We start from the raw sequence: 240,800 nt of genomic DNA, 5'->3' as shown, positions 1-240,800 counted from the left end.
AAGGATCGTGGTAGCAAAAGCTCTGCGATACACTACTGGAGGCTGCTGGAGACCATGGTAACTGTCTAGGGCTTCTATCAGTATAAGATGACCTCACATGTCATACATAATCCAAAGCAGAGCCTGAGAGAGACAACACCGATTTAGAAGCATGCAGAAAGAGCATAACTCTGAGGTTATAAGTCAAGTGATACAGGATCAATTTTATTTATAGACTTACATATCTGTAGATTAACTCCCAACCCACTGCACATATAACTAATAAAGGTATGTGTCCTATAGAAACATTCATTAGACTGGGAATCCAGTCCCTCCCCTTGAAAACCAGGCAAGTTTTGCCCTCCAGGGACAGGAACAGAGATCTTCAAAAAGGAATTTTCCTAGCACAAAAGTGGCAAAAATAATAGAGTTCATGTCTACCCTTTATCTAGCTTCCCCTAATTAACATCTTAAACAACCACAATACAATGATCAAAACCAGGAAATTAACATTAATGAAATACTATTAACTACATGTCTCATTCAAGTTTCATCAGCTTTTCCACTAAAGTCCTTAATCTCTTTCACGATCCCACCTTGCATTCAATTGTTAGTTCTCTGTATTCCTCTCCAATCTGCAACAATTCCTCAGAATTCATTTGTCTTTCATAACCTGGACACTTGAAGCATACTGAGCAGTTAATTTGCAGAATGGGTCTCAATTTGAGTTTGGCTGGTATTTCCTTATGGCAAGACTGAGGTTATATAGCATTGGTATGAATGCCACAGAAATCACGTTGTGCCCCACCTACCTGAGTGCATTGTATCAGGAGGTCCATCAGGCCCATGTGTCTTATTACCCTTGATGTTAATCCTGATTAGATAGTTTAGGTCCTATTTGATTGGTTTCTCCACAGAAACATTAATATTATTTCCTCTTTACAATTGGTAAACATCTTTGAGATATTTTGAGACTATGCTAATATCTTGTTTCTCTTCAAATTCCCACCTACGGTTTTCCTTTTATCCATTGGTGGCTCTTCCTGTAAATAATTATCCCTGTGCTGTTTGCCTAATGGTGATTCTGCATTTTGCTCATTCCTTCTACACATATTAATTGGAATTCTGTAAGAAAGAGCTGGCCATTATCTTCTATTATGGACTGAATGTTTGTGTCCCTCTAAAATTCATATGTTGTAAACCTACCCTCCAATGTAATGATATTAGAAGGTGGGGCCTTTGAGAGGTAATTAGGGCTAGATGAGGTCATGAGGTCCTTACAAGAGTCAGGAGATAGCTTACTGCTCTCTTTCTGTGACAAGAGGAAACAAGAAGTCAGTAGTGTGCAACCCAGAAGAGGGTCCTCACCAGAACTTGACCATGCTGGCACCCTGACCTTGGATTTCCAGCCTCCAGAAAAGTGAGCAATAAATTTCTGTTGTTTATAAGTAACCCAATTTACCGTACTTTGTTATGGCAGTCCAAATGGAGTAAGATATCTTCCAGGTACTTATTCAATTCATTCATTTATATCAGTATAGACAAATGGATATTTATTGCATTCTACAGGTTATAATATTACTATACTATCATCATTTATTTTGTTGCTCAACTTGTCCCAAATTTGGCCATTGGGAGCCACATCAGATTGGATCCTATCTCCTTTTGACATGCTTTTTTTGTGTGAACATTTTCTAATTGTCTTACCACAAGATGCTCCAGGGTCATGTTATATTTTTTGTGTTTCAGCTCTGAAATCACTCACTTCTCTGAGAAGCCTTGGTTCCTTTTATTGGAAAACTATTATTTCAAAATCAAGTCTGGGCACTAAGTGCACTTATTGCTAATGGGTTGTCCCGAGTCCTAGGTCTTTTCAGAGAAAAAACCTAGAGATATAGGTGTGTATATTAACTCACATATAAAAAAATTCAATGTATTTCTATATCTATCTCTCTGTAGCTATACTAAAAGTCATGAGTTCACACTGATAATGCTGAGTCCAATCCAACATGTCAATCATTCTAGCCTTCCGTCTTTCCTTATTTGTAACTTCTTTCTCCACCTATGAGAAAACAGGCTCTCATTATCTACAATAGATTCATTTGATTTGTTCAATCTTGACCACATAAAGTTGTTAAAGAATTGCTAAACAATACCTTGCAAATAAGAGTTACCAAAAGGAATGCAGTATTTGGGTACAGTTTTTTGTCTTTAATATTACTGTAACCAGTCAGAATGCTGTTTTCCAAAGTCACTATGTGTGTGTGTGTGTGTGTCAGTCGCTCAGTCGTGCCCGACTCTTTGTGACCCCATGGACTACAGCCCACCAGGCTCCTCTGTCCATGAGATTTTCCAGGCAAGTATGCTGGAGTGGATTGCCATTTCCTTCTCCAGGGGATCTTAGTAGTTAACTATTGCTACATAACAAATTTTCCCCCAAATTTGGCAACTGAAAACCATAGACATTTTTCTCACTAGTTCTGTGGGGTCAGGGGTCTGGGTAGCTTAGGTAGATGCCTTTGGCTCCTGGTCTCTCACAAAGCTGCAATCAAGGTGTCAACCAGGGTTGCATGCATCTCAAACTCACTCGTGTGGCTGCTGGCAGGCCTCAGTTCCTCCACAGCTGTCAGCTGGAAACATCAATTCCTTTCCACAGGGATCTCTCTACAGACAGCTCACAGCCAGCTTTATCAGGATGAGAAAGGAAGAAGGGTGCCCAAGACAGAAGTTAGGAATACTATCTTGAAATACAGTTGGAATACTGTTTGTATTCCAATTGAGTTCCTTCTCCTCACATCTTGGTTGATTTAAATTATCGATTCATTTTTGGCAGGGTATTGGGGACATTACCACAGTTCTAAGAACTCAAGGTGTACCAAAGGAGCAGCCCTGAGAAATGTTACTGCCTCCTCATCCCTACAACCTCATGGCCATCCTTCTCTTCATTCCATCTCAGACCCTGCAGGTAATCAGTCTGTTCAGTTTCCGGTTTATCTCTCCCTCCTGCTTATATTGTACACATGAACAGATATGTCTATATTTTCTTAAATCCCTTTCTTCCTTACATGAAGGGTATAGTCTTTTGCACTTTGCTTTTTCCATTTAAGAGTATATTCTTGAAATGATTCCAAATCAGTTCATTAGACTCTCCCTCACTTTTTTAAACTGCTGCCTAAGACAACCCACTCCAGTGTTCTTGCCTGGAGAATCCCAGGGACGGGGGGAGCCTGGTGGGCTGCCGTCTATGGGGTCGCACAGAGTCGGACACGACTGAAGCGACTTAGTAGTAGTAGTAAGACAACATTGTATGGATGGGTCATGCTTTATCCAACCACTCAGGGAGAGGAATTTTTGACTATCCCCTTTTGACCAAGAAATGTTCCGCAAATATTTAAGGATAATTTTAAAGTAATAACTGGGGAAGAAGACTGTGTTTCCTCTAGGCTATTCTGCATATTAGAAGAGTAGTGTTTCAATTCTCATTGCCTGATAAAACTGAAATGGAACTAGAATCTCTTCTAATCAGAAACATCATCTTAAAAGTGGCATAGCAATATGTAAGAGCCACTTCCTTTGATTCACTAATTCAACTCATAGGAATTTAAGAAAGTCATTTAACAGAGGGATAAATCTTGAAGCAGAAGGATGTCATATTAATAGAAAAAAAATGTGTAATCTTCAAAACCAGAAAAATAATCTAAATATCCAATAAGGGATGGCCTGATAAATTATGATTCATCCACAGAACAGAATACTATATTGCAACTAAAAATAATTACACAAACTCTGCAGACAGGAATGATTTGAATATATTGGGTTGGCCAAAATGTTTGTTCAGGTTTTCCCATAACATCTTATGGAAAAACATGAATGAGGGTTTTGGTTAACGAAATATGGGAAGTGAAAAAGCAGGATACAAAATGATTACAGTTACAATGCTGCCAAAGCGAAAACCGTGTGTAGCTGCTCTAAAGTGGGCTGATGCTGAGAAGTGGCTGCTCTATCTTAGTACATTTCCTGGTTCCTCCGACATCCTGGCAGTGCCACGTGCCTGAGTTCTAGCTAATAGAATTGTGTAGAATTTATGTGAGCAACCTCTCTGCCTGGGTCACACCCATCTCCCACATGATTTCTTTCCTTGTCTGCCAGCTGATGTCAATGCAGTGAAATCATGTGTTGAAAAGAACAGAATCTCTGTTAGTCTGAGTCCCTGACTGTGGGATACCGTCTCACCCCTACCATTGCCAACTGGACTTTAATAAGCAAAGAACAAGTATCTAACATGATAAGCCACTGAGGTTTCAGGGTCTTTATGATTTGAAAACTTCTTTAATGCTAACATTTTACTCTCTGTTACACTCCAATCTGTAGGAAAAAAAAAACCAAAGCGAGTTGAGTCATTAGTATTCCTTCCTACGGTACTCCATCAGAAAGACAGCCAGCAAAAGCCAAACACCTATTCTACCACTGATTATTCTCAGCAGAGTCTCAGAACACTCCTGGAGAGGGGAGGGGAGTGGATTTATGTGCCTTTGACTCTCAACACGCTGTACTCACAGGGCTGCCACAGCCAGCAGGAACACAATCATCTAGGAAGCCAAGAGTGTCAGAGATTTGGGGCTATAAAAGATGACTAGCCATATATCAAAACATCACCTTAATCCAATTGTTCAAGCAAAGATGTATTAGACAGAACAGCTGCCTTGGGCCTGTCGGAAATGGGCTGACCCAGCCCTCCAGATCCTGACAGAGGCAGCCATGGGGCTGTATATCATCAGCCTTAATATCTGTGACCACATCGAAGTACGGCATCGCTTCTCTTGTTAGAACTCCTGCTACCCGTTGGCCTCCTGCGTTTTCCTGCCGAGAGTGCTAGTGGTTTCAACACATTCCAAGTCAAAACGTGGACAAGCCAAAGGAACAGCCAAAGAAGTCTATTATAAATATTTAAAGTTTCTTGTATATTAGGATGTTTCGACATCCTAAAAAAAAATTTCTGCCTGGAAAAAGCCTGCCCTCCAGGGACTAGTCAATTCTCAGAGATAAAGTATCCAGGCAGAAGTATGTCTTTGATATGCAAACCAACTAATCCAGAGACTATCTCCTTCTGTCTGGAGCCTACACCCCTGGAGACATATTCCTCTGACTTAAATCACTCAGCCCCAGGTGTCAGACAAGTAAGGACCAACCCCTCTAGCCCAGATCCCAAGGAAACTCTTCTAACTAGCCCATCCCAAACTGTTCACCTTGCCTCAACCTTCCTCTCCCTCCTGTTTTCTGCACCTCCCAACCACTCCGTGTATGTGGAGCCTGAGGGTGGCCCCTCACCCCACCAGTCTCTCCAGCACCTAAAAGTATCATCATCTTTGTTCCCTGAGACTATCCTCTGTCTCCTCTTGTGGCTGTTCCAGTCTAACCATCTCATAAAAGAATACAATCAAGGAATTTCCACCTTAAAAAAGAATCCAGATGAAAGCCCACTTGTTCTGGAATGCCATCCCCACCCCACCTCTCTCTGTCAACTACAGAAGGGGGGAAGAAAACAAACTCTGACTCCTATGAGCTCTTCAAATGTAACCAGAGTGTATTGTGCTTATTATAATGATTTAAGTATCTATCTCATCACCCTTCCCGCAAGTTCCTGCAGAGCCAGACTGTGTATTTTTCATTTACCACCTACCCCCTCCACCTTCTCATTTCAGGGTCTAGAAAAGGGTCACACAAATCCTCTATTCTCACTGAATTTGAAATAGACTTCCAAACACCCAAATAGTCAATACATTTCAAGTAGAGTGCTTTCACTTTCAGTTCAGCTCAGTTCAGTCACTCAGTTGTGTCCCACTCTTTGCGACCCCATGAACTGCAGCATGCCTCCCTGCCCATCACCAACCCCCAGAGTTCACTCAGACTCAAGTCCATCGAGTCGGTGATGCCATCCGGCCATCACATCCTCGGTCGTCCCCTTCTCCTCCTGTCCCCAATCCCTTCCAGCATCCAATGAGACAACTCTTCGCATGAGGTGGCCAAAGTACTGGAGTTTCAGCTTTAGCATCATTCCCTCCAAAGAATTCCCAGGGTTGATCTCCTTCAGAACGGACTGGCCGGATCTCCTTGCAGTCCAAGGGACTCTCAAGAGTCTTCTCCAACACCACAGTTCAAAAGCATCAATTCTTAGGAGCTCAGCTTTCTTCACAGTCCAACTCTCACATCCATACATGACCACTGGAAAAACCATAGACTTGACTAGATGGAGCTTTGTTGGCAAAGTAATGTCTCTGGTTTTGAATATGCTGTCTAGGTTGGTCATAATGTTCCTTCCAAGGAGTAAGCATCTTTTATTTTTTTTTTTATTTTTTAGTTTTTAATTTTTTTAATTTTAAAATCTTTAATTCTTACATGTGTTCCCAAACATGAACCCCTCTCCCACCTCCCTCCCATAACATCTCTGTGGGTCATCCCCGTGCACCAGCCCCAAGCATGCTGTATCCTGCGTCAGACATAGACTGGCGATTCAATTCTTACATGATAGTATACATGTTAGAATGCCATTCTCCCAAATCATCCCACCCTCTCCCTCTCCCTCTGAGTCCAAAAGTCCATTATACACAGCTGTGTCTTTTTTCCTGTCTTGCATACAGGGTCGTCATTGGCTGCAATCACCATCTGCAGTAATTTTGGAGCCCCAAAAGATAAAGTCTGACACTGTTTCCACTGTTTCCCTATCTATTTCCCATGAAGTGATGGGACCAGATGCCATGATCTTCATTTTCTGAATGTTGAGCTTTAAGCCAACTTTTTCTCTCTTCTCTTTCACTTTCATCAAGATGCTTTTTAGTTCCTCTTCATTTTCTGCCATAAGAGTGGTATCACCTGCATATCTGAGGTTATTGATATTTCTCCTGGCAATCGTGATTCCAGCTTGTGCTTCATCCAGCCCAGCATTTCTCATGATGTACTCTGCATATAAGTTAAATAAGCAGGGTGACAATATACAGCCTTGACGTACTCCTTTTCCTATTTGAAACCAGTCTGTTGTTCCATGTCCAGTTCTAACTGTTGCTTCCTGACCTGCACACAGGTTTCTCAAGAGGCAGGTCAGGTGGTCTGGTATTCCCATCTCTTGAAGAATTTTCCACAGTTTATTGTTCAGTGTTCTTGCCTTGAGAACCCCATGAACAGTATGAAAAGGCAAAATGATAGGATACTGAAAGAGCAACTCCCCAGGTCAGTAAGGTGCCCAATATGCTACTGGAGATCAGTGGAGAAAGAATGAAGGGATGGAGCCAAAGTAAAAACAATACCCAGTTGTGGGTGTGACTGGTGATAGAAGCACGGTCTGATGCTGTAAAGAGCAATATTGCATAGGAACCTGGAATGTCAGGTCCCTGAACCAAAGCAAATTGGAAGTGGTCAGACAGAAGATGCCAAGATTGAACATCAACATTCTAGGAATGAGCAAACTGAAATGGACTGGAATGAGTGAATTTAATTCTGATGACCATTATATCTACTACTGCGGGCAGGAATCCCTTAGAAGAAATGAAGTAGCCATCATGGTCAACAAAAGAGTCTGAAATGCAGTACTTGGATGCAATCTCAAAAACGACAGAATGATCTCTGTTTGTTTCCAAGGCAAACCATTCAATATCACGGTAATCTAAGTCTATACCCCAGCCAGTAACACTGAAGAAGCTGAAGTTGAACGGTTCTATGAAGACCTACAAGACCTTTTAGAACTAACACCCAAAAAAGATGTCCTTTTCATTATAGGGGACTGGAATGCAAAAGTAGGAAGTCAAGAAACACCTGGAGTAACAGGCAAATTTGGCCTTGGAATGCAGAATGAAGCAGGGCAAAGACTAATAGAGTTTCGTCAAGAAAATGCTTTCACTTTAGTAAGCCACAAATCTAAAGATGCTGATGTGTTGGTAAACCCAATAAATTATTTGTTTTAATTTAGGGAAATTTTCCACAAAAATATCTCTTTTGATTAAACTGACTAGTCAGTTCAGCCTTTCTAGTAAGTCAGATATTTTTAAAAAATTATTTAGTATGAAATAGCTGATTTAAATGGTTTTCTGTCCTGTTGAGGTAACCAATAGCTGTTCAGCCTCAACTCCTGCCTAAGACGAATATAAGAACTCTCCTTCTTTGATTCTATTATAGCTTAGGTAACTTGTTAAATGTGGCTAAAATTTCACTCATCTAGTCTTCAGAAAAGTCTGAGATACAGATACTAGGCCCATTTTACAGAAAGAAAAACTCAGGCTCAGGTCAGTTAACTGATTTTTCCTATGCTGTGTGGTAAGTAAATGACCAGTACCATGATCTGAACTTAGTTCTATCTGATTCCTAAATCCATTCGACCAAGACTTGTCCAAGGTGTGGGGAGAAAGCAGCCCCGTGTCTGAGTGGTTTCTCTGTGTGGAACAGGTCCTCTCCTTCAACTGTAGCAGCTGCAGCATCAGGGAACACAGGCCAGCAGGCTAGAATGAGCATGGGCTGAAATCTGATGGAGGAGTAGTTGAGTGGATGGGGAAGAAGCCAGTCAGTCCCCAGGAGCAGCTGAAAATGTTGTATGCTGGAAGGTGTTCAGTTGCAGCAAATAAAATCTCACATTGTATCCATTTCCTTCCCAAACAGCACAAAGTGAGGGTAAAGGAGTAAAAAGAGGACATATGTATAAGAACACAATGCTATTATAATAAAAGAAGAGTCAGAAAACAAGACACACTCTTGTGATTAAGAATTTAGAGCAGACTTTGTTTTAAAGACCACGTAAGTGTTGGAAACTAAAGGAGATAATCTGATCTCCTTAATTGCAGACTGGCTGGCTGGTTAGGCTGAAGAGGCTTGAAATAGTTCACCTTTAAGGCCAGCAGAAGCACTTAAGCAGCTGTCAGGATGAACAGCTATGGATATGGGCCTCTTCTGGCTGCCAGCACTCTAGAGAGTCCACAGTGCCTTGCTGTTCTTTGGCATAGATGCTCAAAAAGATGGTGTCTCCACTCTCAGCTCTAGTACCTGCTTTTATCGTGACCAGCTTAGTCTAACCACTGTCCCAGTGCACTGATCTTACTGAAGAACTTCTCAGAGCACAGACCTGCCATGTCTGGCATCACTAACTGTATATATAGCAAGGTAAAATACATTCTCCTACAAGAAACATATCCCTCCAAAATGGACACCTACAGTCCTAATGCTAGTCTTGAAGGAGAGTACTGCTATCAACATCCTTATAGAGCTGCTATATCCGGGTGCATACTTTGGCCTGCAATATAATTGAATCCATGTTTCAGAAAGGTTGGGTGTCGTGGAATTTGTCTTCATGTGCTCAGACTGCTAAAACAGAATAACATAAACTAGGGGCTTAAACAACAGACATTATTTCTCAGTTCTGGAGGCTGGGAAGTGTAAGAGCAAGGTGCTCCAAGATCTGGTTCTTGATAAGGGCTCCCTTCTCAACTTGCAGACAGTCACCTTCTCGCCATGTCCTCACACGACAGGGAGAGGAAGCTCCAGCGTCTCTTCTTCTTCTAAGAGAACTAATCCTACCATGGGGGCTCTACCTTCACAACCTCATCTAATCTTAATTACTTCCCAAAGGCCTCACCTCCTAATATCATCGCATAGGGGGTTAGGACTTAAACATACAAATTTCAAGAAGACGCAAACATTCCATCCATAAGAGAGTTCTACTTCATTCAGTCTTCGCAGAGACAAAGCAATCTCATCCTTTACTGTCCTTCTAGGGTTGAGAACAGAAGATGAATTTATATAATCAAGATATTTTAACTCTAAGGGCTTGAGTTAGGCTAAAATTATTTTTGGCAAATATTCTTCACAGATCAGCTAATTCAAGTAAGATTTATATCTCTCCCTTCTTGATGCAATTATACCAGAGCTCTCAAATTAAAATGCATAGAAATATGGGTGACAGTCCAAGAACTGAATGCTTGAGTTAGACTGTCTTCATTGATCTTGCAAGGTAACAACAGGGCCAGATCACACACAGAAGTGACCACACAGAAAGTTCACATCAAGTCAGGGTTGATCAGTCTCTGGCTTCTCTCCTAAATTTCCAGCCACAGAAGAGGGAGATAAGAAGGGTATGGAAGTTATGCTTTTGTTTGTTTGCTTTTCAGGGTTTTGGTTTTGTTTGTTTTTGATGAAATTCATTTTACATCTCTAGGAAAATGAATTTGGAAATGAAAGATTCCCCTGTTGGTGTCAGTCATGTCCTCCTTCTCCCTAAAGATGCTTCCCAAGGACCAAGGCAGCTGTACTCACGAATACATTCCTGACCTCTGAGCCATTTAAGCAAGCAACTCACAAAGTGAAAAGATGAATAATATTTTATCATCAATTTACATGTACTGGAAATCTTCTTTCACTTTTCAGGTCTTCAATATTCAAACACGGTTGGCCATTATGGTATTCTATTCTTCAGAAGCAGAGGAAATAAATGACTCCCCTTAGAACCAGTATCAGTTCAGTCACTCAGTTGTATCTGACATTTTGTGACCCCATGGACTGTAGCACGCCAAGCTTCCCTGTCCATCACCAACTCCCGGAGCTTGTAGAACCAGTATAAGATTCAAAATATTTAACAACCAGAACACCACAGGCACTAAACAATCTAAAAAGATACAGACCTCAGGGCTCAGCTAGTTACTGCAAGTTCCCTGATTCACTAGAACCTAACAATTAGTTGCCGGATTGGAGGGTAGAGGAGCACAGGTAGGTTGAGAAAGCTTGTCTCGCCTTTGTAGGACTGGAAATTTTGCTACATCAGTCAAACTAACCTGGCCAACAACTTCAAAACAGCTACACGGTACAGTGTTACCACTCCCACTGGTGGAGGGGAAGGTAACTCAGTTCAGTTCAGTTCACTCACTCAGTCGTGTCCAACTCTTTGCGACCCCATGAATCGCAGCACACCAGGCCTCCCTGTCTATCACCATCTCCCGGAGTTCACTCAGACTCACGTCCATCGAGTCCGTGATGCCATCCAGCCACCTCATCCTCTGTTGTCCCCTTCTCCTCCTGCCCCCAATCCCTCCCAGCATCAGAGTCTTTTCCAATGAGTCAACTCTTCTCATGTGGTGGCCAAAGTACTGGAGTTTCAGCTTTAGCATCAGTCCTTCCAAAGAAATCCCAGGGTTGATCTCCTTTAGGATGGACTGGTTGGATCTCCTTGCAGTCCAAGGGACTCTCAAGAGTCTTCTCCAACACCGTAATTCAAAAGCATCAACTCTTTGGCACTCAGCTTTCTTCACAGTCCAGCTTTCACATCCATACATGACCACAGGAAAAACCATAGCCTTGACTAGATGGGCCTTTGTTGGCAAAGTAATGTCTCTGCTTTTGAATATGCTATCTAGGTTGGTCATAACTTTCCTTCCAAGGAGTAAGTGTCTTTTAATTTCATGGCTGTAATCACCATCTGCAGTGATTCTGGAGCCCCCAAAAATAAAGTCTGACACTGTTTCCACTGTTTCCCTATCTATTTCCCATGAAGTGATGGGACCAGATGCCATGATCTTCATTATCTGAATGTTGAGCTTTAAGCCAACTTTTTCACTCTCCTCTTTCACTTTCATCAAGAGGCTTTTAGTTCCTCTTCACTTTCTGCCATAAGGGTGGTATCATCTGCATATCTGAGGTTATTGATGTTTCTCCTGGCAATCTTGATTCCAGCTTGTGCTTCTTCCAGCCCAGTGTTTCTCATGATATACTCTGCATAGAAGTTAAATAAGCAGGGTGACAATATACAGCCTTGACATACTCCTTTTCCTATTTGGAACCAGTCTGTTGTTCCATGTCCAGTTCTAACTGTTGCTTCCTGACCTGCATACAAATTTCTCAAGAGGCAGATCAGGTGGTCTGGTATTCCCATCACTCTCAGAATTTCCCACAGTTTATTGTGATCCACACAGTCAAAGGGTTTGGCATAGTCAATAAAGCAGAAGTAGATGAAAGAACTACTGGAACTCTGGTTTTTCTGGAACTCTCTTGCTTTTGCGATGATCCAGCAGATGTTGGCAATTTGATCTCTGGTTCCTCTGCCTTTTCTAAAACCAGCTTGAACATCAGGAAGTTCATGGTTCACGTATTGCTGAAGCCTGGCTTGGAGAATTTTGAGCATTACTTTACTAGCATGTGAGATGAGTGCAACTGTGCGGTAGTTTGAGCATTCTTTGGCATTGCCTTTCTTTGGGATTGGAATGAAAACTGACCTTTTCCAGTCCTGTGGCCACTGCTGAGTTTTCCAAATTTGCTGGCATATTGAGTGCAGCACTTTCACAGCATCATCTTTCAGGATTTCAAATAGCTCAACTGGAACTCCATCACCTCCACTAGCTTTGTTCCTAGTGATGCTTTCTAAGGCCCACTTGACTTCACATTCCAGGATGTCTGGCTCTAGATGAGTGATCACATCATCATGATTATCTGGGTCATGAATATCTTTTTTGTACAGTTCTTCTGTGTATTCTTGCCACCTCTTTTTAATATCTTCTGCTTCTGTTAGGTCCATACCATTTCTGTCCTTTGTCAAGCCCATCTTCGCATGAAATGTTCCCTTGGTATCTCTAATTTTCTTGAAGAGATCTCTAGTCTTTCCCATTCTGTTCTTTTCCTCTATTTCTTTGCATTGATCGCTGAGGAAGGCTTTCCTATCTCTCCTTGCTATTCTTTGGAACTCTGCATTCAGATGCTTGTATCTTTCCTTTTCTCCTTTGCTTTTCACTTCTCTTCTTTTCACAGCTATTTGTAAGGCCTCCCCAGACAGCCATTTTGCTTTTTTGCATTTCTTTTCCATGTGGATGATTTTGATCCCTGTCTCCTGTACAATGTCACGAACCTCATTCCATAGTTCATCAGGCACTCTATCTATCAGATCTAGGCCCTTAAATCTATTTCTAACTTCCACTGTATAATCATAAGGGATTTGATTTAGGTCATACTTGATTGGTCGAGTGGTTCTCCCTACTTTCTTCAATTTAAGTCTGAATTTGGCAATAAGGACTTCATGATCTGAGCCACAGTCAGCTCCTGGTCTTGTTTTTGTTGACTGTATAGAGCTTCTCCATCTTTGGCTGCAAAGAATATAATCAGTCTGATCGGTGTTGACCATCTGGTGATGTCCATGTGTAGAGTCTTCTCTTGTGTTGTTGGAAGAGGGTGTTTGCTATGACCAGTGTGTTTTCTTGGCAAAACTCTATTAGTCTTTGCCCTGCTTCATTCTGTATTCCAAGGCCAATTTTGCCTGTTACTCCAGGTGTTTCTTGACTTCCTACTTTTGCATTCCAGTCCCCTATAATGAAAAGGACATCTTTTGGGGGTGTTAGTTCTAAAAGGTCTTGTAGGTCTTCATAGAACCATTCAACTTCAGCTTCTTCAGTGTTACTGGTTGGGGCATAGACTTGGATTACTGTTATATCAAATGGTTTGCCTTGGAGACGAACAGAGATCATTCTGTCGTTTTGAGATTGCATCCAAGTACTGCATTTCAGACTCTCTTGTTGACCATGATGGCTACTCCATTTCTTCTAAGGGATTCCTGCCCGCAGTAGTAGATATAATGGTCATCTGAGTTAAATTCACCCATTCCAGTCCATTTTAGTTCACTGATTGCTAGAATGTCAACGTTCACCCTTGCCATCTCCTGTTTGACCACTTCTAATTTGCCTCGATTCAGGGACCTGACATTCCAGGTTCCTATGCAATATTGCTCTTTACAGCATTGGACCTTGCTTCTATCACCAGTCACATCCACAACTGGGTATTGTTTTTGCTTTGGCTCCATCCCTTCATTCTTTCTGGAGTTATTTCTCCACTGATCTCCAGTAGCATATCAGGCACCTACTGACCTGGGGAGTTCCTCTTTCAGTATCCTATCATTTTGCCTTTTCATACTGTTCATGGGGTTCTCAAGGCAAGAATACTGAAGTGGTTTGCCATTCCCTTCTCCAGTGGACCGCATTCTGTCAGACCTCTCCACCATGACTTGTCCATCTTGGGTGGCCCCACGGGCATGGCTTAGTTTCATTGAGTTAGACAAGGCTGTGGTCCTAGTGTGATTAGACTGACTAGTTTTCTGTGATTATGGTTTCAGTGTGTCTGCCCTCTGATGCCCTCTTGCAACACCTACCATCTTAGTTGGGTTTCTCTTACCTTGGACGTGGGGTATGTCTTCACAGCTGCTCCAGCAAAGTGCAGCCGCTGCTCCAGCAAAGTGCAGCCGCTGCTCCTTACCTTGGACGAAGGGTATCTCCTCACTGTCACCCCTCCTGACCTTGAACATGGGATAGCTCCTCTAGGCCCTCCTGTGCCCGCGCAGCCACTGCTCCTTCAAGGTGTAAGGTAACTAGTAGTGGCAAATGCTGCAGTAGCAGCAATTAAGCTAGTTAAGCAATTGAGGGATTAAGTACGTGAGTTAGGCTTACTTATATCATCTCTAATCATCAAAAGTGACTTGCAAGACAGGTATTATCTACGGTCTGTAGATATGGACACAACATTTCAGAAACTTAAAGTAACTTGCTACAAGTCACACGACTAGTGTATTAACAGAACCAGGAGGGGAGCTCAAGACTCCCAAGCTGATGCCTTGCTTCTTATGCAATATTGGCTCCTCCTATGAAGGCAGGAAATCAAAGGCTAATGCTCTCCACTGTGAGGTTCATATTTCATGACTTAATTTTATCTGTGAGGACCAGTAACTTTCCCCAGTAAAAAATTTTGGAATGGTTAAAAGTGATAGAACCTTTTTTTTTTTGGATACTAGGTCACTCCACATTTTTTTTTTTCATTTAAAGATAGAGAATTTGAGAATTTCCGTCTCTCCAGAGGTTAGGACTCCACTCTTTCTTACTGCTAAGGCCCCAGGTTCAATCCCTGGTTGGGAACCTAAAGATTTCACCAGCCATGCAGTGTGGTCAAAAAAAAAGGTGTTTTTTTTTTTTTTTTTTAAGATAGAGGATTCAACTACTTTAAGGTAGCCAAAGTTCCTGTTTCTGCTAGCCTCCAGTAATTTTCACAAGAATGGTTAATACTGGAATTGATTGACAGGCGTAGTGACTAACATTCTCCTCATGAGTAATTCATGTTCATTTTTAAACTTTGGAAAACACAAAGAAATACAAAGATTATGAAAATCATCCACAATTACATTGCCCATAGACAATCCTAGTTAAAATCATGACATATTTTCTTGCAATATTTTTGCTATACATATATTTACACACAAATTGAGATCACTTATACATGTTTAAAAACTAAGTTGGCCTTAGAAAGCATCACTACGAACAAAGCTGGTGCAGGTGATGGAATTCCAGTTGAGCTATTTCAAATCTTGAAAGAATGATGCTGTGATGTGGCATATTGTGGCACTCAATATGCCAGCAAATTTGGAAAACTCAGCAGTGGCCACAGGACTGGAAAAGGTCAGTTTTCATTCCAATCCCAAAGAAAGGCAATGCCAAAGAATGCTCAAACTACTGCACAATTGTACTCATCTCACATGCTAGTAAAGTAATGCTCAAAATTCTCCAAGCCAGGCTTCAGCAATGTGTGAACCGTGAACTTCCAGATGTTCAAGCTGGTTTTAGAAAAGGCAGAGGAACCAGAGATCAAATTGCCAACATCTGCTGGATCATCAAAAAAAGCAAGAGAGTTCCAGAAAAACATCTATTTCTGCCTTATTGACTATGCCAAAGCCTTTGACTGTATGGATCACAATAAACTGTGGGAAATTCTGAAAGAGATGGGAATACCAGACCACCTGACCTGCCTGTTGAAAAATTTGTATGCAGGTCAGGAAGCAACAGTTAGAACTGGACATGGAACAACAGACTGGTTCCAAATAGGAAAAGGAGTATGTCAAGGCTGTATATTGTCACCCTGCTTATTTAACTTATTTGCAGAGTACATCATGAGAAATGCTAGGCTGGAAGAAGCACAAGCTGGAATCAAGATTGCCAGGAGAAACATCAATAACCTCAGATATGCAGATGACACCACCCTTATGGCAGAAAGTGAAGAGGAACTAAAAGCCTCTTGATGAAAGTGAAAGAGGAGAGTGAAAAAGTTGGCTTAAAGCTCAACATTCAGATAATGAAGATCATGGCATCTGGTCCCATCACTTCATGGAAAATATATGGGGAAATAGTGGAAACAGTGTCAGACTTTATTTTGGGGGGCTCCAGAATCACTGCAGATGGTGATTACAGCCATGAAATTAAAAGCTGCTTACTCCTTGGAAGGAAAGTTATGACCAACCTAGATAGCATATTCAAAAGCAGAGACATTACTTTGCCAACAAAGGCCCATCTAGTCAAGGCTATGGTTTTTCCTGTGGTCATGTATGGATGTGAGAGCTGGACTGTGAAGAAAGCTGAGTGCCAAAGAGTTGATGCTTTTGAATTACGGTGTTGGAGAAGACTCTTGAGAGTCCCTTGGACTGCATGGAGATCCAACAAGTCCATCCTAAAGGAGATCAACCCTGGGATTTCTTTGGAAGGACTGATGCTAAAGCTGAAACTCCAGTACTTTGGCCACCTCATGTGAAGAGTTGACTCATTGGAAAAGACTGAAACTGGGAGGTATTGGGGGCAGGAGTAGAAGGAGACGGCAGAGGGTGAGATGGCTGGATGGCATCACCGACTTGATGGACGTGCGTTTGCGTGAACTCCACATGTTGGTGATGGGCAGGGAGGCCTGGCATGCTGCAAATCATGGGGTCTCAAAGAGTCAGACACAACTGAGCAACTGAACTGAACTGATGAGCATTTCCAGTGGTCATTAAAAATTCCGAGACAAAATTTAAATCTTTTTAAATTCTCCAACATACAGATGAAACATTATTTATTTAATCATTCCCCTATCTTTGGAGACCAGCAAGCCTTGGTCAGGAAATAAATCGTTATGTAAATAACAGGACCTGAATTAAGTGCAGAAGATTAAGAACCCTAGGTTATTCCTTGGTCTCTGCAACTTAATAGAATCAAGAGAGTCAGGACCAACACAATATTTTTAGCCTTTAGAAGGATTCATCCATATATATCTATACTTAGCCTTTTTGCTGATGTGTTATGCTGAAAGGTGCCCCTAGATTAGAGCACTTAAGACAGGGATTCCTTACCAGAATAGTGAGAGTGGCTCTCATATCTGTACCAGTCAGAAACCAGTACCAGAGAATACAACTCAGGGAATTCAACTGGACCAAGCAAAGCCTAGCTTCTAAAAAAATGAAATCAAGGTGTTCATTCCCCATATTCACAATATTTAACAAAAACTTGAGTTGAAATTATTATCAGTTATTGCATCTGTTTTTTTTTAATTTTCTAAATGATGATCCAATTTTAATGGGGGGATTCCCTGGCTCTATAAATCATAAATGGTAAGCTGTTGTAGCGCCACCCATGAAGAGGTACCCACTCTTCTCCAGATATATTAATTTAAAAAAAACTGCATTTCTAACTGGTGACTCAGACTTGAAGATTTCATGATTATACACAGTTCAGTTGGAATGCGGAATGGAGCAGGTCACTTAGGAGTCAGAAGAGAGCTCAGACACTCTCATGGAAAAATGTTCTCAAAGCACAGTGAAACAGAAACAGGCAGCAGAACACCAAAGTGTACTGTTGTTGCTGGGAAGTGACTGCCCAGCCTTGGGCTACTTTTCTCAGTCCTTCCTTCATCTATGTGGGGCCATGTGAAGTTTTGGCCAATGGAATGAAACAAATAGAGAATGTACCACTTCTGGACCAAGTGTCACTTGGTTCCTTGTACTTTCTTTTCTTCTGCAGTGACCGTGGAGCCTCACCTTGAAGATGACAGCATCACAAGATGGAATGGGGCTGCATGCTTGAGTCATCATTTAGAGGAGAGTTGCCTAGGACAACTAATTAACCGGGAACATCAACATTGGATCTTGTGTGACCAAGAAAGAAATATCTCTTGTGTTAAGCCACTGACATCTGAGGGTTGTTTGTTAAATTCATCAGACTGTCTCAACAGGGACTCACAAAAAAAGGCCTCTCTCCTATCTGACAACCTGATTTAGCAGAGACAGAGCATGGGGGAAAAGATGAGTGTGGAGTACTTCTTCAAGATGGAAAACATCATTCTTATAATAGAACTGGGAAGAAAAAAAAATAGAGAACACAAAGAGGGGAAAGACAAAGCAAGAAGACAAAGCACTAAGGTTTATATGGTCACAGAGAATCTAAATCAAAGCTCTAGAAAATCAAGGTGGCAGAGGGAAGTCTAAAATCAAATTTCTTTTTGATCTGACTTGGACTTTTGATGTGTTCCATGGCCTACATGACCAATGAAACATTAGTTACAAATGTATATTTCTGTCAACAAGAAGTGTTTGTTTGGTATTCAAATAATTTCTGTTTCCTAAATAATCTCCCTTATTGATTGATGACTCTTCACTCTTGATTTTTAGGTCACATTCTAATTCACTGAGTTCTCTTGAGACTTTGGTTACTGGTTGAAGCGACAATAAAGGCATGAAAAATAGTTCAAGATTTCATCACACAGATTAAAGATGTTAACGAAAGCTTTTTGATCCGAAGCAAGATCAGTCAGGGTTTTTCAGTCAGCTATAGATTTTTCAGAGCTCTGGAAACATTCAGTGACATGAAGCTGCACCCATCTGTTTACTGATATCTTGAGTGTTAAATGTGCCTTGTGTTATTCCCCAAGGACAGAGCACTGAATTGGTATTGCTGGCCCTCACCTTCTGAAGCCCTGCTCTGCGGGAATTGCTGAACTTCATTCCCATTTATCTTTCAATCTATATATGTATATATCTTATCTATTAATTTTAAGCCCTAGTAAGGAGCTACACAGGGAATGTGTGTGTGTGTGTTGGTCTCTCAGTCATGTCCCACTCTCTGCAACCACATGGACTGCAGCCCACCAGGCTCCCTGTCCATGAAATTCTCCAGGCAAGAATACTGGAGTGGGCTGTCATTTCCTTCTTCAGGGGATCTTCCCCACCTAGGGATTGAACCTGGGTCTTGTGCATTGCAGGCAGATATGTTACCTATACTAAATGCTAAAACCAGTCTTGACTGGGGCAGAGTCTTATGAGAGCTGCAGCCACAACCAAAGATGGAAGCCAGACTGTATTGCTGCCCTAGAATGATCCTAGGTCAGTCTATTGGTACTATATCCACTGGCCTCTCAGCTCCTTAGTCTATTGGAATTATATCCTCAATGCCTGGCTCAGACACTGGCACAAAGTAAGTACTTGACAAATGTACATTGAGTAGAACTAAGTTCTGGAATGCTCCAAGTCATGATTTTCTTGGAATGCTTTCTCGGTTGGTAAAGTCTGTTTGTGTGGGCTTCTGCCTCAGTTTCTTACTGGGGCTGACTATCAGGCTTGGTGGTTCAGGTGGTACAGAATCTGCCTAAAATGTAGAGAGTTGGGTTCAATCCTGACACTGAGCAACTAACTAATCAGGCTTGCAAACAAGCCACACTCCACCCCAGCATGGTCAACCCTTCCTACAGGATTTTGAACCCTGTTCTCACTGGATCCATCTCTTGCTTGAGAACCTTCTCCAAGAGAAACAAGGCATTTTTCAGTTGATTTCAGATCATCACACACTCCTGACATGCCCCCTCCTACCTTTACATACATACACATTGGAATTTTGAAGATTCTCATGTAAGTCTTGGTCAAGTTACAGAGCCTGTAACTCTGCCTTGTCTCATAACCTGTCCCACTATTTCTCCTGCTTTTCCCTCAGCACCTGCTCATGGCAGAGGCTCTAGTAAGTCCCTCCAAGAGTCCCCTCACTCCTCTAACCCAAAGGTATGAGCTAAAGCCAGTTAGAAGTTCCATTCAAATGCTTTCTGCTATTTCAGACCTGAGGTTTGCTACATGCAATTCACTACACACATAATTAGTTACAGAATACATCTTCTACCAATACCTCATTCAATCCAGGATTTATGGATGGTGGAAGAACTCGACCTACTTATAAAAAGAATTGAGGTAATACACACCTGTGAATAATTCTAGATAAAATGAATGGGGGAGGGAGGTAGGCATGGTTATACAAAAGTAACAAGAGGGATCCCTGTGGGGTTGTAACTCTTCTGTATGTTGACTCTATCAATGTCAATATCCTGTATGTGACACCATATGATAGTTTTTGCAAGATGTCACCTTTGGGGAAAGTGGGTAGCCTGTATTATTTCTTGCAACTGCATCTGAATCTGCAATTATGTCAAAATAAAAGGCTTAATTAAAATTAAGGAACAGGAGTAAAAGAAGTTAGGCTCTTTTGAAATTTGTTCTTAAAAGTCTTATGTACATAGGCAGAAAGGCAAATAAACTTTAGCTAAAACTGACTGAATTGATCTATTGATAATGAAAATCCAAATAAGACACAGGTTAGGCAAGTCTCAGTAAGGAAAATGAAGAGCAAATAGAAACATAATATCAGAACCTTCTAGAACTCAAAAGGTATAAACCATTCAACTTCTGACAATAACACAAATTCATCAAAGCAAAATATTTAATTATTTCAGTTTCCATACTGTGCATGCCATAGTAATAACTATACGTGCAAAAAACTAATCTCTCTCTGCCACATTCCATTAAGAAGTCTAGCATATAAAATAGCCAAATGAATCTCTCATTCACAGTTATAAGTCATATGAGATAAATCGTGATTTAAAAATGAGATGCCTGATGACCAGATAAAGAAGAAAACATTGCGACCCAAAAGTCAACTAAATAAATCCATAGCATTAACTCGGAACTCTTCTCAATAACTGCAGCATAAAGCAAATTATTAATGACATGCTTGTCGATATGCTGCAGCCCTCTGGGCAGCAGAGCTTAGTTATACTCCCCACATGTACCTTCACCAGGAAATAATCATAATTACTTTTAGTACAGCCCTGAGCTACCATTTGGAGAAGGCAATGGCACCCCACTCCAGTACTCTTGCCTGGAAAATCCCATGGATGGAGGAGCCTGGTAGGCTGCAGTCCATGGGGTCGCTAAGAGTTGGATATGACTGAGTGACTTCACTTTCACTTTTCACTTTCATGCATTGGAGAAGGAAATGGCAACCCACTCCAGTGTTCTTGCCTGGAGAATCCCAGGGACGGGGGAGCCTGGTGGGCTGCCGTCTATGGGGTCACAGAGTTGGACACAACTGAAGTGACTTGGCAGCAGCAGAGCTACCATTAGTAAAAAATAATGATGAGGGGTGCATTCAACATTACTGACTACATGAATGATAATACTATTAACAAATTACATTGAAGGTCTTATCTAAAACAAATGTTCTAATGGGGAGAAGTAAAATGGTTTCAATAAGAGGCCCAGAACGACTTCCAGATAGCCAGTACTACCTCCTATGAATTCTGATGGAATAAGATAGATGATGTAAAAGGTGGTAAGTCTCAATTCAACAGACAATCAGGCACATGTTCTAGTGAGTGTGAAGGATATTCTTGTACTTCCCACTTGTGTTAATTAGCCAAGACTTGCAGCTTCCTGGAGAGAGACCCAGGGATCTTGGCACTGGAAGCAGCCAATAAACCGGGAAAGATCCATGGTTTCAAGTCAGTGTTACTAGATTAGAGATCTCACTCAGTTCAGTCGCTCAGTCATGTCCAACTCTTTGCGACCCCATGAACTGCAGCATGCCAGGCCTCCCTGTCCATCACCAACTCCCGGAGTTCACTCAAACTCATGTCCATCGAGTCGGTGATGCCATCCAGCCATCTCATCCTCTGTCGTCCCCTTCTCCTCCTGCCCCCAATCCCTCCCAGCATCAGAGTCTTTTCCAATGAGTCAACTCTGAATGAAGTGGCCAAAGTACTGGAGTTTCAGCTTTAGCATCATTCCTTCCAAAGAACACCCAGGACTGATCTCCTTTAGAATGAACTGGCTGGATCTCCTTGCAGTCCAAGGGACTCTCAAGAGTCTTCTCCAACACCACAGTTCAAAAGCATCAATTCTTTGGCGCTCAGCTTTCTTCACAGTCCAACTCTCACATCCATACATGACCACTGGAAAAACCAAAGCCTTGACTAGACGGACCTTTGTTGGCAAAGTAATGTCTCTGCTTTTGAATATGCTATCTAGGTTGGTCATAACTTTCCTTCCAAGGAGTAAGCATCTTTTAATTTCATGGCTGCAATCACCATCTGCAGTGATTTTGGAGGCCCAAAAACATAAAGTCTGACACTGTTTCCACTGTTTCCCCATCTATTTCCCATGAAGTGATGGGACCAGATGCCATGATCTTCGTTTTCTGAATGTTGAGCTTTAAGCCAACTTTTTCACTCTCCTCTTACACTTTCATCAAGAGGCTTTTTAGTTCCTATTCTCTTTCTGCCATAAGGGTGGTGTCATCTGCATATCTGAGGTTATTGATATTTCTCCCAGCAATCTTGATTCCAGCTTGTGTTTCTTCCAGTCCAGTGTTTCTCATGATGTACTCTGCATGGAAGTTCAATAAGCAGGGTGACAACATACAGCCTTGACGTACTCCTTTCCTGATTTGGAACCAGTCTGTTGTTCCATGTCCAGTTCTAACTGTTGCTTCTTGATCTGCATACAGGTTTCTCAAGAGGCAGGTCAGGTGGTCTGGTATTCCCATCTCTTTAGAATTTTCCACAGTTTGTTGTGATCCACACAGTCAAAGGCTTTGGCACAGTCGATAAAGCAGAAATAGATGTTTTTCTGGAACTCTCTTGCTTTTTCGATGATCCAGTGGATGTTGGCAATTTGATCTCTGGTTCCTCTGCCTTTTCTAAAACCAGCTTGAACATCAGGAAGTTCACGGTTCACGTATTTCTGAAGCCTGGCTTGGAGAATTTTGAGCATTACTTTACTCGTGTGTGAGATGAGTGCAATTGTGTGGTAGTTTGAGCATTCTTTGGCATTGCCTTTCTTTGGGATTGGAATGAAAACTGACCTTTTCCAGTCCTGTGGCCACTGCTGAGTTTTCCAAATTTGCTGGCATATTGAGTTCAGCACTCTGCTCTTACCTTTATGCAAATAAGCCCCCAAAGCAATATGTGTAACAAACTCCTCCCCTGGCTGCTGATACACCAACTTCTGCAGCATCTCACACCTTCTAAGGCAAGCACATACCTCCAGAATTTATAGCTGTGTAAGACAACTTTGTTTCTGTTCATAGCACCATCCTTCTCCCAGCACAAAACCTAGCAGTCATCTCTACCACTCCCTCTCCAGATCCCACCCTTGATATCTTTGGTTAACTATTTGCAAGTTGCATTTTAATTTCTTCTCAATACCTTAAGACTATGAAATTCTGACTTGGCATTATAACCACCGTCTGCTTACTATTTATGCACATTATTCATCTTATCAACATTCCTTTCAGAAGCAGGAAATATTTTTATTGATTTTGCTGTAAATCCTATAGTCGGTGCTTCCTTCATATAAGAAAATAATGTGAAACTTGGCTGTCCGGAAGGTCATGAAGTTTGGAGCTAAGTCAAAGTCCTAAGTTTTATTTGGTTGTTCCTCTTAAAGAAAAATCAATATTTATAAAAGAGACTTAAAGATTCTTTCACACTTTTAACCACATCACGCATGTTTCTGTGTAGTCTGAATCCAACTTCTTTTGCAACTATAGAATATCCACCAGTTCATAGATATACCCTTTATTTCTTGCCTCCATGCTCCTTTGATTTTTGTTACATTTCCAGATTCAGATTTTTTTTTCATGATGTACAGTAGACTGCCATAAAATTTATTTATTTATGTATTACTTTATTTTACTTTACAATACTGTATTGGTTTTGCCATACATTGACATGAATCCACCACGGGTGTACATGCGTTCCCAAACATGAACCCCCCTCCCGCCTCCCTCCCCATAACATCTCTTTGGGTCATCACCATGCACCAGCCCCAAGCATGCTGTATCCTGCGTTGGACATAGACTGGTGATTCGATTCTTACATGATAGTATACATGTTTCAATGCCATTCTCCCAAATCATCCCACCCTCTCCCTCTCCCTCTGAGTCCAAAAGTCGGTTATACACATCTGTGTCTTTTTTGCTATCTTGCCATCTTTCTAAATTCCATATATATGTGTTAGTATACTGTATTGGTGTTTTTCTTTCTGGCTTACTTCACTCTGTATAATCGGCTCCAGTTTCATCCATCTCATCAGAACTGATTCAAATGTATTCTTTTTAATGGCTGAGTAATACTCCATTGTGTATATGTACCACAGCTTTCTTATCCATTCATCTGCTGATGGAGATCTAGGTTGTTTCCATGTCCTGGCTATCATAAACAGTGCTGCGATAAACATTGGGGTACATGTGTCTCTTTCAATTCTGGTTTCCTTGGTGTGTATGCCCAGCAGTGGGATTGCTGGGTCATAAGGTAGTTCTATTTGCAATTTTTTAAGGAATCTCCACACTGTTCTCCAAAGTGGCTGTACTAGTTTGCATTTCCACCAACAATGTAGGAGGGTTCCCTTTTCTCCACACCCTCTCCAACATTTATTGCTTGCAGATTTTTGGATCACAGCCATTCTGACTGGTGTGAAGTGGTACCTCATTGTGGTTTTGATTTGCATTTCTCTTCAGATTTTTTGAGCTCTGTGTCAGATGATGAAACAAACCTTGTACCACCTCATCTCCACCACAACCTCCCCCCCCCCCGCCCCTCTGCCAGCCCCTGCCTTGGCCACAATGTGCAGCTTGTAGGATCTTAGTTTCCCAAGTCCTAAACACTGGACTGCCAGAGAATTCCCTGTACCATTTCATCTAATCCTCATAACAAATGTGTCAAGTGATTGGTACCATCATCCCCATTTTACATATGAGGAAACTGAGGCTTTGAGGCATTTAGTGACTTGCCCTAGGACATGGGCTAGTGAATGGTGGAGCTTGTACTGGAATTCAAATCTTCAGGCTCAGAGCCTCACATTTCTTTCCACTACACCACACAACTTCCCTGGGATACAAAGTGGCTTTGACTGCATCCCATTCCAAGTTTTCACCTGTGAAAATCTCTCTTTTTTTTTTGTCTGTTTCAAATATAATATCCTCCATAAAGTTCTTGATCACTCACTCCAAAACTGAGCTCTCCTTACTCAGATTTCTTTAGCATGTTCTCTATTCAGCCCTTTAAGAAACAACTGAGTATCTACTGTGTGCTAGCTTCTATGGTAGGTGCTGCAGAAACAGCAGTGAATGACACAGGAAGGACATTGATTCCATGGATTATGTACCTTTGCAGTACATACATGTGTGCTCAGTCATGTCTGACTCTTTGCAACCCCATGGACTGCATGGCTCTGCCATGGAATCCTCTGTCCAGGCTCCTCTGTCCATGGAATTCTCCAGGCAAGAACTACTGGAGTGGGTTGCCATTTCCTCCTTCAGAGAATCTTCCTGACCCAGGGATCCAACCAGCATCTCTTGTGTCTCCTGCATCAGCAGGTGGATTCTTTACCACTTGCGCCACATGGGAACAGTATGTTTGCAGTATGTATCATAAAATCAGAATGATAGTTTTACATTTCATGTTATCGAAAGCCCTTATTTTACAGATGAGTAAACTCACACACATGAAGTTAAGTGTCATGCCTTCATAAGCCTCCATCCACACTGCTCATCAGTTTTATCTGTGCCCATGGCATCTTTTCCCTCACAGTCTCTCAGCAACTTGAGGGCAGAAACTGTGCCTTAGTCATCTCTGTTCATCCTTCAGCATGAGCAAAAGCATTCCAAAAAAGGGACATGGCAAACAGGAAAGATCTATTATGGACAAAAGAACTAGATCTTTAACATATATAAAGCATGTTACCATTAGACAAAAGAACTTAGATCCCAAATGGAAAAAGAACTAGATCTTTAACATTTATAAAGTATGTCACCATTCAAAGTATTCTCCCACACCATTCATTCCTTAGCAAAGGAGCTTTCATAAATTATGGATGGACACTGCAGAGCCAAGCTTGTGGGGAAGATCACATATTTTAAAAACAGAAAATGTTGTTTTCTATAATAACCTCAATATTTCATTGTTATCCCCTCTTTATTCAATCCCCAGAATTACGAATAGCATATTAATACCTAACTTATCTCAAGGCTACCTACCTATCAACTTCAACCCTGAAGAAGGCACTTAAAATTTAAAAGAATGCAGAAAATTCCTCTGAGCAGCTAAAATCTATCTTACAAAGTATGGGCACTGAAGAAATATACTGCACTGGTTCTTTGGTTTGTTCATTCCATAGGGCCTGAGGGCTCATGCTTTCTGTGTGCAAGTGGCTCACTCTGGGGCTCTTAACTCTTAGTTCGGGCACATTTCTAACAGGTGTCAAATTTTCATGTCTCATAGCCACTGAAATGCAGGAAACAGAAGGTGGAAAAGGTTGGCCAGAAGGAGGCTATTCTCCCCCATTCTCAGAGTTCATTGGAATGCCAACAGCCACAGGTGTACCTCGTAAATGCCCAAGAAAGATGACAATGCAGTCAATGGGTTATGGTTCTTCATTATATTTGTGACATGTGTTAGATAAAAATACACTGTGCAGAACTAGGGTTCCTTCTTAGCTGCAAAGGATCAGACTATGGCTGCTGGAAGAGATATTCATTTATTTTTCTGTATTTAAAAGGAAGAATTACCTTTGTGGAAGGGAAGACACCGTGTTACAGTGAGACTGAAATTCCCTCCCCTTAAATTTTTCAGCTCCTGAACAGACTATACCTGGATTATCTTTCACCAGCAGGGGGAGGTTAATACAAGGAAGCTCTAAAAATGTCCAAGTCCTTACCCAAGGGGCTGAGTCATTTTGCAGTGTGGCTGATTGACTCCTGTAAGCAGCACGGTCTAATTTAGAAAGGTCAGGATATCATGTTCAACATTTACTAAGGCAACAAACTTAGGAAAAATGAAAGTGGCAAAAAGGAAACACTCTCAGCAGGACTGGCCCTTACACAATGGCTTCAAGAAGAGCTGAGGGGGAGACTTTGCAACGTCTGCACCACTGCCAAGAAATCGTTTTTGCCCTGAACTCACACTTGGCGTATGTTTTTACAGTGAGAAGATATTTACACATCAACTCAAGAGACAGCTGAGTGCTTTCTCTTCGCTGCAATGAAACTGATGATGCAGAGGCATTTGCTGTTGTTTTTCTGCGGAAATCACCATGGGTAACTCCAACTCCTTGGCAGGACCAAGGGGCTGGGCAGAGGGCAGCCAGCTCCCCTCTGCAGCTGCCACTGGGCTCCAGCATAGATGGACTTGGGGGCCTGGGAAGGAGCATAGCACTGGAGATTCTCCAGGGAGGCTGAATAACAAACTGTGAAGTTACCTTCACCTTAGCACAAAACTGAAGAACCACCACAACCACAGGGAGAAAGGTCAGTCTTTGAAAAATGCACATTCTGCCAAATTGTTTGCACTTCCTGAGAGACAAAGGGTAGCAAATCTGGCAGAAGTCCAGGCTCTAACATGAACCTGCTGTGTGAACAAGTCACATCCCCTCTCGTCGCCTCAGTTCCTCTGTCTGCAAAATAGTCTCTAAAACCATCTCAGTCCTAACAGCCTGGGCTCTAGGATTCAATTGCCAGGTTGAAACTATGTGAGTGGGATTATCTTCTGAAGCTAAGGTTGTCCCTCTTCTTTGTTTATTCATCATAAGAAAGATGGGCCAATTATCATAACTGATCAGCCCTCCCTCATGAACTGTGCTCATATTTGGGCAACATTTAACTATATATAAAGAACAGGAACCTGTGCTGGCTGGCTGCAGAATGCCCCTCTGGGGAAAAAAAAAAAAACTGTTTTGATTTAGGACAAAGACTATGTTTGGTTATGAAGATGAGCTCCCAGGGCAGAGTCCGAATGGGTTGAACTGAGACCAGCCTAACAGCTAATCTGCTCTCTATAAGAAAAGGGAAGAAATTCAGGTGGCCAGAAAGAAAGGAACTGAAGAGGGAAAGAAAAGAGGTGGAAGGCAGGAGACAGGGGCCATGTACCACAATGGAAGGCTGAGTCACACATATAATGGGGGTCTTAAGAATAGCTCCCAGAAGCTGGGCTTGCAGATCAAATTTAACCGGATACCTTGCATTTTAACTTCAGGTGAACAAGGAATAATTTTTAGTATAAGTATGTCCCATATATTGCTTGGGACATAGTTATAGTAAAAAAAAAAAAATTCATTGTTTATCTGAAATTCAAATTTAATGGTAGCCTGTATTTTTTTATTGGCTACATCTGGCAATCCTACCAGGGCAGAAATGACAAATACTCTAGGAATTTCAATCTGAGGTTGTTTAGCTGTACTAGAGTGTAATCCCCCTCAAAGATGCCACCTAATCCATAACACAGGTTTGGGTTAGTTATAATAGAAAAAACTAACCCTTCCTCCCAGGACCTAGCTAGGGCACAAGGCTTGGTGAGTGGCTCATGGGCTGAATTTCAGCCTGCATTCCCCTCAATCCTGCCCTTTACCTGTCTTCAAACCTTTAGCAAAGTCTGCTGCACACAGCCCTAAATCAAAGGTAAGGAGGCACTGAAGCCCTCTGCAACCCTCCCCCTCCCCACCGCACCCCCTGCCCAGTCCAGGATCTGCATGGAGAAATGCAGGAAAAAAATCTGTCAGGCTTATTTCAAGAGATAAGACACACAGCAAAGATCAAGGATTCTATAGTGGCCCCAGAGAAGAGGATTCAGAAATGCTGGAGGGATTCTAGGCTGCCCACTTTGCATTGGGTGGGATTAGAGTTGATTATGTCTTCCCTGGTGGCTCAGATGGTAAAGCGTCTGCCTGCAATGCGGGAGACCTGGGTTCAATCCCTGGGTTGGGAAGATCTCCTGGAGAAGGAAATGGCAACCCACTCCAGTACTCTTGCCTGGAGAATCCCACGGACGGAGGAGCCTGGTAGGCACAAAGGACAGGGTACAACCTAAAGATGGGAGAATTGGGGCATATCAATGTGGTTACATAGGAAGAGAAATCCTGACTCAAGACTTTGAGACTGAGGTTAGCTGTTACCTGCTCTGTGAAGCTTTTCCTGATGGCTCCAGGCCCGGGATTCATTCCTTCTTTGTGCTCCCCTGTTCCTGCAACTTACCTCTGTTAAACCACCAGGAAAGAAGCAGTCAGAATCCAGAGAAAGAGAGTGTGTGTGTGTGTCTCCCCCTAACTAGATCAGGAGTCTGAAGAAATGATTCTTTGGCAGAAGAATTATCTAGAACTGGCTATTTTTAAGTAAAAGCTCTGAAAACCTAGAAGTTACCTTCTTGTAAGAGACATTTACAAGGTAAATCCCCATTTGTAAGGGTGTCTCCCTCTCCAACCAGGAAGACAAGGAAGACTCTCTCTAGACAACTTTATCAATAGAGAAGGCAGATACTTCAATCTGCCCAACCTTACCCTCCTTTACAGGCTTCCCTGATAGCACAGTTGGTAAAGAATCCGCCTGCAATGCAGGAGACCCTGGTTCAATTCCTGGATCAGGAAGATCCCCTGGAGAAGGGATAGGCTACCCACTCCAGTATTCTTGGGCTTCCCTTGTGGCTCCATTGGTAAAGAATCTGCCCGCAATGTGGGAGACCTGGGTTCGATCCCTGGATTGGGAAGATCCCCTGGAAGATCCCCTGGAAAAGGGAAAGGCTACCCATACCAGTATTCTGGCCTGGAGAATTCCATAAACTGTATAGTCCGTGGGGTTGCGAAGAGTCGGACACAACTGAGCAACTTTCACTTACTCACTCTCTCACCCTCCCTTACAAAGCTTTTCCCAGTCACCTCCCTCAACTGACTCCAATTACCAACATCACCTTCTGTCTTTAGCTGGAGATGGTAGATGATATTTAAGGTGGTGACTTGGGCCTTTGGAGGAGTTACTCAGTTTTCCTGGGTCTCTCCCACATATATTAAAGGGATACGTGTCATTAAATTTGCTTTCTCCTATTACTTGGTGTTTTATCACTTGGTGGGGAGGTGGGGGGCGGAGGGTGGGTGGGTACTCAGCCAAGGGGTATTTTTACCTGCCTACAAGTTATCTGAAAGCAAAGACTGATTTATTAACTTATTAATTTTAAAGCCACAGTAACTGGCACATATTAGCCACTGGGATACATTTATGGGAAAGAGAAAAGATGTTCTGAGTTTGAAATGAGGGCTATAGGGCAGTATAAGAATGTCTTTGTGTATATTAGGGATTATTCTCCATGTCCATAGAGAGCACAACAAGAGGAGAGGCATCTGAAATGCAAGGCTAGGGAAGTAAAAGCAAGAATGGAAGTCACCAAGTAATCAGTCTCTGATGTGGGCTTCCAAAAATAGAAACAATTTTTATTTACTTTAGTCAGTTTAGCATGGTCCTGTCTCTCAAGGTCCCTTGCAGATGGAGGTCCTGCTTTTCATGACTTTGAATCCTAAGTACAGGGGAAGCCATAGTATGACCTAGCTGGTAGGGGAACACACAATTCACATTGTAATGCTTTGCTGATGGCCATTCCCATTTTCTGGGAACCTGCACAAGAAAATGGAGCCCTCAAAGCCCCAAACTGCCCATTCATAGGAGACTCTGAAGTATATGCTTTGATTCAACGTTCAACTTTACCTTTAAGATGGGAGAGACACAATTGACTCTTGAATGCCCTGCTAATTCAGTCCTGTTGACTAATCGCCTTGGGTTAATTTTGGAAATGCTGGAACTGTCTGAACTCTCATATGAAAGAATTGTAAATAGAAATTTGGAGAGGAGAAAGGAAGGACAGGTCAAGTCTCAGAATAATATTGGTAATAGCGATGATGAGAATTTCCATGCCCTACAAAATCACACAGACGTGTCTTTAGGGCATGTTTGACTCTAAGGAAGAAACACATCCCTTTTTCCAAGGTGAGGCCCACCCTAATTGGCACTTTTGTGCCCATCCCCCTTCTAGGACTTTACCTTGTCGATTCTTGTTTTTTCTCACCCTCCTCCTTTCCCCTTTACAATTCCTTTCCTCTGGCACCCTTCTCTTGCCCTACACACATGCTCAGTTCTCTCCCAAGTGGAAAACACTTTTCCACTTCTCTGTTCCTTTCCAAGCAAACATGACTTGTCTTCACCCAGTTCTCTCCTGCGAGATACGTAACAGTCCATACTGCCCACTCCTTATGGTTAGGAAAGCTCATGTGACTCGTTCTGGCCAATGAATTGTGAAAGGAGGTAACACATCACTTGCTTAGAAGAGCAAACATATCAATAAAATGTCCATGCACTTTTTCCTTGAAGGAGCAGCTGACCTCATGTTCTAGAAGGTATAGCAGCAAGATGATTAAAGGCTTTGTCAGCCTGACTTAAACAGAGACCTCTCCCCTAGCTTATGCTCATCAGACAGCAGGAGTAGGAAACCAGCATTCCTCACTGACAGAGAGTTAAAAACACTGAGGTTTGGGGCTGTTAGTTCAATCTTTTCTAATCAATCCTGATCAACAGTCTTTTTTTCTCTCTCGCTTCTACTTTACCACCAGTTCCCTTCAATAAAAGTTGAGCATGGGGCTCTGAAATCTACCTGTGTATGAGAAACACGTAGAGAGCTTTTAAGAAAGCAGAGTTCTAAACCTACCCCACACCCAAGGAGTCTGAATACAATTTGGGGTTGAGGCTTAGAAATGCAGTTTTTTATTGTCTCCCCAGCTGATTCTGAGGCAGCCAACCTGTCCCACTCCTCAGACACATCTGAGTACCACAGTCTCCACTCCTCCCTCCTGTTTACACATCATCTGCCTTCTGCATCCCCCACCCCTTACCACAGACCATGTCAGACCTCCATGACCTCCTCATGACAAAACCACTCAGTCTCTGTCCTATTCATGTTCCTTGTAACATCTGGCACTGTTATCTGCCACTCCCTTTTTTGAAATTCTTGCCTCCCAAAGTTTCCATGACGTGACACTACTGTTGCTCTCCTTCTAGCTCTATAATAACCAATATATTTTGGGGTCTTCCTATTTCCTGTTTTCTTTCATTCTGGATAGATGTGATCTTATGCTTTGAACTTGAGTCCTCTGCTCTTTTCTCCCTTACATATGTTCACCCTCTGTTAGTGTGCCAGAGCAACCATAACAAATCCCCACGAACAAGATGGCTGACAGGACAGAAATCTGCCTAATCGTTCTGGAGGCTAGAAGTCTGAGGTCTATGTGTTGGCAGAGTTGGTTTCTTTTGAGGCTATGTGGGAAGGATTTGTTTCAGGCCTCTCTCCTTAGCTTGTAAATGGCCATCTTTTCCTTATATCTCTTTATACTGAAACAGAAGAAAACATGTTCCTCTACCTTTCTGGGTTCTTTGCTTGGTTTAATAATTAAACTGGCATAAGACAGATTAACCGTACAAAAACAAATTTCATGACTCATGTACGGGACCCCAAAGATATGATACCTAAGGGCAAGTTGGGCAGTTGAAGCTTATATGCCATCCTGAGCTAAGAGATGGGATGGGGATCTGGTGTTTCAGAAAGGAGGAGGGTAATTCACTGGACAATAAGAACAGATGCTTGAAAATGGAAACAGATCCACAGAAACAGAAAAAAAACAAAGGGAAAGGCATGGGGGAGGGATAAATTAGGAGGTTGGGATTAACATGTACACACTAAAATAACTAACAAGGACATATTGTATAGCACAGAGAACTATACTCAATATTTTGTAATAACCTAGAAGGGAAAAGAATCTGAAAAATACACACACACACACACACACACACATATATGCACAACTGAATCACTGTGTAGTTCAGAGGAGTAAAAAGCTCCTCCTGAAACTTTTGAAGCCCAATTGTCTTCAGGCTCCAAATAATCCACATGCCAAAGTGGCACATTTTGGGGAGACATGTTCTGAATCCCTTTGATATCATCTTCCTTCTATGTGAAGGGGAGCAAGAAGATATGTCACCCTAAAATATGCCTCTTTAACATGACGATTATCTTGAACTGTTTATTTTTAAAGAAATAACAGATACAGGAGAAGCTCTGAAAGTCAACTAGAAGTTACTCTTTTGTAAGAGAGATTTACAAAAAGAGAAATAAGGGAAACCTCCATTTATAAGTGTGTCTCCCCCTGTATACCAAGAAGAAAATGTCCACATTTCCAGAAAAATCTATGGAGAATGGACTTAAAGCTGCATGATAATGGTATCTTTGTTCCTGGTCACCTCTCATAACTGATTCCCCTGCCCCTAACATTTTCTTCTCTCTTTACCTGGAGATGGTATTTAATGTGATGGCTTGGGCCATCTGGGAGAACTGCTTGGTTTTCCTGGGTATCTCTCATGCATACAGGAGGTATACACATTATTAAACTTGTTTGCTTTTCTCCTGTTACACAGGGTCTTAGCCAAGAACCTAAAAGGATAAAGGGAAAATTATTTTTCCTTCCCTATGTATGCATGTCTGTATCTGTCCAAATTTCCCCTTTTTATAAGGACACTAGTCACAGTGGTTTAGGACCCACCTTCTTTACCTTATTTTAGCTTGATTACCTCTATAAAGACCTTATCTCCAAATAGGGGCACATATTCCAAGGTACTGGAAGCTAGGACTTCAACACATGAATTTGGGGAGACAGTTCAACCCAAAACACCCCTTCACTGATTTAATCTACCTGTGGTTTGAATGATCACTTTGGTCATTGTTATCCATCAGACTTAGCCTTGACCTTGCTAATCACTAGCTCACTAATTAAAAAAAAAAAAAAACATATTGTGAACCTATAACTACTCATTGAACAAAGGACACTGAACAAAGTCATTCTCCATACAGAGCTAACAGAAACTCATTACAAACATAGCTGTAACGGAAGGTGGTGTGCAGGGATGGAGCACACAGGAAACCTATGGCAGGGGGTCTGTGCTAGTCTCATTTCACATTTTCAGTAGCATTTGGGGTACCTTTATTCAGATGTTCAACTAGCACAAAGCCAGCATGTTCAAAACCAAACAAATGCCCACTTTCAAATCAATGACCCCAGCTGCTTTCTCAGTTTCTATGAGTGATCCTATTCATTTACTCCCCTGGGTTTGAAAGCGTGCTGTCATCTTTGTTTCCTCTCTACCTTATTCCCAACAATCCATCAGTCACCAAGTCAGAGCCAATTCACCTCTCCAGTGTCCATCAGTCCTGTCTCTATTCTTGTCCCAGTGCCACCAGAGTTAAGTCAGACCACATCATCTCTACTTAGACCACTGGATTAGCCCAAGTGCCTTCCACACGTCTGCACAGTACTATCCAACTAGCGTTCTAAGTAATACCTGCTGGTGGCTGGCACTGGAGTCTACCCTAACATATCTTTCCTGCTTCATTTCCTGTCCCCACCCCACTTTACCTGGCATTGTACTTGGAACATGACCTGTGTTTTCCCATCTCTCTCCATGTCTTTATCATCTAAGATAAGACACTCTATATTTAGGGAGAACATGGAATTTAATACCCATCTCTATACCATCCTTACATTAATGAGAGAGTCTTACATGCAATAAGTTCAGTAAATATTTGTTGACTTGTAGTGTGTAGTGTTCTGTGTTTCACAAAGGATATTGTATCCTTAATCCTCAAATTAACCCTTCAACATGGTACTGTCTTTGGCAGGGTTATACTAATCCTGTTCCCGCCCCAAACCTGCCATTTTTCGTGGTTGTCAGCCCTAGGCTAATCTGACTGGGCCAGAAAATGGGAAAAACAGCCATTCTAGAGCTTCGAGAGCCTGCCCCTTGCCCCACAAAGCATGCGGGGACATGCAGAGGAAGGCTGTGTTCATGAAATTACTTTAGACACCAGTTTTGACCCCTGCCACATTGTTCTCCTCTATGCTTGCTCCCTTAGTCTCATCTGGCTTCCAGCTAGTACAGCTCTTCCAGAATGGTGACCTGTTTGACTAACTGTTCAGGTCTTGATTTTCTGGCTTTCCTTCCCAGCTATAGATTGCTTTTTTCTTCCAGATGCAAAACTTTCTGAAGTTCAGTTACAAGACACCATTTGGCTTGGTCCCCAAGACTCATGACTAGGAAGATCATCCTTCTATTCCATCCCAGGAAGGAACCTACCACTCTGGAGCTGCCTTCCAATTGTGTTCTAGAGGCTGACAGCAGCCACTGAAAACCAATTCCTGTCCTGTCTTGTCTTAGCACAAGCAGTATAGCTTGCATCGATTATTCCTGCAATCCTGGGACCTGTGGTTGAGGGATGTCAAGACCTAAGTTGATTAGTCTCTCAGCACCACCTCCTCTGTCACCACTGTGTTTGCTGACCACTGAGGGACTGGGCATTGATCTGCCCCATTGTGAGTGGCGTCCCTTATCACCTCCCAACATAAAGCTCCTTGCTGATACTTTTTCTAGACTGAAAAGAGAAAACGTTATCAGCTTTCCCCCATCCTCACCTGCTGAAAATCTTTTATGCTTCTGAGATGGGTGATAGGAAGGTCTTGTCTAAAGGGCTTCGGGACACTAATCCAGACAAACAGCAGATCTTATATCAATGTGTTTGCTCTGCTTCTCTCTTGACAGTTCCCGAACTAAAAGCACAGGGCTGTGAGCAAAAAAATTCCACGAATATAAGGAGCACCAACTCTGCGCTAAGTGCTGGGAATCCAGAAGCTGCTTGCCTCGAGTAGTTCCCAGGGCAGTAAGGAAGAAAGAGCCAAATAGATCAACTCCTTTTTTTATTATGATCATGCAAGGCAAGCATTTTCTCACATTTGGGAGGCCACTGTTCAACCTTTTCTCATCAGTTTCTTTCTTTTTCCCTTGCAAAATAAAATGAGAGCTTTGCTTAGGGAATTATCATGTGGATCCAGGGGGCAGAAGGGAAAACATTTTCATGGCAGTGATTTACTACAGCCTTTTCTTTGCAGAGATTATTCAGCCACAGACAATAATTTCATTCCCTTGAGGGTTTGCTTCATTTCTTCTTTCCTTCATCTTGGATATCATATCATCAGGTAACATGAACTTGAAAACATCCCACTTCCACAAAGAGATCATTTCCACACATGGAGACTGGAACAGAGGTAGAGGGGAGGCCATGCTGCTAAAGAGACACAAGAGGCTAGGCCTGGAAAATGGGGAGTGGGGCTCAGAGCCAGATCTGAAGGACTTGGGTAGGAGGCAGGGGATGAGTCAGGCTAGGAGGACCATGCTGGATGAGGGCTTCGTCCCAGGCAGACCTGAGAATGGGAACAATGGCAGGAGGGGAGAACCTGGCACCTAGGGATTACTGGACCATCAGCAAGGAATGGGAGATGAAGCTGCCATGTGCACAGTCAAGTCACCAGCAGGCTATTGTCACTTGCTCTGCCAACAGGAACAACAAAGGATCTGCAAACTATCTACCTCTGGTCTCTGGGAAATCTCTCCAGGGACTTTGGGAATGATTTCTCCTCATGTTGCTATAAAGAATTTCCCTTTCTCCTCTAACTGGATAATGATGTAGCCCAAGTATCCTGGGTGCCCCTGTCATGTGGGTGCCTCTTGAAGTCATTGCAGATATTTGAAAGGACGGTGAAAGTCAATGGATCTGCTTTGAAAAGACAGAGGCCTTCGGCAGCCACGAGGGCCCTTTTGTGAATGTGAATCAATAATTGTCCAGTTGCCAGAGACACCCAGAGGACAAGCTCGCAGCCTGGACCAGACAACACAGGAGGTGTGTAGTAATCAAAGGAAGGTCTCACAAGCAAGAGTGAAAAGTTACGGGAGGGAGGAGACATGCCACATGGATGGATGATGAGCTGACAACAGAGCTCGGCATGGCACCTTGAAGATGGTGAAAACTGTGGTCCAGAGCTGAGGAGAGCCAGAGAGGAGTCTGGTCAGATATCTGTGCAGAAGGAATAGTCAATGGACTATCTGGCCCGCTGTAGTGTGTACTCATTTCCCATGGCTCCTGTAACAAATTACCACAAACTTAAAACAACAGAAATTTTCTCACAGTTCTAGAAGTTCAAAATCAAGGTGTCAGTAGGTGTATGTGCCCCTCCCAGGAGGACCTAGGGGTGAATGCTTCCTTGCCTCTTCTGGTTCCTCATGACTGGCAGCATGCCTTCGTTTATGGCCAAATTCCACTTCAGCTTCATGGCTTTCTTCTCTGCGTCTGTACCTTCTCCTCTTCTGTCTTTCATAAAGAGACTTGTCACTGGATTTACAGCCCATCTGAACAGTCCAGGACGATCTCATCTTGAGACCCTTAAGTTAATTACATCTGCACTCTCTTTCCAAATAAGGTCCCATTCACAGGCTCCAAAGACTAGGAAACTTACATATATTGGTGGGGGGGGGGGGGGGGGGGGAGGGTGCCACCATTCAGGCCACTACAACAGCATTTACAAGGGGTAAAGAGGTACCCTCTCTTTTTCTGATTATAAAGTTAATACACATTCATTATCATTGTAGAGAACATTTTAAAAGCACAAAGGAAAAGAAAATCCATCTTTAATTCTACAACCCAGAAACAGCCATTGTGAACAATTTGAGAAATTATATTCCAGACTTCTCTGGATATTTGTACACATTTTATGAAGCTCCTACTGGACTATCATATAATCTGCTTTTTCTCTAATTATTGATGTAGTGTAAATATCATCCCATGTCATTCAATCCCTTTTCTACAACATGGCTATCACATAGCTGCATCACAGTTTAATTAACCAGTTCTGTTCTGTTTGATGCTTAAAATATTCCCAAGTTTTCAGTGTTATAAGTAACATTGAGATGAGAACATGCATGTCAGGGTATTTCAAGACAACTTGGAGCTATAAAAGGGATGACACAAAAGGATACTGATTGTGTACACCCTACCTTCTCTGAGTCTTATAGTAGAGTGTAAGCTGGACTGCACTGAATCAGGCCAGGGTTAGGCCAAGGATTTGGCCCAGAGTTGAGAATCACTTTACTACTCCTTCTCTTTCTTAGAAAAATGCCTCATTATTCAGCTTCATCTCCTGCCACTCTCTGCCTTGTGTTTTCTATTTGCAAGGGGATGGGGGCGGTAACACAACTGTTGCCTCTTTTTAAATCTTGTATTTTATTAATGCTTGCCAGCTTTTTTAGCCAAGCCAACCTTCTTACTCAATGAAGTATAAATACAGCTTTTTATTTTAAGCTCCCTGAATAGCACTAGAAAAATCTACCATGATCTTTTCTTCTCTCCACCTGCCCTGAGAAATATTTCTCTCTAGACTAGAATAAATGGAGGGTAGGGGTGGGGCCATGGGTAAACTGAGTAAATATGGAGTTGTTTGAAAAAGGTATTCAGACTGCTGAACAGCTAGAAAAGATAGTCCTCAGACTGATGTGAAACAGAAGCTTATGTTTGAATTACAACAAAATCAATGCAAACCCACCTCAGAGTCACATATAATAAGGAATACAAAGAGCCTTTCGATTGTTCATTAAAGAAAATTAGTGTTTGCTGAGGAAGCCCATTCTTCTACACAGCCAGCTGAATGACATTTGTAAAATGACACAGGAACCAACAAGTTCCGACCTACCTACATTTGTGATTTCTAGGATTACTGCCATAGAATTTTGGCCCATGAAGTGAATGTTCTTTCTGGTTTGGCCTTCTGCATTCTTAAAGTGACAAACTGCTTTTCTAAAATGTCAGTCTTGTTGTTATCTCTGCATCTGTGAAGCACAAGTGGACAATTCTGATAATGAAATCACAGAAATGACAGTAATACACAGCCCTCGTGCCTACAGTTTCAAACAGTATGTTGAAAGTGCATTTTCATCACTCATTCGGGTTGGTTCCCGTAGTGATTTACAAAAAATAATTTTTTATGCAGTCCTGGCAGACGGGATTGTTGAGAACTTGATAAAAACACAATTCAGTCCAAACAATCAACTCATTAAGAGCAGTTTCTGTCATTCTACAGACTCATGCAGCTCACTGCTTTCCACAATGAGCCTTGACACAACAGCACAAACACTGAGCCCTCGGATAGGCCAAGAATGCTCTGTTAGCTTTTCCCCATTCAGTCATTCCTTCATTCTTGAAACAGTTAATATGTCTACCATCAATCATCTTAAAATCTAATGAGACAATGCACCCATGAGAGTGGCCAGCCTGCTAAGTACAGTAGAAAAGTCAGAGTGCAGAGAAGGGACAAACACCTACCCTGCTAAATCACCATCAGGGACTAACTTCCAGGGTCCTACCATCTGGCTTGGTACACTAGCTGACCACTCAACCTCTAAGTTCTTCCAAGCTTGACTACAGAGCTAACATTTAGTTTTTATTTATGTTGTGCTTAGTTGTATGACATATTTTACATGCATCATCTCAAAATCCTCACAACTATTATATGAGGTAGATACAAATTCTATTTCATGGGTGCAGAGAAGAGGAATAAAATTACCCAAGAATTTGAGCCCAGCTTGGCTTAACTCTTGGAGAACAAAATGGCAACCCAATCCAGTATTCTTGCCTGGAGAATTCCATGGACAGAGGAGCCTGGTGGGCTATAGTCCATGGGGTCACAAACAGACACGGCTGAGTGACTAACACTTGGCCTAATTCTAGAGCTCTGGTTATTCCATCTCACCATCCTAAGTCTCAAATTTTATCCCATCTCACTCTCAAATTTTAAAAAGGAAAGTGGCTAACAGGGTTAAAAAGTGCAGATGGGTCAATCAGAGTGTGTAAGAAGGGGCCTTTGGCTTTGAGCATCAGGAAATCATATTTGTGGTCATTGTACTGGGGCTTTCAGATAACAAAGTGCCACAAACTGGGTGGTTTAAACAACAGACATGTATTGTCTTATAGTTCTGGAGCCTGGAAGTCAGAGATCAAAGCATTGGCAGGGTCTGTTCTTTCTGAGGGCTGTGAGGGAAAATTTCTTCCATGTCCCTTTCCAAACTTCTGGTAGCTTCCAGGGTTCCTTGGCTTATAGATGGTATTCCTCTGGATCTTCACATAGTCTTTCCTCTGTACATGTCTGTCTCTGTGGCCAAATTTCCCCTGTTTATAAGAATACCAGTCATATGGGATTAGGACCCACCTTAATGATGTCATTTTAACTTGATCACCCCCTGTACTCTATTTCACATTTTGAAATGTAGAGAAATATTAAATCACTATGTTGTGTAACAGGAACTACATAGAGTTGTAGGTCAAAAGTGAAAGTGAAAGTGAAAATGTTAGTCATTTGGTTGTGTTCAACTCTTTGTGACTCCATAGGCTGTAGCCCACCAGGCTCCTCTGTCCATCGGATTTTCCAGGCAAGAATACTGGAGTGGGTTGCCATTCCCTTCTCCAGGAGATCTTCCTGACCCAGGGATCGAACCGAGGTCTTCTGCATTGCAGGCAAAGTCTTCACTGCTTGAGCCACCAGGGAAGCCCTTATGCCTCAAAAACAGAAATCATAGAAAAAGAGATCAGATTTGTGGTGACCAGAGGCAGGGAGTAGAGAGAGGGGAACTGGATGAAGGCAGTGAAAAGGTAACTATCAGTTGTAAGATAAAAAAGTATTATACTATGAATATAATGCTCAACATGATAAGGATGATTAACACTGTTGTGTGTTATATACAAAAGTTGTTAATAGCCAATACTAAGGGTTCTCATCACAAGGAAAAATATTTTTTCTATTTACTTAATTTTGTATCTATATGAGATGATAGATGGTCTCTAAACTTACTGTCGTATCATTTCATGACATATGTGAGTCAAATCTTTATGCTGTATACCTTAAACTTATACAGTATTGAATGTCTCTTATAGCTCAATAAAACTGGAAGGAAAACCAAGTCCCATTCTGAGGTGCTGAGGTTAAGACTTCAACATACCTATTTTGGGGAGGGGACTCTTAAACCCACAGCACCCATGGAAAGCACAATTTCAGCTCAGTAGTAACTACAGAAGGTGGACAGAAAGGGCATAAAGGCTGGGACTTGATAAGGTCAAGAGAATTGGCTGGGAGCTAGAAGAGGCCTGAGAATGTCCTCCATGTGAGAGAAAGACCCCAGGAGAAAAGGAAGTTTTCGAGAACTATGGACAGAAGATAACCAATGGGCTGAGTCAGGCAGGAAATGGGAAGGGATATAAATCGTCAGAAAGATGGCAGCCAGTCACTTTTGAAACAAAGGAGAAAGGGAGAAAAGATTTAAATAACTGATACTGGTGTGCAGTTTTGGAGACACCTTTAGCATCTCAGTCTAAACCTCAAGCCCAAAGTCTCCAGAATCCTGCTTCACATTTCTTCAGTAACTTGCAATTGTAGCTTTGTAACTTAGATTAGCTTTATTTGTAGTGCTATAATTCTCCACTACTGCTTCGCACTTGATACAAAGTATCACAGGATCTATCTCACAGTTTCTAGAAAATGTTTGAATGATTAAGTAAATAAATAAACACATAGATATGAGAAGACAGTCTGGTGAGAAACAATCAGATCTTGACACTACTTAACCTGCACTTCACCTGGCACTCAGCAGGCTGAGGTAAATATAGAGGCTGAGGTCTGTGGGCCCTAGACGGGAGCAGGTGTCCATCCAGGGTGTGGATGAGCCCACAGTGGCACCAAGACATGGGGCCCTCAGAGAACACAGTTCCAAAACCTCTTCAGGTCCTGCCAGGGTGAGGAGCAGTGAAGCGTGGCCCCAAGGACCTTATCATGTAACAGGCAGCTTGAACAAAAAGGATGCCTTATCACTTAAACCTTCAGTATTTCAACCCAGTTGTCAGAATCTGAAACTACCTGAGAAGGCACAAGTCCTACAAGTCAGTGCACAACAGATATTTTTGAAACTGCTGACCCACCAGCCCCTAGAGCTCCAGGGGTTTCAGCAGTGTTTCATGGACTCAGCCCTGGTGCTGCTGACCTGGCATGTGGCAAAGCATGGCTTTCGTCATCTCACCACGTTCCTCTTAGTAAGTGAAGAAAGCCCATTAGAGAATGCTGAAATGCGTTCCCCAAAATCTTCCAGCAAATCAGTGCAAGGGTGTAGGGTGTGATGGAGAGCCCCCAGGGTGCCCGGCTAGTCTCCTAACCATGAACTACAATGGCCTTAAGAAGAGACTACAACACAGAAGACAAGTATGGCAGCACTATAAGTATTTCTCCTTCACAATTTTTCTTGGACTCATACACATAGTATATATTTATGGAAAGAGTTTATTAATAGCCTACCTGTCTAAAAGCATGATTCCTTCCATATAAAATGTGACATCTTATTGAGTGCATACTCTATACTCTTTATTCTTTCACTAATTTGACAGTTCTCCTTTGAAATAAAAAGCTCTCATAAGCCAGCACCCTTTGTGTGTGTGTGTGTGTGTGTGTGTGTGTGTGTGTGTGTAATAACCAAGAGAATATTTTAGTATTTAAAGCTACAGGGGCCTAAATTTGATAAGCCTATCCCAAAAAGAAAATGAAGGTTTCAGAAAATCTGACAGGTCCAAAAATTAAGCCTGCTCCCTTTGAGGTATGATTCACAGAAACAGATTTTTGAAACTTTACATCAAATTTTTAAAATGATGATGTAGTCCAGCTGCTACAGTGCTTGTTTATAATTCTAACGTTTTATTTTCAAAGTAGGGTTCACCTGCAGAAACAGGCTGCAGAAACAATGCCCATGGGCTAATCTGGTGAGGCCATTCACTGCTCTGCTTTCTTTTTTCTCTTTCGTCTCCTCCTCTGGGGAGCTGAGAGGCAATTAGAGCTGTCTCTATGCACTCCGGCTTACTGTAGAAGAGCTCAATTCACAAAGTCCAACTGTTGCTCGCTCACGCCAATTAAAGGGCTCTGCGCTTAAATCTGCTCCAGGCCATCTTTTAGAAATGAGTCTTTCCGACCAAAATTCTCAGATGGGGAAAGGCACTGAAAATTAATTAGTCTTATTCCTAGGTACCAACAAGGATGCTGCAGCGCCACTGTGCTCTAGGAGGGCTCACCTGGGACTTGAAGGGATGCTAAGGATGCACACCTGCTCACCAATTTTCTAAATTGATTCTTACAAATGACAGATGCTGGCAGGCAAGTTCAGGGAAGGTAAAAGCCAAAGAGCAAAGCCAAAAGTTGAGCTGAGTATTCAATTCACAATACATGTGGCCTTAACCTTCTGCCTCAGAAGAGATCTATGTCTCAAGAATAGCTCTTCAAACAAACAGGAATATGGAATCAGCCACCATGCTGTCACTGGTGACATGACATTTAATGGTCACCGAGGGGAAAAACAGCTCCTGGGTCCTCTTTTGTGTGACCTACTGTTGTATGTCAGAATAAACAATGTCAGATGTTCAAATGGTTAGTCTCTCTTGCCTCATGCTGACCTTTCCATTTCTCTCTTACCACACCCTATCCCCCAAATGAAAAAGAAAGAAATGGGCAGAGCACTAAATTGACCCATCATGATGGCAGAATACAACAGTGTCTTCGCTGTCTTCCAGTGCCCTCACTGGAACAAAGAGTGGTTCCATTACAATATCTGCTTTGACACATCTGTCACTGCCCAATATCTTTGCCATCTTGTACCAATCCCCTTGCAAGGGACTTATATCTGACTAAACTTTAAAAATAAGTGAGGAGGCCCCTTATATACAGTTGACTCTGTGAAGCCCCTCCAACTGAGGGAGGAAGCAAGGCCTAATAGATGATGGGACTTCTGCATTTGCATGCACTGTCAGGTACACACTTGGGGTCTCTCAGACCAGCTACCTGAATCTCTGTTTTAGTCACTTTCACTAGCTCTTTCACATCTCTCTCTCCTTTAAATGTTAAAAGACTGCAGGGCCCAGTCTTTGGACATTTTTCTCTATACTTAATCCCTTCATGATCTCATCATGTCCTCTGTCTTTAAATTCCATCTCTATGCAGACAGCTCTCCAATGCCCATATATGTATCTTCTGAAGCCCAGATGTGTCCAGCTGCCTTCTCAATAACTCCCCCTGAATATCTAACAGGTATCTCAAATTTAACATGTCCAAAACCAAAGCCCAGACTTCCCCTGAAACCTGCTCCTCCTCAATATTCCCCATTGAAGTTAGTAACAACTCCCACCCTTCTAGTTGTTCAGGTCAAATCCTTCCAGTCATCCTGACTCCTCTCATTCTTTCATATCTACACATAATCTGTTGTTGTTCAGTTGCTCAGTCATGTCCAACTCTTTGCAACCCCATGGATTGCAGCACGCCAGGACTCCCTGTCCATCACCAGCTCAAACTCATGGAGTCGGTGATGCCATCCAACCATCTCGTCCTCTGTCATCTCCTCCTCCTCCTGCCTTCAGTCTTTCCCAGCATCAGGGTCTTTTCCAATGAGTCAGCTCTTTGCATCAGGTGGCCAAAGCATTGGAGCTTCAGCTTCAGCATCCGTCCTTCCAATGAATATTTAGGGGTGAATTCCTCCAGGATGGACTGGTTTGATCTCCATGCAGTCCAAGGGACTCTCAAGAGTCTTCTCCAACAGCACAGTTCAAAAGCATCAATTCTTCAGCACTCAGCCATCTGTAAGAAAATCTTATTGGTAACAGCTTCTGACTACACTTAGAACACCATCATCTCTCACCTCTGCCCCTGTTGCCACCTGTCCCAGCCCCTAGCATCTCTGCCTTAGGGTGCTGCAGCAGCCTCCTCACTGGTCCACTTCTGCCCTTGCTGCTTAACATTGGTTTCCAACACAGTGGGCATGGTGATCCATTAAACACACGTCAGATCATATCACTTCCCTACTGTCTCCCAACAGTCCTCCATGACATCTTCAGGCCTCCAGCCAGGTTCTGCCTCCCTTACTCAATTCCAGTCACCTGGCATTTCACAGACCTAGCTACGCACAGGTCCATCTGAGGGTCTTTGCACTTGGATGCTCTCGCTTTGCCTAGAATGTTCTTTCCTCAGATGCCTGCATGCATTATTCTCTCAGCTCCTTCAAATCTTCATTCAAATGGCACCTTCTCAGTGAGGCCTTTTCTTGCCACCCAATTCCAAATGGCACCCTCTCCCACACACCACAGGTGTGTTCCCTGTCTGCCTGTGCTCCCTGATTCTACTCACAGCATTCATCACCGAGTTACTCTACATTTTCTTTACTGTTTAATTCTGTCTCCTCTGACAGTGACGTGCAGAGTCTAGGAGATCAGAGATTTTCTTCCTGTCTTGTTCTCTGCTTTATCCATAGGACACAGAACAGTACCTAGCACACAGTGGGTATTCAATAAATATTCTTTGAATAAATGAGTTAAAATCCCAAATCAACTAGTCAACTCAGAATAAAAATAAGGCAAATGTATTAAAGTAGTTATACACTAAATAAAATGTTCACTCCAGGCAATTATTTGGGAACTCTGTGTGTGTGTGTGTGTGTGTGTGTGTGTGTGTGTGTGTGTGTACATAGAGACAGAGAACCTACATTAGTTAACAATAAAGCAATAGAGACAGGAATGGGGGTAGAGTGGCAGAGCAGAGGTGCTCCCAGGCCCTGGGGCATCGCCAAGGCCAATTCTGTAGGCCTAATGCTTTATAAAAATAACTTGCAAAGCTTATGACGAAGTACTATTGACAATTCAATTAGCCACACAAAAAAAGGCAAATTCATCTAACCCCTGGCTGAAAACTTTTCATTGTGCAACATAAAATGCTATACTCAGTTATAAACAGAATTACCAAGTCTTATTATTTTTTTATCTGAGAGCTCATCATCAATAGAAAAACAGACTAGACTTGATAGAAGGAAAATAACAGATGCTACAGGAGGAAAAGGCAGTTTACTAATGAATTAATAATCATGTTTGTCCTCTCTGCTGTAGACTTTTCCCTGTCTCACCACTCATTTCTGTCATTTGAATGGGAAAGCTATCTTTGCAAGAATTTTTTTTTTTTTTTAAGTCAGGCACTTCATCTCAACCTGCATGTTTTTTAACTTTTGATATTTTCCTTCCCAGACATATTTTACTGTGACAGTATTTCTCAGATGAAAGCAGAGTTCAAAGTAGGTTACTATACACAAATCTAATTAAGTATTTGAGAAAATAGGTCTTTTGATTCAGCAAGAATTCAAAAATTTATTTATGTGTTTCCTTTCTCATATACTAAAACCTGAAATGTAAGGGTTTAAGTGATGGCTCAGATGGTAAAGAATCTGCCTGTAATGTGGTAGACCAGGGTTTGATCCCTGGGTCGGGAAGATCCCCTGGAGAAGGGAATAGCTACCCATGCTAGTATTCTTGCCTGGGAAATTCCATGGACAGAGGAGCCTGGTGGGCTACAGTCCATGGGGTCACAAAGAGTCAGACATGACTGAGTGACTAACATTCACTTTCAACTGATGGTTGAACAAATAATAGTGAAGTTAGACCCAACATAAACTCAGCTTCTGGGATGGCAGAGTGAATAAAGGCAAGAACACTGGCCAGGACTCAGAGCCTTGGTTTCCATACCTATAAGACAGATATCACCTCTTTCCCCTGCCTAGTTCAAAGGATTACTATGAGACCAGATATGAAAATGAATGGGAGTGGGCTCTGTCAATTGTAAAAATGACTCAGAGAACTTGGAGGAACTGGCTTCTACCTTATTCCCAAGATGGGAGAGCAAATGGAATTGTTAAAATGTAGGAACTTTTGGCTTTTAAAAAAAATGAAATGCTTTAAAAAGCAAAAGAACATCGTTGTATTGAATCACTCAAAAATTCCTTTTATGTTTCATCTGCTATGATGTATTATCTTTGGAGGCAATATGATGCTCCTCTTCTAAAATTGTCACAGCTTTGAGGATAATAATTTAAGAATTTCAGACAAGCCAATGAATTTCTCTTAGAACCTCCTTTTTGAAAAATGACCAAGTATAAATCCTCTACTCTCAATCTGTGTCATAACAATTGATAACCAGAGTGGCTGTCTCACTTATAATTGGCTATATCCTACCAATATGGCTCTTGATTCTAAAATGCAGGGGAGCAGCAACACTTTTACAAGGCCCTGAGACACATATTGAAAGCCAGATACTTATCTAACATAATTTTTGTATATGTCAAAAACCTTATTAATCTAACTTGGGTAGAATAGTAGTCTCCCTGCTTCCTGTATCCATGGGGTCACATTATGCTATACAATTGCACCTCATTTTCCCTGGGCGCCTCTGCTCATTTGCAGATTCTTACACACAGAGGATACTAGGTAATTATCGTGACACTCTCCAGTTGAATTCATAAATAGATTAAGTACAGCTTAAGATGTACTTAAGACATACTTCTGCTGCTGAAGTATGATGGTAGTTACTTCACAAATCATCCACTGGTGTAACCCAAATCTCAAAACCATAGAATGAAACGAGTCAAATCCTCACACTGTCAGCTACAAGACTGAGCTCCAGTAAACCTATATAAGTAGGTCAGCCAGTTGTACCTCAACATCCCAGCTCTGTAGCCTCCCCTGACATCTTCTCTTACTCCCTCTATTAAAAGGCAGGCAAAAATATCTGATAATAGGTACAGATTTTAGCCTCCACTCTAGTATGATATACAGTTGACAAGAATCAGAGAGTCAAGAATAAAAGTACCATTAACTTTATCAAGAACCTACAATGTGACCAGCTATTTATATAGACATCATTTCCCTTAATCATGCATTCACTTATTCACAAATAACCTATAAATGTCAGACATCCCCAAATCAGCAAAGCAGACAATGTTCCTACCTTCACGTAGCTTACAACTGAGTTCAAGAAAGAGACGTTAAAAATAATCACACAACTTCAACTTTCAGGTAGAATGTAATAAATCAAGGGCAATAAATACTCCTGTTGTAATAGCTAATTAAATATGGATACATTATAAAAATCCTAGTTTAACTGCCTGAGAGAACTTCAGTAACAACTAGGACTAGATGCTCTAATATTCTAGGGAGTATACAAACATTCCAAGCCCTGCACTACAACAAGAATAAGGGGAGTCCATGAGGCAGAAGAAAGGGACCCCAGACAGAAATGTGGAAATTCAGGAAAGAATGAAGAACCCAAGAATGAACTAACATGGATAGACTTAGAGGGCTAAGTGAAATAAGCCAGACAGAGAAAGACAAATACTATATCACCTATATGTGAAATCTAAAAAATATAATAAACTAGTGAATATAACAGAAAACAAGCAGATGCATGGATACAGAGAACAAACTAGTGTTTACCAGTGGGGAGCAGTGTAGGAGTGGGGGAGTGGAAGGCACAAACTACTGGGTGTAAGATATGCTCAGAGATGTATCATACAACATGGGGGATATAGCCAATATATTGTAATAACTGTAAATGGAAAGGAATCTTTAAAAATTGTATTAAAATTTTTAATGTTAAAAAATAAGTAAGATGTTTTAAATGTTAAGAAGAGGTCAATACCTCTTCAATATCTCTATGATGACAAAGAGTTCAATATCATCCATAAGATATCACTATCCTAAAATGGTATATACATAGTAATATAGCTTTTAAGTTTATTACACATAGCAAAAATCCCGAGAAAACTAAAATGAGAAATAGACAACTCCACAATAATAAAGGAATACTTACCCATCAATATTTTTAATTGAGGTATAGTTCATATACAATGCTGTGTTAATTTCTGCTGTAAAGCAAAGTAACTCAGTTACATATACATATATATATTCTTTTTCATATTCTTTTCCATTATGGTTTATCATAGGATAATGAATATAGTTCCCTGTGCTATACAGTAGGATCTTATTGCCCATCTCCATCAATCTTAACAGTTGATAGACCAGGCAGACAAAAATATCAGTATACACATAAAAGTTCTGAAGAGAACAATTAACAAAGGCTATGCAATATTCATTTACAGAGCTCTGCATCCAAAAGAGCCAGAATTCACATTTTTTAAGGGCACCTGGAAGTTATTAAAATCTACTATATGCTGAGCCTAGTCATGTATGGATGTGAGAGTTGGACCATAAAGAAAGGTGAGCACTGAAGAATGATGCTTTTGAACTGTGGTGTTGGAGAAGACTCTTGAGAGTCCCTTGGACTGCAAGGAGATCCAACCAGTCCATCCTAAAGGAGATCAGTCCTGGGTGTTCATTGGAAGGACTGATGCTGAAGCTGAAACTTGAATACTTTGGCCACCTGATGCAAAGAGCTGTCTCATTTGAAAAGACCCTGATGTTGAGAAAGATTGAAGGCAGGAGGAGAAGGGGACGACTGAAGATGAGATGGTTGGATGGCATCACCAACTCAATGGACATGAGTTTGAATAAACTCCAGGAGTTGGTGATGAACAGGGAGGCCTAGCATGCTGCAGTCCATGGGGTTGCAAAGAGTTGGACATGACTGAGCGACTGAACTGAACTGACATGCTGAGCCATGAAGAAAACCTCTACACGTTATAAAAATATTAAAACCATTCAGAATGCTTTTTAACTAAAATAGAATAGAAATTAACAACAGAAATGTAAACAGAAATTAATAACAGAAATAAATTAATAATAAAAATCAAAAACAGGGAAAAAAAATCAGCCTGAGATTACAGAAAATAACCATGGCAATGGACATGAGTTTTGCTTCTAGCATGCTGCAAGCCTTTGCTCTGCTTCTTTGAGTCTGCTCTGTAACTACTGGTTCAGGAATCAGCCTGAGACTTCCCTGGTGTTCACACACAGAAATAGGAGATCCCTTTCACCAACTCTCCTCTCTGGGAATTACACCTCACCTCTAGTCATGATTGCCTGGATGTCTTTCTCTGGTTCTCTTGGGCAGAAAACAACCATTTCTATCAGAATGGAAGCTGCCTTTGCTGCCCTGCCTCAGGAAACAACTGAGTGCCTGCCCTTGGGGCAAAGCTACGAAGAAGGAAACAAATAGCACAAAACTCATGCCCAGGCATATTGCTTCTCTGAGTTGCAGGTCTCCTCCACAGTTTGTCTACTTATATTTTTACATCAGAACCCTCAGGTAGCTTTTATATCTTGTCAAGTAAACAGTTACCCCTTTCAGAAGTTACTGGTCCCATACTGTGATTTTAATTTGCATTTATCTGATGACAGGGAAGCAGGATGACCATAGATTTCTCATCAGAATATATGAAGAACATAAGATGGTGGAACATGCTTAAAGTGATGGGAAGGAAGAAAGTCACCTAGAATTCTATATCCAGTGAAAATATCCCTTAGGAATGAAGGCAAAATAAATACATTTGTAGAAAAAGGAGAACTAAGAGGATACATCGCAGTGTTCTTTACACTAAAGGGAAACAGTACTGGGGGAAAACCTGGATCTTCAAGAACAAATGAAAAGCATTAGAAGTGGTTTACTTCTTAAATTCTTCAAGTCATACATGATTATTAAAAAAAAGTATAAGACTTTCTTGTCTGATTTTCAATGTAGGTAGATGTGATATATGGCAATTACAACATAAAGGACGAAATGGGGATTAAAGGGATCTATATGGTTAAAAAGTTTCTACATTTACATTAAATGGCATCATATTAATTCTAAATAGATTGGTAAAGCTTAGGAATGTATATTTTAATTGCTAGGACAATCACTAAAAACTAATATAAATTATTATAGCCAAAAAGACAATCGATAAAATAGAATACTAAAATATGTTCAAATAATCAACATGAAAGCGGAAAACAGGATACAAACAACAGCCAAAAAGAAACAAGAGACAAACAGGGAACAACAAAATGGTAAGCCTGAATCTGATTCTCAGAATGGTTAAAAAAACAAAACTGAACTATACACTGCCAACAAGACACAAACTAAGAATAAAACTCTGGCAGGTTAAAAGTAAATCACTGGGGAAAAAAACACCATGCAAACTGTATTAAGTGTAAGATGACGGGAGAGAGAGAGAGGTACAGTGACCATATATATTCTGTTTGCTTGGGATAGTCATACCTTAGGCCTGTTATGCCAGTTTAATAATTAATATCACCTCCTTTCACTCTAGGAAGAGTCCAGGCTGTGAGAAGATATCACATGGTCACCATAGGCAGAATAATGACACAAATTCTAAGATTCAAAAGGTCCAGTGAACTCCAAGCAGGCTACAGGAAAAGAAATTCATGCCTAGACACATAGTAATGAAACTATACAGAGACAGATTTGAGGTATGTGTGGTGTGGGAGGATGAATTTAAAAGTAGGATAAAAAAGACAAGTCAACTTCAGAGGAATAACCAAATAGATAGCTGACCTCTCAAAACCAGCTACAGAAGCCAAAAGACAATAGGCTATTTCAATGTGTTGAACAAAAATTTTTTTTTCCTTTCTGTCCATACGACATGGCTTGAAGGTGTTAGTTCTTGGACCAGGGATCACACCTGGCCCCAGCAGTGAAAGGTCCTAACCACTAAACCACCAGGGAGTACCCCCAAATAACTATCCACCTAGAATTCTACAGGCTACAGAAATATTGTTTTTGAATCAATACAAAACACAGACAACTACAGGCAATAATAATAATATTAATAATAATAAGCATTCAGTTCAGTTCAGTCGCTCAGTTGTGTCTGACTCTTTGTGACCCCATGAACTGTAGCATGCCAAGCCTCCATTTCCATCACCAACTCCCAGAGTCCACCCAAACCCATGTCCATTGAGTTGGTGATGCCATCCAACCATCTCATCCTCTGTCGTCCCCTTCTCCTCCCACCTTCAATCTTTCCCAGCATCAGGGTCTTTTCAAATGAGTTAGCTCTTCACATCAGGTGGCCAAAGTACTGGAGTTTCAGCTTCAACATCAGTCCTTACAATGAACACCCAGGACTGATCTCCTTTAGGAGGGACAGGTTGGATATCCTTGCAGTCCAAGGGACTCTCAAGAGTCTTCTCCAACAACACAGTTCAAAAGCATCAATTCTTCGGCACTCAGCTTTCTTCACAGTCCAACTCTCACATCCATACATGACCACCGGAGAAACCATAGCCTTGACTAGATGGACCTTTGTTAGCAAAGTAATGTCTCTGCTTTTCAACATGCTATCTAGGTTGGTCATAACTTTCCTTCCAAGGAGTAAGCGTCTTTTAATTTCATGGCTTCAATCACCATCTGCAATGATTTTGGAGCCCAGAAAAATAAAGCCAGCCACTCTTTCCACTGTTTCCCCATCTACTTGCCATGAAGTGATGGGGCCAAATGCCATGATCTTAGTTTTTTGAATGTTGAGCTTTAAAGCCAAACTTTTCACTCTCCTCTTTCACTTTCTTCAAGAGGCTCTTTAGTTCTGCTTCACTTTCTGCCATAAGGGTGGTGTCATCTGCATATCTGAGGTTATTGATGTTTCTCCTGGCAATCTTGATTCCAGCTTGTGCTTCCTCCCACCCAGCATTTCTCATGATGCACTCTGCATATAAGTTAAATAAGCAAGGTGACAATATACAGCCTCGATGTACTCCTTTTCCTATTTGGAACCGGTCTGTTGTTCCATGTCCAGTTCTAACTGTTGCTTCCTGACCTGCATTCAGGTTTCTCAGGAGGCAGGTCAGGTGGTCTGGTATTCCCATCTCTTTCAGAATTTTCCACATTTGTTGTGATCCATACAGTCAAAGGCTTTGGCATAGTCAATAAAGCAGAAATAGGTGTTTTGCTGGAACTCTCTTGCTTTCTCAATGATCCAACTAATGTCGGCAATTTGATCTCTGGTTCCTCTGCCTTTTCTAAAACCAGCTTGAACATCAGGAAGTTCATGGTTCATGTATTGCTGAAGCCTGGCTTGGAGAATTTTGAGCATTACTTTACTAGTGTGTGAGATGAGTGCAGTTGTGCGGTAGTTTGAGCATTCTTTGGCATTGCCTTTCTTAGGATTAGAATGAAAACTGACCTTTTCCAGTCCTGTGGCCACTGCTGAGTTTTCCAAATTTGCTGGCATATTGAGTGCAGCACTTTCACAGCATCATCTTTCAGGATTTGAAATAGCTCAACTGGAATTCCATCACCTCCACTAGCTTTGTTCATAGTGATGCTTCCTAAGCCCCACTTGACTTCACATTCCAGGATGTCTGACTCTAGGTAAGTGATCACACCATTGTGATTATCTGGGTCATGAAAATCTTTATTGTACAGTTCTTCTTTGCATTCTTGCCACCTCTTCTTAATATCTTCTGCTTCTGTTAGTTCCCTACCATTTCTGCCCTTTATCGAGCCCGTCTTTGCATGAAATGTGCCCTTGGTATCTCTAATTTTCTTGAAGAGGTCTCCAGTCTTTCCCATTCTATTGTTTTCCTCTATTTCTTTGCATTGGTCACTGGTGAAGTTTTTTTGTTTTTTGTTTTTTTAATCTCTCCTTGCTATTCTTTGGAACTCTACATTCAAATGTGTATATCTTTCCTTTTCTCCTTTGCTTTTCACTTCCCTTCTTTTCGCAGCTATTTGTAAGGCCTCCTCAGACAGCCATTTTGCTTTTTTTGCATTTCTTTTTCTTGGGGATGGTCTTCATTCCTGTCTCCTGTACAATGTCACAAACCTCCATCCATAGTTCATCAGGTGCTCTGTCTGTCAGATCTACCATTAGTGTATACTTTTACTTAAAAGTATGTACTAATAAAGATTTATTTAAAGTCAAAAGAAAATATACCAGATGGAATATCTGAGGTATAAAAAAGACTGAAAAATAAAATAATAAAAATGTGGGCAAATATAAATGAACACTAACTATAAAAGCAATAATAATAATGTCTACTGGTATTAAAAACAAAAATGAAATGCAATAGATTTTACTGCCAAAAAATATATAAGGTTGAGGTGAGGAGGAGAGGACAATATATAAATGAGTTCCAAAATTCTTACAGTATTTGGGAGTAGGATAAAGGCTTAGACACACTTTAGAATTCAGTGTTATTTATGCATGTTATAATTTACAAGCTAACATCTAAATAAATAGAGTATATAACTTTTTTAAGTGGCAGAGGGAAAATAATAGAGTGATTAAAAATAATTAACTAAAAGAAAGGCACAGAAGAAAACAAATAATAATACTATAAAATAATAAGTTTAATCCTAAATATATTTGTAAATACATTAAATATAAGTGAGCTGAATGTTCCAATCAATAGACAAAAATGGTCAGATTGGGTCTTTAAAAAAAAATCAATCATTTGTGGGTAGTGTTATTGTGATGGAACTGAGATTCAAAAAGATCGATTAATTTGCCCAAGTTTACCCAACCATTAAGTAGCTAAGCTGAAATCTGAATTCAGGTTGTCTAAAGTCCATGTTCTTTTCACTACTACATGCTGCCTTCTCATATACGGATTTGGCTGTAATCAAATGTGTAATGTTCGATTTTCTATGCACTAAGTCACAGAGCCACAGCTTAATCTAAGCTATAAGCATCCATCAGTTGGTGGTCAGACTTTTTGGCCACTAGATGTCCTGATACCCTCATGCACATCTTCACATGTGAGAAACAGAACATAAAATTCTGGTCATAAAATTTCATAACTCACAAGTTCTCCTCTACAGGATAAAGAGTATGTCATGAAACATTTTCACATTCATTCTTTCATCACTATATATCATGAGATATATAACCATTATCACCCCCACTTGTTATAGATGAGGAAACTAGGAGCCAGCAAGGTGGGGCATCATACCCAAGGTCCCATACAATAACAGATCTACAAACTCAAACCCATGTCTTCTGTCCCAACAGTATGCCTTGAGTTCACTAATACACCAAAAGTTATGAGACCTGTCACTACATGGCATGTGAAAGAGAAGCTGTTCCAACTCACACAAAAGGTGTAAGGAAAAAGGCAGTTGCTAGGTGTGAGTAGAAAAATCACTCTCTTCCAGTTCTCTCCATGATAACACAACACCTTCATCACATCACAAAGATGGTTGAGTACTCGTCTATGTATCATGATCTATAAGCAGTACAAGTTCAGACAGGAGCCAAGAAGGACCACTGCAGTGAGCTAGTCGAGGGGAGAAGAAAGCTGTGAATAGGCAAAGGTCTAGTCTCTGAACAGAGTGGTGGACAGTCCACTACACATAGCCCAAAAGCTCATGTGGGGAGCTATGATTCTCAAGTGTGGCCCGCTTCCATAGGGTCAGCACCTGAGAAGTGGAAACTGAGCGGCTGAGATTGTAAGAGCCAGGTCCAGGCTCCAGAGAAAGAGTGGGTCAAGGATTATAGACTGGTAGAAGATGGTTTAGAGGAACATGGAGAACTGGTGGACCAGGTGGAGAAAAACAAGGCAACAACCCAGTCACATGGCCTGGTTGCATGGGTTCATCTCAAGCAAAGTGGATATAAGCGTGGCAATAAAAGTAGGTCCAGACCCCACCTGATGGTAGGGATGGAATGATTAATATCCTTTCTGCTTCATGGTGGACTGGGGCTGAGTCCATGGGCTAGAGACTGAAGTAGGCAGAGGCTGACAATCAGAGCTGTCTTTGGGCAGAAAGAATGCTCAGCAGTCTATTGAATAGAAGAAACTAATGTGGTTTCTCTACAGGGTTTGATATATGGGGTTGGAACAATTCTGTGAAATTCTTTGGTGCCCCTGTAACACAAACTGATCTCTAAAAACCAGTGCGATGACTTTTTAGACATCTCTCCATTGTTTCTTGTGGCTGCTTCTGTTCGAGAAACACAGGAGAGTGTTCTAGCAGATACAAACTTGGAGAGAATGCTGGAAGCTTTGTCTATGAGTGAGGCAAGACACCGAGAGAAGTAAAAAGGATGCAATGAAATTCTGCCAGCAAAGTCGCTGGAGAGCATCCTTGGCAAGAGATTCTCTTGCCCAGCTGCATAGACTCGCTCTTTGGGCTTTCATCTTCCAAGTATACTGGTTTGTCTTGCTAACCAGGAGGCCATTTGACAGCAATAATTATATCCCTGGTAGTTCAGATGGTAAAGAATCCACCTGCAATGCAAGAGACCCTTGTTCAATCCCTGGGTCAGGAAGACACTCTGGAGAAGGAAATGGCAACCCACTCTAGTATTGTTGCCTGGAGAATTCCATGGACAGAGGAGCCTGACCAGTCCATGGGGTCACAAAGAGTTGGACATGACTTAGTGACACTCTTTCACACACTTGCCTGGTCATGTCCAACTCTTTGTGACGTCAAGGACACACTTAGAGGCACCCGAATGTTCATAGAGGCACTATTTACAATAGCCAAAACGTGGAAGCTACCTAAATGTGCATCAACAGAGAAATGGATAAAAAAGATGTGATATGTGTGTGTGTGTGTGTGTGTGCGCGCGCAATATTACTCAGCCATAAAAAAAGAAATATAATGCCATTTATAGCATGGACTTAGAGATTATCATACTAAGTGAACTAAAACAAAGATCATATGATATCACTTATATGTGAATCTGAAGAAATGATACAAATGAACTTATTTACAAAATAGAAATATACTCTCAATAGACATAGAAAACAAACTTGTAGTTACCAAAAGGAAAAGAAGGGGATGAATAAATTAGGAGATTTGGATTAAAAGATACACATTACTATATATAAAACAGATAAACAAGTACTACTTTATAGCATAGGAAGCTATTGCAAAAATATAAGAGAATATAAAAAAGAATATATATGTTTATATATGTATAACCGAATCACTTGTATAATTGTACATCTGAAACTGACACAGTATTGTAAATTAACTATATTTTTTTTAAGTTTTTTAAATACCAACTTAACAATGTTGTCAGGTGAAAAGAGAATAAAGGAGAAAACTTGGAAAAGGCTCTAATATATGGTTCACATTCAGTAAATGAGCATCACTATACAGTTAAAACTGTCTTACTTATGCACAGACCCTGCAGTGAGTTGTTCACACACCCTATATTCCAGGGAACCTCAACTACCTGGAAGGCAGAATAGTGGTGGTTGTAATGCTGGCGATAGCAGCTGCCCTTTATTGATCTATTTATGTATACTGCTCTGCTAAGTAGGTACCTTACATGTATTATCTTATTTAATCCTGACCACAATTTTAAGAAGTAGGCATCAACATAGAAGCCAACCAAAAGGGTTTTGAGATCAGAAAGTGCTGGATTTGAATTGTGGCTCCTCTACTTAATATCTGCATAAGCGTGAACAAGCCTATAGAACCTGTCTGTCATGGAGCATCAATTTCCCCATCTGTAAAACATATCATTCCTACTTCATGGATTGCAAGGATTTAGGGGGAATCACATATATGAAGTTCCTGGCACATGCAGGTGTGTAATGTTAGACTTTCTTCATTTAAATTTAATAAGAAAGGAGCAAATGAATGAATCTGTACATTACCTTATCACTCCTTAAATCTAAAAATGAAACCGAGATTTGTAGGAAGCAATTTAGTAGAGAAAAAAAGAATAAAAATCAAACCGTCTTGGAAGAAGTGTGGAGTGGAGCGGGGAATGGAAAGAAAGCTAAAAGGAGATTTTTATCTTAGCTTTTTCCAATACTAGTCCTGAAAATAGAGCTATTTTTATTTGAATGATGTGTTATTTCTCAATTTTACTCACTTGACAACTGCTTCAAAGTTCTTCGTGGAGGTCATGGTTACTGGAAGAACGCATATTGTGACATTTGAATAAACCATTTTTAGCAGCTCTTTTTTGGCCAAATAGAGACAATGTAGGTGTCAGGCAGAGTCAGAAATTAATCCAGTGGCTAACTCCATCTTAATGACAATAAGCCACAACTGCCAGTTCCCAGAAAGTTTCTAACTGGCCTTTTCCAGGAAGATATAAGGTGTAGGCCTGTATAGAACTTTAACAAGTGGCCCCTGAAACAATCTGCCAAGGGCCCAGTGGATACAAACTTATTTCTTCAACACTCCGCCCACCCCTCCTCCACTCCCTACATTTTTCCCCACTCTGGCTTCTTTTATCCACTGGGCCCCAACCATTTCAAGTCACCCCTTCAACAGGACAGATAATCTAGTCCATCCAAACGTTCAGCCCCAGCTTCCCTCCTGGCCAAATGTTTCTATCATCTCCCCTTCTGGCTCAAGCTGGTAACTTATAGGGTAGTGCCCTTTGTGGACCAATCTGGCTCCATAGAAATACTCTGTCCACACAATGCCCCTGCACACAGCTTCCCAAACCTGTTCTGTCACAGCTGGTGTAGAGCCCTGGTCTGATAGGGATGATTAAGAGAGGGAACCCAAGAATGATTTCCAGCAACCCAAGAACCATCCCTGCAAAAAGTCTGAACTTGAGGACAAGTAGGATTCTCATGAAATAAATCTTTCTCCTAGGGCCTCTCCATCTCTGTTTCACCCTTCCTCCTGCATTGTACCCATTCTGCTGCTGCTGCTGCTAAGTCACTTCAGTCATGTCCGACTCTGTGCGACCCCATAGACAGCAGCCCACGAGGCTCCCCCGTCCCTGGGATTCTCCAGGCAAGAACACTGGAGTGGGTTGCCATTTCCTTCTCCAATGCATGAAAGTGAAAAGTGAAAGAGAAGTCACTCAGTCGTGTCCAACTCTTAGCGACCCCATGGACTGCGGCCCACCAGGCTTCCTCCATCCACGGGATTTTCCAGGCAAGAGTGCTGGAGTGGGGTGCCATTGCCTTCTCCATGTACCCATTCTAGTTCCTCTTTAAGAGCAATCTCCACCACCTAAACCTCATGCCTCCTCTCTAACTCTTGCAAGCACCTAGCCATGTGGATTGGTATTCCCATCAGCCAACACAAGTGGCAGTCACAGAAGAACTATCTCTGAGTCATTACTGAACACACCAGTCTCTTCAGTGCATTCAAATGCTTCAGCACAACACCTATCCTTCCATTTAAGAAAAATGGCTCTTGGCTTCTATAGGCACAACTAAAAGGCTCACTCTGAGACTCCCATAGCATTCAAACCAATTATTGATATTTATACTCTTCCTTATTACCAACAGGATTTATATGATATGACTGATTTTTATTTATTTTATTTCATGATAAAATTGTAGGTAAAAAGAAGGTAAAAGGTCAGGAAATCAGAGCAAGGTGGGAAGAAAATGGTAGAAGGTAAAAACAGTGTCAGGAGTCAAGTTAATACACAAAACACCTATTGAAAGTCCAGAACACCTGCCAACAGCATGCCAGTCATAAAATCAGCCAGTGTGAAGGAAGAAAAGCAGCGACAAGACTTATAGTGCCTCCAAGAAATAAGCCAAACAAGAGAAGGACTTGTATTTCTGGTACTAAGACTAGACATTACATTACACAATCCATGAGCAACATGCTTCCTAGCACTGTTTCCTATAGGATCACTTGCTGTAGGCTGATGACTTCAGGTCAAAGCACTTCTAAGGGAGCCAGAGAGATGGGACCAGCTCTGCAAAGGTCTGGCTTACAAAGGCTTTAGAATTTCTTTAGGAATGGGTAGTTGACGTAACTTATGGGCCATTTTCCATAAATATGATACCAACAACTGAATTTTGGTTTTTGGCATCAGCAATTCCTAGCAAATGTTCCCTGACAAGTCACTGAAATGGAGCTCCTTTAGACAACCAGCCAAGCACATGCTTTAGTAGTGAGTCCAGCTATAGTAAGTCAAACACTCATGTTAGTTATTTTAAAAACATAAAATAATCATGAAATATCTAGTCTAGGACAGCATCAATTTCTGGTATACAGTTTAAAATAAATCACAAATGTGGCTGATAAGTAAATAATAAGGTTTCCCATGATACCCTCCTCCTAGGGGCCACCTTTACCCTTTACCCTGAGTGTGGGCAGGACCAGGGCACAATACAAGCTTAAAGAAGTAAGTAGCCATATTGGGGAAACCCATAAAGCAAGAAACTGTGAGCAACCTCTAGCAGTGAGGGCAGCCAGCATAGTGCCAGGGGACCCTCTGTCCTCACACCACCAAGGGAATGAACTCTGACCACCACCCAAGTGAGCCTGAAAGCAGATTCTTCCCCAGTTAAATAACTACACAGTCTGGCTGAGACTTTGACTGTAACCAGCTAAGACCCTAAACAGAGGATTCAGCTAAGGTATGTTCACACTTCTGACCCACAAAAACTGTGAGATAATAAATGTGTTATTTTTAAGCCATTAAATTTGTGGTAATTTGTGGTGCAGAAAAAGGTACTCAATATAAAGGTACTCAATATAAAAAGACAAACTTGTTTGAAAATGTGTGCCAAAACAGCAGTTGATTTCTTAATTATAAAACAGTTTAATGGTGGGGGCCACCTACCAAAGAGAAAAACCTTTGGCTTTAGAATAAAACAGAATATCTTTCTGGCTGCAAATAGATAGCAGAGTTACTTAATGATTAAAGTTTCTCCTGGTTTCTGCAAATACAGCCATTTTATCCACACTGGCCATGTCCTTGCTGTGTGCAAGCACTCTTACCAGACTCTGGGAGAGCAAGAACAGGAAGAAAAGCCAAGATCCCATGCCCAGGAAAGCTCACAAGCCACTCTAGGACACCAAACATATACAAGGGAAATTACTTTCAAGCAAATGCAAAACAACAGGTCACTTGTACTAATGCAAATTAAACATGTAGAGAATTCAACCAGACAAATAATAAGCATCGTTAAATGCATTTCCACTCAGCTTCGGGTGTTTGGGCGCTTACCTTTGATTGTGGATATCCCTGCTGTTCTGAGAGTTCACCTAAAATACAAAGCAGGGGTGCCACCACACTGTGCCCATTACTCCCCACTTCTTCCCCTGCACTCTGGATAAAGAACAGGCTCATTCATTCTGATCAATGATACAAGCTCTGCCTTCCTTCCACTTGTCTTGGAACAGAGGAGATATTCAGGGGAAAAGCTGAAGTTTAATGGACTTTTCTCCTTCCTCAGTGCCACTGTATCTGAGTCCATAAGTGCTAGCAGTTTTCTTTTCTTTTTTTTTTCTTATTTAATAAAATTAGGCAGAACGAGAGAAAATAATAGCAGATGAAACAACTGACAAAGGATTAATTTCCAAAATATACAAACAGCTTATGCAACTCAGTAACAAAAACAAACAGTCCAATCAAAAAGTGGGAAAAAGACCTAAACAGACATTTCTCCAAAGAAGACATACAGCTGGCTAATAAACACATCAAAAGATGCTCAACATCATTCATTAATAGAGAAGTGGAAATCAAAACCATAATGAGATATCACCTCACACCAGTAGGAACGGCCATCATCAAAAAATCTACAAACAATAAATGTTCAAGAGGGTGTGGAGAAAAGGGTACCCTCTTGCACTGTTGGTGGGAATGTAAGTTGATACAGCCACTATGGAAGACAGCATGGAGATTTCTTTAAAAACTAGGAACTACCATATGACCCAACAATCCTACTAGTGGGCATATACCATGAGAAAACTATAACTGAAAAAGACACATATACCCCAATGTTCATTGCAGCACTATTTACAATAGCTAGGACATGGAAGCAACCTAGATGTCCATCAACAGATGAATGGATATAGAAGCTGTGGTATGTATACAATGGAATATTACACAGCCGTAAAAAGGAATACATTTGAGTCAGTGCTGATGAGGTGAATGAACCTAGAGCCTATTACACAGAGTGGAGTAAGTCAGAAAGAGAAAAACAAGTATTTTATATGAACGCATATATTGGATTCTAAAAAGATAGCAAAAGAATTCCAGAAAAACATCTATTTCTGCTTTATTGACTATGCCAAAGCCTTTGACTGTGTGGATCACAATAAACTGTGGAAAATTCTGAGAGAGATGGGAATACCAGACCACCTGACCTGCCTCTTGAGAAATCTGTATGCAGGTCAGGAAGCAACAGTTAGAACTGGACATGGAACAACAGACTGGTTCCAAATAGGAAAAGGAGTACAGTCAACGCTGTATATTGTCACCCTGCTTATTTAACTTCTGTTCAGAGTACATCATGAGAAATGCTGGACTGGAAGAAACACAAGCTGGAATCAAGATTGCCGGGAGAAATATCAATAACCTCAGATATGCAGATGACATCACCCTTATGGCAGAAAGTGAAGAGGAACTAAAAGCCTCTTGAAGAAAGTGAAAGAGGAGAGTGAAAAAATTGGCTTAAAGCTCAACATTCAGAAAACGAAGATCATGGTGTCCGATCCCATCACTTCATGGGAAATAGATGGGCAAACAGTGGAAACAGTGTCAGACTTTATTTTGGGGGGGCTCCAAAATCACTGCAGATGGTGACTGCAGCCATGAAATTAAAAGATGCTTACTCCTTGGAAGAAATGTTATGACCAACCTAGATAGCATATTCAAAAGCAGAGACATTACTTTGCTAACAAAGATCCGTCTAGTCAAGGCTATGGTTTTTCCAGTAGTCATGTTATGGATGTGAGAGTTGGACTGTGAAGAAAGCTGAGCGCCGAAGAATTGATGCTTTTGAACTGTGGTGTTGGAGAAGACTCTTGAGAGTCCCTTGGACTGCAAGGAGATCCAACCAGTCCATTCTGAAGGAGATCAACCCTGGGATTTCTTTGGAAGGAATGATGCTAAAGCTGAAACTCCAGTACTTTGGCCACCTCATGCGAAGAGTTGACTCATTGGAAAAGACTCTGAAGCTGGAAGGGATTGGGGGCAGGAGGAGAAGGGGACGACCAAGGATGAGATGGCTGGATGGCATCACGGACTTGATGGATGTGAGTCTGAGTGAACTCCGGGAGCTGGTGATGGACAGGGAGGCCTGGCGTGCTGTGATTCATGGGGTCGCAAAGAGTTGGACACGACTGAGCGACTGAACTGAACTGAACTGAAAAAGATAGTACTGATGAACCTATTTGCAGGGCAGCAATGGAGATGCAGACAAAGAACAGGCTTATGGACGTGGGGGGCGGTAAGAAGGAGAGGGTGGGACGAATGGAGAGAGTAGAATGAAAACATATACACTAATACATGTAAAATAGATAGCCAGTAGGAATTTGCTATGTGACTCAGGGAACTCAAACAGGGGCTCTGTGACAACCTACAGGGGTGGGATGGGGTGGGAGGTGGCAGGGAGGCTCAAGAGGGAGGAGACATATATATACCTATGGCTGATCCATGTTGATGAACGTCAGAAACCAACACAAAATTGTAATCACCCTTCAATTAAAAATAATTTTTTAAATAAAAAATAAATTTAGGAACTTCCCTGAAGGTTCAGTGGTTAAGACTCCAAGGAACTAAGATCTCACATGCTGCATGGTGCAGTCAAAAACTTTTTTTAAAAAAATTACATGCTCATTCCAAATATATATATATATATATATATATATATATATATATATATATATACAAGAAAAAAAGGAAAATAGAAACCTGTAATCAAAAACCAGGGAAAAAAAAAAACACTGAAAATTTTGGAGTAATCCACTTTGACTGTAAGTGTGCTTGTGTGTGTTAACATCATTTACACACACAAGAACACACATATGTGAATGCAGTCACACTAACATGCTGCTTTTTCCTCAACTGACAACTGAAAGCAACTGTCCATGTCAAACACACTTCCCCATTATTGTTTTTCTGTTTATCTTTGGCTATGCAGTGTGTGGTATCTTACTTCCCCTGACCAGGGACTGAAACCATGCCCACTTCAGTCTTAACCACTGAACCAACAGGGAAGTCTTAATATGTTGCCTTTTATAACTGGCTTCTGTCAGTTAGCATAATGTTTCCAAGGCTTACCCATATTGTAGCATGTATGGATTCTTTCCTTTTTGTGACTGAATAATCAGTTGTATGAACTTACCACATTTCTCTTAAATGTTCATCTGCTAATGGCAGATTTTAGCCATTATGAATTAATGTTATTAACATTCATGTACAAATTTTTGCATGGACATAAATTTTCATTTCTCCTGAGTAAATGAAATTCTACCTAGGAGTAGAATTCTTGGGTCACATGGTAATTCTGTGTTTAACTTTTTTGGGAACCAAAAAATTGTCTTCCATGGAGGCTGTACCATATTACATTATGTAGAGAGCAATGTATGAGGGTTCCAGCTTCTCCACACCCTCACCAAACTTATTTTGTTTTGCTGATTATAGCCATCTTATTGGGTTTGAAGTTGTCTCTAATTGTGAATTTAATTTGTATTTTCTTAATGACTAATGAAGCTGAGCATCTTTTCAAGTCCTTATTGGTCATTTGTATATCTTCAGAGAAACATCTACTTGGACCTTCTGCCAATTGGGGGGGGGTCTTCTGCCAATTTTTAATTCGGTTATTTGCATTTTTTAATGCTGAGTTGTAAGAGTTCTTTATATATCCTACTAAAAAGTTTCTTATCAGATATATGATCAGCAAATTTTATCTCCTATTCTGTGGGTTATATAAATACTTTTACTCTTTCAGTAGTGTCTTTTGATGCTCAAACATTTTTAATTTTGATGAGATTCAATTTATCGATTTTTTTCCTTTGGTTGTTTGTGCTTTAGGTGTCATAGCTAAGAAACTATTGCCTAAACCAAGATCACGAAGATTTACATATGTTTTCTTCTAAGATTTTATAGTTTTAGTTCTATTGTCAATTTCTGAGTTAATTTTTGCATATGATATGAGGTAGGGATTAAACTTCATTCTTTTTTTCCAACTTTGCTCTTTTTTTTCCCAACTTCATTCTTTTTCACATGGATATCCAGTTGTCCCAAAACCATTTGTTGAAAAGACTGTTACTTGCCCCCATCAAATTGTCTCAATACCCTTGTCAAAATCAATGACCATAAAATTGAGGATTTACCTAAGGACTCTCTAATCCATTGATATGTATGGTAGGCTTAATATTGGCCCCCAAATAACCGCAGATCCTAATCCCCAGAAACTATGACTGTCTTGCCTTACTTCTGGCAAAAATAGAGACTGCAGATGTGGTTACTAATAAGAATCTTAAGATGGAGAGATTTTCCAGGATTATTCAGTGAACTCAATGTAATTACAAGAACTCTTATAAGAGAGAGGCAATAGGATCATAATCAGTAGGAGAAATAATGATGGAAGCAAGAGATTGGAACAATATAAGGAAGCAATATAAGCCAGTAATTTAGGTGGCATCTGGAAGCTGAAAAAGACAGAGAGAAGGGACTATTCTCTCTGAACTTCCAGAAATAACCAGCCCTGACAACACCTTGACTTTAGCTCACCGAGACTGATTTTGAATTTCCGACACACTTCAGAAGCATAAGATAATAATTTATTTTAAGCCACCAAATTTGTAGCAACTTGTTACAGCAGTAATAGGAAACTAATCTGTCTATCCATGTGCTACTACTACATTTTCTTAATTACTGTAGCTTTGTAGCAATTTTATTTATTATTTATTAGTACAGGCATAATGATCTACAGCAGAATTCTAGAACTTATTTTTCATGCATAACTGAAACTTTATACCCATTGAACAACAATTGCCCACTGTTTTTGCTATTCTGGCAAGCTGTGTCATGTCAGAGTTCAATATACCATTATTTAATTATTACAATTCTTATTGTTGAATATTTGGCTTATTTTCAGTATTTCACTATTATAATAACTTTAAAAATATAATTTGGAGGTAAATTTTTTGTTCATTTATAATCATCAGCTGAATTTCTATATCAAAAGAATGAATCTGTGAAGCTTTTGATAAGACCTAAATGACCTCCAAAACTCTGTATACCCCCCAACAGCAAATGCAAATACTCTTTCCCCACACCTTCATCAACTTTGTTATCAAATTTTAGACTTACAGATTATAGACTATAAACCTAGATGTGAAAAATAAAGCTATAAAGTTAGTATAAAAATATAAGAGAATATCTTTTTGACCAAGAGGCAGGGAAACAATACTCAAACAAAACTTTAAAATCACAGATTATAAAAGCAAAAACTGATGCATTTAATAAATTTAAACTGAGGACATCTATTCAAAAAAGTATAAGAAAATCAGAGTTACTTGACATATGACAGAATGGGAAAAATTAAAATTATATATAATTTATATAATTATAAAACATTATAAACAATGTCTAAAACCGATAATGGATTATCTTAATTTCTAGAATTTTCATGGAAAGTCTTCAAATTAACCCCAAAAGAAAAATTGGCAACTGTCATTAGCAGGCAATTTACAAAAGGGGAAATTTAGAAGTCTGAAAAGTATACAGAGACATGTTCTAACTCATAATAATAAGGCAAACATCAATTAAAACAAGATGGTATTTTAATCCATTTGAATTATCAAAAATTTTGCAAAGCTAATCCCAAGAATTGGTATGAATGTGCAATATAGAAATCTATAAGCACTGCTGCTGGGGGTGTAGGTTGGTGCAGCCAGTCTGGAGAACAATCTGGCAGTTCTTAGACAAACCAGGAACAGGAATATCCTAAGACTCAGACATTCTGCTCCTAAATACATATCCTAAGTAAATGACCACATTATTCCATATGGGTACTTAAAAGAAGATGTGCACTGTGGCAATATTTGTGGAAACAGGATGTTTTAAGCAATCTAGATGCCAAACTACTGCTTTATTGACTATGCCAAAGACTTTGATTCTGTGGATCACAATAAACTGGAAAATTCTGAGAGAGATGGGAATACCAGACCACCTGACCTGCCTCCTGAGAAATGTGTATGCAGTTCAATAAGCAACAGTAGAACTGGACATGGAACAACAGACTGGTTCCAAATCAGGAAAGAAGTACGTCAAGGCTGTATATTGTCACCCTGCTCATTTAACTTATATGCAGAGTACATCATGAGAAATACTGGGCTGGATGAAGCACAAGCTGGAATCAAGATTGCCAGGAGAAACATCAATAACCTCAGTTATGCAGAAGACACCACACTTAGGGCAGAAAGTGAAGAAAAACTAAAGAGCCTCTTGATCAAAGTGAAAGAGAAAGAAAAGTTTGGCTTAAAACTCAACATTCAGAAAACTAAGATCATGGCATCTGGTCCCATCACTTCATGGGAAATAAATGGGGAAACAGTGGAAACTGTGGCTGACTTTATTTGGCAGGGGGCGGGGTGGGGGGCTCCAAAATCACTGCAGATGGCGACTGCAGCCATGAAATTAAAAGACGTTGCTCCTTGGAAGAAAAGTTATGACCAACCTAGACAGCATATTGAAAAGCAGAGGTATTACTTTGTCAGCAAAGGTCCATCTAGTCAAAGCTATGGTTTTTCCAGTAGTTACGTATGAATGTGAGAGTTGGACAATAAAGAAAGCTGAGCACCTAAGAATTGATGCTTTTGAACTGCAGTGTTGGAGAAGACTCTTGAGAGTCCCTTGGACTGCAAAGAGATCCAACCAGTCCATCCTAAAGGAGATCAGTCCTGGGTGTTCATTGGAGGGACTAATGTTGAAGCTGAAACTCCAATACTTTGGCCACCTGATGCAAAGAGCTGACTCATTTGAGAAGACCCTGGTGCTGGGAAAGATTGAGGGCAGGAGGAGAAGGGGACGACAGAGGATGAGATGGTTGGATGGCATCACCAACTCAATGGACATGGGTTTGGGTGAACTCTGGGTGTTGGTGATGGACAGGGAGGCCTGGTGTGCTGCAGTCCATGGGGTCACAAAGAGTCAGACACGACTGAGCAACTGAAGTGAACTGAACTGAAATGCCAATCACTGGGGGGAAAGCTAGGGGAAAATATGATGTATATACATCAGGCAGCAGTTAGAAGCATCAGACTAGATGTGTGCAGAGAAATAAAAATGGGTCTTTAACGTTTTTTTTTTTTTGGCTGTATCATGTGGGATGCAGGATCTTAGCTCCCCAACCAGGGATTGAACCCATGGCCACTGCAATGGAAGTATGAAGTCTTAACCACTGGACCACCAGGGAAGTCCCAAAAATGGATCTTAAAATGATGGATTTGAATTTAAAACTTTTACTATACTCTCATTCACATAAATTAAAATGTATACAAAATGAACAGAACAGAGAGTTCAGCAATAAACTCACATGAACAGAACTAATTGTTTTCTGACCAAGGCAGCAAGCTAAAATGAAGGGGAAAGAACAGTCTTATCAATCAATAGTGCTGGAGCAATCCATATTCATAAAGAAAAAAAAATTAACCTCAAATATTAACCTCACTTCATATACAAGATTTATTTGAGATATATCACAGACTAAAACATAAAAACTAAAACTATGAAGCTTTTTATAATCTCAAATTAATGTTCTCAAGATGGTATCTGTTTATCCTCCCAGAGGTACTAACAGTTCAAAAAGAACTTCAGGAAGAAAGCAATGTTTAGCACAAATGAAAATACTAATGATAGAGTGTTAGTTTTCTATTGCCACATAACATATTGCTACAAACATATCAGCTTAAAACAATACCCATTTATTATGTCACAGTTTAGTAAACAAAAGAGCAAATGATCTCAAGTAAGATCTCAGCTTAGGATCTCCTAAGGCCTAAGTCAAGGTGTCAGCCAACTAGGCTCCAATCTGGAGGTTCTGGGGAATAACCCATTTTCAGACTCATTAAGGGTGTTGACAGAACTGAATTCCATTTTGCTATAGGTCTGAGAGAAGGAAATGGCAACCCACTTCAGTATTCTTGCCTAGAGAACTCCATAGACAGGGGAGCCTGGTGGGCTATAGTCCACAGGGTCACAAAGAGTCAGAGATGACTAAGCAACTAACACACTTCATATAGGTCTGAAATCCCTGATTTCTTGCTGGCTCTCAGCTTCTAGAGACCACTCTTTGGTCTTTTCACACACCCTATCACCTCCCAGGCAACTTCAAAGCCACCAGTGCTTCATCAAATCTGTCACATACTTTGAACATCTGTGACTTCTCCTTTTGCTATCAGTTGGAGAAAGCTCTCTGTTTTGAAAGGATATAGCTGACTGGGTCAGGCACATGCAGATAGCCTCCATATCATAATATTAACTGACTTGGAATTTTATTTACCAAAATAATCCTACAAAGGATCTCAAAGTTGAATTGGAATCACAGCCCAGAAAAATAGCCCATGACCTGGGTCATAGGTCAGAGTGACTGCCTGCTAAATAGGACCCAGCATCTACTAATGTAATAGGCAAAATGTCCAGAATACTATTGAAAGCCACTCATAATGCTAAGAACCAGGAAAATCACAATTTGAATGAGAAAAGATGATGAAGTGACACTAATACTGAAATGAATCAATGTTGGAATTATCTGAAAAGAATATTAAAGCTGGCATCATAAAAATGTTTCAACAATCTACTACAGATTATCTCAGAAAGAATTTTAAAATAGAAAATCTCAGCAAAAGTAAAAAAGCTTATTTAAAAAAAAAGAAAATGGAAAATATAAAGCTGAAAAGTATAACTTAAAAAAAATCTCTCTGGAGAGGCTCAAAATCAGATTGGAGATGACAGATCAACTCAGTAAACTTAAAAGAGGGCTCACCAGGAAGTGTTTTCACAGAATGTACTTAATAAGAGAGAAAATACAGACTAATAGAGACTGAGAGTCCTGTGGACCAATAAAATACATGCAACACTGGTGTCATTAGAATCCCATATGGAGAGGAAAAAGAAAGTGGAGCCAAAGATATAATAGCTGAAATTTTCCAAATTTTGGTAAAAAGGCAAATTTATAGATTCAAGAAGCTGAGTGAACCCCAAACAGTATAATGCCAAAAGAATCCATAACAAAGCACATCATAACTAACCTGTGAAAACTAAAGACAAAGAAAACAAAAGCTTGATAGCTGCTAGAGAACTCTGACACAATACCTGTAGAGGAGGACCAATTTGAATGACAGTAGATTTCTCACTTGAAAACATGGAAGCCAGAAGGAAATGGTACATTTTCAAGTACCAGAGGGAAAAAATCAGTCCAGCACAAATCTGATACCCAGTGAAACTATCCTTCAAGCATCAAGGGGAAATAGAAGCATTTTCAGATTTATCTTAAAAGAATGGCTAAGGGACATTCTTCAATGAGAAGCAAATGATAAAAGAATTGGATAGGAAGATCTAGCAACAGAAAGAGCAGAGATATGAATATATTTGGTAGACTACCCCTCTCCTCATGTGTTATGCTGTGCTTAGTTGCTCAGTCATGTCCAACTCTTTGCAACCCCCATGGACTGTAGCTCGCCAGGCTCCACTGTCCACAGGGATTCTCCAGGCAAGAATACTGGAGTGGGTTGCCATGCCCCCCCTCCAGGGGATCTTCCCAACCCAGGGATTGAACCCAGGCCTCTCACACTGCAGGTGGATTCTTTATGATCTGAGCCACCAGGGAAGCTTTCATGAGTTTTATAAATGATATTTGATAATTAAAACAAAAATAGCATTATCTGGTTATCATGACAGTGATATTTAAAAGTAGAGAAGATTAATGGATGAAAGTAGGGTTTCATACTTAAGTGTTAAAATACTGATGCCAGGAGACTCTGATAAGTCACATGTGTATATTGTAACAGAGCAAAAGCTACAATAATTATACAATAAGATATACTTTTTTTAAACTTCCATAAATAAATCAAGATGGAATTCTAAAATTTTTTTCAAGTAACCCACAAAAAGGCATGTAAAGAGAATAGAGGAAAGAGAACAAGAAGGGGGAAAAAACAATAAAATGGCAGACTTAAGTACTAAATTATTAATAATTATCTTCAATATAAATGGTCTACACACCTATCAGAATGTCTAAAATAAAAAATGATAATACCAAATGCTTGCAAGTATGTAGAGAAACTGGATCACTCATCAATTGCTGGTTGGAATGTAAAGTGGTACTGCCATGTTGGAATTCAGCTTGGCAGTTTATTTAAAAAACAAACATTCAACTCTCACATGACCCAGAAACTGCATTCCTACACGTTTATCCCAGAGAAATTTAAAAATTATGTCCACATAGAAACCTGTACATGGATGTCAAAAACACATTATTGCAATAGCAAAACATTGCAAACAATAAAAATGTCCCTAGTAAGTGAATAGTCAAGCAAATTGGCATATCTATATTCCTCAGCAATAAAAAACAACTACTAAAACATGCAACAATCTAGATGGATTTCAAAGACATTGTGCTGGATGAAAAGAGCCAAGCTCAGAAGGTCACACACCCTATGATTCCATTTATACAACATTTTCACTATAGAGACTGAAAACTGATCAGTTGTGCCAGGGGTTAGGAATAATTGGAAGGAGGGGGAGGGGTGTGATCATAAAATAGGCAGCACAAAGGAGATGTTTGTGATGACAGAATTTTTCTTCTATACCTGTGATAAAATCACTTAGAATTATATACATAAAATAAACCACTCAATGTCCACTACCTGGTTTTGATATTATACTACTATATATATATATATATATATATATATATATATATTTATATAAGATATAAACATGGGGAAAGGTATATGGGACCTCTCTGTATTGATTTTGCAATTTCCTATAACTTTTTATTTTAAAACAAAATTTTGAAAAAATAAAGTACAAGAATTTTCCTAATTTTAATGCCACAAATCCAAGAACCTCAGTGAACCCCAAGAATACCTTGGCTCACTGTAGTCAAATTGCTAAAAATAAATGAGAAGGATATTCACTGCCTTATCATCAGAAACAATGCATGCCAGAAGGCAATAGGATGACTTCTTTTTTTAATATAAATTTATTTAATTGGAGGTTAATTACTTTATAATATTGTATTGGTTTTGCCATACATCAGCATGAATCGCCACAGGTATACACATGTTCCCCATCCTAAGATGACTTCTTTAATGTGCTGAAAAAAAATTTCAACCTAGAATCGTATATGCAGCCAACTTTGAAACATGAAGGCAAAATGGAGATATTTTCAAATAAAGTTGAGAAAATTCATCATAAAATAGCCTATACTATCAAAATTATTAATGAAAATTTTTCATAATGATGAAAAATTGTAGCAGATTGAAATCTGGGTCTACCCAAAGAAATGCAGAATATCATAATGGTAAACATGTGACTAAATATATTTTTCCTCATTTTAAAATTTCTTTGAAAGACTGTTGACTGCTTAAAGCAGAATAATAAGATAATATAGGGTTTATAACATTTGGAAATAAAATGTATCACAACAGCAGTACAAATAATGGCAGGGACATTGCTATACTATTATGAATTTTTTATATTACATGTGAAGTGGTATATAAATATGAACTATTATATAATAATATTTATACATTTATTTTCTATACATAAGTATACATGCATACATATATACACTCAAACATATATACATACGTTCTGAGACAGGGCCCATCTGCTTCACCATATGCATACACAGCACAATGAAGTTTATAAACTCCTCATTATGAGGAGGAAGATAAAAGATCCACCAGGTGACTCAACAGATATAAGCAGTGGAAACGTTTTAAGGTGGGTGACAAAATGACTTCATGCTTTCAATCTCTTTACCTTTCAACTATATGACATTAGTGTTCACTGACAAGATGGATCCTAAGATGAGTTCTGCTGCCACAGCAACAGCAGCCATTGTACCTTCCCCTGTTCTAACAATGGGTCAGTTCAAGCTTCAGTCTCAGGTCAGCCACAGTGACAGAAGCCCATGGAATCAGAGGTGAAGTTTAACGATGGCCACTGCCTCCTCTTTTCGTTTAATCCAAGAGGCCATTGGAAACAGCCCACTGAGGGAGATAGACACTGTTTCCCAGAAGTAAATACAGCTCAGCTTGTACTTTGGAACAGTTGGTCAACCTTGCTGCTTGCACAAGCTACTAACAAAGGTTATGTGGTGCCTGAACATGATCATGGCAGAATCACCGGGCCTCGTCACCATCTGCCTTTTAGGATATCTACTCAGTGCTGAATGTACAGGTTTGTTTCCTTTATAAAGTTATATTGAATGTGCTTGTATTTTAGATACAGAAACATCTGGGGCTGTCTTCTTCATTAAATAATGATCACAGGATTTGACCACAAAATTTATGATTCTAGTAGTTAGCTTATGGGTTAGTAAGTACTAATTCTCTGGTAGCTATGCCTTCTTCATTTAAAAAATTAAATAGATTTACAATATTTACAGCATGTTTTTTAAATGGACACTGTTGGGCTTATGAATTGACAATTTAATTCCTTAGACAACAGTTGTCTTCTTGGTTTAAAAAAAATTAAAAGGGGGAAAATGCTTTAACAAGGTAACAGCAGAATTTGGAGAAAAATTGTCATTTTGTGGGTTCTTTACTCATTACTTTGAAATCAAAATGAGAAACAGAGCAAAAACAATGGTTTTACTTACACAAAGTTTGATTTTAAGACATATAACGTGATTCAAAATTTTAGAACTGTTTAATGAGTCAGACCTCTAATTTTTAAAGTCTATAAAATCATACACCTTCAATTGATAGTCTTAGAATACAAACAAACTTTCTAGTAATAAGTTGTTATTTATCACTAAAGTTTTCCACGGGTTAGAAAGAAATTATTTTGTTTGATTCCAAACATCTTGGAGTTGACACAGGGGGAAATTCAATGCTCACTTGAGCTCTTAGGACAGCAAAGCTAATCCAAGAATTGACATCAAGAGTACAAACTTAGTCAATGCAATTTACATCACTTGGTTTTTTTCCACAACTTCAGTGACTTTATGTATTCCCCAAAGGCAGGCACACAGAGAAGAAACTACCCCATTTAGACAAACAGCATGTTCTCACAGGAAGCATTTATCACACTTACTTGTCAACCTATTATAATCAAATCTACAGTGCCAAGATCAGGGGTGCCAACCCGAAGCATCCCCAGAAAGCAGACTGGCCCTGTGGTTCCCACTCCAGACATGATGTCACACTGAAATGCAGAAATAACGACACATGAATGCAGAGGTTAAATTAAACCAGCAAACTGGGCAGCATCAAGCAGTAAAGAAATTTAGCTGGAACATTCACAAAGTAGAACATAAAGCTAAGTCTTTATACACATCTCATCAGTGTGAGATCTAGGAAGACAAAGGATCCAACCTCTTCCTTCAAGATAAGTGGTGAGGTGTTGGAGGTTTTAAGAAGGCTGCTGCTCCCTTGAAGACCTCAGATGTAGGAAAAAAGGACAGATTCAGAGAAAAATAAGGAGGACTAGGATTTCAGAAACTTGGTAAATAATGAAAAGAAGAGATAAGCTTGAAGAAGGGTTAAATATATGACCCTCTGACAATGGTGAGGAGAAAGGCAGTGGAGTCCTCATAGTCAGAGATATTAGGTCCCTGAGCAGAGCACCAGCGGTCTTTCCCTAAGGATAGACAGTGTCGGTGCAGTGCTCTCCTCTGCTGTTAAACTGTTACTGGCTTCTAAAAGCAGTTTCTATGAATGATTTTCACAGAGATGTTGCATTTTCATGGCTGCTGCCCTTAGGTATTACTGCATCAATTTAGAATTTTGCAATCAAAACTATTTTGTGCAACCAATTCAGTTTTGTAAAGTGTATGGACCCAAGCTGCCTTTCATTCAGAATGAATGAATGAAATAAAGTGAAAGACAGCTTCAGGCCATAACACAGTGGCTAGTACGGTGCCAGGTACCATCACAAGGTACGAGGGGCTTGGGGATAAATCAGATTCCCTCTCTGATCTACAGTACCATGAGGCCAGGTGAGAGATTTCAATACAATGTGATAAGATGCATACCAGACACTAAAGGAGCATAAAGAAAGGAACATATTAATTGGGGGACACTGACAGAGGGACAATATTTTGAGGTGGGTCTTAAAAAATGAGTAGGTTCATTCTACTAAAACACCTGATTAAGGGCATTCTACGCAGAGAGGAGCACTCATATACAGAGATCCAGATTCACAACAAATGTGAGGTCTTTCAGGAACTCAGTATTCTTTCAATATTGAATATGACAGGTGAGGCAGGGTCAGGGCATCAGATAAGGAAGGCCCTAAACTAAGGAGTTTGGACAAAAGAATGCAATTTGGAGTCATCAGAAGTGTAAACATGAATACCACTGACGGCTGACTTAGGCTGCTTGGCCTGGCAACATTCTCATGAACTGTGTGGGAAACAGGCGGCCAGACACAGGGAGACCAGTCTTGAGGCCACTGCAGTCATCGAGGGAAGGCATCAGAAGAGGGAAGGGAATTCAAGTGACACTATGGAAGTATTGACTAGAAATGACATGACTTAACCATCTGGGTATGAAAAGGGAAAGGGTTTAGGAGAAGTGGAAAGAACACATCCTTGAGCATCTAGGATATGGCCCAGTGCCTAAGAGCATGGACTGTGGGCAGTCTGACTGCCCACAACTAAATTCTGACGTTGACACTTTAATGCGTTACTTGGGGCAAGTCACTTAACCTCTCTGAACCTTCGTTTTCTGATTTATAAAACTGAGATGACAGCACCTGTCTCATGGAACTGCCGTGAGGAGAGAATGAAATAATGGATGCAAACACTGAGCACATTGTCCATCCAGCAATACAGAAATATTAAGGAAACATCAGGTCTTACCAGCCACCTGGTGATGTACAGTTCCAAGTTGGAAAGACAATCTGGAATTCCAAAGATCTATCTGACTTGAGGTGGATATTTGGAACTCACTGTCATATACATGGCAGTTACAACCACATGTGTGTCTAAGGACCCAGGGAGTGAGCATGGATCTTGTGGCACCTAGTACAGTGCCTGGCAGGAGTAAGTGCACAGAAAATTGTGTTGAGTCAAGAAAGGACTCAGAAAAAAAAAAAAAAAAAAAGAAAGAAAGAAAAGAAAGGACTCAGAGCCTCAGATGGTAAAGAATCTGCCTGTAATGCAGGAGACCGAGGTTCAATCCCTGAGTCAGGATGATCCCCTGGAGAAGGGAACAGCAACCCGCTCCAGTATTCTTGCCTGGAGAATCCCATGGACAGAGGAGTCTGGCAGGCTACACAGTCCATAGGGTCACAAAGAGGCGGACACAACTGAGTGACTAACATTTTAAGGCTGGACTAAGGTGAGGCAAGAAGGGCACGAAGGGCATAAAAATACTTGCATACCCTGAGAAAGCATGCCTGCTTGGATTCTGTGTCCTGGGGGCCTTGTTCACCTCACCTAGTCCTGGCCCTGACAAAGATGTATAGATTGAGGAAGAACAAGGCTGAAACTGGTGGCTGGAGCCTGGGAGAACACTGAACCTCATGGGGCAGGCAGGAGAAGGGGAATGAATGGATGCAAGTTATGGGTGAATAACAAGAGTCAGTGCACAATGAAGGAAACTATAAGCAAGGTGAAAAGACAGTCTTCAGAATGGGAGAAAATAATAGCAAATGAAACAACTGACAAAGAATTAATCTCCAAAATATACAAGCAGCTCATGCAGCTCAATACCAGAAAACCCAATCAAACTCAATACCAGAATAACCCAATCAAACAGTGGGCAAAAGAACTAAACAGACATTTCTCCAAAGATATACAGATGGCTAATAAACATGAAAAGATGCTCAACATCATTCATTATTAGAGAAATGCAAATCAAAACCACAATGAGGCATCATCTCACACTGGTCATAATGGCCACCATCAAAAAATCTACAAAGAATAAATGCTGGAGAGCATATGGAGAAAAGGGAACCCTCTTACACTGTTGGTGGGAATACAAACTGGTACAGCCATTATGGAGAACAGTGTAGAGATTTCATAAAAAACTGGGAATAGAACTGCTATCTGACCCAGCAGTCCTGCTGCTGGCCACACATCCCAAGGAAACCAGAATTGAAAGAGGCACAACACTATTTACAATAGTTAGAACATGGAACCAACCTAGATATCTATCAGCAGATGAATGGATTAGGAAGTTGTGGTTCATATACACAATGGTATATTACTCAGTTATAAAATGGAATGTATTTGAGTGAGTTCTAATGAGGTGAATGAACCTATAGCCTATTATACAAAGTAAAGAAAGTCAGAAGACAAATACTGTATATTAATGCATATATATGGGATGTAGAAAGACTGTAATGATGATCCTGCATGCAGGGCAGCAAAGGAGACACAGATGTAAAGAACAGACTTTTGGACTATGTGGGAAAAGGTGAGGGTGGAACGATATGAGAGAATAGCATTGAAACATGTACATTACCATATGTAAAATAGATGACCAGTGCAAGTTGGATGCATGAAGCAGGGCAGTCAAAGCTGGTGCTCTGGGACAACCCAGATTGATGGGGTGGGAGGGAGTTGTGGGGGGGGGGGCGGTTTCAGGATGGGGGGACACATGTGCACCCGTGGCTGATTCATGTCGATGTATGGCAAAAAACCACCACAGTATTGTAATATAATTAGCCTCTCACTAAAATTAATTAATTAAAAAAAGCAAGAGTCAGTGCAAAGAGGAGAACCAAGAGAGAGTGATTTCATGGAAAGAGCACCCTGAGAAGGGAGAGATCAACAATTAGGAGTGTTTCAGAGCAGGCAGCAAATAGAGAAGTTCAAAATTATCCTTTAGGAAGTCACTGCTGATCCTGACAGGAGTCATTTAATTATACAGATGGGGTAAAGAAGAGAAAGAACCACAGAAAAGTGCATTAAGTAAAAAGGAAATTGAGAAGAGGAAGGCAGACCAGACACAGGAGTAGAAAGGAAGAGAGATAACCACCACACACCAGCCTGCACAGGATCTCACTGATCCTGTCAGCAATGCTGGGAGGCAGACAGTCTGATGATACTCCTGTTTACACTTGACAAAGTTAAGCTGCAAAGATTATGTGACTTGCCTGAGGTCTCATAGCCAATAACTGGTAAGACATGTGATTCAAATCCAGGTGTGTCTGCTCTGCCTCCAAACCCCTATTTTTCCACTAGAACGCACTGTAAATGGATACAGACACAGATGCTACTAGGAGTGCCCAGGGCCAAGCACAGGAACTAGCGAGCAGAGAGGAGGGCATGGTGGAGGCTGGGAGGCATCAATATGCCATGGCACCCATTGGCAGCTTGTGGCTTTCTCCCAGGGCACCTGGCTGTCTGACCTAGCAGTTGGGATTGTGGGGCATTAAGTACTGAAGAAGGGGTGAAGGGAATAGAGAAAGTTGACAAGGGAAGAGCTGAAGAGAAAAAGTCTAAGCTAAATTCGGGGGGAAAGTAAAGCCCAAGGGGACTTGAGGAGTGAGAAAAGGGAGAGACTGTCAAGGGATCAGCAGGCTCCATAAAGCGAACAGCTTCAGTGGAAATAAAGGACTTTAGTTATTTCTTCTCCTTTCCTTTTTTCCCTCTTTGGCACTAACAAGAAAACAGCCCCAAAATGCCCTGGAAAGTTCATGTTATAAACATCTCGTCCTGTTGAGATGCTATCAGATGTTCTCTTAAGGAAAAGAATAACTCTAGGCAGCTTCTTGAGTTCCTGTCATTAATTATAAATATAGATACTATATCTATATCTCTCTATCTAGAGAAAGACACATGAACGGAGACAGAGTGAAACAGAAAGAAGAGACTGAGATTGGAGCAGGGTGGTGGGGGGAGGGGTGGAGAATTAGATTAGAGACCTTAATCCTCCAGTGTTCAGGAGTGTTCCTACAGGCTAGTCAGTCAAAGCTAAAATAAATCACATCCTGAATCCCAGAAAATGACATATGTCACTGGAGTTCCTAGAATACATGCCAACTTAAGGGGCTGTGAGTTTGAAGTTTTAAAGAATAAAAAACATGAAGGCAGAGGTTTCTCTTTAATATCTAGTGAGACACCAGGGTTGCCTTTAGGCCTCTGCTCTTCCAACAGAAACGTGCTGCCAAGTCATCTGGACAACTGCGCCCTGTAAACACAGCCTGGCCAGGGTGATGGATCACCTTGCAAGGATCTGCAATTAGCTATTTTCAAATGATGACAAAGTGTGAAGTTAACTGCTTACTTGAGAACTTTCTTTTTCATCCAGAGTAAATTCAAATATGAATGAAAATCTGACCTTTTATTACTGGAGCTCTCTTGACTAAAAGTAAAACTGAATTTTAATTCCTAAATCTCCCTATGTATACAGTACCATGAGAACATCATAGATTTTGGCTCTATGCCCCAAAGATAAATTGGTTTGGGGATTACTTGGATTAAAAAACAAAGCCTTTCTTAAGAGATGTATTTAATTTTCATAATATTTTCTTTTCTCTAAAGCTAAAGAGTTCTTTTAAATTTCAGTTTTTCTTGACCGTGAAAATGCCACCAAAATTCTCCATCGGCCAAAGAGGTACAATTCAGGTAAACTGGAAGAGTTTGTTCGAGGGAACCTTGAGAGAGAATGTAGAGAAGAAAAATGCAGTTTTGAAGAAGCACGAGAAGTTTTTGAAAACACTGAGAAAACTGTGAGTATTTCCACATAACATCCTTCAGATGCAGAACAAAGAATAGAAAAACCTTTTTGAAAAATAGGGAAAAAACCATATTTCCCTTTGGAATTTTAAAAATCTATACATGTATATATATTATAAATACTATAATAGAGAAGGAATCAAAAACACTGTAAATAGTACCATTAACTTGTCCTCTTTTTCTTTATAGACTGAATTTTGGAAGCAATATGTTGGTAAGCAATTCATTTTATCCTCCCCCAGGTATATGAAACATTTGAGATTTACGTATTGCTTTGCTCTGTGTCAAAAGGGCTCAGAAAAATAAGTTAAATTGTTTTTACCCAACACTGAATGGTAACTATCCAAGATAATGGAGATATCTGCTGGCAGCAAAACTTACACCTCCCTAGGGGTTCAAAAGGAACATGGTTCCACCTCAGGAATCCAGAAGGAAGAAACCAAAGAGAATTGTATCTGGGACTGAATGAGAGTTTACAGTCCTCAGTAGAGAATCAGAAAATGCTGATTGACTTAAATGTTTACTGCTTAAAAGACTTCCTCCTTCTGGTGGCCTACAAGGCCCTCCCGATTGCCCTGCCCTGTGACCTCCACTCCTCCTGCTCGCCCCCTCACACTCAGGGCACCAGCCATCCTGGCCCTGCAGCTATTCCTTACACGTGCTACAACTGCTTCTACTTTAGAGTCTTAGATCTGACTGTTCTTTGCATGTTGAAGATTCTTCAGCCAGGTTCCTGTAGGCTCACTCCTTCACCTCCTCTCAGGTCTTCACCCAAATATCACTCTCTCAATGATGCCTACCTTGATCATCTATTAATATGTCAACCTGCCTTCCCCCACAACCCCAACACTTTAGACACTGTATCCTGTTCTATTATTTTTCATAGCACTTTTCACCATCTGAGGTATCATATAATAGTCTTACTTATACTATTAATTTTTCCCACCTTGCTAGAATGAAAGCTTCATGTTGGCAGGTGTATTCAACTGTTTTGTTTATTGATGTAGTCCTAGTATCTCAAACAGTATCTGGTACAGAAGCACTGAGAAAATACTTGCTGAATGAATTGAAGAAGGAGGAAACATCACAACTTTAACGACAACTAAGTTTTAACACTAATTTAAAATCTAGCAGCAGGATTTTGAGGCAGTGTTAAGTTTCCCAGCTTGACTTACCTAAGACCATGTGCATGAAAAGAAACTACCCTGGACAGCCAATTCACTGAATTCCATCCGTTCTATTTTCCCAGATTCCATTCTGTGAGCACTAATGGACTTACTCATTCATATTCTTGTGACTAATTATTTCTCCACTTTGTTTTTAAATCATGAGGGAAAAGGTCCACTCTGTTACATTTGCTTTATCTGCCTTTGTCCTTAATAATAAATGCCACCGTGCCAACTTTCTACTGAGGTATTCCACTACAGTTAGTCCAAACAAGACTTTTCATTCTCTATTTCTATTTAAAACTCTGAATCTTGTCTTTTTAAAAAGCAAATCAATTTCTACTTTTCCTCCCCATATATTCCTGGCTGCATTTAAAAAACTCTCTTGTCCCCTTTATTGCCCATCCCCTCCTCAGGTGGCCTCTCATCAGTACCTCTTTAACACCATATTTTGAAGTTGGGCTCCTGCCTTCTAGGGCACAGGCTGTGTTTTACTGTAACTCGGGTAAAGAAATGTGGAAAACTTCAAGAGCATGATTTTGTTGTTGACCTGAAAGAAAAAGACTACAGCAAAGATGGGTTTATTCAGGATCAGCAGAGAATCATAATTCAGGGTGTTCAACCACTGGGAGCCATGTGCAAGTTCCTGCAGGACAGAGGGGCAGATGACTCTTCTGAAGAGGGGAAAAGGAAGTGGGGAGGAAATGCGTGTTAAGTCATTTTAGTCGTGTCCTACTCTTTGTGACTCCATGGACTGTAGCCCGCAGGCTCCTCTGTCCGTGGAATTCTTCAGGCAAGAATACTGGAGTGGGTTGCCATATCCTCCTCCAGAGGATCTTCCTGACCCAGGGATCGAACCCACGTTTCCTGCATGTCCTGCATTGGCAAGTGGGTTCTTTACCACTAGTGCCACCTGGTACAGTAAACAAAGAGTCCCTGGCTTGTTATTGGCTGACTCCTTGCCAAGAAAGAGGTGGAGTCGGTCTTCTTCCTGTTGGGCTCTGCTATCATTGGGCATGAGAGCTCTCCCTTCTGGTCTCTCAATTCTATTTAACTGAGGTTTCTGTTTATTAATTTTTTACACTGTCAGTACTGCTTTGTCTACTAAAAACAAGACAAAAACAAGAAGAAAAAGAAAACCTAATTCCATGCTTCTTTTCACTTTGCAGTTGAGATTCCCAAGCACCCCAAATAGCCTCTGCTGTTTTCTCTTGTGTGGGCTTCCTCACACAATGGGGATGCAGGTCCCTCATTCCTGCCCTACCCATTTCACCATGGGAAGAATTTGGCTGAAGGAGAAAAACTGCCCAACCACATTAACCAGAGTGTGCCCAGCACTTTACAGTTTACAGACTGGCTGTCACTATTAATCCTCACACCATCCCTGTGAGCAAAGCATTATGAACTTCATTTTACAGAAGAAACTGAGGTTTAGGGAGGTTAAATGACTTGCCAAAGGTCACGCAGCTGGGGAGTCATGGAGCCCAGAAGAGCAGCCAAATTCTTTACTGCCCAACCCCCACTCTCTATGACCCCTCCCAGCCTTCAGATCACAACATGGTTATTCATTAAACTACCACTGAGTAGCCTTAAACAGGAAGCTCTCACTTGGCAAGGTCTTCTCCCTTGCTGTCTTTGACCCCTATTGTCTGTGGCTTTGTCTCAGCCCAAAGTATACACAGACAAGCACCCAAAGGAGGACTAAATGCAGGATAAAATGACACTCATTTTAAAGATATGTCTCAGCAAATGAGTTGCTGTGTAGCTGGCTGCAAGCCCAGAGCTTTTCAGTGAAACATCCTAAATAATTCAGCTCTGTTCATCTGCAATATAAAGTGCAAATGTGGCTCGTTTTTTTAGACCAGTCCTGAACATCAATAATAATAAACCACAGATAACGTATTTTGTTTTCACAGAATTGGAACAAATTGAAGTATCTGTGCAAAAGCACATTGGATCAAGGGGCAGAGGGGACAAGGTCTAATTTTTACAACAAGCAGATTTTCCAGAGAGGGACTCTTCTTGAGAAAAGGTTATTAGCCCTCAGCCAGTGGGACCTGGATACTTGCTCCTGACAGCGAGCATGATAGACACACTACTGCTGTCCTACAGCAGTCAGGGCTCCAGTCAGGAATCTCGGCTCTAAAATATGAAATTAGAAATTCCTCTTGAATTGCCCCCTTTCCCCTCACTGTTTTATTCTTGTGTCATCTTTACCACTTACTCTTTGGTTACTCACATATCAAGCCTTGCTGATCTCGCTCCTGGCTTTCTTTAGGGCTCTTCATCTGCTCAGAGGATGCACCAGCCTCCCTCCTGGTTCTCTTCACCCTTTTACCCTGAAGCTGCCTTAGAGTTACAGGTTGAGGCAGAGCTCTGAGAAATCCAACTGAAGCATTCCCTTCTCATCCTAACCCTTCCCCTCTTACCTATTTCTTGCTCCTTTTTTCTGATGACCAATGTCTTCAAAGGCTCTCCAGAATGCTGTGAATGTAGAAACTTCAGGAAAGATAGGAAGGAAACATAGCCAATCTATATAAAAACATGGCACATTTTCAGAAACTTTTCTTTCTTAATTCTTTGTATTGAAAGCTGTTTGTCTCTTTACTGAACCATTTGGGACCTAATCATAGACAGTAGAATATCCTTCAGGATTCGAGCATCTTTTGGGCTGTTTGGAACCATCACTGGCTACTTAACAGTGAAATGATGAGATGAGGAAGTAGATGCATGCATGCCATGCCGAGGCTGCCAGTTCCCTGAGTGGAGTTGCTGTTACCTAGCTCAATTTGCTCTACAAGACATGCAATAGAACAAGCCAGGTATGACACAAAGATGATTGCTGAAGCAACATGGTTTGATTTAGAATTAACTCCATCATCATGCTATAAAGAAGGACTGAAAATTCCTCTCACCTTGTATATCTCTACACTCAGCCTTTCTTCTCCCTCATCTTCCTCCCTTCAGTTGCATAAACAATCCACATGCCTTCCTTAGGGCCATTCCCTAGAACAATGTTAGCCTAAAAACCTTTATTAGAATTTTTAGAAACTTAGGAAAACAGGAGCATCCCATAAGCAGCTGATGTCCAAGTCAGAAGTCCTGCTCTGACCCTAAAATTAGGCTCCCCTCTCCATGAGTTTGTGCAGAAAGTACTGGGAATTCTAACCAATGCATCTGCTAATTCATCTTGTTAATCTACGTTGAAGATGGAGATCAGTGTGAGTCCAATCCATGTTTAAATGGCGGCATGTGCAAGGATGACATTAATTCCTATGAATGTTGGTGTCAAGCTGGATTTGAAGGAAAGAACTGTGAATTAGGTAAGTAACTATCTTTGGATTACTGGTGGTTCCAAATTTCCCTCTGAAACCAGATGCAACTGGAAAATGCAATATGTATGTACCATAATTTTCTCTTAAATTATGGTAAAGAACCCTTTACATGAGATCTACACTGAACAAATTTTGAAGTATATGATAGCGTATTGCTAACTCTGTATAGCAGATGTCTCGACTTTATTCCTCTTGCATAACTGAAACCTGGAGAACAGCAACACCTCACTTGCTCCTCCTCCAGCTCCTGGCAAGCATCATTGTATTCTCTGCTTCTATGTGTTGGACTATTTTTAGATACATCATATAAGTGGAATCATGTGGTATTTGTCCTTCTGTGACTGCCTTGTTTCATTTACCATAATGTCCTTCAGGCTCATCCACGTTGTTGCATATGACAGAATTTCTTATTTTTGAAGATTGAATAATATTCCATTGTATAAAACATACTTTTAAAGCTTGTAAAGAGGATCAATTCATTTTATCTGTGGTCATAGTTTCCAGGATGAGTTCAAGAAACCATATGAAGAGCAACAGTAATATTTGCTAACTAGTAGGAAGTGGTCGGAGAAGGCAATGGCAACCCACTCCAGTACTCTTGCCTGGAAAACCCCATGGACAGAGGAGCCTGGAAGGCTGCCGTCCATGGGGTTGCGGAGGGTCGGACACGACTGAGCAACTTCACTTTCACTTTTCACTTTCATGCATTGGAGAAGGCAATGGCAACCCACTCCAGTGTTCTTGCCTGGAGAATCCCAGGGACAGGGGAGCCTGGTGGGCTGCCATCTATGGGGTCACACAGAGTCAGACACAACTGAAGCAACTTAGCAGCAGCAGGAAGTGGTAGGTTCCCGGGTGGCACTAGTGGTAAACAACATGCCTGCCAATGTAGGAGACATAAGAAACCCAGGTTTAGTCCTGTGGTTGGGAAGATCCCCTGGAGAAGGAAATGGTAATCCACTCCAGTATTCTTACCTGGAGAATCTCAGGGGCAGAGGGGCCTGGTGGACCACCATCCATAGGGTCACAGAAAGTTGGACACAACTGAAGTGACTTAGCACACATGCATGCACAGAACTGGTAATAGTGTTCCACTATCTTATTCATCCTCAATACAACCATGAGTCTCCCCATTCTACACAGACGAGGAAAGTGCAGCTCAAACATTTCAAAATCACAGAAGCAGTAAACGGTTCAGCCAGGACCTGAACTCCAATTTATCTGACCAAAACCCATGCTTCTAACTGCTATCCACAAAACGCAAAGAAAACTGACCGATAAAACCATTTGAATTCATAACTAAAATATCAGCAAAGAAGTGGAAGTCAACTAAGTACAGAATTGGGGTAGGGAAGGCCAAGTCTCCTTTATAATAGGTTCTTCTCCACCCCTAAGAACCACTTCACATGTGAAATTTATTGACAAAATTCAGAACTCATTCCTGAACTTGACTGAATTGATATACTGGAGTTACATAGAAAATCTAGGGTCATTGTGCATCTTCTTTGCATAGCCTAGGCTTCTTTTTTTCTGAGACTTTGGCGGTTGAAACAGTAAACCCCAAAGTCTTTTACCTATTTGTTTATTACCTCTGGATGCAGGATTACTGGTACTGTGATTGTGAAAAGCATACAGTGCTAATGACAGATTCTCCTTATACTCTGAAACTCCAGAAGAATAGAGGTGCAGTCCTAGGGAAAGAATTCAACACCACAGACTACATGACTAAGGGAAAAGAGTAGAAAATTAGCAGGACTCTATTTAAGCGTTATGGCAATCCACCTGACACAGATGAAAAGGGCATTAAAACAAAATGAAATGCAGCAGTTGCACTTGTCCTATAAAGAAGGGGGAAAGTTGTCTCTAATACTGTGCAGAAATTGTTTCAGTGCTAAAGAGAAATTCACTGATCATCTTCCTTTGAGATCCAAAAGATTAAAAGGAAAAGAAGACAGGGAAAAGAAAAGGAAGCAAGGCAAAAACATTTTAAAAGAAAGAAAAAAAGGAGATGCAGGTGGGTGGACTGGTACCCTGAGCTTGGACTCCCACTCCCTCAGGCTTCACAGTGCGGGGACACTCCGATGCCTGGGTTCCCTTTCCTATGGGCATGTTCATTGGTTCAACATCTCCGAAGTGCTACTAGCATCTGAAAGGTTACAATTTCAAATTCAGACGGACCTAGATTAATGTGATCCTGCTGCTTGAAAGCTTATGGAAACTGACTGAATATCACCTTAAATAATATAATTATTAGAGCTGATGGAATGAAAGACTCAATTGGGCTCCATTAAGAACGAAGGGCATGTCATAGCAAAGTAAAACTGAAAATCATGTTTAATGTTAAATACTCCTAAATGTGAGAGTTGGACCATAAAGAAGGCTGAGCATCAAAGAACTCATGCTTTCAAACTGTGATGCTGGAGAAGATTCTTGAGAGTTCCTTGGGCAGCAAGAAGATCAAACCAGTCAATCCTAAAGGAAATCAATCCTGAATATTCATTGGAAGGACTGATGTTGAAATGCCAATACTTTGACCACCTGATGCAAAGAGCCAACTCATTGGAAAAGATCCTGATGCTGGGAAAGATCGAAGGCAGAAGTAAAAGGGGGTGACAGAGGATGAGATGGTTGGATGGCATCACCAACTTGATGAACATGTGAGCAAACTCCAGGACATAGTGAAGGACAGGGAAGCCTGGCATGCTGCTGTCCATGAGGTCACAAAATGTCAGACATGACTTAGCGACTGAACAACAAAATGTCTTTAGTTTAAACATAAAGACACTTTAAAAGAGGCAAAGAGCCCAGAGGAATGTAGTTATAAAAGCAGAAAACTACTATGACAGGTTTTGCTATGTGCATGACACTATGGTCCACACAGCAAAAGTGCTAAGTCTACAGTGGGCACCTTTTCAGGCCCCTCAGGTTCGCCACATTTTGGTTTGGTCATGGCTCCGTGGAGACACTGCAGCCACCACCAACCCTAGCCTCTAGGGTATCTTGAGCCCAGCTGACCAAGGTTTAGAAAAATCCTCCCAGCTTGCTTAGTTTAGAAACAAAGTGGGAATTCTCAAAAGACTCTACCTCAGACACTGCTGCTGCTGCCAAGTCACTTCAGTCGTGTCTGACTCTGTGCAACCCCAGAGATGGCAGCCCACCAGGCTCCCCCATCCCTGGGATTCTCCAGGCAAGAATACTGGAGTGGGTTGCCATTTCCTTCTCCAATGCATGAAAGTAAAAAGTGAAAGTGAAGTCGCTCAGTCGTGTCTGACTGTTCGCGACCCCATCGACTGCAGCCTACCAGGCTCCCCCATCCATGGGATTTTCCAGGAAAGAGTACTGGAGTGGGGTGCCATTGCCTTCTCTGACCTCAGACACTAGAGGAAAGCAAAAGCATATACAAACTCCCATTTAAGCTATTGCTTCAAACTGAACTAAGGACTGATCTCAAAAGCCACTAGGAAAAAAGCACAGTTCATGGAGTATCTGTTCCCCAAGTCCTTGGCGTCACCGAGTGTCTGAAAGGGAAGGAGATTTCCATTGTTAAGACCTTGTTCTTTTTCCTCTTCTCTTGTTCATCAGGCTCCTCTCCAAGGAAGAGAGGTGCAAACATTCAGGGAATGCTTTCTAGTTAGAACAATTAACTGGCTACTGTGTCCCATTGGCTGGAATAAAGACCGCTGAGTGTCCCCAGATACACATCCCATCTGAGTCCTTTTCAGATAAATCAAAGTCTGTAAGAGTTCGGCCATTCCTGTCCCTTCTAAAGAGTACAAGAGGCATTTCCTCACAGTAAGAGAGAGGGAAAGAAAAACAAGCACAGAAACACTTTTTTTTTTTTTTCACTACTAATATACTGTGTATTTCTGTGGGGTAGAAAAAAAAAAAAAAAGAACATACCTTGAGTTTAGTTGATAAACTTGTTAAAGAGAATATCTTTCATCCCAGTTTTGGTTCTCTCGTTTGTGAATATATCACAGCAGATGAAGGCAGAGTAAAATGAAGCAGAACACACTAACTTGTATAGTAGGCAGGAGGGGAGTTAGAGGTGTTTGTGCTAACATAGAGGAAAAAGAACAGACACTGTGAGATGTCCATCCACAGATATTCTAGGGGCTTCCCTGGTGGCTCAAACAGTAAAGAATCTGCCTGCAATGCAGGAGACCTGGATTCAATCCCTGGGTTGGGAAGATGCCTTGGAGAAGGAAATGGCAACCCACTCCACTTTCTTGCCTGGGAAATCCCATGGACAGAGGAGCCTGGCAGGCTACAGTCCATGGGGGTTGCAAAAGTCAGACATGACTGAGTGACTAAACCAACCAACCAAAGGACCAGGGAGAATCGACACCCAACACGGGCCTAATGTCCAAGTGCTCCAGAAACAATTGATGACTGAGTCCCACAGTGACTGTCCCCGAGGTGCAGGACTACAGATCTCTCCACTGGAACTCCTTGTGCTGTTATTTTATTTCCAGACTCTTAAGATCTTTACTTGAGGTCAAAAGACTGCTGGTTGGACAGCAGTATTTCCCACTGTGTGCACAAACCAAGCCACAAGACAGCAGCAGCAGCGACATACTAGGCCACAAAGAGCAGTGACAAATGGGGAAAAGGATAGAGTGGTCTAGTTACTTAGCCAAGGATGCAGAATCAGGAAAAGCACCTCAACTTTACCCATTCCTATTGTGCATGGCCAGGTCCAAACTGGTCAGCACCTGCCACCCACTTCTGTGAACTCTGCACATTCTCATATTGACTGAACACTCCCTACAGGGGGTATTTGATTTGGCTGCACACTCTAGTATTGCTTTGTAGCAACAAAATGATTGCTAGTAACATGAGAGGAGCCAGAGATGTAATTACGTTAGTGAGAAGAAAGGTCTTTAATAAATAAATAAAAAGGACCAAGTGCCATCTTTTTGGCTTCTACACTTAGTGGATTATTGGCAGCAAAGGGTAAAGCTTAGGCTGGTTCCTTTGTCTACCTGGTAACAGTTGATTTGCCTTCCTTCATTTCCTGAAGATCAGTAAGGAACATGAACTAATCATTACTCTAGCCTATGCTACCTACGTAAAACGGAATTCAAAAATTTAGATCTGTCATTCACAAATCCATAATATACTCCCAGACCATACAGTCATTCTGTTAGCCTGAAATCTAAAGGGAAACAAAAAAGAGTCTGTGACACGAGTTTATGTGTTAAGGTGTGCAATCCTAGGCGGGCACGAGTAAGGGATGGGGGAGTGAGAAGTGAGGAAAGGAGAGCCAAGAGTAGGAGTCATCTCTCCTCACCTGCAACTAACTGCTTGATCTCTGGGGACTGTTTTCCAAGAAGCCACATGAGCTGGCCTCAGGAGAGTCAGTCTCAGAGGGGAAAAGAAGTAAAAGAATCTGTCCACCAGTATACATCTCTTGATGGTCAACAGTTCAGGCTGTGCGGCATTAGCTCCCTGGCATCACCACGTTGTACGCACTGGGGCCCCGAGAGACCACGCGGCATCCCGGGCCTTAGCATCAACCTGGGAGCATCAAGAAAAGAGACCAGAGGCCCACGATACAGATCTTAGCCAGGCCATTCAAGGCAGCACCTAGATGAAGCCAAGGGAAGTCCACGCACAGCAAATCACCAACAGGGCTGGGACAGATGCGGGTGAAGCTGGGGGTGACTAAGGTGGCCCACAACAGGTGGCTAACACAGCCGCGCATATTCTAACTGCACTGACAAACAAGCACTTCTCTTGAAAGCTCTACTGCTGTTAAGCCTGTAGGTAACGGGAAGGTGCCTTCCATTCACTGTGTTCCTGCACTGCTCTAGAGACAGAAATCGGTCCTGGGGCAGAGCCTATTTCTCTTAATTCCGCAGGTCTCAGCTAGCAAGCCCTGAACCCTGCTACTTCTTATTGAGATGGCACTGGAGAAACAAAGGGAAAACATGGGAATTTGAAAATACAGAATAAGATGGCAGGAACAAGCCAAATATATCAGGAATCACAATTAATGTGACTTGGAGTTAATGACAATTTTCAGTCTGGAGTTAAAAATCTAACTATATGTTGCTGATCAAACAGATAACTAAAATAAAACTATATCAGGAGGATAAAATAAAGGGATATAAAAAGATTTGCCAGGTAAATGCTAACACAAAGAAACTGGCAAAGCCATCTTAATATCAGATAAAACAGAATTCTGACCAAAAGCATTACAAGAGACAAAGAAAGATATAATATATGAATAAGGGAGATTGTATAGAATAAAGAAAATATGGGCCACTAAACTGCTTATCATTGTCAACACATAGTGTTTTTGGCATTTAGCTCCCTTCAGTTCAGTTCAGTTCAGTCACTCAGTCGTGTCCGACTCTTTGCAACCCCATGAATCGCAGCACACCAGGCCTCCCTGTCCATCACCAACTCCCGAAGTTCACTCAGACTCATGTCCATCGAGTTGGTAATGCCATCCAGCCATCTCATCCTCTGTCATCCCCTTCTTCTCCTGCCCTCAATCCCTCCCAGCATCACAGTCTTTTCCAATGAGTCAGCTCTTTGCATGAGGTGGCCAAAGTACTGGAGTTTCAGCTTTAGCATCATTCCTTCCAAAGAAATCCCAGGGCTGCTCTCCTTCAGAATGGACTAATTGCATCTCCTTGCAGTCCAAGGGACTCTCAAGAGTCTTCTCCAACAACACAGTTCAAAAGCATCAATTCTTCGGTGCTCAGCCTTCTTCACAGTCCAACTCTCACACCCATACATGACCATTGGAAAAACCATAGCCTTGACTAGATGGACCTTTGTTGGCAAAGTAATGTCTCTGCTTTTGAATATGCTATCTAGGTTGGTCATAACTTTTCTCCCAAGTAGTAAGCATCTTTTAATTTCATGGCTGCAATCACCATCTGCAGTGATTTTGGAGCCCCCCCAAAATAAAGTCTGACACCGTTTCCACTGTTTCCCCATATATTTCCCATGAAGTGATGGGACCAGATGCCATGATCTTCGTTTTCTGAATGTTGAGCTTTAAGCCAACTTTTTCACTCTCCACTTTCACTTTCATCAGAGGCTTTTTAGTTTCTCTTCACCTTCTGCCATAAGGGTGGTGTCATCTGCATATCTGAGGTTATTGATATTTCTCCCAGCAATCTTGATTCCAGCTTGTGCTTCTTCCAGTCCAGCGTTTCTCATGATGTGCTCTGCATAGAAGTTAAACAAGCAGGGTGACAATATACAGCCTTGATGTACTCCTTTTCCTATTTGGAACCGGTCTGTTGTTCCATGCCCAGTTCTAACTGTTGCTTCCTGACCTGCATACAGGTTTCTCAAGAGGCAGGTCAGGTGGTCTGGTATTCCCATCTCTTTCAGAATTTTCCACAGTTTATTGTGATCCATACAGTCAAAGGCTTTGGCATAGTCAATAAAGCAGAAGTAGATGTTTTTCTGGAACTCTCTTGCTTTTTCCATGATCCAGCGGATGTTGGCAATTTAATCTCTGGTTCCTCTGCCTTTTCTAAAACCAGCTTGAACATCTGGAAGTTCATGGTTCACGTATTGTTGAAGCCTGGCATGGAGAATTTTGAGCATTACTTTACTAGCGTGTGAGATGAGTGCAATTGTGCAGTAGTTTGAGCATTATTTGGCATTGCCTTTCTTTGGGATTGGAATAAAAACTGACCTTTTCCAGTCCTGTGGCCACTGCTGAGTTTTCCAAATTTGCTGGCATATTGAATGCAGCACTTTCACAGCATCATCTTTCAGGATTTGAAATAGCTCAACTGGAATTCCATCACCTCCACTAGCTTTGTTCATAGTGATGCTTTCTAAGGCCCACTTGACTTCACATTCCAGGATGTCTGGCTCTAGGCGAGTGATCACACCATCGTGATTATCCAGGTCATGAAGATCTTTTTTGTACAGTTTTTCTGTGTATTTTTGCCACCTCTTCTTAATATCTTCTGCTTCTGTTAGTCCATACCATTTCTGTCCTTTATCGAGCCCATCTTTGCATGAAATGTTCCCTCGGTATCTCTAATTTTCTTGAAGAGATCTTCCCCATTCTGTTGTTTTCCTCTATTTCTTTGCATTGATCGCTGAGGAAAGCTTTCTTATCTCTTCTTGCTATTCTTTGGAACTGTGCATTCAGATGCTTATATCTTTCCTTTTCTCCTTTGCTTTTTGCTTCTCTTAAAGGACCTTATTTCATTCTCCTGTGTTGATGCATACCCACCAGGGCCAGCTTCAAGTTTGCTTTGAAAAACTGGATTATATTAATGGTGCATGCATGCATGCCAAGTCACTTCAGTTGTGTCTGACCCTGTGCGACCCCATAGATAGCAGCCTACCAGGCTCCTTTGTCCCTGGGATTCTCCAGGCAAGAATACTGGAATGGGTTGCCATTTCCTTCTCCAATGCATGCATGCATGCTAAGTCGCTTCAGTCATGTCCGACTTTGTGCAACCCTATGGACAGCAGCCCATCAGGCTCCTCTATCCAGAGGATTCTCCAGGCAAGAATACTGGAGTGAGTTGCCATTTCCTTCTCCTATATTAACAGTAGGCACTTGTATTCAGCAAAATATACTATTGAGGGTGAAAAGGTAAGTCACAGAGTGGGAGAAGGTATCAACAATGCATATATCCAGCAACTAGAACTCTCATATGCTGATGGTGAGAATCTAAACTTGTATAATTATCTTAGAAAACTATTTGGCAATATCTACTAACCCTGAACATATGGTCCAATCATTGCACTCGTGAGTACAGATCCAGTAAATCTGCACACACATGTTACCATAAGATATGTACAAGAATGTTCATTACAGCATTAAATGTAAGAGCCAAAAACTCGAAACTCAACTCAAATATTCATCCACAGTAAAATGGTGAACAGAGGTAGTAATATTCATACAATGGAATGTATTACACAACATGTAGATGAACTATGGCTATAAAAAACAACATGGATGAAGCTCACAAACAAAATGTTAACTGAGAAACACAGAAGAGTACATAATGGGAGCTTCTCCTTAGATAAAGTTCATGAACAGGTGAAACTAATTCCTTGTTAGAAGTCAGGGTATGGTAACTTTGGGAAGGAAGAAATAGTGACCAGAAGGGGGAATTAGGAGAGCTTCTGGGCTGTTGATAATGTCCTCTGTACTGATCTGTTTACTGTTTAAACAAGTGAAGTCACCTTGTGAAAACTCATACCAAAGTTCTGGGTACTTTCTGGAATCTGTTATACTTTAATAAGCAGCTTTTTTTCACTGCAGTCTATGATTTTGTGAAAATAGCATATCTACACCTTCAGTTTTATACCAAATCACATATATTGCTGCCACCATTTTTATGCCATACTAAGAATTTTATCTTTTTTCCCCCTACTCTTAGCTCAAGGCTCACAAACTTCTCTCCACGAATGCTCCCAGCTTATATTTGACCTTTGCCAGAGTTAGTGGTTTCATGTACTTTTTAGAATTGTATGTTATTTGATGTTATTGCTGTGGATTTTGCTTTCTTTCAGATGCAACATGCAGCATTAAGAATGGCAGATGCAAGCAGTTTTGTAAAAGGGACGCAGATAACAAGGTGGTTTGTTCCTGTACTGCCGGATACCGACTTGCACAAGACCAAAAGTCCTGCGAACCAGCAGGTCAAAATCTAAGTTGTTTCTTTTTTTTTTTTTAGTTCGGCAGATATGTTTTCCAAATCCATATTTGAACTTTTAGCACCCTACATAATTTCATTCCTTGTTTTTACTTCTTTTTGAAATCACAGAAAAGACTAGTAGCATGGGCAAATTAATTTTTCAAATTGCACCATCATTTTGAATAGAAATTCTGTAATTGTCTTCCGTCTTCTTTTCTGTACCCAATTTTCTCCTTTGACCTTTATATCATGAAGCAATTGATTTGTGTGATTTCTGTATGTATATCTATAATTCATGAAGTCAAATTAATGTAGTAATCCTGTAATAAAAAAATAAAAGATACATATGTGGTTGACTGATAGGCTTCTAGTACAAGGCTGGTGAATTTTAATCATGATCTGTCCGAGCGTGGCTGGTTTACACTGAGAAAGTTATTTTCTATCCTTCATTCTCAGCCTCAGTTTACACACTTGGCATCAGAATAGTTCTGACAACTATCTGTTATGAGTTGTGTCAGGCTGATAGGCACAGTCAATCTACACAGCAGTGGACAAAGCAATGCTTCCCAGTTATGTCAACCATGCCACCATACTGACAGCTGACTGGTGTGTGGAGATTATCTCCACTTTTCACGCTGCTCTTCTCTGGAAATGAAGGCAGCAGAAACTTGGAATTTTTTTTTTAATGTAGGCTCCACAGGATCAATTATATTTGATAAATGAGGGGCCTTTTTGAAGCAAACTGTATATAATTTCTTTTGCATTTCCAAAGCCTGCTAGCAAAGTGAAAGTGAAAGTGAAGTCGCTCAGTCGTGTCCAACTCTTTGCAACCCCGTGGACTGTAGCCTACCAGGCTTCTCCATTTCTCTGTAACTGGGTTCAATACCTATCCTAGTAATGAACCTGGCAGAGGAAATTAAAGAAAGAACCAGAAGACAAGAGTATATAGACTGCACTAAAATGAAGAGTCTAATGCTTCAAGGACCTGCCTGCCTCCCATCCTTCTACCTGGTTCTTGACATACACAGCTTCAAACTAGCCTACCTAGGGAGAAGTATGTGTGTACCTGTTTTTACCTTTGACACCTAACTTCCAGTGTAGACAGACAGCATAGTAGCTAAATCATTATAAGTCCTTTTCTGTTATAAGAAAGAGAAAAAACAGAGAACCACCTCCAACTATTAAGTGTTATTCTGAATATAGTCTTAGTTTTAGCAGAATAAATAAGCTAAACCTAAAATAAACTTTTCTGCCTTTCAATAGTAATGGTCCCTTTTCTTGAGCCAATGTTGACGATTTATATTTATACATAAGTATTTTGAACTAATTTCCTGTTTTCCCAACCACATGCTGTCTTCATGATACTTTGCCACAGCTGGTTGCTATAGAAATGTCTGTTATAAGGAATGTGGATAGAAGGAAAGTGAGAAATGCAATGTGAAGTGACTTTGCTTGACTACAAATTTCCATTCTGCTGTCCCTAGTGTATCAGTAGATGACTTCTTTTCTTTAGGTTATTTCCAACCCAAGGTAAAAGGTAGCAGTGCCCAGGTAGATGTGGTGGTTATAATCATATTAATAATTTATTTAGTTAATACTCAACAGCCAGGTAATTAAATCACAATGATCTCTCCCCAATGGATACCTAAATTCCACCTTGGAATCTTGAAGGCATTTTGGTCTACAAAAGAAGTCCTGGAAATTCCCTGGCAGTCCAGTGCTCAGGACTCTGCATTCTCACTGCCAGAGGCCTGGATTTGATCCCTGGTTAGGAAACTAAAATCCCAAAAGCCATGCAGTGTGGCCTCAAAAAAGAAAAAATGAAATCTCGTTAACAATAAGGAGCAGACATCCCATTTACCTAATTCTAAAATCAAGGTTATATGGCACCAATCTCCAGACTTCCATTCAAGGACAGTACCTGGAAATAACACTTTTTTGTAAAGAAACAGGAAGTCATTGGACTTCATATAAGTGAAAGTGAAGTCAGTCATGTCTGATTCTTTGTGACCCCATGGACTGTAGCCTACCAGGCTCCTCCATCCATGGGATTTTCCAGGCAAGAATACTGGGGTGGGTTGCCATTTCCTTCTCCAGGACATCTTCCCAACCCAGGGATTCAACCCAGGTCTCCCGCATTGTAGGCAGATACTTTACTGTCTGAGCCACCAGGGAAGATAAAGTCTTAGGAAATTTGATTTGGGAACACCTCTTCTGTTTCTGTAAAGATGACAGCCAAATGTCCTTTTCATGAAGCGTTTGAAAACTTTCCATGGAAGTAATGCAATTAACCTCTTAGTTTGAGACTGTATTCATTGATTCAATTTTTTTTTTTTTAATATCGATGGGCTTGCTTCTCAGACATGACAGGATGGGCCTCACTCTGGACTTTTGTCTGCTAGACAATGAGAAATACTAGAATACTAATTTTTTTTCCCATTTGTCTAGTGCCATTTCCCTGTGGACGAGTCTCTGTCTTACATACTTCTAAGAAGCTCACCCGTGCTGAGACTATTTTTTCCAATATGAACTATGAAAATTCTTCTGAAGCTGAAATAATTTGGGATAACGTCACTCAAAGCAATCAATCATTCGATGACTTCAATCGTGTGGTTGGTGGCGAAGATGCTGCAAGAGGTCAATTCCCTTGGCAGGTACTCGGTGTTGATGGTGTGTCAAAACTGGAACCCAGTGGAAAAGGGACAGGCCAGGTGGGAGGCTGAGACTAGACATCAGTCAGACCTATTCGGATGAGGGAAATGTTTAGGCAGGCACGTTTCAGCATAAAGTAGGATGAGGAAATCCCCATAGGTGAGGAGCTGCTGAGCGAGAAATCCAGGGACAGCTACCACACAAGGCCAAGGAGAGTTTGGCATCAAGGACATAGCATAACAGGATTTCCAACAAGCAACAAGGATATCTGGAAGTGAGGTCACCAGTACTGGGGCTCTGGGTACTACTTCACCTTCAGCCCCTGGGAGAACTGGACAGAGTCAGAAAGTCTCTAGGTCCAGAGAAACTGGAGTATTTTGAAGGCATTTTTAAAAGAACTCAGGAAGGATTAAGGCAAGAACTGGGGTACTGGACCTAGGCAGGGCATAGGAGGTAGGGGCTTGGTCCAAGGCTGTAGTTCTCAAGGTGTGATAGCATCAGATTCACCTGGCAACTTGTTGGGACTATACATTTTCATGCTGTGCCCCAGACCTACAGGAGTCAGCAACTCTAGGGGTAGAGCTCAGCAATCTGAGCACAAGCAAGCCCTTCAGGTTATTCTGACACACTGTACAATTGGAAACTCACTGGTCCAAAGGAAACAAACTTGTTATAGCAGCTAGGGTGTGTGTGTGTTAGTGGCTCAGTCGTGTCCGACTCTTTGCAGCCCCGTGGACATCAGCCCACCAGGCTCCTCTGTCCATGGGATTTCCCAGGCAAGAATACTGGAGTGGGTACCCATTCCCTTCTCCAGGGGATCTTCCTGACCCAGGGATCAAACCCAGGTCTCCTGCATTTCAAGCAGATTCTTTACCATCTGAGCCACCAGGGAAGCCCAGCAGCTAGGGTCCAAAACACCAAATAGTGGACTCATGGTACCTAGTCCCACATTTCTCCAGGTGTGATCTGCAGACAACACACATGAGAATCACCTGTCCCTGTTTTTGAGGTAACCAAGGGCTAGATTTGAGACCCATCATTATATATCTTTTCATGTCTTCCTTGAGTGAGTGAAGTCGCTCAGTCGTGTCTGACTCTTTGCGACCACATGGACTGTAGCCTACCAGGCTCCTCTGTCCATGGGGTTTTCCAGGCAATAGTACTGGAGTGGGTTGCCATTTCCTTCTCCAGGGGATCTTCCCAACCCAGGGATTGAACCTGGGTCTCCCGCATTGTAGACAGATGCTTTACCATCTGAGCCACCAGGGAAGTCTTCCTTGCTGCACACTTAATAGTGAGTGTACCTGTTGTCTCCTTCCTATCAGCCTAGATAGGGTCATCTGCAGTGTTCAAGATCACTCATCCCCACATACATTTACTCGCTATTTCATCCTTATGAAGTAAGATTACTGACTGCAGAGGTACCAAGCACCAGGTTTCAGTCTTGTCTTTTCCAAATGTGAAGAGCCATGCTACTCTCTAGGATACTCCAGAAAGACCCTGTCACACTTTCACACTGATTCCTTCCTCACCAGAGAAACTCTCTCTCCACACCCACTGTACCCAATTTCTCATAAAAGGTGACTGGGTTTCAAAAGCAGGAGATAAACTGAATATACAAGTCACTTTAGGGACATCCCTGGTGGTCCAGTGATTAAGAACTCACAGTCCTAATGCAGGGGGCCCAGGTTCCCTGGTCAGGAAACTAGATCCCACATGACTCAGCTGAAGATTCTGTATGCTGCAACTAAGACCCGGCACAGCCAAATGGAAATTTAAAAAAAAAAAAAAAGTTTAAATTCACTTTTAGACACAACAAAACAGGAAAACAAAACAAAACAGAATCTCTCCCCATTTATGGATGAGCCAACTGCCACCATTTCACAGTTAATTTGCAAGGTAGAAATACCTGATTTGATTGCAGACCCGACTGCAACACCCCTGCTGAAGGCCAAGCATCAAGAGAAAGTGAGCAACTGCTGTAGTTGCAACACCACCTAGAAAAGATTCAAAATGCTGCTGTGTCAGTAAAAGGGGATGGGGAATCACACCACCACGTGGGTGAAGCAATCTGGCAAAGAGGCCCAGATGGAGTTCAGTCTCCTATAGAGTAACGAATAATTTGAACGAACTGGAAACGTCTAACCTGTTCAAGAAAAGGGTTCGGTGAGCTGTTGGCTGGCGAGAGCTGAAGGCCACAAGTGCAAGGGGACGATGACTTTTTCTTGGAGGATTTACGGATGAAAGTTCCAGGCAGGCAGGTGGACCCTGTTCCCAGTGAAAAAAGGCCGTTCCGGCCACTTGGGTCAGTCACGGGAGCTGGGCAGCTTGGGGAGCAGATCCGGTCGAGCAGATGCTCGTGGAATTGTTGACTTGAGGCACTGCTCTGTCCTGAGAACCGCAGTAGCAGGACAAGGCCATCCCAGACCGCTGAGGGCCCGGGCTTACCTGGTGGGAGATGAGACGGGGCAGGCTAGGGACCACGGCCACCGCGCCCCACTCTGAGACCCTAAGAAGCGAGCTCACCTGCGTGGCTGTCAGCGACCGCGTGCATGCTTACCTTATTCTAGGGCTTTCTGTTCAACTTCCCCGCTGGAGGAAAAGCCGCTGCAGCCGTAGTGGGTTGGCCACAGGCGCTTCCCAGAACCCCCTGCATTTCCGGCTGCTCCGACCTCTGACCCCCAAGGTCAAAGGCGCAGGCAGACTTGACCAATCTCTGACCTCTAATCCTGCATCATGGTAACAGAGGGCCTGAGAGATAAGTGGAGGCGTGAGGCCAGTTACCTGCATTTTCCTTCCAGATGCCCAGCTCTGGGTTCAGGGCCCCTGGAGAACTCGGGTACTCTGCAGAGCTACTCAGGAGCTGAGAGAGGAAGCTAGAGGGTTGACTAGAGTCGGTATATCCTTGGCAGGGTGAGCGACTAAAACAGAACTCAAATTTCATACAGCTACAAAGGGAAGCGATGAAATATGTGAACATTAGAGAAAACAGGGAAATCGCAACACCTATATTATTAGACTACCTTCATCAACAGCTTAAAAGTCAGAAATTGGAGGAAGCAGCACTGAGTTTCAGCTTTGTAAACCTCTCACTTGCTTTTGGTCCTATTCGCTTGACCCTGCCAGCCAACAGTTCTGAGCATGTGCGAACCTGCCCTCAAGAGCTCCACCCTCCTCTTCTGCTTTGAGTTAGGATCTGTCTGGCCCTGGATGGGATGTGCCTGGTCTTTCTCTTTGGGTTTGTCATGGGCCTCAGGTTCCGTATTAGCCATAAGTATTATATGCTTAATCTGAGCTACATGGCCTAGATGGTAAAGAATGTGCCTGCAATGTAGGAGACCTGTGTTCGATCTCTGGGTGGGGAAGATTCCCTGGAGAAGGGAATGGCTACCCACTCCAGTATTCTTGTGTAGAGAATCCCATGGATAGGGGAGCCCGGCAGGCTACAGTCCATGGGGTCTCAAAGAGTTAGACACAACTGAGAAACTCACACTTTCACTTTTCATTGTACATTTAATCATTTGAAGATCATTCTAGGAGACTGAGAAAGCCAGAATACAATGGAAACTCAGTGGTTCAGTTTAGTTTAGTTCAGTTCAGTTCAGTTCAGTCACTCAGTCATGTCCGACTCTTTGCGACCCCATGAATCACAGCATGCCAGGCCTCCCTGCCCATCACCAACTCCCAGAGTTCACCCAAACTCTTGTCCATCAAGTCGGTGATGCCATCCAGCCATCTCATCCTCTATCATCCCCTTCTTCTCCTGCCCCCAATCCCTCCCAGCATCAGAGTCTTTTCCAATGAGTCAACTCTTTGCATGAGGTGGCCAATGTACTGGAGTTTCAGCTTTAGCATCAATCCTTCCAAAGAACACCCAGGACTGATCTCCTTTAGAATGGACTGGTTGGATCTCCTTGCAGTCCAAGGGAGTCTCAAGAGTCTTCTCCAACACCACAGTTCAAAAGCATCAGTTCTTCAGAGCTCAGCTTTCTTCACAAGTGGTTAAGCTTTCTTTAATCCTTTATATTGTTTTTGTTTAGTTACTCAATTGTGTCCAACTCTTACGACCCCGTGGACTGTAACTCGCCAGGATCCTCTGTCCATGGGATTCTCCAGGCAAGAATACTGGAGTGGGTTGTGCCTACACAGATCCAGTTCTTTCCATTTGATTAGGACACACCCCCATGGCAGACAACAAGTAGTTACCATCTGTATACACTGGAACTTTCTCTTTCTTCTGGTGGATGGGTGAATGGGGGTGGATATTGGGAGGAAAATAAGATATTACATGAACTTCCTAAGACTATACATATATCTTCACTTGAAAAGATAATCTTCTATTTTTCTTAGCTCAGATTATACAGTTCCAATTAGCACAAATGAAAACATGACATATGTAATCTCATCTGGCCCCACAAAACTATTTTGGACTGAACATTTAGAGAATTCTTCTCTAGGATGGTTTGATGAAGTCTATTTCAATGACTGGGTTTCCCTGGTGGCTCAGATGGTAAAGCATCTGCCTGCAATGCAGATGTCAATACTAGTCTAGTTAACCATTAAAAGCTAAAAGTGATCCTCCCCTCTGTGCTCAGAAAAATGAACTAGGGCCAAGGGCTGGGTGAATCACATCTGCAGGCTTAGTAAGCCATACATCATGTAGAAATGATTTGGCTCTTTATACGTAAGAGAACAAGTATGCAAAGAAAAATTGTTAGTAGGTGGCTAGGTAGGGAGAGTAAGAGTTTACTGAAACGACAGAGAAAGGTCAAGTTTGAGTTAAAAGGTTAAAAAAGGAACAACAGGGGAGCAGCTATTACTCTAGGCTGGCATTGTCAGTGAAGAACATCAAAATAGATATGTGAATGTGTATTTTGCAGATGTATGTGGGTGTGTTTGGTGTATATCTGTGTGTGTGTGAAAGGGAAAATGTGCTCCTGTTAGGATATAACAAACATTAAAATGTTTGACAGATCAGCACTCAGACACCTTTTTCAGAACATATGCTTTCCCATTTTTCTGATCGTTCTCCAAAGTGATATACAAGAACCTGTCCTTGGCCATGCAGACAGTTCATCCCCTAACATTTAGATAGCTGTGATCCTGAAGTAGTCAAGTAAACATTCCAAAACCAAGTCACTTGAAATATTTTTCAATGCAAATATATTTTAGGGCTTTTTCTTGGCAAAGATGTCTACCAAAATTTCTAATACTAATCAGGAATGGGAAAAAAAAAAAAACAAAAAACAAACAAACAAAAAAAAACACCACTCTTCAGGCTTGAAAGGACACAACTGTATTTCTCAGCCATCCACCAGAACAGCATAGGAGCTCCAGGCAGCAAGTCTTTGGCAGGAATCAGACTAGCTACAACATAGTCTCTGTGCCCGAGGCTGTGGCTATAATTCACTCTGGCCTAACTAGCCCATTAAGCTGAGAGATGTCCAAGTTGCCTCTCATATAGAGGGTAAGCACCATTATATCATTGTATATGAATGTTTAACTCCTGTTACTTGAGCAGATGTATTCAGTTGTAGTCATGAGGCCCAGTAAAGAACAGTGTTGTGCAAATTCGCCTGGTGAGGATACTCACCTGAGGTCTGGCCCAGTTTCAAGAACTGGCGACCAGTGCAGTTGCAGGGCCCTGTCTTCCAAATGGTCCCGCATTTGTAGTTCAACGCTTTGCATTTGTGTTTTTTTTTTTTAATTTTTATTTTACTTTACAATACTGCATTGGTTTTGCCATGCATTGACATGAATCTGCCACGGGGGTACATGAGTTCCCAATCCTGAACCCCCCTCCCACCTCTCTCCCCATATCATCTCTCTGGGTCATCCCAGTGCACCAGCCTCAAGCATCCTGTATCCTGTATTGAACCTAGACTGGCGATTTGTTTCTTACATGATAGTATACGTTTCAATGCCATTCTCCCAAATCATCCCACCCTCTCTCTCTCCCACAGAGTCCAAAAGTCTGTTCTATACATCTGTGTCTCTTTTACTGTCTCACATACAGGGTTATCATTACCATCTTTCTAAATTCCATATATATGTGCTAATATACTGTATTGGTGTTTTTCTTTCTGGCTTACTTCACTCTGTATAATCGGCTCCAGTTTCATCCACCTCATTAGAATGGATTCAAATGTATTTTTTTTGCATTTGTGTTTTATAACTCATGTTCAATGAGACAATGGAGCATGTGAGCGCTGGTAACCTGGAACCTCGAGTCACTGCAGCTTCACCTCTCAGTACCATGCAGGGGTGGATTCTTGATCTCCCTCTCCCCTGTCCCCTGGTGCCTTGGCTAGCTCTCTCTCCCCTTTCCCCAGCTGCCCAATGACCACTGCCACCGCCAACCCTTGGCACACTGGCATATGCCCCCTCCTCACTGCCAACAGCTACTGTTGTCATCCTCCTCCAGCATAGGCATGCAGAGACTTGAAGCTGGGTGCCCAGACTCTATGCCATTTGAGGAAGGGGCATGGCCACATGGCATCTCACATGGTCAGAAATGCATCCTAGCACATTTGGAGGGGGAGTAATAGGGGCAAACCTCTTGCCTCCCTTCATTCCAGGAACTGAACATATCCTGACATGCAAGGTGAAATCCCCTGGGAGTCACCATTGGCTATTGATTGCTTCAGTGGACCAGTGGGAAGGGAAGATGGCCTGAGAGCACCAGCACAGGGCTGGTGGGAGAGGGGACCTGGCAACTGAGAGCTGCATTTGTGAGTGCCTGTTCTGTGCCCCTGGGCACCTGTGAGTGCCTGCGCTCACCCAGTGGCTATGCCCCACACATGAGGGAGCCCAACTTTAAACAGTAAATTCACAACACCATGAAAGGTTGTGAGAGACCACAGAAAAAAAGCAAAACTGTTTTATTTTAGTATCTTCCATGACAATTTTTCCTAGCTTGAACAAGGGGACCTGCATTTTCATTTTGCAACAAGCCCTGCAAATTATGTAGCCAGCTCCTCCTGGAGCAATCACTTTTAAAACATAAAGGTCACCAAGCCATGGAAATTCTGAAACAGAATTTCTCGAATTTAATTATGCATAAGGATATTCTGGAGATCTGCATTTTCTCCCATCCCATGCAGCAAATATTCTGATGAAATCTTAGTGGGCTCCCAAAGCTGCATTTTATAAATCTCCCAGATGCAATTGGTCCACCAAGCACACTAGGAGAAATACTGGGTGCTTAGAAGCCTCACCACTAACTAATCTTAACTAACTGCATATCTAAACCTCTGTTTGCTCGTCTGTATGGATGTGCCACTCCACAAAGTGTTGTGAGTATTAAATGTACATGAAACACTTAGCACAATGATTTGTCCATAGTGAGCAATACAGATTCAAGATGGTGGGTGAACTGGTGTTTATTATGTTGTGTGAGTTTTCCTATTTTTTTTTAATTTTTCAACATGAAAACGACAGCTAGAATGAGAGAGAAACCTGTGTTTGGAAAAGAGGGTCAGAGGCTTGCAGTGAGTCAGCCCCATAGGTCTCCATGTGGGAGGCTAGTGCTTTAGTGTCTAGGATTAGCCAGGGTTCAGTAAATAGAATTCAGGACAAAAAGAATTGTCACTAGAATATGCCCCCAAGGACCTTCTCAGACTCACACCAGAAAGGAGTGACCACCCCCTTTTCCTATTTTGTTATGAATGGCTTATGCCTGAGGCTGTATGTGCTTCAGTAAAAGGGCAGCAGCGCCCACAAAGGGTTTACCAAATGTTGAGTGTGCCCTCTAGTGTTCACACTTCCCAGCTTTCTTCCTGAAGAGGTGGACCAAGGCCCTTGCATACACAGGAAGTGAAAATTCTCCAAGTTGATCTAGACATTGAGGTAGTAAAAATATCCATAGTCCACTCTGGTTATATGATGAATGTATAGATGAAAGAATGGATTTGCCTCTTATCTAATCACAGCCAGGCTCAAGATAGTGCTCAAACATCTCTGTCCCCAAATCAAACATAGCTTAGTAGATCCTTTAGGACAGGGCAGCTTACAGATCCAGTGAGGGGAGGTGGAGATGGTAGGGGGGAGGCCGGAAGTAGTGCACAAGTTTGGCTGTTGCTCCCTGCCTGAATGGGCATAGCACAGCCATTAAGTCTCATTTCATATCATTCTTGTTGAGAAAGGGCTTGAAAAGATCTCCTGGAAAAGTCAGTAGTTTTTCTTTCAAATGCTATATGGCAAGCAGATTTCCTCGTGCATGGACAGGAGACTCAGTAATCACTTGATCTCCAGGAGTCAAGTCAGTGCGTTTCTGAATATACCAGCCATATCCCCAAGAAGCAATTTATGCTATCAGAGAACCTAACTTGCCTAGAAAAGAAATCCAAGGACCCCACATCATACAAAGAAGCTATTTCCTCCTAGTTGCCTCATCTAGCACTCCCCCTAGCTATCACTGCTCATTCTCTTCAAGACAGTTTCAGAAATGGCTTTTTTGACTGTGCTCCAGGAACACTAAGACATCTTCAAAACTGACACTTGCCAGAACCACTCCACTTCAGCCAGCACCTAGAAGCCAACTTTTTGCTCACTCCTCTAAACAGCACACGTGTTTTTTGTTGTTGTTGTTATTGTTGTAGATCAAATATATTATGTAGTAAAATTCATCATTTTGTTTCCACAGGTCCTTTTGCATGGTGAAATTGCTGCATTCTGTGGAGGTTCCATCGTTAATGAAAAATGGGTTGTAACTGCAGCCCACTGCATCAAGCCTGGTGTTAAAATTACTGTTGTTGCAGGTAAATAAACAAGGGATAGTAATTGTTTGCAACAGCCTAGATCTTCTATATGACTGCTATATCATTTGGGTATTGGTTTAGTTGCTAAGTCATGTCCAACTCTTGCGACCCATGGACTGTAGCCTGCCAGGCTCCTCTGTCCACGGAATTTCCCAGGCAAGAATACTAGAGTGGGTTGCCATTTTCTTCTCTAGGGGATCTTCCTGACCCAGGGATTGAACCCCCATCTCCGGCATTGCAGGCAGATTCTTTACCGACTAAGCCACTAGGGAAGCCCATATCATATTTTACTAGAGTCTATTAAGATCATTGCTAAATAAGTGGAACTAGTGGTAGAGAGGCCATCTTTTCAAAATCCAACTTATTCCATCCTAATTTTTTATTATTGTTTTTTGGCCACACGACACAGCATGTGGGATCTTAGTTCCCCAGTTCAGTTCATTTCAGTCACTCAGTCATGTCCGACTCTTTGCGACCCCATGAATCACAGCACGCTAGGTCTCCCTGTCGATCACCAACTCCCGGAGTTCACTCAAACTCATGTCCATCAAGTCGGTGATGCCATCCAGCCATCTCATCCTCTGCCATCCCCTTCTCCTCCCACCTCCAATCCCTCCCAGCATCAGGGTCTTTTCCACTCTTCACCTGAGGTGGCCAAAGTACTGGAGTTGCAGCTTCAGCACCAGTCCTTCCAGTGAACACCCAGGACTGATCTCCTTTAGAATGGACTGGTTGGATCTCCTTGCAGTCCAAGGGACTCTCAAGAGTCTTCTCTAACACCACATATGCAGATGACACCACTCTTATGGAAGAAAGTGAAGAGGAACTAAAAGCCTCTGATGAAAGTGAAAGAGGAGAGTGAAAAAGTTGGCTTAAAGCTCAACATTCAGAAAACTAAGATCATGGCATCTGGTCCCATCACTTCATGGGAAATAGATGAGGAAACAGTGTCAGACTTTATTTTGGGGGGCTCCAAAATCACTGCAGATGGTAATTGCAGCCATAAAATTAAAAGACGCTTACTCCTTGGACGGAAAGTTATGACCAGCCTAGATAGTTCCCCAACCAGGCATCAAACTTGAGCCCCCTGTGTTGGAAGGTGGACTCTTGACCACTGGACCACCAGGGAAATCCCTCTGCATCATTCTTTTGGCAGACCTTTATTAGCATTCATCTCAGTGCAAATATACTTATCTATTGATGTGTTCATTTCCCCACCAGACTGAGCCTTTGCAAAAGCCATGTCATATCACTGATGCTTGTATCCTTACCCCTGGCACAAGCTGTAACCTGCCCTCAATTGACATTTGAATGAATGACCAAATGAATGTATTATCTGTACTCAAAAAAGTGGTCAAAATCCTTGAAATTGGGAATGAGTTTGAGCAAGCTCCAGGAGTTGGTGATGGACAGGAAAGCCTGATGTGCTGCAGTCCATGGGGTCACAAACAGTCGGACATGACTGAGTGACTGAACTGAACTGAGGATAATTCATAACAAGTCAATTCATTATCACCTGTGAACAGGATGAGACTCGTAAACAGCATGGGTGAACAGATCCATCTATCTGATGGTCCTGAATGACTTTTTGCTCTGAAAAGTATGCATTGGCCCTCAACTAAGTTTTACCAAAATCGTAACAATACAAGAATAAAATATTTGACACTTGATTGGCAGGTAATTCAATGGTGCCAAGTGGACACTTGGAGAATCTGCTTCTTTATGTGAAAGGTGCTATGTGACTGAAGAGAAATTTATTTTCAGTGGTTGAATATAAGCTGCCAACTAAGGATAGGGGCTTCCCTGGTGGCTCAGTCAGTAAAGACTCCACCTGCAATGCAAGAGACCGCCTGTAGTGCAGGAGACTGGGGTTCGATCCCTGGGTCAGGAAGATCCCCTGGAGAAGGAAATGGCAACCCATTACAGTATTCTTGCCTGGGAAGTCCCATGTACAGAGGAGCCTGGTGGTCTCTAGCCCATGGGGTCACAAGAGTCAGACACAACTGAGCGACTAAACCACCACAAGGAAGTGATGCTAGATGGACACTTGGAAAACATGTTTCTTTGTGGGAGAGACTGTGGCTCAAAAAGACATTTCTTTTCTATAGGTGAACATAACACTGAGAAGCCAGAACCTACAGAGCAAAAGCGAAATGTGATCCGTGCTATTCCTTACCACGGTTACAATGCATCTATTAATAAGTACAGCCACGACATTGCCCTCCTGGAGCTGGATGAACCCTTAGAGCTAAATAGCTATGTAACCCCTATTTGCATTGCTGACAGGGAATACACGAACATCTTCCTCAAATTTGGTTACGGTTATGTGAGTGGCTGGGGCAAAGTCTTCAACAGAGGGAGGTCAGCCTCAATTCTTCAGTACCTGAAAGTTCCACTTGTTGACCGAGCCACGTGTCTTCGATCCACAAAGTTCACCATCTACAATCACATGTTCTGTGCCGGCTACCATGAGGGAGGTAAAGATTCATGCCAAGGAGACAGTGGGGGACCCCATGTTACCGAAGTGGAAGGTACCAGTTTCTTAACTGGAATTATTAGCTGGGGTGAAGAGTGTGCAATGAAAGGAAAATATGGCATATATACCAAGGTGTCCCGGTATGTCAACTGGATTAAGGAAAAAACAAAGCTCACATAAAGAAAAATGCATTTCCAAGGCTGACATATTTGGAATTGAACATGGACAAGGCCCTTTACTAACTAATCATTTTCCCATCTCTTTAGATTTGAGTGTATACCTTCTATGAATATTCCTTTTTCTCTTTTTGGGGAGAAGTCTAGCTAGACTTCATATTTTACTAGAATAAGTAGATAAGAAAATGTAATCACTAGAGAAACATACTGTGGTGGGAAATTGTGGTCATGCCTTCAGGTCCAGCCCTTGACCAAATTGTGAAATTGAGTTCTTCATCCTGCCCATCAGGCGTTGTAGTTCTCCACTGGAGCAACTCACTGCTTCTCTGTCCTTAGCAGCATTCCACATGCCAGATCTTTCTTACATCCCCGCACCAAGTTAAAATTTAGTGGATCTGTATCCAGGATATTTGGTCTAGTCCATCATAAGGCCAGCCCCACATTCATCCAGGAAGAACATAGAAGCAGCTGAGAGATTAAAAGTCATGGGAAACACTACTTCTTTTTCAATATCCTTATTTCTGCATCCTTTATCCTTTCCACCTCCTAATGCCCAAATCACCTTTTCTCTTTCTCTCCCCTTTTCCCTACATAGGCATTACAGGAGGGAAAGGAAGCATTGTACTGTTTTACTGCTGCTGCTGTGCACCTATCAAACCCAAACTTGCTCTCAGTTTGGTCTTGGGCCACCTTTTCATCACACAGAGATAAAGTTAGGTGCCTGATCTTGGAGGAAAAGTTCCTCTCAGACAGTCACATTATTAAAATAATATATAATGAAAGGAATGACCCATAAGAGTAGTTTCCTATGGACTTGTAATTGTGTTGTTATGGAGGTTTGACTAGACATGGTTCTGTGAAGGCAAACGGGCACGTCATTATAACCAAGAAAACTGACATATAGCCAGGTGAGTTGACAGCTTGCAAGTAGAGTGAATAGTGTATTCAAGAAAACTCATTGGTGTGTCTCCAGTGTTGTTCGTGGCTAAGGAAGAAATTGCTCAGACCAGAAAACATGAGCATCATGCCTCCTCGACTGGCATATTGCTACAGTGGAGAGGGCTGCACCAGGCTTACAGACATGTATCATTCCCATGAGCCAGTAAACTCCCTTTTGCCGGTTCCATGCTCACCAGACCACTTTTTTAAATTATAATTAGGCCTTCTATATTATATTCTCTAGAGGGTTATTGACCAACCAATATATCAATCAATCACATCAATATTGTGATCTATTAGACTATTTCCCTTTGTGAATTAAACTGATGTTCTGATTCACACCTTGGCTTTTCATTAATCTGGTTGATGTGAATAATTTACCCTGCATGTGATCACATGTGGAACTACTGACAATACCATGTTTTGGACAACTTTGACCCAACAAAGCTGCTGCTGCCCCTGCCCTCATGTTACCCCCATCCAGGCCTCACACTTGCTCATTTCTTTCAACTTACTTTCATTAATCCCTTTTTTCCTTGAGTTTTTCAAATACAAGTATCAATAAATGTAGTTTTCAATTCCTCAAAAAGTGTTTTTTGTTGAATCATTCAAAGAGAGGGCTCCCAAATACTACATTTGGCAGGATACTCAAAAGAATGCATCCAACTGCCATATGACACAGCAGAGATTTGATGCTCTGTCGTCATGCAGCTTTCATGGGAGACAGTGTGTGCTGTGTCCTGGTGAGGACAGTGGTCTGGATCCACACAGAACAGAATTGAGTCTAAATATTTGTGAATATGGCTTTGGATAAGTCACTCCGCATTTTAAAAAGAGATTTTAATTTACTTGGCTGTGCCAGGTCTTAGTTGCAGCATGTGAAGTCTTACTCCCTGACCAGGGATCAAACCCCGGTCTCCTGCATTGGGAGCACAGAGTCTTAGCCACTAGGCCACCAGGGAAGTCCTAATCACTCTACATTTTGTGCCTTGACTTCTGCATTATGTAATGATAGAGTTTGACAGGATGCTCTCCAAGGGCCCTTTTTGACCTTGTGATAGTCAGTGAGTTCACGTTCTTCCACTCTTATTCAACAAATATTCAGAGTGATTACTGTATGCCAAACTCCAATAGTGTTTATTACATTTGAGTTCACATTTGTATAGTTTGTGAGTTAACTAAAATAATGTATGTGAATTGCCTTGTTGTCGCCTACTATGCTACTACACAATAGTTGCTCAGTAAATGTTAGCTAAATCTGAATCCATGTTTATCCCACAATAGGAATTACTCTTGTATTGAGTTATCAGGAGAAGAGGCCAAACTTAAATAAAAACAATGCCTAGCATTGAGGTTTCATGAACAAACAAAAGAAATCAATTTGGCTATTGTTGGCTAAAGGCGAGAGGAGACACTGTGATTATCCACCTTAGGTTTGAGTAGGACACTGATTCATGTATGGAAACGCGTTACTTCACGTTTGAACGATGCAAGGTCTGTAGCCCCAGCACTCTGCGATTGGTAAAAGGGAGCCGGCCTTGTTGCCATGGTGACCCCCCTTTACAAAGAGAGCAATAGGGGCGTGGTCTTACACTTCCTGTGATTGGTCTTCCCTGCGGCAGAGGGAGGAGCTCCTGGGCCCACCAGTCTCGAGCCACAGTCTTTTAGCCCATGAGTTCAAAAATGACTGCATTCTTTAAGAGCCACCTGCGGCATGTTGCCACCAGTAAACATTTGGGACCTTTAAGCCCACCTAAGAGCTTCGGAGCCAGGCCCTCACTAGATTCTACCTAGAGCATTTATAGTCGCCATATAAGAATCATTAATGCTTTCAAAATCGCTGTAGCTGCTTAGTCTAAATGGGCTGAAACATGCTGCTGCAATATTGGAAGTGACAGGTTAAAATAGAACTCTTGCTGAGTGGAGAAAAGTGTGTTAATGTAGTGCAGTCATTTCAAATTGCTGTTTAAGTATGATTGTTTTGGGTTCTTTTGAATATTAGTTGCTAAATGGTGACAGGAACAAAATGTCCAATTTTCTCTGCCAAGGGAGAAAGGTTTTCTCCCCTACTTTCCTGAACTGTGACAGACCAGTTCACAAAATTGCTTAATTATAATTCTTAAACCACTTCTGAAAGCTGACAGACCAATCTAAGAAAGTCAGAGCTGCAAGGGCCCTTAGACACAATCCAAATCACTCTGTCCATTTAACAGATGAGGAAATTGAGGCCAAGATAAGGCCAGACCCAGGTCTCCCACTTCACATGTGGAAGTACAGTGCTTTCAATTAGAGCTTTGTCTGTGTTTTTAGGGTAGCGGGGGGCATTCTGCATTGGTGGAAATCCTTTCAGCAAACCTGGGACTGAACACTGCCTGAAATTCTTATTGCTACCGCCGCTAAGTCGCTTCAGTCGTGTCCGACTCTATGTGACCCCAGAGACGGCAGCCCACCAGGCTCCCCTGTCCCTGGGATTCTCCAGGCAAGAACACTGGAGTGGGTTGCCATTTCCTTCTCCAATGCATAAAACTGAAAAGTGAAAGTGAAGTTGCTCAGTCATGTCCGACTCTTTGCGACCCCCTGGACTGCAACCTACAAGGCTCCTCCATCCATGGGATTTTCAAGGCAAGAGTACTGGAGTGGGGGTGCCATTGAAATTCTCATTAATGATGCTCTAATTGACAAACAAGTGACCAAATCAACAAGACTGTCGGGTAGCAGGGAAGGCAGAGTGGCCGTCCAAAAACAAACTGGAACCAAAGTCCTGGACTCAGAGCAGCACCTGTGGAGTGAACCTGCAGTGCTGGTGTCTGGCTTTTAGCCAAGCTGAGAGAACTGGGCCTACCAGGTGTGACATTTGACTTCCAGAGCAAGTTGATCACTGTTATCTGGCACACAGTCATCCCGGAAACATTTCAGCTCGATTGATTGCAACCCCGCGGGGCAAAACATAGGCAGCACATCAAGACAGCAGGCTACTGCAGAAGTTGTTTGAAAGTTGAAGGAAGGCTTCAAAAGCCAGCCGAACCTGGGGTGCTAACAATGCCATACAGTCCTGGGTGACAAGGGAAACAGACTTCAACAGCTGACAGGCAAAGCACTGTCTGAGCAAAGCACTCAGTGCTCCTTTTGAATATGAGGCTGATGCCATTTAGAAATCTCAGGATTAAAAAAAGAATGTTAGGGTCAGTGGATTAATACAAAATAAAAACTGGGGGTGGGGGGCTGGGGGAATTTCATGGTTAAAGCCACAAAAATCATGTTCTTGAAACTATGGAGACTGCCGAAGTTACAGCAGGCAAAAAACTTGGCCTGGGACCCCTGTCCTTTCCAACCAAGCCAGGTATCCAGATTACTCATTTTCTCAAAGAGTACTTTCAAGGCAGACTATTTCCACTGTGTCTGTGGGGTTATTTATGGCTTGTCTAGAGATTTCCAGTTAATTTCAGCCTCTAGTAGGGATAAGGTTATCCGAAGGGAAAAACAGCAGGCAGAAACTTTCTTAAAGAGGCAATGGCTTCTAGAACAGAGATGAGGACCTGTCACAGAAGGAGAATAATATTTTGAACTCCTGGCCAGATCATTTCACCCTGGTAGGAGACTGACCTCCTTTTTCCCCCCATCCTCACCCCTACCCTGTCCCAGGGAGTTACCTCTTGATTGGAGAAGGATGGAAATAGGCACAGGGATATTCCTGATTCCAAGGACTTCTTTTCAAAAGGTTGCTTCTTCACAATGTTAAATATGAGATCCTAATCTATAAAAACTTGCTGATGCTTCCAGCATGCTGTCGTAGATAGCTTCTGCAAATCAATAATCATGTAGTGGCTCAGGTGTTGACCTCATAAAGCTAAAAGGGTCCCAGGCTTTACACATGACATGCTTTAGTGAAGATCTGTATATAAAAATCTGTTTTCCTCTTGGAATATATGACAAAAATAAGCATGCATTTTCATGATATTAAAACTCAGCCAAATAAAGAATTAAGTAGCCAAATTAAGAATGCACCAGGTCTCTGAGAAACAGCGCATGCATGTGTGCTGTCACTTCAGTCATGTCCAACTCTGCAACCCTATGGACTATAGCCTGCCAGGCTCCTTTGTCCATGGGGACTCTCCAGGCAAGAATACTGGAGTGGGTTGCCATGCCCTCCTCCAGAGGATCTTCCTGACCCAGGGATCGAAGCCCCATCTCTTAAGTCTCCTGCATTGGCAGGCGATTTCTTGACCACTAGCGCCACCTGGGAAGCCCTGAGAAACTCAGTGCATGCTTGTTAAATGAATGAACCAATGGATAAATGAAATGGAAGGAAAACAATCTATTACTGACCACATCAGAGCAAAACACAGTCATCTAAGGTAAGAATGAGAAATTCACTCTGAACACAGGGAATATGCCATAGAAAAAGAGACAGATATATAGAATGCCTACATTCATGTCCTTCCAAGGATTATGAGAGGAGTTATCATTACTTTCTAGGAAATGTAAAACAGATTAGCCTTAAGACCATGGTTATAGTCTTGAGCTCCTTGAGCACATGTGTCAATGTTTCCCAGGGGTAGATACTTCAGAGTGGAATTGCTAAGCTATACAGTATTTACTTCAACTTTGTTTGGTATTAGCAAATTGTTCATCAAAGGGTTGTACCAATTTATGTGCCAGTATCATCATGTAAGAGTTCTTGTTTCACATCCTTTCCAACACTTGGTATTTTGAAGAACACAAGCAGATTTTAAAGCTACAAATTCTCATATGTAAAATGGCTGTTTTGCATTGAATTCAGGTATTTTGAAACTAGCTCTAAATGTATAAGTATAGCTTTGTATCTTCCCCAAGGTCAGTAAAGAGACCACTTTACTTTCTAATATTAGATTCCAAAACATCCACTAGGATTTTTCCATTTTAAGTCATTTTTGTTATGGTTGAGAAGTTAAAGTTCACTTATTTTATTTGTTCTTGTAGCTTGCCATGTAAAAGAGCACATTCACTATCAAACTGAGATTAAAAAATATATTCACTAAGATAATTCTCAGCACATCACGTTCTTTTCATGCTTCAGATCTTTCTGACTTTCACTCTACCCTGGTCCTCTGTTCTATTATGATGTTTTAATTTATTCTCCAGCCTGGGTTTTGTTTGTTTGGTTATATTGGGAGTAACTAAGTTAGTGAGTCTATCTCATGAATACTTAGACGAAACGTATCTTTGGAACAGTTTACATTTTATTTGCTTTGGGCTTAAGGAAAGTTTCATTTACCTTTTTCACAAAGTCCAGCTTCATGGGCTGTTCTCAATACACATTATTAGTCCTATTTTGTATACACTTGCTTCAGAATTTAATGGTGAATTCGCATATGCGAAATGAGGTGATCAACGATTATAAGGTAGCTTCTCATCAAGTACAAGGGAAAACTTTTTAAATTTTTAATTAATTTTTACTGGAGTATACTTGCCTTACAATGTTGTTAGTAAGCAAAGTGAATCAGTTATACAGATACATATATACCCTCTTTTTAAGATTCTATTCCCATATAGCTCATATAGGCCATTAAAGAGTACTGAGTAGAGTTCCTCGTGCTATACAGCAGGTTCTTATTAGTTACCTATTTTACACATAATTTGTGTCTGTGTGTGTGTGTGTGTGTGTATATATATATATATATATATATATATATATATATATATATGTCAATCTCTATCTTCCAGTTTATCCCATTCTCCTCTTTCACCCCTGGTAACCCTAAGTTTGTTCTCTACATCTGTGACTCTATTAAGGGAAAACTTTAGACTTGAGTTATGTCTTGAGCTTTAACATAGAAAATACATTTTGAACTAAAGAGACATTTTTTTTAAAAAAAGCCAGTTGTCACTTCTATTAATTTCCTTTTGAATGATATAAAGGGTTTAGTTTTGTCTGTAACATTGGTTGGTTGGTTTGCTTGCTGTCCTTGAGCAGACCCCATAAGACCAACTACAAACTGATCATCCCAAATCAACAAAGGGGAAGTGTACTGAAATGTAATAAAAATGACTTATTTTGACAGTTAATTGCTTGAGACTTGATTCACTGAGCACTCTGGAGTCTACTGCTCCTAAGGGAAGACCATTCCTGTGTTCTAATACCTACTAATAACAAGCATTTTTCTCAGAGAAAGTCTGTTAAGTGAAACTGGATTGATTTCTGACTAAACCTCAAACAAAATCACTGACCTAATTTCTCTTCAAGTGGAGCATTTCCCATACTGTCTTATACTTTCAAAAATATACTCTGAAATTTTCTCTCTTCTTAAGAGAATACCATAGCCTAGAAGTTGGGAAGTCTTTTATAACAACTACATACTGTATATTGTGAGATTCATATGTAACTGTGGAAATGTCAACAATAATATTGGGTTGGCTATAAAGTTCATTCAAGTTTTTCCATAAGTTCTTACAGAAATATTTGAACAAACTTCCTGGTCAGCCCAATATTTATTCCTCAGCCAATGCATAAATAAAAACTTGAATACACATTTTAATTTTCAGGGAGTTCTTGAAGATGAATTAAATGTGTGATTAAGCAGTTCACTGCTGGTGCTTCCTCAAAAAAGCTAAAAATAAATTTAAAGTCCGAAAGAAATAGCTGAATCTGTGATGGGATAGTCATTAAAACAACTAAAACAACCCAACCACACCAATGTGATAGGTTTTGATTCTCTTTCTATATTAAGGCATAAGTTCTAACTCCCAAATGGGCTGTGGAAAAGATTAAGTCTAGCAAACCCAGCTAAGAGCTCTTTGCAAAATCAACAGTTCAGAAAACAACTGTGGGTATCTAGATGCTTTCCAGTTTTCCTTGGGCTTCATCAAATGGAAGCAGATTTTTTTTCAGTGTGTGGAAATACCCTCTCACAACTATGGCTATCTAACCCCTGAAACCTCATGTACTGCCATCCTACAGATTTGGGTAAAGAAACTTTTTGAGCAAAATATTTTACCCTAGTTCTGGTCAGATGTCTCTGTGTCTCTGTCTCTCTCAGAGAAGCAAGGCTACAAGTAAACATGTTTTTACAACTTTCCTAGCACTATGTATTAAACTGTCTCTCATTTCCCGACATGCAATGCTACATCCATCAATACAGCAAATTACATATATATAAGACTCTGTTTCTGGGTTTTCTTTGTTCTATGGTATTTTATCTATCATTGAGCTCATTTTCTTTGTTTTATTTATTACAACTTCATGACAAAAGTGAAGGTAAGCAAGTAACTCAAAACAATTATGGTGTCTTTAGTGTATCACTAATAAATGAAAGGAAAGGAGTTTTCTATTTTCTGACAAATCATACCAATGTTTTCTTAGGTCACTCCCTCCAGGCAATAGAAATTAAAAATAAATAAATAAACAAATGGGACCTATCAAACTTACCAGCTTTTGTGAAGCAAAGAAAACCATAAACAAAATGATGACAACCTATAGAATGAGGGAAGATATTTGCAAATGATGCAACAGACAAGGGCTTAATTTCCAGCATATACAAACAGCTCACACAACTCAACAATAACAACAACAACAACAAAAACTCAATTCAAAAATGGGCAGAAGACCCAAATAGACATTTCTCCAAAGAGGAAATAGATGGCCAACAGGCACATAAAAAGATGCTCAACATCACTAATTATTAGACAAATGCAAATCAAAACTACAATGAGGTACAATCAGTCAGAAGGGCAATCATTGAAAGTCTACAAATAACAAATGCTGGGGAGGGTGTGGAGAAAAAGAAACCCTCCTATACTGTAGGTGGGAACATAAGTTGGCACAGCCACTGTGAAAAACAGTATGGAGGTTCCTCAGAAAACTAAAAATAGGCTAGCATATGACCCAGAAATCCCACTCCTGGGCACATGTCAGGACAAAACCATAATTTGAAAACATACATGCATCTCTATGTTCATAGCAGCACTATTCACAATAGCCAAGATGTGGAAACAACCTAAATGTCTATCAACAGATGACTGGATAAAGAAGATGTAGTACATATAGGCAATGGAATATTACTTAGCAATTAAAAAGAGTGAAATAATGCCATTTGCAGCAACATGGATGCAACTAGAGATTATCACACTAAGTGAAGTCAGAAAGAGAAAGACAAATGCCACGTGACATCACTTGTATGTTGAATCTAAAATATGACACAAATGAACCTATCTATGAAACAGAAACAGAATAATGGATTAGAGAAGAGACTGGGGGTTGCCAAGCAGGGAAGGACTTAGGGGAGGGATGGAGTACAAGGTTGGGGCTAGCAGATGTAAGCTTTTATATATAGAATGGATAAACAAGGTTCTGCTGTATAGCACAGAGAACTGTATTCAATATCTTAAGATAAACCATAATGGAAAAGAATATATATGTGTGTGTATATAACTGAATTACTTTGTTGTACAGCAGTAATTAACACAATATTGTAAGTCAACTATACTTCTATTTAAAAAAAAAAGAAAGGAAAAGTTTTTTCAATGATACTAAACCAAAAAATATATACGAGTGAGTTTAAGGTTGGATATATTTAATGTGGAATTAATGCAAGTACATTTACATTTTTAGTACATTTATAATGTAATTAAAATTCGAAGACTTAAAGGGAAATTGCTGCTATGTTTCATAGTAACACACATTTGTAAGTCCAATAAAATCAATACAGTGCAGTTACATATACAAATACATGTACAAATATAGCATTCATTGTCAGTGATTAAAACATTAAAAGAGTATACTGTATGTTTGAATCTATAGAACTCAGTATTTTCTTAAATGATTAAAATTCTTAGTTTAATACCATGAAAATTAAATGTTTTGTGCAGAGGGGCACCATTATTCGAAGGTTTTAACTCCTAGCTCTATCTTCTGGCCACAGGATCAGCAAACAAAATAAGTGTATTTAAATATTTTGTTGTTGTTTCAGGAGCATTAATCAAGTGAAATATCAAACATATGGACAGTTTCATGAGTTAGTTATAAATCAGCCATCACAATTTCTAGCAATTGGACATTAGAAGATTTATAATTTACAGGTGCCTTTGAATAAAATACAATTGGTTTGTCATATAAATGGTTACATCAAATGATACCATTGAAATAAACTATGATTTGACATAATATACAAAACTACTTTAAAAGATAAATAATTTGTGTATTATATAGTTGTTTTTTGTAAAACCAGTCATCAAAAACCATGCACCTAATATGCCAACTTGATAGTAAAACTCACGATCCATGATTCAAAAGGCAGCAATTTCAAACCACTGACTTCAGTGGCCCATAATACAAAATACTCCAAGCCTAAGTTCAACACTACATGCAACAACTGAGCCTGTGCTTTAAAACAAGAGATCTTACTGTTTACATATTTAAAAGAAGGACATCCATATATATACATATATTATTAAAGAAAGGGCACACAAAGAAATACAATATAACTTATGAAACCCTGCACTAGAATAGATTTTTCTAGAAAATTCAAAAGCAAGTAAAGACACTGAAAAGCAGAGCTTTGTTACAGGAACACCTCTTGTGCAAATACTAATATTTAACTTAAAGCTGTGATGTATCTAAATTTCAATGCATAAAATGTAAACTTCCGCATCCTAACTGCAGGATTTTTAGCTTTGGGCCTTTCAAAGACAGCTCTGACAACCCTAAATACCAGTCTAAGTGCAAAAGAGGTCCTTCAGAACATATCCCTTTGGTATAGTAAAGTCACAAAGATAACAAAATTAAATAATAAAATAAACTATCAATTACCAAAGGGGTTTAAAATCTCTGATTATCTCTCATCTCTCTTTGGATTTTTGTTTTGTTTTGTTACTGAAGAGTTACCCCCCAAATTTTTGCCTGTAAATGTTCAGAATAATTGATAATATGGTTTTCAGATGGAATCTGAATGCATGCCGTGAAAAACCCTACTTGGAAACAAAATAACACTGCACTTTTCACCTGAGGGGATGGAGGGTGTGAAGATGGCTTCTTGCAAGAATGACACAAACTGTGAATGACGAAGTCCACCTCAGTCCTGAGGAAATTCTGTGAATGTCATTGGCAGCATAGGATCATCTGACTCTTGTACTGTTTATCTGTAACATTGAACTAGAGCTATAATCTAGTTCACACCTCCAAAGGAAACCTTATTTTTTAAAGTCTATTCATTCTCCTTTAATTCAAGGGGAACTTAGTTTCCTTGTTACTCAGAGCAGCATCTACAAAATAATGAAGAATGATGTTAATACTCCAGTGACTTTTAAAGCCAAAAATGTTGTCCATGCTACAACTTCTAACACTAAATGTGAGGATTCGAAAGGTCCATCCTAATTTCAAAGGTGATATCTTTTGAATGTTTATTTTAATATGAAAGTTGTTATTCTGTTACATAGTGGCTTATAAAAAGCATCTACTTTACAAACAGCATAACTTCACTAGAAGCAAAATAAATACAATTCACATCACATACAACCACATTTCACAAATATTGTATGAATTATGCTGTGTACATACAGATGAAACATGCTAAGCACATAATTCACAGAAATACCTTTACATTCCATTTGCCAGAATATATATTCAAATAAAATAATATATATTTTGAAACCTAAGTGCTGTTGACAGTTGCATATGTGGTCAATTTTCATTTCCTAATCCATTAACTGACACACAATACAATCTATTTTTATAGGCCACGCTATACTATTTTGTCCTATGCAATGTAATATGAGGATAAATCTCAATCAGAACCACATGATATTATAGCATTCAACCAAAATCTACCAATAAGTATTAATTTTTGTTAATTCGGCCTGTCATAAATACATGTTACTTGAAAGAAATGTATATTTTTAAAACACCTAAAGTCAGAACTTGCTAGAGAACAGGGACCTATGGAACCATGTCACCTTATCTAGTAGCATGTCACACTAAGAGAGTAATACATGCTTTAAATGCTGATGATATACCAATCCATTACACGTAACTCTCCCAACGACATTGCAAGAAAGAAAAGGATAGTGAAAAGTATATTGATGGTAGAAAGTAGAAAATACAAATGGAAAGAATAGTGTGATTTTTTTCCCCAAATAAAGTGTACGTACATCAACAAATGTATGGTAAGCCCTTTATTGCCTGAAAAATAAGCACAGGCTTGAAGTAGATTTGTTTTGTCATGTACTTTTCAAAGAATGGTAATATGCCCTAAATCTACTGTGATTAGTTACAGTAATGGAATCATTTCAAATTAAAACTAATCAAATATGTAATTTTACATGTCCTGCATTACAGTTAGCTAAAATTGAATGTAATTAACTTTGTCTTGAATTAAGTATGAGGACATCTGGCTCTATATTTAAATGATGATGATAAAAGTTATGGAAAATCTACAGAGTGTTCCTAATGTTGAATAGAAATGCTAATATTATATGGAAGTTAGATGAATGCATTTGGTGTTTTCAATTTTGAATTTTGGAGACCTGAGTACAAGAAAGGCCATTATTTTCTAGTATATACACTGCACTTTTACTTCATAGCTTTATTGGCTTTTAAAATATGCTTTGTTAAAAATGATTTATATATGTTAATTTACACAGTTCTTTGAGCATGTATTTTAAGTAACTCATGTGTTTCTTTTCTCTCTCTCATTACTGACTTAAATAAGCATAAAGCAATTGACAGAAAGATGGTTTTATTTATTTTCTTTCTTTTTTTTTTTTTTTTTTTTAGGTATTCATGTAGTCCTCAAAACAACCCTATGGGGTAGATACTATTGTTGTTGTTGTTAAGTCGCTAAATTGTGTCTGACTCTTTTGTGACCCCATGGACTGTAGCCCAACAGGCTCTTCTGTCCATGGGATTTCCCAGGCAAGAATATTGGAGTGGGTTGCCATTTCCTTCTCCAAGGTTTTTATTTATTTTCGAACTTAACTCTTTAATGTGTAAGATGGAATCAGTTAATTTGGGGGGGGGGAATATGATTCATTACAACTATTTGGCTTTTGAAAGTGTTCAAAATGTCACTATCTCGAATTTTACCTTCTTTCAATACATACACATTTTTAAAAGGGTAAAGTGCTCAATTCAGCACATGCAATGTTTCTTTGTCTGATACTGTTCCTTTATTGTTAGCACTGTATCTGCCCTGTATAATACAAGAAAGAAATGGTTAACTGCTCACAGGCATGAAGATACTATCTTGTGCTTAGAAGCTTTATGTTTCTAGCTTTTGTTTAGGTCTATGATGCCCACTCAAATTAATTTTTGTGTGTGGAGTGAGGTATAGGGATGGAGCTTCATTTTTTCATGTGGATACCCTGCACCATTTGCTAAAACAACCTTCCTTTCCCCATTCAGCTGACACTTTGATTAAACACTGCATGTGTGCTCAGTTCCTCAGTTGTGTCCAACTCTTTTGTGACCCCATGGACTGGAGCCTGCCAGGCTCCTCTGTCCATGGGATTTTCCAGGCAATAATACTGGAGTGGGTTGCCATACCCTTCTCCAGGGGATCTTCCCTACCCAGGGATCAAACCTGTGTTTTCTCCATTGGCAGGCAGATTCTTTACCACTGCAACATGTGGGAAGCCCATTAATCAGTTATATATTAACATGTGTGGGACTATTTCTGAACTCCATTTTCTGATACATAAGCCAATACCCACCAGAGAAGGCAATGGCAACCCACTCCAGTAATCTTGCCTGGAAAATCCCATGGATGGAGGAGCCTGGTAGGCTGCAGTCCATGGGGTCGTGAACAGTCAGACACGACTGAGCGACTTCACTTTCACTTTTCACTTTCATGCATTGGAGAAGGAAATGGCAACCCACTCCAGTGTTCTTGCCTGGAGAATCCCAGGGACAGGGGAGCTTGGTGGGCTGCCATCCAGAGGGTCACACAGAGTTGGACACAACTGAAGCGACTTTCAGAGAAGGCAATGGCACCCCACTCCAGTCCTCTTGCCTGGAAAATCCCATGGACGGAGGAGCCTGGTAGGCTGCAGTCGATGGGGTCGCTGAGAGTTGGACACGACTCAGTGACTTCACTTTCACTTTTCACTTTCATGCTTTGGAGAAAGAAATGGCAACCCACTCCAGTGCTCTTGCCTAGAGAACCCCAAGGACGGCAGAGCCTGGTGGGCTGCTGTCTATGGTGTTGCACAGAGTTGGACATGACTGAAGCGACTTAGCAGCAGAAGCAACTTAGCAGCAGCAGCAAGCCAATACCCACTGTATTCACTACCGTAGCCTTTTGGTAGGTCTTGAAATCAGATATGTAAATCCTCAAGATTTTTGAGATTCTTCTGTTCTAGGTTTTTTGTGTTTTTTTTTTTTTTTGGCCATCCATTTTATAATAAACCTGTCTTATTTTTTTATTCAAATGAGCTTGCTAAAATTTTGATTGAATTATCTATCATTTTTTTTTATTTTTTTTTTATTTTTTATTTATTTATTTTTTTATTTTTTTTAGTTTTTTATTTTTTAAATTTTAAAAACTTTAATTCTTACATGCATTCCCAAACATGAACCCCCCTCCCACCTCCCTCCCCATAACATCCTTGAATTATCTATCAATTTGGGGACAATGAATTTCTTAACAATAAAATTTCCAATCTTCCAACATGGTATATCTCTCCTTCTAGTAGGTCATCTTAAATATATCCCAGCAATTATCTGTTCCTCTGAGTATAGAAGCCTTGGACATTTGTTAGATTTATTCCTGTTTATTTTATGCTTTATATTACTAATGGTATTTTTGTTTCTTTTTTTCAATTCTTTGTTACTAGGATATAAAATTACAATTTACCTTTATATAATGGTTTTGTATACCATTGCCTTATAAAATTCACTTATTACTTCTAGTAGAGTCATTTTGTGTATAGATTTCCAGTGGTTTTTGGACATAACAAGATCTGTTAAGCATGAGAACATTGTCTCTTTTCTTTTGTTTCTTATCTCTTTAGCTTGAATTATGGCACTGACTAACACTTCCAATATAAGGTTAAATAGAAATGGTAAGAATGAATATCCTTGGCTTATTCCCAATCTTAAGGGGAAAAGCTTCTAATATTTTATCATTAAGTATGAGGTTAACTTTGGTTTTTCACAAGCACACATTTTTCCCTTTATTCCTATCATAGTCAGAGTTGTTATCATGAATGTGTATGGAGTTTTGTCAAGTGCTTTTCTGTATCTACTGAAATGATTACATAATTTCCCCCTTTATTATGTTAATGTGCCAAATTATACTGACTTTTTAAGTGTGTAATACAAGTACTTAAACCTATACAATTCCCTACATTTCCCTCCTCTTGAGCTGCATCCCCGAATTTTGATATGTCACATTTCATTTTCATTCAATTTTAAATGATTATAATTACTGTTATTTCCTCTTTGTCCCATGTGTTGTTTACATGTGTATTATTTAATATCCAAATATTTAGGGATTATCTATTTCTAACATAGTATCTTTTGAGACTGTATGATTCTGATCTTCTGAAATTTATTGAGATTTCTTTTGTGATCTTATGTTATGATCTATCTTGGTGAATGTTCCATGTATACTTAAAAATAATGGCATATTCTGCAGTTGTTGGGTATAGATTTTGAATAAATGCCAATTGGGTCAGGTTGTTGGTCTAGCAACTTCTTCTGATTACTAATTAAGCAATTCAATAATTATCTAAAAATTTTTGAAAGGTGGCCCAGATTTAGAGAACCAAAAACAAACAAAAAAATAAGAAGAGATTCCATTTTGGGGATTCCCATGTGACCCAATATTTATAGTGAATCCTATCACACTTAGGTTTTGTTTCATGCCATAAATGAAATTTGGAATCAAGTTACTCCTGGCCTGTTAGATTCATTTAAACACAATATCACCTAGAATTCAAATACAAGTCCAAAACTAGGAATTCAAAGAAATATGTACACATAATAATAATCTTGTTCACAAACAAGTCTGGGCTTTTTGTGCTGCCTTTGTATAAATAGCTCAGTATCAGGTGAAAATGTTATAAGAATATTGGTTTGTATACAGAAATTTCAAGTGCTAATGGTTGTTAACCAATGGTTTTTAACCATTAACTAATGGTTAATAGAAAGGAACATTCTCATTGCTTCATAGTATCTTCACACATTAAGTTGGGCACAGAATACACAAGTGCAGTAGAAACCTACCATAAGGAAAGAATATGCTCTTAGAACTGAGTAAAAACACACTGGTAAAGCATTCTTGGATAGTAAGGCTGGATCCTTAAAAGTATATCATCAATATTTAGTTCTGAAGGATCTCTTACGAGGCAGCACTATATATGAACTTTCCTTTCAAACCTATCAATTTTGTAGGGAAAAGTTTGACATGTTTAAAACATCTCTATTCATTAATTTAAAACTATTAAAAGAAAAAAATTATTAACAAGTCAACTTGCAGCTTATTTCAAAGTGCAGAGAGGTTCTTATCCTATGCCAATTACACTTGGTGGAGCTGTAACATTTTTAGGCTTTAAACAAATAGCATACAATCCAGTTCATATTATACCTGTACCTTTGGCATTCCGAAACCTATAGTCACCGATTAAAATCTGCAAACTGTTCCCTGGAATCAGACCTTCTTTTCTTCTGTTTAGATTTTTCACCAACCTAAATAATAAGTGAATTAGTAGCCAATAATGGTAGTAGAAGGTAATAAAATTGACATATACAATGCATTGAAGCTCAAATTTTCACAAAACTATTGCATGTAATCAAAAAACTTCATGACACTATGCTTGAGTCCTTTGAGTAATCTACATAGGACTTAGATTACTAACAAAAAAGGCTATTACATTATTGATCCATCATTAATTCACTCTCATGTGTACACTCTTCCACCTTTAGGGTCAGAGTACACAGTTAATGTAGCATTTCAGTTAAAGTTATTGATACAATGAAGGCAAAATTATTTTATATAAAATTTCCATAAGCTTTATGGAAGTTTCATTCAGTCCTCTCCCAAACAATATTTCCTTCCTGTTTTGGGTTCTCTGTAATTAAACAGTATATTTGGCAGAAGCATCTTTGCAATGAATGCTATATAAAGTCAGATGCATGAGGACAGAATGATAAGACTAAAAAGTCAGTATTTGAACTAATAAAGCAAAGTGCAGCTATGTTGTAGAATAGTGAACATGGTCCCTGGCACATAGTGGGCATTTAAACATGTGATGAATGAATGAATGACTTGACCTAATGTAATGTGATTTGTAGCCCAATATATCAGCTGAAACATCTGAGTCAAAGGTAAACCACAAAAGAGCATGCAGACTCAAAGCATTTCATTCTTTCAAAGCATTCTTCACTCACCAAAGGTTAACATTCCTTTCAGTGAGCTATATAGGCATGGCTGAAGCAATGAAATTGAAACACTGATAAGAAATGTGATATTTCTGCTTCTTGAGACTGTATAACAAAGATACAAGTAAAGCAGAACATCTGATTAGATAGCTCTGTGCCCCAGGGGGGAGGTTAACATAGCCATGGAGAATGCACCTACCATCGACCCTCAGCATCCTCATGGAGAAGCTGAATGACATCTCCATTTCTAATCAGGAGGTCTTCTGAGCCTCTCTTTCTGCAATCTGCTAGGGCTTTATATTTGCCTGGAGACTGTAAGGTTGTTTGAAAAATGACATTACAAATTTGAATGCAAAGCTACTTGTATAACTGCATGTTCTGTGACATAAAGACTTTGCTCTTTTCCTCAATGGCAAATGTGGTTAGCTGCAGCAGCTTTTTAGGAACAAACAAACATTGAACAGTTTGTGATGGCAAAAAAAAAAAAAAAAAAAAAACCAGCAGAACATGTGTTTATTTAACCTGAAGAATTCATCTTTATTTGTGAGAACAGAATTACAGTGTGAACGACACAGAAAATAACAGAGCCCGACTGATTAAAGTTACATGAATAATAAACATAAATCCAGAAAAAAGCATGAAAATAATATTTAAATACTGTTATTTGTAAATTACTCTCATAAAAAACAATTATCTTGGCACATAAAAAAGGCAATGGCCCTGAACAAAGATTTACAGATGTCCCCAAAAGGATTTCTGTGCTTCATATCATTTTGCACAGGTAAAAATCATGGGCGCAAAAGCTTAGTCCAATAAAAGCATATTAAACCATAATGCTGTGCTTTACTTGGCCTTAATCATTTTGCAGCTAGAATTTTAACTTGATTCATTAATAAGCTAAATAATCCAAGGCACACAGATTGAATTTGGTTACAACGTAGACAGAGAAGAAATAATAATCAAGTCCAAATGTATTCTGAGATGTGAGTTTTTCCAGCACAGTATCTTAGACATTGGATATATGATTTTATAGAAAAAGAGTACCATAATTAAAAATGCCTTTTTAATATAAAAGGAAAGTTGTCTATATATGGCAGAAACCATTCACAATAATGTAATTACCCTCCAATTAAATATAAGATACAATTTAAAAAGGTTTAAAAAAAAAAGGAAAGAAAGAATTATGTGGTATCGAGCCTTTGCACATCCAAAAGAATTAACCTGAAAGTATTATCCACATCACTTGGGTTGAATGTCTTTTGAGCAGTATTTTTATCATATGGGTTGAGAAGCAGGCAGGAAAGAGCTCCTTGCCATTCAAGAGAGTAGCTTCATTAAAACAGGACAGCCATCTCTGACTCAGGCTTCTCCAAGGGAAGCAGCACCCATTATTTCTTGGTTTTGACTTAATAAAGTGAGGCTAAAAGATAGCTCATTCCTACTTACTTTTCTGTTTAGTTTGGGGGTTATTTTATTGAGGGGTGTGGAATGCACCATATTATCTTTGTATCTATTTTCCTTAGTAGCACAAGTCAGGGAATTCATGGGAGAAAGGAGAAGAGCTATTGGGTTTTCCTCCATTCCCACCCCCTAAGATGAAAGCATTCTTTAATTTTGCATATTTGCTTTATTTTCTGACATGATAGCTGGAAAAATGCTTAGTGAAAGCTTTCTCAGTTCTTGACCATCCCTTCGTAGAGCATCATTTACAGCAAGCATTGAAACCCCACCCAGCTTCCCCTGACTTGTTGCTCAATGAACAATGACCCCTCCTGTCCTCAGATAATGTTACTTCGGGAAATGAAAGTTCTTTTCAGTGATTCTCAAGGTTGGGGGGTTCCCAGGGCCTGCAAGAGTAAAAGTTCTATTATTTGCCTTTTTCATTCTCATCCTCTCACAAGTCTACTAAGGCATTTTCAAGAGGTCACCAAATGTGTGATAGCACAACAGACTGAATGTAAATGCCAGTACGAGAATCCAGCTGTCTTTTCTGAAGTCAGATGTTAAATAGATTTGCAAAAAAAAATTTTTTTGGTTGCACCATGCAGCTTGAGGGACCTTAGTTCCCTAACCAAGGATCAAACCTGTGCCGCTGCAGTGGAAGCACAAAGTCCTAGCCCCTGGACCATCAGGTAAGTCCTTTATGTCTTCATTTTCTTTGGTTGCAAAAATATTTCACATGCCCCCCTTCTCACTACATTTTTTTTGTTTGAAAAATGCAAATTCACTAAAAAGTTTGAGCACTACTGGCCTAGACAACGAACTCTGGACAAATCTCTTACCAGCCCTGGGCCTCGATCTCCTCCTCTGTCAGTTGGAGGGAATAAACCCTGCCCTTTTTCTCACTAAGACTATGAATATTCAGTGTGAAATCATTTTGTCAACTGTAAACGACCATACAAATATGAATTATGGTCATTATATTATTGATGAAAAAAATATTCTGTTGCTTTTTTAAAGAACGCATTCCAGCATCAATGCTATGGAGCTTTGAGACCAGAACTGCCCAACTGAATGTATTCCTCTGTTAATCACTAAGGAACAGTCCACTACAAAAACAATATTTCCACCCTCCACACTGGTGACTTCAGAAAACTGGAGATTTATCCTAAATAGTCCTAACTCCTTGGGATAAGCCACTAGGAGCCTAATAACACCAAAAACTAATTCTTCTAGAAAACATTTACTTTTACCCTAAAGCAGCCTTTATTTTTATGGGGTGTTCCCCTGCTCGGATATGCTAAGATTCATAGCATTAGCATGTTTTTTGACAGCCTACTAAAATATATTCCCCAGATGAAATTAAATAGTTTTTAAATGTGTCATATTTATTTCCTATATCTAATCTGGAATCTATTCTAAATATACCTGAACTTCCTGTTGTGCTCTGATTTTATCTCACATGCCCAGATTGAAAATAAAATAAAACTGAAGATAAAATTGGTCATGATATAAGACTTGGAATGATTGACTATCTCATTAACTTCAGTAGGGGCTCAATGTATGGCTCAAACAAGTTCTTACAGAGAGAAGTGCTTACTGAATGTTCACAGTAAGACTTATTTCAAGTTTTTTGGCCTTGGAACACCTCTAATAACCTTAAGGATACTGACAAAAGACTGCCCCTATGTGCCTAATCTATTTCATCAATAAAACTGCTTGAAGAGTTTTTATTTATTTATCTTAATATGTCATTACTAACCATTAGAGGTCTTTCTTCTTCATGGCCATCATAAGAGGAGTAGAAATAGTTACTGGACCATTTCTCAGGTTCATCAGAGACTTTTGCAGGTGATGACATCTCAGTCCAAACTGTAAGAAAATCACGCAGGATGGCAGTTACTGGTACATCACAAGGAGAGAAGTACAATGAACTGTAATAATCAAGGCTATACACTTCAATGGTCCAAGAATAATATCTTTTGTAATAAAACCTCCAATTGGGTTATACTAGTTTAGAATTTCTGATATTTCAGAAATATCTACACTTCTTTAACTTTTTAAGATGGTTTCATGTTGGAGTTGGTACTAGTTATTATACTCCTTATAGAGAAAAGTCATCTCTTTCAAAAATTCTTTCTATAGCATTCTTCCTGGTCCCATTTTTATAACACTTATAACATTCTACCTGGTAATATGGTTATTTTGGACTTATCTCTTTTATTATGCGAGGACCATGTGTTACACACTGTGTGTCTCATAAGAACCTGCCTGTAAGAGATGCTTAATTATTAAAATAATTAACAGCATGCATTGAACTCATATGAATGAAGCACTTGGATGGGGTGAAGAAGTAACAGAATGTCATCTTGGCCACACTAAACTATGAATGTAACCTTGAGCAAGCCATGTCAACTTTCTCTGACTTGGTTTCCTCATCTGTCAAATGAAAGCAGTGATACTAGTCTCTCTCCTGACGGTTCAGGGGGCCACAGTATAGATGACCTGAGGGAAGTGACCTGTAAATGGAGCTGAAGCTGAGCAAGGTTGTTGTTCCTGTTTCTCCTCAGCTAGCAGAGAAGTCTTCCAGATTGAAGACCATCATGTTTAAGCACTGAGAATCAGGCACTCTGTTGGCCATTTCTTCAGAGAAGTCTATTCTGTTGATCCCGGAGTTGTTAATGTGACCCTCTTGGATGTCTCTGAAGCACCGTTTGCTTCCCTGCTATCACACTGTCAAGTTGGATTTTCATTGCTTGTTGCATTATCTTTCTACAGTCCTAGCTTTATTGGAATGGCAGCTGAGTGTATCTCAATTAGACTGTATGCTCAGAGTACTGTAAGATTTCTGGCAATCAGGCTGTTATGTTCGTTGAAGTAAACAAATTGTTTTAAAACTCTTTAAATGACCAAATTTGCAAAAGAAAAGAAAATATTCCATTTGTAAATAACTCTTCTCTATTCACTAACCTATAGTGAGTCATGAGTGCATCCCTTGATGCAGTATATGTGTTCTATTCACCTCTGTATCCTGTGTAGGAGGGGCTTCCAAACTTAAGCAGGTGCCAGAAAGAATCACATGGAGAATTTGTGACATCACAGCTGGCTGGGTCTCACTCCTAGAGTTTCTGATTCAGAAGGTCCAGGATGGAGCCAAAGTACCTGCCTTCCTGACAAGTTTCCAGGTGATGCTGATGCTACTAGTCCACGGACCACACTGGTCCACAGACCATACACAGACCGCTCGGCAGTGCCCACCAGAGAATCTTGCATATATATACAAGACAGAAGAGCTTTCTAAAAATGGGTTAACTCTGTTTTAGTCAGTATAAAGTGAATAGATGGAAAGATTTCTCAAAATAACAATGAGAGAAAACAATTTGCACAACCATGAATCCTCCCTTCGGATAACCATTACACATACCTGTATTTGCTTCTGCCTGAATTGATGTGATGGACTCACCGACCTTCACCATAGTGCTGATATGTTCCAACTCAGGTTCCTCAGCGCCTATAAAAGCTCCCTGTTGCCCTCTGAAATAGTAAATATGTAAAAAGTGAGCTTTCTTACAGTCTAAGAGTAATAAGAAATTTAAAATGTTATTTCTTCCATTGATACCATGTGATAAGAACATAATCTAGGGGCTTCCCTAGTGGCTCAGTGGTAACGAATCCATCTGCCAATGCAGGAGACTTGGGTTTGATCCCTGGTCTGGGAAGATCCCACATGTCTCAGACCAACTAAGCCTGTGCACCACAACTACTGAACTTGTTGTGCTTCACAGCCTGGGAGACCATGTGCTGCAACTACTGAAGTCTGCATGCCCTAGAGCCCGTACTCCACAACAAGAGAAGCCACCACAATGAGAAACCTGTGCACCGCAACTAGAGAGTAGCCCTTACTCGCTGCAGCTAGAGAAAAGCCTGCATAGCAACAGAGACCCAGCAGAGTCAAAAATAAATAAATTGTAAAAAAAAAAAAAAAAGAATATAATCTAAGAATCCATTCAAGCAGAGCTGACTTTCCCCTGTATTTAAGTCTGTGTGATAATAGCTCATAATACACAGAAGCTTAAATCCTAGGATCCAACCCAGCATGGAAAAAAATGATTCCCTTCTGAACCCAAGGCAGGTATATTACATAAAATTCCTGTTGTATATTATATTGTATACCCAAAATTTGCTAGGAGGTATATCCTAAATATTCTCACTACAGACACAGGAAAGGATAACTATGTAAGGTGATGGATATGTTAATCAGTTTGACTGTGGTGATTATTTCACTATATATATATATATATATATATATATTTATACATACACACATACACACACACATATACATATATATATTGGAGAAGGAAATGGCAACCCACTCCAGTGTTCTTGCCTGGAGAATCCCAGGGACAGGGAGCCTGGTGGGCTGCCATCTATGGAGTCGGACAGAGTAGGACACAGCTGCAGTGACTTAGCAGCAGCAGCATACATAAATATACACACACACACACACACACACACACATATATATATATAAATAAAATCATAGGCTTCCCAGGTGGCACTAGTGGAAAAGAATCCACATGCCAAAGGGGAAGACCCAGGAGACACAGGTTTAATCCATTGGCTGGGAAGATGCCCTGGAGGAGGAAATGGCAACCCACTCCAGTACTCTTGCCTAGAGAATTCAATGGACAGAGAAGCCTGGTGGGCTATAGTCCATGGGGTTGCAAAGAGTTGGACACAACTGAGCATGCATGCAATCAACACAATATCAAATCATCAAATTGTATTCTTTAAATGTATACAATTTTAATTGTCAACCATAACTGCGTAAGTTGGAAAAATATAAAGAACAACAAAAAATCACTATTGTTCTATGAACTTTTAACTTTAATGAATTAGGTATATATATATGTACACACACATACATTATATGTATATATATATATATATATACACACTTGTATATAAAGTATACATATACTTGTATACATATACATATACACTTGTATATATATACAAGTATACAGATACTTGTATACATATACTTATATGTATATATATATACTTGTATATATGTATATATGTGTATATATACATGTATATATGTATATATGTATATATGTGTATATATACATGTATATATGTATATATATACACTTGTATATATATATATATACTTATGTATATATATATACAAGTATACATATACTTGTATATGTATACTTGTATATATATATACATATATACATATATATACACTTGTATATATATACTTGTATATATGTGTATATATATACTTGTATATATATGTGTATATATACTTGTATATATATGTGTATATATACTTGTATATATATGTATACATATATATGTACATATATATACATATACATATATAAGGTATATATGAATGATGATTAAAACTTTAATCTGATTAATACTGTTGAGGTGAATCAGCTACTATTGAGTCAGTACTGTCTGATATCTAAAGACTTCCAGACTATATGACAAAATATTGAGTACTGTGAACCCTGGAAAATAAAGACTTCCACTGTGATTTTAAAAAGGTTCTCTTAAATGCAAATCAAAACCACAATGAGGTACCATTTCATGCCAGTCAGAATGGCTGCTATCCAAAAGTCTACAAACAATAAATGCAGGAGAGGGTGTGGAGAAAAGGGAGCCCTCTTACGCTGTTGCTGGGAATGCAAACTAGTACAGCCACTATGGAGAACAGTGTGGAGATTCCTTAAAAAACTGGAACTAGAACTGACATGATCCAGCAATCCCACTTCTGGGCATACACACCAAGGAAACCAGAATTGAAAGAGACGCGTGTACCCCAATGTTCATCACAGCACTGTTTATAATAGCCAGGATATGGAAGCAACCTAGATGTCCATCAGCAGACAAATGGATAAGAAAGCTGTGGTACGTATACACAATGGAATATTACTCAGCCATTAAAAAGAATAACACATTTGAATCAGTTCTAATGAGGTGGATGAAACTGGAGCCTACTATATAGAGTGAAGTAAGCCAGAAAGAAAAATACCAATACAGTATACTAATGCATATATATGGAATTTAGAAAGGTGGTAATGATAACTCTATATGTGAGACAGCAAAAGAAACACAGATGTATAGAACAGTCTTCTGGACTCTGTGGGAGAAGGCGAGGGTGGGATGATCTGAAAGAATAGCATTGAAACATGTATATCATCATATGTGAAACAGATCTCCAGTTCAGGTTCGATGCATGAGACAGGGTGCTCAGGGCTGGTGCACCTTTAACATCAGAGAAACAGTGGGATAACTATTAAGGACTATCAGGCTCCATGACCAAGGACAGAACTTAGAAAATGATGTGTTTATAGAATTTGATGAGATATTGCTAGAAGGGTAGGTAATTTTTGTCTGATAGTTTAATTACATTGTTTCATGTTACACACAGAAAACAGAAGATTGCAAGAGTGATATTTCTTAAAGAAGAATCACTTACTCGTCATTCTGCTGAGAAGAAAGATGAGTCTTCTCTGTTAACTGATTATGCTGTTCCCGTTTCTTAACTGTGAAATAAAACAAAGCTTACATTTAGAAGCCATTCTTCTTACTTCCTTGAGGACCAATAACCTTCACATGTGCGTATACACACACCTCAATCCCATTCTAGTTCACCTTCACAGACTTGAAACAGCCAGAGGGAAGGCCAGTTTGAAACAGCCAGATTGAAGGCCAGTCTGAATTCGGAATATAGAAAAGGATCAAACCATGCTGTATTTTATTCAAGACATTCAAGTTTATAACTAGCACCCCTCTTAGGCCAACATTACTAGGCACTGATTACTGAGTTCCCACACAGAGCTGCCTCATGGGAAGGACTTAGAATTAACACACTCAGATTGCTTTATCACTGCAAAACTGCTTCCCAGGCATTCGAGCTCATCTTTTACTGCAAAATTCATTTTCTGAAATAATTCAAACAACTCCCTGAATCTTGATCTCCTACTAATGAGTTTAATTATAAATAGTAGAAAGTAAATATTCCTTGTAAAAATTATCACAAGTCTGAGACACTGAACTGTTCTTATACTTCCCGTTCTAGAGAATGCATGCTTGAATTTACCTGTCAAAAGTTCCTGTTGCTTCAACAAAATATTTCTGATTTCTTTTAACCACATCATCTTCATATCTATATTCGAAGCCTAAAGATTTAAAAAGTGAGGGAGGAGAAGACATGTTTTCTTTTTAAAAGGATGCTTTATAATAAAACAAAGGTCATTATTATATTAAACATAATCTATATCCTGAACTATCATATTCTTACCCTAACATTTTGATTCTTAAACTTCCAAGAAGCAAATAAACAGCCATCGGATTAGATGAAATAACAGTCAAGACTAATTTGAAACTGCCCTTCAATAATAATGCTTAGTGAAAAGTGAAAGTCACAGCCGTATCTGAATCCTTACAACCCCATGGACTATACAGTCCATGGAATTCTCCAGGCAGGAATACTGGAGTGGGTAGCCATTCCCTTCTCCAGGGGATCTTCCCAACCCAGGGATTGAATCCAGGTCTCCCGCATTGCAGGTGGATTCTTTACCAGCTGAGCTATCAGGGAAGCCCAATGCTTAGAGAAATGTGAAATATAAATCTCACTTATTCTTTTTTTTGTGCAGCAGGGTTTTTAAAATATATAAATGTTTTCATGTTTAATTTTAGTAAAACAAAACAAACATTGTTTCTGAAAAGACAATCTATTGCACAGAATTCCCTGGTGGACTATTGGGTTAGGACTCGGTGCTTTCACTGCTAAGGTCCTGGGTTTGATCTCTGGTTCAGAAACTAAGATTTGACATACCACGCTGTAGTGCAGCCAAAAAAATTAAAGACAATCGCTTGCATAGTTATCTTCATAACTGATGACAGCATGAAAGTTTCCTTAAATATCCTCCCATTACTTACAAGGTAAGTTTGTTAATAGATAAGAAAAATCTTACATCTTAATCAAGCCAAGAGCATATATTTTTATGAATTATCTGTATAGTGTCACCCTGCTTATTTAACTTATATGCAGAGTACATCATGAGAAACTCTGGGCTGAAAGAAGCACAAACTGGAATCCAGATTGCCAGGAGAAATGTCAATAACCTCAGATATGCAGATAACACCACCCTTATGGCAGAGAGTGAAGAGGAACTAAAAAGCCTCTTGATGAAAGTGAAAGAGGAGAGTGGAAAAAGTTGGCTTAAAGCTCAACATTTGGAAAACTAAGATCATGGCATCTGGTCCCATCACTTCATGGGAAATAGATGGGAAACAGTGGAAACAGTGTCAGACTTTATTTTGGGGGGGGGCTCCAAAATCACTGCAGATAGTGATTGCAGCCATGAAATTAAAAGACGCTTACTCCTTGGAAGGAAAGTTATGACCAACCTAGATAGCATATTCAAAAGCAGAGATATTACTTTGCCAGCAAAGGTCCGTCTAGTCAAGGCTATGGTTTTTCCTGTGGTCATGTATGGATGTGAGAGTCGGACTTTGAAGAAAACTGAGCATGGAAGAATTGATGCTTTTGAACTGTGTTGTTGGAGAAGACTCTTGAGAGTCCCTTGGACTGCAAGGAGATCCAACCAGTCCATCCTAAAGGAGATCGATCCTGGGTGTTCATTGGAAGGACTGATGCTAAAGCTGAAACTCCAATACTTTGACCACCTCATGCGAAGAGCTGACTCATTGGAAAAGACTCTGATGCTGGGAGGGATTGGGGGCAGGAGGAGAAGGGGACGACAGAGGATGAGATGGCTGGATGGCATCACCGACTTGATGGACATGAGTTGAGTGAACTCTGGGAGTTGGTGATAGACAGGGAAGCCTGGCGTGCTGCAATTCATGGGGTCACAAAGAGTCGGACACGACTAAGTGACTGAACTGAACTGAACTGACTGAAGACAGAGTTAAAACAAAGAAAAAACACCAAGCATTATCAACAGGTAACAAGTCATGATATAAATACTTTTTGAAATGGCTCTTAAAATGTTCTAATTTCTCTCCTCTTCCCTGAAACAGGTTGAACATTATAGCATGCGTGGCCAGGGCTTTAACCACATTCTTTAGAAACAGCAACCTGATCTGAACCATCATATCACCTTGTCTCATAATCAGGTCCTCTCTGAATGCTGAGCACCAGAGGAACTCAGCACTGTTATCAATCTGTAACTCTAGAAATTTGATGGAGACAGAAAAGCACCAGCCAAGCTCTTGGCTTCCAGCTCTTATTCATAAGTCTCCTGATGTAGCAGTGAAAACTTGAAGCCATATAAAGCATCACAGACACATCTCAAGTTAAGAAAACTTTGGCCAACAGAAGTAACTTAAGTGTGCATCAACAGATCAATGGATTTAAAAGGCAGTATATATATATATACACACACACACATAATGGAATACTACTCAGTCATAAAGAGGAACGAAATTTTGCCATTCTCAACAATAGGATGGACTTGGAGTTGGTGATAGGCAGGGATGCCTGGCATGCTGCAATTGGAGGGTATTATATTAAGTGAAATAAGTCAGAGAAAGACAAATATGATTGCTATCATGTATATGATATCACTTGTATATGGAATCCAAAAAATAAAACAAACTAGTGAATATAACAAAAAAGAAGCAGATTCACAGATACAGAGAACAAACTAGTGGTTACCAGTTGGGAGAAGAAAGTGTAGAGGGGCAATGTGGGGGTAGGGAATTAAGGGCTACAAACTATTAGGCATAAAATAAACTACAAAGATTTATTGAATCACTTGGGGACTATATCCAATATTTTATAATAACTATAAATAGAAAATAATCTTTAAAAATTATGAATCACTATATTGTATACCTATAACATATAATATTGTACACCAACTATACTTAAATAAAAGAATCAAAGAAAATTTGCTAACTGATAACATGTTTAACTATATCACAAAGAATAATTATCAAATAATATTTAGGTGACCTACAGGAAAGGACTGAGAATTTCTGTAAGGTAACCAAAATTATTTTTGTTTGCAAATTCAGACTTTTGTATCTTAAGGCAGGTAGAGTTTCTAGAACAATTCTTAAATGACCAACCTGGACAATATAAACTTCTTCCTTTCCAGCATTCCAGATTTCAAACTTGCGGTTGTCTCCTTTTACGTATTCAGTGATTCCAAGTTCATCCATCTACAATATATGTCATGATTTTTATGAGCATTTTATTCTGAAAATGAAATTACATTAAACCTACTCCCATCATACCCATCATATTCTAAACAAAACAGAATTTCTCATTTGTGCAAAATATACTTTTACATTCAAAGAATATGATGAATATAATCACAGACCTGAGTATTTGTATGTTTTCACTGAACTATGCACTTTTAGTACAGACTACACGCTCCATTCCAGGGACTGAAACAAATGTTATAAGTTTGAACATACAAGTAGTCCATCTAAGATTGAATTCTGTTATAAATTAACAGTATACTATAAAAACAAATTTTGTCAAACACAGAAGTAAAAGTAGTTAAATATCAGTGAACAAAGTCATCCAAAACTAATTTAAATGCTTTATTTTTAATAATCATAGGCCAGATAAGTTAATCTCATAAATTATTACTTATGTCTATAGAAGTCCTACGTGTTATAGACATCCAATTTACAGGTCAGGCAGGAACCAATCAGCTACACAAAAATCCCCTCTATTTTCACCAATCTCTCAGCCTCTCTGGAAAATAATCTGTCATGGGAGAGTGATGTCTTCTTGTAGCCAGTGAAACTTCGACATGCAATAGTCCTTCCTTACCATAGTTTTTCTTCTCTTTCACATGATTGTGCAAAGCACAAACTTTTCCATTTTCTTTTATCCTGTGCTGCTAGTAGCTTGGTTAATTCCATTTTGAGCAATTTCACTCCCTTGTACACATTCTCTTTTAGTCTCCTTCTGCCTTCTTTTCTTTCAATTCTTGCCTAATTATCTAAAGGAATATCTCACGCTCTGTTCCATTTACATGTGTCCCAAATGATCCTAATTAGAGCTGATAAGCATTAAGAGTAGTTCTTAGTGAGATCCCCATATCAAGAAAAAGAAAAGGGATTATACTTAGAAATGAAAAAGCCTGTGACATCTACCCTGAATGTACTCAGAAGTTACTTTCAGAATGTCCAAAAGTCATCTTTATATTCCTACTCAACCACTCTAACTAAACTACTTTTGTTTAAACATCAGGTTTTAAGATAAATAATAATCTCATATTCAAGCTCTATTTAAACTGATTTTGTTTCAATACATGGTTTTGTCCTAACAGCATGATAAGATGGAAAGCCCATGAGCTAGCTAAGTGTCTGGCTGCAAGTTGCCTAATCTTTCTGAACTTCTGTTGACTATAAAATAGGAAGAGTACCCATATCATAGAGTTGATAGAAGGATTATATAGCATGAATTAAAGGCTTAGATAACAAGATGAGTTTTTTAAAGTATGAGTTTGCTTTCTTAGCTTTTCCTTATTTGAATAGCAACAGTTTTGCTATTTTTCACTGCCTACATAGAGCACAGCATTACAGATTAAATAAATCTTTTGAGTTACTCTGGAAATCTAACAATTATCTCTATCAAACTATATTGTTCTTGCTGTTGTTGTTTAGTAGATAAGTTGTGTCCAACTCTTTTGTGACCCTATGGACTGTAGCATGCCAGGTTCCTCTGTCCATGGCATTTCCCAGGCAAGAATACTGGAATGGGCTGACATTTCCTTCTCCAATATTGTTCTTAGTTCTAAGCAATTCACTACAAATGATCCACTGTAATACAATCTATTTGTAATTCATGGATTGTACATATTTTCTCAAATAATAAAATATAAAGATTTTATTGAAAGGTTTTTAAGAATTGAGGCAGAGTTAAAGCTCTAACTATCAGTCATATGATATACTATGTAATAAATAATATATATATAAAACAAAAGAACAAAGCTGATTCTATAGTTATACCATAACTGTGATCTCTGCCTCATCTTTCACATTTTCATTGATGATTTCTGACAGCTGTGAATTTATTTTCTTTACTTCAAAGCATTTTATCTGAAGACATCTTGCTGCATCAAGTACTCAGGGCCCCAACTTTTGAACTAATTTTCTGTCTTCAGGGCAGTACAATGATGTCAACTACCTTGTTAAAGTCTCCCAGTGGGTCAAGAACTCTGGGATTTTAACCAATAACTACCTATTTTAAGACTTTTATATATGTATCTGGGATACATAATAGTTACCTCTTGAGTTAGTATTATTTAAAAATTTATCTTCATATTAACAAAACAAAAAATGCAGCAAGGCTGAACTGCCATGAGACAATTACAAACAAGGTATTGGGTATAAAACGGTAACATAACTGTATCTTGAAAACAGTTTCTGGGATCAAAAAAGAAAGAAAATGAGGAAATAGAACTTTTTTCCAGAAAACTGGAAATAGAACTGTCATACGACCCAGCAATCCCAGTGCTGGGCATACACACTGAGGAAACCAGAATTGAAAGAGACACGTGTACCCCAATGTTCATCGCAGCACTGTTTATAATAGCCAGGACATAGAAGCAACCTAGATGTCCATCAGCAGACGAATGGATAAGAAAGCTGTGCTACATATACACAATGGAGTATTACTCAGCCATTTAAAAGAATACATTTGAATCAGTCCTAATGAGGTGGATGAAACTGGAGCCTATTATATACAGAGTGAAGTAAGCCAGAAAGAAAAACACCAATACAGTATACTAACGCATATACATGGAATTTAGAAAGATGGTAATGATAACCCTGTATGTGAGACAGCAAAAGAGACACAGATGTGTAGAACAGTCTTTTGGACTCTGTGGGAGGGGGTAAGGGTGGGATGATTTGGGAGAATGGCATTGAAACATGTATAATATCATATGTGAAATGAATCGCCAGTCCAGGTTCGATACATGATACAGTATGCTCGGAGCTGGTGCACTGGGATGACCCAGAGGGATGGTACGGGGAGGGAGGTGGGAGGGGGGTTCAGAATGGGGAACACGTGTACACCCATGGCGGATTCATGTTGATGTATGGCAAAACCAATACAATAAAGTAACTAGCCTCTAATTAAAATAAATAAATTTATATTTTAAAAAACTAAATGAGCACAGAACATTAGTATGTATTTAAAAAGAACACACAAACTGAAGGATGTACATCAAATAAATTAGAATGGTTGCTACAGGGATAGAGAGGAGATTAAGTGCAGAGGATAGAGATAAAAAAGAATGAAGGAATGAAATAAACAAGCAAGAACAAGACCTGCCAGCATGGCACAGGGGTTATGATCATGGAGTTTGAGGCCATCTGCCTGGGTGTGAATCTATGCCCTTGGATGAATTATTCACTTCTCTGGAACTTGGCTTGCCTATCCTCAAATGGGGTTGATAATAATTCCTACTTCATATAAAGTTGCTATGTAGATTAAATGAATTAACAGTGATAACATTTAAACAGCTCCTAGCAAAATAGCATGATGCATATATTTGTTAAACTTAAAAACATAGATGAAAATAATAAATGCATGAACTGAGGAATCTGAAGAACTCGAATGTCTCCATTTGACTAACTGTGACTTTAGGGCCTTTCCTTTGCACAGGAGCTGTCAACTTAAAATATAGCACGCAGTCATCATATAGCTGTCAGGCCATGAAATTCCAGCTTGATATGATGAAGTCAAGGCAATAGTTCCTTGAAAGTGCTTCCACATTGATCCTCTACCAAGGAGAAGATTCTGAAACCAGGAATCCAAACTCTTAAGTAAACATACCGACTAGTCCTACCAGCAATTATTTAATTCCAGAATCTCATGTAAGCAAGAGGAAGTAAGCATAGTGAGGCTTATAAGAAATAGCTTAATTTCGATGTTTCTCTGTGAGCAACATCACCATTTTCCTGATAATACTGGTCTCAATCCTTGCAGGCATCAGTGACTAATGTCTTTTATTAAGGACACTAGGCATTACTGTGGAATCAAAGAAAAAACAGGCTGATTTTTTCCTTCCAATGTCAGGTATTATTTATTTTCTGTATCTAGTAAGTCAACAAGCCTGCCTGTTTACCTGCCATGGAAATGTTTCTTGCATCTATCCCACCCTCTGTTTCCATGGTAACCACTGTTGTTTGCATTCTCACGAATTGGTTACCACATACCAATCCATCCTCACTCTGATGTACTTTAGAAATACTAAACTACTTTGTTAGTGTGCCCAATTTGTGATAAATTAAAAGTAAAAAAAGAGAGGAAAAAAAAGTAAAAAAAGGAAAAATCAATACAAGCCAGAAATAGTCCATTAGGTAGTAACTAGGTCACTCTACAAATAAAAAGTGAATCAAATGGATTTGGGTCCAACTAGTCTATGAAGATAAAGTATGTTCCCTGGGAACAGATATACAGATAGCAGGAAACCTGAACCCTGTTTGATGTCAATTACAAACTCCTGATTCTCAACCAAAGTTTATTAGAGACATGAAAGACCCTTGGAGAGTTTAGGGGCTTGGAGATGGGTGGCTAATATCAAAAAGAGCAACAGGGCATTTGTTATAAAAACAGTGAGAGTTTTGAAGAGCCATTGCTGTGGGTTCAGCAGGGAAAGTAGACCATAGAAAAAGGTCAGAGACCTAACTGTGGTTAGGAATCCCAACAGGAACAGCATAGGGTTGTTGGCATCTGGGAAGAATCAAAAGCAGGACCTGCTTCTCAGGGGGCCTCCTGACACAAAGCCCTCATGCCTGCTCAGGACATATGGCCCATCCTCTTTATTACCACTACTGGATATCTCATCAATTCTCAACTTGCTAACAACCAAGAAACAACAGGCTCATAAGAAATAACCAAAATGATAGTGGCTGGGAAGTTGAGGGTAATAATTTTCTCCATTTTCCAAATTTTCTTTTCTTTTCTTTTTTTTGGTCATGCTGCACAGCATGCAGTATCTTCCTTGACCAGGGATCGAACCTATGCCCCTCCCAGTGGGAGCTCAGAGTCTTAACCACTGCACCATCATGGAAGTCCCCAAATTTTCTTTAACAAATGCTATATTGCTTTTACAATGTAGAGCTTGAAAGATAAAATTAATTAGGTGTGAAAAAAATCAAATTTGCCAATTATAGACTCCTGTGGATTGGAAGTTCCTCTTCTCAAATGTCAAAACCATCTGGGAATGTCACTGAATTGCCAGTAACTTCCTCACACAATACTCCTCTCATTTGAATACCAAACTAACTGTAGGACAGAATGGTGGTTTGGGTTATGGGAGAGAAGAAAGCAATTTCTAAGGATCAGACAGGACAGGTGTGGGCAAGATTCAGCAATAGGTGGCTTTGGAACACCCAGGAATAGAGGGGATGGAGGATGGATATGATGGGAATATGCTAGACATAAAAGTGATCTGGTAGTCCAGTGGTTAAGACTCTGTGCTTCCAGTGCAAGGGGGGCACAGATTCAATCCCTGGTTGGGGAACTAAGCTGAGTGGCGAGGCCAAGAAAAACAACAACAAAAAATGGTCATCCATTTTTTAATTACACTGATAAAAAAAAGGAAAAAACTCTTTCCTCTTTGACTCTCCTGTATGATAAAAAGTCCTTGCTACCAAGACCAAGAACTCCACCTGGTGTCATTGGTAAGACAGGGCAAATGGGGGAGCCTGGGTCTCTTCCTGTAATTTCAAACTGCACCAGACAGGACACTAGGGCGCCCCCTTGAGGAATGCCTGGGACTGAAGTGAGCGAGGAAGAGAAGACTACATTCTGTCTTTTCTGGCTCTCACTTCAGGCAGACAAGTTCTGCTTCACCTGACATCTCTATATGACTCCTACTTAAGTTTTCATGGGTGAGAGCTTGAGAAATGAGTAGAGAAGGGGGTCAAAGGGTACAAACTTCCAGTTGTAAATTAAATAAACCCCAGGGATGTAATGTATAGCATGGTAACTATGGTGACCATGATTAATAATACTGTACTTCATATTTGAAACTTGCTAAGAGAGTAGATCTTAAAAGTCATCACAAGAAAAAAATGTTTTTAACTGTGTGGTGATGGATGTTATTTGTGGCAATCATTTCACAATATGTACAAATACTGACTCATTACACTATATACCTGAAACAAATATGTTATAGGCTAATTATACTTCAGTTTAAAACAAAAGATTTTGTTTAGAAAAAAAATATACAAATGTGTGTGACTAAAGTATAAAACCCAGTCATCTGAACTAAAATAGTACACAAATATGAATACAATATATGCATACAGGAGAAACTATTACATTATACAATTCAAAAGGTCTTACTTTCAAACAGTGCTTAAAACTGTATGATGGGTATCGATCACCACCTTCTCCACTTTCAACACGCCTTTTACAAAATATGATGGCTTTTTCGTACAGGAAAAGGTGCCGCTGCATTGGTTTGAATCTAGCAAAATCCTTCATCTTTGTAGTACCTTTCTTGTGTCCAATCCAAACACTGAACGCACCCTGCATTATCATCTTACCCAGCTCATTTAAGTTTCCCTGGAACAGAAAACCTCAGCTCATTAGTACAGGGCAGAAGGGCATTCAGATCTCTGACAGCATCATTACAGTGTTTAGCTTGAGCTACTAAAACCCTGAAGCATAATTTATAGTTTTAAAAGTTTCAACCATCATAACTTTTCACATGAAAACATGCCATGTGTCAGCCAGTTACAAAATGACTGTGGGACTGAGAGATAGAAGAAATCTCCTTTTCCCCAGCTTCATGTCTCCATGCGGAGGTATTTCAGCTGGGCCAACTCTCCACATGGCTTCCTCAGTCCTGCTTGGTGAGTGAGCTCTTCTAGTCCAAGTTTTCCCACGGGGTGGAGCTAACTCCTAAAGATTTGATCTCTTTCTTCCATCTCTCTATCTTGGACCTGGGCAAAGAGCACTTCTGAGACCATATGTCTCCTTAGAATAGACCCAAACATCCCATCACGTGGGATCTCCCAAGGTCTGCACTTGGGGGTAGGCCTTGTTAGGGACAAGGGGAATATCATAAATCCATCTGGCTGCTGATCTGAAGCCAATTTTCCACTTAGCATCATAAGTAATAATGCTGACATTTAGATCCTTCATTTGTCTGCTTCTTACGTCTTATTTCTCAGTTGTTCCAGGAGAGGAAGAGATGTTAACATGTTTACCCTGTAAAACTGCAACAATCATGAAGATCTACTTACGATATAGCCATTTATTGCAGTCTGATGCATTAAGTCATTAACTGACTTCAGTAAATCCAGCATTGTGTCAAGCGCCTCCTTTAATTCTACAGATCCGACACAGTCTTTGCTATATTTTAATAGCTCCTGTAATTAGAAGTCAAGAGTTAAACTTAATATTAGGCAGATATTAATAGCTGGAGAAAATGAATATATTTTTCGCTAACATGCTTTCAAGGAGGAATCCAAAGATAATGGCACTTTTTTGAGTAATTTCTTTAACATGCTATTTGTCACATTAATATTATATTTAATAACAATGTCAAAACTGGGGAAGAAATGGAATAGTGACTAAACAGTAGAAAGTAAAGAACATTCAATACTTCTGGGGCTGGCAAACAATAGCTATTAGGATACACTAGAGATTCGTTTTTAAAACAATTACACATCTTTTTGGTCCTCCATGTAGAACAATTAATTTTATTCACCATGTTTACACCATAGAACATTGTGAAAAGATATTTTAAAACAATGTTATATTTATACCTAACATGACATTTTAGGAATCCTTTCACATTACTCAGGGATATGCTATCTTTATTTTTCACTGAGAAGGCTCATAGGAAATACAGTCTCAAAACTGTAAGAAGTATTGTTTAGTTCCACTTAACAACAGTAAACGTTCTGCAGTCAATCTTGTCCATATATCAGTGTAACTTGTATGGACACTTAAACAGCTAAAAGCATAGATTCTACTGCTATATCTAGCCCTCCCAGTCAGGGAGCCTACCTATTTCTAGTGCTTCCTTTTTAATGGTTTTGCTACATCTGACCCAAAAAAGTAAGTAAAGAAAGAAAGAAATGCTTCATGTAATTACCTTCAATAGTAACTGGTATTTAGTGATACGTTGCACTGGTTTCAGTAAATAGGAATCTAGACCAAGTCTGTGTTTTAATTTTCTTTGACATTCCTGTCATTAAAACAGAATTATTAATAAGTTTAAATTAAGACATTTGCCTATGAAAATGCCAAATGTTCACTGATTAGACCCAATACATGGATGTTTCTTACATCTCAAGGAAAATTTACCAGAAAGATCGTTGTCCTATATGGTATGGAAATTTTAAGAGGTAGTATATCTGGAAAAACTACAGTGAACATTATTTCAAGGATTGGAGAGACAAAAAATCCCCAAATTTCAAAGACAAAAAAAAATTATGTATAAATTCACAATCATGTGGAATGCTTAAAAAGTCAGAAAGCAATGAATGATCCTATGTTAACATGACCAGAAAGTTCTGTAGAGTATCCAAGAAAACTAACAAAAGGCTCAGTTCCACAGGACAAGACCCAGAAAAGAAATAGGTTACAGTGAATATAAATCAGACTGGGTATGAGAAGAGTTTCCTAAATGTCACAAGAAAAATATAGCCCTTATCAACTAGTGCTATATTTCATCTGATTACTGGCTTGCTGCCACTATAAATATAGAAGATATGACTTTGGGTCCTGGGAACATTGTAGAGTCCATATTTAGGGCAAAATGAAGCTATTTAGGATGAAATGTGCATATAGGAAGTGCAGAACACAAAGGGAATGGGAGAGGATATACCTACATAAGATTCAGGACCCTCCTCTATATATGGGTAAAATTCAAAACATCTAATTCAATTATCAATTTATGGTTAAAAATGGTGAACTGATACATGTATTTGGCTCCTCTTACTCATGAAATACAACTAACATGATGGAAACACTTTTACAAGGCAAAACCTAAAGTTAAAAGCTGAGAGAGGGGAAAACATCTACAAAATTTGGAAACTGGAAAAGGGCAAACCCAAGGAATAACTCAATTTATGTTCAAGAACATCTTTCCACCTCCTCCAAGAATGCCTTCCTCTTCCTCCTCTGAAAGTTGGAGATTAAGGTGGGGTTTTAAAAAAAGATGGTTGTATAAGAAGTAATTTTAAATGCTTGTTTAAGGGGCAGTCCTAAGATGGCAGAGGAATAGGACGGGGAGACCATTTTCTCCAACACAAATTCACCAAAAAAAAATTTGAACGCTGAGCAAATTCCACAAAACAACTTCTGAATGCTGGCAGAGGACATCAGGCACCCAGAAAGGCAGCCCATTGTCTTTGAAAGGAGGTAGGACAAAATATAAAAGATAAAAAGAGAGACAAAAGAGGTAGGGATGGAGATCCGTCCCAGGAAGGGAATCTTTATAAAAAGAGAAGTTTCCAAACACCAGGAAACACTCTCACTGGTGGGTCTATGGTGAGTCTTGGAATCTCAGAGGGCAACATAACTGGGAGGAAAGATAAATAAATAATCAAAACCCACAGATTATATGGCTAACAGCAACTCCCAGCACAGAAGCAGCCCAGACGCTCGCATCTGCCACTAGCAAGCAGGGGCTGGACAGGGAGGCACGGGCTGCACTGCTTAGGGTAAGGACTGGGCCTGAATGCCCTGAGGGCAATCTGAGGGAACTAATTTGAGATAGCAATCCACACTGTGGCATAGCTATCCCACGAAAAGCCCCAACCTAAGACACTGCCAGGCCCACTCACAGAACAAAGGACTGAGCACAGCTAGCCAGCTGTGGACCAGCCTATCCCCTGCCGGAGACAGGCAGATGAGGGCAGCCAGAGCTGGAAGGGGGCAATCGTGGCCTGGGAGAGGCATCCTCTACCAAACTGCAAGCAAGCTTTGTTGCTAACCAAGACTTCTTGGGATTCTGGACGATTGACATCCACCAGGAGGGTCGCAGCCAGAGATCAGCTCCCCAGAAGAGACACATGGCACACCTGAGAAGGCACACCCATTATACACCCAGAAAACTGAGTGGAGGGACAGGGAGGGCAATAAGATGCACCCTCCAACTGGGGGTGACTGCACTCGGCAAAAACCTGGTCACCTAAGCTGCTCGGACCTGGGAAGGGCACAGAACGCAGGCCCAACCGAGTCTGTACCTTTGTGGAGTACCCAAGAACCTGAACCTGAGCAGCTTAGACGTGGGAAGTGCATGCAACCCAGGGCCCATGTCAGACAGTTCCTGGCAGAGCAACCTAAAGCCTGAGAAGTGTAGACTGGGAAAGCCCACATGCTGTGAGTGGGGGCTAACCCAGTGCTGCTGAAACACTGTGAGCACTCCCCACACATTCCAGTGATATTTGTTTGCAGTGTTCCTCCCTCCTCACAGCACGACTGAACAAGTGAGCCTAAAAAAGTGACCACCACCGCCCCCTTGTGTCTGGGTGGAAATTAGACACTGAAAAGACCAGCAAACAGAAGAAGCTAAAATAAACAGGGAACCACTTTGGAAGTGACAGATGCAATAGATTAAAACCCTGTAGTTAGCAATGACTACATAAGGAGGGGTCTATACATCTTTAGAGTATAACCCAGATCAAGGAACTATCAGAAAATGTACTGATCCCACACTGTCCACAACACCACCAGAGAAAGTCCTAGATATATTTTTATTATTATAATTTTCTTGGGGCTGGTGCACTGGGATGACCCAGAGAGATGGTATGGGGAGGGAGGGGGGAGGGGTTTCAGGATTGGGAACACGTGTACACTCATGCCGGATTCATCTTTGATGTACGGCAAAACCAATACAATATTGTAAAGGAAAAAAAAAAAATTAAAAAAATTTTTTTTACTTTAACGTCTTCTATTACTCCTTTAATTTTCATTTTTATAACCAACTATTACTTTGCAAAAAAAGACCCTATTTTTAAAGCAAAGTGAAGTGAAGTCGCTCAGTCGTGTCAGACTTTTTTGTGACCCCAAGGACTGTAGCCTACCAAGCTCCTCAGTCCATGGAATTTTTCAGACAAACCCACTGGAATGGGTTGTGATTTCCTTCTCCAGGGGATGTTCCCAACCCAGGGATTGAACCCAGGTCTCCAGCACTGCAGGCAGACGCTTTACCGTCTGTGCCACCAGGGAAGCAAACTTCTTATATATATTTTAAAATGTTTGTGATTTTGTTTTTTGGTGTTTTTTTTTAATATTGTATTTTTGAGATTATAACCTCTACTCTGATTTTTAATCTTTCCTTTTTGGTATTTGTTATCATTTTTGTACCTTTAAGAACCCAGTCTTCAGTACCCATTTTTACTTGGGACTGAGATTACTGGCTTGATTGCTCTCTCCCCCTTTTAACTATCCTTTTTCTCAACCAGGTTGCCTCTAATTTCTCCTTCCCCTTTCTCTTCTCTACCTAACTCTGTGAATCTCTTTGTGTGTTCCAGGCTGTGGAGAACACTTAGGGAACTGAACACTGGCTAGATAGGTCTTTCTCCTTTTGATTCCCCCTTTTATTCTCCTGGCCACCTCTGTCTCCTTCCTCCCTCTTCTCTTCTCTGTATAACTCCGTGAACATCTCTGAGGGTTCCAGACTGGAGACAGCACATAGAGAAGTGATTACTGCTTAGCTTGCTCTCGCCCCTTTTGATTCCCTCTCTTCTCCTCCTGGTCATCTCTATTTCCCTCTTTCTTCTTCTCTTCTCCATGTAACTCTGTGTACCTCTCCAGGTGTCCCTCATTGTGGAGAAACTTTTCATTATTAACCTAGATGTTTTATCAACAGTGCTGTATAGATGGAGAACTCTTGAGGCTACTGTAAGAATAAGACTGAAAACCAGAGCAGGAGGCTCACCACTATTCAACATAGTTTTGGAAGTTTTGGCCACAGCAATCAGAGCAGAAAAAGAAATAAAAGGAATCCAAATTGGAACAGAAGAAGTAAACTCTCACTGTTTGCAGATGGCATGATCCTCTAATAGAAAACCCTAAAGGCTCCACCACAAAATTACTAGAGCTAATCAATGAATATAGTCAAGTTGCAGAATATAAAATTAACACACAGAAATTCCTTGCATTCCTATACACTAACAATAAGAAAACAGAAAGAGAAATTAAGGAAACAATTCCATTCACCACTGCAATGAAAAGAATAAAATACTTAGGAATATATCTACCTAAAGAAACAAAACACCTATATATAGAAAACTATAAAACACTGGTGAAAGAAGTCAAAGAGAACACAAATAGATGGAGAAATATACCATGTTCATGGATTCAAAGAATCAATATAGTGAAAATGAGTATATGACCCAAAGCAATCTATAGATTCAATGCAATCCCTATCAAGCTACTAATGGTATTTTTCACAGAACTAGAACAAATAATTTCACAATTTGTATGCAAATACAAAAAAATCTCGAATAGCCAAAGCAATCTTGAGAAAGAAGAATGGAACTGGAGGAATCAACCTGCCTGACTTCAGGCTATAGTACAAAGCCACAGTCATCAAGATAGTATGGTACTGGCACAAAGACAGAAATATAGATCAATGGAACAAAATAGAAAGCCCAGAGATAAATCCACACACCTATGGACACCTTATCTTTGACAAAGGAGGCAAGAATATACAATGTCTCGAGAAAAGACAATCTCTCTAACAACTGGTGTTGGGAAACCTGGAGAACCACTTATAAAAGGATGAAACTAGAACACATTCTAACACCATACACAAAAATAAACTCAAAATGGATTAAAGACCTAAACATTATACCAGAAACTATAACACTCCTAAAGGAAAACATAGGCAAAACTCTCTCCGACATAAACCACAGCAGGATCCACTATGACCCACCTCCCAGAATATTGGAAATAAAAGTAAAAATAAACAAATGAGACCTAATTAAAATTAAAAGCTTCTGCACAACAAAGGAAACTATAAGCAAGGTGAAAAGACAGCCTTCAGAACGGGAGAAAATAATAGCAAAAGAGCCAATGGAATATACAAGCAACTCCTACAGCTCAATTCCAGAAAATAAACGACCCAATCAAAAATTGGGCCAAAGAACTAAAGAGACATTTCTTCAAAGAAGACATACAAATGGCTAACAATCACAGGAAAAGATGCTCAACATCACTCATTATCAGAGAAATGCAAATCAAATCCACAATGAGGTACCATTTCATGCCAGTCAGAATGGCTGCTATCCAAAAGTCTACAAGCAATAAATGCTGGAGAGGGTGTGCAGAAAACGGAACCCTCTTACACTGTTGGTGAGAATGCAAACTAGTACAGCCACTATGGAGAACAGTGTGGAGATTCCTTAAAAAACTGGAAATAGAACTGCCATATGACCCAGCAATCCCACTGCTGGGCATACACACCGAGGAAACCAGAATTGAAAGAGACACATGTACCCCAATGTTCATCGCAGCACAGTTTATAATAGCCAGAACATGGAAGCAACCTAGATGTCCATCAGCAGATGAATGGATAAGAAAGCTGTGCTACATATACACAATGGAATATTACTCAGCCATTAAAAAGAATGCATTTGAATCAGTTCTAATGAGGTGGATGAAACTGGAGCCTATTATACAGAGTGAAGTAAGCCAAAAAGAAAAACACCAATACAGTATACTAACACATATATATGGAATTTAGAAAGATGGTAACGAGGACACTATATGCGAGATAGCAAAAGAGACACAGATGTATAGAACAGTCTTTTGGACTCTGTGGGAGAGGGCGAGGGTGGGATGATTTGGGAGAATGACATTGAAACGTGTATATTATCATATGTGAAATAGATTGCCAGTCCAGGTTCAATGCATGATACAGGGTGTTTGGGGCTGGTGCACTGGGATGACCCAGAGAGATAGGATGGGGAGGGGCGTGGGAAGGGATTTCAGGATAGGGAACACATGTATACCTGTGGCAGATTCATGTCAGTGTATGGCAAAACCACTACAATATTCTAAAGTGATTAGCCTCTAATTAAAATAAATAAATTTATAGTAAAAACAATAAAAAATACAAATACAAATATAAGAACATAAAAAAAAATAAATGCTTGTTTAAGAAGTAATTAGATACAAACAAGTGTTAGTGGGGATGTGGGGCAATTAGGTCCCTCATTCACTCTCATAGGAATATAAAATGGTGCAGCAACTTTGGAAAACAATCTAACGGTTCTTCAAAAAGTTAAACACAATTGACCTAGCAATTTTATACCCAAGTTAATGGAAAAGAGAAAAGAAAATAATGTTCACACAAAAGCTTATACACAAAAGGTGACGTGAAGTGAAAGTTGCTCAGTCATGTTCGACTCTTTGTGACCCCATGGACTATGCATTACAAGGAATTCTCCAGGCCAGAATACTGGAGTGGGTAGCCTTTCCCTTCTCCAGGAGATCTTCCTAACCCAGGGATCGAACCCAGGTCTCCTGCATTGCAGGTGGCTTCTTTACCAGCTGAGCCACAAGGGAAGCCCACACAAAAGGTAGAGACAACTCAAATGTCTATCAGGTGATGAATGGGTAAATAAAATGTGGAATATCCATACTATGGAATATTATTAGGCCATAACCAAAGTGAAGACAACAGAAATTCTGCAGGGAGGCAAGAACAATGAAAGAAAGCTAAATTCTCATTTTCTATCATGGGAAGCAGCAATATAAGTGTGATATTTGGAGATATGGAGGTAAATAATGAAAAAAAAATCTAAAAAAGCAGAAAGTAGTTGCCCCTAGGGAGTGGCAAATATGTTGGTATACATACATGTGTATTTTGGGGAGGGTCAAACCGCACATATATATACACAAAAGGCTTCCTCAGATGGTAAAGAATCTGCCTGCAATGCAGGAGATCCAGGTTTGATCCCTTGGTCAGGAAGATCCCCTAGAGAAGGGAATGGCTACCCACTCCAGTATTCTTGCCGGGAGAATCCCATGAACAGAGGAGTCTGCTGGGCTACAGTCTATAAGGTTGCACAGAGTCAGACATGACTGAGCAACTAACATACACACACACAGACACACACAGACACACAGACACACACACACACACACACACACACACACATATATATATATATATAACTTACTGAAAGCAGAAAATGAATTTATAAATAAGAAATATCCCAGTATCTTCCACAGAGACTTTATCCAATACTTGAACAATTACTATACCTGGAAAAAGGCACATTCTGAATACTTCTTCCAAATTGCCTCTGACCTGGGCTTATTCTGACAATACTTCGCATACATTTGAAAATCATCTTTCTGTGATAAAAAGAAAATGCAAATGTATTAGCGATTTTTGAATGTGTCCTTTTCTTATCAAGAAAGGCTGAGCAAGAGTGAGTGTGGCCAAGCATCACAGGGAATGTGGCTTAAAGGGCCAGGTCAGAAGCCTTCTTTATATTCCATGACCAGCATGCCCAGCAAACTGGGGAGAGGGACACATAATTATCCAAGCAATTTCATAACTTCCACTTACCAAGTTTGAGAGTTAGAGGGAAAAAAGCCTTCTCTGAATGAACCATGAAAACAGACTACTTTTTTGATTACTACCAGCTAACCGGGTACCAAGAGATACACTCTATCTTTGCTCTCAGTTACTCCATTCCCTAGTGAATGAACTTATAGTAACTCCCAAGGTCCTTGGGTCCTCATTGGACCATCATCATTGTACCAGAACCCTGTGCAGTATCTGCTCACCCTCTTCTCTCTCCCTGTTCATTTGACCCTCATCTAATGGGCTACCTACTACTCAGTCATTAACACTCATCTCACGAGTCATCTCTTCTATACAGCCATCATTTATACCTCCAGTCAATATCAGATGCACTTCTTCTTGGCTCCTATAAGACCCTTCGTGCAACTTTAATACAGCACAACTGACACTGTACATAGTGGAATCCCTCTTTTCCTATGTGAATAGTTTTGGTATTCCACATTGCCTAGTTCAGTGCTTGGCTCAAACTAGGTACTGAATAGTTGATGACTGCTGAATGAATGAACAGATCAATAGGCATTTATTAAACTACTGGTTGCCAAGAACTCTGCTGACCTTACTAGAGATACAAAAATATACAGGATATGGACCCTGCCTCAATCAGTTTTCCATCTAGTTGGAGAAATAATTCATGAAATTCATGTATAAACATGCGTAGTACATGTAAAATTCCCAACGAGTAGCAGAGACATTAAGTACCATATAAGTTCAAAGGCAAGAGGAGCTGCTGTTGCTTAAGGTATTAGGGAAGAATTAGGGAAGAATCTGGCCATGGTTTCAGTTCAGTTCAGTTCAGTCGCTCAGTCGTGTCTGACTCTTTGAAACCCCATTAACTGCAGCACACGAGGCCTCCCTGTCCATCACCAACTCCCGGAGTTCACTCAAACTCATGTCCATTGAGTTGGTGATGCCATCCAACCATCTCATCCTCTGTCGTCCTCTTCTCCTCCCACCTTCAATCTTTCCCAGCATCAGGGTCTTTTCAAATGAGTCAGCTCTTTGTATCAGGTGACCATGGTTTAAATGCCTTTAAATATTAGGATATGTTCATTGGAGAAGGAAATGGCAACCCACTCCAGTGTTCTTGCCTGGAGAATCCCAGGGACGGGGGAGCCTGGTGGGAAAGGTTCTGCCTATCCTTACTATCTTCTCACTCCATAAACACTTCCTGAGATAAGATATCTCCTTGGACGCTTTCAGTGATCACCTCTATCAAACTGACTTTCAAGTCAAAACAAAACTGATCTTTCAGGAAGTAGAGGAACTAGATAAGCAGAGAACATTGTGAGAGAAAACTCTAATGGAGGAGAGTGTGATTACAGCGCCTGGGAAGTCAATTATACTAAGCACACCCGTGGGACACAGAGACATGAGCCTCCTTGAAAGATATTGTAGAATAAAAAGAACACACAGCTCCCTGTTTTGCAAAGTTCCTGTGATAGATGATTTGGTGTCTGAAAGCCAGACTATATTTGATTTGAAGACTTCACATATACTAGAGGGGACTATCAGGGCATCTCTCAGGCTAGAAATTAACCAAGCCAAGAATGGTGTGCCAAGATGATTCCAACTCTTGCATCTTCACAGTCAGGATGGTCCCTGACTCTTGGGATGACCCAGGGGTCAGAGGCCACAAGCTGAGCCACTGTAGCATTTGATGCTACAGAATACAATAGTCATTTGCATGCTCCAGTACCCCATTCCTGTAACAAAACTTGATTTAGCATTAAGTACTTGCTGGAGTGATGTGTCGCCAGCAAAAATAAAAGGATATCAAAAATAATGCCTACCTTGTCTCCAAATCTAGAAAATGACATGCTATGTTGGTGGCCTATATATTTATATAATCATTGAACTAACCCTTTCCAGGAAACAAGGTCCCACTCTTTCTGGAGCATCAACACAATTTTCCAGACTGCTCATGAAAATGCTGTAAAAATTTCAAAGAAAAAAAAATACGATTTTATGTGAAATATGCTACATTGGTCAACAACCGTTTAAATAATAATCACAAAAAAGAAAATTCAATTCAGCAATTACATACTTGTTATGGAATTCGTATATTTCTGCCATGTTTCCAAAGAGAACATCCCTTTTACTTCTCAGGAGAGGTGGCATAAGAACAAACATCTCTGGATTGTCCATCTCCGCTCTATAGCCCTACCCAAAATAAATGCATTTATTCATTTAAAAAATAGTCACATAAACATTCGATTGGGCCACCAAAGATACAAGTAGAGCAGAATGAATATGGGATTAGAGGGTAAAGTTGTTTGTAATTTTATTATTCATATCTTCTAGTTCCCCCAAGTTATCCACTATTATTATTTTAAATAGCAGGACAAGGAAATTCAGGTTTTCTACTCAATGGGTAGAAGAAAGGGACAACTTTTTGGCCTTCAGGTAGCTAACAGGAAAGAAAATAGAAACCAGGTATGAAAGATGATATTACAGGTCATTAACTTCTCCTTAAACATGGAATAAGTGTTTGAGTTTTGCCAGACCAAATTATTATTACTAATGTGACATTTGTAACAAGTGAATGCTTTTCTCCCATACTTGGGGCTTTGTATCATGATCTCTAAATAGCACCCTGGGAATAATTATAACAATCCACTGTATTCCTAACAGAACAGCCTGTAATGAATTCTGAAGCCACAATCCTCACTGCAGAGGGAGAACCTGAATGAACACATTTAACAAACAATCAAGGAAGGAGACAAAAAGGGAAGTTTGCACTTCCTAATGAATTTCAGAGAAAGAATGCATTTGAATCAGTTCTAATGAGGTAGATGAAATTGGAGCCTATTATACAGAGTGAAGTAAGTCAGAAAGAAAAACACCAATACAGTATGTTAACGCATATATATGAAATTTAGAAAGATGTTAACGATGACACTATATGCGAGACAGCAAAAGAGACACAGATGTAAAGAACAGTCTTTTGGACTCTGTGGGAGAAGGCGAGGGTGGGATGATTTGAGGGAATGTCACTGAAGCATGTATATTATCACGTGTGAAACAGATCGCCAGTCCAGGTTCGATGCATGAGACAGGGTGCTCAGGGCTGGTGCACTGGGATAACCCAGAGGGATGGGATGGGGAGGGAGGTGGGAGGGGGTTCAGGATGGGGAATACATGTACACCCATGGCTGATTCATGTCAATGTATGGCAAAAATCACTACAATATTGTAAAGTAATTAGCCTGCAATTAAAATAATCATATTAATTTTTTTAAAAAGACAGGAAAATACAATCTGAGTCACTTACCAACAAAACAGTAAACAGTTCCCTAACATATGCCCTCTCGGTCTGTATCAGCTCATTTAGGACGTGGCTAAAATGAAAGGACCGTATTTGTCAGTTATTTTATGGCTTTAGAATTGTATTGCAACATTTCATTTATTATCATGATAAATTATCTAAAATGAAAATTAGCACTGCAGAGGAACTACCCATGGTTTTGTTTTGTTTTGTTTTGTTTTTTAATTTTTTATTTTTACTTTATTTTACTTTACAATACTGTATTGGTTTTGCCATACATTGACATGAATCCACCATGGGTGTACATGCGTTCCCAAACATGAACCCCCTCCCACCTCCTTCCCCATAACATCTCTCTGGGTCATCCCCGTGGACCAGCCCCAAGCCTCCTGTATCCTGCATTGGACATAGACTGGCGATTTGTTTCTTACATGATAGTATACATGTTTCAATGCCATTCTCCCAAATCATCCCACCCTCTCCCTCTCATCAAAATATAAAATTAATTCTATGGTTTCTAGAATAAGTACTACCCACAAGACTCTTTAAAATGTATTTTTTTAAAAAAAAGAGGAATGGGGCTCAGGAGTCATTTTTAAATGAGGAAAAAAAACCTAATTTTATTTCCAACTCACTAAGCTTAAGAATCATTTACTAAAAACTCACAAAATCTATTCCTAAAAACCTAGGGAATACTTTCTTAGACAGCACAATTTCTGTGCTATTGTTCTCCCTCTCTCTCTGTCAGAAAAAAATCATATAAGCATTTTAGACACAATTTTTCCTTTTTCCTTGGTAATGTTCTGAAGTTTTCCAAGACATGATATGAATTTATAATACTGGTTTTCCCAAATATAGATCATACTTAACTTTCTGCAGTAACTTTGTTTACTATCTCTTTAAAATAAAATAAAATACATTTTCCTTCCAATGTGATTTCCAATTGACATTGTATTTAAAATTTATTTCTTCACTCCCCAATGTTATCCATTTAATGTAACTTCTTTTTCTTTTCTTTTCTTTTTTTTTTTTTTTTTTGTTTAATGTTTTGGCAGCACCACACAGCATGCAGGATCTTCATTCCCTGACTAGGGATTGAAGCCATACCTGCTGCAGTGGAAGCTTAGACTCTTAACTTCTGGACCACCAGGGAAGTCCCTAATTTAACTTTTATCCTTGGCCTCTTTTTAATTTAATTTTTACACTTTTATAAATTTAACTAACATCTAACAATCTTTGCATATAACTATGTTTTAAATTACTTGTTACTTGCTCCAAACTACCGGTTGCTGCTGCTGCTGCTAAGTCGCTTCAGTCGTGTCCGACTCTGTGCGACCCCATAGACGGCAGCCCACTAGGCTCCCCCGTCCCTGGGATTCTCCAGGCAAGAACACTGGAGTGGGTTGCCATTTCCTTCTCCAATGCATGAAAGTGAAAAGTGAAAGTGAAGTCGCCCAGTCGTGTCCGACTCTTAGCGACCCCATGGACTGCAGCCCACCAAGCTCCTCCATCCATGTTACTTACTCAAAACTCTGTGATATAAAATTTAAAAGGTGACTATTCATATCTGTGGAATGTTAACGTAATAATATAAAAGTGAATGAAATGATTTTTATTAGTATCTATAAAATCACATTGTATACCTATATAATCTTCTGTAGTTTTTGAAACATTGACCCATTCACTCTCACCTCTTTCATAAAAGAGGAGACTATGAATCTGAAAAGATCTAGTTAATTTTCAAGTCACATAAAGAGAGTATAGGTTGGCCAGAACTTCTGAAACCTTCTGTAGTACACATTTGATCCAACCTAGCAGAACCGTATTCTGGGAACTCAAAATTCTAAGTGCATTTGCTTTGAACACTCAATCAGAGCCTCCTACTGGGAGATGTGTATATGGGTGTATGTTAATAAATAAAAGATACTTCTTTAAAATATCCAAGCTATTGTCATTGTCCAAATTGGAGGACTGAACAGAACTTCTCTTCTCTTGACAATCATACACTGCTTCAGTCTGAAATGAAAAGAAAAGTGAAATTAGCATCTATGTAGGTATAGTTCTTCAAGGAAATGTAGCCCAAATTAAGTTTTCTTCTTTCTACGTTCTAACTATATAGATAAACTAAAAAGTATTATGATTTTCCTCAGAAATAACTTTGATATATACTAGTTAAAAATTATTTTAGTTGCCTAAGAGGACAGATTTAAGATATTCAGTACAATTTACTTTATACATTAAGTAATGTTTCATTTCTATAGCACTTTGAGGAAATGAGGTTAATTCCTAAAAAGTTGATTGTCCTGGGACTTCCCTGATGGGTCAGCTGTTAAGACTCTGCACTTCCACTGCAGGGGGCATGGGTTCCATTCCTGGATGGGAACTAAGATCTGGACCCAAAGGGGGGGAAAAAAAAGTTGACTGTCCAGGAAGGGGAAAACTTAGTTTCAGAGAGCTTTCACAAAGGGCCAAGGTCACCTAGTAAGTGATAAAACTGCCAAACCCATGGTCAGCCACCATTATTACATTCCCTCTTTTTTTGGATTTGTGTGTGTGTGTGTGTGTGTGTGTGTGTGTGTGTGTGTGTGTGGACCATTTTTTAAGGTCTTTCCTGAATTTGTTACAATATTGCTTCTATCTTATGCTTTGGTTTTTTTTTGTTTTGTTTTTTTTTTGGCTGCGAGGCATGTGGGATCCTAGATCCCCAACCAGGGATCAAACCCACACTCCCTGCACTGGAAGCACAGTCTTAACCTCTGGACCACCAGGGAAGTCCCTCATATTCCCTCTTTAAAAGTATACTTTGATTTCTGTATGCTCCACGTACCAAGTGTTATCATTTTAACTACTATAATTAAGACTGAAAATACTGCATACTGCACTTCCCAGATAGGTATGTGCCATGCACTCCTAACAGGGTTCTGAAATACAAGGCTGAAAAGTTTTGAACCATCAAATTTTAAATGCCTAAGGATTGTGCAAATTGACTTGACTTGGAAGTATATGTGCATTTGGGAACTGGATTGACTAGTTAGGTATCTCACCAAGGAAATGTACAGAATCACAGCCTTCTATTTTTACCCTGGGGATATGCAAATGAATAAATCCACATAGCTACTAAGGCGGGCATGACTTGAAACCAGAACCAAAAGACATGGCAGACTAAGGAATTTGGCATTCAGGCTGTTTCCTTCGTGAAACCAGAAACTCTGGCTGTAGAACATGATAACCAGACATGGTGTGTCAGTATGGGTCATATGCTAGCCTGCTAACAACTACATAAAACACTTAGAGCATTACCATGTACCACACAATACTCAAAGTACTTCATAAATACTAGATTATTTTATCATAGTTATACTAACTCCATAATGAGGGTGTTCTCTTATTACCTCCATTTTATAGATAAGGAAACAAGGTTATGCAGCCAGTAAGTGATGGAGCTGGGCTGAAGTCAGGCATTCTAGCCACACAATCTGTATCACATGCTATCCTGCCTCTGGGAGATACAGTCTTGGCCTTATTTACCATCAAGAACATACAAAGAAAACGTAAGATGCTGCAGTTATGAGGCGGCTACTCTCTGCAGATACCAGATTGTCATGAATAACTCAGAAGGAAACTTGAATCTCCCAAGAAAAGAATAGGTGTGGTTTTTGAGCCTAGCAGATGGTCCATTAGAACCTGTCCTTTGTCCATGCTTTCTACTTGCAGGACTGGAATCACTTATGAAAGGAATTTCTTTTTGTAAAAAGGTGCAGCACTTATTCAGCTCAATTGAGGTGCAGGCAGGAAAGAGAAACTAGAACTTATATGAGATGTTCTATAGCATTTATTCTGAACTGGAGCCAAGACTTGAGGAACTGCTCATACAACTGGGGCTAGGCCAGTACTGTAATTAGACACAACACAGCAGCAGCTTTTTCTTCTAGATATAATAGGTTTTCAAATGCACAATATTGGTTCAGTGAATGAAAAATACGGTTTTAGCCCCATCCCGCTCTGCAACTATAGCAATAAAGCCAATTTTGAATTAATTAATGATATTTACTTCTGTGTTGCTCTGATTTTGTCTCCAAGTCTTCTTCCCTGATAGAAAAATATGAGAGAAGAATTTCAAACAAGAATTAAAATCAATACTTTCATAAAAATATGTGCATGTATATTAAAAAGAGAGAGATTAATGTGCCAACATGTTTATATTAGTATTTTAAAATTACACTATATATAACAGATGATTGGTTAGACTTATCTACATAATTTCAACTTCTCATAGAGCATGATTTTGCCATGTATTCACCCATTCTCTCATTCACTGAACATTCACTGGATTGCTCAGCAAGTATGAAGCTAGGTGTTAGTACCCATGATTATTTTCAGATTTAGTGATCATTCCAATACATAAGCATTTAATCAGATTGTAGCTCACTGATTAACTGAATCAAAAAGAGTTTCAGAATAAAATCTCAATTTAACTAATAATTAGAGCATCTGACATTTATTTGGCACTTACTATATGCTGGACACTATTCTAAGCCCTATATGTGCACTTGCTTTTTCACCTCTCAAATTGACCCCTGAAGATAAGTACTACTTCCCCATTTTATAGGTTAAGCATAAGATGTCCAAGAAGCAGAAGTGGTACACAAATCTGTATAATCTACTGTCAGAATTCATGTTTCTAACCACTCTATATAAAACAACATTTCTGAAGTACATTAAAATGCTAAAACAAAACCAAATAAAACAAAAAAAAAAACACAACTTTATCAAAATTCCAAGCTTCCATCTTTCTGTTCTTCCTGTATAATCTTTCTTTTTATTTCTGTTTAATCTTTCTGTTTCATTTACAAAGGCTGAGCCCCTGTATTACCAAGCAAGAAGTCCAGATGCTCCTCCAGAGCCCAGGACATGGTCCAGTCAAAGACTAGGCCATTTAAGTTCCTAAGTCTCAGGGCTGCTGAAAAGAACTCTCCCCACATGGGCTGTGTGCATCACTTCTCACCATGGAAGGAACAGATTTCTTGTCCTTTCTGCCTCTACTGGGAGCCACTGCAAGGCCCACTCAGGGAAAGACTTTGCTATTAATGAGTTCTCTAAACTTTATCCTTCTCTCCATTTGCTTAAAATATATTCTATACAGGAATTTTTACCTTTATATAATATATATGTAAATGGATAAATATAAATTAGACTTAGTGGCAATTACCATATAAAATTAGTTTCTCAATAAATATTGATGTCTATCACTTTAAAGAAACTTGATATCCAGAGATCCAAATTTACTTATAAAGCAAACTTATGGAGCTTTATAAACTAGCTTTTACTAATTAATTCTTTGCAAATACATTAAGAGATGAAAAAGGAACACATACAAAATTTATGAGAAGTGTATCTTTTTCGAAAAGCAAGGTATTGGGTTGGCCAAAAAGTTTGTTCAGGTGTTTCTACACCTGAACTGACCTTTTTGGCCAACCCAATAGATGTCTTCATTCTTTTAATAATGTGACTATGCTGCTGCTGCTGCTAAATCGCTTCAGTTGTGTCCAACTCTGTGCGACCTCATAGATGGCAGCCCACCAGGCTCTGCTGTCCCTGGGATTCTCCAGGCAAGAACACTGGAATGGGTTGCCATTGCCTTCTCCAGAACTGAGCTTACATTCTAGTAAAAGAAACAGAAAACAGGCAATTATGCTAAAGTTAGGAAGATATGAAGAGGGGCTTGTTATCCCATAGTATAACACCTGACCAAACTGGGGTGCAGGAGAGGAGGAGAGGCAGGAAGGAAGAACTTACCTTAAGGAAGAGAAGAGAACACTAGGTGTAAAGTCCAAAGGGCAAGACAACTAGGGGCATTTAAGAAGGGAAAGTGGGAAACAAGGATACTGCTACAGTTGTCAAGGCAACAGATGGGTGTTAGCTTGGATTAGGGAGGTGGCAGTGAGGGCTAGCAGGGCAGATTAGAAGAAGTGGATTTTTGGACTGATTAGAGGTGGGGTGAGTGAGAAAGAGGAGCAGAAAAAATGGCATCCTTTTGGGGTATGCTGAGACTGAGCTGCCAATAGGAAATTCAAGGAGGCAAATTGTCAATACAGACTCTGAAGTTTAGGAGAAAGATCTAGACTAGAGCTACAGGTTTAGGAGCTCAAACCATTTTATCTCTCACACACAATGTTCTTCCATAACTTCCCTCTATATGAAATATTAATTTAGCAAAATATTTATTACATCTTTCTAGGTGCCAGACACGGTGCTAGATACAAGATTCTACCTGATGCAAATTAATAAAGATAAACAACAACAACAACAACAAAAACAGTTTGACTTTTTTTTTTGGTTTAGTATGGTTGACTTATTTTATTAAAAAAAAATTAACACTTCTGTGTTGATTTGACCAAATCTCTTTTTTTTTTCTTACCAAATCTTATATATTTGACTTAGCAATTAAAAGTCTTGAAGTATTATTTGGACCTGATTGTTATAATTTCCATTACTCACAGACCAAGTAGGTAAAATGAACAGTGTTTGTAGCATAAATGATGCTCTGATTTAATTTAGGAACCATGATGGATAACTGATATAATCATGTCATTTATTCAGTAAGCTCCCATCTTCCTCATAAATACCTTAGGCAAATTCAAGCTACTCCCAACAAATAGGCTTACTGTAGGTGACACAGTCTCTAAAATGAAAGCAAATTTATTTTAACATATTTAAGTTAAAAGCCAATTGTTTTCCTTGTTTTTATCTTTCAAGTGGTCATCTGATAAAAGAGCATAATCCACTTTTTATATAGTCATTTTCCAATATAAGTTTAATACTGAGAGACTAATGGATGCTTATTATGAAAAAAATGAGAAAGTTAACCTTAAGCAGAATGTGAGAAGGAACTGCTGCTGGTTTTAGGTGCCAAACTGATTTTTCACATGTACACAAACTCAGAAAATGTACTGACGAAAAGTAATAAAGATGGGTACCTTTTGAAAAAAGTTTACATGCTTGAAAGAAAGAATATCCAACTCCCACTGCAGAAAGAAAGTGTAATGCCATTAAATAAGAATATCAGAAAGAAAAAAAAATGAAACAACACAAAACAAAATGTACTTTTAGTGACTAAAGCCTTGAACGGGTCTTGGGCAGTCTTTTCAGAGCTCTGTTCCTCAACCCTTCAGAGGAGTTGAGCTTTTAGAGAACCATAAAGCAAGAGGCCTTCATCAGAGGGAAGGAATAGTCTAGTTTATTGAGTATTTTTAAATATCCTACAATTTTTTAACTTTGTCTTCAGTAGGTATTTCACTTTGAAATCAATAGGCATTATTATTCCTAATTTATAGATAAACAAAACAAGGCAAAATCAACAAAAGAGGTTAAGTGAACTGTCCCCGGTCACACACCCCATGAATGGAGCCAGAAATACAACTGAGCTCTGTCTTCTGCTTAGGGATATCAACCTATTCTATTTTTATTCTCACAGCTGTTGGTTTTGATCCCCTATTGGTTTTTGTTCTTCTTATTCTTTTTTCCTAGTATCTTCTTAGTATTATTCATTTATGGCAATGCTTATAGTTTTATTTGTGAGTATATTTTTACATTTAATAACCACTAACTATATGACTTTTATCATCTTAGCCTAGTTACCTGCTTTCATCATTTGGTTTTAATCTGATCTCTGCTGGAGCTGAGCTGGACTTTTACATTCATTATGCCTGGCTCAGGCTTTCTCTGATTTTCAAAGCAGTTCCCATATATTAATAAAGTCTCTGATTCTCTCAGATCAAAGAGATGGAATTTAGGCCCACCTTCACAAACTTAATTAACTTAAGGCCCCAAAGACCAAACTACTTTCCCCTAAGGGGCCCTAGAGGCAGCTGAAGGAAAACCTTGGGGGCAATAGTCATCTTATTTCCAGAGTAGCTCAACACCACAGAAAGCATAATTATTTTATCCCACAGAACTTAGAAAATAGAAATAAATATTACATGTTTAAAATCATCTACAAAGATTTTAAACATTTAACGTTCATTTACAAGTAAATAAACTCTCTAACAGTTAATTACTAGCAAAATTATTTGATTTACCTATACCTGTTTAGAAAAGGCAATCTATTTGATTATCTAAGTCATTCACTTATTAGAAGCCTATAAGAACCAAATAACAGTTTATCCCTATAAGTGGTAAATGTATGTATGTATATACTATTTTCATATGCTTCCTTGCACCTGCTGAAGAAAGGGGTGAATTGTTTGTGAGTTTGATGCTAGTATAAAGTTCATATTCACTGCAAAATTGGGAAATTCAGCCCAGATTTTCATCATCCTGTACTATACTATATTACTACTATGTTTAATTATTATATAATAATCTCTATCATGACTCCTGCCTTCTGCAATACAATTTGCACATGATCAAGGATGCTTAAAAAAACAATTCCTATTTCTTAGGATTGAAAAATGAGTTCAGTATTTACATTAAAAGTAACAAAGTAAACAACAGCAAGAAGAAAAGAGAGAGAAAGGGAAATCTAAGATACTCTACCTTGTGTAGGTGAAAAAAATGGTGCTCTAGATCTGACCAAATTGTCAGAAGCAGGTACTACAAATGGAATCGGCCTCACATGTTTATCTGTCAGGTTTCTGAAACCGGCCTGTTGGTTCTCAAAAATACTTCGGATGTTTTCAAGCTTGAGTTGGATGGTCTGCATTTGAACCTGCAGGTTACATAAGAAATCTATGAAATATTTTCTGAAATGGGGGTCATTACAAATCCTATTACATAATTTAGACTTTAATATAGAACTAGAAATAGATGGGGAAACAGTGGAAACAGTGTCAGACTTTATTTTTTGGGCTCCAAAATCACTGCAGATGATGACTACAGCCATGAAATTGAAAGACGCTTACTCCTTGGAAGGAACGTTATGACCAACATAGATAGCATATGGAAAAGCAGAGACACTGCTTTGCCAACAAAGGTCTGTCTAGCCAAGGCTATGGTTTTTCCAGTGGTCATGTATGGATGTGAGAGTTGGACTGTGAAGAAAGCTGAGTGCCAAAGAATTGATGCTTTTGAGCTGTGGTGTTGGAGAAGACTCTTGAGAGTCCCTTGGACTGCAAGGAGATCCAACCAGTCCATTCTGAAGGAGATCAGCCCTGGGATTTCTTTGGAGGGAATGATGCTGAAGTTGCAACTCCAGTACTTTGGCCACCTCATGAGAAGAGTTTTATCAAACAATCATCAGATAAGTCAGTCACTGAATAGGTGATTTACCCTTCATTGGCTGAAAGGGGATAATAGCTAGAAAAGAGGGCGTCTTGAGCACAAGAAAGCTACCAAGTGAAGCGCTGTCACAGTAGTTTGTTATGTTTCAGCCTGCAGGACATTCTATAGTTCACCATGTTATACTGGGTTTGTCAAAAAGTTTGTTTGGGTTTTTCTGTAAAATGGTATGGAAAAACTGGAATGAACTTTTTGTCTAACTCAGTAAAAGGCTCCTCAGAGGCACTGATGGATAATGTACCCTTCTGGCCCTCCTACATGATTTGAGGCAGCAAGAGTTAGGCTTCGTTGCTTCTAGAGTCACTTGGTTATCGCCAAGGCCATGTTTCTGATCTTCTGCAGCATGCCCCTAAGATCTGAAGCTAAACATGGATTTAGATACTATTCTAAACTTTAGAGTCAATGAGATGCTTTAGCAGCAAATAACATCACAGATGCTTTTATCTATCATGTGGAGAGAGAGCTTGATGGCAGCTGCAAGGGGGTGGTACTGAACTAACCTAAGCTCTCTACCCTGCCAACACAAGCTTCTACTGCTCCCCATTCCCCAGGTAGACACACATCCTTCCTTTATCACTTTATCCTCAAACTGAGTGGGAAAGCCGGATTTGTGTCTACAGAGCATCTTCTGGTGGTCACTGCAGCAGGAAGGAAAGATGTTCGGTGCAGACTGTTCTTGATATGGGCCCAATATCCTATGACAGCTTTGGACGTTTCTCGAAGGATGCACAAGAAAATACATGTGAAAGCTGCTAGTAAGTGAAAAGAGTTTAAAAGTAATGCAGTCATGGGACTTCCCTGGTATTCCAGTGGTTAAGATTCTGCACTCCCACTGCAGGGTGCATAGGTTTAATCCCCGGTGGAAGAACTAAGATGCCACATGCCATTCAGCCAAAAAAAAAAAAAAAAAGTTTTTAATTAAAAATAATTCAAAGCTCAAAAAGGAAATTCAGTTCAGTTTGGTTCAGTTGCTCTGTCATGTCTGCCTCTTTGCGACCTCATGGACTACAGCATGCCAGGCTTCTCTGTCCATCACCAACTCCTAGAGCTTGCTCAAACTCATGTCCATTGAGTTGGTGATGCCATCCAGCCATCTCATTCTCTGTCATCTCTTTCTCCTCTGTCTTCAATCTTTCCCAGCATCAGGGTCTTTTCCAATGAGTCAGCTCTTCACATTACGTGGCTGAAATATTGGAGCCTCAGCTTCAGTATCAATCCTTCCAATGAACATTCAGGACTGATTTCCTTTAGGACTGACTGGTTTGATCTCCTTGCAGTCCAAGGGACTCAAGAGTCTTCTCCAACACCACAGTTCAAAAGCATCAATTCTTCAGGGCTCAACTTTCTTTATGGTCCAACTCTCACATCCATACATCACTACTGGAAAAACCATAGCTTTGCCAAGACAGACCTTTGAGGGTAAAGGATTGTCTCTGCTTTTTAATATGCTGTCTAGGTTTGTCATAAATTTTCTCCTAAGGAGCAAGCATCTTTTAATTTCATGGCTGCAGTCACCATCTGCAGTGATTTTGAAGCACAAGAAAATAGTCTGTCACTGTTTCCGTTGTTTCCCCATTTATTTGTCATGAAGTGATGGAACTGGATGCCATGATCTTCATTTTTGGCATGTTGAATTTTAAGCCAGCTTTCTCACTATCCTCTTTCACTTTCATCAAGAGGCTCTTTAGTTCTTCTTTGCTTTCCGCCATAAGGGTGGTGTCATCTGCATCTGAGGCTATTGATATTTCTGCCTGCAATCTTGATTCCAGCTTGTGCTTCATCTAGTCCAGTATTTCACATGATGTACTCTGCATATAAGTTAAATAAGCAAGATGACAATATATAGCTTTGACGTACTCCTTTCCCAATTTGGAATCAGGCCATTGTTCCATGTCTGGTTCTAACTGTTGCCTCTTGACCTGCATACAGACTTCTCAGGAGTCAGGTAAGGTGGCCTGGTATTCCCATCTCTTTAAGAATTTTCCAGTTTGTTGTGATCCACAGAGTCAAAGGCTTTAGCATAGTCAATGAAGCAGAAGTAGATGTTTTTTCTGGAATTCTCTTGCCTTTTCTATGATCCAGCAATGTTAGCAATTTGATCTCTGGTTCCTCTGCCTTTTCTAAATTCAGCTTGAACATCTGGAAATTCTCGGTTTGTATACTGTTGAAGTCCAGCTTGGAGAATTTTGAACATTACTTTGCTAGTGTGTGAGATGAGTGAGATCGTACAGTAGTTTGAGCATTCTTTGGCACTGTATTTCTTTGGGATTGGAATGAAAACTGACCTTTTCCAGTCCCATGGCCACTGCTGAGTTTTCCAAATTTGCTGGCATATTGAGTGCAGCACTTTCACAGCATCCTAGGATTTGAAATAGCTCAACTGGAATTCCATCACCTCCACTAGCTTTCTTCATAGTGATGCTTCCCAAGGCCCATTTGACTACCCATTCCAGGATGTCTGGCTCTAGATGAGTGACCATACCATCATGGTTATCTGGGTCATGAAGATCTTTTTGTACAGTTCTTCTGTGTATTCTCACCACCTCTTCTTAATATCTTCTGCTTCTGTTAGGTCCATACCATTTCTGTCCTTTATTGTGCCCATCTTTGCATGAAATGTTCCCTTGGTGTCTCTAATTTTCTTGAAGAGATCTCTAGTCTTTCCCATTCTCTTGTTTTCCTCTCTTTGCATTGATCACTTAGGAAGGCTTTCTTATCTCTCCTAATCTCTATAACTCTGCATTCAGATGGATATATCTTTCCTTTTCTCACTTGCCTTTCACTTCTCTTCTTTTCTCAGCTATCTGTAAGGCCTCCTCAGACAACCATTTTGCCTTTTTGCATTTCTTCTTCTTGGGGATAGTTTTGAACCCCACCTCCTATACAATGTCATGAACCTCTGTCCATAGTTCTTCAAGCACTCTATTTATCAGATCTAATCCCTTGAATCTATTTCTCACTTCCACTGTATAATAGTAAGAGATTTGATTTAGGTCATACCTGAATGGTCTAGTGGTTTTCCCTACTTTCTTCAATTTAAGTTTGAATTTTGCAATAAGGACTTCATGATCTGAGCCACAGTTAGCTCCTGGTCTTGTTTTTGCTGACTGTATAGAGCTTCTCCATCTTCAGCTGTAAAGAATGTAATCAATCTGATTTCAGTGTTGACCATATGGTAATGTCCTTGTGTAGAGTCATCTCTTGTGTTATTGGAAAAGGTTGTTTGCTATGACCAGTGCATTCTCTTGGCAAACTCTGTTAGCCTTTGCCCTGCTTCATTTTTGTACTCCAAGGCCAATCTTGCCTGTTATTCCAGGTATCTCTTGACTTCCTACTTTTGCATTCCAATCCCCTATGATGATAAGGACATCTTTCATTTCATGTTAGTTCTTAAAGGTCTTATAGGTCTTCATAGATCTGATCGATATCAGCTTCTACAGCATCAGTGGTTGGGGCATAGACTTGGATTACTGTGATGCTGAATGGTTTGCCTTGGAAATGAACTGAGATCATTCTGTCATTTTTGAGACTGCACCCAAGTACTGCATTTTGGACTCTTTCATTGACCACAAAGGCTACTCTATTTCTTCCAAGGGATCCTTGCCCACAGTAGTAGGTATAATAGTCATCTGAATTAAATTCACCCATTCCAGTCCATTTTAGTTAACTGATTACTAAAATGTCAATGTTCATTCTTGCTATCTCCTGTTTGAGCACTTCCGATTTACTTTGATTCATGGACCTAACATTCCAGGTAGGAAATTACTCTTCATTATAAGGCAAATATAAATATTAGGATTCTTTGACACCTAACAGTGGCTCTGATATAACCCCAATTGTTAAGAGAACTCTGTAATTGCAATGTAATGTAAAGTTACTTGTGAAGCAGTAAAACTCTTATCAGCACTAACACAATCATAGCTTTTAAAAATTTGTTTCCATGCCCCCCAAAGCCTCTTACCTTGAGTTCAGGAGATAGAATTATATCAAATTCATACTGTAGTGTTTCAGGATCATAATTTATAAAGGGTAGAGCCATTTCAAGAAAATTTTCAATGTCTTGGAGAGCTTTCTGAGCATCTTCTTTAGACTGAAACTTGTCTATTTCTTGATTAGCCAGAAGGCACTCTCCTTCATCACAGCACTGGCGAGCCTGGTAAGCAAATCCCACACACACACAAACCATGAATGAAGAAACGAGAAATCTGTTTGTCCCTTAGGAGAGTGTTTATCAGCCCTGGCTGCTATGAATCAGAGTTGTTTTCAGAGCTGTTAAAAAGGAAAAAAAAAAAATCTACTCCCAGAGATTCTGATTCAGTAGCTCTGGGCTATAAGCCAGGCTCCACAGGTATTTCTTTTTTTTTTTTTTTTTTTTTGAAATATAGCTGATTTACAATGTTGTACTAATTTCTGCTGCATAGCAAAGTGATTCAAGTGATTCAGTTATATATATACATATATATTCTTTTTCATATCCTTTTCCATTATGGTTTATCACAGGATATTAAATATAGTTCCCTGTGGTATAGAGTAGAACTTTGTTGTTTATCCATCCTGTATGTAATAGTTTGCATCTGCTTGCCCCAATCTCCTACTCCATCCCTCCCTGACCAACCTCCCCCTTGGCAACCAGAAATCTCTTCTCTATATCTCCACAGGCACTTCAGAGGTACGGCCAAGGTTGGGAAGCCCTGCACTCATTTCATAACAAGGAATTCATTCTGAAGCAGGAGTCTGACCATTCTCTCAACACCAGCTGCACGTTCTTTCCCAAAAATCAATAACTGAAATATGAAATTCTTTGCAAAATCTCAAGTGTAATAAAAATGCATGATGATTGCCTAGCACAAAGAAAAAGTTTCCTTGCCACAGAAGATGTACAGATTAGAATGCTCATGTTCAGATCCAATGCCTATATGTGATACCCCTATTTTACATTCCACTGTCATGATCAAAACTTCTCTTCACCACCTAATCATCAAAGTGGTCAGACTCTATTCCATGGAGGAACAGTTTCTAATCACTGTTTGTTGTTAGAACAGTTTCTAATCACTGCTGTTCATAGTTACATTGCTGTAACTATGAAATGTGGAATGAGAGTGAGGCTTGAGCAAAATGCCCCCCATGGTTTTTCAAAGTATTCTAATTGCAAACTATCACCAGAGCAGAGGCTTCAGAGATGAACCTAAAATAGAGGAAGCCATCACCACCACCATGCTCATATTCAGAACAGGGGCCAAAATCCTTACAATCCTGGACCGGCTGTGAATACTGCAAAGTGGATGAATGAAATAGGTATAATCAAACTCAGTTCTTCAGACTTCTTACAAATCTAATTCCAAAGCTATGCCAGACCCTGGCCCTATAGCCTCTGAGAAGGACTCAGGTAGAAAAAATATATATAATTTCTCTTTCAGAAATGCAGCATGTCCTGTGACGTTACCTGTTGTAGGAGTTTATGCATTTTAAAGGTCCTGTTGAGCTGTATCCGTTTGTTTCTAATCTCATTTACCAAAATATCAGAAAGGTAACGTAGTTCACTGCACCTCTGACAGATCAAATCCAGGGCATAATGGTGACTTGCTGCGAGCCTGTGTCCATGTATTATTACGAACCGGGCCTTTGCTAACAGGTCCTGATTGTAAGAAAGAAGGAAAATAATAACTGTAAGACCTCCATCTGAATAGAGAGGGAGAAAACATAATTAAAAAGGAAATTGGTTGAGCCAGAGAGAGATATTGCCAAGTATACGGTTTGATGTCATACTTCTGCCAGCTGCAAAAAGCTTCCAGTTATAGTCATTAGCTATACGTGCATGTGCATGCTAAGTTGCTTCAGTCATGTCCGACTCTTTGTGAGCCCATGGACTGTAGCCCACCATGCTCCTCTATCCATGGGATTCTCCAGGCAAGAATACTGGAGTGAGTTGCCATGCCCTCCTCCAGGGGATCTTCCTGACCCAGGGATTGAACCTGAATCTCTTATGTCTCCTGCGTTAGCAGGCAGGTCATTTACCACTAGTGCTACCTGAAAAGCCTAATGTCATTAGCTATGGCAGCGGTGTTATCGGAAGCTCACGCATTCCTGGTCACAGAAACAGAAAATTAACCAGCTCACCCAGAAGGTGGATGAGATTTGCTCCTCCTGGGAGGTACAGATTTAGAACATAACAAAATATAATCAATTAGATGCAAACCAGCTAAGTGAAAGCTAAGGGATTTCATATCACCTCAGCCATGGAAATCCTGTTAGAGCTAGTTGGCATCTACTTGAGGACTTGACGGCTTAGACAGTAAAGCGTCTGCCTGCAATGCCGGAGACCTGGGTTCAATCCCTGGGTCGGGAAGATCCCCTGGAGAAGGAAATGGCAACCCACTCCAGTACTCTTGCCTAGAAAATCCCATGGATGGAGTCTGGTAGGCTACAGTCCATGGGGTCGCAAAGAGTCAGACACGACTGAGTGACTTCACTTCACTTCACTTTTTTGAGGACTTGACACATTTGAAGAGACCGCTACAGGGTTTCCCTGTCAAAAAGGAACTCAAAGCTTAGTCTTCATTCTAACTACTGACTGCCTCAACCCAGTGTTGTGACTGAAACATAAAATTTACCATCTTATCCATTTTGAAGTGTACAATTAAGCAGTGTTGAGTGTATTCACATTGTTTTGCAAGATGAAAAAGATCTGGAGATGTGTTACACAATAATGCAGATACACTCAATACTGTTGAACCATACACTTCAAAATGGTTAAGATGGTGAATTATATTTTGAGTGTCTCACCACAGTTAAAACTAAAAATTATTCAAAACAAAACACAACAAAATGAAAACAAAACAAAAACAGACAAAAAATTCAAAGTTATGAAGCCAGTTTGCCTTCTCTTTTTCTCCAAACCAAAGAGATCTAGAAGTTGCCCCATGATCACAAAGATCTACAAGTATAACTCCAGTACTGGGCACCACAACCACTGCCTGTCAATTTTGTTTATAGATACTTATGGTACCGAGAAATCAATTTATTTGTTGAGAATACACCTTAAAAGGGCTTCCCTGGTGGCTGAGCTGGTAAAGAATCCGCCTGTCATGCAGGAAACCTGGGTTTGATCCCTGGGTTGGGAAGGTCCCCTGGAGAAGGGAACAGCTACCCACTCCAGTATTCTGGCCTGGAGAATTCCATGGACTGTATAGCCCATGGGGTCACAGAGAGTTGGACACGACTGAGCTACTTTCACTTTTTCACCTTAAAAACAACAGCTTCACTCTCACATACAAGACAGGAGAGCAAAGCTAGAATGTGTTGAGTGTTAAGCCTTGAGTTCAAGCTTTAAGACCAGCAGAATAAATGACACTGGCTCTTGTGAATATTTATGCTTTATGTCCATATATCCTAGGTATTGTGCTAAGTGTTTTATCCACAGCATCCAAATAATTCCTAATAATCACTCTGCAAAGTAGGTCATCACACCCCCAATTTATAGATAAGGACACAGAGGTTTAGAAAACTTAATTAGTTTACCCAAGGCCACACAGCTGGTAAGGCTAAATAGACCTATCTATATGAATCTGTGTTTGATTCAGTTGCATATATCAAATGATAGTTATTTAAGGAATTATATTTTTTAAGGTTTCCATCGTTTTCAAATACCAAATAGCATTCTTGATAGACATTTTTCTAGCTTCTTCAATATGATGTATGTTCTTGTTCCTATGGATGGGCCTGAAACAGTTACAACTATATGAGATGTCTGCAAGGTCATCTCAGGCCCACACTGAACAGAATAGACAAATATTGTTGAGCCAATTATACAGACTGTTGTTACAAGAGACTAGTCATAATACGGGTTTATACTACCAAATTACATCAAAATGTAGCTACTATACTCTTTAGATACACTGTATATCTAAAATATAATCTTACCTGAGAATTTTCATCCAAGTTTTCCAACTTTTTAATTTTTTGTTTCACTTGAGCTATAGTTCCTGTTACATCTGCCAATTCCGCTTGTTGGTTTAGTATAAGTTCAGCTTCACTCACGAGCTAAAAGTAGGGGAGGAGAAAAAGTCTTCAAACCATGCAAATTATTAAGCCTTTTCACCTAATAATCAAGCTTTGTAGTAAATCCTATTAATTAAGAACCTCAACACAGAAAAATCACATATATGGAAAATGTTTCAGCTATCTTATTCACAGAAATCAATATAATCTGTTAAAATTTAACCTGTTAGACATCAGTGTGCACTGATGATTTATAAAAGATCACTATGTACATGTGAAGGCATTTGTATGTGGACATGTATTGAGGTATACATATGTGCATACACATGCACATATATTCCCTAGCTGTATGGTGAATGGCTCTAGAAACAAAGACCTTTCAGTAGCAATGAGCACATCTAATACCCAGACCTTGGTTTTGAATATCATTTTCCAGAAAAAGAAATTGGGGCTTCATAGGAAACTGGCTGATTCCAGGGCTGAGGCAGAACAGGAATAAGATGAGCTTGGAACATCTCATTATGCCAGAAAGTAAAGAACTGATAAAAATGTTTGGGCATGTCACAAGGACACAACAGCCAGGTGGAAACAACAGAACAGTCAAGAACATTAACGAATTAAAAGCTAGGAAGCCCTAAGCCCAATAAGTAGATAAATATTGTACTAAAGGGCATTCTTGACAGACATTTTTCTAGCACCTTCAAAATGACTTGTGCTCTTGTTCCTATTGGTGGGCCTGAAACAGCTACAACCTCATGACATATCTACACAAAAAATCAGCATTTCACAACTATCATAGTAAAGATTGGTTGGAGCAAGAATCATCAACTGATGATACACTGATGAAGAATTTTTGATGAGGAGCAAGATAATTGCATGGCCTTAAATTTTCTCCCCACATATTGGGTTGGCTGAAAAGTTCATTCGGGTTTTTCTGTAACATCTTACAGGAAAGCCTGAATGAACCTTTGGCCAACCCAATATTTCCGACCAGTTGCAAGGGCAAGCGGGGGTTGGTGGGGGGGAAGTAACTGTAGTATGGAGAAATTCAACAGCACCCTGACAGGGTGACCAAAACCCTCCAAAGGACACATCACATATGTGGTATTCTTGCTGGTTATACGCAGGTTAATCCAATCATGAGACAATGTAAGACATACCCAAAATGGTGAACATTTTATTCTAAAAACGACTGTATTTTTCCAAAATGTCAGTGTCATAAAAGACAAAGAAAGGCTATGAAAACATTAGAGATTAAAGGAGACTAAAGACACATGACAACTTAATGCAATACCTGACCCTCTAGACTGGATCCTGTGCTGAGGCAGGAGAATGATATAAAGGACATGATTGAGTCAATTGAGAGAATTGTAATATTGATTGCAGATAATAGAAAAGTATCACATTATTCATAAATGTACAAAATATGACCACTGTACTGTGATTATGCAAGAAAATATTCCTATTCTGTGAGTTCAAGAGGATCTCAAGTTTGAGAATATTCAAGTTTTTTCTTGCAAGTTTAAATTCCTATGTAAGCTTTATATTTAGTTAAATGCCTAAATATTCAGAACCTATCTGCTATGAATCTATCAGAGCCTATGTCATTATGAGAGACAGATTGCATCAGTGAGATTCGGACCCATGACAAATAATAGTGATCAGAGGCAACAATGACTTCACAGAACAGACATTAACCACAGGATGACAATGTAACCTGGAGGCAAATTAACATATAAGTAGAGGCACAATGGGTTTGTTCAGGAAAAGTAATGTTGCTGCATGTGTTTGGTTGGAGAGGAGGGACAGACATCAATATCTGGAAGGCTCAAGAGCAATCTGACCTATTCTTTCATTTTTTTAATATAAATATATTTATTTTAATTGGAGACTAATTACTTTACAATATTGTATTGGTTTTGCCATACAACAACATGAATCTGCCACAGGTGTACATGTGTTCCCCATCCTGACCCCCCCTCCCACCTCCCCTCCCCATACCATCCCTCTGGGTCATCCCAGTGCACTAGCCCCAAGCATCCTGTATCATGCATTGAACCTTGATTGGCGATTCGTTTCACATATGATATTATACATGTTTCAATGCCATTCTCCCATATCACCCCACCCTCGCCCTCTCCCACAGAGTCCAAAAGACTGTTCTATACCTATTCTTTCTTTAAGAAAAGTTTTACTGAGAGCCTGACACTTCAAAATCTGAATCACCAGAGGGAAAAGGCTGGTAATAATTGTGCCCTGTGTCCCCTCCCCCAACTGATTTGGCTAGAACAAATGGAATACTAGGCAAGTCAGCCACTCATGGGCAGAAATAGGCTGACCACATGTAAGAGAGAGAAGTGACTTTTCCTTGGATCCCTGGAAAAATACTATAACAGACTGGTAGAAGCATGGAGGCCGACTATAAAGGGAAAGAAAAACGAAGCTTCGTTTCTTGACCATATAGGATGGATTTTCCAGAAGAACAGAACTAGAATATACTTATAACCTTTTAAATAATGTATAATTAAACACAATTTAATCTCATCCATCAGGCTTTTTTACAGAAATAAGTCACTGAATCAGAAAAAAAAGTTTTGTTAGATCATATTAAATATGGTCAGCATAGGCAGATGGTAGTTTAAAAATCATGAAGGAAGTTAGTATTATTCCCTTGGTAGATTTCCCATAGTCTGAAAGTATTTTATATCTAAAATACATTTGAATATCAAACATCAATGTAGACAGCAACTTTACCCCTGTCGTCTACGTTAGCCCCTTAAGTGCTTTCCCATAAGAAATGAGCCTGAGCCAGAGAAGCATAAGTGTTGGCATTTTCGTAGCTGTTTTCTTCATTCTATGTCAAAGTGCACTCACACTTGCCTCCTTTTCACGTCTCTGGGGGTATACATGGGCATCCTGCATCTTGTAAGACTGTGTTTCTGATGATCAAGGAGTAAGAACCTCCAGCATAATGAAACTGTACCCAAGAAAAGTTTTAACTGACCTCTTGAAAATCCTGCTCAAACTTCCAGAGTTGCAAATACTGCTCCATTTTTAGCTGGTGTTTTTCCCAAAATCCATCAAAAGCTATTTCCATATCATGTACTTGAGTCAGCAATCTTAACAAAGCAAAATCATCATTAAACCAATGATTTTATTGCAGGTAGGTAGATAACCCTGATTTGGATGTTAAGAATTATAGGCAAAGTCACAGCCCATGACATTTGGTCCAGGTAGAGACTATCAATGTCCACAGAATCTCCCCTAGGAGCAAACTAATATCTGTGGGTCAGCACGGGGAGGAGTTCTCAGCTTGATTGTCAGAGGGTCAGGAATAATTTTGCAGGTTAACAGGTAGCCACAAAAATATATAATTCCCTTTCAAAAGTATAAGATGCTGCTGCTGCTGCTAAGTCACTTCAGTCGTGTCTGACTCTATGCGACCCCAGAGATGGCAGCCCACCAGGCTCCCCCATCCCTGGGATTCTCCAGGCAAGAATACTGGAGTGGGTTGCCATTCCCTTCTCCAATGCATGAAAGTGAAAAGTGAAAGTGAAGTTGCTCAGTCGTGTCCGACTCTTAGCAACCCCATGGACTGCAGCCTATCAGGCTCCTCCATCCATGGGATTTTCCAGGCAAGAGTACTGGAGTGGGGTGCATTGCCTTCTCCGTTCAAAGTATAAGATAAGTAACTCTAAACCCCAAAGACTACTACTTACTTATTAATAGTTTGCCAGTCACCACTAGTCTGCTGATGATTTTCAAGTTTTGAACTCACAGCACCCTCAGCATCAGGCAATTCCAGATTTGTTAGCAGAATTTTTCCTTCTTTGGTTACAGCTGTGATATCCTTCTGTATAAAGGCAAAACAGGAGCTGGGTAGAAGGCAGCGTACAGCAACAGATGCAGAATAGAATAGTTCTAGCACAGCCTTTGCTTTCATCACTGAAAAATCAAGAACTACCTCAGTACCACAGAATCCAAAAGCTGCAAGGATCTCCAAGAAGCCTCTGCCTACTGAGACAGATTTACAGTCCCCAATTTTATAGGCACAAGTACCCCAAGGCTCAGTTTGTAGCTTCCTCTCACTGGCAGAAAGTTCTAATTTAATATGGAAGCAACCTAAGCATCCAACAACAGATGACTGGATAAAGAAGATATGGTATACATACACATATATACAATGGAATACTACTCGGCCATTAAGAAAGAATAGAATCTTGACATTTGCAACAACATGGATGGACTGGGAGGGTATTATGCTAAGTGAAATAAGTCAGACAGAGAAAGACAAATACCATATGATGTCACTTATATGTGGAATCTAAAAAGTAAAACAAACTAGTGAAAAAAGAAACAGATAGAGAACTAGTCGTTAGGGATGGGGAGAGGGAAGGGGGAGGGGCACCATTTCAAAAAAAGGGCCACTTAAATTCAACATATCCAGGAAATCCTCCTCTCATACTCTTTTTTTAATATTGTGCTTAACACCATATAAATATCTTTTTGTCTCCTTACCCAACAATCTGTGTGAAATAGACACACTCAGCACCTCTCTATCAGAAAAAATACCATGGAAAATTTTGGTTTGTCTCCCCTATCAGACATACCTTTAACAGGTGGTACCTTTCAGCACGAATTGCAAGAATTTCTTCTATTCCAGGAATGTCACCTGGTAGTTCTGTCTCAGCCAGTTCAGTTCCAAAGGACTGTAACATCTGAGCCGTATCTTTCACTGTGAGGGCAAAATTTTCTATAGCCTGCAAAGAGCCCGTGCATGATTCTCTTAATTCTGTGGTAACTTGGCCAGCATGTAAAAACCTAGACCAAAAACTATATTAACTTTCATTTAGATATGACAGCAAAGACATATACTATGACCTCTCCTCTACAAGGAAAGTTGGCATTGGCCTTGACAATGAACCATAACTTTGCATCTAAGCCCCTAAGAAACTTAGTGAGGTGAAGAGACTTCTTGAATATCTAAACATCTATACTTATTTCTCAAACAATGATGAAAACCATTTCTTAAATATGCCATGTACTGAGTACTTTGTTTTATTATCTGGCAAAACATTGTATTTTCCTTATTCTATTTAATTTTGGAATTGAACAATTGTTTTATAATAAAGACTTCTGAAGAGACATGAGAACATCAAAGCCACTTTATCATCATTTATGAACAAATGTTAGCATTTGATGGACTAAGATGACAGAGGAACATTAGTCACAATAATTCAAGTTCTGGAGATTTGAAATTATGACCCCAAAGGCTCTGCTGCCCTAAAATGTCAAGTAAGGTTTGGTTGTTCATTTTGTTTCCAAAATCAGTGACTTAGAGAAAGAAGGACAACATTTAGAGACTATATAAACCCTCTGTTTACCATGTAACTCAAGGCGTCTGCTCTTTTATTTTTAGCTTTCTAGGTTATTAAAGGCAAGCCACTGCTTATTTTGACGACTCACTTTCATACAAATCAACAGGACTGCTGAATGAAAATAAAGATGAGGAAAATAAAATCCTGATTTAAGTAAATATCATTATTTCCTTTAGAAGGGTTCCCATACCTCTGAAATTAGAAGACCCTTATATGACAGATTCACTCTAGTGAGGCACAGAGCCCTTGCCTATCCATACATTTCTAGAACAGAAGGCATTTTTGCTACAAATTTAACTGCCCCCAGGAGAATCACTAGACTGATGAGATTAATAAAATGAATCTCATTTTCTGAGGGCAAGCCATAGGCCAGGCACAGTGTCAAACATGGTATATCTGTAATCTCATTTAATCTTCTCAATAACCCAATGACGTAAAGTTTTATTCTTCCCACTGTATAGTTGGAAAAACTGAAGCTGAGAAAGCTTTTACAACTTGCACAAAGTTACATCGATAAAAATCAGCAGTGCTAGGATTTGAACCCAAACCCTTGGTTTCTTCAAGTTACTACATGGCCACAGGAGAGGGTGGGCAGAGTAGGGTCTCCTTATTCCCTAGGCCTCTCATTTAAATGCCATCCTCAGTGACTCTTCATCATTTCTAGATATTTCCTAAGCAAGAAAATCAAGATGTTGAATTATATATTTTTGAAAAACAGGAACCCCAGAAATCTGTTTTTCCCAAGGAAGAAAAAAAAAATTCTAGAACTAGATTTCAAAGCTAACATGAACTACAGGCTCTACAGTAAGGGCAAAAGAAACATACATTTCTGAAGGTGATCCATTCACTGTGGCTGTACTGCAAGGTGCCGCCTAACTCAGTGGTTAACTGCTTGTCATCAATGTATGTCAGCAAATCACTAACTGAGCTCAGCATAACAACCTATACAAATAAGCGAGAAAGATACCGTTAACTGCCCTCCACGGCACTCCTCCACACAGCCAACTGTACAATGAACTTTAGCATTCGTTTAGCAGAAATGGTTCTAATAATTCTCTCCTGTACATCCCCACACACATGGATATGCTACCTTCCCTCAGGGAATGACGGCTTTCATTTACAAAACATTTCTCTGTAAAATGAAAGTAATCTCCATAGAAACCCAAACACCTGATTCTCTGTGACCTAAAAATTGTGCACTGTCTGTGGTCAACCCTCTGAAAGAATATTAAGCCCATGACAAAGGAAGGGCTTTCTGTAGCAAATTATAATTTATCATGAGGGACTGATCTTTGCAAAAGTAGCAAAATTTATGAGCACTCTTATCCCCAACACTAATAGTGTATAAAAATATCTTCTGGAAAAAAAAGAAAAGCTACTCTGAACTGCTCAGGATGTAAGTTCATGGGAGGTCAAATACATAAAACACACATTCATTTTATTCTCTAAAAATAAAATGTCCTGATTTTATACACACACACAAATACATACATACATACATACATACATACACACACACACACACAACATATGGGATTTACACCTTTTTTAGAAATGAACTGCTTTGTTACAAATTGACTAATCTTTTCCTTTATTTTAACAGTAGGGGCAGAAGACTTTAAGGCATTTTGAATTTACGTTTTTGGAAGACAAATTCTAATTTTTTTTTTCTTTTACATACACTTGTGACCACATGTAAAATAACAACAACATGATACAAATTCTTCATGAGAAAGGGTCAAAACACTTAAATAATATATTCTTACCGGTAATTTGAGCATGAACTCTTCCTGACTAAATCGAAATCCAATGTCTGTGAAAGTTCGTTGGAGAAAACTGGTGGGACGAAGGACCAAAACCAAGTGCAAGTTCCCAGGGAATGAAGACTATAGGAAAAAACAGCACAGGAAAAAAAGAAAAAAATTGTCAAAACATGCACTCAAGTGAGCACATGGCAAAAAATATATAATCAAAGAAAACAAATTCTAAAGTCATAAAAACCACTGAAAAGATAAAACTTAAAAAATGGATGTTGATAACATCTTAAAACACGAAAATAGAAATGAAATGAATGTAAGGTCATCAGGTCAGTTCCTTGCAGTGCTTGTGGCCTGAAATTTTCTCACACTGAAGTCAATCCCACATTATGAAGAATTATACTCTTAAGCTTCATTTTAAACGTGATTGTTTTTGTACTCAAATTGTTTTTAATCCTTGCAAAACAGAATCAAGAGGCAGGTTTCTAGGATAGCCCTAAAAGCCTAAAGGGAGCTGAAATACTGAATATCTGCAGTAAACAATGGAAGAAAACTATCTTGTGGACTTGTATTTTTATTTCATCCAAGAGACATTCACCAAATATCTTCTACGTGTTTCCTCCACGTATTTAAGTGAATGATTATCAGGCACTGTCAGCATTCAGCGTACAGCAATTAATAACATACAGTCCCTACCCAGCTTGCAAGAAAATGACAGTCTAGAGTCCGTTAGCATCATGATAAGTTGATAAATTAAACAAGGGAATTAGAATAATATACAACAGGAAGGTGTAGCACAGAGCATCCTAGACCTAGGAATGTCAAAAAGGACTTGCCTAAAGAGGAATAAAGTGGATCAGGCTGCTTTTCTGGTGTATCCATGTTTCCCAATTTCTTAGAATACTGGCATATAGTAGGCGGTCAAGAAGTAACTGTTAAATGAAAGAGTGCAAAAGACAAGGAGGACCCTATGCAAAATTCACAAGGGCTGGAATAATATGGCCTGATATAAGTAATAAAGTACCACATTCAAATGCTTACTGTATGCCAAGTATTTTGCTAACATTATCACAGTTCCTCTTCATAACAATCCTCCGAAGTAGTTAGGCAATCTGCTTTTACTAATAAAGAAAGTGAGGCTCAGAGAGTTTAAGTATAACTTGGCTCAACTGGTAAAGTCTGAATTGGTACCCAAGTCTGTATTACATCAAGAGGTCCCAGTCAGGAAAGCTAGAGGAAGATGCTGTCGGGGGGTGGAGAGATGTAGTCATGGGAGATGGTGCTAGAAAGATGAGCAGGATCCAGACCAGGAAAGACCTTGGGTCTTTTCCTGGATGCAAGGGGAGACTCTTAAGGGTTTTTAAGTAGCAGAGCAACATAATTAGATTTGCATTTTAGGAGGATCACTTTGGCTTTGGGAATGAACTGGATATGGACAAGAATGGAAGCAAACAGATAAGTTTGCATGCTGGAACAGTCATCCAAGCGAGGGATGATGAGTTTCTGAACTACAGCAACAACAACAGGGATAAGGATAGAATTTAGGAGGTATAATGTGAAAAGTATGATAACCGGATATGTCTGGTGAGAAAAGAATGACTGTAATAGTCAATTTCCAGATTTCTGGCTTGAGTAATTAACTGGGTGAATGGTATAACCCTCATTGACATGGAAACACAAGAGAAGCAGGCTTTCAGGAGGGGGATAAGATGCTGATTCTTGTTCCTGGACCTATTGGGTTGGAAGGGTCAGCAGGACAACCAGATGATGTCCATCAGACAAATGGATGTACAAGGGAGGAGGGAAAGAAGCCTAGACTAGGAATATAGAGTTGGGAGTCATCAGCCTCAAAAGAGCAGACTGAAGCATAATAAAGCAAAATATGCTCAAAATGCTTTAAATCTTTCAGGAATGCTGAAATATTAATAATTGAGCAAAACTATGAAAGAAAAATTAATAAGATACTGTGAGGGCAGGTATATATGGGAAGTCTGTACTTTCTACTGTGAACCTAAATCTGCACTAAACAATACAGTCTATTTTTTAAAAAAGAGTAACTTTCATAGAGGGATAAGACCTAGGCTCTGAAATGACATACAAAAGTGGAAATTTTTTAAATTTAATTTGAGATGGTGATAAAAACATAAACAAGTGGCAATGACAACTAAAGTGAGGGAAAGAGAACTGAGTGCGACACAAATAGGGAAAAGAAAGGAGCACAAGCTTAAATCAGTAAATTAAACAATGATTACAAACAGACACAAATTGGGATGGCTATCCAACTGATCACTCCCCAAGGGGGCCATGTCTGCACTACCCTCTCCTCCCATGAGATTCTACATCCTCTCCCCACCAAATTCCTATGTTGAAACTTAAGCCACAACGTGAAGGTATTTGGTGGTGGGGTGTTCAGGAGATGACGAGGTCATGAGGGTGGAGCCCTCATGAATGGGATTAGTGCCCTTAAGAAAGAGACCCCAGAGAGCTCCTTCAGCCCTTCAGCCATGTGAGGACACAGAAAAGACGACCATCTATGAAGCAGGAAGTGAGCTCTCACCAGATACAGAATTTGCCAGCAACCTGACCTTGGACTTCAGACTCTAGAACTGTGAGAAGTAAAGTCTGTTGTTTATAAGTCACACTGTCTATGGTATTCTGTTATAGCAGCCCATAAAGACTAAGACAGTCTCTTATTAATCTTAATACTGGTTCCTAATGAGAACTGTTATCTTTCTACATGACCTTGCCCTCCTAAGATGCAATGATTTGTCATGGGATGAAAATTTGATGTAAGCAGAATCCAAGTCTCACACTAGCATTTTTTGAACTAGCACTAAGGGAAGGAAACTTAGAGGGTGCAGTTTCAGGGCCACTGGTAGCCATGACCCCTACAGCCAGGGGAAGCTTGAAGCTTATTTCAAAGAACAAAGCAAACAAGTATAGAGAACTGGAAATAGAAACAGAGAGTCCCAGTGATACTGTATATCCTACTGTCTATTATGTTGTTTTTCAGTTGGCAATGGCACTCCACTCCAGTACTCTTGCCTGGAAAATCCCATGGATGGAGGAGCCTGGTAGGCTGCAATCCATGGGGTCGCTAAGAGTTGGACACGACTGAGTGACTTCACTTTCACTTTTCATTTTCATGTATTGGAGAGGAAATAGCTACCCACTCCAGTGTTCTTGGCCTGGAGAATCCCAGGGACGGGGAGCCTGATGGGCTGCCATCTATGGGGTCGCACAGAGTCAGACACAACTGAAGTGACTTAGCAGCAGCAGCAGCAGCAAGTCATGTCTAACTCTGTGACCTCATGGACTGCAGTACACCAGACTTCCCTGTTCTTCACTGTCTATTATGTACAAATGTCTACTTTAGTTTATGCTAAGAATGGTACAATACTTCCCATAGTTGTTATAAAAATTAAAAGAAATAATACATATAAAGCTACTTTGTCAACCCTAAAAAAAACTAATAAGATAGGTTTTTTAAATTTACTTGGGGTTCTTGGACTTAAGCACAAGTAGACTTAGACAAAAGGTTTTTCAGGCTGTGGATAAAGGCTTGCTTAAGGGGAAACTCAGATAGGGACTTGTGAGAACTTTGGACCTATTTCTAGACTGAGAGCACTAATTCTATTTCTACCCTGAAATATTCAGTTTAGGAGTTAAGTCTTTCCTTCTTCACATGGGCAAATTACCAGTATTAGTATTATACTTAACTGCCTTGACTCAAGCTTATTTTTTTCACTTTTAAATGGAATCAAGGGGCTATCCTAATGGCTCAGGGGTGAAGAATCTGCCTGCCAGTGCAGGAGACATGGATTCAATCCCTGGTCCAGGAAGATCCCACATGTCGTGTACCACAACTATTGAGCCTGTGCTCTAGAACCTGGGAGGTACAACTACTGAACTCACGTGTTGCAACTACTGAAGCCCATGCCTGTGCTCCACTGTGAAGTGCCTAGAGCCTGTGCTCTGCAACAAGAGACGCCCCTGCAATGAGAAGCCCACACACCTCAGTGAAGAGTAGGCCTCACTCACTGCAACTAGAGAGTAGCCCGAGCAGCAATAAAGACCCAGTGCAACCAAAAATAAATAAATAAATGGAATGGAAAGCATCCTACTTTTGCCAACACTTAAAGCACTTAAAGTACTCTTATTTTTATTCTTGCATGGACTCTAGGTTGATATGGTTTCATTGTCTTTTTCTGACTTTCCTTAATGTCATATTTTCTGGTATTGCATTAGAAATCCCTAGATGTGAGACCCCAGCAATGACCAACTTAAAGCCTGGAATACTCGCCCCCCTCCAAAACTGGGGGTGGGAGTAGGGGAGGATACTACAGGAACAAAGAAAACCATGTGGTAACTCTCTGCCCGAGGTCAGGCCCTGGTCTCTACCCTGTCACTCCTAGGAGAACAAGGCTGTCCCAGCAGTCAGGCCCCTGATCACACAATAGGGGACAAAGCAGAAAAGAGAGAGACACAGAATCACTGTCCACAGAATCCATGGGGAAGAGAGTTCAGGCAGGTTTTGGGGGTGTTTAGCTGCTCCTAAGTCAGGGATTTCATGTTGGTTGTTTTATTAAATCAGTTATTCTGTCTATTTGATAAAATAGTTATAAACATTGAAAGCTGAATAAAATGCTTCTAAAAATATTTCTACATTCTAATCAGATCATTCTTAAGTAAAACTTCCTGATTATTTTATCATACCTTCTCCTCCCTTAATTCCTTCAAAATGTTCAGTGATTTGCTTATCACAAAAAGCCTACCAAATTTGCATTTCTAAAGAAAAAGCACTATCAAGGATGAACACTTCATTTATTGCCTGTATAATCACATTTGCAATGTTGTTCATTATAGGATAATTTTAGAATCTTTATTGAGCTGCCATGCAAATCTTCCTAGAATACACGGATCCATTAAACTGATAGCTACTCTCAAATCTAAGCCATTTGAAGGAACAAATAACTTGTAGGCAACAGCTATTATTATTTTTTTTAACAGCTATTATCTAGTAGGCAAAACTACTAAACAACTGGGTGACACTCAAACAATTCATTTGATTTGTCAGAGTTACATTTTTTAGAAAACTAAATTATACAGTTCAGACCAAGTATATTGTTTCTATCCCTCATGTCCATTAGATCCCATGTATGAATCAGATACACTTGACTTTTTAATCCCAGTCCCACTCACTTATCCCAGATTTAAATATGTGACTGCCAAACTAATTGCTATAAATCCACAACTTCATATGAATGACTTTTTATAGCTTCTCTCCAGCAAACACACACACACACACACACACACACACACACACACACACACAAACGTACATACATTTATATGTCTTCAGGGCCTCTCAAAGCCTTAAGGTAGGGACAGGAGATTGGCTCAATGGCCATGGGCTGGAGTGTTACTTTTTATTGAGTGACTACTATGAGAATTTTCCTCATTGTGAGCATTACTATGACATTATGCTAAGTATTTTATCTGCAGTAGATTCTGTTTTTACCCTCATTCCACAACTGGAGGAATTGAGTGTAGTAGGCAGAATAAAGGTTCCCCAAAGATGTCCACATCCTAAACCCTGGAACCTGTGAATATGTTACAAGGCAAAAGGGACTCCGTAAATATGATTAAGAATCTTCAGAGCTTCCCTGGTGGTTCAAGTGGTAAAGAAACTGCCTGCAATGCGGGAGACCCAGTTTTGATCCCTGGGTTGGGAAGATCCCCTGGAGAAGGGCATGAAAACCCACTTCAGTATTCTTGCCTGGAGAACTCCGTGGACAGAGGAGCCTAGAGGGCTACAGTCCATGGGGTCACAAAGAGTTGGACATGACTGAGCGACTAACACCTCACCTCACCTTCTGATGGGGAAATGATCCTGGATTATTGGGGTGGGAACAATGCAATCACAAGTAGAGTTATTAAACAGAGGGAGGCACAAGAATCAGAGAAGATATAACAACAGAAGGAGCGGTCAGAGTGATACAAGGCCATGAGCTAAGAAATGTGGGCAGCTTCTAGAAACTAGAATGTCAAGGAAATTGATTATCCTCTAAAGCCTCAGATGCCCTGTTGATATCTTAGCCCAGTGAAACTCAGTTGGACTTTTGACCTCCAGAACTGTAACAATATATTTGGGTTATTTTGAGCTACTAAGTTTGTAGTTAGTTACAGCAGCAACAGGGAACTAATACGCTAAGCTTTTGTGATGCTAAGTAATTCTTCAAGAAATTCTAGCTTACAGCAAATACAGCTCCAGACCTTTCAGCTTTCCCATTCGGTTTGGGGAAATGATGTTCCTACATTTTCCAGCATGCTGCCTTACAGACCCCTAATCTGGTTGGTTATATAAACATGAAAAGGCACAGTTTCTATTTTCGCCCAAATAAACCCTAGATTTTAAAGCTATAAATCGTTTTGAGAGCTTGTCAAAAAAGCAAAAGGATGTGAGCAAGGGTCAGCCTTGTTTTCTTTTATTGCTTTTTTCTTTACAGAAAAAAAAAGCATGCAGCATGAGAGAGGAAACGACACTGGTTTTAGGCACTGGTTGTAGGCGATTTTTTTTTTCTTTTTTGTAGTTCCAACATGCGACTGCTTAAAGGCACCTCGGTAAAAATGAACATGTTGCCCATCTTCACAGGGCTCAGAGCCATTTCCCCGTCTCTGAGCCCGGCCCCACCCCAGCCCTGGGGAGCAGCTCCTACTGGTTCTTCAAATTCAGGGGCAGATAATTCGCTTTCTCTCCTCTTCCCCTCCCAGAGAAGACACTGAATCCCTTTTCCTCATGCCTGCCTTCAGATCACCTGACTATATGGCCTCAGAACAGTTAGCACAGCAATAACAACGACCAAAGGCATCACTTGATACATTTCACTGCTGAAGGCTGGAAATTAACCTTGTTTAATGTTATTTTATGCAGCATCTAAAAGAGGCAATCCACACACCCTCTGCCCCCTTTTCAGTTATCCTAGCTACTTCTTTAAAAACTTTTACAAGTGGCTGATACCACATAAAAGTTTGATTATTTTACTATAAAAACAATTTATACTCCTAGAGCTTTTTCTTTTCATCTTTAGAGCAAAGAAATGGGGTCACAATAAGAGGGGAACTCTTTACTGAAAGCCTAGGACATATGCTCCAGGCTTGTTACGTATATGATCCTATGTAGCCTTTGTAACATTGCAGTGAAGTAGGTATTACGGCCTTTCCACAGATGGGCAAACTGAAGCACAGCATGGTACACTAACTGCTTGCTATGGCTACCTGCTAAGGAGCAGGAGCACACAGGCCAATCTGAATCCTAAAGCCAAGCTCTTTCCAGGACACTTAACCCTTTTCAGACACGTCCTTCACCGCACACTCTGAATGCATGCTCAGACTGCCTGCCTTTCCTTTAGGAATAACTTGACCTTGACACCTACAAAATGGGACAAAAACTAACAGTCAAAACAAATGCTTGAAACAATTTAGCATCACGGAACCTACTGAACAAATTTCATATCATTACAGAGTATTAATACTGAGTTGCTAGCATGTGATTGACCTCAGTAAGGTGGGAACTATCACTTTAGAATACTTTGAGAAAAATCTTATGACCTCAAACTATAGAGAAGAGTTTCCAATGTTGTGAGCTACTTCTGCACTCATTCTTCCCACACTGAAAGAGTACAGAAAGGAAGAGTTACTCCACAGATCACCAAATCCCTTGCCAAGTGACCTCAGGAGTAGGACACTCCCCAACAATGCTCTTTCCTTGTGGCTCACCCTTCTTGTCCCATATCCATTCTCAACAACCCCCCTCACTTGTTCACAGTCATTGCAATTTCCATCAAGTAGCCTATCCGTGGACTCTAAGGCCACTTTACCATCCTTCCAAGGTGCCACCTATCATAGCCTCCAGAATCAGCCCAACACCAGAGATTCTTCCAAGTCAAATCATGGTGTCACCAGCTGAGTTGCAAATTTTTCACTCTGGTCAAGCCGTATCCATGCAAGCAGAACAAATCTGTCTTCCACTATAGTTCTAGGCTTTAGACTTAATCCAATCAATTTCATTTCAAGCTAGCTGTTCCTACAGACAACTTCAAGTAATTAATGTGAGAGAAAAAGAGAGGAAAGACACCAAGAAAGATAACAGACACATATGCTATTCCTTGGAGAAGGCCATGACACTCCACTCCAGTACCCTTGCCTGACAAATCCCATGGATGGAGGAGCCTAGTAGGCTGCAGTTCCTGGGGTCGCTAAGAGTCAGACACAACTGAGCGACTTCACTTTCACTTTTCACTTTCATGCGTTGGAGAAGGAAATGGCAACCCACTCCAGTGTTCTTGCCTGGAGAATCCCAGGGATGGGGGAGCCTGGTGGGCTGCTGTCTATGGGGTCGCATAGAGTTGGACACGACTGAAGCGACTTAGCAGCAGCAGCATGCTATTCCTTAAGGTCCAAACAAATGTCATCTTCTTCGTGAGGCCTTCCTCACCAGCTAGAAGTTCTTTCATAATAGTTATTTATGAACATGTCCTACATTCTCTACTAGATTGACAGCTCTTTCAGCTCTGTAGCCATTCCATGTTTACCTGTGTAACCCATATTGTCTGTAGCTCAATACTACATACACCTACTCATTAAGTACTTGTGTGTTGTATTAATTTCTGTGTATATTAAGTAAGTAAGTCGCTCAGTTGTGTCCGACTCTTTGCGACCCCATGGACTGCAGCCCATCAGGCTCCTCCGTCCATGGGATTCTCCAGGCAAGAATACTGGAGTGGGTTGCCATTTCCTTCTCCAGGGGATCTTCCCGACCCAGGGATCAAACCCAGGTCTCCTGCATTAGAGGCAGATGCTTTAACCTCTGAGCCACCAGGGAAGCCATGTGTATAAACAGAAAGGGCTTCCCAGGTGGCACTAGTGGTAAAGAGCCTGCCTGACAATGCAGGAGACATATGAGATGCAGGTTCAATCCCTGGGTCCAGAAAATCCCCTAGAGAGGATATGGTAACTCACTCCAGTATTCTTGCCTAGAGAATCCCAGGGACAGAGGAGCCTGGCAGGCTACAACCCATGGGGTTGCAAATAGTCGGACATGACTGAAGTGACTGAGCATGCATGCCTGCATATACAGAAAATGAAAAAACTGGAAATAGAACTGCCTTATGACCCAGCAATCCCACTTCTGGGCATACACACCGAGGAAACCAGAATTGAAAGAGACACATGTACCCCAATGTTCATCACAGCACTGTTTATAATAGCCAGGACATGGAAGGAACCTAGATGTCCATCAGCAGATGAATGGATAAGAAAGCTGTGGTATACATACACAATGGAATATTACTCAGCCATTAAAAAGAATACATTTGAATCAGTTCTAATGAGGTGGATGAAACTGGAGCCTATTATATAGAGTGAAGCAAGCCAGAAAGAAAAACACCAATACAGTATACTAATGCATATATATGGAATTTAGAAAGATGGTAACGATAACCCTGTATGCGAGACAGCAAAAGAGACACAGATGTATAGAACAGTTTTTTGGACTCTGTGGGAGAGGGCGAGGGTGGGATGATGTGGGAGAATGGCATTGAAACATGTATAATATCATATATGAAATGAATAGCCAGTCCAGGTTTGATGCATGATACTGGATGCTTGGGGCTGGTGCACTGGGATGACCCAGAGGGATGGTTCGGGGAGGGAGGAGGGAGGGGGGTTCAGGATGGGGTACACGTGTATACCTGTGGCGGATTCATGTTGAATTTACAATACAATATTGTAAAGTAATTAACCTCCAATTAAAATAAATAAATTTATTTAAAAAAAAGAACTGAGAAAACATCTATGCATATAAAGAAATTAAAATCTTCTTAACACTTAAGTCAATTACTTTTGATAACAAAAGTACTAATGTCAGTTGCACCCAATATTGTAAAGCACATACACAGGCATCTCTTGTGCACCATAAATTGTCTGTTAAAAATCTTAAGCTATTATTCCCATAATATAAAACCATGTGTAGAGCTGGAGATGCAATTTTGTCAAAATAAAAAGATTCATATCCTAAACTGTAATTTTAAAAATACTATCTTGCGCTAAGAGCTTTATTAGAAAATAAACCAGTTACTCACCCATGAATGTTCACTGTCATTCAACAAGAATACAATTCTTACTGGCTTATTTCCCTGATCTTATTTTTTATTCCAAGTGTCATTCTGTTCTATGACTGATTGTCACTCTCTCATTTTTTGTGTGTTGTCTTGATTATTTAAACAAGTGGGTATTCTATTTTAAATCATAGCATCAATAATGTTATCTTAAGTTCTGAAAGAAAAAGAGCAGCACCAAAAACTGGACTGATGACCAGTTAATTATTAAATTAGCTAGTGTTATTTCACATTTCTCCAAACGACATCTAAATAGCCCTTCTGAAATTTGCTGGGAATTTGGTATATAAGTGAACCAATGACGGGAAAAATTGAAAATGTATATGAAAGAAGAGATTTCTAAATTCTAGCTTATAAATAATGGTGAGTCACTCTTTTTTTCCTTTAAAAAAGGCAGTCAACAGGCTAGAATTCTGCATCTTTAACATTTGAATTTGGGGAAATATTTTTTTTTTAATTTGAGGAAAATCTGAAATCAGAAAGAATTCATATCATCAGACTTAATATTTTTTCACTTGTCCAGTAACACGTAGCCTTTTTAAACACTAATAAAGTCATCTGCAGATCTGTCCATGATACCATAATCACTTGTCCATGGTGAAAAGAAGGATGAATCCTTTTGTTCAATATTATTTAATTGATAACTAGTGACTTTAAGCTACTCTGCCAAATGAGTCAATACTGTTCATACACTCTTAAATAAATACGATGACAAAGGATGCTTCCTCATAAATTTGATCACATTTAGATCTTGATGCCTTAACACTGCCCTATGTCCATATCACAGTAAGCACATCAATGCAATCCACGCAAATCCAAGTCTCCATTCTCACCCTCCGTCCTGAAAAGCCCCATTCAGCAGTTTGTGCTATAGCACCATGCTGCAGCATTCCTGCACTTGAACTTGGGAACAGGCTTTCCAGGACTGCAGGCAGAGCCCTTACCGCATTCCTTCTGAACCTCATCTTGCCTCTCGGGGGAGTTGCTTCTGCCATCTCGCCTATACACAATAACACGCTTCTTTTCCAATTGTCAATGCAACATTGATGAAATATGAGCTGCGTCTTAGGTAGTATTTAAAAGCGGCAGCCAATAATCTCTATCAAACAAAGCTACCGTGGCTGCTTCCATTACCACCCTGGCAGCGCTGCAAAAAAAAAAAAAAAAAAAAAACACAACCCACTATCTCTGATTAGTCAGCTGACAGATCCTTTCCTACTGCTCATTGTAATTCAGAGTCCACACATTCCCCCAATTACTTAGCCTGATTGAACCTCATGGATTAGCTGGTGCTGGACTGCTCAGGAAGATCAGGCTTTTCCTAAGAGTGGAGGAAGAAAAAAAAAAAAAAAAAAAAACTCTCCTCCTAGGGGCTAGATGGGGCTGGCTTTCTCTGCGCAAGTTGATTTTTAAGGTGGAATGCTAAGAATCTTTTTGAAGGTAGTATTAACTGATATCTTTATTCTTGCCCTACCCTGCTATGTAACTTGAAATTCAATTCTGTTTTTTTTTATTATTATTAAATTCTATTCTGGGTTTAAGCCTGGGAAAGGTTAATAGTTTGTGGGATTTTGTCTTGATGATAATCTAAAAAGAACAGAACATACAAACTTTCTGACACGGGTAGGATTCTCTCCCGAAACATTTCCCCAAAACGTGTAACTAAAAAAAAAAAATATATATATATATATATATATATATATATATAGTCTCCTATCATTATGAAGTATAGCCTAACTGCATAGTTTCTTTAAATATCTATAAATTAAGGTTTTCAAACCAAATTATATAATTACTTCACAGACACTAGTTTAAAATAATATACGAAGACAGTTAGACTTATCTATACAATGGCTGTTTTAACCAGAAAGTCTTTCTGAATGTTAACTTTTCCTCTTGAAATTAGCTTGTATTCAATATTTACCTCTATTGCAAACAGTGTCCAATGGCTATTAATGGTTGAGATATAACTGATGTGCTTTTGAGTATGGGTATAGAGACTATACCATAAGCAGAAACATTTAAAATGTTTAAATGAAACAACACTGAAACTAATCTATAGCCAGTCAGATGTCCTCATCACCTGCACCCCTACTCCTGCCTGGCAATTATGCAAATAAAGGGACCTTGGATGCAGAGCTCTTTGCTGGGCAGACTTCTCAATTCCCCACTGAAAGAGCATCCCTAGGAAACAGAAAAGGGAGCATCACCTCCCAAGAAACAAGTCATTATTCCTTTACTGACCCCAAATCAGTAGTGCTGTGCCGTACTTAGTCACTCAGTTGTGGCTGACTCTTTATGACTCTATGCACTGTAGCCCACTAGGCTCCTCCGTCCATGGGGATTCTCCAGGCAAGAATACTGGAGTGGGTAGCCATTCCCTTCTCCAGGGGATCCTCCCAACCCAGGGATCGAACCCAGATATCCCGCATTGCAGGCAGATTCTTTACCATCTGAGCCACCAGTGAAGCAGTATCAAGACCCAATTCCAAAACTGATGCCATATGCCAACCAGTCACTCAATGAAAATTAATTTCATCAAACATATAGTTTTAGCCAAAAAAAAAAAAAGCTGGGCTGGGTGATTTTAAAAATGCCTTATTATAACAAGTGCTATATTTAGTGTTAAATATTTGATTCTTATCATGAACTAAAGTTTGTTCCACAAGCCCAAGGAGTGATCCTAAAGGCCAGGGCATGATAAATACCTGGATAAGTATCATTCAGCCCCACTGATAGGAGTCTGCAGTACATGGAGGGCAGATGTATTCTCTCCAAAGGAATTTTACCTTTTTTCTAAAAAAAATTATTAATGTATTTGTCTATCCACAAGTCCTTTGGAAAATGACAGGAAGCAGCAAGTGGAAAGGTCACCAACTGGAATTCATGAAAATTCAATTCTTGCTCCCACTCTTTTGGTTACCTAGCTATCTGACCTTGGATTCATCATATAACCTTTCCAAAATGAATATCTATATCAATATAATTCCCTCATCTATAGGACAATTTATAAAGACATCCACCCACAGGACTTAATCAGGAAACAGAGAGAATCAACATTACCTAATAAGTGTGAAAGTGTTTGGAAAAGCAAAAATATATTATATTAAAGTTGACATTTTACTATTTTATTTTGGTGATTTTCATGAATCTGGTATTAATTCTTCTCTCCATTGCTTATGATTAAACACCTCTGTTTTAAGAAATAAACAAAAAACTACCATACTGACTTGCCCAAGATGAGGAATAATTCATAATGGGTATGAAAATAATAATGATCTCATTCATGATACCGTGTGAGTGTCAGTGTATTTCTTGTACTGGTCAGCAAGTTAGTAGAACAAAAAAGAACACTGGTTCAGATGTCCAACAACTTAGATTTCTGTCTTGCCTTCACAACTAAACCAACTGCCTCTGGTGGGTGTGGCCTCCATGTCGGTTGTGAAACGAAGGAAGAATTTCATTGGTTGATGATATTGAACTCTCAAAGAAAAACATGGATTGATTCCCAGCTTCTCTGGTCTGATAGAGCAAGTTGACCACATGGCACTTCCACAGACAGCCCTACTCTTACCAGCTCAGGAAGAGCCTATGGGTTCCTCACCTCCCTCTTTTCTATGAAAGAACTATCAGACAATATTCAGATAAGCCAATAATGTAAAAAGATCATCTCAGCTGTGGGCAAGACTGCATCTCTCATACTGTCTCCTTTAGAGACTCTCTGGGTCTTGGGGAGCTGGGGACTAGACTCTTAGGAAGATATGTCATTTTGCAGGTGACTCCCTACCCTCTCTATCCCAGGGGAAAGAAAAATCTAGAAAGATACACACCAAAATGTTAAAAAGTGCTTATTTCTGGATGGTTGGATTATTAACTATTGTTTTAAACCTCCTTCTTTATACTTTTCAATATACAATGTGTATACAACATGGCTATTGCTGTTTTATAAAAAGTTCCCATAAAAAATTGCCTTGATTTGAAAGGCATAGGAGACCATGAATCTCTTCTCACTCAACTTGAACCATTAACTATTCATTCTTTCCTATAAAGTTTTCTATTGAGTAGAGTTGTTCAGCTCAATCTCCTTTACCAATTCTTCTCTCTAGTTTTCCACCTCTCTGTTCCATCTATCTTTTTAGACTCCATCAGAACAAAAATAATCTGTATCCCCACAAACAGAAAGTATAATGCAAAACAAAAATAAGAAGTTACTGTAGAATAAATTGGTACTTACTGAGATTTTTTGGAGAGATATTTTGAGAGAAGACCAGGTATCCAATCTTCGATCAAGAATAATGGTAAATCGGGAGTCAGATCCATTTTGCCTAGAAGATAAGAGGAAATAATATGTTTTCCTTAATAGTAATCCAACTTTGCTAAATATGTCCTTACTTCCGCTTTACATTTACATGTGATGTCTGGACTGAAGACAGATTTGGGAAGTTATCACAAGGTGCTACAATGGAAAATCAATTTAATTCCATCAGTCCAGTTCAGTTGAGTTCAGTCACTCAGTCGTGTCTGACTCTTTGCAACCCCATGAATCGCAGCACGCCAGGCCTCCCTGTCCATCACCAACTCCCAGAGTTCACTCAAACTCATGTCCATCGAGTCAGTGATGCCATCCAGCCATCTCATCCTCGGTCATCCCCTTCTCCTCCTGCCCCCAATCCCTCCCAGCATCAGAGTCTTTTCCAATGAGTCAACTCTTCGCATGAGGTGGCCAAAGTACTGGAGTTTCAGCTTTAGCATCAGTCCTTCCAATGAATACCCAGGATTGATCTCCTTTAGGATGGACTGGTTGGATCTCCTTGCAGTCCAAGGGACTCTCAAGAGTCTTCTCCAACACCACAGTTCAAAAGCATCAATTATTTGGTGCTCAGCTTTCTTCAGTCCAACTCTCACATCCATACATGACCACTGGAAAAACCATAGCCTTGACTAGATGGACCTTTGTTGGCAAACTAATGTCTCTGCTTTTCAATATGCTGTCTAGGTTGGCCATAATTTCTTCCAAGGAGTAAGTGTCTTTTAATTTCATGGCTGCAATCACCATCTGCAGTGATTTTGGAGCCCAGAAAAATAAAGTCTGACCCTGTTTCCACTGTTTCCCCATCTATTTCCCATGAAGTGATGGGACCAGATGCCATGATCTTCGTTTTCTGAATGTTGAGCTTTAAGCCAACTTTTTCACTCTCCTCTTTCACTTTCATCAAGAGGTTTTTTAGTTCTTCTTCACTTTCTGCCATAAGTGCAGTGTCATCTGCATATCTGAGGTTATTGATATGATTGATATATTGATATGATTAATTCCATATTCTACCACAATTTAAAATTTCTTTTTGCCACTTACGTCAATCTTTTAAACAGGCAAATGCCCCTAAAATGGATTTGGAATACTGTGATTTGGGGCATGGGAAACATTGTAGACAGCTCTGCTTCATGACATCAGATTTAACTTCATGGCAATCCATCATAAGTCAATGATCCATTAACTCATTCAGAAAAACACTGTTAAATCTCTTGCCTGTTCCTTAAGGGAAGGCAGTGTAATGGATAATAAAACTTTTATTTGCCCTAAAGAGACCACTTTCAAGCTTTAAGAGGTACAGTGTAAATTTTGTTTTCTGGGATTTGATTTTTGTTCATGCGTGCTTAGTCACCAGTCGTGTCTGACTCTCTGTGACCCCGTGGACCATGGCCCACCAGGCTCCTCTGTCAATGGGATCCTCCAGGCAAGAATACTGGGTGGGTTGCCATTTCCTTCTCCAGTGGTAAAGTATGAAATGAGTGAAGTAAAGTTGCTCAGTCATGTCTGACTCTTTGCGACTCCATGGACTGTAGCCCACCAGGCTCCTCTGTCCATGGGATTTTCCAGGCAAGAGTACTGGAGTGGGTTGCCATTTCCTTCTCCATTTTGTTCATGAGACTGTTCATAATATTACCATTTTAGATTAATGCCTTCTTAGTCTTCAGGATTAATAACCAGAAAACATTTCCTTTAAAAAAACTTGTTTGCAAACTAAATAAAATCTTTAAGGAAGCTTCTGAAACTTTCCCCTTAAAGCATTCTCATCTCAAATGATTCTCATCTCTCTTCTCTAATACCAAGAAGTTACTCCTAATCCATTTCAATATCACTTTTAAGTCTATTTAACTTTGTCTTGTTATTTTATCCTTGGAAGAAATGAAGAATAGCTGTCTAGCTATTGGCTAGTGACGGTTTCTTTTAGGCTTTAAAGTATGATCATCATTTTCAACCTATGTTCTTCTGCATGGGGACAGATACTTCTTAGCCCCTGATTTTGTTTTCCTAGATCCTCAGTATAATTTTTATAGCAATTTAAGTAGTGGTCAGCTTCCGCTTCCAAGTTATTTCTTATTTATTCTGAAAGTGAGTCTTACAAATCATTTACAATAATAATAGCCACACTAAAACATCACTTTCTTGTTATTACATTCAAATAGGTATCCAAAAAAGAAACCAAATTGAAGAAAACAATGTAATGAAATGCTGTACCTTGCAATAAACGTCAAGTAAGTCAATACTTTTGCTATAACTTCTTCTGGTATGCATTTGAAATTACAATTTTCTGGAAACGTAATGATCCAAGCATCATCCTTTCCCCGGCCACCTAAAACAGTATCAAAAACCACGTTAACATTTATGTCATAACAATGTAAAAAAGAGGATTTTAGATTTGAGAAAGGTGATAAAGAAGACAGGTTGAGGCCAATGCAACTTTTATAAGGATGATGACCTCCACAGAAACCAAAATGGCACCATGCTCCTGCTTAAGTGCAAAAAGTGGCAGGGTGGGGTACTTACCCTGGGGGCCAATGATTAAGACTCCACGTTTCTGACGCAGGGTGAGAGTTCAATCTCTGGTTGGGGAACTAATATCCCACATGCCATGGCCAAAACATCTTTTAAAAAACCAATACAGTATTGTAAAGTAAAATAAAGTAAAAATTAAAAATTAAAAAAAAATGCAACAGGGTGGTTTTGAAATTGAAAAGAAGAAAGAAAGAAAAAGGGGGAGAGACAAAAGAAAGGAAGAGGGGAAGGAGGAAGGAATAAAAGACAGCAAAATGAGGGAAAAATGTCACGGAGTGTGTGTAATAAACATAGTTGAAAATATCACTGATCCCTCATATTGGACAACCATGGGTATTAGGAAATAACTGTTGCTATACCAATACTATGAGTTTAAATTCAAAATGAGTCACTGACAGCTTGATAACAAGTGGAAACGTTGAAAAAATTGACCACTTAGAATCATGGTGAACATGAAAGAGTATAGTATACAAACTACAGGTAATAAATAATGTTCTAACAGATTGGTGGAAGAAATAACATAAGGAATAATAGTGACAATGGTATAGGAATCTTACTAATGCAAAGAAAGAAAGACCACAAAGTATACAATTCAGTGTTCATCCCCCTCCAAAGCCGTCTACACAGCCTGGAGGATTGAGAATGAAAGCCACCTAAGTGCAGGGGTGAACCTTCCATGTGCCTAAGGTCCCATTCTATAGTCAGCCTAACACCTGGGCACAGAGTAGATGCTCAATATATATTTAGTGTTAAATGGAAGTTGAAGGATTATTTTAGGAGGCAAGTTGCCGGGTGGCCTTTGAATCTGGCTTGCTAAAAGAAAATTTTTGAGAGATTTTGTTGTAATTCTTATTTGGCTGAATTTAAATGAATAGAGATATAAGATATAAGAAAATTCAATATGCAATAAAACTATGACAAAGGCAAAGGAGATAAAGTAGAATGATAAAACAACTAATTCTAAAAGAAAGCAAAAATGGAAGGAGAAACAAAGAACAGGACAAATAGAAAACAAATAGTAAAATGATAGATTTAAACCAAGCGATATGCATAATCACGTTAAATGTAAACGATTTGACATTTCAATTAAAAGTTAGAGATAGTCTAATTGGATAAAACAATCAAGACCCAACTATATACTGTCTACGAGAAACAGACTTTAAATATAAAGGCACAATGCATTAAAAGGAAAAAGATGAAAAAAGATATATCATGCTAATTAGTTCAAAGGAGACTGTCTAATATCAGACTAAATAGATTTGTCAAAATTAGAAGATCATTTGATAATCAAACAGTGGTAAATTCATCAAGAGGACATAACATTCCTAAGTGCTTATGTATCTGATAACAGAGCTTCAAAATACAAGAAAGAGGGATGGTACGGGGAGGGAGGTGGGAGGGGGGTTCAAGATGGGGAACACGTGTACATCTGTGGCAGATTCATGTTGATGTATGGCAAAACCAATACAATATTTTAAAGTAATTAGCCTCCAATTAAAATAAATAAATTTATATTTTAAAAAAAGAAACAAAATGTATAGAGCTCCAAGGAGAAATAAACAAATTCACAATTTTAGTTAGAAATTTCACCACCCCTCTGCATTACTGATAGAAGAAGTAGCTGGGAAATTCACTAGGAAACAGTACACCTGAACAACAATTTCACCAGAGTGACTTAAGTGATGTTTCTAGAATACTCTATCCAACAAAAGCAGAACACACATTCTCCACTAGAGCACTTGGGAAAAGGTCAAATTCATTCCTTGCCTTAATCTTTCTCAACAGAAACTTAAGGGAGGGTCCCCATTCCCATAGTACTTTTTTAATCAGACTAGGTCAAAGTAATGAATCAAACTAGACCAAAATAATAAATCAAATGATGATAAATCTTTATAACATTCTAGATGTAAAGAGCAAGATGAAGAAAGATAATCATGGAAAATGATGGCATCCACCCAAGAATTTTAAAGGAACTCAAAGGAGAAACTGTACAACTCTGAACCAAGAGATTTAGCCAAGCATGAAACAAGGGGCCTCTATAGATAAGTATGGTATAGAACTAGGAATATTAATAATATATAACATATATATATATATAAAAGTTAGACTTGCCGAGCAGTATTTAGGCAAAGATCCCCTGGAGAAGGAAATGGCAATCCACTACAGTACTCTTGCCTGGAAAATCCCATGGACAGAGGAGCCTGGTAGACTACAGTCTATGGGGTTGCAAAGACTCAGACACGACTGAGCGACTTTACTTTCACTTTCACTGTCATACCTATCAAAGGAAAGAATGTTGGTTCTTATAAGGGTAGATTCTCATCAACTAATCAATAAACTGTTATCACCACTAAGTACACACAAGTGTTGCTGTTGTTGTTGTTTAGTTGCTAAGTCATGTCCGACTCTTTGTGACCCCATAGACCACAGCCCACCAGGCTCCTCTGTCCATGGGATTTTCCAGGCAAGAATACTGGAGTGGGTTGCCATTTCCTCCTCCAGGGGGTCTTCCCAGATCAGGGATCGAACCCACATCTCCTGCATTGGCAGGCAGGTTCTTTACCACTGAGCCACCAGGGAAGAACAAGTGCTGTATGTACTAGGTAGTAAACATGTGAGAAAAGAAAGGAGATATTGATATTCTAAATAAGGAAGTTTTTGTTATTTTTAACATTGGGAACCCATTCTTCAAAAGAAACAACAGGCAAGACGTATTTTGAAAACTACAAAGATCAGATAAGAAAGGAAATTATGGAGAGGGATCTAGATCACGAAATAGGTCCCAAGGGTGTTTCTATTTGAACACAATTTTAAAAACACTGAGGAGCTTCAGTAAAATCCCTTAATCTCAGTAGTAACATCCTTTAATTTCCATAGAGAAAGCCTAGCGCACATTTATACCACTTATAAAATAAAAACATAAAACCTCATTAAGTCACCACTAATTCACAATTACTGCTAATTCTAATCATTAAAGCAGAAGCCAGATTGAAGTGTCCAATTAGGATCATCTATAAAGTAAATGCTCATTTGGTAAACCAAGAATGTAGGTATCATTTTAGGAGAAATAATTTAACTACTTAAAAAGAATAAGATGGTCTCTTGTACTCTCAACACCTAAGAAGGATTTTCATACAAACAACACATATGCTTGTAAACTGTTCTTATCCATTTAATACAATAAATATAATGTTTAATGGCATAGTTCAAGTTACTCTAACACCTGAAAGGAATTTGCTTGTCTTTAAGCAAAGTTTCCCCTAGATATCTGACCGGATTAAAATAAGAGGGGTGGTTTCCTATTGCTGTATCTCTAAAAATATGTAATACTATTGAGCAGCTTTATTTACAAGAGCCAAAAGGTGCAAGCAACCCAAATGTCCACCAATGGATGAATGGATAAACAAATTAACTCATCATACAATGGCATATTCTTCAGCCTTAAAAAAGGAAGGAAATTCTGATATATGCTACAACATAGAAAGACCTGGAGGACATTATGCGAAATAAAAAAAGCTAGTCACAAAAAGACAAATATAGCATGAGTCCACTCATATGAGGCACCAAGAATAGTCAAATATGAAGATACAGAAAGTATCAATATAATGGTAATTGCCAGGTGTTAAAGGGAGGGGGGAAAGAAGGGTTATTTTTTAACCAGTAGAGAGTTTCAGTTTTACAAGACAAGAAGAGTTCTGGAAATGGATGGTGGATGGATGGCTATATAACAATGTGAATGTATTTAATACCACTGAACTATACACTTAAAAATAGCTGAGAAGGTAAATTTTATGTTATATGTATTTCATAATACATTATTCACAAGTTTTAGAAATAATATACAAATGCATATACATTTTAGAAAAGTCAACTTTTTATCATGTGTATGCTGCGTAATTAGGGTGACTCACAGCATTTTTAATGAACATTTAAGTCATCAGAGCTATGGTGGTAGGGAAAACTTCAGAGAAGTCTGTGGCTGCCCTCTCACTCAGCCTGCACCCACCTAGGAGATGGATCCCGAATGTCCAGGGTACAAGGCTGATAAGCCTGGTTTTAATCACTTATCTAAACATATTTAGAACCTCTAGTTATTCTCTAAATGTCCATTTCTTTAGCAACTACATGCACAATGCATGTAGTTTACTGAAATATAAAAATTATATAACCACCTATAAGAAGGACCAAATTAACTTTGCTAATGGATTCAAACATTTATCTGATCTGAATATATGAAAATGTCTGCTTACCAGACAGGAAGGCGATGTCTTGCATTAAGAAGTGGCTGACGTCCTTTACACAGAGAAGCACTTCGTCTTCCGTGACAAACGAGAAAGGGAGAGAAACAATAGGCACATTAGAGAACAGCCGGAAACACACAGGGGATTTCTTAGCATGCAGGAAAGAACTCTGGGGGTCCCGAAGATCTGCATCCACAGATGCAAGGCCAACCTTCTTCTCTTTACTCCTCTCAGCCACCTAAGAAGGAAATCACACTCTGGACAGTGTCACTGTATAAATAAGACCAGTTGTCCTCATTCTCAGAATCTATGCCTGGGACTACTCTCAGTGACCAAAAAGCCAGGGTCAAAAGTCCAAACTCTAGGACATCCGGACTTATCTAAAGGGTAGACAGTCACAAAGAGACACTGTAGCATAGTGTCTTCCTCTTCTCTCTGCAAAGCTTTATTAGTGATTACAAAGCATTTTTTGGGTCCTTTATTGCATTGGATCCTTAAAAAACCCTGGCGAAAGCTATTATTATCCCATCTTACAGGTCAGGAAGTGTCAGAGATCGAGTATAAAGCAGTGGTTAAACATACAGCTTTTAAGTCCAAGAGACCTGAATTCCAATCCCAGCTTGCTGCATATACTGGCTATAAAAACATGTACAAGTTACTTAGCCTCTCAGAGTCTCAAGTTTCCTTACCTGTAAACTGGCCATAATAATATATACCTCACAGGGTGCTGTGCCAACCAAATGCAAAATAACTGGCATAAGAGTCAATGTTTCTTGAACAGCACCCTATTAACTCATCTTTGACCATTAGAAGGGGACACATCCATGTGATCTTCAATATATTTTAGTTGTCCCAGATCTTAAGTGCTAATTTGTAATGTTCAATTCTAGTGAACTCCACAGGGGCCCTAGATCAAAGTCCACTACCTACCTCTGGTCCATGAGCCAGGATAACTTTTTCAAAGAAAACGGGCCATCAAACTCAGCTATTCTGGATCATTGGTTTTAATGCCTGTGGTTCCACATTTCTCAGAGAAGCCATGTTTTCCCCCTTGCCCACTGATACAGAGGGCCTTCAAAGACCTGGTCTCCAGTGGTGTCAGGCTGATGACACATTCCCCTTCTTGATGCTCTTCAGATCATAGCATATGGAGGGCTTGTATCCAGGCCCATCCTGCTCAAGGGCATTGCACACACAGATTCTCAAATGACCCACACTGGAAAATGGAACATGGGCTCTGTTACAGAGCCACACACACACATACAAAATTTGAAACATAAAGAAATGCATTGACTAATTTATTTTCATAAGATCAGTTCAGTTGCTCAGTCATGTCTGAATCTTTGTGACCCCATGGACTGCAGCACGCCAGGCTTCCCTGTCCATCACCAACTCCCGGAGCTTGCTTAAACTCATGTCCATCGAGTCAGTGATGCCATCCAACCATCTCATCCTCTGTCGTCCTTTCTCCTCCTGCCTTCAGTCTTTCCCAGCATCAGGGTCTTTCCCAAGGAGTCAGTTCTTCACATCAGGTGGCCAAAGTATTGGAGCTTCAGCTTCAGCATCAGTCCTTCCAATGAAGGATGAGATGGGAGATAGTGCAAGAGGACTAGAACTTTCTCTGCTCTCAAAGGCCTGCACAAGTGGCAATGTTCTATCATTTAGATGAGAGTTGACTCATTGGAAAAGACTCTGATGCTGGGAGGGATTGGGGGCAGGAGGAGAAGGGGACGACAGAGGATGGGATGGCTGGATGGCATCGCCGACTCAATGGACATGGGTTTGGGTGAACTCCGGGAGATGGTGATGGACAGGGAGGCCTGGAGTGCTGCGATTCATGGGGTCGCAAAGAGTCGGACATGACTGAGAGACTGAACTGAACTGAACTGATTAGGCATTAAAATATTCCTACATAATAAGACCCAATTTCCTCCCTGCTCTGATCAGTAGAAATAACTATCAAGATAAATGGATAAATTTGATGTCAGGTGGCAGATCTGGAAACACTAATATCTGCAACCTGATTCCTCCCATACCATTCAGGCTGTCACATAGTTACAGAAACTATGTCTATTTATTCTACATTTTTTAAAAATCCATTCATGTAGTAAGAGAAGCATCAGGCCATAAAATAAAAGGCTGAGGGCTGGGAGTGGGAGGACTGGACCTGATGCTGGCTTGGCCACTGAGCGGCTCTAGGGTCTGGGGCAAGTCACCTCCACTTCTCACCCATTAGCCACCACAGGCAATACAACAAGTGCTCCAAGGCCCCAGACATCCTGAGATCCAACAACAAGTAAAATCCAGAGACAAAAGGAAAACACCCTGATGTTTCTATCATAAAATGTCTTCCACAACTGTGCTGACAAAATCACATTTCAACACCAACACAAAAGAACAAAATAATGGTTAAAAGAAACAGACTCACAGGGATAGAGAACAAACTAGTTGTTACCAGTGGGGAGGAGGAAGGGGGAGGGGCAACACAGGGGGAGGGGATTAAGAGGTAAAAACCAGTATGTGTATAATAAATAATCAGCACAGGAAATGCAGCCAGTATTTTATAATAACTTTAAATGCAGTATAACCTTTAAAATTTGTGAATCACTATATTTTTCACCTGAAACTTATATTATTAATCAACTACACCTCAATAAAAAAAAATGGTTAAAAGAGAAGATGGTACTATTGGGTTGGTCAAAAAGTTTGTTTGGGTTTTTCCATGGCATCTTACAGAAAAACCCAAAGAGATTTTTGGCCAAACCCAACATTTTAGGGAAAGATCACATTCTCGGTTGAAAACAGGGTGAAGGGAGAGGACATAGCAGGAAAAGGAAACAGAAGCCACGGGGTTATCACTGAGCAGCCAAAAAAGACGCGGTGGCCTTGTTGCTAAGAACAAAGAAACAGAATTCAGAGAAAGCCAACACTGAGTTAAACCCAACTTTGTATCTAACCTCTTGAATTTCCACACAGATTTCCCTCAGAAATGTAAAAATGAGAACAGATATGGTTTAGGATGTTCTTGATGACCCTTTAAACTCTTTTACTCGAGAGCATGAGAAATAAAAAGCCTAAGTCACTAAAGCTGGATCAAATCCACATCACAGAGTGTTTCTTGTTGACCAGATTTATATTTGATATAAAACTTGCAGAGCTGCCCCATGTGGAAAATTCAATTGCTCAAAAATGAAAGGCGTGCAGTCTCCTTACTTTGGACTAGTTGTGAAACCCCAAAAGGACTGGTTGGGAAAACAAAACAAAAAAGCACTAACGCGATAAATTGGGAGATTTGGATTGACATATACACACTGCTGCTGCTGCTGCTAAGTCGCTTCAGTCGTGTCCGACTCTGTGCGACCCCACAGACGGCAGCCCACCAGGCTCCTCCATCCATGGGATTTTCTAGGCAAGAGTACTGGAGTGGAGTGCTAGTGCCTTCTCCAATATATACACTACTATGTATAAAATCCTGGAGGAGGGCGTGGCAACCCACTCCAGTATTCTTGCCTGGAGAATGCCATGGACAGAGGAGCCTGGAGGGCTACAGTCCATGGGGTCGCAAAGAGTCAGACACAACCGAAGCTACTTAGCACAGCAGCACGTGTATAAAAAAGATAATTAATGAGAACCTACTGTATAGCTCAGGGAACTCTACTCAATGCTCTGTGGTGACCTAAGTGGGAAGGATATCTAAAATAGAGGGGATGCATATTTACTTATAGCTGATTCACTTTGCTGTATAGTAGAAACCAACACAACATTGCAAAGCAACTACACTCCAATAAAAAACCTTTTTTTAAAAGGGCACTTACTCAACAGGCTTCCCTGGTGGCTCAGACAGTAAAGCGTCTGCCTGCAGTGCAGGAGACATGGGTTCAATCCCTGGGTCAGGAAGATCCCCTGGAGAAGGAAATGGCAACCCACTCCAGTACTCTTGCCTGGAAAATTCCATGGATGGAGGCACCTGGCAGGCTATAGTCCACGGGGTCTCAAAGAGTCAGACACGACTGGGCGACTTCACTTCACTTTAACTCAACAGGTAATTTGATGAACACCCTCAAAAACACCCTGATGGAACACTCTTCACTGACAAGCTCTGCTGAAGAACCACATAACTGCACAATCAAACACAATTAAGGACATATTGAAGACAAGACAAAGAGAGTGCTTGTCAACTTGTTCATTCCATACATTTGATCAGGAAGTAAAAAGAGCAAACTTTTATTGAATTGGCTATCAAATGCAAACTCAATCTCTAATATTTCTTTTATAATATAAAAGGTAGTTGTGCAAATGAGAATACAAGCTCAGAATTCAAATATGAAGAATTTTAGAAGTCCTAAAAGGTGTGGAAATAAATAATATATTTAGGATGGTTTGCAGAGGAGGAAGGTAAACCCATCCAATTAGTTGATTCATTTCGGTGGTGTCACTAGCAGGGGAAGAAAAAAAAAAAAAAAACACTTGTCACCTTAATACAGGGTGCCCTTTATAGTTTTTAAAGATTTACTTTGGACCATTTGTTTTTTAAAAACAAATATTTCTTGAGCACCTACTAAGTGCCAGATTCTATTCTAAACTGTGGCTAGATGTTCTGGGTAACAGTAAAGATTTACAATCAAAAAATTTTGTGAACTACTGGGGTTTAAGCATACTGTAACATTCCCCAGGAAACACAGACACACTGCATGCAACTCCTCCTTGGGCTGTGTATGCAGTGTTTCCCAAACCTATTCGTTCAGGTACTTCTTTGGTTGGTTGGTTGGATAGTGGTTTGGTTGGTTGGTTAGTTGGTTAGTTTTTTCCCTTCAGAGTAAAAGAGAAGACAAACAGAAAGCAACAGAGAGCTACACTGACTCCATGTAAAGAAGCACTTGTTTTAGAAGTCAGAATGCTCTATAGACGAAATGACTGCCATTGTAGCTAGAGAAGCCCTTTCCCATCACTAAGAGCATTGAAACAAAGGCCAAGCAACTCTGTAGAAAGGAGACTAGAGAGAATAGTGGAGCATGTACGTGGATTTGAGTAAATGATCTTTCATGTCCTACTTCTCCAAGAGTCTATGCCTCCATGAACTGAATATGTGCTGCTATTCCAAGGCATTTAAATTCTGAGTTTATTAATGACTCTTATAGGAAAAATAATGGTTTATTTGATATCTACAAGCATTCTCATTTGATAGAAAGCATTTTTACTCCAGATTCTGGTGTATAACAGCAATAATTCCAGCTGTTGAGCTTTACTTCCTAGTGACATGTTCTCATGTACATTTATATTTATCCCTTCCCTGGGGGTTCTGTCAGAGAAGGCAACGGCACCCCACTCCAGTACTCTTGCCTGGAAAATCCCATGGATGGAGGAGCCTGATGGGCTGCAGTCCATGGGGTCGCTAAGAGTCGGACACGACTGAGCGATGTCACTTTCACTTTTCACTTCCATGCATTGGAGAAAAAAATGGCAACCCACTCCAGTGTTCTTGCCTGGAGAATCCCAGGGACGGGGGAGCCTGGTGGGCTGCCATCTATGGGTTGCACAGAGTCAGACACTATTGAAGTGACTTAGCAGCAGCAGCAGGGTTTCTGTTCCTATCCCATAGAAGAATATGAGTTCTGAACCATGCTGCATAATATGCCATTCTGTCCAAGCACCAGAGAACCAGGGCAAATATTAACTGCTTAAAACAGCAAATACCTCTGCTTTGATCTTTTCTGAAAAATAAGATCCAAAAGAGAGGGCATATATGTCTAGTAGTCATGTATGGATGTGAGAGTTGGACTATAAAGAAAGCTGAGTGCCAAAGAATTGATGCTTTTGAACTGTGGTGCTGGAGAAGACTCTTGAGAGTCCCTAGGATTGCAAGTAAATCAAACCAGTCAATCCTAAAGGAAATCAGTCATGAATATTCATTGGAAGGACTGATACTGAAGCTGAAACTCCAATACTTTGGCCACCTGATGCGAAGAACCAACTCATTTGAAAAGACCCTGATGCTGGGAAAGATTGAAGGCTGGAGGAGAAGGGGACGACAGAAGATGAGAAGGTTGGATGGCATCACCAACTCAATGGACATAAGTTTGAGCAACCTCTGGGAGTTGGTGATGGACAGGGAAGCCTGGAATGCTGCAGTCCATGGGGTCACAAAGAGTCGGACACGACTGAGTGACTGAACTGACTGATAGCTGATTTACTTTGCTGTATAGCAGAAAGTAACATAACATTGTAAAGCAAATATACTTAATAAAAAATGTTTTAAAACGGGAAACAAATTAAAATAGAAAAGGAAATAAAGGAAATGTCAACCAGAAAGTTATAATCTCTTTGCCACCACCAATATGAAAACAGAGGGGAAAAGTGCTGTGAATGATTAAAAGTAGCTATTTACTGAGCACCTAGTACTTGCCAGGTTTCATGAGATTTCTCAGGCAAGAATACTGGAATGGCTTGCTATTTCCTTCTCCGGAGGATCTTCCCAATCCAGGGATCAAACCCACGTCTCCTGCTTGACAGGCAGATTCTTTTATCATCTGAGACACCAGGAACCACATGGACAGAGGAAACCTGACAGGTTACAGTCAATAGGGTCGCAAAGTGCCTAACATAACTGAGGGACTAATACACAGTACTTGCCAAGTATGCATAAAGTACTTTGTATGCATTTTCTCTGATCTTACAACAATCCTCCAAGATGGATATTAAAACCCTGACCTTACAGATGAAGTAACAGGCTCAGAGAGGCTCCCATTCATGCACTTATTTATTTAAGAAATTCACACAGAACAATTGCTAGGCACAGGCACTGTTCAGACCCTAGTAGAAGATGCAGAAGTTTTCACAGTGTCATCCATTTGGTTCCCTAACCTTCAGACAGGCAGAAGAATACAATCAGCTCAAATGCAAATTACTAACTAGATATGGTTTATTAACCTCATATTTTCTTCCAGGAAGAGTTTCATCCCAAACCATATCAAGAATGTTTATAACACAATCTTTTGCCAGAAATGCCATTATTCTTACAGACTGAAATTCTTTTTGAAGGTTCACTATTGCTGATGTTCACGACTCAAATAAAACTTGGTTTTGTTTTGAGTCCTAAATTCCATGGCAAGGCAGATGGGAGTCTATGTGTGTAATTCTTCCCTTTCAATATGAACATCAGATATACTATACCATCTGTAAACAGTAATGACTTTGAACATGCAACAAATTCAAGTGCTCTCTTGACAAGTGTTATGCTTTAAAAGGTGGAACAAATAAAAGGGTAATTCTGAAACCATCACAAAATGAATTCCCATTAGACTATAGTAGAACAAACTATGCAGTACTTTGTTCTGTCATAAAGGTACAGTATAAAAGACTCACATAATCCTGCACTAACAAAGGAAAACCAAGATTCTTGCTAAACCCCTCTGCTCCCAACATCCTCCAATCTATTTTATTCAACTCACCAAACATCTATTGGGCTTTTATTTGTTCCTCTTGCTAGGTGCTGTGGCCCACTGGAATATGAAAGAGTGTCTCACCACAAGCTTAAAAATTAACAGAAGATACATTTAAACAACTGACCATAATATGTAGTACAGTATGTGCTATAATAGATATGCACAATATAGAGTAAAGGAAGGGGAGAAATTATTGCATTGAGATTAAGAGATTAAGAAAAAGGAAGGGAAAAAAAGAAAAAGGAGGATTTCATAGATGAGGTGACATCTGACCTGAGCCTGGAAAACTGGGTGGGATTCAAATACACAGACAGGGGAATAAAAAATGACATAGAAATGAGGCACCAACGCAGGAGTAGGTGAAGGCATCAGGGACTGTATATGTCTTGATATGGGTTGAGTTCAGATAATGGGATAATCTAACTAAAGCCAGACAGCAAGACTGGAAATAAAAAGTGGAGAACTTTTCCAAGCCTCCAGTGGAGAGCAAGCTTCTGGAATGCCTCTGATCCAAGATCTCTGCCTTAGCACAAAGGTATTTTCCAAGCAGGCAACACCTACAACACAGTGGTGGGGCTGGAGAAACTGGCAGAGTCTAGAGTCAACTACCAACTCTGGATATAACTTCAAGATGCCCCAAGACTCAGGTTGTTGATAAGCGCTTGTGAAACAAAATGTGCAGGAAGGAAAAGGGAAAGGGAAGTCCAAGGCCCTCTCTCCTGTAGTATAAACTCCAAAGAAAACTTGGCCTGAGTACTAAGATGCCCATTTTTTTTTTCCAAAAGTTAACATTTTGAAATCTCACATTTGACTCTTTTTCATTCTTCTACCCCAAACCCAATCGTAAGGACCTTGGAACAAATCAATTAAAGTCGTAAAAAGAAAAACAGGAAATTTAAAAAATTAATTCCCAGACTTCCCTGGTGGCGCAGTGGATAAGAATCCACCTGCCGATGGAAGGGACATGGCTTTGATCTCTGGAAGATTCCACATGCTGTGAGGCAAGTGGACCACAACTATTGAGCCTGCGCTCTAGAGCCTGTGTTCCACAAGAGAAGCCACCACAATGAGAAGCCCGTGCATGGCAACTAAAGAGAACAGACCCCCTCACCCCACCTAGAAAAAGCCCATGCAAAGTAACAAAGACCCAGCACAGCCAAAAATAAATAAATAATAAAATGAAGAAATAAAATTTAAAAAATTAATTCCAAAACTCTTTGTAGCTGCTATAGACATGTATACATCATTAGATTTCACAATTGTCATTTTAGATGTCATATAGTCCAAGATGGGCTTCCCAGGTGGTACTAGAGGTAAAGAACCTGCCTGCAAATCCAGGAGACAAAAGAGACGCAGGTTCGATCCCTGGATCAGGAAGATCCCTGGAGGAAGGCATGGCAACCCATTCCAGTATTTCTGCCTGGAGAATACCATGGACAGAGGAGTCTGGTGGGCTATAGTCCATAGGGTCGCACAGAGTCAGACATGACTGAAGTGACTTAGCATGTATGCACACAGGGTGTATAATGTCATATGCAGGCTGTGATGTTGCAGGATATATATATATATATATATATATATATATATATACATACATACACATATATAAATACACACACACAATGGAATATTACTCAGCCACAAAAAAAGGAATGAAATCATGCCATTAGCAGCAACATGGATGGACCTAGAGATTATCATACTGAGTGAGGTTTGCCAGACAGAAAAAGACAAGTATCATATGTTGTCACTTATATGTGTAATCTGAAAAAAAAATACAAATGAACTTATTTATAAAACAGGAACAGACTTGTGGTTGCCAAGGGGGATGGGGGAGGGCTGGATTGGGAGTTTGGACACAAACTACTATATATAAACTAGATTTTTAAAAAAAGGTGGGGGGGCTTCCCTGGTGGTCCAGTGGTTAAGAATCTGCCTGCCAATGCAGGAGACATGACTTTGACTTGGTCTGAGAAGATCTCACATGCTGCAGGGCAACTAAGCCTGTTCACCGTGACTACTGAGCCCATGCACCTAGAGACCGTGCTCTGCAAACAGTGAAGCCACCAAAATGAGAAGTCTGCATACGGCCAACTAGAGAATAGCCCCCACTGGACGAGATTAGAGAAAGCTCACACACAGTAATGAAAACGAAGTACAGCCAAAAAATAAAAAAATTAATCAATTTTTTAAAAAGAATCTATAAAAAAATATAAAAACAAGGACCCACTGTATAGTACAGGGAACTACATTTAATATCTTGTGATAACTACAATAGAAAAGAATATGAAAAAGAGTATGTATATATTTGTATATCTGAATCACTTTGCCTTACACCAGAAACTAACAGAACATTGTAAATCAACTATATCTGCAATTTTTAACAAAACTGTTTATCCAGTATGATGTCAAATATATAATTAACAACAACAACAACAAAAAACTAAAAAACTTCAATGTTAACAGGGTTTTTCCTCTGGGCCATAAAAATTTTTTTGGTATATTTTTCACTTTTTTGGGGTAATGATCATGTTCACTTTTTTAAGAGCAGTTTTAAGGTTAACAGCATAATTGAAGGGTAAGTACAGCAATCTCCTATATACGCCCTGCCCCTACATATGCATAGCCCCGTAATCAACATCACTCATCAGAAAAGTACATTTATTACAACTGATGAACATTCACTGACACATCATTGTCACCCAGAGTCCATAGTTTACATTAGGGTTCACTTTTGGTGATGTAAATTCTATAGGTTTGGACAAAAGTATAATGACATGTATCCATCATTATGGTATCATGCAGAGTATTTTCACTGCCCTAAAATTCCTCTGTGTTCCACCTATTCATCTTTCCCACACACAACCCATGGTAATCACTGGGTTTTTTAAACTGTCTACATAGTTTTGCCTTTTACAGAATGTCTTATTGATGGAATCATACAGTATATAGCCCTTTCGGATTGGTTTCTTTCACTTAGCAATATGCATTTTAGGTTCCTCTATGTCTTTTCATGGCTTGCTAGCTAATTTCTTTTTAGCACTGAATAATATTCCATTCCCTGGCTGTACCACTTTTTATTTATCCATTCTATTTTCCTTTTTTGATAAGTTGTGTTTTCATTTTCATTTAATTGAAAGTATTTTTCTAAAATTGCTTTGCGATTTCTTCATTGACCCATGTGTTATTTAGAGGTATGTTGCTTAATATCCATGTATTTTAGAATTTTCCAGTTATCTTTCTGATATTGGTTTCTAGTTTAATTCCACTGTGGTCTAAGAACAGCCATCGTTTGATTTACACTCTTTTAAATGTGTTAAGGTGGTATATCATGGTTAATATTCCCTATGAGCCTGAAAAGAATCACTTTTTAATTATATAGTTATTCATATTTATTGAACTATAATTCACATATCGAAAACTCATCCTTTTAAAATGTACAATTTGGTATATTTTAGTATATTTAAAAATTTTTGAAACCATCACTGCTATTTTTATTTTTTTAATTGGAGAACAATTGCTTTAAAATGCTGTGATGGTTTCTGCTGTACAACATGAATCACTTATAAGTATACATATATCACTTCCCTCTTGAGCCTCCCTGCTAGCCCAGCCCCTTCCCACCACCCTGTGTCATCACAGAGCACCAGGCTGAGCTCCCTGTGCTGTACAGCACTTCCCACCAGCTGTCTGTGTCACATACGGTAGTGTCTATATGTCAATGCTACTCTCTCAGTTCATCCCACGCTCGCTTTCCCCCATTGTGTCATCACCTCTGTTTAACTCCAGAACATTTTCATAATTTCAAAATGGAATCCTGTAAAATGCAAAACAAAACCACAATGAGATACCACCTACACCTGTCAAAATGGCCATAATCAAAAAGAACACAAATAACAAATGTTAGTGAGGATGTGGAAAAATGAGAACCCTCGTGCACTGTTGGTAAGAAGGTAAATTGGTGCAGCCACTGTGGAAAACTGTATGGAGGTTTCTCAAAAATTGAAAATTTAAAAAAAAAAAAAGGACTACCATGTGACCCAGCAATTCCACTCCAAGGTATATATCCAAAAGAAACTAAAACACTAATTAGAAAACATACATGTACCCCAATGTTCATGTGTATGTGTTAAGTCACTTCAGTTGTGCCTGATTCTTTGTGACCCTACGGACCATAGTCCACTAGGCTCCTCTGTCCATGGAATTCTCCAGGAAGAATACTGAAGTGGGTTGCCATTTCCTCCTCCAGGGGATCTTCCCGATCCAGGGATCAAACCCAAGTCTCTTATGTTTCCTGTATTGGCAGGTGGGTTCTTTACCACTAGCACCACCTTGGAAGCCCCAAAGATCATAGCAGCCTTATTTACAATTGCCAAGGTATGGAAGCAACCTAAATGTCCATCAACAGATGAATGGATAAAGAAGATGCGATTTGTGTGTGTGTGTGTGTGTGTGTGTGTGTGTATGTATATATATACATATATATATCGGAGAAGGCAATGGCACCCCACTCCAGTGTTCTTGCCTGGAAAATCCCATGGATGGAGGAGCCTGGTAGGCTGCAGTTCATGGGGTCACGAAGAGTCAGACACGACTGAGTGACTTCCCTTTCACTTTTCACTTTCATGCATTGGAGAAGGAAATGGCAACCCACTCCAGTGTTCTTGCCTGGAGAATCTCAGGGACAGGGGAGACTGGTGGGCTGCCGTCTATGGGGTCACACAGAGTCGGACACGACTGAAGTGACTTAGGAGCATATATATATATATATATATATATATATATATATAATGAAATATTACTCATCCATTAAAAAATGAGATTTTTGCCATTTGCAGCAACATGGATAGACTTGGAGGGTAATGCTAAGTGAAATAAGTGAGACAAAGACATATGTTATATGATATCACTTATACGTGGAATCTAGAAAATACAAGAAAAAATTAAAAATTAAAAAATACAATGAAGTAGTGTCTAAAACAAAAAAGAAGCAGAAATACAGACTTTGAGAAGAAACTAGTGGCTATGGGGAAGAGGGGCAATACAGGGGTGGGGAAGTCGGAGGTACAAACTATTGGGTGTAGGATAGGCTCAAGGATGTACTGTACAACATGGAGAATATATCCAGTATTTTGTAATAGATGTAAATAGAAAACCTGTATCAAATTTTTAAAACAATTTTTTAAAACTTTCTGGGAAAAAAAAAGAATCCCTGTAGCATTAGAAGTCAGTACAGAAAGAGTTAACATAGCAGGCCTCCACTGCTTATCCTTAGAAAGGCCGAATTGCAAAGTAAGCCTTTGGCTGGAATCTGGGAACTTTGACTCAGGAAGTAAACAATGTGGATTATGCTAAACACCTGCTTTCCTTTAGGGAGCAAGGAAACATTGGTATCTGCTAGTGATAGAGTCTCCAGTACTCTTGCCTGGAAAATCCCATGGACAGAGGAGCCTGGAAGGCTGCAGTCCATGGGGTCGCTGAGGGTCAGACACGACTGAGCGACTTCACTTTCCCTTTTCACTTTCATGCATTGGAGAAGGAAATGGCAACCCACTCCAGTGTTCTTGCCTGGAGAATCCCAGGGACGGGGGAGCCTGGTAGGCTGTCGTCTATGGGGTCGCACAGAATCAGACACGACTGAAGCGACTTAGCAGCAATAGCAGCAGCAGCAGTGATAGAGTGCCTATGTGACTACCCACCGCTATCAACCCTGCAAGAAGCCTCTAAGAGTCCCTGATTGGCAACATTTCATGTGTGTCACAACTTGTTGCTGGGGGAACTATTTAAGCACATTCTTTGTGGCTCCACTTGGAAGAGAACCCTTGAAAGCTTGTGCCTGGTTTTCTCTAGACTTTATATTGTGTGCCTTTCCTCTTGCTTATTTTGCTTTGTATCTGTTTGTTGTAATAAACACCAGCTAGGAGCACAACAATAAGCTTGAGTCCTGTGATTCTGCCTAGAAAGTGAGTAAACCTGGAGTGGTCTTGGTGATACCCAACACACAGTCACTTCCCCAAAGGAAAAAGTAAAACTATCTCTATTTGCAAATGACTTGAATGTAGAAAATAATAAGGAATTCACACACAGAGACACAAAGACAATAAAGCATTTTAGTATTAATAAGCAAATTCAGCAAGAGTACAGTATATTATTATAGTATTTTATTATTATAGTATTTTAAGTAGCTGAGCTACTTAAAATCTGAAAAGATGATGCTGTTAAAGTGCTGCACTCAATATGCCAACAAATTTGGAAAACTCAGCAATGGCCACAGGACTGGGAAAAGATCAGTTTTCCTTTCAATCCCAAAAAAAGGGGAATGCCAAAGAATGTTCAAATTACTGTACAACTGCACTCATTTCACATGCTAGCAAGGTAATGCTCAAAATCCTTCAAGCTAGGCTTCAACAGTACGTGAACTGAGAAGTTCCAGATGTTAAGCTAGATTTAGAAAAGGCAAAGGAACCAGAGATCAAACTGCCAACATCCGCTGGATCATAGAAAAAGCAAGGGAATTCCAGAAAAATATCTACTTCTGCTTTACTGATTACACTAAAGCCTTTGACTGTGTGGACCACAACAAACTGTGAAAATTCTGAAAGAGATGGGGATACCAGGCCAAATTACCTGCCTCCTGAGAAATCTGTATGCAGGTCAAGAAGCAACAGTTAGAACTGGACAGGGAACAATGGACTGGTTCAAAATTGGGGAAGGAGTACATCAAGGCTGTATATTATTTAACATCGATGCAGAGTACATTATGTGAAATGCCAGGCTGGACAAATCACAAGCTGGAATCAAGACTGCCAGGAGAAATATCAACAACCTCAGATTTGCATATGAAACCACCCTAATAACAGAAAGCAAAGAGGAACTAAAGAGCCTATTGATGAAGGTGAAAGAGGAGAATGAAAAAGCTGGCTTAAAATTCAACATTCAAAAAACTAAGACCAAGGCATCTGGTCCCATCACTTCACGGCAGGTAGAGAAAAAGAGGAAGTGTGACAGATTTTACTTTCTTGGGCTCCAAAATGACTGCAGCCACGAAATTAAAAGACGCTTGTCCTTGGAAGAAAAGCTATGACAAACCTAGACAGCACATTAAAAAGCAGAGATATTACTTTGCTGACAAAGGTCCATCTAGTCAAAGCTTTGGTTTTTCTGAGAGTTGATCCATAAAGAAGCCTGAGTGATGAAGAATTGATGCTTTTGAATTGTGGTACTGAAGAAGACTCTTGAGAGTCCCTTGGACAGCAAGGAGATCAAACCAGTCAATCCTAAAGGAAATCAACCCTGAATATTCACTGGAAGGACTGATGCTGAAGCTAAAGCTCTAATAGTCTGGTCACCGTATAATAAGAGCCAACTCATTGGAAAAGACCCTGATGCTGGGAAAGACTGAGGGCAGGAGGAGAGGGGAGTGACACAGGATGAGATGGTTGGATGGGATCGATGACTCAATGGACACGAATTTCAGCAAACTCCAAGAGATAGTGAAGGACAGGGAAGCCTGGCATTCTACAGTCCATGGGGTTGCAGAGTTGGATATGACTTAGTGACTGAACAACAAAAAAGAGCCTGTAGACCTCAGGACTGGGTTGCCTCAGGCCAAACAACTAACAGGAGGGAGCACAGCCCCACCCATTAGTAGAAAAATGGACTGAAGATGTACTGAGCCTGGCCCTGCCCAACAAAGCAAGACCCAGTTTTTCCCACAGCCAGTCCCTCCCATCAGGAAGCTTGCACAAGCCTCTTATCCTTACCCACCAGCAGGCAGACAGAAGAGGCAAGAACTACAGTCTCACAGCCTCCAGAACAAAAACCACAATCACAGAAAGCTAACCATAAAGAACATTTAGTAATCAATAATAAAAAGGCAAATACAATTAAAAGTGGGCAAAGTGGATTTGAATAGACACATCTTCAAAGTAGGTATAAAACTGACCAATAAGCACATGCAAAAATGCTCAATATCATTTATTCATTATGGAAATACATATCAAGACTACAATTAGATAACACTTCACTCCCACGGGAATGGCAATAATGAAAAAAGATGGACAATAACAAGTATTAGCAAGTAAAAGTCACTCAGTAGGGTCTGACTCTTTGCAACCCCATGGACTATACAGTCCATGGAATTCTCCAGGCCAGAATACTGGAGTGGGTAGCTGTTCCCTTCTCCAGGGGATCTTCCCAACCCAGGGATCGAACCCAGGTCTCCCACATTACAGGCAGATTCTTTACCAGCTCAGCCACCAGGGAAGCCCAAGAACACTGGAGTGGGTAGCCTATCACTTCTCTAGTGGATCTTCCTGACCCAGGATTGAACCAGGGTCTCCTACAATGCAGGAGGATTCTTTACCAGCTAAGCTACCAGGGAAGCCCAGTTAGCAAGTATGTGGACAAATCAGAAACTCTATATAGTGTTCAGGAGAATGTAAAACGGTTCAGCCACTGTGCAAAACAGTTGAGTAATTTCTCAAAAAGCTAAACCATATGACCTAGCAATTTTACTTCTAAGTACATACCTGAAAAAAATGAAAACACACATCTACACAAAACATGCAAGAAATCTCAATAGCATTATTCATAATAACCAAAAGTAGAAACAGAAATGTCTATCAACTGAAGAATGGGTAAACAAATGTGGTATATCCATGTGATGGAATATTATTCAGCAATAAAGAGTAGTAAAGGATTGATACATGCTACAACATGGATGGATCTTGAAAACATTTTGCTAAGTGAAAGAAGCCACAAATTATAAGATTTCATTTTATGAAATATCCTGAATAGGCATAGAGAGAGAAAGAGTAAGTAGACTAGTGCTTGCTTCAGTTCAGTTCAGTCGCTCAGTCATGTCTGACTCTTTGCGACCCCATGAACCGCAGCACGCCAGGCCTCCCCGTCCATCACCAACTCCCAGAGTTCACCCAAACCCATGTCCATTGAGTTGGTGATGCCATCCAACCATCTCATCCTCTGTCGTCCCCTTCTCCTCCTGCCCTCAATCTTTCCCAGCACTAGGGTCTTCTCAAATGAGTCAGCTCTTCACATCAGGTGCCCTAAGTATTGGAGTTTCAGCTTTAACATTAGTCCCTCCAATGAACACCCAGGACTGATCTCCTTTAGGATGGACTGGTTGGCTCTCTTTGCAGTCCAAGGGACTCTCAAGAGTCTTCTCCAACATCACAGCTCAAAAGCATCAATTCTTCGGTGTTCAGTTTTCTCTATAGTCCAATTCTCACATCCATACATGACCACTGGAAAAACCATAGCTTGACTAGATGGACCTTTGTTGACAAAGTAATGTCTCTGCTTTACAATATGCTGTCTGCTGCTGCTGCTGTTGTTGCTAAGTCACTTCAGTCATGTCCAACTCTGTGCGACCCCATAGAGGGCAGCCCACCAGGCTCCCCCATCCCTGGGATTCTCCAGGCAAGAACACTGGAGTGGGTTGCCATTGCCTTCTCCAAATATGCTGTCTAGGTTGGTCATAACTTTCCTTCTACGGAGCAAGCGTCTTTTAATCTCATGGCTGCAATCACCATCTGCAGTGATTTTGAAGCCCCAAAAAATAAAGTCAGCCACTGTTTCCACTGTTTCCCATCTATTTCCCATGAAGTGATGGGACCAAATGCCATGATCTTAGTTTTCTGAATGTTGAGCTTTAAGCCAACTTTTTCACTCTCCTCTTTCACTTTCATCAAGAGGCTCTTTAGATCTTCTTCACTTTCTGCCAGAAGGGTGGTGTCATCTGCATATCTGAGGTTATTGACATTTCTCCTGGCAATCTTGATTCCAGTTTGTGCTTCTTCCAGCCCAGTGTTTCTCATGATGTACTCTGCGTAGAAGTTAAATAAGCAGGGTGACCATATACAGCCTTGACGTACTCCTTTTCCTATTTGGAACCAGTCTGTTTTTCTATGTCCAGTTCTAACTGTTGCCTCCTGACCTGCATACAAGTTTCTCAAGAGGCAGGTCAGATGGTCTGGTATTCCCATCTCTTTCAGAATTTTCCACAGTTTATTGTGATCCACACAGTCAATGGCTTTGGCAAAGTCAATAAAGCAGAAATAGATGTTTTTCTGGAACTCTCTTGCTTTTCAATGATCCAGCGGATGTTGGCAATTTGATCTCTGGTTCTTCTGCCTTTTCTAAAACCAGCTTGAACATTTGGATTCATGGTTCACGTATTGCTGAAGCCTGGCTTGGAGAATTTTAAGCATTATTTTACTAGCATGTGGGATGAGTGCAATTGTGCAGTAGTTTGAGCATTCTTTGGCATTGCCTTTCTTTGGGATTGGAATGAAAACTGACCTTTTCCAGTCCTGTGGCCACTGCTGAGTTTTCCAAATTTGCTGGCATATTGAGTGCAGCACTTTCACAGTATCATCTTTCAAGATTTGAAATCCTGGTTTCTTAAAGTGCTTGCTTAGGGCTGGGGAATGGGGAAACTGGGAAGATCCTAGCCAAAGGGTATAGGGTTTCTTTTAACAATAATGAAATGCCCCAGCATTGGTTTCAGTGATGATGACACACATCTGAATGTGCTAAAAACTTTGAATCTAACATTTTAAATGGGTACATTACATGTATAGTATGTTAGTGAAGTGAAAGTCACTTAGTCATGTCTCTTTGCAACCCCGTGGACTATACAGTCCATGGAATTCTCCTGGCCAGGTTACCGGAGTCGGTAGCCGTTCCCTTCTCTAGGGGATCTTCCCAAACCAGGGATGGAACCCAGGTCTCCCGCATTGCATGCAGATTCTTTACCAGCTGAGCCACCAGGGAAGCCCATGGTATGTTAAGTATATGTAATAAAGTTGTTACAAAATAATAAATCAAGGAAAGAATCACTGTTTGTAAGAAAAATGTTCATCTGAATTATCTGAGTAAAGGATGCCTGTTTTCTACCTCTCCTTCCAAAGGAATTTGAACATGGGAAAACAAATAGAAGTGGGTTCAACTTTTGAAAATGTGTGTTAAGGAAAAAAGATGAAGGTTGTGGGGCCTCCCTGGTGGCTCAGATGGTAAAGAATCCGCCTGCAGTGCAGGAGACCTGGGTTCGATCCCTGGGTGGGGAAGATCCCCTGGAGAAGGAAGTGGCAACCCACTCCAGTATTCTTGCCTGGAGAATTTCATGGACAGAAGAGACTGGAGGGCTACAGTCCATGGGATTGCAGAGAGTCAGACACCACTAAGCAACTAAGCAAAATAATAATAACAATAAAGGGATTTTTTTACAAAAGTTAAAGGTTGTGCATAAAGGTAAACCACAATGACATCACACAGTCAGTAAGTTCACACAATGCTTATATTTCATTATTTTGGGTGATGTAGAAATATAAAATTCTGATATTTTCATACACACAAATATTTCTTATAAAGTTAATATAGCACAGTACTTTTGACTGCATGCTTCAAAGGCAGACTGTCTGTATTCCAATTCCAGCTCTCCCACTTACAAGCTGTATCACCAAGGACAAGTTGCTTATACTCTCCGTGTCTCAATTTCCTTTATTGGTAAAATGGAGAAAAATGACAGTAGCTATTTCATTGTGTGTTGTAATAAGTAAGCAAAGACTTAATATGCAAAGACTTGGAATAGTGTCTAATATATGGTAATTACTCAATACACACTGGCCATTGTTATAGAGGAAAGAAAAAAATAAGATTACAACTTAAAAGGTTTACTGTACAAGTGAGCATTCAGGCAATGGCAGATAATAACTGGGTTAGCATTATGGTTCTGCAAAGTGTTTCATTCCCACCCCTCCCCAAATAGCCACAGCTGTTCCTGGCCAGAATACCACTTCCATCTTTCAGTTCATCTGCAAATAGGGGAGTAGGTCACGGTTCTTTATCCATATCTAGGGTTTTGTATACAAGGAAAACTCTGAGATGGTATCATCTTTGAATATAAAAATGGAACTTTCGAGTTTGAAAAACAGGGAGGAGTTTACCCTTATTGGTCTCATGGGGGACTAAAAATCCTAAAAAAATCTTCCTGCTACAAAACATAAAAATATAGTGGAAAAAACAAAATTAAATCATTCCTAATTTATTTTTCTGCTCAGTTGGCAGGAAAGACAAGGAAATCTTCAAAGGCCAAAACCATTATGAGGGCAAATATCCTGAGAGAAGCCAACAGAGAATAGTAGTTGCCCCAGGGCAGCTGCCAAATCACAGGTGACTTAAAACCTGGTTTTAATAGTCATGCATTGATGGAGATTGAAAGCCTACAGCATCGGGAATCAGATCAGAGAAAATGTGTATAATCTGTGGGTAGGATAGAGGTTTCTAAACAGGACACAAGAAGCACAAAGCTTAAAGAAAAAGACTGATAATTTAGGCTATACTAAAGGTAAATTTTTCTTTCATCAAAAGACATCACAAAGAAAGTGATGACAAGACGAATTAGAAGCAGACACTGCAATACATATGTGACAAGTAATATCAAGGATATATAAAAGATTGTAAGCCAATTTTAAAAAGAGACAAACAACATGACAGAAAAATGGAAAACAAAATAACAGGAACAAGCATTTCACAGAAAAGGAAATAGGAATGGTCAATAAACATTTGAAAAGATCTTCCAAGACATTTGTAAAGTGTGAAATGCAAATTTCAAGGACAGTAAGATAATCTTTTATACCCAATGCTTAAACAAAAATTTTATTTTAGCACAAAGTATAAAGGGGCTTTTTAATTATATGTAACATAGGCAAAATTATTTAAGTCATGGCAAAACCAATACAGTATTGTAAAAGTAAAATAAAGTAAAATTTAAAAAAATAAAAATATTCACAGAAAAAAAACTTTTAAGGAATTGCACATGTTCTTCTCATTCTTTCCATTGCCAATCACCTTAATTCCTCCAATGTCAAAAACAAGATAAGACTGTCCTTTCAGAAAGTTTTGCTCAGCCCACAGCTGTCATGCCAATTAGTCCACAATTCTTTTAGTTGGGCTTCTCTGATCTCCAATGGAAATGGACACACTTCAAAATTCCCCACCTATAATCTTTGGGATCCAGTTTCCTCAAGCAATTCATTTTAGGACCACATTTAGGGTCAGGAGATGGGTCTGTCTGGTTCTGAATTTGACACCCTGTAAAAAGGCATTAAGTTCAAATCATATTCACTCCTAAGCTATCACATCCAGAAAAGTACAGATCGTTGGGTTATACCAACCCCTAGTAGTACGAAGTGGATTTCTAAGGGAAGCCAGGAAAGGGAAGGAAGAAATGAGAGGCTGGAAGGAGAAAATGGGGATACAAATGAGGAATCCACATTGCAAAACCACTTAAGTGTCTTCTTATTTAGACACCAGCCACTTTCATCACCTGTGTATTTCTTCTTTCAACAAACTTTTGTTAGATTCCCATCTGTTGCCAGGCCCTGTGCAGCGATGGGGGACACACAAAAATCAGTGACTTACTGGCCCTGCCTCAGGAGCGTGTCATCTGGGAGAATGCAGTGACAGCTCAGAGTACTAAGTGTTACAATAGCGTTGAGCCCAGGACAGCATGAGCACACAGAGAAACGACATGGAGTACTAAACTGATGAAATAGATCGTGTCTAAAAAATGGGAGAGAAAAAAAAAAAAAAAACATTTTGTGGCCTAACCTTTGCTGAATATATCTCCTGGTATTCATTTTCAGCATGTTCAGTTTGCAGTCATGACTCAACATTATACCAAGGTCGATGGTCTCTGACCTGCTTCCAAGGAGGGGAGTAAGTGGTGGTGAGCTCCCTCATCCTGTCATGGATGAGATAAATGAAGGGGAGCCATTCATTTCTGTAACTTTGTCAACATCAACGTTTACATGTTTCTCCACATGCATCTAGTCCAGAGAACTGGAAATAATAAGTATGCAATTAAAATGACTGATTTTGAAAGTTCATTCTAGCATCTTTCAAATAACTTGTAGGGAGGGAGGCTCAAGAGCAAGGGGAATGTGTATGTGTGTATGTGTGTGTGTGTGTGTGTATCTTATTCACTTTGTTGTATAGCAGACACTAACACAACATTGTAAAGCAATTATACTCCAATTTAAAAAAAAATCACTTGTAAAGTCGATAGGCAATATGAAGAGGCTCACACTGATAAGAAAATGTTAAAAACTGCAGGGTAGAGCCTTTATTTACTCTTCTCCACTGTGAAAGCTCTTTTACGACTTGATCATGTGCCTTTTAAAATTTACACTCCATAAAAATTGACAAGATCTTTGCTAAATGTCAGAACTCTGGTAGGGCTCTTTAAATTGGCTATGAGTATATATATATATATTATATACATTTTTCATATATGTTTTATACAATTCTACATCATCTTCAAAACTATACATTACCTGTCATGGAAATAAATGTCTTTGAGAATTAGCTTCCATGAGTACTTCGGAAAGCACAGGTTTAAAAAAAACCTCTTCATCACACAATTTTGAATGTTCCAGATTATTTCTTAGCAAGAGAAATTTTGGGGGGAAAAAGCATGTAAATCAAAGGGCCATCACTTTATTCATCTAAATCATACTCATTCAAGTACCCACAGTGCAAATGATCAGGGACAGGTTGGAACATGAGCTTAAAATCAAATCACAGTCCCCAACCACCACAGTCACCGCCACCACTAGATAATTCTAAACACAGTGACTTAGTAACAGGTAAATATTAACATTAGCCTGTTTTTAAAATTTTTATTATAACATCAGGCCTTTCGAAAGCAGCTATTTAAAGTACAAGCTATAAAATAAGACAAGACAACCCACTAATGTCAGAACTCACAATATCCATGTAGGCATATGACTAAGTGCCAGATCTCCTATTCCATGGCTATTCATCTCTTCTTAGGTTCAGAAAATCTAATTTTGAAATACATAGCATCTGCAATGGTAAATCCAATTACAATGACTTACTTTAGCTTATAAGGCATGCAAAAGAACACATAACATCTGTCAATGGTCCTTGTAAAGTGTTAACGGAAGGACGCAAAACTGACCCTCTTTTGGAAACTGACACGTACAAAATGGCAAAGAAAACCAGGGCAGCTGCTTTTTGCGCTATCACTAATCATGTGATCAGGCTGGCACGTACAAACACAAAGATGTCCTGCAAATACACACATTACTTTTCAGTCTCATCAAAGACTATAAGAATACATAATCACACCATTTCAGTTTAAGTAGGGGAAATATTATTTAAAATAATTTCCTATGGTTTTTCTTGTCTTCAGTCTGCATATTGAGCAGCTAATTCTTCAACTTCACTGACAGTGGCACAGGAGTGCAAGTGAAGGTTTGATGAACAGAGAACCCAGTGCCTTGAATGTGTAGAAGCCTGTCTTATATGAAAGGAAAAAGATAACAACATGATTTTATATATCTTATATTTCCTGTACTCCTGTGTGTATCACACATTTTATAATGAAATCACTTTTAAGTAAACCTATTCAAACGCAAGTCACAGTTTAACATAAGGGGGGAAGATTACAATTTGGTAAAATGCTTAGATATACATGGATTCTATTTTTTTTAAGTTAGCTCTTTTCAAAAAAAAAAAAACAACTATGTACTTATTTATTTGGCTGAACGAAGTCTTTGTTGCGGCATGTGAGATCTTTTTTTAGTTGCAGCAAGAGGGATCTAGTTCCCTGATTAGGGATCGAACCCAAGCCCCTGAATTGAGAGCAGAGTCTTTTAGCCACTGGACTACCAGGGAAGACCATACATGGATTCTTTGTTTTCCTCACCATTTATTTAGAAATAAGCTCCTTGTTGGCAGGGATTTTCGTGTTTTGTTCACTGAAATACCCCAACAGTATCTAGCACACAGAAGGTGATCTACACATGTTGAATTTATGTATCTATATCCATTAAAAATGTCCACACATCCAAACTGACTGCTTATAAATAACTTAAAAACCAAAGACAATTTCTTTCTCTTATTTCACTTAGCATAATACCCTTCAGGTCCATCCACTTTGCTGCAAATAGCAAAATTTCATTCATTTTTTATGACTGAGTAATACTCCAGTGTGTGTGTGTGTGTGTGTGTGTGTGTGTGCCTGTGTGTGTGTATCACATATTCTTTATCTATTCATCTGTTGACACTTAGGTTACTTCCATGTCTTAGCTATTATAAATAATGCTGCTATGAACACAGAGGGTGCATGTACGTTTTCTAATCAGTATTTTTGTTTCCTTTGGATATACACCCAGGGGTTGAATTGCTAGGTCATATGGTAATTCTTTTTTTTTTTTTTTTTTAAGTTTTAGTTTTTCAAGAAACCTCCATACTGTTTTCCACAGTACTCCACATCCTCACTAACATTTGTTATTCATGGTCTTTTTGACAATAGCCACTTCGACAGGAGTGACGTGATACTTCATTGTTGTTTTGATTTGCATTTCTGTGATGATTAGCAATGTTGAGCATCTGTTTATGTTCCCGTCGTCCATCTACACATCCTCTTTTTAAAAATGTCTGTTCGAGTCTTCTGCCCACTTTTTAATCAGGTTGTTCACTTTTTTTATTATTTATTTTTACCTGGAGGATAACTGCTTTACAATATTGTGTTGGTTTCTGCTATACATTAACATGAATCAGTCATAGGTATACATATGTCCCCTCCCTCTTGAACCTCCCTCCCATCTCCCTCCCCACCCCACTTCTCCAGGTTGTTACAGAGCCCCAGTTTGAGCTCCCTGAGTCATACAGCAAATTTCCACTAGCTATCCAATTTTACACATGGTAAAGTATATGTTTCCATGCTACTCTCTCCATTCGTCCCACCCCCTCCGCCCCCACTGTGTCCACAAGTCGGTTCTCTATGTCTGTGTCTCCACTGCTGCCCTGCAGACAGGCTCATCAGCACCATCCTTCTATATTCCATATATATGCATTAATATATGATATTTGTCTTTCTCTTTCTGACTTACTTCACTTTGTATAGTAGGCTCTAGGTTCATCCACCTCATTGAACAGATTCAAATGCATTCCTTTTTATAGCTGAGTAATATTCCATTGTGCATATATACCACGACTTCTTTATCTATTCATCTCTTGATAGACATCTAAGTTGTTTCCATGTCCTAGCTATTGTAAATAGTGCTACAATGAACATTCGGTACATGTGTCTTTCTCAATTACGGCTTCCTCAGGGTATATGCCCAGTAATGGGATTGTTGGGTTGTTCATTTTTTTTTTTTTTTTTGATGTTGAGTTGTATGAGCTATTTACATTAGGTTGGCAAAAAGGTTCATTTGGGTTTTCCCATAAGATGCTATGGAAAAACTCAAATGAACCTTTTGACCAACTCAATATATTTTGGATAGTAACCCCTTACTGGTTATATGATTTGCAAATGTTTTCTCCCATCTGTAGGTTGCCTTCTTGTTTTTGCTGTGCAAAAGCTTTTAAGTTTAATTAGGTCCCGTTTGTTTATTTTTGCTTTTATTTCCTTTACTCTAGGAGATATCCAAAGAAATATTGCTACGATTTATGTCAGAGTGTTCTGCCTATGTTTTCCTCTAGGAGTTTTATGGTTTTTCCTCTTACATTTAGGTCTTTAATCCATTCTGAGTTTTTTTTTTTAATATAGTGTTAGAGAATATTCTGATTTCTTTCTTTTATAGGTAGCTGTCCAGTTTCTTAGCACCACTTATTGAAGAGACTGTCTTTTCTCCATTGTATATTCTTGTCTCCTTTGTTGTAGATTCATTGATCATAGGTGCATGAGCTTATTTCTGGGCTCTGAATTCTGTTCCATTGATCTATGTGTCTTTTTTTGTGTCAGTACCATACTGTATGGTATTGCTTAGAGGTGGAATCTAAAAAATACACAAACTAGTGAATATAATAAAAGAAACACACCCACAGATATAGAGAACCAACTAATGGTTACCAGTGGGGAGAGAGAAAGGTGGAGGGGCAATATAGGCTTAGGGGATCAAGAGGAACAAACTATTACGGATAAGACAAGCAAGAAGGATATATCGTACAACACAGGGAATAGAGTCAGCATTCTATAATAACTTTTATTTTTAAAATATTTTTAAAAATTGTGAGTCACTATATTATATAAATATAACTTATAATTCTTCTTATAATTTTATTTATTTATTTTTGCTGTGTCTTCATTGCTGGGTAGGCTCACCCCTGTGGTGAGCAGGGGTTACTCTCTAGTTACAGTGCCCAGGCTTCTCATTGCAATGGCTTTACTTGTTTCAGAGCACGGGCTCTAGGATGTGCCAACTTTAGTAGTTGTGGCACATGGGCTGAGTAGTTGAGGCTCCCAGGCTCTAGAGCACAGGCTCAATAGTTATGGTACTTGGGCTTAGTTGCTCCACAGTATGTGGGATCTTCCCAGATCGGGGATTGAACCCATGTCTCCTGCATTGGCAGGCAGATTCCTTACTACAGAGCCACCAGGGAAGCCCAGCTGTAACTTATATAATGATGTACATCAATTATACTTCAACTAAAAAACAATAATAATATAAATCAGATTAACGTGCTAAAGTAAATTGAAACTTTGACAACTGAGACTGCACATTTTCCTAGTACAAAAGCTGGAGCTGTGATTGTCTTGGGAACCTGCCTAAGGATCAAGGCCTAGTCAATTCATTACTTGGGAACCCAATACATATAGGTAAATTTTGAGAGGGACTGAATCTTACCATAAAGAGAACTAGATATGTGGTGATTTACTCTATGTAAAAATCTGGATAAGTAAATGTTTTCCCTGCTTAAAGCATCAGCAAATCCATGGCAGAGTTGGCCCAAGCTTAACTGTCCAGCACTGAAATCTATTTTCCTAAAAGATACCTGCTGCCAAGGGAAGCGGATTATACATTTGATTGACAAATGGTATTGTCCAGCACGAGAAGGTCTTTTGCAGATTCCTGGTCAATATGGTATAAAAACTCATGCTTCTCATTTTCTCTATGTTAACCCACTCCAGTCACACACAGACTCACACATCAAATGCTGAATCACAAACACTAAGGCAATTGAGTTTGTGATTATATTTTGTTGCTGCTTTTGTTTTCATTGTGATTTTTTTTTCTTCAGAACTGTATATATTTATATTTTTTCTTTTTTTGCTTCTTAAACTGTTAGCAATGTCTCTAGAATTACCATAATAAGAATGAATTAATATATCATATTAATAATCATTAATATATCATAACTCTAACTAAATTCTTGAAAATCTACACATGAATAACCATCTAATGTGAGCACTGATGGGCCAGAAAAGCATTAGAGTACATAATTATCAAATATCTTAAGAATGAATGCACTATATTGGGGGAAAACCTCAATTTGCACAACACAAAAATGAGATTCAGACATTCCCTAAATTGATCTACACAGTCAATGCAATCCCTAATAAAATCCTAGCTAGTTTTTTTATGCAGAAAATGACAAGCTAATCTTAAAATTAATATGGAAATGTAAGCGTCCCAGGATAGCAAAAACAATCTTGAAAAAGAACAAAGTGGGAAAACTCACAGTTTCTGATTTCAAAATTGAGTACACAGTTACAATAATCAAGACAGTATGATACAAGTATAATGACAGACTTAACAGATAGATCGGTGGAATGGAATTGTCCAGAAATAAACCCTTACATCTATGGTCAACTGATTTTAAACCAAGGTACCGAAACATTTTAGTGGGGAAAGAATGTTCTTTTCAATAAATGGTGCTAGGAACACCTGTGTATAGGCACATGGTTAAAAGGATAAAATTGAATCCATAACTCACACTGTATACAAAAATCAACTAAAAAATCTATCAAAGACCAAAATGTAAGACCTAGAACTATAAAACTCAGATGAAAATATAAGTGGAGTTCTTTGTGACCTAGGATTAGGTGGGGCTTCCTGGGTGGTTCAGCTGGTAAAGAATCTGCCTACAATGCAGGAGACCTGGGTTCAATCCCTGGGTTGGAAAGATCCCCTGGCAACCCACTCCAGTATTCTTCCCTGAAGAATCCCATGGACAGAGGAGCCTGGGGTCGCAAAGAGTCAGACACAACTGAGCAACTAACACCGCACAATGATTAGGCAATACTATATATGACACCAAAAGCACAGAAGACAAGAGAAAAAACAAGTCAACAGGTACATACAAGAAAAGATGCTGAACATCACTAGTCACAAGGGAAATGTAAATCAAAACCACAGATATAACCTCACACCTTGTAAGAATAGCTATTATCAAAAAGAGAAGAAATAACAAATGTTGGAGAGGATGAGGAGAAAAAGGAACCCTTGTGTTAATGTAAATTGGTGCAGTAACTATTGAAAACAAGATGGATGTTCCTCAAAAAATTAAAAATGAAGACTTCCCTGGTGGTACAGTGGATAGAAATCCATGTGTCAATGTAGGGGATATAGGTTCGATCCCTGGTAGAGGAAGATTCCACATGCTGAGGAGCAACTAAACCCGTACACCACAACTATAGAGTAACCCCCACACTCTACAAATAGAGAAAGCCTTCTTGCAGCAATGAAGATCCAGTGCAACCAAAAATTTTTAAAAATTAATTAAAAATGAAATTGCCATATGATCCAGCAATTCCACTTCTGGGTATTTATCCAAAGAAAATGAAAACAACAACTCAAAAAGATATATGCACCCTCATGTTCATTGCAACATTATTTACAAATAGCCAAGACAAAAAAAAACCTTAAGTGTACATCAATGGATAAACAGATAAAGAAGCTATGGTATATATGTACAATGGAATATTATTCAGCCATAGAAAAGAAGAAAATCTTGCCATTTGAGACAACATAGATGGATTTGAGGGTATTATGCTAAGTGAAGTAAGTTAGACAGAGAAAGACAAATATCATATAATGATTCCACTTATACGTGGAATCTTAAAAAAAGAAAAAAAAAGCGAACAGACTGATGGTTGCCAGAGGTGGGAGATCGAATGGGGGTGGGAGACATGGGTGAAGGAAGTAAAAAGGTGCAAACTGTAAGTTATGAAATAAATAAGTCATGGGGAGGTAATGTACAGCAGAGTGACTATAGTTAAAAACATTTTACTGCACATTTGAAGGTTGCTAACAGCAAATCAAAGTGTGGTGATGGATGTTAATTAGGCTTATTTCCTAATATACAACTATTGAATTATTATATTGTATACCTGAAACTAATATCTCAATTATATCTCAATTTTAAAAGAGAATTGAAAACAGAAACTCAAAAAAAGAGAAATAGGTAAATTTGATTCCAAAGTTAAAAAGGCTTGTGCTTCAAATGAAACCATTAATTAAATGAAAGATAATTCACATAACAGGAGAAAATAGTTGCAAATTAATATTTTGTAAGGATCCTTGAATCCAGACTACATAAAGAACTCTTACAACTAAACAGTAAAAAGAGACATAGCCCAATTTAAAAATGGGCCAAGAATCTGCACATTTATCCAAAAAAGATACAGCATTCAAGTGGCCAATAAGCACATGAAAATGTCCTCAGTTTCACTAGCCATTCGGGAAATGCAAATCAAAACCACAATGTGAAACCACTTCACACCCACTAGAATGGCTGGAATCAAACAAGTCCTCAGAAGGATGTGGAGAAAATGGAACCCCCCTACAATGATGATAGGAATGAAACGTTACAGCTGCTTTGGAAGTCAGGGAGTTCCTCAATGATTAAACTCAACAGTGACTCTATGACCTAGCAAATCCACTCCTCCATATATACTCAAGAGAAGTGAAAACATGTCCACACAGAAACTTGTATAAAAATATTCATAGTAACATTATTCATAATAGATAAAGATGGAAATAATTCAAATGTCCATCAACTGAAGAACCGATAATTAAAATATGCAGTCAGATAGAAGAATGAATACTGGCAAATGCTACAATATGGATGAAACTTGAGAACATTATGTTAAGTGAAAGAAGCCAGACACAAAAGATCATATATTCTATTTATCTGAAATGTCCAGAATAGGCACATCTTTAAAGATAGAAAGGATATGAATGGCTGCCAGGGGCTGGTGGGAAGAGCCAGTGGGAGGAAATGAGGGGTCATGGCTAATGGGCATGAAGGTTTCTTTTGGGGGTGATGGGAATGTTATAAACTTGTGGTAATGAATGCACGATTGTGATTATACTAAAACCTACTAAAATGTGTACTTTAAGTGGGTTAATTGTATGGCATGTGGGCTTCCCACATAGTTCAGTTGGTAAAGCATCTGCCTGCAATGAGGGAGACCTGGGTTCAATTCCTGGGTCGGTAAGTTCTCCTGGAGAAGGAAATGGCAACCCACTCCAGTATTCTTACCTGGAGAATCCCATGGACAGAGGAGCCTGGCAAGCTACAGTTCATGGGATCACAAGAGTTGGACACAACTTAGTGCTATCTTTCTTAAAGCTGTTTAAAAAAAAAAAAAAACTAGAAGGGATCCTATTTTTTTCCATCTGCCTTCTTGCTAACAAAACTTTTTCCACCTTCCCTTTTCAGATTAATGCAAAAATTATCTGAAAACAGAGCAGACAAATCTCCGTCAAGTTACTGGCTCATAATTTTCCAGAGATGAATACACAAATGTAAATTATAAGTGCTGTTAATAAGTCTGGTTTCCCAGCATCTGTGGGGTGAACCAGACAACTTAACTTCTTGGCAAAGGCAGCAATATCACTGGTAAATATTCGAAAGTCAGAAAGGAGATAATTACCTTTTGAAGTAAATTTCAGCATATTAAAATGTCACTATATTTGCTAATTCAACTATTTTATAAAGCCCCAAACTTTATTATAAGTATAAACTGTTCCTTCTTTCCAATATGCCATCAGCTTATTTTTTTCATTAACACGTGCATGTACTTGTGCTTAGTCACTCAATTGTGTTCGATTCCTTTCAACCCAATAGACTGTAGCCCGCCAGGCTCCTCTGTCCATGCGATTCTCCAGGCAAGAATACTGGAGTGAGTTGCCATGCCCTATTCCACGGGATCTTCCCAAACCAGGGATAGAACCCAGGTCTCCTGCATTGCGTGTGGATACTTTACCATCTGAGCTAACAGGGAAGCCCTTCCATTAACATATGATTGTTTTTTTAAAAATTATACCATGAATTGAAAATGGTAGAAGGTAACTGATAAAGGTCTTCTCAATTGGAAAGCAATAGTGGCTGCTTAGTATTTCTACTGAAGAAAGAATAATATGGGAAGGAATTCATCTGCCGCAGGAATTTAAGTCGCGAATGACTAAACTGAAGATTTCTTATGCCCATAAAGATTAAGGCTCGTTTAGCCCTGAAGTTGTAGTTTCTCTCCTTGTAGAGCTCTCCTAGACCTCTTCTTTGTTGTTGTCAAGTCACTAAGTCATGTCCGACTCTTAGGACTGTAAGAGTTGCGATCCCATGGACTATACCATGCCAGGCTCTTCTGTCCTCCACTGTCTCCCAAACTTTGCTCAAATTCATGTCCATTGAGTTGGTGATGCTATCTAACCATCTCATCCTCTGTTGCCCCCTTCTCCTTTTGCCTTCAATCAGACTTCTTTACCTCCAGGAATAGATTATTTTGGTTCCAGACTCTGAGCAAAGGAACGTGAGTCAAAGTGACCTGTGGGCAAATGGGACAGTGCAAACATTTGAACAACAAACCACAGAAATGATTTGTCTCTTTGGAGCATGGTTTCCACTTGTGCTCTATTAAATAAGATCTGGGGAAAAGGTTATCCCCAAGTCTTTATTGAGGGAAACAAAGAACTGTCCCTTCTCACTGATCTCTTCTCTAGACTCATTCATCCAGGCTTTAAATACCACCTACGAGGCTGATGACTCCCAAGTTGATATCCCTAAGCCAGATCCTTTCCCTGAAGACCAGATTTCTATATCCATTTGCCAACTCAACAACTCTGCATGGACATCGAACAGACACCTCAAAGTTATTAGGTCCTAAACCAAACTCTTTTTTGGGCTGTGCCACATGGCTCATGGGACCTCAGTTCTCAGACCAGGGATTGAACCTGGACCTATAGCAGTGAAAGCATTGAGTCCTAACCACTGGACCACTAGGGAATTCCCCCTCAAAGCAAACTTCCAATCATGATTTCGCCACACCCTGCTCCACCTGCAGGCATCTCCATCAATGACAATTCCTTCCGTCTGCTTGCTCAGGCCCACATTCTTAGTCATCCTTGATGCATCTCTTGCTCTCAGGGCCCACATCCAAACCATGAGCAAATAATTTTGGGTCTACTTTCAAAATATACCCAGACTCTCACCACCTCCATCATTACCTCTCTGGTTCAAGCCACCATCATCAGTCTTTGCAGCCTTCTAATTGGTGAACTTGTTCTGGATGCGAGGTAAGTCTCTCCTTTGCTTAGAACCTGCCTATGGCTCCTCATGTGACTCAGAGTAAAACCTAAGGTCCTTACCATGCCCTTTATGATCCAGACCCGTTACTTCTCTGGCTTCATCTCTGTCTGTCTCTGTCTCTTTCACATACACATACATACACACACACATAACTTCTGCCACACTGGTTCTCTTCCCATTCCTTGAATTTGTCAGTATTTTGCCATCTCAAGGCTTTTGCATTGATTGTCCCCTCTGCCTAGAATACTCCCTCAGACCACTCTGGTGACACCCTAACCTCTCTTAGATCTTTGTTCACTGTCACCTTGCCAGTGCTGAAATGAACAAGAAGCCAGTCAAAGCCTTACATTTGCCATGCATACACAGTAAGGGGTGGGCTTGGGTGAAAAAGAAACGAGAGGATGGCCTCTTGCTAGGTTCAGAATAAGACCTGGATCAGCCAGGAGGTATCTCTCTTAGGGCGCTGACCCCTGCTTCTGTGCTGGAGCAGGTGAGGAGCAGGTTTTTTATTGAGCTTTCAGAGAGTGCTTGGTTGAGAAGATACCATAGAGGGATTTTGCTTTCAATCCTTGGGAGCAACTCCTAAGATTGAAATGCTTCCTAGTGCCAAGCACTTGCAGGCATGCCCAATGCAATGGATAAAATGAATCTCAATTTTCTGATGGATTTTTAAGACGTTTATCTATTTCCTTTATAAGAAAGTAAACTTACAATTTCACAAATTGTAATAGCTCAATTTGTAAGAGATGCAGGTTTCAGTCATACTGATTTAACAGCCTCAACCCTTCAGGACACAACTAAGAACTAGGAAAAAAAAAAAAAAACAAAAATCTTTTAGGAATAGAAATAGATGCACAGATATAGATACTAGGTAAACTAGTGGTTACCACGGGGAGTGGGAAGGAAGGAGGAGCAAGATGGGGAAGGGGATTGAGAGGTGCAAAGTACTAGGTATAAAAGAAGTACAGTACGGGGAACACAACCAATATTTTATAATAACTTTGTTTGCAGAATAATTTATAAAAATACTGAATCACTATTTTGTACCCTTGAAACTAATATTGGATAAGTCAAGTATACTTCAATCTTAAAAAAAAAAAAAAAGCTTTTATGCAACCAGAAGAGATCATACTAAAGTTCATATACATTAGTATTAATAGAAGCAGAATCCCCACAACCCTACTCATAGTCTATTTATTCATATTTTGCAAACAACACTAACACGTGTGGTTCTCTCGTTTCCTAGCTCATAACACATCAGAATGGGCAACGAAGGAGGGAGATTAGAGGATTAGGCAGTAACTGCTGGCTGGTAGAAACAGTTAAAATAACAGCAGCAAGAAATGGCAGCTATGAGGGGTGGGGTGAAGGCACAAGAGGGAAGAGATATATGTATACATATAGCTGATTCACTTTGTTGTACAGCAGAAACCAACACAACATTGTAAGGCAACTACACCTCAAAAAAAAGAAAAAAAGAAAAAGAAAGAAGTGGCAGCTAACAGAGAGGGGATATATGGAAAGATTAGAAAACCAGGCATTGCAAATTAAGAGGCAGAACAATCTGTGCCCAATTTAATGTGAGGACAAACAGACCCATCACGGTTTAGGAGCCCTTGAGGCAACATTATATAGAACAAATTAAAATAACTAATGCTATTATAAGGATAATCTTGAAACATCAGGAAAGGATGCAATTATTTCCAGGTTCAGGAGTCAGGAAGGTAAATAATCTTTTTGAAAAGCTTCCCATCTAAAATGGTTAGATTGGGAAGAGGGAAAAAAATCAAGCTCTAAAAGTGCTGAAACCTCAGTTACCCAGAAAATCATTTATGCGGAATCACTCAGAAATTAGTGTTACCCAGTAAGTGACCCATTATCATTGGAATCCATTTTATACCATGTTGCAATGTATATTAAATAATTTTTGTTGTGATTTACACACCTTTTTTGTTTTTGTGATTTACACAGCTAAACTCTGACAAAATCAAATTTGCAATGAACAAGTTTTCACAACTACTTCTCTGAGTTACAGAGACAGTTTGCCTTCTTTTGGACTGCAAGGAACGAAAAACATTTCTTTCTTTTTTTTCCATTTTTTCTCCATCATCAGGTAAGGAAGGTGTGAGGGGGGAAGACACTTCTATTCAAGGGCAAGTTCAAAAAGTAATTTTATACTAAGTGGGCTCCATCTAGGCTAGATTTTCTGAGTGATCAAGATAACCCATAGAAGTCATTTAAGGAAAGAACTTGAATGCCAGGAATTGTTTGATGGGCACCACGGATGACTGTAAGAAATAATATTCACTTCTTCCCAGCTCTAGACCTATGCGTCAGCTCTCCCTGAATGAAGAAACCACATATCCAAAACTAAACCCCAAATTTCCTCTCCCTCCTCCATTCATGGTCTTTTCTCTCTCCCTGCCTCATCACTTTAATGAGAAACCTGCGATTGACCTAATCTCCTGTGTTGTTCCTCAAACCTCACAACTAGCCAACAAGTCAAATCAATTCTACTTTTTCAGTTCCCGAAAAGGAGTACATCAAGGCTGTATATTGTCACCCTGCTTATTTAACTTATATGCAGAGTACATCATGAGAAATGCTGGGCTGGAGGAAGCATAAGTTGGAATCAAGTCTGCCGGGAGAAATATCAATAACCTCAGATATGCAGATGACACCACCCTTATGGCAGAAAGTGAAGAGGAACTAAAAAGCCTCTTGATGAAAGTGAAAGAGGAGAGTGAAAAAGTTGGCTTAAAACTCAATATTCAGAAAACGAAGATCATGGCATCTGGTCCCATCACTTCATGGGAAATAGATGGGAAACAGTGGAAACAGGGTCAGACTTTAATTTTTGGGCTCCAAAATCACTGCAGATGGTGACTGCAGCCATGACATTAAAAGACGCTTACTCCTTGGAAGAAAAGTTATGACCAACCTAGATAGCATATTGAAAAGCAGAGACATTTCTTTGCCAACAAAGGTCCGTCTAGTCAAGGCTATGGTTTTTCCTGTGGTCATGTATGGATGTGAGAGTTGGACTGTGAAGAAGGCTGAGCTCCGAAGAATTGATGCTTTTGAACTGTGGTGTTGGAGAAGACTCTCGAGAGTCTCTTGGACTGCAAGGAGATCCAACCAGTCCATTCTGAAGGAGATCAGCCCTGGATGTTCTTTGGAAGGAATGATGCTAAAGCTGAAACTCCAGTACTTTGGTCACCTCATGCGAAGAGTTGACTCATTGGAAAAGACTCTGATGCTGGGAGGGATTGGGGGCAGGAGGAAAAGGGGATGACGGAGGATGAGATGGCTGGATGGCATCACTGACTCAATGGACGTGAGTTTGAATGAACTCTGGGAGTTGGTGATGGACAGGGAGGCCTGGTGTGCTGCGATTCATGGGGTCGCAAAGAGTAGGACACGACTGAGCGACTGAACTGAACTGAGCTCCTCTCCTTCTCCCCATTCCCTGAACTGACTCATCCACTCTTGCCCAGCTTGTTCCAGCTGCTCTCTAACTGGCCACCCTATTTTTGTACTTCCTCCTCTGCTCCATATGCCACACACTGGGTCCTCCCTACAACCGCCAGAGTCGTATTTGCAAAAGAAAGAAGCTCCACCACACACTAACACAGCCCACCACTGTGCGCCCTGTGCGCCCTTACAACCCTATGCAGCAGCCCTGCTCTATTCCTCCATTCACAATGCTCTGACGGCTCCCCACTGCTCTACAAAGTAAAGCCCTTTAACATGCCTGATCCAGCCTCTGCCTACTCCTCCAAATTGATCTCCTGTGTTTTCCACACTCTCCACTCCCATCATTACAAAAAGACTCCCCCAACCTATGATGCTGTCCCCTTTCTACTCTTTTGGCCACATCTTATTTCCTCCTTTGCCTAGACGACCTCTCCCTACCTTTCCCCACCACATTCCGTGCTCAGTCTCCAGTCCACCTGGACATTTGGCTGCATCCTTAAAGTTGCAGATCCTTCTTCACCCTCTCCCTGAAGTCTTCCCTTAACTTCCTCTGTCGAGTCAGCAGAGGCTTTTCTGGCTACCCCACAACAGATCCTGCACAAACAGGTGAATTTGTTTATTACACCTTGGTACATCCTGGTAGCGAGCAGGCTCTAAATGATCATCCTTGAAATGATCTCTTGGAAAGTTCTGAACCACGAAGAAAAGCCTTGTAAATATATGTTTTAAATGGATGAATAATTTTTAAATAGATGAAATCCTTTCCACACATAAAACTATCGGCCTAGGGTGTATGTCCTAACAGCCAAGCTAGCTACAGACCACTCCCAGGTCGTTCTGTTGGTCCAGCCAGCTACTAAAAATGCCAAAAGGCAAAACAGCACCGTTTGCCCATGTAAAATACAGCACAGCAACCGGTGTCATTCAGGTGCTGTGACTTACAATGCTGAGGCGACAGAAGCCTGCCAACACGCTGGAGCCTAGAGGTATGGAGGATGAAACACCGCACCCAACTATAGAAAGGGAGAAATCACTGGAGTAGAAATGTCAACTTCGAGTTCATAGCATGGCTAATTTAATGTTTGTTAAGAAAGCATACATTTCTTCTATGGAGATTTTTTTTTTTCACTCTCAGGAAGATGCAAGAGGCAAACACAAGACACAAAGGACTCCCCACACTTCCCTGAGCTGCCCAGGTTCCAGTGAGGGTCTGGTGTAAGCATTTCAAGCCATTTCAGACGCTCAACACCTGAAGAAGGAGCACGTGCCCTATTACCACACTCCCCTTACTGCTTGATCACACCTGGAAACCCATAGTATGTGTATATGCTAAGTCGCTTCAATCGCGCCAGATTCTGTGAGACTCCAAGGGCTGCAGCCCGCCAGGTTCCTCTGTCCATGGGGATTCTCCGGGCAAGAATACTGGAGTTGGTTGCCATGCCCTCCTCCAAGGGATCTTCCAGACCCAGGGATTGAACCTGCGTTTCTCACACCTCTTGCAATGACAGGCAAGTTCGTTACCACTAGCGCCACCTGGGAAGACTCGGAAAACAATAGTGCCCACCCCAAAAACTAAACGTGGAGGGCTTCTGAAAGAGCATAAGCCGCAGCCTTGGCTTACTGAGGTCTAACTACAGGGGTTGGCCTAGAAGAAGGAGGCAGAATATTTTGAACATGTGTGGTGGCTATCTGATTTTTTCAGAAAATTGTCTCCAAGTCTATTTCTGGGGATGCCAAAACTTCCTGCGTCAGGCTGAGCACCTGCTAAGGCAAAAGCACCACGGGCTGCCGGGGAAGACACATCCGTGAATTGCAGTACCTGGAAAACTTGCCTGAAAAGCCCTGGCTGAACGTAAGACAGCAGAGCTGCACCCTCCCCAACGCAGGGCCCCTCTGGCGGGGTAAACGCATGTGCATCGGTGTGTGAATCACGGCCGCCAAGTGACCGCGTCCAAGGTCCCCCAATCGCCACTCTCATCCCTCACCCACACCGCGGAAGTGGCAGAGAAAAACTTCTGCCTTTATAGTGAGGACCCCGGGAAGACAGGAAACTCGTGGACCCAGCTGGAAGGACGCACTAGTCCGGGTGAGAAAGCCAAGGCGCCGGCGGCACGCTTTCTCTGCAACGCCCCCTCCCAGCGCGGTGCCAAGGGTCTCCGAATCGAGCGCTTTTTTTTTTTTTGCTTTCCCTAAACGTGCGATTCAACCCACAGCCCCCGCTTTTCCAGCATTCATACAAAGGAAATGCACTTTCGGGAGGCGGAGGCGGGGAGCATCTGGTCGGCGGGATGCGGAGTTGGAAGATACGGCGTAGCCCCACCTCCCCCAACGGGCTGGTTCAGGTCCCCTCTCCGCTCCTCGCCCGCCCTGGAGACGTCCTCGCACCACCCGGACCTTCTCACGGTCCCGCGGCAGCGCTGCCCCGGGCCGGAGGAAAACGGCGGGCCAACCAAGGGCGCCGGCGGCAGGGGAGGGCGAGCGAGCGGGCGCCGGTGGAGGAAGGACAAAGTGCGCCCGGCAGCCGGGCGGCCGGGGCTGGAGCGCGCGAGGAGAGGGGCGCGCGAGCCGGCCTGGGGACGGCGGGCGCTAGGGGGGAACTTACTTGCGACGGAGGCTGCTTGCAGCAGGCTGAAGTAGCTCTTGCTGTACTTATCGGAAATCCGCACGCGCCGCAGAGCCATGGACATGTCCACCTGCAGAGGGATGTCCTGGGTAGCCTGCACTAACGCGCCGCCTTCCCGGTTCCGGGGCAGTTCCCAGGTACTAACACTCGGCGCCAGGGTCCGGGGCTCCGGTATCCCGGGCGCGTGTCCGGGGTCCGTACCCAGGTGGTACCGGGAGCCCGCCGCCGCCGCCATCCTCAGCGGGGAGCTCGGCCGGGACAGCTGGCCCGGCCCGCCACCGCCGCCGCCGACCTCCACCGTGCGTCCGGCCCCGCTGGTCCGGGCTCCGGCGGGGGCGTTCCGCTGCCCGCCGGCTCGGTGCCGACGCCACCACCGCCCGACGACCCCGAGCCCTCTCGTGGGGACCCGGGAGCCAGAGGCCGAGAGCGCGGCGCGCCCGGAGGCCGGGAACTTGCTCGGACTTTGGGGCTCCAGTGGGGCGCTTCTGGCCGTGGCCGCAGAGGGCGACTCCTCCCGGGAGTGCACACACGCCCCCTTTTAGCTTCCTGAAGGATGGGGGCGGGGATGTGGAGGAGGGACTCCGGTAGCCCAAAGGGAGAACCCCGGCAGAGACGCCCATTGTCGGGGGAGGGGAGGCGGCCGGCGCGCACAAGTGGTGGGAGGAGACGGCCCGGCTGTGCACTCCCAGGGTAACTATTGCAACTCTTGCAACTCTAGCATCCCATCCAGCTAGCCCTGGGCGAGACAGATTCGCCACGCGCGGGAGTGGCTCAGTGAGAACGCTTGCTCGTGGCCCTGCCAAGATTGCCTACCCTTGCCGGCGCCAATAGTGTGCTATAGCCCTGGAGGGTCTGAACGGGTCTGTGCCCTCCCCCCATCCCCAAAGCAAACACCCACACCCACACATCCCGCCCCCTTGGGGGTGCTAAGTCCTGAGTCCTGATTCTCAAACGCTGGGGTCTCAGGAAGCGCCCTGTAGAGACACCTGGGCTGCCATCCTTCTCCGGCTTTGGGATCTTGGCGTGTCCTATAGAGAGGGCTCCAGAACGCAGAAGAAAACCGGAAGGCAAGAGGAGGCGACCCCTTAAAGAAGCAAGAAGTGAGAAAGAAAAGGAGTCGACCTCTTTCCTTGTCCCAAAGCCCCCGGAGATGGGGTCGATGAACTACCGGACTCCGCAGAGCCGTGGTGGAGGTGGGGGGTGGGGGGTAGAGGGGTGGGCCGGAGTGGCGGGTGCGGTTGCTGCCCAGAAAGCTGTGGCCACTGGGGGAGAGGCCTGGGGTGTCAGCATAAAAACTGCAAGTCTGAAACTGAGTGACATCGGAACTCACCACGAGTTTGCTCCAGCGCTACAAGTCTTTATGGGAATTGCAACTGCCATTTCTTTCTTGTTGAATCCTTATTCTCAAAATGTTCTGGCAAGAGAGTGGTCTGATATTACATAGACCAATTATTCCTGGTCCATCTTTTAAAGGCTCTATGGGAAATTACTGATCTACACCTCTTGAGAATGTGTGCAGCCAAATACAAAAGGCAAGAGTTACAGAAGGGAGGAAAATATACACATACTCACGTGCACGCGTGCACACACACACACTCACACACACCCTCTTCCTCTAGACAGTTTAAGTTCTGTCTGAATGTGTCAAGTTAACAGGCACAATGTTTTCCAGCCCCTCTCTCGAACGTGTGGAGACATCCCCTCTACATTGTGGACCAGATGATATTAAGAATTCCACTGACACCACAATTGTTCTTTTACAACAACTTTATTTTAATAACTAAGTTAAAGATAAATAAAAATAGCTTCTAAAACTACTAAAATGACAATATAGGAGGATATTTTTTATAATCATAGGTGGAGAAGGCTTTACTTAGCATAACAAAAAAAAGTATGAGATTGATCTGCATATGGAAAGATGCCTTGCTGTACTGTCAAGTGAAGAAAGATGCAAAAGGATATTTATAGTTTGATCCCACTTCTTAAACATTATACCAATGTTTATGCTTAGAAAGTGGTTAGGAAGGATACAAATTGCTAACAGCAGTTATCTTGGGAGGATAAAATTAGGAATCAACTAATTATGGGGAGCTATCACTTTTTGCTTCATAGGTAATTATATTAAAATTTTCACAATGGGCAATTTTTTTTTGTAACGCATTTTCTAGATAAAGAAGGAACCAAAAAGTAAACTTAGGTTCTGAAGGGTGTTAGAAAATTAACAATGAAAAATAATTTTCTAATTATAAAAGGAATAGATG

The 240,800-nt window shown here is 40.1% G+C and overlaps 2 protein-coding genes across 7 annotated transcripts; one reads left to right on the top strand and one right to left on the bottom strand.

Moving 5' to 3' along the window:
* The first annotated feature begins 72,576 nt into the window (after positions 1–72,576).
* On the top strand, positions 72,577–108,891 carry F9 (coagulation factor IX). Its single transcript, XM_004022305.6, has 8 exons — positions 72,577–72,707; positions 78,991–79,154; positions 79,351–79,375; positions 83,537–83,650; positions 93,176–93,304; positions 95,749–95,954; positions 104,597–104,711; positions 106,820–108,891. The coding sequence occupies exons 1-8, from the start codon at positions 72,620–72,622 to the stop codon at positions 107,365–107,367; spliced, it is 1,389 nt and encodes a 462-aa protein (XP_004022354.1). The 5' UTR covers positions 72,577–72,619; the 3' UTR covers positions 107,368–108,891.
* A 7,943-nt stretch (positions 108,892–116,834) lies between these two features.
* Positions 116,835–238,831, bottom strand: MCF2 (MCF.2 cell line derived transforming sequence). 6 transcript variants are annotated; one of them, XM_042241787.2, is made up of 31 exons: positions 238,519–238,831; positions 200,635–200,700; positions 196,067–196,181; positions 193,781–193,871; positions 179,378–179,497; positions 178,437–178,553; positions 176,844–176,993; positions 175,953–176,086; positions 175,238–175,352; positions 172,156–172,275; positions 169,679–169,870; positions 168,197–168,388; positions 163,495–163,666; positions 161,937–161,984; positions 159,011–159,048; positions 156,887–156,975; positions 154,966–155,032; positions 153,739–153,854; positions 153,555–153,624; positions 151,367–151,459; positions 144,237–144,329; positions 143,380–143,505; positions 142,475–142,696; positions 136,222–136,314; positions 133,223–133,301; positions 132,599–132,665; positions 129,518–129,627; positions 127,856–127,965; positions 124,853–124,965; positions 123,866–123,960; positions 116,835–118,538 (listed from the first exon to the last, which is right to left on the bottom strand). In XM_042241787.2, exons 1-31 carry the CDS (start codon positions 238,772–238,774, stop codon positions 118,495–118,497), a joined length of 3,513 nt encoding a protein of 1,170 aa, XP_042097721.1. In that variant the 5' UTR covers positions 238,775–238,831; the 3' UTR covers positions 116,835–118,494. The 6 variants fall into 6 exon arrangements, with proteins under 6 accessions (XP_042097721.1, XP_042097722.1, XP_042097724.1 ...); XM_042241788.2 differs by lacking the exon at positions 161,937–161,984; XM_042241789.2 differs by lacking the exons at positions 116,835–118,538; positions 123,866–123,960; positions 124,853–124,965 and adding an exon at positions 125,166–126,500.
* Between the last annotated feature and the right edge of the window lie 1,969 nt (positions 238,832–240,800).

Source organism: Ovis aries, chromosome X (assembly GCF_016772045.2).
Source record: "Ovis aries strain OAR_USU_Benz2616 breed Rambouillet chromosome X, ARS-UI_Ramb_v3.0, whole genome shotgun sequence".
NCBI lineage: Eukaryota > Metazoa > Chordata > Mammalia > Artiodactyla > Bovidae > Ovis > Ovis aries.
The sequence above is the reverse complement of the archived record's forward strand: the minus strand, read 5'-3'. Positions and strand labels throughout refer to the sequence as shown.

Bases quoted from the DNA above. Each gene is read 5' to 3' on its own strand.
- MCF2 (XM_042241787.2), bottom strand. From the start codon at position 238,774: ATGGCGGCGGCGGCGGGCTCCCGGTACCACCTGGGTACGGACCCCGGA. The intron at 175,353-175,952 runs GTAAGTAGTAGT...TGCTTTGTTAAG, and splicing joins GACTGGCAAACTATTAATAA to ATTGCTGACTCAAGTACATG. The intron at 129,628-132,598 runs GTAAGTGATTCT...TTACTATTTCAG, and splicing joins TCTTCTCAGCAGAATGACGA to AGGGCAACAGGGAGCTTTTA.
- F9 (XM_004022305.6), top strand. From the start codon at position 72,620: ATGTGGTGCCTGAACATGATCATGGCAGAATCACCGGGCCTCGTCACC. The intron at 79,376-83,536 runs GTAAGCAATTCA...TCTACGTTGAAG, and splicing joins ATTTTGGAAGCAATATGTTG to ATGGAGATCAGTGTGAGTCC. The intron at 95,955-104,596 runs GTACTCGGTGTT...TTGTTTCCACAG, and splicing joins GAGGTCAATTCCCTTGGCAG to GTCCTTTTGCATGGTGAAAT.